Source organism: Cervus elaphus, chromosome 7 (assembly GCF_910594005.1).
Source record: "Cervus elaphus chromosome 7, mCerEla1.1, whole genome shotgun sequence".
NCBI lineage: Eukaryota > Metazoa > Chordata > Mammalia > Artiodactyla > Cervidae > Cervus > Cervus elaphus.
Genome location: NC_057821.1, coordinates 25,130,003 through 25,375,000, shown reverse-complemented (window position 1 = coordinate 25,375,000; position 244,998 = coordinate 25,130,003). Strand labels below are relative to the sequence as shown.

The 244,998-nt window shown below is 46.0% G+C and overlaps 3 protein-coding genes and 1 long non-coding RNA gene across 5 annotated transcripts; 1 reads left to right on the top strand and 3 right to left on the bottom strand.

The window, feature by feature from the left end:
- The first annotated feature begins 23,708 nt into the window (after positions 1 to 23,708).
- TRAM2 (translocation associated membrane protein 2) lies at positions 23,709 to 92,415 on the top strand. Its single transcript, XM_043907719.1, has 11 exons — positions 23,709 to 23,973; positions 59,112 to 59,175; positions 75,350 to 75,459; positions 75,905 to 76,021; positions 81,428 to 81,486; positions 82,634 to 82,718; positions 83,256 to 83,326; positions 84,886 to 84,990; positions 85,182 to 85,325; positions 86,066 to 86,229; positions 87,351 to 92,415. The coding sequence occupies exons 1-11, from the start codon at positions 23,854 to 23,856 to the stop codon at positions 87,422 to 87,424; spliced, it is 1,113 nt and encodes a 370-aa protein (XP_043763654.1). The 5' UTR covers positions 23,709 to 23,853; the 3' UTR covers positions 87,425 to 92,415.
- LOC122697188 lies at positions 72,310 to 73,374 on the bottom strand. Its single transcript, XR_006342011.1, has 3 exons — positions 73,245 to 73,374; positions 72,867 to 72,954; positions 72,310 to 72,424 (listed from the first exon to the last, which is right to left on the bottom strand). It is a non-coding gene; the product is annotated as an uncharacterized LOC122697188 (long non-coding RNA).
- Positions 92,416 to 95,572: 3,157 nt separating the features above from the next.
- On the bottom strand, positions 95,573 to 141,164 carry EFHC1 (EF-hand domain containing 1). The gene is made up of 11 exons (XM_043907718.1): positions 140,973 to 141,164; positions 138,420 to 138,641; positions 128,139 to 128,426; positions 123,219 to 123,368; positions 121,889 to 122,081; positions 117,811 to 118,031; positions 110,626 to 110,766; positions 108,062 to 108,275; positions 107,583 to 107,730; positions 97,118 to 97,328; positions 95,573 to 95,804 (listed from the first exon to the last, which is right to left on the bottom strand). Exons 1-11 carry the CDS (start codon positions 141,033 to 141,035, stop codon positions 95,733 to 95,735), a joined length of 1,923 nt encoding a protein of 640 aa, XP_043763653.1. The 5' UTR covers positions 141,036 to 141,164; the 3' UTR covers positions 95,573 to 95,732.
- Positions 141,165 to 153,029: 11,865 nt separating this feature from the next.
- On the bottom strand, positions 153,030 to 192,217 carry PAQR8 (progestin and adipoQ receptor family member 8). 2 transcript variants are annotated; one of them, XM_043907717.1, is made up of 2 exons: positions 192,125 to 192,217; positions 153,030 to 157,746 (listed from the first exon to the last, which is right to left on the bottom strand). In XM_043907717.1, the coding sequence occupies exon 2, from the start codon at positions 157,725 to 157,727 to the stop codon at positions 156,663 to 156,665; it is 1,065 nt and encodes a 354-aa protein (XP_043763652.1). In that variant the 5' UTR covers positions 157,728 to 157,746; positions 192,125 to 192,217; the 3' UTR covers positions 153,030 to 156,662. The 2 variants fall into 2 exon arrangements, with proteins under 2 accessions (XP_043763652.1, XP_043763651.1); XM_043907716.1 differs by lacking the exon at positions 192,125 to 192,217 and adding an exon at positions 191,884 to 192,090.
- Between the last annotated feature and the right edge of the window lie 52,781 nt (positions 192,218 to 244,998).

The following is a 244,998-nucleotide window of genomic DNA, read 5'->3' as shown; positions in this document are numbered from 1 at the left end:
GAGCCTTAGGAGACAAATTGGTCTGCAGTTTGGCCTGGAATACCACATCGCGACTACTCTAAACTGTCATCATTATCAGTTGTTCAGACCCGTATATAGTTTTTCCTCTTTTTTCTAGAGGAAGCCATGAAAATACAGGACACCTGATGGGAAGGATCATGGGTGTAGGTCAACAAAGGACCCAGAGGAGTGAAGACTGGAGACAAAAGAGCAAATGTCGCTTATATTTACCTTTGCAACCTAGGCATGAAGGATGAAGATTATTCAAATTCGAGAGGGCCTAGCAAATAAGCAGTACAGAGATCAGTCAAGGTAGTAACCAGTCTTCTTTGCCGCACAGAGGGTGGAGGGACCTGAGAAGGCAGCCCTCCTCTAATTTTATTTTCTCAAGCATTAGAAATCATGTGTGTGAAACCTAGAAAGCCATCTTATATGTGTAAACATAAAAGAATATTGCTACATTTAGAGCCATCTCTTTTTCTGTCTCTTAGCAACCTGTTTTGTTTTTTCAATCCTCCTAAATCTTATTGTTTTGATATTCTTTTGTTTAACAAATAGGTATTGGTGATGGAATATGCAAACCTCTTTCAAAGCTTGTTGCTACCAGTGGGGAAAGATAGCAATTTCCTAAAACTGCTCAGGGCTCTATACTCAGATTGTGAAAGAAACATCAGGGTATTTTTAAAAATGAGCACCTACTGTATACAAAGCATGCTGCTAATAATCCAGAGTCACGCTGCTCTAACACTTCCGAAGATGGGGAATCCCTGATGGAGAGGAAATGTCCTGGGAGGGAAACTGAGTTATGAAGTTTCCATTTCCATGATTAATTCCACTCTTTCTAACCTCCCTCCCCCAACCCGCCTTTTCTCATCTATAAAATGCACTCAATCACAGTTTATTGATTTCAGTAGTCTGCTCATTGATTTGTAAACACGGATCAAGATGCCAGACCAACATTTATGCAAACTGGCCTTGCTCGCAAACGTAGAAACTGAAATAAATCAGACCTTGGGCTACAAGCGGTCAGCATGACCTCAGGAGGCAGAGGCAGGGTGCTCCCCAGGGGCTGTCTCCCTCCCTCCTTCAACGCTAAGTGGTGATTCAATGCTGACCCGCATGCTGGCTTGGTCTCATCAACTCCAGAAGATCTTTGCCCTCCCTCCATCTCCCAGGGTTCAGTTCTCTGCAGACTGCACCTATCTATACAGTATTAGCTCTTAGAGGTTAAAGATTCTGTTCTGGTTCCCAGCACCATAGGCAAGACCAATGCACTTCCAAAGTCCAGAATGTTTCAAGGTTAGACTTTTTTTAAAAAGTGGAAGCAGGAGCTTCCCTAGTGGTCCCATGGTTAAGACTACTCCTCAATTCCGCTGCAGGGGGCGCAGGTTCCATCCCTGGTGTGGGAACTAAGATCCTGCGTACCTCAAGGTGCAACCAAAAAAAAAGTGAAAGTGACATAGGTTCATTTGTGGAAAATTTGGGGAATACAGAAAAGCACAAAGAACAGATAGAATTATGTCTTTAACCATGTTTTCTAGTATTGTTATGCATACATATCCAAATCACCTTTAAGACTATTTTAGAGCAAAATCTGGTCATTTTCATGGTTGATTCTGCTCTTTCTTTAAGATTGCCCAAGACTCCCATGAAATCCTCTTCATCCTTTGCTCTACCCTCTGACCTGATCATTAAGACCATTCTTGGCAGGGAAACAGGAGGGGACAGATAAAAATTCTACATACAAGATGGCAGTCCTTTCCCAATGATTTGGATTGTGTAAGACACTTTCAGAAAATGCAATTACCCTGTTTTATTTTAGGTTTTTGGCAGCGGTGGTATGTGTGGAAGGGAATGCCAGGGCAGAACAGGAGTATCTCTTAGTTCAGAAGACAAACCTCAGGGGCAAGTAAGTCAGAAACACAAGTCCCTTGAGTCCCCCCAGACCTACTGGTTGAGAATCTGCATTTTCATGAGATTCCCAGCTGCTTCCACACTGTGCATCTGAAGTCTGAGAAGCCCCGGCCTGTGGAGACCCTTTCCGGCCTTCCTCAGGTGGTATTGATTGACAGGATTTGTACCTAACCTTCACACCTCCTTGATGTTGAAACTAACAATAAAAATCCCACCTCCACAGGAGTAAACACCTTTGGCTGAGGCCACAGCCCTCATTCTTCTGGGAGAACTCTATAAGTCATTCTCAGTGCCCCTGGAGAGCTGGTCTAAATGGAAGTCAAAGGAGGAGGCCAACTTTTTATTCTGCCCCCCCATCCCCCAAAGTCCACTCCAGGGTCAGAGCTGTCACCGTAAATCTTGTTCGCCAGGGGAACAAGAGAGATTCAGACCACGTTCTTTATTAATTTTTTTAAGTTTATTTACTTATTTTACTTGGCTGTGGTGGGTCTTTGTTGCTGCATGTGGGCTCTCTCTAGATGGAGCAAGCTGGGGCTCCTCTTGATTGCGGTGTGCAGGCTTCTCCTTGTGGTGGCTTCTCTTGTTGAGAAGCACAGACTCTAGGCACTCAGGCTTCAGTAGTTGTGGCACACCGGCTTAGGTGCTCCTCGGCATGTGGGATCTTCCCAGACCAGGGATTGAACCCATGTCCCATGCATTGGCAGGCAGTACCAGGGAAGCCTCAGACAGCACTCTTTAAATTTTGTTGGGAAAATATCCACCAAACCCTCCCTCCCCGTCTGCACCACCCCACTGGCCTTATTCCCAGCCTCCACTGATGCCTTTAACCTTGGTGGATCCACCAGGGGGCCCCAACGGGGGCACAGGCGGGGACCCACAGATTGCGGCGACCCTAATCAGGAGAGCTGGGATCAAGGACTCTGAGTGTGGTACTGCTGATAGAGGGAGAAGAATCAGAGGGAGAAGAGTCAGAGAAGCCAAAACAGTCGTGTCTGCCTGGGCTGTCAGCCACAACCATGTGTGAACATTGGGACGTGTGTCAGCCCAGCCTGGGTGAAGCCTCCAGAGGGCTGCTGCCATTAGGGCTTTGCTTGATGTCTCCAACCAGGCAGGCGGTGTCTGAAGCCCATCTGAGGAGGAGCATCCCCCTCCAGGACTAGCTGCACCCAGCGGGGCGGGGCGGGGGGTGTCATTCCTCTGTCTCCGCACAGACTTGAAAGGTGTCCCCGAGCCTTTGTGCCCGGGCACTGCAGCTCCCTCTGGGTGCTGGCACCACATCCTCTATCTGCTCGGCAGCATCAGAGGATCCCGCTGGCGCCCAGCCCCAGCTTTGGCTATCAAGCTCTCATCTGGCACCTCTTCCCTCCCAGGGTTGGCACCCTAAGCTCTGGTGTCTGATCTGCAAATCCTTCCGTGGGCGCAGATGGGACGCTTATGTATGGGGCCCCAATGCCTGTAGCAGTAAGAAGGATGGTTAGGAGTGGCTGCTTCCTAACCCTGGGGGAACTTACAAATGTCACCCAATTCATCCTGGCAACACCATGTTTATAAAGCAAGCAACTACAATGGTCATCTTTCCAGAGGTTATAGTGATAGTGAAAGTCGCTCAGTCGTGTCTGACTCTTTACGACCCTGGCCAGAATTCTCCAGGCCAGAATACTGGAGTGGGTAGCCTTTCCCTTCTCCAGGGCATCTTCCCAACCCAAGGATCAAACCCAGGTCTCCCACATTGCAGGCAGATTCTTCACCTGCTGAGCCACAAAGAAAGCCCAAGAATACTGGAGTGAGTAGCCTATCCCTTCTCCAGCCAATCTTCCCGACCTAGGAATTGAACCGGGGTGTCCTGCATTGCAGGAGGTTTTCTTTACCAACTGAGCTATTACGGAAGAAGATGGTGCATAAGGGATTGAAAACTCAGACCCTGAGGTTGCAGAGGCCTGTAGTCAAAACCTGGCTTCTCATCACTAGCTGGGTGCTTCAGCTCTAAAGTGGGGATCACAAGCCTAGCTTCACAGGGTCCTGTGAAAATTAAAATGAGATGCTGTATATAAAGCACAGTGCCTGGCAGTGAGTGTGTGCTCAGTGAGAGGTAACTGTCATTGTTGTTATTATTACCTAAAGAGGACAGCAAGTCAGGCCAGAAAGCCCATGAATCAGTGCTGAGTTTTGGATCCATTCTGGATCTGCCTTGAATCACCCCGTTCGTCTGTTTCCTCATCTGTAAGATGTGGATGACGCTGTCTGGTGTCCTGACTTTGCTGTAGCTAACGTTTATCCATTCGTACCAGGCACTGTTGTAAGTGCTTCTTCTATTAATTCATTTCATCCTCAGGACATCCCTGTTCGACAAGTGAGGAAACCAAGGTACAGAGATAACCTTCCCAAGGTCAAGCAGTTGGTAGCAGATGGAGCTGAGATTCCAACCCAGGCGGTCTGGCCCCAGAGCTTGCATTTCTACCTTTCTTACCGCATCTCCATTTTTCTCCACCAGCAAGTGTACGTGTGTGTGAATGCTTAGTCGCTTCAGTAGTGTCTGACTCTGACTCCATGAAGTGTAGCCTGCTAGGCTCCTCTGTCCATGGGATTATTCCAGCAAGAATACTGGAGTGGGTTGCCATTTCCTCCTCCAGGGGACCCTCCCAACCCAGGGATTGAACTCTTGTTTCTTGCATTGGCAGACGGATTCTTTACCACTGAGCCATCTGGGAAATTCACTTTGCTCACTGTGGGGAACCAAATGGTATTTTGATTATGAATGTGCTTTGGGTATGGGAAGTATGAGAAAAACATGAGAGATTATTACTACTTATTCAAGTCTCTTGGTGCTCCATCTTATTTTTTAAATTTCTTTCTTTTTTTTTTTGGTCATTCCTCTTGGCTTGTGGGATCTTATTCCTTGACCCAGGTCCCCTTCAGTGAAAGCTCAAAGTCTCAACCACTGGACTGCGGGAAGTCCCTCTTGATGTTTGATCTTGACCTGGAATCCTTACTCTTTCCTGGCAGGGTATAGAGCTGGGACTTTAGTTTTTCCTGAAGTCTTTTAATCACTGGATGTTGAGCTGAATTGTGTTCTCCAAAAAAAATACATGTTGAAAGTCTAGCCCCTCATACCTCAGAGTATGACTGTTTTTGGAAATAGAATCTTTTTAAAAATAATTTTATTTATTGATTTTTTTTTCTGGTTGTTTTGGGTCTTCCTTGCTAGGAGGGTTTTCCTCTAGTTTCTGGTAGCAGTAGCTCCTCTCTAGCTACAGTGCTTGGGGTTTTCATTGTGGCAGAGCTCGGGTTCCAGAGCACAGGCTTGATAGTTGTGTTGCACAGGCTTAGTTGCCCTGTGGCATGTGGGATCTTCCCAGACTAGGGATTGAACTCATGTCTCCTGCATTGGCAAGTGGATTCTTTACCACTGGCCCACCAGAGAAGCCCAGAAATAGGGTCTTGACAGAGGTCATCAAGTTTAGGTGAGGGAATTAGGGGGAGCCCTAACCAATATGCCTGGTGTCCCTAACAAGAAGGGAAAATTTGCGCATGGATGTACACAGAGGGACAGAGGTCATGAGAGAATGCCAAATGGAGGCGAAGTATTGGAGCCATCATCCCCCAGCCAAGGATCACTGAGGCCACCCGAAGCTAGGAGAGAGGCACAGAAAAGATCCTGTCGTGGTTGCCAGCACCTTGATCTTGAACTTCTAGCCTCCAGAATTGTGAGATGAAAATTTTCTGTTGTCTTAAGCCATGTAGTCTGTGGTACTTTGTATGGCAACCCCAGGAGACAAATACACTTACTAAGATCAAGGAGGTGGAGATGAGATGAGGACAGAGATGAATGGGAAAGTCAAGGCTGACGATGGGTAATGAGAGAATGCTGAGAGGAGCTCAACACTCCCCCGTGTGCACACGTGTATGCCCATGTGTATGTGCGCTTTGACTGTGAAATCTGAGCTGTAGGCTCACCAAGCCTGCAGAACTTTCCTCTACAAGATCACAGGAGAGGTCAAGCAAACATTCAATCTGTTCCATCTCCACCTAAACAGGTAGGAAGAGGTGTCTTCTCTGGGAGAACATTTAATTAAACCACACCCCCTTTTTTCTGCACCAGAGGATGTGAGAAGTGGGGAGCTGGGCTCCCAAGACCCCCACATCAGTGAACAGCGGCAGTGGGGTCGACATCAGCCATGCTGACACTAGGGGTTTATTTCTGGTTGGCATGGAGGAATTCACTCTTATGCTCTTACAACTTACTTTACAAAATTACATTCTGGTTTGTTTACTTTTTTGTGGAAACTTTGAATGCAATATAACAGACATACATGTCACAGATCCTAAGTGAACAGACATCGAAGTGTGTCTACATCTGTGTAAGCAGCATCTGGACAAAGACTGAGCCCATCACGGCACCCGAGGCCCTCCTGCCCCTCCCAGCCACTCACACCAACAAAGGAACCACCATACCGACTTCTAACATCACAGATGGATTTGCCTGTTTCCGAGCTGATATGAATGGGATTCACAGTCCTCCTTTGTGTCTGCCTTCTTTCTCTGCACCTTATGTTTGTGAGATTTCTCTTCATTTTGCCTATGGAGCAGTTCATTCTCACTGAGAGAGAATAATCTGTGTTTCTGGTCTTTTGAATCAAATCAAGAGGTGCACAGAGACAGAAGTGTCCTTACATAATTCAAGCTAGTCCTTAAAAAAAAAAAAAACAAAAACAGTTAAAGCCACTCAATTGCTGAGACAACAGCAAAACAAGTTAATTAATCTTTGTAAATTGGATCCAATTTATTGGCCCTCTTTTAAAAACCACTTTGCCAGATCACTTTCAACCCACCCTTTCCTTTCCTGTTCCCCTGGATTCCCAAGCCCCAGTTAGGTCACCCTGGGCTGACCTAGTCTGGACTTAGGGGGAGGGAGAGGGGGTTCACTTGCTCGGATTTCCCCGGGGTGGACCCATCTCGACCCCGGAGTAACTGGGAGCCTGGACTATCCCTCACTTGGCTAGTCGGGTTTCTGTGCCTTGGGCAGTGTCAGAGCCGCCTTCACCCAGAGTCGAGGAGGCTGCCCCCCATATCTGAGATTTTGGAGTTCTTCGCCGCATCTGAATCAGAGATAAAGTCTTTAGAGCCCCAGTCCCTCCGAGGCAGCAGGGAGTCTGAGGAAGGGGGCGGGTCCCCTGCCGAGTCCCTCCCCTGGTGCTGTGGCTGAGAGTCACTCCCACAGCTCACTCGCGGCCTCCGGCCTTCCTTCCTAAGAGCTGCTGGGCTGGAAAGGGGCTGCACCCCCGCCCCCATCTCACCCCCGCCCCGTCCCTCATCGCTCCACGCCAGACCACAATTGGCCAGATTCCTTTATGCTGACCAGCCTTTCTGGGGGCTTCCCTTTTGCTGGTAGCAATGACTTAATCCCAAAATGCAATTTTCTGGGAGCCCCGATGCCGGCCTGAGCCCGAGTCCATATATGGTCTTAATCCAACCCCTGGGCCGGGGCAGGGGTAGCGCTGAGAGGCCCTCTCCCTCCCCACGCCGCGCCTGCCCACTCCAGTTTCCAGCGACGTCAGCCCTGCACCCAGAACAAAAGGTTAAGGCGGCCCCCCTCGCAGCACTTCTTTGTGCCTTTGGAAGGAGCAATCTAGTTGCTTCTTTTCAGGCTCCCCAGTTCCTGGGGGCGCTTTCCCTTCTGGAATGTGAGAAAACCGCGACCCGACTGGTACTTTTTCTTCAGTTACTGCTCTGGCCGTGGGTGTGGGCAGGGAACATGAAGAGAGGACAGTTACTTGCTCAAGCCCAGTTGCCCTGGACTGTTTTGAATTGGAAGCAGTCCCAGGGCCCCACCCTGGCATGGGGCAGAGTTCAGTTTTCGCAGACCTTAGTTGGAGCCTTGGCTGTGCCTTGGTCTCCACCCTCAGCTAGTTTTTATTTGTTTGGCCTTCTGTCTGAGTGAGGGAACTAAGACATTGTCAGACAGGGGAAAGAATATTGAAGTCTAGTTACCAGCTCTATTCAAAGCTCATTAGTAGATGAGCATGTTCTTTTTATTAGCATTCTCACCACCGTTCTAGAACCAACTAAAAGCAAAGCCTGGGACTAGACTCCAGCAATGGCGTGCTGGAGCTAGCTCAAACCAGGTGTGAACCTAATCGTTAAGTTCTCAGGAACTTTGCAGCCTATGGTTAAACACAACAATTACTAAAGATTAATTTATATCTGGAGAAGGCAATGGCACCCCACTCCAGTACTCTTGCCTGGAAAATCCCATGGATGGAGGAGCCTGGTGGGCTGCAGTCCATGGGGTCCCTAAGAGTCGGACACGGCTGAGCGACTTCACTTTCACTTTTCACTTTCATGCATTGGAGAAGGAAATGGCAACCCACTCCAGTGTTCTTGCCTGGAGAATCCCAGGGATGGGGGAGCCTGGTGGGCTGCCGTCTATGGGGTCGCACAGAGTCAGACACGACTGAAGTGACTTAGCAGCAGCAGCAGCAGCAATTTATATACAATTAAAATAGAAGCAACTGGATTTAAAACAAATTTTAAGAAATGATCAAAACTCATTCACTGCCTAAGGATTTTACTGCATTTGCTGTTATCTGTGTTCTTGAGGTTGAAAAAAAAGTGAAACTGTCAGTTGCTCAGTCATGTCTGACTCTTTGTGACCCCATGGACTATAGAGCCCACCAGGCTCCTCCTCTGTCCATGGAATTCTCCAGGGAAGAATATTGGAGTGGGTATCTGTGTTTTTGAGATTATTCACATCTATTTATCTGTGGGCTTCTCTGGTGGTTCAGATAGTCAAGAATCTGCCTGCAATGCAGGGGACCTGGGTTGGATCCCTGAGTCAAGAAGATCCCCTGGAGAAGGGAGTGTTGGTGGAAACCTATAGTGCAAACCTATGTGCAACCTATGATGCTGTGCACCGTTCAGTCTTCCCAGTTCCTGGTTCAGTAAGGTCACACTGGGATGTTGAAATCAGTCATGATGGGGGTATTTACCCACTAGAAAACATTACAAATCAGAGCTCCAAGCCCCAACCCCCAAGGCAGTTGTTGACCTTGACTGTAACTCTGAGAGGCAATAAGAAATGACTCACTCCCTGCCCTCAGGGTGCTTATAAGATGTGTAAGGGGACAAGTCCCTCATGACTTGGGCTGTTCATAACTTGTCTTCTCTAAAATGCCAAATGAAGAGTGTCAGAGGACACAGGCATTGAAGTCAGAGAGACCTGCATCCGCATCCCAGTTCTGCCACATGCTGGCCACGTCCCCTTAAATAAGTTACCTGATGTTTCTGAATCATTTGCCAGGGAATAATAGCATCACAATATGGTTGCAGGGATTTAATGGTGAAGATATGTGAGTGTAGAAAGATTATTTCCAATTGAGGGAACAGCCTGAAGGGATGGCGTAGAAGCATGTGAAAGTGGAAGGACTGTTCAGGGAATGGCCAGCAGTCTGGGATGTCTGGATATTATGATACACCAGAAGTATCAAGCTGGGCAGAGTGCAGGTAAGACGTGAATCTGAAAATACAGGATTAACAGGGAGGGAAAAGTTGAGACTTCCTGAAGCAGCTCTGGGGAGACTGAGCTGTCGTGAGGGCAACCGGCAGTCCAAGTCACCAGGTTTGAAGGATACAGCAAGTTCAGGTGCAATTCAGACAATCCTTTCAACCAGGATGTACCGTATTTGTTGTTACTGTTCAGTTGCCAAGTCATGTCTGACTCTTCGAGACCCCCAAGGACTACAGCACACCACGCTTCCCTGTCCTTCACTATCTAGAAATTGCTGCTCAAATTCATGTCCACTGAGTCAGGGATGTTATCTAACCATCTCATCCTCTGCCTCCCACTTCTCCTCCTGCCCTCCATCTTTCCCAGCATCAGGGTCTTTCCAGTGAGTCAGCTCTTTACATCAGATAGTCAAAGTATTGGAGCTTCAGCTTCAGCAACAGTCCTTCCAATGAATATTCAGGGTTGATTTCCTTTAGGATTGACTAGTTTGATCTCCTTGCAGTCCAAGGGACTCTCAAGTCTTCTCCAGCTCCACAGTTCAAAGGCATCAATGCTTCGGCACTCAGCCTTCTTTATGGTCAAACTCTCACATCTGTACAGTCTGGCACATGGCATTGTGGACCATGGGCGATCTGTTCCTCTAAGACTAATCCCCAGCCATAAGCAGAAATAAAGGGTCCTCCTCCAGCCCTAAACAGAGGGCCAGCAGGAGTAGGTTAATAGGCTGTGTTGATTCAGTGGCTCAACATTGTCATCAAAAGGCCAAGCACTCTTTTCATTTTGATATTTCCACTTCTGTTCTCATTGTGTTAGCTTTCGTTCTTGGCATTGATGCCAAGCATGGTATGATGGTTGCCACAGCTCACATCTCCTCAATTAAAGTAGGTAAGAGTGGGGCAAACCTCAAAATCATTATGCTGTGCTGTGCTTAATCGCTCAGTCGTGTCCAACTCTTTTCGACCCCATGGACTGTAGCCTGCCAGGCTCCTCTGTCCATGAGATTCTCCAGGCAAGAATACTGGAGTGAGTTACCATTTTCTTCTCCAGGGAATCTTCCTGACCTAGGGATCGAAGCCAGGTCTCCCGCATTGCAGGCAGATTCTTTACTGTCAGCCACCAGGGAAGCTCAAGAATATTGGAGTGGGTAATCTATCCCTTCTCCAGGGGATCTTCCCGACCCAGGAATCAAACCTGGGTCTCCTGCATTGCAGGCAGATTCTTTACCAGCTGAGATACCAGGGAAGCCCCAAAATCATTGTAGCAGGGAGCAAAATCTTTCTCCAAGCCCCAGCAGATTTCCTCTGTATCTCATCAGCCACAGTGGGTCACAAGCTATAGCAGGCAGACAATGGCCTCCAAAGACGATTGTACTCTTATTCCCTGGAGCCTGTGAATTTGTTACTTTAAATGACAACAGGGACTTTGTAGGTTAAAGGTAGATTCTTGAGATGGAGAGGCTATCCTGGATTTCTAGGATGTTCAGCATAATCACATATGGGAATTCCCTGGTGGTCCAGTGGTTGGGACTTCGAACTTCCACTGCAGGGGGCATGGGTTCAGTCTCTTGCGAGGAAATAAGATCCCGAAAGCCATCTTGTGTGGCCAACACCCCCATCAAAAAAAAAACAACAACAAAAAACGGCATAATCACATAAACCCAGTTGGGTGATAGAGATGGTAGTGTGGGGCAGGGGTTATATGTAAGAAAGAGGCCACTAGATACTAATAATATAATAATATATTATATATATTATATAATAATAGCTAGTGACCTCAGTCTTTCAGCTGCAAGAAACTCAATTCTACCTATACCTAAAAGAGCAAGGAAATCAGTTCTTGCCCAGAGGCTACAGAAAAGAACTCAGACCTGCAGCCTTGATTTTAGCCCAGTGAGATCTATACCCGACTTCTGAATTATACAGCTATAAGAAAATAAGTTTGTGTTGTTTTATGCTCATTTGTTATGGCAGCAATAGTAAACTAACACCCCTGCTCATCTCGTAAGCCAGTAAGGGCAAAAGAGACTGAGATAACTATCCCTGGCTTAGGGATAACTAGGGAAAACTAGGGATTTTCCCCTGGGACTGGGTGAAAAGCCAAGTTCCCTGTGGGTGCTGGCAACAGTCCGTAAAATCAGGAAGAAGTACCACAGTGAGGGCAGGGATCGAGTAAGCTCCAGGACAGACATGCCAATGGTTTTCGGCTGTCTTCTTCTTTTTTAAAATATTTATTTATTTATTTAGCTGCATCGAGTCTTATTTGCAGCATGTGGGATCTAGTTCCCAGGGCTGGAACCCAGGCCACTTGTATTGGAAACACAGAGTCTTAGCCACTGGACCACTCCAGAGGCCTGGTTTGGACAGAGGGAAATATGGTAGATGGAACCCTGAGGGGTCACCGACAATCACTTTTGCCACCCACTCCATCCCTTTGCCTGTGGTTGACCCCAGGTCCAGAAAGTTTGGAGATGTTTCTGACTGCCTTTATAATTGAGGGGGGAAAGTAACAGCATCACCACGTGGAAGGGCCCCAAGAAATCACCTCTTCCTCTTAATGTTTCCGATTAGAAAAGAGTGTAGCTGGCCTAAGGTCACCCACCTGGGGAGTGGCAGAACCAGTTTGGAATCTAAGTCTCCTCCTGCCCCCAGGGCACGTCTGGAGAGGCGAGGGTGGGGACGGGGGGCCATCCCCAGGCGTACCCTGCTCTGCCTCCTACTGTCCTGGGGCCGTGGGCCAGTTACTTAGTATCTCTGGGCGTCTACTTCCTGTAAGTCGGGGCTACCAGCAGTACCTGCTGCTGAGGTTGCCGTGAGGATTACGTTAGAAGTTCGCGAGAGGGCAGAGACCGTTGGGTGCCAGCTGGTAATTGCTCCATCAAGAGCAATGGCTGTCGTTGTTATTCTTTCATGTGATCTCAGGCCACCTCCATCACCATGCTCCTGCTATCAAACAGGAGGTCTGAACTTTGAGACTCTGGGACTGTGGCATCCATGGAATTTGCTCCCCTTGCTAATCTGGCAAAGTCAACAAACCCTTTCTGTTTAACCTGACAGGAGCTCCCTCCAGGAGATGCTGGGTCGCCAATTGGAAGAGTGGGCTGGGAGGTCCCAGGATGCTGGCTGGAGGGAGAGCTGGTGGCCCCAGTGGCGGGGAGGAGGCGGCCTTCCAGGGGCTGGGGGAGCCCGGCCGAGGGTGCTGGGGAAGGGGTGCAGGAGCCAGCAGGCGCCGGGCGGGGCACTTGGCATGTGAGTGGAGTGTGGAAGGCCAGGAAGGGGGGCGTGATTGGGCCTTCACGCTAGAAAGGAAGGGGACTGGAGTCGATGAAAAGAAGCATTTTCTGTGGCGCTCAGGAAGGGCCTCTCATTGGGGATTTCCTACCCGGGGCCGCAGGCCTTGGCCGCCTTCCCAGGAAAAGGTGGTGCTGGCCGTGGGGAGCCCGCACACTGCGAGGCCTCAGTCTGTGGACTGAGGTGCCCGCTCCCGCCTCTGGCCCTGCCGGGCTCCCTGAGCCTGCTTCAGCCTGGAACAAAACGCTCTTTGCTTGAACCATCCATTTCAGACGTCTCCGTGCAGGACAGGGACACCAAGGTCTGGGCGGAAGTGGAAGAGGGGACTGGAAACTACGAAGAGTGGGGGGTAGGGGAGGTCAGGGCCTCGTGGGGTGGGCCTTGGAGACTGAGCAGAAAGGCTATTTCAAAGGAACAGGCCCTGGCACAGGGGCTGGCGTGGGCCTAAGACCGCAGGTCAGCCCCAGACCACTGGTCATGCTGACGTGGCTGTTTCAAGGAGTTCGATGTGGGCTAGGGCAAAACCTCCTTGGGGAAAAGAATTTCAGGATTAAAAAAAGAAAGAAAAAACAGAGATCAACTCCCTTTTTCTCTTTTTCCCAGCCCCAATCAAAAAGTACGCTATCTACTACTGAAAAATCACATCTCAGAAGCGGTACCACTTTCTGACAGTATCTGCCAAGATTTCTGATGAGGCTGATGGGAACGCGTTCCATTTTCATGTTGTATAGTGAGTAGACAGAGTCCTCGCACATTGTTCAGGCAAGATAATGATGATATTATTACTAGAAGCACTGTGTTGCAAAGAGAATCTATTTTTTTTTTTTCTCTTTCCTACCCACTGCCTATATCCAGCCTCGCTTTCTTTCTTTCTTCTCTTCTCTCTTTACTGTCTTGTGCCTCCCATCTTCTGGTGTTTACTTTCTTGCTCTCACTCTTACTCTTCTCTTTCTTTCTTTCCTCACCTCAGCTTGTGGAAACCCAGGGGACAAGCAAGGAATTCTTCTCTTATCAGGAGGAGGGGCTGCTGAGAAGGGGCAGCGGCCAGGGGCTGGCTGCCAAGATCACGAGAGAGGGGTCTTGTCTCTCTCTGCAGAACCCTGGTGCTGCCTGGTGAAGGGCCCTCTCCCACTCATCAACGAGTCCTTCAGCCCAGAGAAACCTCTGGGCTTGCCCAGCAAAGAATCAAGTGAAGCAGCAATGTGACCCACTCATTCCTGCCAAAGAGAAAACAGATGGAAAGGGTTTAATGTATTTAGCATCCAGGAATATTTTGCATCATAACTGGACACTTTCTGGACATATACTTGATTTACAAAGGAATGAACTTTTCATGTTGGAATATAATCACAGAGAATCAGAATGTGAGGATGAATATCAGAATCAGGGGGAGCTTTCATTGTGTTTCCCAAATCATTCATTCATTCATTTTTGTCAACAAACATCCACTTAGCACCTATTCTGTAGCAGAGAATGAGGTGGTTATTAATACTAAGTCACTCATGAAAAGCTATGATTCCGATCTCTCAGGATATTAAAATCAACCCCAAGGTTCTATCCAACCTAAATATAGCTTTGTTCTTGAACATATCCCCTGTGTGGAAGCAGACTCTCCGTGGGGTCCCTTCACTATGGAATTACCTTGGGCACCAATATAAAGATGGGATGGTATGGATTCCTTCATGATGATGGTGGTTTAGTTGCTAAGTTGTGTCCAACTCTTGCAACCCCATGGACTGTAGCCCACCGTGGGATTTCCCAGACAAGAATACTCGGTGGGTTGCCATTTCCTTCTCCAAGGGATCTTCCCAACCCAGGGATCCAACCCACATTTTCTGCTTGGCAGCTGGATTTTTTATGTCTGCGCCACCAGGGAAGTCCAGATTCCTTTATATTGATCCATTAATCCATCTACTCTTCCACACATCCAATCATCCACCTTTCCAACCTTTCATTCACCTATCCACCTACCTTCAACCTACGCATCCATTCATTCATCTACCTACCCATTCAACCATCCAACCATCCACCAGTCTATCCATCCACCCACCCTTTAACTCACCCATCATCTTTTCAAGCACACAGCAGGAGGTCAATTATCTGCTCAGTGGGGAGCGAGGCACCCGTAAACAGTTATTGTGGTTGGGAACTGTACAAAGAGACCCAGGAGTTGTATGTAGTGTTCCTGATCGACAGCTGACAAGTGAGTGGTTCCTGAAGCCTGGGCTGTGATGTGAGAATCAAGATGAGATGAATTTCATGGACTGGTATCAAAGGTCCACAGGGAGGTGCTTAAATGTAATCAAAACAATGTCTCCCTTTCTCCCCAGTCTGGGCGAAAGCTGCTTGGGGAAGGCAGTGGCTCCTATGAACCATCTTTCCGTTGAGCTTTTCCTCACTGTGACGCCCACTGCATAACAAAGCTGCTGCTCTGATAGTTACTGCTTTCTTTTTAAACACACTAAGGATAAGTTTCCCAGATAGTTTCCATCTAAAGATTCCCCTCACATTGGAGAACTCAGTGGAAGTCAGGATCTGAAATTGTTCCTTTGCTCCCCAAATGTTGTATTCCAGTTATTTTTCTGGTTGCAGGAATTCTGACTGCAACGTATTCATTTCTTGTGTTAACTTGAGTTGCGTCTCTTCTTAAAAATGCCCCCCACTTCCCTTCTGAATGGTGGCACATTCATTAGTCGTCTGGAATAAATCTGTCTCCAGCTGAATGAGAGCTGGAAAGAGGAAATAGAGGGCAGTGGTTAGAGCCCTGAGTGGTCAGGAGTCCTGGTTCTCATGTGTTACTCTGCCACTGAGTCACTAGCTGCCACTGGATGAGCTACTTGTTTTTTCTGAGTTATTGCCTGTCTGCCAGAGACTAGTGAGCATGGGATACTGAGACTGGGCTGGGAGCTCCAGGCCAGGAAGGGAGGCCTTGTCCTCGCCCCAGCTTACCAGTCTTATGGGCTTTCCTTTCATTGTCTCTGAAAGGAGGGGATTTGGCTATATAATCTTTAAGGTAGTTTTTAATATCTGGACTCTTAACTCTACATTCTCTTGTACTTACCATATTTAATAGTGAGCTGGCTTTTTTTTTTTTTTAAGACTCTGCTCCTTTAAAAAAAAAAAAACCCAGAAATAATCATGACACATGACATGAAACTAATAATAATAATAAATATTAATGGCATTTTGTACTCTGTCTCACTGTTCTAAATTTTAAAACACAAATAAGAGCTGCAAGTGGTCACACAGAATGATGGAACTAAAGTGACAATTTGTCTCTTCATCTGTAAGATCATTGTTTATTTCCAATATGTGGTTCAAATGCAAGCTTCTGTTACCCCAGAGGGTGGAGATCTGGCTGTGCCGGAATTGAGCTCCACTGATTCCAATTCCATATGAACTTACTTGAAACAAATGTGAGCATCTGAGAACCCATAAATTAGGGGCCAGCGGTATATATGAGAAGTGAATTAACTTCACATAGGATGCAATGCTTATTAAAAGATAAGTAATAAAAATGGGCTAAGTGACATATTTATTATTAAAACTCAATAGCAACAACAACTGTTTAGAACTTAGAGCAAAAGTTTTGGGCAAGGGGGAGGTAGTTTACATATTTATTATTACACCTTAACAGCAATATCAACAATTGTTTAGAATTTATAGCAAAATTTTGGGCAAGTGGGAGGTATTTTTACTTCTAACATTGCTTAGAATTGCCGTGGTGATATTTTAAAAAAAGGAAACACCAATTTTTAGTCACGTTTGTCATTTAAATTCTTTTAACTTTGAAATAATTTTAGATTTACAGGAGAGTTGCAAAAATATTATGGATCGTCCTCATAAAACTTTTCACTCAGCTTATATAACTGTGGTCCATTTTTTTAAACAGAAATTAACGTTGGTACAATACTATTAACAAAACTACTCTCTGTGTTTGGATTTGAGCGATGTTTTCACTAGTGTCCTTTTTCTGTTCCAGAGTTCAAGCCAGGATACCACAGTGCCTTTAAAGGTTTATCATTGTTTTAAAATTCTTTATGGATCATGCAACCCCTTTGTCCCTGCCCCCAGGGCTAACTGCTCCCACTGCCCTGACCTTGGTACACCGCTGATTCCGCTACACTGCTGTGGGATAGGAGGCAAGAAGATCAGATGGTTCATCATTCGGCAAAAGGTGGTTTTAATATGCTAGACTTCCAGAGCAACAATACTTCACTTTGTCAAGCTGGAGTTCAGTCAGCCAGACACTTCAACAGTGACTGTTAGCTGTTTGATGTTTGCAAAATTCATGTGTCTACTGTACAGAAACTAGAAAGCCCGACTCATTTTGGGCAAGAGTGCCACGAGTCCCATAAGGCAAAGAAGTGAAAATACAGAGAGTAAAAAACCCTGACAGGGGCTTCCCTGCTGGCTCAGTGGTAAAGAATCCGCCTGCCAATACAGGAGACATGAATTTGATCCCTGATCCAGGAAGACTCCCCCATGCTGTGGAGCAACCAAGACTGTGAGCCACAACTATTGAACCCGTGCTCTAGAGCCCAGGAGCCACAACTAGAGAAAAGCCTGTGCAGCAACAACGTCAAAGATAAGTAAATAATAATAAAAAGCCCTGACAAAAATTACCATGCAGACATTTCCAGATGCCTGCTCCATACCAGTCCCCCAGCCCTTTTTTCTTGCCATCAATAGTCAGGATCTTCACAGGAGGCTGAAAGTCTCAGCTCCTTTGAGGATGGCTTCCTGGTGAGGTTACTCTAATCATGTCCCACGGACAGAGAATCCCATGGACAGAGGAACCTGACAGGCTACAGTCCATGGGGTCACAAGAGTCAGACACGATTTAGCATCTAAACCAAAAACCCAATCATGTCAGTTCCACTCACCTCACCAATGATTGGATTAAGAATGGACATGTGGTACAATCTGGTCAATGAGGCATGAGGGGAAAGTCTGGGGTTTCTGGGGAAGTTTTTTCACTCTTCAAAATGCCCCTCTCCATCTTGTCTAAATTTTGGGTCTCATTGTATGAAGGACAGAATACCTGGAGCTGTTGCAGCCCCTTTGTAACCATGAGGAACAAGTCTGCGACAAAAGCAAAGTGGGAGGACAGTGAGATTCCAGGGTTGGATGAATCACATACACACCTGGGAATGAACTAATTCAGGACTTCTTGTTATGAGGGAAAAGATTTTCAATTTGCTGGGGATAGTTGTCAGACTTGTACTGGCCATGACAACAGCATTTCTCTTGCAGCCATTTATTCGATTAACTAACACTTGATGAGAACACACCATGATATGAGAGTAAATGGCTAGATTCCTGCCTTGAAAGGTGACATCATCCAAAGGGGTGTAAAATTCATGGACAAACCCACTGGTTGCAGGAGAACTTGCTGCTTCCTGAGAGGAGTACACAGGTGCCATGTGATGTGTCCAGCCAGAATGCCCTGAAGACAGTTCTGTGAAGGAAGAGGTGATGCCCTTTATCTTGAGGGTTGGCTACTTTTAGCAAAGGGACACAGCATGAGGGTCTTATGAGGGGAACAAAGACACGGAAAGGAGAAACCGCAGGGTATGGTCTAGAAAGAGGGGCTACTCCAGTTTAGTTAAGAATTGGTATTTCAGAATTATCAGTCCCCATGTTTGGACTTCCCTGGTGACTCAGATGGTAAAGAATCTTCCTGCAATGAAGGAGATCTGGGTTCAATCCCTGGCTCAGGAAGAACCCCTGGAGAAGGGAATGGCAACCCACTCCAGTATTCTTGCCTGGAAAATCCCATGGACAAAGGAACCTGTGGGCTACCATCCATGGGGTCGCAAAGAGTTGGACACGACTGAGCGACTAATGCTTCATGATGGGACAGGTGGAGAGAGAGAGATGGCACCTGCCTGCTCAGGGCCATGCTCCAGGAAGCCTGAAAGGCTCCAGTCCAGGCAGGCAGAGGGGACCCAGTGCTGACCTCTGGTCTGAGTCCTGTTTCAGCAACCTGCTAATTATGTGGCCCTTGGTCATTCATGTGTCTCAGAACAGCTATAAGAAGGGGCTGGTAATCACTGTCTTGCTCCCTTATGGGGCAACTGTCAGCACAACATAAATGTGAGAGGCTATTATCTCCTCCACCTCCAGGCCTAACTATATATTCACCCATCTTAGATCGTTGTCCCAGGCTTAGAGGAGTTTCCCTTCTTCCTTTTGTTGTTGGAGCGGCCCTCATGCCTCCTCCTTGGTTTCATCCACGATCTCCCATATTTCTAGTATTTTATATTTCCCTCTCTCTCTCCTGAGTGTTTCTTCTCTGTCTCCAAACAATCTCAGATCTTAAAAATAAAGATCCTTCCTTGGATCCTCCATATCTCCCAAGAACACCATCCATTTTCCTTTTATTCACCAAACTTCTTAAAAAAAATAGACTACTTTCTCATCTCCTACCCAATGTTAACTAAGTCCACTCCAATACCCATTTAAGAGTGGGCCTCAAAACCCTCCTACACTGTTGGTGTAGCCAAGATATGGAAGCAACCTAAATATCCATCAACAGATGAATGGATAAAGAAGATGTGATATAGACACACAATGGAATATTGTTGTTCAGTTGTTGTGTCCAACTCTTTGTGACCCCATGGACTGCAGCACACCAGGCTTCCTTATTCTTCACTATCTCCTGGAGTTTGCTCAAATTCATGTCCATTGAGTTGGGAAAGCTATCTAACCATCTCATCCTCTGCTCTTCTCTTCTCCTTTTGCAGACTTCCATCTTTCCCAGCATCAGGGTCTTTTCCAATGAGTCAACTCTTCACAGCATGTGGTCAAAGTATTCAGCTTCAGCATCAGTCCTTCCAAAGAGTATTTAGGGTTGATTTCCTTTAGGATTGACTAGTTTTATCTCCTTGCAGTCCAAGGGACATATACACAATGGAATATTAAACAGCCATTAAAAAAGAATGGAAGGACTTCCCTGGTGGTCCAGTGGCTAAGAAGACTGCAGTTCCACTGCAGGGGAATGCATAAGAATCTGAAATACGTACATAACTGAATCACTTTGTTGTATGCTTGAAACATTGTAAATCAGCTCTACTTCAATTAAATTTTTTTTTTTAAAGTAGGCTCTGAAAGACTGCAATGCCTACATTTAGGGGCTTCATTCTCTTCTCATCTTGCCTGGTTTAACCTGTCCTGGTGAAATGTTTATGTTCCAGCTTCCTCCACCCCACCCTTTCCTTTTCCTTCTCCTCCCTTCTTAGGGTTGGGGGGTCCCTCAGATTCTGCTGAGTTTGGGCTTTTTTCTCACTCAGCATACTCTCCTGGAACACTTGGTTAACCTCATGGATTCAACAGTCCCCTTGCAGATAAGCACAAATACCTTTAATTCTGGCTTTCCCTCCCTTCATCCAATCCGATGGTTTCCAGTTGACCTGTCAAAGCATCACAGACTCCTCAGGCTCAGCTTGTGTAAAGCGGAGGCCCACTTTTCCTCTCTTATAACTGTTCTTTCTCTGTTGTTCCATATACATTTTTTTTAATGGTCCCACGATCATTTAGGTCATTGCCTGGAAAATTCCATGGACAGAGGAGGCTGGTGGGCTACAGTCCATGGGGTCACAAAGAGTCTGACTCAACTGAGTGACTGAGCATGAACACCAGAGCCTAATGTTTTGACTCCTCCAACTTCTATGCATCATATTTTAAAGCAAACACCAAATCCAATGAATTAACCCTTGCAATGTCCCTGAAATCATCCACTGCCCTTTCACTCTTATCACCACTATTGAAAAGGGTTCCTTTTTTTTTTCTTGACTAGGCTGTTATAATAGTTTTTCAATTGGTCTTTCAGATACCACTCTTTATAAATCAAAATGATCTTTATATTCCTGATGGTTCTCTCGCTAAAGACAGATTCAGTCATGCTAAAAAACAATTCCCACTGTTTGCAGAGTGAAGTCACAATTCTTTCTCTCTCTTTTTAAATTTGCAGTTTTACTAAGGTATAATTGACAAATAAAATTGTAAGATATTCATGGTGTTTTGATATATGTATACCTTGAAAGGTACAATTCTTTATCATGGCATTTGAAATGCATTACAATCCAGCTCCATATTGTCTCCAAAATTAATCTCACACTGCTCTTCTGCATTCTCTATTAGTAAAATAGAGAATGGACCTACTAAAGGTCCAGCCTGAACGTTCTCTTCCCAATACCCCAACCAGAATTAAGCTGCCTTTTCTTTGTCCTCAGAGGGTACATATTTCAAACTGTTCTTAGAGTCACCATTATCACACTGAATTGTAATGATGCCTCTGTCTCTTCTAATAGATTGTAAGCTCCAGCGTACCTCTTGCTGTATAATAAATGACAACCAGATTCAATGACTTAAAACAGCAGATGTTTCTTATTTCACAGTTGCTGTGTGTCAGGAATTTGGGTGTGGCTACCTTGCTGGTTTTGGCTAGGGGTATCTCATGAAGTTGCAGTCAAGAGGTCAGCCAGGGCTGCAGTCATCTGAAGGCTTGATCAGAGCTGGACAATTTGCTTCCAAGAGGGCTCATGCAGAAGCTTGGCAAGTTAGCACTGGTTGTTGGCTGGAGTCCATTGAGACTTCTCCAAAAACTGCTTGAGTATCCACACAACATGGCCGCCCTCTCCCCCCCACCCCACCCCGCACCGCCAGAGCAAGTGATCCAGGACAAGAATGAAAGAAGAAAACCAAAATGCCTTTATGACCATCACTTATTCTGTTTGTTAAAAGCGAGCCACCAAATCCAGCCTGCACTCAAGGGGGAGAGGGGAATTAATCACTATCTCTTGTCGGGAGAAATACCAAAGAACTTGAGGACATATTTTAAAATCACAAATAAGCATTGTCCTATCTCTCTGTCTTCAGTAACTAGCACAGTTTCTGGCACTTGGTAGGTGCTCAGTAGATGTTTCTAGTGGAATAATGCGTGAAGGGGGGAGATATTGGAGTCATTGTATCATGAGTGATTAGTGTGGCCCAGGTGAAGAATGGTGGAGGTGACAGTTGGTGGGAGAGATTCTGAGGTAAGAATTCATGGAATTCCATGACTGGTTGCATGAAAAAGGTTGGGAAGAGATCCATTTGGGGTTGAAGGTGGTCTTGAAACTAGGACTTAGAGATGGTTGTGACAGTTGAAGTAGGCATCTAGGACTTCCTTCTTGGGGTTTCAAAGGTAATGACATATAAATCATACAGCTAAACTTAAGCCCCAAGTCTAGTTGTTCAATTATATTTGGAAAAGTCTGGAGTTGGCAGTCATCAATTTGAGCCGGAAGTCATCCCCTATATATCATGTTTCTCATTTATAAATGTGGAGGTTATAGTACCTAACTGCGTACCAGAACTTTCCAACTAAACTCTTGGGAATATTAAAAGGTTGGCAACATCTCATCTTTTGCAAGAAATTCCTATACCACAGCATCCTCTAGAAATGGTCATGTTTAAACACAAGGGAACTATCAGATTGAACCATATGAAATGTTGGCATTCCAGTTTTGACTTATAAAGAAATCAGTCCCATAGGGTTCAACCTAATAGATATATGTGTGCAGTTTGAAGATTTGAAAACCTCTTCACAGATGGAAATGGCAACCCACTCCAGTATTCTTGCCTGGAGAAGTCCATGGACAGAGGAGCCTGGTAGGCTGTAGTCCATAGGATCGCAAAGAGTCAGACATGACTGAGTGACTTCACTTCACTTCACTTCAGTTCACAGATGGAAAATTGAGATGTTCCAGAGTTCTGGATCTTTCTATTCCTGAGACTGAGGGCCAACTACAAGAAAGGTCAGTCTTGAAGTTAAATTAGGTTTAGCCCAATACAGGCATTACTTTCTCATTTCCTTAAGTCAGATAAAGGAATTAAAGAACAAAGACTAACTACTGGATTCAAGAAACTTAAGATGGAAAACTTATCTTGGAACTCCAGCTAAGTCCAGATTCAACCCCATTTCCTACACTGTGCCGTTTCTAAGTAATTGTATTTACTTAGAAGTGAAATAGCTGAGGACCTAATAAAAAAGGAACTAGGAATTAAATAGTTCTTTGTTAATTTTTGTATTTTTGTACATCTGGAAAGTGATTAGTTGACTCCTTCATTACTGGTAGGAATAAATCCAATATTTACCGATATAAATTAATTTATGAAAAATACCTTTTGTCCTTTTCAGGAGTACTTCTAAACCTTAATACTGAATAGAAACTTTCAATGTGAAAGTTCTTTCTTTTCTTCTTCAGTGTTTATTCTTCCACTTTTTCAGATTAGTACCGAAGATATTTGGGTAAAAGGTGTGATCTCAAATGTCAATGGAGCAAAACTGCACGAATCCATCCATTCCCCTCTTTGGAAAGCAAACTCCCCGAGGGCAAGGTCTTTGCCGCATATTCCGAGCATTCTGAACCGTGTCTAACGCTCTCTAGCTCTCAACAAACACTTGGTTATCCGTCCATTCATAATCATCGGTGCAGGGCGCGGGCCATCAAGGAAACCGGCCTGCAGCTTTTCCTTCCTGCGCCCAACCTGCGCAGCTCGCAGCCCCCCAGGGTCAGAGCTCGCACCCCCGGAAGAACCCTGGAGGCGCGGCCCACCTCTCGGCGGCCCTGCGGCCCTTCCCTTCCCGTGGAGGAAGGAGCGGTAGCCGAGGAGAAAGGGAAACCCGGGCCCACTTCCTGTCCGGGACAGGGCCGGGCGTCCGCGAGCCCCTCGGCTGGAAACTGCCGATTCGCAGCACAGGAGAAGGGAGTGGGGTGCGGGAGCCGGGCAAGAAGGACCTGGCCGCGGGAACCGCCCCCACCGGCCCCGGCCCCGCCCCCGGCCCCGCCCCCCGCGCGCGTCCCCGGCGGCGGCGCGAGGGTTAAGCGCGCTGGGGGCGGGGCCCAAGCGAGCCGGGCGCGCGGATTGAGGGCCGCGGGCGGCGAGGGGGCTGCGCCGGGGGCGGTTCCGGGCGGCGGGGGCGGGGGCTGGCGGAGGAAGGGGGCGGGCCCCAGAAGTTGTTGGGCGCTGGGCCGGCGGCGGGAGGGCGAGCGGGCGGGCGGCGGGCCGGCGGGTGGAGTGGGGCCGGGGCTCGAGAAGTTTGCACGGCGGCTTCAGAGCGCCGGGTGCGGGCCCCGCCGGCCGTGCGCGCCCGCTGCCATGGCTTTCCGCCGGAGGACGAAAAGTTACCCGCTCTTCAGCCAGGAGTTCGTCATCCACAACCATGCGGACATCGGCTTCTGCCTGGTGCTCTGCGTCCTCATCGGGCTTATGTTCGAGGTGAGCGACATCGGGGCGGGGAGCGTCCCTCTCGCGCGCCGCTCGGCGTCCCCCTACGGGTCCCCCGGGGTCTGCGTCTGCGCCCGGGCGCCGGGCCGCCGTGTCGGTCCCCCGCATTCCCCCGGCTTTGTGCACCGTGCGCCCCTCGGCCTCCTAGTCAGCCCAGACACCGCCGCCAGCTCCGCGTTGTGCCCGCCAGCCCTGCCGCCCCCTTGGGTACCCACTGGACCCTTGCAGCTCTCTCTGCAGCCCCGACTCCTAACCCTGGCCTCGAACCGACGCGGCGCTGCCACCCTGGCCCGCCCAGCGGAGGTTCCTTTCTGGTGTCCAGGAGCCAAGCCCGGAGACTCCCAGACCCGCAGGCGTTGCACAACTCCCCCTTCCTAGCCCTAGCTGCCAGCTCCTCTGGGCTTTTCCAGTGGGAGGAACCCCGGCCCATTTCCACTTCCCACCTGATTTTCGGGGTCTTTTGCATCCTCAACTCTGGGCCACAGTGGGGGTGTTCGGGGTTCGGCCCTAGCTCCATCCCAGCAGTGCCTTTTGCGGTCCTCCTGACACCACACTTTTTTTTTTTTGCTCTTGCCCCAAAGGCCAGTTTTCATATACCCTGTGAACATAACGTTCTGTGAACCGTTCCTTGACTCCATCTGTGGTGGATCTAGAGCTTCTCCCTGTGACAGGAGCAAGGTGAAGGCGGGGCATACCCTCTGCTTTTAGGAGAAAGGTGATTCTGCCATAACTGTGGGGGTAGGGGACAGCTGGGGCAGGCCTCATAGAGAACCGACTTAACTCCAATGGGGTCGGAAGCCAAGGGGGCTGATGGGAAGACTCCCTGCTCGGGACAGCCAGGAAAATGTGATAGTCACAAGCAGGGAAAACTGGCAAACAGCGGAGGACTCGCCCTGGTCTGCCTTGTCTCAAGGTGAGTGCCGCTTCGCCGGCAGCTTATCTGCATCTCAGGAATGGGCTGGGAAGCTGTAGCCATCTATCAGTTGCCTTGGATATGGAGGACTCCTGGTGTGGCTAATTTCCTCTTCCATGTCCCTCTGTATCTGGGTTCCCTATCTCCTCTCTCAGGATCACGAGGGCCCTGCTAGGCAGGGAAGCTGCCCTCAATGTGGGGACGTTCTTGTGGTGGCTGAGCCAGGGTTGGATGGGTGCACGTGTCCTTGGCTGGGCTTCAGGGTCCGTGGGAAGTAACTGGAGACGACTATTGGGGTCTGCAGGCTGAGTACTTCCCTCAACCCCCACAACTCTCATGGTATGTCCGCGGCTAGGGCTTTGTCAGGCCAGGGTCATCTCCTGTGCTGCCATCTCTGCTTGGTCACTAATCTGATGAAACTAAAAAAAAAAACAACAAAAACAGCTGCAGCCTCAGTTTCCCCATCAGCACAGATTAGTAAAAACCTGTCTTTCTCACGGGGCTTATTGTGAGGTTTAATTGAGATCGTGTGAGCAGCAAACGCAGTAACAGCTTCTACCAATATAAAAGCAAGTCGTTTGCGCCCGAACCTTTATTGTTGGCCATAAAAATAGCCTATGGGGTAGGGAATTTGTTTGCTCCAGCAGATGCCCTCAGTATCTCCTGGCTGTCCTTCATTCTGAGAGGCCTCCCAATGCCTTGTCACCAGTCTTGGAGGGTGTGGTCGGAGAGAAGCACGTGACAACTGTAGCACTCAGCCACATGCTCGCTCTGCAGCCTGGGGGGCCTCTGCTGTGTCTCTGGCGTTCATTAAGGGTGGTGACTCTACCTGCTTTGTCTTTGCTCCAAAAGAGCTTCCGAGCATTTGAGCTCCGGATACCTCCTTCCTTCGCCGCCTGTGGTCTTGGTGGAAAGTCCTGTTGGTTAAACCTGGCCGCCTATGGGAGGGAGAAAGCGCCGGGAGTCCTTAATCCCCTACGTGAAGAGGAGGAAGGAAGGCCCAGGGTGGGAAAAAAACAGCGAAAAGACTGCCCTGCTCGCCTCCCCATCTTGGGATCGGACTGGGAAGTGTGGAAAGGGTCATGGCATGAAATGCCATCCCACCACCCCCTTCCAGTAGAGCTTTAGTCCCCACGGCATCCATGCCTTCAGGCAGGTTGTCTCCTGGGAAAGATGCACTGAGGTGTAATGTGGGTCAGTGTGGGCTGGCCTGGGAGGAGGAGGGCCGTGCCCCAACCTCCCGTATGAAGCATGTGTGTTCTGCTGTGCTAGGCACACAGAAGGTCCTCATCATATTTACCAGCTGACGCTCCACAGAGATAGGTATATGGGGAGACTCAGGTTTCTAGAACTACCAAATGAGAGCGGAAACAACTCACTGTGTTCTGGGGACCTCCGAGAAACACATGTGGGCGTCCTCATAGCTAGGGGAGACCATCAGGGGACTTACTGCTGTCACTTGGGGCCATTTGGGCCCTCCCTTGGAGGGGTGCTCTGCCTGTGTGTATAGGTAGGGATGTGGGTCTGGGTGTGGGGGCGGGCCAGCACTTAACCACATTTTTCTTAAGAGTGAAGACGGGAGGAGATGGAAAGGGGAGGGGGAGGCAGGGCGAAGGGACTGCCGGCTTTTGGGTTTCTAACTTGGGGCAGGGCTAGGATGCCTTCATTCAGAAGCTGATTCAGGAAAACTCAATTATAATTCTTCCCACAAAGAGCGAGTATCCTGGCCACTCCCTCCTCTGGGGTCCCCTGCCCAGCTTCGGCCAATGAGTTGAGGCCCTCTCCCCCCACCCTAGCAGCCACGGTCCTTGCATCCTAACTGGTCTCCACCTCTTCTTGTGCCTCGCCCCTTCCCCAACTCACTGGTCAGCTCACCAGCATTCAGAAGGGCTTTCGTTCCCCAGCAGGGACCTCAGGACCTTAGTTCTGTCCCCTGGGAGATGCTGACTCCAAGTTCCTTCCCTTGGGATCGCTTCCTTTGGGAACATGTGTGAAAGGGTTCCCCTCCCACCCCCATCTGGCTCAGTTTTGAACCTTCCTGAGATTCCTTCTCCCATTTTTGAGGCTGGGGTGGGGGGGACAGGCTCTTCCCCCTCGAGCCCAGGTTTTCTTTCCATCCTGCGGGCTGTTTGGAATAGAGCTGTTCTGTGCAGTCTCGGCACTCGGCTAAAAAATGTCAGGAATGTGGAGCTTTATTCCCCCCCCCCTCCTTCCCTTCCAGCTCTCTCTTTCTTGACTCTGCTGGGGAGAGATGGTGCAAGGGGGGGTTTCTGCTCCACACTCTGGGTCCTTCAGGACTGTCTTAGGTGGAGTCCGGCCCCAGCGGCCTTCAGGGTGTGGGCAGCCAGTGGGGTGTGTGTCCGATTTGAAAGCCGCATTCCCTCCCCTTTCCCTTCCCTTTCCAGTGTCCTGTTCTTTCGGTGCCACGTTTCAGACCAAATTGGGCTGGGGAAGAGGGAGGAAAAGGCGCTCATTAGCAATCGGAGTATGAGAACAAGGGGGTGCACATCCAGCGGAGACGAAGCCACTTGTATATTACCTCTGAAGTCATTTCGAGACAGAAACTTTTGTTTGTTGCCCAAGCTGATTTGCAAGCGCTGCTGGTCTGCAGCATGGAAATGGTTCTGAAATTCTGGGCCCATCATTTGGAGGTTGGGTTTCTGTTTTGGTCCATGATGACTTTAAGAAATTCTGACTCAGAACTTCGAGGGCAGTGGCTGGCTTTTGCTTTCTAATTGTTTTGGAGACAGATGTAGTAGGGCCACCTTTCCCCCAGGAACCACCTTCTTCCTGGTTGCTGACTGGTTGCCACGGTCAGCTTGTCAGGATGATGTGTTTGCAGCGTATACAGTGGGAGCCGGTTGTGTTACAACCTAGCAGGACACAGGTCCCGTGGCACCGGTCCACATCCTGCCAGGCGTCCCTGTAGGCACCGCAGCCCGAAGTGAGGCTGCCGGTCCTGCCCCTTGGCATTCATGAGTCCCCTAAGACAGTTCTGCCTCCATTCTGTTAAGACGAAGAGCTGTGTATACGGCACAGATGTTCATCCATGGGCATATGTCGCCTCTCTTTGACTAACTCCTAATGTGCTTTTGAAGACGTTCCTCTGCCAGCTTGTATAGTTCCTGACTTACGCGTCTTCCTCTCCTGCCTCTGACGTGGCCCATCAGTGGTGTTCTAAAGAAATGAGTCAGGGGAAGCCGAGAAGGGCTGTCCCTGGGGTGCCCTTGTTCTGTGATTGGATTTCTATCCACATTTCAGTGATCTGAATAATAGAACAGAGATTTGGAGCTGCTGTTCCTACTGGCCCACCTAAAGTGTCAAACCCTCTCCTGTGGGATGTAAGGGTACCTCAGTGATCCCTACTTATTCCCTTGGCAAAAATGTGACGGCCAGAAAGGCTGTGTTGATCAGTGAGTGAGTTTTTAACTCTCACCACAGGATAATGTATAAATGTCTCGCACTGGGCCTGGCATGCAGGCACTCAATTGATGGTCTCAGCAACCACGCTGGTGGCTTCTGTTACTGGTGTCCCAGTTGGGCATGTGAGCACACGTTCCGCCATCACGCTGGTCCCGATTTCCGTTTAGATATGACCTGTTTTTCCGTGAGACCTTTCCCCCGAGTTCTCCAGTGCCAGCGGTCTGCCCCAAAGGGGACAATCATAATACCCTAGGTGCCTCTTTCCCTGGAGAACATCAGTTCTGTCTCTCCCATCCATCTTATTGAAAGGTGGGCCAGGGGGTGCTAGAGGGTCTCAGATGTGTGGCTGTCAGCTGCCCTGCCAGCCCTGTCCTTGCCACTTCCCTCTCGCCTGCTCTGTGTCTGCACCCTCAGCTGCTGCTTCTTGGGAGCACTGTCCAGTCTGGTCACAACAGAGCGCCTTAGTCCTGCCTGTTTGCAGAGCCCCACGTGTTGCTATGGAGAAAACTTCAGTCTGGCAGGCATGAGCTCCTTTTTTGATCCGCTTCATCGTGGGCAGGGGCCCCAGAAATCACTCTATGGCAGATGTATCCCCCGTTCCCACCCTGATAAATGCCTAAGCTGAAGGGTTGATAAGAGGGGATTAGAGTTCCCAAACTACAGAAGTGCTTTCTAATCAACCAGAGTGCTTTTAGCAGGCCGTGGTGGGAAACTTCACTGATAGGATCTCATAACCTTTTTATCCGGCTCTGTGTATCTGGTGTCCATTGGTACCTAATGGTTAAAGAAAAGAGAGTTAAAAAAAAGGGTGGGGGGGTAGAGAAAACAGTAAAGCTACCACCATGGCTCCTGACAAAGCCCTTCTCAGCCTTTATCTCACATACAGCCTTGACTTGCTCTCTCTCGTCTCAGGTGTCCCGGGTGGAAAGAAACCCAGCCTAGCTTACTCACAGCTGGTTAATGTTGGGGGTTGACTGTGAGGTTTAAAGAGCTTCACAAGCGGGTCTCCTGGACCGTGCAGGTTCGTGTAGCTTTCCTGCACGAAGGAACGGAGCCCGATCATCATGAGTGGGGGCCTGGGAGGCCCCTGGAGGGAATTTGGGGACATGCAGGGTTAGGTGAGGTGCCGCTCTGTGGCTCTCCGCCCGAGCCACGTTGCCTCTCGACGGCTTCCCTCATCTGTCTCGAGGGGTTGGCAGCAGTCTCCATCTGTGAAATGCTTTACTGGCCTCACCCTGTAATCTGGATGGTTTATGGGGGTTGTCATACCATCCAGAGCCTGGCTTCTAGAGCAGAGACTTGGCCAAGGACCATCCTCTCTGAGTCGGAGCCAAGACAAGAAGTCAGCCCCGTCTGGCTCACACTTAGAGATCAGCCCTGATGCTTCCACAAATGGGGCGTCTACGGAATGTGGCCAAGGGCTGCTTTATTTTTCTTTGTCTGAGTGGAATCCGTTTATTACCTGGAAGTAATGTCTGGGGGTCATTGTTCCACTTGGAGACTTTTCTTCCTGGAACAGTCATTGCAATTTGTGTATCCCTGATAGAGACTCCAGAGAGTGACCCGAAAATGGGTGTCACATGTGACCAAGGGTGAGTGTGCAGAAGCTTTACCTCCTATTAAAGTCACTGCCTGCTCTTGGCCCACATCTGTGTGAGAATCGGTGCCTCTGGCGGTGACATCTTCATTGCCCTTTTCATCAAGTTAATATCATGGTCATTGCTCAAGGGCACAGCTTCGCTTCATGTTTTACAAGCCCAGGGGCTAAAGGAAAACCTAGATATCATCTACTACGTTCATAGAAGAAGAAAACAAGACCCCAGTGGTTGAGTGATTGGCCCAGGACGATTGAGTGAATTTCTGGCAAACTCGGGGCTTGAACCCACATCATCTGACTCGGGTCCAGTGCGTTTTTACACATGTGCTCACTGGCTTTCCAGACACTGCATTTGAATGCAACTGTGTGTGCAGAAGCCTTGAGGCTGATAGATCCTTTCTGAGTGTGCTCTGTGCATTTATATGGCGGCTCTTTGCTGAGTGAGTGCCTGCTGTGAGCCTGTGTGGAGTTCTGGGGACGCATGTGAACACGGTGAGGTCCCTCTCTCCAAGAAGGTCATGATGTGGTAGCTTGAAGCTGATAGACTGTTTTGCAAATAGAAGTAAGGTCTTGAATTTGATGAAAGCAGCAACTGCAACTTAGAGTTACAGATGGCTGGACCTCACCCTCAAGCCATTGCCACTGGTGGAAGAGGGGATTTATTGAATAGCGCCCCAACACCCTGAGCAGAGGACAAGTGTGGCGGTGACTCCTGGGCATCGTGTATGACGCAGCCTCGTGGGTGAGTGAACTGACCGAAGGCGGGCCGTGTGTTTGTCTGACTGCATGCCTCTGCAGAGGCCTTCATTGGTTGGAACTTTGATTGAGGTTTGAAGAACTCCTCCATATGGTTTCTTAATATTTTCAACATCAAACCCCAACATGATTTGAGTTGGTAGGGGTGAGAAGGACGTCATCCCCGGAGCCTCAGTTGTCCTGCCTCTGAAGAGGGTTTCTTTTCCTTTTTTGGCTGCACTGGGTTTTTGTCACTGCCCTCAGACTTTGTCTGGTGGCGAGCAGGGGCTACTCTCTCGTCGTGATGCGCAGGCTTCTTCTTGCAGTGGGTTCTATTATTGCAGAGCACGGGCTCTAGAGTGAGTGGAGTTTTAGTAGTTGCGACTCTTGGGCTCTAGGGCATGGGCTCAGTAATTGTGCTGCTTGATGGGCAAGGAGTAACTGTTGATATGGATTTTGTGACTGCTGTTTGGAAGAGGCTGACGGGGGACCTGGGAAGAGCAAGAAGAGGCCTTTGTCCTGGGCAGAATGGCCAGCGTCTGCCCTGCCCGCCCAGGTTTATCACACGGGTGCTCAGGGTGGTCCTGGGCCCTGGGCCGGAGCATGAGCGCATATTCAGTGATATGCCACATACACACACGCGCGCGCACACACACACACACACACACACACACACACACCTGTGGCCTCTTTATTTCAGATCAGTGGGGTGAACCTAGGGTCTGAAGCCACCCCTAACCCCTAACCACACCCACAGCAGCATTCTTAAGGCGTTGCCGGCCAGCTGGTAGGGTCCCACTCCATCTGCAAGGCCTCTTCAGCTCCTCTGACCACGGGCATGCTTTCTGCCTCAAGATTATGAAAGCGAGTTAATTAAAGGGATGGAGAGATGTTATAAAGGAGAGGCATCAGCACTTGGTGACATCCTTCTGAAGCCTAGTTTCGAGGAGGGGTTATCCGTTACGGTTAGCATTTGAGCGGTCATAGCTGTGGACTCAGCCAGCACAGGCCTCACATGTGCCATCCAGTAGGCAGCCACACACCCGGCTATTTCAGTGTAAACTCATCAAGATGACATGAAAGGTTCAGTTGCCCAGCCACACTGGCCACATTTCGAGAAAGTTCTGTTGGACATGCTGGTCTCCGTGTAGCTTTCTGAGTATTTTGTTTTTGTGGTTTTCGTTTGTGTAGTAATGTGAAATGGGGGGTGGGAGTCTTTAAGGTGTGGTTCTGTTAGGGACTGTCGGAGGCATGAATTACGGGGTTGAGGTCATGGGCCTGGAGCCACATGACCTGAGTCTGAATTCTGGTTTTCCCTGTCCTGGCAGTGTCATCCCTGGAGATTATGTCATTGCTCCATGCCTCAGTTTCCTCACTCGTAAAATGGGGGTAACACCACGTCTGAGAGTTGTTGGGAGGATTGGAAACATCAACACAAATGAAATGTTGATACAGCCACAGCGCTTAGAAGACAGCCTGGTGCAGGGCGCGAGCTGAGCACACGTGCTCTCTTGTTCGTGTCGCGCTCGGGAGGTGTTGCAGAGATGTCTTGACTCGTGGGGCTCCCCTTGGCGGCTCCCTCGGCAGTTGGAACGCAGCTGGGAACAGGGTGTGCGGGGAGGTCAGCCCTGTGCCCTGTCCTGTGACCTCCACACCAAGTAGTCACTCAGGTCCCTGCCCAGCCGCCTGTAATCACTTCACGTACAGCTACAAGAAGCATAGGTATGTGATCCAAGGTTACAGAAGAAAGAACGAGTTCAGATGGAGCAGTGGCTGGGCCCATAGATGCCGTGGGCAGGTAGGTGGTGGCCGACAGCCTGAGACTTTCTCCTGGAGGTAATGGGGGCCTTTGAAGAGCTTTGGGAGGGCAGTGACCGAGACTCCGTCCTCTGCTCTGCTGATTCCTGGTGGGTGGGGTTGGAGGCGAGGAGTCTGATCAAAAGGCTGTGGCAGGGACCCCCAGGAGAACTCCCCTTACCTGCTAATACAATTTCAGTCTCCACCCCAACTGGGAAGCACGCCCTGGGCCCCCGCTTTCCCTGGGACCCCCACATCTGAACTTTCTGGTGTCCACTCAGAGACTCTCCCCGTCCACGCGGTGTGGCAGACACTCTCTGCGCCCAGGCAGTTGTGTGGGGCAGACAAGGACAGGTGGGGCTGGGACCCGCTGGGACCTGGCTGCCCCGGTGCAGACTTGCCCTTGAACGTGAGTGTTGCTCTGAGCCACTGTCTGCTGTCTTTGTGTGACCTTATCACTAAAGTGTCCTTCAGACTTACTCAGACAGTATGTTTTGCGTCTAACGTGATTTCTAATTTTTTAAGAAGTCGGGCCTCAGCCAGATGGAACATCGTCACCCTTTTATTTCCCGCTACATAAGCCATGAAGGGGCTTATTTCAAGTACAGCGGCCTGACCCAGGGAAGCAGGGTTTGTTCCAGTGTCAGAGGAGGGGGAGGGTGGGGGAGCCCTGTGGGGAGGTTTCCTGGGGTTGGGAGACGGGGGTTGACTGGGGAGGGAGGAGGGAACGGTCCTGTGCACAGATTCCTTTCGTTCACAAAGTTGCTTCGCTCGCTGTACATGAGGGGCTGTCTGCGCTCCGTCCATCAGGCGGCGCTGCTGGGTGTCAGTCATCATCTTTGACACGTGTCTTCCATCTCTGTGCTGGTGCCAGGCCCCTGGAGACAAAACGAGGGGATAGGCCCCTTGTCCGACTTCTCGCACCCCGGGGGAACCCTGGGGGTCTTCTTCCCGAGGCCGTCATCATGATGATGACGATCGTGACAATGGTGATCACCCGTCATCCTAACTGAACACCCCTGCCCCCCAGTGCCTGGGGTTTACGTGGTCTGCAGCGGAGGGGAGTAACGCAAGTGCGTCTGTCAGAACAGACCCCTGTGGTCACTGCCCCACGTCTGGTCTTAGTCCCACCGGCTTGACCTTCTGAGCTGCCCCGCATCCCTGCTCACCCTTACTGCTCTTCGACCTTCGCTCACACCCTGGGCATCTCTCACCCGAACGGCGACAGTGAGTCCCAGCGTGGTCCTCGGCCTCGTGTCTGGCCTCCTCTGTGGTCCCTCCTCTGAGGATGTCCTCTGACTCAGAGCTGGGTCTGGGTCTCCCTCCCTCACAGGCCTCCGGGGGTGCCCACCTGAGGCCTGGGGAGCCCAGCGTGGTGTTCCAGGTCCCCCTGGAGTCTGACCAGCCTTTGTCCTCCAAGCTCAGCCTCTCCTGCCCTGACCCCTCATCATGCTTCTTGAACATTCCTCTTTGCGGCCTCCGGCTTTGTGTCTGCACCCCTCCCCCACCCCCTCTCTCCCCATTTTGTTGACTGACTCTAGCTTCTCCCCAGACGTCACCTCCCGGGTCACCTCCCGGGTCGCACCGGCACCGCCTGCTCTGAACACTCTCCCAGCCTCTCACGGTTCACGCCTCCTCACTGCCCGCCGCGGCCTGTCTCATCTGTTCATTCAGCCCGACTCAGGTCGGGCGTGTGCTCTCTGCCAAGTGGGTCACGGATGGAAAGGTGAAGGTCCTGCGGTCACAAGGCCCGGAGTCCTCTGGGACGGGAGACGGTGTTCCAGGCAGAGAGAGGACGTGTGGGAAGGACAGAGAGGTTAGGGAGTGGGGAGTGGCTCCGTGTTGCCAAAGTCGGGGAGGTGGCTCGGGAAGGAACTTGTGGAAGATGAGTCTGCTCTGGTCTCAGGGCTGTGGACGCCCCGCGTTTGGATTTGCTCCTCGGCTTAGGGAACAGGGAGCCGTTGCTTGAGTCCATTTTAATAACACTAAAAAACATTTGTATATGCAAAGGCAAAATCTGGAAAGATCACAGCAGACTGTCAACATCGATTATGTCTCTCCCGCGTAGCTCATGGAAGACTTTACTTTTCAGTGTTATATCTTTCCCTTAATTTTTTTTTTTTCCTAACAGTAGGTGTATGTAGCTTTTAAATTCATCTATTTCCTCCCAGTTCTGTTTTGGAAAAAATGAAGCTTGAGATAAGAATTCAATCTGAATCACTAGATATCAGTGTAGGAAATAGTGCTAGATATCAGCTTATAACTAAATGCTGAATACGCTTGTGGTTTTACCCACTGTGTAAGCCTGGAGTTGAGAAAGGTTTTCGATTCCAGCAAGGGAAGCTTCGTCAGAGAAGAGTGGGACTTGGCTGGAGCCTCAGAGGATGTGGACGTTCATGTAGCACTTTACAGTTTGTGGGGTCAAAGGACAGAGTGTGCCGAGTGCTGACCTTGTGCCAAGCACTGCAGTGAGCGCCTTCCTTGGGTCCCGTTATCCCGCCCTCCCAGCCACCCTTAGGGTGGGTACTGGGGTTGCTCTCATAATACAGACGAGAGAACTGATGTCTGCAAAGACCAGGCAGCCTAACCAGTCTTCCGTTGGCCAAGAGGCCAGAGCCAGGATCGACAGCCCACAGGTCTGACTTCAGAGCCTGAGTCCTGACTCCGTTTTAAAGAGAAGAAAACCGAGGTCAAGAGAATTCACATAACTTGCCTGAGGTCACACAGCTAGTAAATTGGGGAGCCAGGGATGCATTCAGGATATTTCAAATAATCCATCTACTCACACGGATATTTCCTGATTCGGGTTCCAGGCTGTTGGAATCCCTGGTGTGGTGACAGGAGGCTGGAAGTCTCTGGGTCAGAGGGGTACATGAACCCCTTCCTACCACGCCCCCTTCCTTGGAGATTCAGGCACCACATAAACTTATCCCAGTAGAGGAGCATCTCAGACCTACTGGCCCTCCCTTGCCAATAGGATTTAGTAACATCCACAGGTTTACCCGGGCTTCCCTGGTGCCTCAGTGGTCAGGAATCTGTCTACCAAGACACAGGAGATGAGGGTCCGATCCCTGAGTCGGGGAAGGTCCCCTGGAGGAGGGAGTGGCAGCCCACTCCAGTATTCTTGCCTGGGAAATCCCATGGACAGAGGGAGCCTGGCGGGCTACAGTCCATGGGCTCGCGTAGTTGGACACAACAGAGCAACTGAGCACACGCACACAGGTCTACTCTCTGGACTGCCGCCCTCCCATCCTGTTACGAGGAGCTGGGAGTGAAGGTGTGTGGACAGCTCTGTCTCCTGTGACCGGTGGAGTGCCAGCTCTCAGGTCTGGGGTCGGAAGGGTGTGGGGAAGAGTCTGATTTCTTGGATGGATGTGGGGCTTTGTCTCTGACCCCTTACACATTCATTGACTCTTCCTGCTTTAGGATACCTGGAAGGACCTACTGAGTGTCCTGCTTGCCACCTCTGTGACATTTTGTTTCAGTAAATCAGGGTTCACTGTTAATTGTTACCTTATTAAACCCACCCCATACTTGTTAAACTCAAATTATTCAATGCACACAGTGCCACATTTCATACAATGAGTATTAGAAGTATCTGAGTATCACCACCTGTTATTTTTCTGTGATATGTGTTTTTTTTTAAATTGTGGTAAAATATACATAACATACTAGTTAGTATCTTACAATTTACAATTTTTAATTTTTTTAATTGAATGAAAGGTTCTTTAAATTCCATAGTCTTTTACAATTTTCAGAAGTTTCACACACATGACTTCATATAATCCCATAGCCCTTTTACCCCCCTACCCTGATATTACCATTTAAGTGTACAGTTCGGTAGCATTAAGGACATTCCCATTGTTGTACAACCATCACCATCTTTTAAATTTGTCATTGTTGTTTGTTTGTTGTTTAGTTGCTAAGTTGTGTCCGACTCTTGAGACCCCATGGACCGTAGCCTGCCACGCTCCTCTGTCCATGGGATCTCCCAGGCCAAGATACTGGAGTGGATTGCCATTTTCTCCTCCAGGGGATCTTCCCAATCTGGGGTCTCCCCGACCTGGGTCAAACCCCAGACAGATTCTTTACTGCTGAGTCACCTGGGAAGCTCAAATATTTATTGAGCCCCTGCTGATTGAAGGTCCCTGGGACCTGGAGATGGTTGAGACTCATGTGGAGGAGGGATAGGGAAACCAGTGGTTACAGTTCACTGTGGCCGCGGTCGTGAGGGGCTCTGTCTGAGCCCGATCGTTGGGGGGCTTCTGCGCCTGCGGAGGGCGCCGGTGACCACATCGTGCTGCAGGGCTCCCTCTGGCTTCCTGTTGGCTCCGTGCTGGATTTCTCACCCCATCACTTCCTGGAATGGTGGTGCCAACTCTGCTCCTCGGAGCCCCAGGGAGGATTCGGGGATGTGCCTGTGTCAGAGCCAAGTGTTCGAGCCACGTGGCTTGGGTGGGGGCCGGCGCGGGTGGGAGAAGGGCGCTACCACCCAAGCCAGCGCTCCACCGAACCCCCCATCAACAGTTTGACCAAATATAGTCTCCTTGCCCTTCCACCCAGCATGCCAAAGCTAAATAGACGGTCTTTCAGCTGTGATTAGTCCCGAGTGCCTTCGCTCCACTTTACTGCTTAAAAAAAAAAAAAGACCATGGTGACGTGGCCAAAGTCCCAGACGAGGGGCATGTGTAAAACCAAACAGATCGGAGAGGCCTGGCTCCAGGGCGCAATTGGTTCTGTACATTTCCATGGAGACCTCCGGGAAGTGAAAGGCAGCCGTGGTGTTCTTGTGTGGGTTGATTAGGACGGTTCACTCCCAGGCTCTCCTCCTCCTGGAAAACAGACTGCCGGTGTGAGGCTCGGCTGCCCTTGCCATCCGGGTGGGCACCCTGTTTCCCCACGTCATGTTGCCAGGTCGTGCCAGGCTTGTAAATACCCCAGAGCATGTACAGCTTGGGAGTGCAGGCGTTGCTTTCACACTGCCTGGTTCTTTACCAGTTCCCCCACTTCACTAATTTAAGATCCTCAACTGTGCCCCACATAAGCTCAGTAAAATGGGAATGAAAATAATTTCGCTTATCTCATTGAGCTTTTTCGTGAGCTAATAATGCATGTACATAGAGCATTTTCGCAGAGCTTGATATCAAGGACTCCATCGATGTTCATTATTCATGAATACTAATTAATTCTGTGACCATCACAAGCTATCACTAGGCAGCTGCTTTTCTGTGTCTCTCATTTTCATATACATTTATATATAGTCCTGATGTATCCATGCCGCACCCGACACACCATTTGCTGCCTGGGCCACCAAGACTGCCAAGAAATGTGGAAGTGGGGTACATTTGCTGAGGTTTTCTCCATGGTGGGCTCTGAGCCCCCAGCCCATGGTTCACTGGACTCCCTCAAGTGATCAAGCCTCAGAATTACCTCTCACCTCTTCGCCTTCTCAAAGATCATATGACTTCAGACCATTGTCTCTTTCTCCCCCTAGGAAAAAAACTGTGGTCCAATGAAGTGGAGATCTGCTGCTTGAACTATGTTATACTATGGTGTGGCCTGTCATGAGCTTCTCAGGTGATAATCTGCCTGCTAGTGCAGGAGACCTGAGTTTCATCCCTGGGGCGGGAAGATGCCCTGGAGGAGGATATAGCAACCCACTCCAGTATTCTTGCCTAGAGAACCCCATTGACAGCTGTCCGTAGGGTCCCAAAGAGTCAGACACAACTTAGTGACTGAGCACACAGACGCAGCCCATCATAGCATTTTTAAAGATAATATGGTATTTGCATTTTACAAATTGTTTTTATTGAATGACTTTCTTTGCTGTTTGAATGCCACTCTTATAAACAGATTTCTTCGAGCCCTCCCACTTAGCACAGTTGATTTAATTTTTACTCTCTTTGCCCAGTGTACGTGCGAGCTTAGTCATGTCCGACTCTTTGTGACCCCATGGACTGTAACCTGCCAGGCTCCCCTGTCCATGAATAACAGAGTGGGTTGCCATTTCTTACTCCAGGGTATCTTCCTGACCCGGGGATCGAACTCATGTCTCCTGTGTCTCCTGCATTGGCAGGCAGATTCTTTACCACTGAGATACCTGGATACTGTGGTTTTTCATGATTGTAATAGAAATGCACAGACCAAATTCTGACCTTTCCCCCCAGGCAATGGTATATCCAAATATTTTGAGATGTTAGCATTTTTTAAAGTTGAGGTTGTTTCTAAATGCCTGCTAGTAAGGGATTGGTTAGATCAGTTGAAAATGGTGACATAAATCTATATGCAGGTCACAGAAGGCTGTCCATAGCATATGGGTGTGTTTCTTTTTAAATCAGGTTATAGAATGTAATGTCGGGAGGGGGGATCGGGATGGGGAATACGTGTAAAACCATGGCTGATTCATGTCAATGTATGACAAAACCCACTACAATATTGTAAAGTAATTAGCCTCCAACTAATAAAAATAAATGGAAAAAAAAAAAGAATGTAATGTCAATGTGGGCCTCTAAAAGCTTGGATTTGTGTTATTTTTATAAAACGACAGCGGTACGGGTAATTATCAAAATATAGTCAATGGTTTTGTTTTCTATGTGTGGCACAACTATAATTTAATTTTTTTCCATGCTTCTATCTATCATACATATATTTTTTCAATGAAATATAGTTTTGCTAAGCAGAAAAGGCACATTAAGGCTGTTATTTTGGAGATGGAAAGATGGAAAGTTTGGATTGGTGCAGAGCCTGTTGCTTGGAGAGCAGGAAAGATGAATGGAGAGGGGAGAATGGGGAAAGCAGCTGCAGGTGGAGTGGGAATTCGGGTGTGTTGGGTGGGGGAGCTGGAGGTGGGGGGTCCACAGAACTGCCAGGGGATGCTGTAGAGATAAGCTCAAGCCCTGGATCTTAGAGACGTCATTCCCACCTGCTGTAAATTAGAGTTTTCTTTTCTGAAGCCTTTTCTATTTTAAAGAAAATATTTATTTATTTGGCTACTCCAGATCTTTAGTTGAAGCAAGTGGGATCTAGTGCCCCTATCAGGGATTGAACCTGAGTCCCCAGCATTGGGAGTGTAGGGTCTTAGCCACTGGACCACCAGGGAAATCTCTCTGAAGCCTTTTGAAGAGAGGTTCAGAGGGTGAAATGGGGGTGTTTCAAGCCATTCAGGGAAGCGACTACAGGCACATCAGGAAAAACGAAAGTCAGGGTGGACCAGAAGTGGAAATGGAACTTCTCAGTTTCAGTTATTAACCGAGCAAGTCACATGAATGAAAGGGCCTGTGGTGAAAATTTAAGCTTTTAAAAACAGCAATTGAAAATTTCAAGTTAAATCCTAACACCGCAGGTCATCGTGGCCCAGTGTGGGGCTGTAGAAACCGGCCACCGGCCACCGTGGGGTGAGACCCACCTGCCTTGGTTTCCCAAGCACCTCCCCACCCTTCCAGGGCTGTAGTGGGTGAACAGGTGGTGGGGGCAGGGCTGGCTGGTACTGTCTGGGGGAGGGGTTCTTTGAAGGTATGGGTCTTGACTGCTTGAAGAATCTTTGGATCCACAGCATCTTGCTCAATGCTAATAGCCTGGGGCTGCTGACTCCACTTCCCTGCCCAGGTGTGTATCCACCTGCTGTTTGTGATGGTGGCTTTTGTGCATGCTCCGTCGCTTAATTGTGTCCAACTCTTTGTGACCCGATGGACTGTAGCCCACCAAGCTCCTCTGTCCATGGGATTTCCAGGCAAATATACTATGGCCCTTTCCTCCTCCAGGGGATTTTCCCAACCCAGGTCTCGAACCTGAGTCTCCCGCGTCTCCTGCATTGGCAGGCGGTTTCTTTACCACTGAGCCACTGCATCAACACATTATTTGTTAAACCTGATTGTGCAAAGGGAAGGGTGGGAGAAGGGACAGCCTTGGGGCTTTCTGTGGTTTCCCGTCGAAAAGATACACAGGAAATGATAAATGGCAAAGCAGCGGTAACAGATTGGAAGAAAAATGGCTGATGATGACTTACTGAGTGTGTGATGTGCCCAGCTGTGTGCTGGATCGGCCCTTCTGATTGCGCTGACCCTTTCAGGAGCTCTCTTCAGTACGTCCTGTTGTCTATCCATACACAGAGCACTCTAGCAGCTCCATCAGAGTTGCTGAAGGCAGGACTGGGATTTCACACCATCCTTCTGAATTCAGAATCCAGACTCTTCACCGTCATGCTCCCCTGCATCTCAGGAAGGCCCGTAGGCAGCATGGGCTTTGGGGTAAGGGAAGGAAGCAGTGTGGGCATGGACGGCAGGAGGGGGAGTCCGGGGAAGGGGAGGCCAGAGCTGGCCCTCAAAGGGAAATTGAGGCAGAGACACAAATGGAAGGTAGAACGGAGGGCTGATCTTCCAGGCAAGAGAAGTCATGCAGAGAACTGAAGAAAGCAGTTAATAGATGAAATGCTGTGGAAGTTTCTAGGCTGAGTAGGCTGGGGAAATGATAGGCTAAACAGGTTTCTTTGCTGCAGGACTTATCAGAGCCTTTAATGGAGCATAATGAGTCTTGTATACCTGCACCCCAAACATATTTGTTGGCCTTGGAGAGTATTTCATGGAGTGATATTCTAGAATATTCTTTAGGGCATCCAGGGCTGTTGTACTGAGTTTAGGGAATTGTGGGAATCAAGGGTGGAGACGGAAGGAAGTTCAGGAAGGTCAGATGGAAGGGTTAGACGTTATTCTATAAGCAGTGGGGAGCTTGGAAGAGCGTGGCTGTTCTATCTAGGATGGCCAGAGGAGAGGAAGACAGTCCTGAGGCAGAGACTCCAGTTAGAACCCTCTTCTGTAGGCTGGTGAGAGATGAGGTTGTGAGTGGAAATAATGGATTTAATTACATAATAAAGCCAACAGGTGACTGTAAGGGCCAGTGGGAGTCCTTGACTGCAGCCTGGGACATGGGCAGATATGAGCATGTCTCTTGGGTACCAGCTTTTGAAATAAAGATGCGTAGTGTGAGTTTTGGCATGCCAAATGGGGTCAGTGGCATGCTGTTTAGGTAAAGATGCAGGAACGTCCCCCAGGAGAAAGACCTGGGTAGGAAAAGCAGATTTGAGTGTCACTGGCTTCAAGGCGGCCCCTGGAGCAGGATTTCTAAAGGACCAACAAGGGCCGAGCCTTGAACCCTGAACCTGGGGGTGAGTCTCTGTCCTGGAAGCATCTGTGTGTGGAGGAATCCGAGGGAGCAAAGGGACTGCAGGGAAAAACCCTTTGGAAGAGGCGACTCCCCAGGCCTTGCGAGCAGTGGCTTGTAGCCCGACTCCACAGCTGCTTTGAGGCTGAGTGCCTAAGAACAGTCCTCTGCCTCCTCCCGGTGCTGTTTCCCTTGTGTTCTGCAGGGCTGCCTGCTTCCTCTGCTTAGCGATAAACATCACGTCAGGGTTAGATATTTACAGGTGCTTCATGGAGGGCTGCTTCCCTGGGTCGGGAAGATCCCCTGGGTCGGGAAGATCCCCTGGGTCGGGAAGATCCCCTGGGTCGGGAAGATCCCCTGGAGGAGGGCACTACAACCTACTCCAGTGTTCTTGCCTGGAGAATCCCATGGCCAGAGGAGCCTGGTGGTCTAGAGTCTGTGGGTTCGCAAAGAATCGGGCACGACTGAGCACGTGTGCACACAGGAGGGCTGCAGGTGGATTCCTATCAGCTGTGTCCCCCCAGTGCCCACCGGAACTTTGGACTTGGGTCACTGTTTGTCCCCTGCACCCTCTGCCAGGCAGCGGAAGGACGTGAGGGTCTTGTGGTCCCGCCCAGCGGTCCATGTCCTTTGAATCCTTGCCTTCTTCCGGACTTCACCTGGGGGAGCCTGAAGTCTCCGTATTTGAGCCTGGGGCCCGGTGTGGCCCAGGGCCTGCTTGTCAGCACGTGGCTTGGGTTTCCGTGTTAACGTTCCCAAGTCGGGATCGCAGAGGATCGAGTGTTGTGCTGGCTGGTCGTGCAGAGCCTCCTGGAGCAGCCAGCTGCAGAACTTTCAAAGGGCTGCGTGTAACTTGCGCAGGAGATGTGGCAGCGGGTGGGGGGGACCGAGATGGGGACAAAGAAGCCAGTTTGTGAAAGGGAAAAAATAAATGAGCATAACAGCTCTGGGCCATTGGGTGGGGCGCGGCAGGACACTTGGGCACCGTGCAGCCCCTTTCCTCTTCCCTTCGGATTTTCCCCCTTCCAGAGCCGCCTTTAGTCAGCGCCTTAGTGACCCCTGCAGACCCCCTCTGGGTAAATACAGCCCCTGCCTCCCACCCCCCTACTCATTATGCATTCCTTTAATCCGGCCCATCTCCAGGTTGCCAGCTGGCAGAGACTCAGCGGATTCCAAACCCCAGCTGGTGCCGGAGTGTTTACACGGGGAAGCTTGGCAGACAGCTTGCCCCCAGGCTGCTCAGCTGGAGGAAAAGGTGGAAGGACGTCCCAGAGCTGAGGCCCAGTTTGTCTGCAGGCTCTCCCCCCACCCCTCACCTCCCAGGCCTGCTCTGTCCCTGAAAAGGAAAAGGGGAAAAAATCCCCCCATGTCTGAGGAGGTGCTGGGCTGGGGTCTCCCTGGCTCACCCTTTACACCCACTTGGAGCCTAAACAGGCCGAGAGCCTTTCACTTGCCCGCTGGAGCAGATGAGATTATTATTTCAAAGCTGTTATTTGTCAGTATAAAGTCAGTCTCCAGAGTGGATGTGACTTTCCAAAATCAGGGCTGGAAGCTCTGTGATCAAATATTCCTGAAGCCAAGCCTGGGTTCCCTCCTGCAGCCTGAGGGCAGTTTTGTCCTCGGAAAAGGCCCATGAACACGCAGGCAGGTGGTTGCTGGTCCGAATCGGGGGCTTGTGTTGATGAGAGTGTGTGAAAAGCCAGTCCTAAGGCATCTTGCACAAGGGAAGTGGTTTCTGCTGGTTGTCAGCACCACTGGTCATCGGGAACTTGGAGTGGCCGTCTGTCCGCCTCCCGATAGTTTCCTGGTTAATGCTCCCAGCACACACGGGTGGGAGAGTATTCGGCTGATGTGATGTGCCCTGTTGCCAGCAGTTGTTTTGATGAGGTTAATTATTGTCACGTGGTTTAGTATTAAGCCTTTTATTTGAAGAGCATAAGCGTTTCAATCAGGGTCCCGGTGGAAACAGATGAGGTAATTGAAGGTGCTGTTAACCCGGGTGGGGACAGACAGGATGAGGGGAAATGGACAAGAGATGGTAAATTCCCCCAGGGCTTTCGATCTTGGAAGGTGGCCCCAAATCTGAAGAGATGGAGGATGGATGGGTGCAGAATGTGTGCTGCGAGGGAGAGAGGGAGGAAGAGGGGGAGGTGGTGGCTGAAGGAGGGGGCTGGACCTCTGGGATGTGATCCAGTCACTGCCACGTCACCCGGGGGGAGGGCGCCAGGCAGTGGTACCTCCTGAGTCCTCTTAGCTCCTGTGGGTTCAGATAAAGCCAGGGCTCCAAGAAGCCCATTGATGCACTCGGTAAAGGTCATCATGCCCTCTGTTCTGGGCCTCAGGGCAGGATGGAGTCTCAGCCAGCCCAGTAGCACTTGCACATTCTCTTCTATCTCTTGTTTGAATCCTGCCTCCTTTATGCCCACGGGCAGTCGGAAAGGCGGGCAAAGGTATACCGGTACTCCTGAAATACTGCAAACTCTGACGACAACCTTTTGGGGCAGATTTTTCCTGATTGCAATAATTCAAATCCTGGAACACATTTACTGTAAGCTACTGACTACCCTGATTGATCGCTGGGGAGACCAGGATCACCCTGGCTCCTGAACCAGTTCAGGCAATGCTCAGGTACCACTTCAACCCATTTCCTTCTCTGCCAATGCTCTGCACCCTCGGCCTTCTGGGGCCAAGAAGAGGTTCCAGTGGAAGGTACATAGGATTCTTATCACGTGTCCAGTTACCACTGGTCTTGGAATATCGGTATCCAACAGGAAATTACTTCCCTGATGGTTTCAAGTGGAGAAGCTCAGACTCACTAGACCGTTAAGTAACTGATACAATTTAATTGGCAAGCTGAAATGTGGGATGGTCTGTCAAATTTTGTGTCTGGAAGTTAGAGTTTGGATTTTTATGTGACAGCGTTGCCTCCCGAATTGAGGGAGGCAATTATTTTTTCATTTGTGCTTAGCTCTTTGGGGAAGCAAGATGTTGAAATGCCCATGATGCGGTAATGGACAGCATCCCATGGATGACTTCAGTAGGCAAAAAGTCAACTTTGGAGCCAGGTTGCTTTTAGAATGAATGAATGAATGCCAGAATGAATGAATGAATGCCAGAGTGAATGAATGCAAACTTTAAGGGGTCTGAGGGCCAGATTTCCCTTCCTTTTCCTGTTTTAGACTAGCTTGTTTGAAACACATGGGATTCAGTTGATCTGAATTGACCCACACAGTAGATGCCCCCAAAGTTGCCCCACACAGTAGATGCCCCCCAAAGCTGCCCCACACACAGTAGATCCCCCCAAGGCCAGCCCACACGGTAGATCCACCCCCCCGCCCCCCGCCACAACCAAAGCCTCCCTGATGCGCTAAGCTGGCTGGTTCCATCTGGGTCCTCCCGCACTGTCTCAGCACAGTTGTGTCTCTTCTCACCCTCGCCCCTCCCCTCTACTTATCCACAATCTGTACATCTTTCTGGCTGAGCTCACCCCCTCCCAGGAGTCTTCCCCAAGGAGATCCATGGGCTCCAAGCCCAGAGCACTTGCTGATATTTACAGAGTCGCTCCTTTGTCCCAAGGACCCTCAGGGTGCAAAGATGAATAAAGCCACAGTCTCTGCCCCAGATAGTAGAAGGGTCCCCACTTGTCCTTTGTCTTGTCATGGCCTGATTCACGGCATCTTTTCTTGTTGTCTCACAAATAACTCTTCGTGCGACGGAGTCTCCATCGTTGGTTCTCGGGCTGATTTTTCAGGGGTGCATGTGGCTAAGAGTCCACATGTCACAGTCTGATGGATCTGGGGTTCCATTCCCACTTCTGGGGCTTATTAGTCATGTGCCTCTGGGCAAGCTTTGTAAACTTTTTGAGCCTCACTTGTTCTGTATAATAGGGCTTGTGGGCGGATTAAATGAGATAATTTCTGGTAAGTGTTTACAGCGATTCCTGGCACATGGTAGGAGCATATAAGGAGTAGTAGAGGCAGTGGTAGAAGCAGCAGTAGTTTCTGCAACAGAAGGTTAAATGGGGTGATCCTGTTTGCTGTTTACCACAGGGCCCGGCACTTACTGAGATCTCACACATCCTTTGTTGTGCCTTACAGGCTTGTTGAGGGTTAGTGAGATAATCACATAAAACGCCTCAACCTGGCCCAGCCGGCAGTAAATGTTCAGTAAAGGGCGGTCAGTTTTACCACTTCTGAAATTAAGGAGTTGCACTGGATTGACAGCCTGTAGCTTCTGGTTTTGGTCTCTGAGCCTTTGAGGGAAGGAAGTGGATCTTAGACATTTTTGTGTCTCCAGTAGCATCGTGCCTTGCACAGAGCATGCACTCAGCAAATATTTTGTGATTGACAGGTTGATTTTATATTTTAAGTTTTACACGTTCTTTAACTTCTCAGATTTTTCAGTTCTAAGCAGAGGTATGTTTCTGGGGAGTGAAAGTGTCTTTCTTACCAGCCTGTTTTATATGCATGCGCACACACACACACACTTCTCTTGCTTTCCTTGACCCAGCTGTTAGAAAACCCGGCATGGCCACTATAAGATCCGGGAGAAGGCCCCAGAATCCTGCCTGTGGCTGTGATGGAGAACAGGGACCCCGGCCGCAGCTAGACCTTATCTGCATGTCTGAGGGTTTTGATTCCGAGCCCCATCACTCCAACCAGAGACAGTGAAGGCTGATGGAATGGTGGGACGTCGGAGGCCTCGTGGTGGTCCTCTGGCCAGCACCCTAACAATTCCCCCGGAACTGGCAGAACAGCTGTCCTCCTGTGAGTCCATCCAGGCGTCCCTGCCTCTCCCTCTCGGGCCACGACTGAAGGTGGACTGATGGCCTTGGCGCGGCAGTGCAGTGCTGGGCCGGAGGAAGCGACTGGCAGGCTGAAACGTTTTCCAGCCCTGTTGAGCGTGATGGTGTGGAGGTGGTGTTACAATTTTGATTTTGCTCCCCCACCACATCCTCCCCAGTCCTCTTGACTTCCCCCTTGAATTACATCAGTTCAAGGCATACTGAATGCGCATCTTCTTGGATCTGAACAAGTGTCAGAACTTCAGAGGCAGCAGCAATCTTGTGGAGCCGCCCAGGGTCGGTGCTCCCTCAGCCATCCCTCTTCTGTGGTCCTGGATCTCATTTCCTCAAGAGATCTCCCTTGAGTAGATGTATTCCTTCCAGCTCCCCCCTTTTCTGTGTATCCTGTCACTTCTCCTCACCACACGGAGGTTTGAGAAGTCTTCCATCCCTCCCTGACCTCCTGGCCACCAGAACAAGTGGTCCAGACCCGTCTCCCCTTCTTCCCTTCTATGTTTCACGCTCATCCCACGTGCCAGCCTCTGCCACCTCCTTTTCTGCAACATTTTACTCAGCAAATAATGACTTTATGACCTTCCTGTCCCCAAACGGATAGACTCTTCATGCACTCGTTCATTCAGCAAATATTTATTGGGGTCCCAGAGTGAACTGAGCACTGTTCCAGCTGCTGTGGATCCATCAGAAGGAAGAAAGTTAAGACCACGTCCCCGTGCAGCAAGAATCTCCATCCCAGGCTGGCTGGTCCTCCCTGGAGCCCAGACTCCTCCTGATGCCCTCCCCCCTGGCTGCTGTTCCTTCTGCCCCTCTTGTGGGTCCTTCTCAGCCCCCCCTTCCCCTCCCCCTCCCCGCCCTGGACCACAGCTGTCTTCTCTCTCAGTTGATGATCCCACCACCCGCGCAGCATTCCGCATTACCATTCTAACACCAAGCACATCTTACTGAAGTTAATATGTTTCACTGTCCATTTCCTGAACCAGATGGGAACATCGCTCTTGGATACTCCATCTGAATTCACTGTGCTACCGAGTCTTCTGAAAACGACCCACGCTCCCTGTGTCTGTGGCCATTACCTTCATCCAAGTCTGCATTATCCTTCCTTCCAAACTGGCTTCCTGCCTCCCAGGCCCTTCTCTGCCCCCTGAGCAGGTACGCTTTCTGCAGTGGAGACCTCATTGTGTTCTCCCCTGCTTAAAGCCTCCCACAGGGAGCATAAAGTCCAGTTTTTATATCCACCATAGAGGGTCCTTCATGGGACCTGGTTCTTGCCAGCCTTCCAGCTTCATCACTTTCCACACGCAGACCATTCATTTCCCTGGAGTCATATTTCTCTGGTGTCTCTGAGTGTGTGCAACCCGCTTCCTGACTGCCTTTGGCCTGTCCATCCCTTTAGTTCTTCACGGCAGGCAGAGCCCCCTCTCTGGTCTCCTGAACTGCTGTGTGTACCCTCTGATAATGACAAGGTTGTGTTGTGAGCTTTTCCACGCTGGTTTATCTGGGTGGGCTCCAGCTTTGGGCAGTGCCTCTCCCAGCCTGGGATGGTGTTTGGGGTGGGGGTGTGGGGTGGAGGTATTCTTGTGTTTGGGAGTTGAGGGGGCAAAGCTTAGAGAGGTCAGGTGGAGCACCTGGGGTGTCCTGGGATCCAGGAGGGGGCCTGATTCCTTGTAGGCACTAAGGAGTCACAGAGGACTGTGCAGTGGGCCTGTGGTATTTTCAGGAAGGCCGATCCTAGTCTTTCCCGGTGCAATCCGGGAAGAGGGTGAGACCACACTCAGGTTAGCTCTTTGACCTGCCCTCTGCCGGCCATGGCCTGGGCTCCTGCCTTAGAGGGGGCAGAGCAGTGGCTGAAGCACTGTCCCCCCTCGAGGCCTTGGCAGGGAGGTGACCTCCGCCCCCCCAACGTTTGTGTGTGCCTGTGTGTTTGCATCCTCCCCTCTTCCACCTTTGTTGTGTGGTTGATTGCTCTATGTGGAGATCATCAAAACTTAAGGTCACTGGTGTCCCCAGCGGTTCCTGTTCCTTCTTGTGTCCCTCTGAAATAGAGTTGCGCGGTTCCACCCCTGGCCCTTGCTCCAAGGCCTGGATTCACCAGCAGGTGGTTGGGGGTTTGCACACTGGATGTTGGATGAGGGCCTGTCTGCCTCTTGAGGACCCGCCGTGAGTTCAGCCTCCGTCCAACCTCTCCCTCTGAGGTGTGGTTTTCTTACCGGGCTGCCTTCACCTGTGTGAGGTCACAAGCAGCCTCCTGGGGGTGCTGAGAGGCCGTGATGGAAGCTGGCCTCCCTGGAAGAGAAAAAGCACCACACATTTTTAGATCTCATTTAAAATACCGCTTTGAATTACTAAAGTGAGATTTTGCACTAAATCTGGGTGTGTGTGTATGTGTGAGAGAGAGAGTATCTTGGAATATAGCACGTAACCTAGATGTTAGTGTTTGCCTGGGCTCTGTTTATTTGGTTTAGGGGTACGGAGGGACTCTTGTGGCAGAGTGTGGGTAGTGTCTACCTCAAGTGGTGCCTTGGGGGTTAGACTTGTGTATTCTGTCTGTCTGTAGCACATTTTTCTGGGAACTCTTGCCTTTCATGTTATTTTCTTCTCCACTTTGAAGACGATTTGGAACATCCTCCTGTGAATATTATTTGCAAATACACTAGGGATGTTTGAATGCCTGGTGTTTTTCATTCACCTCGATGGCCTTGATTTAATTCACCTGAACCAAGTCATCATCCATGAAGTCCTCTCAGGTGCCCTCCTGCGGGTGGTCTTCGGCAGGTCTTCGTGTAGACACGTGCTGGGTAGTCTGGGGGCCGCCCAGAGCGGGGTATAACGGATGCGCAGTGAGCGTGGCACGGAGCAGCAGTTCAGAGGTGCGATGCGCAGAGCGGAGCTCTGGGCCGGCCTCAGCTTCCTCTGAGTGTGCAAGGTAAGGCTCTGCCTGCAATTAGGTGGCACCACAGGGGACCCGCCGGGACCAGCCCTTCACCCCTCAGTAGGTAGGAGAGGGGTGTGCTGAGACCAGGACGACAGACAACGCACACCCTCAATTGCAGAGGAACAGCTGATTTGTAAGAGCTCACTTATTTGCCTTTTTGCCCTGGTTCGCTCAGTTCGCGTGTGGGCGGAGGTGGACAGCCTGAGTCAGGGCCTCTCTTCATGGGCCCTACTGGAGCCCGAGAGGAATCCGAGGGTTCCCACGGGAATCAGGCGTGGTCTACGGCCCCGAGACGCTTCATTGCTCTCCCCAGTTCCCTTCTCTAGCAAGCTCTGCTCCCCACGCCTGGCTCTCCCCACGCCTGGCTGATGTTTTAAGTAGGAAACTTTCCAGACGGTGGAAAATCATTTAAAAGGGTGGCCGTGGACCATAGTCTACCCTGCTCTTTCCTTCCTTCATTGTAAACAAGCTAAATGAAGGCAAATCCACCTGGGCCCCGCCTGGTCGGTCGTCCCACCCCCCGAATAATCCTTCCACTTCCTCCAAACGGGAGGAAATGCCACGAGCTCCTTGGGGCTGATTCTCCCTGGCAGCCACTGGTGATGATGGCCAGTGAGTAGGGACTGGCTTCTGCAGACACGTGTGCCTTCAGAATTGCCCCCTCCCTGTCTGTCTCGCCTGATGCAGCTAAAGCTTCTCTAGAAACTGCAGCTCGGTGGACGCAGTGATATGTTGGTGCCACAGTTCCTTTTCTGCAGCCAAGTCTAAGATGTTACTTAATCTGAACCCTCCCCCCCAAATCACTTGGAGCCTAAAATTCTACACTCCACAACCCTTTCTTTTTTCTGTGTTGATTTTTATTTTAAAGATGATACTGCATCTGAACAGGTAGCTTTTGCTCATAAAAACAGTTCTCACCCATGTATGTGCTCTGGGAATATCCACAGAGAATCTGAACTCTGCCATGTCCTGCAAGAGAAGCACATTTTAAGAACATTGACATGCTAGAAAGGTATTCTGTGTACACACTTCCTTATTTTGTTATTTTTAAATTTTGAATGACTACGTTTTCTTTGAGCATCCTGGGTGGCTCAGAGGGAAAGAATCCTCCTGCCCGTGCAGGAGACTCAGGGTCAGACCCTTGGTTGGAAAGATCCCCTGGAGAAGGAAATGGCAAACCACTCCTGTATTCTTGCCTGGAGAATCCCATGGACAGAGGAACCTGGCGGGCCACAGTCTGCTGGGTCCCAAAAGTGTTGGACACAACTGAGTGACTCAACAACAAGGTTCTTTATTTTTATATAGTTTTTAGCTTCTATGAGGAATGGTTTCTGAGTATGCTGACCCACCCAAATAAGGGGAGAGCTGCTGGGGATGAAGGGGAGGTGAAGTATGTAATCAACTAGGAATATTTAAAATAGTGGCTCAGGGCTCTTTTTGGGAGGGAGCAGATGAGAGTGTGTATATATTAAGGCCTCCAGAGAAGAAATATAATTACACGGGATGTAGGTATTCTATCTAAGGCTGTCTGTAAGGCACATAGCGGGTCAAGTTCCTTCTGTACAAGCGTGGGTTACATCAACATGCAGTCTTAAGGTTATCAGTCAGTTGTGGCTGTAAAGAAAGTGGAAAGAGCTGACCTTAGACCACCTTCTGTGTTTTAGTACTGGGTTAACTTCAAATTCAGTTTTCATATGTATCTTTTTTTCTTTCTTTTTTTTTGAATAGCTCATCTTGGGAATTCCCTTGCTGTCCTGTGGTTAGAACTCAGTTCTTTCACTGCCAAGGGCTGGGGTTCAATCACTGGTCAGAGAAGTAAGATCCTGCAAGCTGCTCAGCGTGGCCAAAAAAAAAATTAAAAGCTCAACTTCAAAATTTTAGAAACAGTTTAAGTGGCCCTTTCTAAATTCCTCTTGATCCCAATATAAAGTTTAGACCTTGGAATCAATGAATGTCGTAAAGCCCCTGCTATAATTGTATCATGGCTGTTCTGATGATGGGTTTTTCTCATAAATAAACAGTGTCATTTTTTTTTCATTTGATATAGGACTATGATCATGACTGTTAACAGAGAGTCTTTTCAGCACAATGAACACAGGCTTGTAGAGAATCTGTTGTGTGTGTTTGAGTAGCTTTGCCTTGTTCTTACATCAAGGCAGTTTTTCAGGTGAGAAAACTGAATCTCCAGGTGTTGCTAAAAGCCACATTGACGGTACCATTAGCAACCTGCCCCTGACTGCAGGCACTTGGCCCTCCCTGCTAGCCCCTGTTCATCCAGATGGAAACTTTCAGAAAGCAAGTGTGAAAAGCATCTTTGTCTCAGCTGTATCTGCCTTTTATTGAGTGGCAGAGGGGCTTCGAACCTCCTTCACTGAGTCCCAGCCATATTAAGGTACATGCAGGTGACCAGCTGGACTCAGTGAAGCCAACACTCCAGGAGAGAAAGGCTTAAAGACTCTTATTAAAAACACTCACCAGTTGAGCATGACTTAATTTACTTTTTCTTGCAGTTTTTAAAAACTGAAGTATAGTTGATGTACAAATATCATAACTTACAGATGTACAATATACTGATTCACAATTTTAAAGGTTATAGTTATAAAATATTGGCTATATCCCCCATGTTGTACACTATATACCTGTAGCTTATTTTATACATAACTGTATCTCTTAATCCCCTACTCCTATATTGCCCCTCCCCCCACCTTCTGGTAACTACTAGTTTGTATCTGTGAGGGGTGTGAGTTTTAAATGTTTTTTCTGTCTGACTGAATTTTTTCTGTGCACCACCTGGGCACGAAGATGCAAGAGCAATTTTGGGAAATTCTGAGTGGAGATCATGTGGCTTCGGAGAGCAGGCTGGGGCACAAGATGGGAATAGGTCACTTGGCTCACTTGTGCTCCTGAGGAGCAGGGCGTGAGCATCCCTCCCCAGAGGTTCCAGGTCGGCTGCCTGGACTGCGGTTCAGCCCCTGGACAGGTGACCTTCATTTGGAGCAGGGCCGCCTGTGAACATGGGGGCCCGGCCCCCTCCCATCTCCTGTCCTTGGTGGCGAGTCCTGCAGTGCAGCCCCGTTCAAGGACCAGTGCGTGGATATGGCCAAGAAATAAACAATAAACCAAACCTAAGGTCAAATACTGCTTACCCGGAAAGCCGCAAGACTGCCTTCATCACGTCTCTCCTCTCTTATCTCTGCTGCCCAGACATCAGCTTGCAGTGAAAGAGAGCAGATCGGGGCATTGGGAAGCCCAGGTGAACCTGGTACATAGGGCTGGCAGGTTGACCCGAGAGGCCTTGTTTTCTTGCTGTTGGTTACAGGTGACCCCTGGGCCTCGTCTTCTCACGATGCAGATGCAGTAGTAGATTTTACACACTCAGCAAGCTGTCAGCATGAAGCTGTTTTTTAAATTTGTGTGTGTCTGTGTGCGTTTGGCTTGCTCGTTGTTTCTTGGTGTGCAGGATTTTCTCTAGTTGCGGTCCTCTGGCTTCTCATTGCAGTGGCTTCTCCTGCTGTGGAGTGCGGGCTCTCGAGTTCAGTAGTGGCGGCTCCCAGGCTCTAGAGCACAGGATCAGTAGTTGTGATGTACGGGGTTAGTTGCTCGGAAGCATGTGGGATCTTCCCGGACCAGGGATCAAACCTGTGTCTTCTGCATTGGCAGGCGGATTCTTTATCACTGAGCCACCAAGGTAGGCCAAGGCTATGTTTTTAGCATGGATGGTAAGTGGAACCAGGAAATAACTTTTGGAGCTGAAGGTGGAGAGAGGACCTTTCAGGACATGCATTCTGATACCTAATCCTTTCTGTACTTATCTGTAAAACGGGAATATTTTCTGCCTCACAAGGTGGTTGTGAGAAATATGGGAAATAATTTCTGTGAAGCCCTTAGAACTGTGCATCGCTTTGAGTAAGCCCTAACATTCGCCACCATTGTTGTTCATGGATGAAAAGACTGGGGTCCAGAGAGCTGAAATGCCTTGCCTGAGGTCACGCACACCCACAGCAGGACTGGGACTGGAGTCCAAGTCCATTATGCTTTGCTGGAGGCAGCTGTTTTACTGGCATCCTTGGTCTCATTGCAACTGAGAGCTCAGATTCATGTGCCCCTAATAGAACACGGCATGTGCAACAGTTTTGGTTCTGTTATGGCTACACAAGCCCGCTCAATGTCACAGCCTTTGTGCTTGATGCCCTGTTTGAGTTAAAAGTTCAGTGAAGCTGTGTGTGTGTGTATGTGGTGGCCCCTCCTACATAGTTTAGTATTCTTCTTTATATTAGCATGTTTTCACTTTCACCCACTGAGCCTGGCATTGAAAATGCTATTAAGCTCAATAATGTTTCCTATAAACAACCTTAGAAGGATGGGAAATAATTGGAATGACATTTTTAGTAAGTTCCTATTTCTTAGCCCTCTGTGTTACATGAACCCAGCCAGTGCTGGCAGAGGGGCTTGTTCGCCGTTTCGTCCTTGGTCTGAAGTTGGGAGAAGTTGGGAGTGAAGCTTTGGGGTGCCAGAAGACCTCAGAATTTTCTTGTGCTGGAAAAGTAGAGCTACCTTTTTTGTGCGCTGGAGAAGTAGAGTTGCTTTTGGGGGGCTGTCTTTTTTCCTTTCTTAATTAATGGATGTGATCAATCTAGGAGCTGATGATCCTTCTTCCTTCCGACGATGACGTTGAGAAAGCTTAGGGCCAGATTTCTGGGGGCCTTAAGCCAATGAGACTTTCTGAAGTGAGTTTTTATGGATCAGCCTCATCACTGCTCCTTCTCTTTGCCTTCAATATATATTTTTTGGTCCTCCACTCCTCATATTTTATGTCATCATTCTATTTTATGTGCCATGTTGTATGTCTCCTAAATTTGTTTTTGAAATGCATTTAAAAAAAATCAAATTGTTGCCTTTTCTGCTTGTAAACTTGTGAGGTCTTGGTGGACAGGGGACCTCTCTGTGGTTCAGGTGTAGTCTCTGTAGTCAAAGCAGAGAAAACACGTTATCTTGCTGAGGCATGTCATGTGGAAGCAAGCTTGGCTGCTGCAGACAAGGGTGCATGGCTTGAAATGGTTTCTGCTGTTATGACCAGGGGCGTAGGGATGGAAAAATACAGGAATCTCGATTTTTTTTTGCCTTAAGCAGAGTCCCAGATCCTTTCCTCTTAGAATCATGTTTAGAGAGCATCTGTTAAGCTTTTGTCTGTGGTTACTAAATACTATAGCTTCTTGCAGTATTCGCTCATCAAATAGGCATTTATGAGAGATCTATTCCGTGCCCAGCACTGGGAAGGACCCCAGGGAGAGAGAGGGGACACGCACAGGGCAATGAGGGCAGAGGACAAGCTGAGGGTCAAGTGGCAAAACAGCAACGCCTCCCCTGCTTAGTCAGGTCTGCATTGGACAAGCGCTTGCCCAGGGCAGGCTGTTTTTAGGCACTGTTGCAACAGTAGATTGAAGATAATCAAAGTAAGACCCCTCCTTTAATAGAATTTACATCCCAGTGAAGAGACAGTTTAAAAACAAGGAAAGATAAGCCCTATAAAGCTGGCTGCTTATCAAGGATGAAGTTTATGGTGTATAAATTACACCCCAATAAAAGTTAAAAAACTTTCGGGTTCACCCCAGATCACCCTCACTCTTTGCGCCTCATGTGTGCGCTGCTGCTGCGTGCTGACGTGTGCCTGTGACCCCAGCGCCCTGTCTCCAGGCGCCTTTGCGGTGTCTGTGGGCGGGCACAGGATGGTGGGATGTGGGGCTCACTCGACGAGCACGTCCCGGATGGAGGGGAACCGGGTGACGCTCTGCCCTCCCGATCCAGCTCCTGCCGTGAGCAAGTGGCCTTCCTGCCATCTGTTTGCTGCCACAGTCTTGCATCTCTGTGCCTTTCGCTGGTGATGTAGCTGCTTACAGTGGCCCTCACATGGGGTGCCAGGGTGCTGTCTGAGGGTCTTGAGCCTGGAGAGGCCGGGATGGGCCTGGCGGAGAACGTACGTGTGTTAGAGAAGCTTCTTCAGGCTCAAGCCACAAGCTCAGGGTTCATGTTTCAACAGTGTGTGTTCCATGCAGCGTCTCTCAAAGGGAACACGTGTAAACCAAGGTTACATATTGATCAGTTGGTGGAAATGTGCTCAGAGGCCTGTAGGAGTCTAATCCCGTGTTCCCGTAGGAGCAGTGAGTGGTCCAGTGTTGCTGGGATCACAGTGATGTCGCAGAAAAACAGCAGTAACAAGAATTAACTGGCTATGGAGGGCCAGGCCAAGGGTGTTGGTACAGCCCATATACCAGATGGCTGTTGTCCCTAAAGCAAAGTGGGATTATCCTTCCACCAGTTAGAGGCTAATGCTCTGGGTGTTAACGCCTGTGTCAATAGCTGTTTCCCTTAATTCAGGGTACAGCTTCTTGTGTAGGATAGCATTCCTTCACATACCATTTTTGTGGATGTGTGTATTGGGGCTAATTGAGACAGAAACATAGCTTTTTCTTTAAAGTATAGTTGATTTACAATGTGGCATTTCAGGTGTCCAGCCAAGTGATTCAGTTATATATATATATATTTTTTTTTTTCAGATTTTCTATTATAGGTTATTATATTTTTCATATTTTTTCCATCATGGTTTATCACAGGATATTGAATATAGTTTCCTGTGCTATGCAGTAGGTCCTTGTTGTTTATCTGTCTTATATTCTGCCGTTTGTAAGTGCTAACACCATACTCCTAATTTATCCCCCACCCCCAGCTTTCCCCTTTGGTGACCATACGTTTGTTTTCTATGTCTAAAAGCACAGCTTTTTTGTGCTTTTAGCCAATTAAAGAAGCCAGTGGCATTCTTAGTTCTGTCTTGTCTGTGTTTTCTACTTGTATATCCCTGTTGGTTTGTGCCCTTTATTGTCATTTTCTAAAATTATTTTCAATGAAAAGAAAAAAATGGCCGTCTGTCTACACTTCCACAGAGAGGCCATTTTATTTGGCCAAACTTTTCAGCATCAAACTTTAGGGGTGACCCCATGGGAAATAGTAATGAAAAGGCCTAGTATTTATAGGAAGTTTTTATTATATAGCCTCTATTCTCTCTGTTGCCATCAGTAAAGAAAATGTCAAGCTACACATTCTGTGTCACCATACTTTGAATATTTTCATGTTTGCCGAATGTTTTTATGCCTTAGTCTGTACATTCCTGCGACATCCATTTGATTAACCGAGCTAAGAAAGTGATTTAAACAGTACTCAATAAGTTCTTTTACTAAGTGAAGTAAGTCAAGGAGATAGACAAATACCATATAATATTGGTATATGTGAATATATTGCCTATGTGTGAAATCTAAAATATACAAGCAAATTTGTTTACAAACCATACAGACCTGGAAAACAAATTTATGGTTACCAAAGGGAAAAGCTAGGGGGGCAGGGAGGGATAAATTAAGAGTTTGGGATTAGCAGATGCAAACTACTATATACAAAATAAATAGTAAGGTCCTACTGTATAGCACAGGGAACTATATTCAATATCCTGTAATAAACATAGTGGAAGATATGAAAAATATATGTGTGTATAACTGAATCTGATGTACTAGTGCTGTACATGAGAAACTAACCCTACATTGTAAATCAACTATACTTCAATTAAAAAAAAATTGGGGGAAAAAAAAGTTGTAGCTCTTTTAAAATGTCTTCACTCTTTAATCCCTTGTGTCAAGTGGTATAAACACAGCCTAAGTTATGATGTCAGAGTAAAATGAAATTAATTCCAAGAGGATAGATGCGTAGGAAAGCTCTCAGAAAACTGATCCCACACAAGCGGGGAGAGAGGAAAACCAAGAATGTAGAGTGAATATTCAGCTCTTAGTTTACATATTTCTGAATTGTTTCAGTTTTTAAAGTATGTCTGTTTCTCTTGAAGTTAAAAATTGCCCTAAAACATAAGTTGATTACGTGAAATGAATTCTATGGAGGACACAGACAGAAACTGGCCAGAGAGATGTGCTTTGCGAGGCTGGTGAGGGTGGGTCTCCCATGAGGTGCTCCCAGGCCAGGCCGCACCTGGCCTGCTTTGGGGAGCCTGGTAGGTTGCTGACACCCCCGAGGGATAGGCTTAATTGGGGGTGGTCCAGGAATCGAGATTCTAGAAGCTCCCCCAGATATTCGAACATGCAGCCTGGGTTGGACCCCAACGCTGTACTCGTGAGACTCTGATACATCTTAGGATGGACTCTGACCAACTTCAAGGGACCGCCTGGGGGTTCCTACAGTTGATGTGAGTCTCTGCTTCAGGGCAGAGCTTCAGGAACCCCAGCAGGAGATTCTGGCAGGCACATGGCACTGACCAGGTTTTCCTCCATCCCCACCCAAGATTCAGACCCCGGGAGAGGATGTCCAATGGGCTGGGGGGAGTGTCTGCCCCCTCCATCCTTCCAGGAGGACGGGGGTCACCAGACCACCATCACCACAATTCAGAACTGGGTAGAGGTGTCTCCCCAGGAAATACTGGTGCCATTGGGCAGGGGCCAGGGGGTCCTGGTCAGCCAGAACCACACAGAGGTCCACTTTAGCCCGCCAGCTTAAAAGGCGAGTGTGTTTCTTGGGTAACACTGGAGGAGACTGTGCCCTAAGAAGTACACAGCGTTTGGTTGAGGGGCCGTAGGGCATCCTTCAGCCACCTCCCTGCTGTTTCTGCCACAGAAACCCGTGTTCCCCCACACCCACGGGGCACCCTTCACATCTTTCTGTTTAGAGGAAAACCAGTAACTCTGCTGATGAAGTGTGCCCAGGGGCCTACTGGAAAAGGCCTGGGGTCTGGCTACTCCGCACCTGCTCCAGAAGCATCAGCACACGAGAAACATCTGGGGAGCTTTAAATGACGCCGACAGCTGGGCCATCGCCGCCTCCACCCCCTCCCCAGACCAGCTGGGGCACCGCAAATACCCTGCCTTGCACAGACACGGGAAGTGAGATCCAGGTGTAAGATCATGGCTCCTGGTTGCAAGGTGGGCAGATGCAGAGGCAGCGTCTGAGCCCAGGCAGTCAGTTCTAGAGTCCAAGCGTCGAATCCCCTCATCTTACAGTCTCTCCTCTGCAGGCTGAACCGCAGGAGGACTGCGTTGGTTGTTAATAACCCAGGTGACAGCCACAGTTTTATCACTGCACCACCGAGATTCACAAGGCAGCTTTCGAAATAAACAGACCAACAGTATGGGGTGTTGTGTCCTACCACCCCCCCGAGTAGAGAAGATGTGAAATTAGCAGCTGGAGTTCTCTGTTTCTGAGGCTCAGGTTTAGATTTGGGGGGCTGCCGCCCACTGTGCAGTTAGCGTGCTGGGGAGCCTCAGCTAGGTCCTGAGTTCTGGAAAACTCTGGAAGGCTGTGACCTTCTATTAGTTCCTGTCTTCACTGGTGCTGGGTACTTAGAACTAACTTGATAAACACTTGAGTGAATGAATGAGTGACGCACAGACAAATGTGTGTCCTTTGCTTTTGAGCTCCCTGCCAGTGGGTGGAGCACACCTTGTCGCATTCTGTCCTCAGCGAGCACAAGTCTAGCTACCATCCAGGACTTGGGGTGATTTTGTTTCTTTTCAGTGCAGTTATTGGGAGGGATGTCATTAAAGCAAATGGGGAGAAAAACAAACGTGGCTCATTCAGCTCCAGGTGAAACCCTTCATCGGAGAGGCCTGTGGGTCTGAGAATGTGAAAGGCTTGGACTCCAGGACTGGTCGCAGGCTTTGCTGGTTGTTTTTTGTTTTTTTTGATGTGGCCAAGAAGCTAACTTGGAACTTTTCCCTCTGTTTCACAGGTCACCGCCAAGACTGCCTTCCTATTTATCTTACCTCAGTACAATGTTAGCATGCCTACGGCAGGTAAGGAAAGCTCTGGTCTCTATCTTTCTGGGCCCTGTTAACCCCGAAGTTCTTGGAAAACTTTCTTTTCCTGTGCCATGTATGATCATTTTGGATATCTAGATTCAGCATCCGACTTCCTGTTGCTGAAAAGGTGTGGGCCACATGCAGCCTTCAGCCAGGGGCTCTGCCAACTTGGGGTTCCGAGGTCCACCTCCAGGAACTGGGTGGGCATCGCTGGGGCCCTCCTGGTGAATAAAGGGGGAAACTTTCTTCCATGAATCCAGTCCTCCTTCCTCATCCTGCAGTGAGGAGGTGAGTTGTCTGGACATGGAGGTAAGATTCCTTTCTTGGCCTGGCTCCACCAGAGGCTACCTGATGGCTACTGGGGGCAAACCTCTTAACCCGTGGCCTCTGCAGGATGTGACTGGCGTCTCTCCCAGACTCGCCTGCCCCTGTGTTCTCTGTAGCTAGGCTCTAGGGGAAGTCACACCCTGGGGACGGCTTACTCAGCCCTTCATCTAGAATCAGAGCTGGTTGGAGAGGGAGAAAACACCATACTCATGACGGAAGAGACAGGAAATGGCACGGCCAGCTCATCCAAGGCACATGCCAGCCTGGTGGGCACGCACACAGACCATCTTGCTCCTTGCTATGTGGTCCAGGATCAAATTCGGCCTTCTGTACCCATGTCTCTTGAAAATCGTAAAAACTGGGACAACTCTGGACCCAGCTATACTTATGATTTATGCATTTAACATTTTTTAAAGTATTTTGGTTTTTTAAAAAATTGGGGTAAAATACACATATCGTTCAGCATCTTAGTTATTTTAAAGTGTACCAGTTCAGTGATATGAAGTTCCTTCACCACTATCCATCCATCTCTACGACTGTTTCATCTTGCAGAACTGAACTCTGTAGCTCTTAAATGACTCACCATTCTCCCCTGCCCCACCCCTGCCCACGACCCCTCTACTTTCTGTTGTTATAAATTTGACTCTTCTAGGGCCTCCTGTAAGTAGAGTCATATATAGTATTTTTGTGTCTGTGATTGGTTACAATTTAGTTTTAAATGTTTTCCAAAGTACATTTATGGCTCTCACAGGAAACTTATAAAATACAGGTAAGCATAAGATAAAAATCATACATGACTCTACCACCCAAAGACTACAGTTAGCATTTTGTAATCTTGATTCATATAACCCACTTTTCTGGTGTTAGCATATGATGAACCTTTTCCCTGTGTCATTCATTATTCTTCCATTCAATTAGGCATTTGCAAAAACTACAGAAAACTTATTAATAAGGATTACCACAGTTATGTATTCAGTCACACATTGTTGGATATTTAAGTTTCCAGTTTTTATAGTGCTATGGTAAACATTCTTGTGACTTCATGCATTCATGATTTTGGTTTTTTTTTTTTTGGTTAAATTCCTATTACTGGAATTTCTGAGCCAAGTAATATGTACATTATAAAGGTTTTATATATGTATTGCCCAAATACCATCAGGCATCTAATTCTTATGACCCATAAATCATGTTTTTTATAGGTAGGTAGCATCAAATGCATTTTTTTTTTTTTCTGAAAGTCACTCAGCTGTGTCCGACTCTTTGCGACCCCATGGATTGTATAGTCCCTGGAATTCTCCAGGCACCAATCCTGGAGTGGGTAGCCTTTCCCTTCTCCAGGGGATCTTCCCAACCCAGGGATCAAACCCAGGTCTCCCACATTGCAGGCGGATTCTTCACCAGCTGAGCCACAAGGGAAGCCTGAGAATACTGGAGTGGGTAACCTGTTCCTTCTCCAGGGAATCTTCCTGACTCAGGAATTGAACCAGGGTCTCCTGCATTGCAGGCGGATTCTTTACCAACTGAGCTATGAGGGAAGCCTAAATGCATAGGCTTTTTAAAAAGTCAGAATGCCAGTTTATTAATTCATAAAGGGATCCCTAGGGGCTTCCCTGCTAGTGCAGTGGTAGAGAATCCGTCTGTAATGCAGGAGACACAGGTTCGATCCTTGGTTCGAGAAGATCCCCTGGGGAGGGAAATGGCAACCCACTCCAGTATTCTTGCCTGGAAAATTCCATGGACAGAGGAGCTTGGTGGGTTACAGTCCATGGGGTTGCAGAGAGTCCAACACGACTTAGCAACTAAACAACAGCAGTTGGACGTGACTTAGCAACTAAGTCAAAGAGATGCAACAAAGACACATGCACCTATCAGAGGTGGTGCCTGTACTTGCATTGCATTTCTGCCCAAGTCAACTTAGAGGGGCTGCCAGATCCTAGCCCAGCCTTGCTTTGTTAATTACTGGGAGAACGTACAGTCCTGGGGACCACCGAGATTGAAGCATGTGTGAGCGGGATGTGGCTTTATTGTAGGAAAGGCCTGTTTGTAAAGCCAGATCCTGACCAGGGGATTGATTGATTCAGTTTGAAACTTTCCAGGAAGAAATTAGGCCACAAGTGGTATCCTAAAAGCATCCCATCTTCACAGCCAGGGTAACAAGCGAGGCTTCCTGCTCCAGGGCAGAACCCGGAGCTCCTGAGCAGGAGGTACTTCCTCTCCTGCCCTCATTGGTTTAACTAATTAGTTAATTGATTAACCCAGACAAATATTTGTGTGCCTGCTGTGTGCCACACCTGGACTGTAAAGTAATTCATAAAACACATCTGATCTCTGACTCATGGAACTTACTGTTTATGAGGGAGGGAATAGATACTACACAGCAAACAATAAATAATTACAGTTGTGATATGGGTGGCGAGAGGAGCATACAGGTTGTGCAATAAGGAAACATCAAAGGGTGATTACCAGCTGTTTCTGGGAACCTGCTGTTTGAACTGTGTGTGTGTGCAGCTGGTGTGAAGGGGGTTGGGGAGGGGGATATGGACAGAAGAAGGAACATTCCAGACACAGGGATTGGCATGCGCAAAGCCCCCAGGTGAGGCACAGGCACCTCAGGATGTTCTAGTAACTGGACCAAGGCCAGTGTGTCTGGAGCCAGTGAGGTTTGGCATTTTTCTCAGGTGGGGCTATTGAATTGTGTCCTGGAATCCCCATCCAGGCCAGAATAAGGCCTGGGTAGAGGTGGAGGGATGTACTGAAAGAGGAGATAAAGTATTGCTAAAGAGCCTGGCTTTTGTTTAAATCTTGCCACTGGGGCTGTTCAAAATAAGACTGGCACGTCACCCAGAGAGACAGTGCAGTTAGAGCAGCCTGCTTAATTTTGCTTTGAGCTCCTTGATCACCAGGACCAGTGTGGTGGTGGTTGGTTTGTAAGTTGCGGAGGAGGGCCAACTTCTCACCGGAAAGAAGCAGTTCACAACCCAGGGCAGAGGGCCTTTGAAGCTGTGTATTTAAACCCCGCACCAATGGCAACCCACTCCAGTATTCTTGCCTGGAGAATCCCATGGACAGAGGAGTCTGACGGACTATAGTCCATGGGGTCGCAAGAGTCGGACAATACTTAGTGACTAAACCACCACCACCCTCCCCTCTTTGGGACTTCCCTGGTGGTCAGCTCGTTAAGAGTCCACCTTCCAACGCAAGGATTCGGGCTTGATCCCTGATCGGGGAACTAAGGTTCCACATGCTGAGGGGTCAACTAAACCCATGGGCCACCAAAATAAAAATTTAAAAAAAAAAACAACTTAAAAACCCTCCCGCTCACATCTCTTCCAGCCTGCAGCTTCTTGAGGATGGGTCCCATTTGTAGAACCAGGGTCAGTTCTGATTTCTAAGGTTTCTTCTTTCAGTGGCTTGCAACTTGTTCAAATCAATATTTAACATGTGTATTTTAGGAGAGCAGCGATGGTTTTCATATAACTGGCCTGCTGTTTCTAAATCCCTAACCTCCCTCGGCAGAGGTGTTCAGGTTCTACAGGAAACAGCCAATGGGAACACTGAGGAGTTTCTCCCCAGTTTCCTTTCCTCCTTTTCCTCTTTTCTTTCCAGCTCCCAGCATGTGTTTATAGGCCAGCGGTGACAACAACATACCACAAGCTGAGTGGCTTAAGCAACAGAAATGTAAAAAGTGTAAAAGTGTAAGATCAAGGTGTCAGCAGGGCTGTGCTCCCTGGCTTGGACCAGTAGGACACCAGTCTTTGTGTTTGCAGCCATCTCTGCATCCAGTTTCTCCTTCTGTAAGGACGTCAGTTATATCAGATTAGAACACATCCTACTCCATTATGATCCCATCTCAACTATTCACATCTGCAATAACTCTGATTCCAAATGAGCTCACGTTCTGAGGTGCTGGCAATTTGGACTTCACAGGAGTTTTCTTCGATTCAACTCATAATGCTGGCTAATAAATGCATAACTCTGTCACATTATATTAAGCTAGCTAAGAAGATTAAGCTCTGTTTAGAGAAATGAACTAAAAGAGAAGATGGCACAGTCCTTGCAGTCAGAAGTTGTGCATCCTGGGGCAATGTCAGTGTCCCTGGGGTTTTCTTTAAGGTCAACAGTGATGAGGCAGGAAGTGTTCTTGTCACATCATTTCCACCTGTTAGGGTTGCCAGACTTTGCAAGTAAAAATCCAGGACTATCTGTTAAATTGGCATTTCAGAGAAACCATACTTTTTTTTTTTTTTTCCTCAGTGTAAGTATATCTCAAAGTATATATGGGGCATAATTATACTAGAAAAGTATTCTTTGTTTATCTGGAATTCAAGTTTAACTAACCATCATGTACTTTATCTGCAACCATATACCCAGCCCTGGCAAGGAATAAAATGTCATGTTTCTGGTCTTAACCATCAGACACTGGAGTCTTTCTGATTCAAATACCCCAGAGTATCTGGTATTACAGCCAGAAGTATATAGACTATAAAAGGTCAGCAAAGAACTTGAGTCCCCCCACAAACAGACTCATGGCTTCCTGACTCCCCCTTCTGAGGTAGAACAGGGGACGCCACACAGGCTGAAATGTACCAGCTTCTTTTGAGTTGTTCCAAGAGTTTGCTGAGCTGTCTTGGGCAAACCAGGCAGTGTCAGGGTCTCCATCCTCATCTGTCAAGTTGAGGGTGATGGTCACTGTCTCCACCCAGTGCCTCCTGAAGACAGGGATCCAGGAGGCACTCACTCCCCAGATTGTCACAGACCTGCACCATCTGGGAACTGGTTAGAAACACAGACTCCAGGCCCCGCCGCAGACTTCTGCCCTGGATCCCTTGTGGTAACAAAACCCCCAGGTGCCTGAAGTGCTGCTCCCCATGCCCTGGGTGGAACCCGCTAAGTAGGCTTTCAGAGGACCCTGTGCTCCCAGCCCCCAAGTTCAGGGAGGGAAATCCCCTAAATCCAGGAACTCGTTTGCATCTTTCTGTTCTCATCCAATTTTGGCTTTTCTAGAACTGTTTTTAGCCTGAGGAGTGGAGGCGGGGGGTTACTATTGTTGGGTGGATTTGGTTTTGAGCTGGGGCTACTACTTTACAGGAGTCGAGGGCACCTAGGTGTTCCTGGCACCTGGAGAGAGAAGGCTGGGTGTGCAGGGCCTGTTCTGGAGAAGGGCTGGTTTCACAGTGAGGAAGGAGGACAAAGACCATTCCCTGTTGGTCCCGGTGGTTTTATCACCACCAGCTGCCACGTAGCATTTAACAGCTGGAGATGAAAAGCCCAGGGACCCTCTGGGGTCCCTCCCCCACCCCATAGTGTGGCCCTTGTTCTCACAGCCCTCCCAGGGCGAGACACACGGCCCCATCAAAACAACCTCAAGACAGATGGTTTTAAAGCCTCATTCAGCCGAAAGCCTTTGTCCAGGGCTCAGAGTGTTTTTTGTTCCCTTGCTAGCTGGTAGGAGTTAGCCTTGTGCATGTATCATGTACTTAGGAGATTGGCGTCACATACTAAACTGAGCCCCTGTTTGTAAGATGAGCTTGTGGGAGACAAAGAGGGAAGAGACAGGTGGGCGACAGCGACTCTGGAAGTGGAAACCTGACTTGATTACAGGCGGATGCTGCCCAACCAGGACCTGTGGTCTGTCCAGCTGCAGGAGAATTGAGACTCACAGAGTCTGGCCTTGTCCTTTTACAACAAGGAAGAGAGATGATGGAAGTTCCTAAGGATACACCAGTAAGGACAGAGGGGGTGCTGGGCTGTCACACCCCTGAATGCGAGTGGGGTGGTGGGCGTGGCTCCAGGGGGCCCAACGAAGCTGGCAGAGAGCTGGCTCCATCGTAGTCCCTCCGGCCAAACAGGTGCCAAGATCCCCTTTTGCCCTGAGGTCCTGTCTGTATGAATCAGAGAAAATGAAAATAAATCCAAGTCTTCACTGCCCTCATCGTGTTGGTTGGCATCTGAAGAAGCGTGGGAGTTTATAGCCAGCCCTGGGTATAATCTTTTTTTGTTAACTTATTAAACTTTCTTAGTCTGTTCAGGCTGCTGTAACAAAATACAGACCAGGTGGCTTATAAACAACAGAAATTTACTTCTCCCAGTCCTGGAGGCTGGAGTCCCAGATCCGGGTGCAGTCTGGTCGGGTGAGGCCCCTCTCCCAGGTCACAGCTTCCTGCTGTGTCCTCACGTGGTGGGAGGGGCAGGGGAGCAGTCTGGAGCCTCCTTCATTAGGGCACTAATTCCATTCATGAGGGCTGCACCCTCATGGTTTAAACACCTCCCAAAGGCCCCACCCACTAATACCGTCATCTTTGGGAGTCCAACGTGAACTCTGGGCGGGGGGGGGGGCACCAACCTTCAGATCTTAGCACTTATTATTTGTGTAACAGTTGTGCAGAAAAGTGTACGCACAGTCATTGGTCAGCCCTAGGTAACAGCCCCTCAGAAGTGTGTCCCTTTCCTGCCTAGACTTGATTTTTATCCAGTCCCCCTGTTACAGCCCAGAGAATTTATGCCACGTGGAGCTCCTGAGGTTTAAGCAGGAGCCGCTGAGTTGCTGTGGCTAATTGTTAACCAGCCTGAAGCCTCCAAGCCGGCAGCATCTTTGAATAGCTGCCTCCCCTCCCCCACATGGCTATTTCTCCTGAGCAAATCTTTTCTTCTCCTATCTAGCCAGGATCGTTTTTTTTTTTTTTTTTTCTTTTTTGCTTAGTTCTTACTGAAGTAATTTTTGTCCTTAATTAAACAGTGAGCCTGATATTTTTATCCAAGTTAAAAACAAGGCTGAGATTCTAGACATTTTTTTGGGATATGATCTTGAGTTGTTTTTTCTTTATGGCTCGTAAGTTCGCATTGTCCCCTTGGTAGGCGCTCTTCAGGGACCGCACAATTTCTGCCCAGGCCTCAGACTTGTGAACCGCAGTGAGGCTGAGTGTGTGCCTGTGGTATTTCTTTCTTGAAGGCCTCAGGCAGAGCTATACAGCCTTATAGAAAGAAATGGTTCACCAGGAAAACTGCACAGAGGCTGGACACTTTTATTTGCAGGTTTTCTTTAATGCCTCTCTCATTTTTGTTATATCTCTCATTTTTTGCAACATTTTTGTATCATAAAAGTATCCTTGTCTTCCTAAGTCCAATGAGACTGGAGAAAAATACATTGCCACAAATGGTCCAGTCTGCAGTTAAAATGGTAACTTTGAAGATTCTTTCATTCTCTGAACAGCCTGGGAGAGAGAGAGTGTGTGTGTGTGTGTATTAAGTTTGCCAAGGCTGCCATGATAAAGTACCACAGACTCGGTGGTTTGAACAACAGGAAAGCATGCACATACTTAGGGACACTCCGGGAGTTGGTGATGGACAGGGAAGGCCTGGCCTGCTGTGATTTGTGGGGTCGCAGAGGGTCGGACACAACTGAGCAACTGAACTGAACTTAGGGGCACAGTGAGATGAATTTTTACATCCGTGTATGCCATGCACCCATCCCCCAGGTCAGGAAGCAGCCCTCCTAGCTTCCTCAGACCCCTCCGGTGAACACCCCCTCCCAAAGCAGTCACTTGTCTGCTCTCATGTTTTCTGATTAGTTTTTCCTGTTCTCGCCCTTCATTTCTCCCTGATTTTTTTAAACTGGCTCCATTGTCTATATGGACAATGTGTTGGGATCCCCTGGTGACATTAAGCATGGATTCCTGGGCCATGTCCAAGTTTCTGATTCACTGGCCCTGGGGTGGACGTGCAGCAGCGGGCACCCCTGGGCTCCCTGGGCTCCCTGGGGAGGCTGACGCTGTGGTACCTCATTACAACTGTGTGTTATAAGGTGGTGTAATCCCGGCACCCGGAGATGAAAACTACTTGTCTTCGTAAGTTGTCTTCGTAAGGGTACTGTTAAAAACCATGCTGCCATCCACAGCCTTTTGCAGGTGTCATTTTGAACGTGGCAGATATGGCTATAGGACAAATTCCCAGAAGTCGAATTGCCATATCCAGAGGCCGATGGTTTGTAATCTCAGTGGAAATTTTCAAATCGCCTTTCCAAAGAGGTGGTCCATTTCGCATCCCACTGCAGGGTGAGAGCCTGGTTTCCCATAGCTTCAGCAAGAGTGAGCGACCAGCTTTGGATTTATGCCAGTCTGACAGGGGTGGGATGGTATCTCATTATGTGTGTAGTTTGTTTCTCTTCTCAGTGAGGTTGAGCATTCTTTTAAATGTAAAAGGGCCATCTGTGTTTTTTTCCTCTGTGAATTGTCTGTTCAAATCCTTTGCCCATTCTTCTGTTGGGTTTGTTCTCTTTTCATCCTCAAGTTCTAGGAGCTCTTCATACATTAGAAGATCAACCTTTGTTTCTAATCCGAATTATAAATATTTTCCCCTCAGACATCATTTGCATCTTGATTTTGCTTTTGGTGTTTCTTCATGTCAGAGTTCTGGATTTATGTAGAAGATTCAGAATAATGGGGAAACAGTTGGCCACAAGCACAGAGACCAATAGAAAGTGACTCATAAATCCAGGTTTGCCAGGGTGAGGAAGGAAGCTGGGAGCAAAAGAGGCATCCAGGTTGTACAGTGGTGGTCTTTGAAGCACCAGGTTTCGGGACAAAGGCAGACCCCTCGCTGGCAGTGCCCGGACTTTAAGGGGCTGTAAGGAACGGATGGGGCATCAGCCGTAGCTGGCCACTGGCCAGCTCAGGTCCCTGAGGTCAGACACTGCACAGCTGTATCCAGACAAGACAGGACTTGTGGAATCAGGCGGGAGAAGCTGCGTCCAGGTGACACCAGGGAAAACGGGAAAATGTCTGTTAGTACAGGAAGCAAACAAAGCAGGAGGTGCGAGGGTGCTCCCGAAAGGGCCGGCTCCAGCTGAGATTGTCAGGACAGCCAGGCTCTGACCGATCATGTCGATTCTCTTTTTAAACTGTTGTTGTTGTTCAGTCGCTAAGTCATGTCCAGCTCTTTGAGACCCCATGGGCTGCAGCCCGCCAGGCTTCCCTATCCTTCACTTTAAAACTGTGGTCAGAGATAAAGCGAGTGCCACTTTTGACAGGAGACAGGATGAGTCACTCATAGAGGGAGGGTCATTATTGAAGGTGCTTCTTCCCGGGCGAGGTTAACCCTCCAGCGGATATACTGACCTTCTCCATCGTGGCGCGCAGGAAGAGGATTTGGAATATGGGCGTTGGGAGGTGTCAGGAGGCATCTGGGCTGGGGATTGTAAATCAGTGGCCTGTGGTCAGAGCTGGCTTATATGTGTATTTTCTTTGGCCAGTTTGGTAATTGGCCCATAAAGTGCTTTTACAATTTTGGAATTAGTCACCAGCATTTTAAAATCAGATGATTTCACGTAGGGATCTCTCTCTCTGCTTTTGAAATACAGGGCCGCACCCCTCCGTGGCCTTCCCCCTCCTTCCTTCACCCCCTCGGGGCAGACTGCGCTTCACCACAGTCGCCACCCCTCTCTCATGTGTCCCCAGTACCAAGACTGCCTGGCAGCCACTGCGTATCCCAGTCTGAATTGTTGTTTTTCTTCTAGTAAGGTTAAGAGGGAGGTCACTCTTTCCTTGTTTCTCTCTGAAAGTGGAAATGTGAAATACAGACCAGGAGGGCCCTATAGCTAAGGAGAAACGGTGGGGAGCATCTGTGGTACTGAAGACTGTTACTGCAGCAGGCTCTGTTGAAAGGACTTACCTGCAGACGCCTGGACCACTTTGCTCATTGCATTCCCCGCCTGGTCTCTGCGGGCATTTTGCTGTGACTCTGGGTTGGATTCATCTCTCTGGTCCAAGAGCTCAGATGTGCCAAAACATACTCTTCTTAAAACTCACAGCAGCTCAGAAACTCCCCTGGTGATCCAGTGGCTCAGACTCTGCACTTCCAGTGTAAGAAGTGTGGGTCAGATCCCTGGTCAGGGAAGGAAGGCCCCACATGCCGTGCAATAAAGCCAAGAAAGTTGTTTTTTTTTTTTTTTCCTTTTAAAAAGATACTATTGGCTACACCCCAATACAAAATAAAAAGTTTAAAAAAAGGACCTAAACTTAAAAAAAAAATCACAGTAGCTCACTGCCAGACTGTTGCCATTCTTTTTTGAGAGCTCATACAAGGCGGGACTGCTGCTTAAAGGGTCAGAGCTCTAACATGGGGGGAGAGAGGATTTTTTAAGAGTTTGTTAGCAACCAAACATCTAAAAAGAAAAAAAAAAATCCATTTGTTTATAACCTCCTGGAAAAACACAAGTTTCCGACCTCCATATCTCCGTGGTGAGCAGAAGGGGCCAAACCAGTCCCCTTTCTGCTCTGATTGAGGGCAGGAGGGTAGCAGATGAGGGGAGAGCCGTGGAGATGCTGTGCGTGGATCAGGGCACAGCTCGTGAGTGTTCAAGTGTGATGCTCCTTGCTCTCTGGTAGAAGAAAGAAGTCCAAGGATCAGCTTCTCACCAGTCAGGGTGTGGGGCAGGGCGGGGGTCATGAGAGGGGTCCTGTGGACCTGAGGTGGCTTCGGGGGCCGGGCTGGGCCGTAGGCACTGGGAGACCTGAGAAATGGCCCTTCGCCTTAACCCTGTGAGGCCTGCTTCTTCATCCTCTCCGCCGACCCACGGATGGGGACAAGGACCAAACAAGGCAGCATGTTGACGCACTCTAAAACCGTGGGTGCTACCAGAGGACAGATTCCAGAGGGAGCTTGCGAACCGTTCCGCATGGCCAGCCCACCAGCTGGTCCTTGTGAGTCCATAGCCCACATCTCTCCGAGTTTATCTTCTCAGACATCACGCTGCCACCCTCCGCGTGCAGGGCACCCCTGCACCCCACCCTGGACTCCTGTGGGCACCTCCTGACTGCTCTCCCAGCCCTGTTCCAGGCCACTTAACCTGTCCATCTGACAGGAAGAGTGATCTTTACAAAAGGTGTCTGTGACTCTGGTCCAGAACCTTCCCTTGCCTTTGGATGCTTGTCCTGACATGGCCTGTCAGGGGTGGAGGGTGGGGCGTGGGATGACCTGCTCACCTCTGCTCTCCAGGTCACCCAGTCCTCTGGTCGCCTCTACCCAGACCACTCTGCCCTGATCCGCTCTCTGACCGGCACACGTCATTGACCCCTCCTCCCCAGGGCCCTGCCCTCATCATTCCCTGCCCAGGTCACAGCACTCATCACACTGGGCCGCTGTTTTTTTTTTTTTTTTGTAGTGAAATACACCTATCATGAGATGTACGATCTTACCTGTTTCTGAGTGTCCAGTTCGGCAGTATTAAGCACACTCATACTGTTGGCGCAACCTTCAGAACGCTTCATCCTGCAAAACTGAAACCACATCCGTGAAACAGTGGCCCCCCCATCCCTCCCCTGCCCCAGTCCCTGGCAACCACCGTTCTTGTTGTCTCTCTGAATTTTTCTCCTCTGGGACCCTCCGGTAATGAAACCATGCAGTATCTGTCTTCTGGTGACTGACTTATTTCACTTAGCATGATGCCCTCAAGGTTCTGTGTAGCATGTGACAGGTTTTCCTTCCTTTTTAAGGCTGAATAGTGTTGGAGGTCTGTTGTATGTATAGACCATATATTTTGTTCTTCCATTCATCTTTGGATGGACGCTTGGGTGGTTTCTACCTTTGGCTCTTGTGATGTGTGTTGTGAACATGGGGTTTGCAGATATTTCATCAAGATCCTGCTTCCAGTTCTTTTTCTTCTGTATCCAGAAGTGGAATTGCTGGATCATCTGGTAGTTCTATTTTTAATTTTCTAAGGAATCATCATACTGTTTCTGATAGTGACTATGCCATTTTACATTCTCAAAACAATGCACAAATATGGTTCTAATTCATCCACACCCTCACCAACACTTATTCTTTTTTTTCTAAATTGTGGCCATTCTAATGGGTTTGAGGTGGTACCTTATTGTGATTTTGATTTGCATTTCCCTAATGATAGTAATGTTGAGGATCTCTCCATATACCGGTTGACCATTTGTATGTCCTCTTTGGAGGAATGTCTGTTCCTTTGCCCATTAAAAAAAGACAAAAAAAAAAAAAAAAGACAAAAACCAAAAAACTACTTTTCCATTATGATTTATTACAGGATATTAAATATAGTTCCCTGAGCTATACAGTAGGGCCTTGTTTATCTAGTTTATGTATAGTGGTTTGTATCTGCTAATCCAAACTCCTGCTTTATCTGTGCACCCCCTTCCCCCCACCTCTTTCCCCTTTGGTAAGCATAAGTTCTCTATGTCTGTGAGTCTGTCTCTGTTTTATAGATAAGTTCATTTGTGTCATATTTTGGATTCCACATATACGTAATATCATATGATGGTTGTCTTTCTCTGACTTCACTTAGTATGATAATCTCTAGGTCCTTCCATGTTGCTGCAAGTCTTTGCCCATTTTTCACTCTAGTTGTGTTTTTTTGTTTGTTTGTTTTTGTCATTGTTGTCGGCCTCTGGTTTTGGGTGTAGAGAATTTGGTGTGTAGCTGCTAAGCTGCAAGAGGGCAGGGCCGTGCCCCCCTCATTCCCTGCCCTGCCCCAGTGTCCAGCTTGGAGCTCTGCATGTGGTTTATTGGTGGATGAACAAATATGCATGGAGCTCTTATCAGCAAAGGAGTAAAAGAATGTGAGTCCATGCATCCATTTCAAGAAGGATTTAAGGCTCTGGTCACATCTCTTTGGAAGCATAGTGAATGGGGTGATGAATGGAAGTAATTTGAAGAGGCTTTGAGATGGATAATCCAAAGTCTTAACTTTTTTTTTTTAAGATTTATTTATTTTGGCTGCACTGGGTCTTCATTGCTGCATGGGCTTTCTCTAGTTGTGGCAGTTTGTTGCGGTCTGAGGGTTTGGCAGTTGCCACTCGAAGGCTCTAGAGCACTGGCTCAGTGGTTGTGGCTCACGGGCTTAGCTGCTCCGCAACCATGTGGGATCCTCCCCATGCAGTGATCGAACCGGGGTCCCCTGCATTGGAAGGTGGATTCTTAACCACTGGACCACCAGGGAAGCCCTTGACGTGTGTTACTTAACGACTTGGGGCCATGCTTTTTTGGTTGAGTCCCATTTTGCGTAATAAGGCTGGTCTTGATGGTGAAACTTTGCATGTGTTATTTTATAGTTTCAAAATATGCTGCTGTCTAGTTAGTCTCTGTTGATCCTCCATTACGAAGGCTGGGAAAGGGTGATGCCGGCCTTGCAATGGAAGGGCAGAAGCATAGGCTGACCCACACGCCCACCTCTTCCCTTCCTCCTGTGCTTCCTCCGTCCTGGGTCCCGGCTCCCCTCCCAGGTCTCAGCCGCTGGCTGCCCGGGTCAGTCACCTCGTCTGACAGGTCTCGGCCACCGATGGCCTGCCTCCCTCCCTGTTCCCTCTTCCACTTTTCTTCCTGTCCCGCTAGTTCCTTACCTGCCTCACTGGCGTCTGCCTCCAGGCCCAACGCTTATGCAGCACTGCTGCCAGAATAAACCGTCTGAAATCCAATTTCCTCATTTTCCTGTTGAGTTTGAATTCTTCGATGTTTCCACGTTGCCTTCAGGATCATGTCCACACCCTTTTATGTGGTACCCTGGCCGCCCTCAGCAGTGTGCCCTTGTTCCCTGCATCCTTAGCAGATGCTTCTCTGCCCAGGATGTTCCACCGCCCCCTCGCCACCCCCCCACCTGCCTACCCCTGCTAGTTCTCGTTTCTATATCATCCCATTTATCCTGACAGGCTACCCCACCTCCCCCGCCCCAGCTGGAGTCTCCCTCACCTGCCCTGGGCTCCCTGTGTGGCTCTGTTTACCTCTTGGTACCTCGTGGCCGTCTGCCTGTCTGTAGGTCTTTGTACACTTATTGGTCAGTCTCCTGACTGGTCTGTGCTCTCCGAAGCTAAGGCAGTGTCTTTTGTCTCCATGTTTCAGCAATCAGCCCAGTGGCTCTCACAGAGTAGAGTGTTTGTGGAAGCGAGGAGGGGGAGGACAAAGGAAAGCTGGTCTGATCTCAAAGTTCCTGTCTTCCTGCCCCCTCCCCAGCCCCCTCCCCACCCCCTCCACCGCCCACCAGTGCATTCTCCCTGTCCAGGGTGGCGGGGTCATGGGTGGGCTCCCAGAGTGACCCAGTCAGCTCTGCTTGGCTCTGTGGCCACCCTGAAACTCACTCACCCCGGCCTACCTTCTGGTAAACGCATCCCAGCAAAGAGAGATGACTCATGTGTGTGTGACTCAGCGCGAAGGCAGCACAGCTGGAGAGGTGGCCAGTGTGGCCGGGGGGAGGGCGGGCCGCTGAGCACCAGGCATCCAGGCCTGGGACCTGAACTCCCGCAGGCCTGCCAGCTGGACCCGAGGCAGGAGCCTCCTCTGTCCACGGAGGGCGTGGTTGCACTCGCAGAGCAAGACTTAAGATATCTGGAATTGCATGTCATCTATCACCACTAAATACTATTTTTAATAACTTTAGTGTATGCTTATAGGCACTGGTAAGCATCTTGCATGTAACCAAAACAACAACAAAAATTATAGCAGGTACATGTACAATACTTCCTATACACCAGATACTATTCTAAGTAAGCACTTTGCATTTTTGAAGTCACCTAATCCTCACAAAAACCCTATAGTACAAGAATTCCATTGTCCTCATTTTATAGATGAGGAATCTGAGGCCCAGAAAGGTCACACATAGAGGTGCCGCAGAGCTACATGGGGAAGAAATGACATTTTCTTTATCCATTCGTCTGTAGACAGACACTTCGGTTTGCTTCCATGTCTTGGCTTTTGTAAAATAATGCTGCTGTGAACATTGGGGTGCTGTATCTTTTCGAATGATAGTTTTCCTCTTCTTTTTTTTTTCCTGGATAAAGATGTTTTATATGTATACAGTGGAATATTGCTCACCCGTAAAAAGAATGAAATAATGGAGTTTGTAGCAACATGAATGGACCTAGAGATGATCATACTAAGTGAAATAAGTCAGACAATGACCAGTATTATATGATGTCACTCATATGTGGAATATAAAAGAATAATATAAATAAATCTGTTTACAAAACAAACCGACAGACATGGTAAACAAGATTATAGTTACCAAAGGGGAAGGTAGGCAGAGGGATAAGTTAGGATTGACAGATAGGATTAACAGACGCACAATACTATATATAAAATAGACAAGCAACGAGGAATTACGTATAGCACAGGGAACCGCATTCAATTTCTGTGATAACCAATACTGGAACGTTATCAGAAAAAATTACATTTAACTGAATCACTTTGCTGTATACCTAAAACCAAAACAATATTATAAGTCAACTATACTTCAATTTTTTTTTTTTTTTAAGAGGAAGGAGTGGGTTTCCTGGTGCCCTAGAGGTTAGGATTCCGGGCTTTTGCTGCCATCACCTGGGGTCAGGAACTGAGATCCTGCAAGCTGTACAGTATGATCAAAAATAAAAAAAGAGGGAGGAGATAAATGACAGTTTTGATATGAGCTGAGGTTTCTGAGTCCACAATCTTAACCCCACCCCGTGCTTCCTCGATGAAATCTATAATCTGCAGTCCCATTTTTACAGAGGCGGCGATTATGGCTCAGAGAGGTTGGTCACTTTTTTGTAGTCACACAGCCGGGGAGTGATGGAAGCTGGTTGTCTCCAACCCCTAGCTGCAGCCACTGAGCCCTCCTGTCCAAATCAGGGCATGCCATGGGCTGACTTCTCCTTACCCCTCCTCACTGGTGCTCCCGGGGGCCAGGTCCAGAGGTTGGGTGGGTTCTCCAGAATAAACTCTTTCTTCTCATTCTGGGGTCAGAGCCAGAGGGAAGCCCTTGATGGCACAGTCCGCTCCAAATCTCCCTTCAGTTGTGGGTTGCAGAGCACTTCCTCCCCCAGGGATGCTCACGTGGCTCTCCTTGCCTCCGCAGACGGCGAGACGGTGCACTACCACTACGGCCCGAAAGACCTGGTCACTGTCTTGTTCTACATCTTCATTGCCATCATCCTGCACGCCGTGGTGCAGGAGTACATACTAGACGTGAGTGCTGGGTCTGGGCTCGGAGGTGGGAGGCTGGGGGGGCGCACGGATGGAGCGGCCGCAGCTCGGAGGCCTCCATCCCTCTTTCGCAGGCTCCAGCTGGCCCTGGGGGACTGACCTCCCACACCACACTGTGGTCTTCCTCCCCCTTACCGCCTCCTGGAAGTGGCATTTATTCACAGGAGGGAGCTGCCTGAAGTGTGTCGAAACGGCGTCATCGGGGCTCAGACGGCACGGGTTGGGGATGTTGCCTTTACATCTCGGCTAAAGACGTCTACCTCGCCCCTTTCTCAGAGTGCTTGCCTTCAACTAAACACTGTATGCACGTGCAACACTCACATGAAATAGCTTCAGCCCCTTTGTGGGGAGAGCAAAGGCATTTGAAGCTTGCCTGTTACCCATATGCTTACATATTAACACGCAGGTCCCTCTCTCTGTTCTTTAGAAAATCAGCAAACGGCTTCATCTCTCCAAAGTCAAGCACAGCAAATTCAACGAGTCTGGGCAGTTGGTGGTCTTTCATCTCAGCTCGGTGATCTGGTGCTTCTACGTGGTGGTGACGGTGAGTGGTCCTCGTGACTGCTGATGGCTGGGGCCCAGGCAGCCATGGTGTCGCGGTGGAAGAGGGGTCAGTGGTTTAGGGGCTGTATGAAGCCGGGGAGCATCATCTGGTCCCAAAGTAAACACTCCTTTATAGCTCCATAGCTCCGTGTCCCCTCCCAGGGCCCCCTCATGGTGCTGTCCCTTGAGCTGAGGTTTATCTTCATCCGGGCACCTGGGTCATGGATTGAAGAAATCCAAGCTCAGGTTTCGCAGTGGTCCTGGGGTCACATGGTTCCGCAGTGGACAGGACTTGAGTCTCTGCTTCGGTTTCACCACGTTGGCCTCCCAGGGCACGGCCAGCCCCCCCGAGAGTCAGCACCACCCCCAGTGAATGCCTGGAGGACCAGACAGCTGACCTGCCTCCCCTCTTTGCATAATACGACTGTTAAGCAACCTTTGATACAGCAAAATTCCTTTGTACAGCAGAATGTGGACAGTCCTTTGAGGTTCGCTCTAACAAGCCGGTCGTGCTAGGAAGTTTTTAATTCCCCAGCCACAGCCTGGAGCACCTCCTGTCTGTAACCAGGTCTCTTCCTCAGGAGCTAGAATCATCCTGTGAGAAATCCAGGCCAGGGGCTTGGAAAATTCTGCAACCTTGTGATCTTTTAGGAGCTTCTTTGCCTCCCTTGACCCCTCACCCCCCTTCCTCTTCCTTAGCGACAGTGACCCACTCTCCCATCCTCAGGACCTCTCTGTCTCTGGTCTGAACCCTGGACACGTGTTCTCAAAGCAGGACTCAGCATGTCCTTCAGCATGTTGCCTGTATTTCTGTAACCACCGAACACTAGGAATTTGAAACCCAGGGCCCCAGGCCTCTGTGCTGCGGAGCAGGCCCTGGGGCAGACTTTCGGTGGTCTGTGCGGGTAGCGCCCCCTGCTGTTGTGCAGCACAGACAGGGCCCAAGGAGGTGTACACGCCACGCCGCTGGGCTCAGATCTCTCCCTGCTGCTGGGTGTTTGGGTCCTGCGGCCTCTGGAGACCCGGAGCTCCCTTGAGGCAGAGCAACCCTGGGGTCCCTCAGACACCTCACTGCTCTTGCCTCATCTCTGAATCACTGTTGCCCTTTCAGTCTCACCCCACCGTCCACCCGAGCTGTGACCCAGCTGCTCACCCAGGGGATTTCCCACCCCCTCCAGAGTGTGCAAGGCTCCACGCCAAGTCCCTGCTTCTCCCGGGCCCGTCAAGGGCTTGTAAGCGAGGCTCATTAGTCTGGCGCGGTCGTGCTTTCCTAGGTTCACTCCTAACAGGCCTTTACTGTGGTGACAGCCAGGCCTCCACTCAGCGCCTCCAGCTCGAGATAGACCATGGGACCCTGGAAAGTTCCAGTGACCCCGGTCCTTATCCACCATGTGGCTCTTAGCCCTCACGTGCTCCCTCCATGCCGTTCCAAGTGAAAGTGACTGAAGAAGAGAGGGTCATTATGTAAAAGGAGTAAAAAGCAGCTAGGTTTTTAAAATCATGCGTTTCTGTTATGAGGAACTTTTTCTCAATTCTTCTCTTTCACCCTCCAGCCAGTTCATCAGCAGGCCCCCTGCCTCCACCAGAATGTGGAGGGCCTGTCCCCTGCTTTCTGCCTGCATCTCTGCCCCCAGGCCGGTGGGTCTCTCCAGGGGACACTGGACAGTATGCTGCCGGCATCTAGTGGCTGTAGCCAGCGATGAGCTGAGTGTCCTGCAGTGTACAGGAGAGTTTCCACAGCAAAGACCAGTCTGGCCCTGGGCGTCACTAGTGCCCCAGCTAGGCAGCCCTGATCTGAAATCTAGGCCACCATCATCCCTGCTGGACCACTTGTAGAAGGCGGCTGTTTCCACTCCTGTATCCATCCACCCACCCCCATCCATTGTATCTTCATAGAATGTAAACCAAGTCACGCACCCCCTGCTTTCAAAGCCGCTGTCCCACTTGCGGGGAAATTATGCTTTTTAACTAAGCTCTGGGCCAGCCTTTTCCATCTCTTCTCATTTGCCCCAGCCCCCACTGTTCCTCTCACTCTCCTGGCCTTCCTGTCTCCTGGGCTTCGCAGGCAGCGCTCCATCCCCTGACATCCCATGCCTTCCAACTCTCCACCTAAACGTCACCTCCACAGAGAACTCCCCTCCTCTTGTATCGGCTGCACTCTGCCCTCTACTCTGGTGTTTCTTGTTAACGGGTGTTCTCTGCTCCCTGCTTCTGCCTAGCACTGCTCCCAGAATTGTGCTCACAGCTGGCCCCCCAGTTCAGTTCTCGCTGTGTTCCCAGCAGGTACAGCATGTACCGAGTGCGCTCTCAATATTGTTGTGAGAGGGAATAAACTGCAAATGTATCTTCTTGTTCCAGCTTTCAGCAGTTTTTAAAGTAATCAATCATGTGTTTTTATGAATTCACAGATAATCTTTTTTTTTTTAAACATGAGCCATACATAAAAGTTTAAAAAAAGAAAGTAAAAATTGACCCTAAATCCCTCCCCCACAGAATAACTGGTTTTATCTTGGCATTGGATTCAGATTTCTTTCTGCATTGATGTAGGCAGGGTGATGGGGTTGTGGATGGGCCAGGTGATCATTTAATAAGAATGTCAACCTCCTACCTTTAATCTAGCCCAACTCCTGTTCATCGTTCAGGGCAAAGAAACATAACTCTACTGTGGAAATCAGGTTGGGTGGGCGCCTGGTCCCCCTGCCTGGCTTCCCAGGGATGCCTCCCTTCCTGGTGTAGACCTGCAGCTGGGCGCTCAACGAGAGCTTTGCCCAGGAGTACCTTCGGGGCAGATGTGCAGGTCAGGGCCGCCTCCTGACAGACAGAGGTGTTCCCCGCAGTGGTGTTCCTGAAGGACCTGTGAGTCCAGGGAGCAGCTGGCTGTATTAGGACTGGATTCTCCTCTTCCGCTGGTGCTTTCTGGCTCTGGGGGAGGGGAGGGAGTGTGTAGCCTCCTTGCTACCTAGTTGATGTGTAGAACCAGGAAGGAACAGAGGACCCCAAAGGCCCCCAGATGGCATGCCCGGCGGAGGGGTGGATCCGGGGGCGGCGAGCCCACACTCCGTGTGCTGAGCTCCGAGGGTCCCGGCCTGGGCCTCCCTGGGCGGCTGCCTGGCCCGAGGTCTGGAAAAGACTGTTCTCAGAGCCGTGAGTCATCCTTCCTCCGGCTGCCCCGCGCGCCTCCCTCCTGCCCGGCGCAGGCAGGCAGGCAGGCAGCATTGTTCTGGGGCGTTTCTCTGCCGCCCGTTGGCTTCACAGTTCTGACTTCTTTGTCTCCTAAATGAAGGGCCAAGCCGGGAGGGTCCCTGTTTAATAGCCCAGGATTCTCTGGGCTTTAAATTTCTGTCAGTGCTGCTTTTTTTGGCCAGTCTTTTTTTTTTTTTTTGGCAGCAATTCTCCCACCTCAGTCCTCGAAGGACCATTTTCCTCCTTAAATACATTGGTGCTTCTTCCAGGAAGGAACGTCCTGCCTGCTCTGGTTTCCTGGATGGGAGGGTGGAAGGCTGTGAACCTCTATGCCCGGGGTTGGTGTCTGATGCAGGCGGCGTGTGGGTGGCAGAGAGGGGTGACCTCAATGCAGAAAAGCCCTCTCTTCACCCAGCTCGCCCCGGAGCCTCCCACCTCTGCCGGACTGTGAGGAGGAAGATGGGAATGAGGCTGGAAGGTTGGGGGGAGACCATGACTGCCCTGGGCCTGTGCTTGAGGGCACCCAGTCAGTTGGGAAGCTGTGTTAATGAGGCCCTGGTCGTGGGTTTGGGGCCATGGGCCATACCTGAAATGTCCTCAGCTGTTTAGTGATTCAAGTGGGGTAGACTGGCCCTCCCGTGGAAATAAGGCTGAGGCTCTGTAGCCATCTGGAGGTTCCTCTGTGAACCAGCACAGCCTGGTCCTTGGTCCTGGTGGGAACACCTGGAACTCTTGGCCTCCTCATCCAAGCCACTAGCTCGGTTTCTTTCTGGCGGACCGGGCAACCAGGCCTGGGGTGCCAGGACCAGGAGGCTGGGGCTGCAGCTCAGATTTCAGCTGTACTGCGGAGAAGTCACCTCGTTTCCGGGGCTCCTTCCTTTCCCTGTCTCTAAAAGGAGGTCAGGCTGCCGTCACCTCCTCTGTCCTCTTTGAGCGTCCCGTCCGTCTCCTCACTCTTGGTGGGTTGTTTGCTTGTATGTTTTGTGATCGCGTTTATAAAGTCATCTTCAGCAAGGCTTTGCATGTCAGAACACTGTATGGTGTCCTTGGACAAGAGTATGTCCCAGTGGTCTCACTGGCCCATGATATCACCAATGCTGAGTTCTTAGATGGGAACTCCTGGACACACAGGTGATGTCCGTGTGCGCTTCAAACCCATGTGAAAGTGAATCTGAGGTTACAGATGTTCAGGAGGTCGTATTTTTTTGTTTCCATACTGAGCCGAGGGTGAGCAGACACCGACCTCTTCTCCCACTGTTCTTTGTCAGATCCTTTCTAGTCTCCCCTTCCTCTTGGGTGGTAGCCCTTTGAGGGTCTTCCTGTCCCCATGTGGGCACCTGTGCCCTGGTTCCACAGCCTCAGCCCCCTGCTCTGCCCTCCTGGGCCCTAGGGGTTTTGCCTTTCTTATTGTGAGCCCAGCTTTGCATCTGAAAGAACATATGTTAGATTTCATGCAGCATGTCCAGGTGTTTTGTGATTGGAGGATTTTCAGGTTGCCCCACGCCACCCCACCCCCTTAACTCTTGTAAGAGGCCCTGGGCTAGATGCTGGAGATGCAAAGAAGGGCTAGAAAAGAACCAGAAAAAAAAAAAGGCCAAAAAAGAAGGCCGGTGGTGTCCTGGCGCCAGGACAGGGACTGCACTGTACGATGAGTGTCACGCAGGACGCCGTTGGGGAGGCCTGTGGCGTCCTGCTGTTCTTTTTACTCGCGGCATTGTGAAAAACCAGAGGAGGCTTTTCATGTTTCCAGTGGACGGTGATTCTGGAGTTGATCTGCTTATTCACCCTACAAGCATTTCCTGAGTGCCTGCATGCCAGGCATAATACTCCACACTGTCACATAAACATAAACTGTCACATTTATTTCTAACAATAACTCTGGGAGGGTATTTTTATCCTCATTTTACAGACAAGCCAGCTGAAGCTCAGGGAGACAAACTTGCTCGGAGGATGCGGCCAGTCAGGGTCAGACCCACAGTGAGACGCGGGTCTTCAGTCAGTCAGACCCCAGAGCAGGGCTCTTCCTCCTACATCACGACTCTTTTTTATCATAAAGAGACCGGCCAAGTGCCAGAGGGCCTCCATGTTCACGTTTCCCGTTGCCTCCTCGTTCTGGCATCTGGGGACTAGGTGTGGCTCTGACCCCTGACCCCCGGGCCTGCCCTGGGCCCCAGCTGGCCTCGCGGTCACGTCTCTAAACGCGGTCTCTTCCCGCCCATGACAGGAAGGGTACTTAACAAACCCGAGGAGCCTCTGGGAAGACTACCCACACGTGTACCTCCCGTGAGTATTGTCACGTTCTCGCCCCCGGGAGGAGCGGGCTGGGTGCACCAGCTTCTCGCCCCAGACTGGCAGAACATGGGCCAGTGGGCATGAAGACCGGACTCCCCCACGCCTTTTGGGGCCAGTGTCGTGGAGGCCGGTCTGGGAGCCGCTTCCTCCCCCAGCGCTCACGGGTGCTTCCTGCAGGAGCCTGGGTGCAGGGTGTCCGCCCAGCTGCCGTCAGGGAGGGCTGCAGATGGCGGGGGTCCAGAGGGCTTATAAACCCCAGACAGTCCTTCCTCGCAGTTCTGGAGGCTGGCAGACCTAGTGTCTGCTGAGGCTGCTTCCTGCTTCACAGATGGCATCTTCCTCATGTGCAGAAGCAGAGAAGGGTCTCTGTCACCAGGGCCCTAATCCCACTCGGGAGGGTCCACCCCTGTGCCCTCATCACCTTCCAGAGGCCCCATGTCCTGGTACCCTGTCACTGCGGGGTTAGGATTTCAAATGTGAATTTCAAGGGTGGGGGGGCGCAAGTATCGGGTCTGTAGTGGGTTCCTAAACCACCGGGAGGGAGGGGCAAGCAAAGCCACTGCCTGGAGCTCCGTGGGCTGTGCCTCCTGGCACCTGCTCACATCCACACCTGCGTCTCTGAGCTCCGTCGGACGCAGCACCCTCCCGCCTCCAGCTCTGATGGGACCCCAGGAGGGCAAAGCTTGGCCCTCGTGCCGTGCCCCCGAGACGACTCTCAGCCTTTCCTAAGACCCTTAGAACTGCAGCCCCGGAGACTTGGTGGAGTTGGATCCATCCTCTGCGGCTGAGACCCCTGCCTGCCTTGGCATGTACCCACTTGCCCACTGCCTCCTCTCTGACAGGGCTCTGGAATCAGGCCCCTCCTTAGCCTTTCCTCCTCTGGACTGAATTACCCCCGTCCTCTGCTCTTTTCATCCGTCTTGTGTCTTTTCCCGGGCTTCCTGTGGCCCTCCACGTGTGGAGCAGTGTCCCGGCCCAGGGGTCTCATGCGTGCCAGCCACCCGCCCCAGCTCCTTGCACCCAGCCCTCCCCCATCGGCCCCGCCCCTCCCTCAGCCCAGCTCCTCACCCGCCTGCCCCGCCCACCCTGAGAGGGGCCTCTCTCCATCCCTCCGGGTGACTGGCCCCCTCGTCCCCAGCTTCCAGGTGAAGTTCTTCTACCTGTGCCAGCTGGCCTACTGGCTGCACGCACTTCCCGAGCTGTACTTCCAGAAGGTACGGAAGGTGAGTACTCGCCGCTCCTCTCTGACGCCACTTGTCCCCCACCCTCCTGCTGCTCCTCCCTCTGGCCGCCCACACTTGGTGGGGGGGTGGAGATGGGGGTGTGAGTGAGATGCTGAGCCAGCGCCTGTCAGAGTCTCCCTGACGTCCTCCAGGACTGTTGGGGGCTGCTGCCAGGTCAGCCTCTTCCTCTCACAGAGGACATGCGACTTTGGAGGAAACCTGACTCATCTTCAGGGGAGCTGATGGAGAGGTGTTTGCCTTTTCCACAGAGATTTTTTTTTTTTAAACTTCCCTCTGACTTATTTCCAAAAGCCCTGTTCCCCAGTCCCTGTCTCTTCTTTTTCAACCCAGTCCTGCCCTCTGACCACTGAGTTACTTTTGGACCTTGTACAGCTTGGTGCACAGGTCTGTGGGGGGACCCTGGTCTCTGCACCCCTCCTCCCTGCTCTGCAGCTCCCCCTGCACCTTCTTCCCCTGCTCCTGCATCTCAGGCTAAGGGAGTCAGCACATGTACCGTTTGTGTCTCTTTTTTTGCAGGAGGAGATCCCGCGGCAGCTCCAGTACATCTGTCTGTACCTGATCCACATCGCAGGCGCGTACCTCTTAAAGTGAGTGGGACCCGGAGGGGCCAGGTCTCCCTGCCCTTTTATGTTTGCGCTCCTCTCCACACTGTCATTCAATCAGGAGGCATTTATCAGACACGCCCTGTGCGCCACGCACCATGGTGACACCTGGGAACACATAGATGGACAGTGGATGGTTCCTTTACGTTTACCAGATTTTTTCTCCGACGAGTAGGAGAGAAAACTACAAAGATAAGTGGGATGAACATTGTGCCACCACGTGGACCACCAGGAGTGACCGCCTCAACCCGAGACAGAGCTGGGAGGGATCTGAGGCATACAGCTCCCGACCCAGGGTGTTGCAGGTTGACAGCAGCCTGAGCGGGGCTCCCGCCTCACGCGTCCAGGTGGGGGCGCTGCCAGAGCTCGTGGCCCTGGACTTCCCTTTGGTCCGCAGTGAAGTGTAGAGTAGGCACTGCTTGGCTGTCCTGAGGTCAGAAGCGTGGCCGTCACCCCGAGTGTGTCTGTAGTGAAGAGAATCCCCGCTGGGCAGGATGTGTCTTCTAGTTTGGAGTTTTCTCGGGCTGGGTTTTTTTAGCAGGACAGGAAAGCAATGCACTGTGTAACCTTCTTAGGTGACCCGGGGGTCCGGGCCCTGGGGTCTTCTGTGAGAATGACCAAACAGGGCTACCCAGAGCGGGGTCAGCTCTCCTGTCTGGAGGCTGAGAGCAGCATCCATGCCCGGACAGGCCTCTGAGGGGCATGGGCCGTGTGGGGCCCGCTCTGCTTTTGTGCTGCGTGCAGGGCAGGTCTGAGCAAGCCAGCCTGCGGTCACCCAGCAGTGAGGCGAGGCTGGGCCGAGGGGGCACAGGCAGGACCGCTCGAAGGAAGGGAAGGAGCATCAGTCAGGAAAGAGTTTCCCGGGATGGGCAGGGTGAGGAGGTGGCCCCTTTGTGGTGGGAAGAGCTCTCTGAGCAGGGGACTTGGTGGGGATGCGAGTGGCAGAGTCAGGCAGGTGGAGACCTGGGGGGGGATGCTCTGCAGGAGAGGCGACCCCAGGAGCAGGGCCCTGAGGTGGGAGCGGGGCTGGCAAGCGAGGTTGAGGCGGTCAAGGGCACGATCCCGCCGGCCAGCCCCGGCTACGTGGAGACACCGGGCCACCTTCAGTCATTTCTCTCAACCATCTCTGGATCCAGAGAACTCGTGGTTTAAGAGACCGGTTCATGCGCACGTATTCTTACATTGTATTGAGTTTTGCATCTTCACGCGCCTCTTAGCCGTGAGGACCTGGATGACAAATCGCGCAGTGGGACTCCCTCCCACCAGTCCCCCCGTATTTCCACCCGCGCACAGCTCAGCTGCTCGCCGTGAACACCTTTTCTGTGCTTGGCCCCACCCCGGGCCAGAGTGACGGGTGCTGTGAAGTCAGCCAGGTCCACGGTGGGGGGAGCGGGCGGGGGCAGCCGGCCCAGACAGGGCAGGTGAACGGCTGGGCTCGGTGTGGGGAGAGACTGGAAGGCGCAGAGCTGGATCGCGGGGTGAGGCGGGGCCCCCCGGCAATGGGCGTCTCTCCGGGACTGTGAGGCTCGCCGGTGTCTCCGCAGCCTGAGCCGCCTGGGCCTCATCCTGCTCCTGCTGCAGTACTCCACGGAGTTCCTCTTCCACACGGCCCGGCTCTGCCACTTCGCGGACGAGAACAACGAGAAGCTGTGAGTGAGCTGGGCTGAGGTAGGGGGTGGGATGGGAGGGCCCCGCCCTAGCAGTAGCTGGAGCCCTGGGGTTATTTTTTCCTGGAGCATCTGACACCTCAGTCCTCAAGCACCCTCCCCGACCACCCTTGAACCCGCTTTCCATTTGGGCCCCGAAGGCTGACACTCCTTCTGCACCTCCCCGTGGGCAGGTTCAACGCCTGGGCGGCCGTATTTGGAGTCACCCGCCTCTTCATCCTCACCCTGGCTGTGCTGGCCATCGGCTTCGGCCTCGCTCGCATGGAAAACCAGGCCTTTGACCCCGAGAAGGGGAACTTCAACACGTTACTCTGCAGGTGAGCTGGCCAGGAGCCTCGTGCACTCGGCCCAACTTCGGCTGGAGGTCAGGAGGGGGCAGTCCCCCAGGTCTCCCGCACTTTGATGTTTAGAGGGGAATCTCAGACATCCGGCCAGGACGGGAGAAGAGATGCCGGCCCCCTGCTTCCGTCACAGCCGTCTTTCCTGCCTGGCCCTAGTCTGTCAGTCTGCAGGCCAGGTCCCACTGCCAACAAGAGCCCCTGTCGGCCCATGCCTCACGGCGGGTGCTGGGTTCGCAAACAGCCTCTCATTCGTCCGTCACGACCCCTTGTGGGCTCTTCACAGCGGGTTCTCCCAAGCGGCCAGGAGGGCAGCGAGGAGGCCACGGTCCTCATGACCCCCCGGGATCTGGGGTGGAGGCATCAGAGATTTGTCCGCTTTGCTCGCTGGGTGAGAAGTCAGTCTTCTAGAATGATTTCTGCTGTATCGTACCTCGGTTCACTTGAACCGCACCCCACCTCACCAACCCCCACCCCGCCCCCGCCCCCAATGATATGGAGCTTACATGTGCCGCGTTCTGGGCGGCAGGTCCCGGGCAGGCATGTGGAGGTGTGACAGGAGCTGGAGCCACATCTGTCACCTCCTCCCGGCCTCCCCCGCCACGCGCCTGGAGCTGAGCCCGGCACCAGCCACGTTCTTCCCCGAGGGCTGGCGGGCCGGGCGCTGCGGGGTCCTGGCCGTGCCTCCGCCCGAGCCCACCCGGCCCTTCTCCCCGCAGGCTGTGCGTGCTGCTGCTGGTGTGTGCCGCCCAGGCCTGGCTCATGTGGCGCTTCATCCACTCGCAGCTGCGGCACTGGCGCGAGTACTGGAGTGAGCAGAGCGCCAAGCGCAGGGTGCCCGCCGCCCCCAGGCTGGCGGCCAGGCTCATCAAGAGGGAGTCGGGTGAGTGCGGATCTGCGTGGGGCAGGCGGGCTCCCCCAGGACCCTGGACCAGACCCGCCGCTCCTCCCTGGGCCTGGGGCTCTCTGGCTCCTGCCAGGGCCTGACTGGCACGTGGCTGGGCCCAGACGGCTTGTAGCGGGGGAGGCAGGTGAGGCGGGGGCCCTCGTGGCCGCAGAGGGCAGGGCGGCACTGGGGTGGGGAGCTCTGGCAGGAAGCATGCCCTCGGGGTGGCCTTGGGGACCCCATCAAGGGCGGCCGCCTGCCCGCGTGTCCTCACTTGCCCTCTTGCTCTGCGTCTCGGCCTGGCTGTCTCCCAGGATGCTGGCTCTGCCTCTCTCTTCAGGGGTGACCCGAGGTGACAGCGCTAGGGGCTGGCGGACGGGGGGACACCCCCTTCTTCTCTGGCCCCTGCCAGGTCCTGGGGCGCTGCCAGCCCCGAGCTCTCCGTGCAGCCTGGGGGCCTGTCTGCACCAGGCTCTGTCTTCTGAGTCACCGGCCTTTCTCCAGGTGTGGCCTGCTTGGCAGGGCTCGTGTGTGTTTGAACCAGACACGTGTGCGGCTGGGTGTGGCGAGGAGTCAGGCCTGGCCGGGGGCGGGGGTGGGTACGGGGCGAGGCTGCAGCTGATGAGCCTCTGACTCTGAGCAAGGAGACGGGGGTGTTGTTGACAAGAAAAAGCATGGTTTTTTCGGGCAGAGGGAGCATCAGGCAAGGGGGTACCGCCTTGTCCCTGCAGCCTCTCCTCCACCTCCTGTCCTCCCGGTCAGCTTCCCTGACGCTTTGCTGAAGCCGGCCAGTGCCCTTCAGGGGAGCGGAGGACTCCAGAGGCTTTGGAGTGATTTCAGGGAGGGTCTGGGCTGGCCTCGGTCTGCTCCCAGGTGACCATGTGTCACCCCAGCCCCTCCTGCTGAAGTGCAGAGACCAGCCACCTTAGGGGGGATCAGGAGCCCCTGGAAGCAGCCTGCTGGTGTCCTTTGCCACCCAGGGCTGCAGCCCGGGTCCCCTCGGCTTGTCCCATGCAGAGCTGCCAGGCCTCCCCCCCGCCCCTCCGCACCCACCCCCACCCCCTGCCTCCCGCTTCAGACGCAACAGAAACACCATGCCCGTCTCCTTTCATTCCCAGGTTACCACGAAAATGGGGTGGTGAAAGCCGAGAATGGAACCTCCACACGGACTAAGAAACTGAAGTCTCCTTAAGGCCAAAGCGCTGAGAACAGGAATCCTCTCGTGGGGGCCAGCAGGGAGCCCCCCCACCTGCCTTCCTGCTCCAGATGCCCCGCCTCAAAACAGCACAATCCCGTCTTCACACAGGGCCTTTTCCTCTTTCTCACGTCTCGGTTGTCTTTTCTTCCTTCTCCGTGAACTGTTCTCAATAAAACCAAAAATCTCCCTCTCTCCCTTCCTCCGGCCACCTCACCTCCTCCCCTCTGTCCTGGGTGGGTTTTGCTAGAAGCCCAGGCTCTTCTCACGGTTCCTTTCCTGTTGCCCTCTTCTTTCCTTTATGGCTTGTTTCTCTTTTTACTCGTTAGTGTACCTTATTGTACAATTTCTCCGTGTCTGATTTTTTACAACGAGAGGAGGCTAAGCCTGCAGTGCTTGCCATCCAACACCCAGTCCCTGGGACTTGAGTCGGCCACCCCGTGCCATGGAGCCTCCGCCAGGCCGGCAGCAGTGATCTCTGTGTGGATGGGCAGCAGGAGAGACCGGCCCTCTTGGATCATCATCTCCTAGGTGCTGATGAACTGACGAGATGTATGATTCCGGTTCTGCACGTGCCATCTTGAGCCTCCCCCCGGCCCCGGGGGCCCCTTCTAGTCCTAAGTGCCAAGGCGTTTGGCTTTGGGACGTGACTACTCACTCGTTCCAGAAGGATGGTGGTGCATCGGCAGCCACCCCTGCTCTCTGTCGGGGACCTGCTAGAGGACGACGAGTCGTCCCACTCTACAGCAAGATCAACGTCACCTGTGCGGCGGGCGCCTCCAGAGAGAGAACGCGGCAGAAATGATGGCGTCGACCTGGCCTTCTGTGGCACGTCAGCTGCACTGCGCTTCTCATCATTCACCAGCAACCAAACCAAACAGCAGTTAACAAACCAGCCCAGTGGGGGACGCGCCGGTTCTAAACCCAGCAGCCCTGCCTGTTGGGGGCTGGCCTTGCCCCTGACTTCATCTCTCTCGCTGCAGGAACACTAAGCTCCCCGCTGACCCCTGGTGCCCCAGCAAGGGTCACCTAGGCCCCTCAACCTCGAGCCTCACTTGCTGACTGTCCTATGGAGTTGTTGTCATCATCTGCTGCTGTTTGCTGAGCATGCCCACAGCATTTTAGATGGTGTGAACCCAGGCTGACTCAGAATCGCTCTGCTGGTTAGGTGGGCAGACCTAGCCTTGTTGACGGGAGTCTTTTTGCACCTTCCCCCCATGTGTTCTCCCCCAACCCCCCAGAGACAAGGCTTCCAGGCCTCACGGTGCCTTGAGAGGACTCCAGCAGGGAGCAAGGCTCTCAGGAGGAGACCTGAGTGCCAAGTGGAGCTGGTGAGAGCAGGCATGTTAGTGCCATTTGAGAGGCTGGTCTTCTTTCTGACATCAGAGTAGAAAGCAAACTTTGGGTTATTACCCAGCAGGGGAGAAATGGGTCTCTTCATCAAGGCAGCTTCTTTCTCCAGGTCACTTGCCCCAGAGAGAAGTTTTAATCTCCCAGTGCCTGGGATTTGCTTCCTGACAGTCTGGTAGACCCTCGCTTCTCTGTCACCATGAGGCCCTGGAGAGGGGAAGGGGTTCTCTTGATTACCATTAGGAGAGGGACAATGCTTGTGAAAATGCAAATTCCTCCCATCTTTTCCTTCTCCTTCCCTGACACTTACCTGGGCTGCAAGGCAGAATGCTAGTGAAAGGGTGGCTTGTACCAACCCAGCGGACCCAGTCTAGAAAGCCCTCAGCCATTCAAATAGTCCCCCTCCCCGTTCGCAGCTGTAGCCAAGTTTGTGCTCCTACCTTGCCCAGGGATGCTGTGTATGTAGCCCGGGTCAGCCTGCAGCCTCCTCAGCCTGCCCGCCAGCCTTGCACCCGGCCCAGTCCTCTCTAGGCTGTGTCCTTGACAGTGACCCCCGGAGGCCACCCCCCATGCTGGGGAGCCCTGCAGCCTCATGCCTTCTCCCTGGGCCAGGGAGGAGGGAGCCGCAGCTGAGGCACTGCCCAGGGCAGCGTCCCTTCTCGGGTACCAAGGTGATCGCTGACAACACAGGTGTTTGGCGTGCCTGTGGTCTCCTCGGTTCCAAGTGCTTCACGGTGGTACCACCAGCCCGGGGCCGGGCCGACTCTCTCTGCGACCTAAACAATGGGGTCGGTCGGTTCCCCGATGAGAGTTGGGGAAATCTTCCCCGCCACGTGAGGCCCCTGAGAACATTGTGGGAGGCTAGTGTCCTACCCGCCAGCTTCAGGAGTGATTTGAGGGGAGGCTGAGAGGGTAACTGTAGGTGCCTGTCACCCCGGGCGTGCCTGGCACATTTGCTTCAGAGCAGAACCAAGCCTGTGGCAGGTTGGCTCACAGTGTGTGGCCAGGGGCCGACAGATCTCAGTTCCGCTTGGTCCTGAGAACTTGGGCTTCCTCGTCTTGGTTTGGCCATTCTGGCTATGTTCTTCAGTCTCAAATCCTCTGTGATGGCCCGGCCAGACGCCCCCAAGTTTGAGAGGCTGCTTAGCACCATCTGCCAGGAGCCAAGCAGACGCTTATCTACCTCAGCAGCCCCGCCCCACGCCAGCATCGCTGGCTGGCACATGTGGGGGCACCTGGTGGCGTGGGAGAGGAGGCCCTGGGGTGGCGATCCTAACCCTCCCTGGAGGCTCCATGATGCGAAGTTGTTTTCTCGCTCCAGGTTCTGATAACTGCATATTATTCCTAGGTTATAGGTGCCCCTTCTGAAGGCAGGGCAGTTCTTGGGGTCCCAGGAGCAGGCTGAGCTGGGCCTGGTCAGTCCTAGCCCTAGACCTGCATCCTTTCCCAATGAGGACCTCTCCCATTTCTGTCCCAAGTGGAGCTACCACACTTCAGAAACCAGACTAGATCCCTGCCCTGGCTGCCTCTGCAGAGGCTGCCATTGACTGGAAAGCCCTGGAGCTGGGCCGGGTGTTCGGGGATGCGCGTGGCTGGGTTGCTTTGGGGACCTTCTTTCTCGTTGCCTTTGACTATTTCCTTGGTGCTGAGTAGGAGGTACGGGCAGGGTGTGTGCCCCCCTTCCGGGTTCCACCACAGAAAATTCTGTTCCCTGGGTTGCTTTTCAAGTTCGAGGTGGCTGCTCCCCGCAGCCTTTTGGGTTCCATCCTGGGCTTCGGCCTCCCTGTTGGTTTGTCCTAGGCCTGGGGGCCAAGAAGGCTGGGAGGTCTGCACGTGACTCAGGCCCCTGCAGGGGCCTCCGTGTCCCAGTGAACAGACCCCCTTTCCTGAGGGTCAGGGCCTGACTCCCGTGGAGTGTGGGCCGTAGGCTTGTGAGTCAGGACCGCTGAGTGGTCTTTCTCTCCCCACTGCCATCCTAGCTCACAGCCCTCTCCTCAGGAGGGCTTATGCACAACTGGACAACTGAACTATTGACGGATCACTTGGGGCCTAAGTCGCGTCTCTCCCCAGGTATGGCTGGCTCAGCGAGGAGCCTTCACCAGCTTCTCTCTCAGTTCTTGCGTGAGTAGTGATTCCTTTCAGAAGGCTGTGAAAGACCACAGGTCCCCCAGCCGCCTGCCTTTACCAGCTCATTCTTTTATGGAGGTCCCCAGAAAGCATGGGGGCGCTGGCTCTGCGAGGCCTCTTTCTGCCCTGAGCTGATCCTGTATCTTCTTGTCAGAAGTGCCTTACTTGCCGGGGTCTCCTGGCCTCCACCTGCACTGTGTGGCCAGCCCCCAGCCCCAGTACAGCTACGTGGAAAAGGGACGCGGACTGTGACAGCTTCCCCTCATTCATCTTAGCCTCACCCCCGCCTGTTGTCAGGATCTGGTGGTTTCCAGTTCCTCCTTGAGTCCAAGTGGTCGTTAGGATCCCTCTCGGGGCTCCCTGGGCACCAGGCCGCCATGCCTCTGGCCCATGCGCTGAACCCTGCTCATCCAGCTCCCCCATGTAGAAGGAAAGGTACCCTCGCAGTAGCCTCTTCCCATTCCACCCAAAGTTTATGCAGGAAGGTGTTTACTCTTACTTCCGGTCACAAGTGTTACTCACAGATGCCCGTCTGACGTGGGTCCGGCTGGGCTGTGGCAGACGCCCCTCCATGCAGTGTTACCTTGTTGAGCATCAGCTCCCCCTCGCCCGCCCCTTCCCGCCACCTCCTCACTCTTCCGGGTTGTGCAATAACTCTCCCAGCCAGTGGTCTTTCCCACAGGCCGTCTGTCCCCCCCAGTGCCCGGCCACTGGGGCAGGACGGGACCCACGGGAGGGTGGTCGTCATCCCCAGAGAAGAAACAGCAGCCACGCTCCCTCTGTCGTTCTCGTGACCTTGGTGGCACTCTAGTGGAACATGATAGCATCGTCTTAGAAGTCCCTGTATTTTTTAAACTGTTTAAAAAGGAAAAAAAAAAACATCCTCACGATGGGGCATTAATAGGTTAGCATCTGAGAATAAGATCTGTGAGACACCCGAGGCATCACCAGCACTTCGCTGAAAGCGTTCAAGAGTGTGTGTGGAGAGGAGGGAGGTTTTCTTGGGAATCAGCCATGGGTGGACAGCCCTGGTCACCTGATCGCCTCTGACCGGTGGTAAGTACCACCGTCTCCTTGGGTACAGAGTCAAGTGTTTATGTGACGAGACTCTACACCTCATCTTTTTCCGTTTCTCTTGTTTAATAAACATCTGAAGGATGAGCTGAGGCTGTTGGTGCCCTGAGCAACTCATAATGCAGATGTGGACGAAGTATCTCTTCTCTTTTCTGTTTCAGCCTGTTCATGTTATGGACCAAATTTCCAACAAGGAACTCAAGGAAAATTTGTACCTGCCGTATTTATGCTTTCATGTAAAAGGGTTTTTTGTTTGTTTGTTTGTTTTTGAGGGGGCTCATTTTACTTTCAGTGAACTTTTTTCCAAATCCTTTTCCCACTGTTTCTGTCTGGTTTTAAAACAAATTACAGTTTTGTATGAATTTTTTTAAATGTACATTTTGAAACAAATGATCAAATATTTTTGAAATAACTGAATAAAAGGCATAGAATTATTAGTCTAATTGTCTCAGGTATAATTCCTTTTTACCTGGATGCTCACATTTGTTTTTTTTTGTTTGTTTGTTTGTTTTTTTAATAAAGGTGTTTATTTATTTTTGTTTTGTTTTGGCCATGCTCTATGGCATGTGGTACCTTAGTTCCCCGACCAGGGTTTGAACCCGTGTCTCCTGCATTGAGAGCATGGAGTCTTAACCACTGGACCACCAGGGAAGCCCCTCACATTTGTTTTTTAAGTTGCAGTGATTTTATTTCACCTTGAAGTCAGATGGCTATATGGGAATTGATTAGGGTGTTGCTTCAATGCATTTATAGAGTATGTTTCTTACCCTGAAGATTGAAAAGGTTAAAATAAGATTGTTTGAAAATAGTGATATTGCTGGCAAACTTTCTTTTTTGTAAGAACTTGCACCAACTGTAATCTTAAGTTTGTATTCTCAAGTGTGCTTTTATATGAACAATGAGTGCGTCCATTTCAGCCTCACTTGTAATGTTTTTCACTGTTGGTAATTTCTTGCATATCTTTTGAGACAGTTGTTCACTGTGGTCATGTGAGTAAGGGAGTTGGAATTAAGGACAGAGAACAAGTCAGTTATTCTGAGTGGTGGGTAGCAGAACGCCTCTTGTGTCTGTAACGGGAGGTGTAAACGTGGACAGGAGTGTGCCGACGTGGGGTGGGGGTGGTGAGGAAGCTCCAGGAGGAGGCGCACTGTGCCCGATGCCTGCCGTGTGGCTCCCCAGCATCCACAGGGGTGTGTTCTGGGACCCTCAGTGGATCCCTGAAACCCCAGACAGGACCGGGCCCCATAGACACTGTTTTTTCCCATACATACCTACCTACGATGAAGTCTATAAATTAGGCACAGTAAGAGATGAACAATTACAAACATATACCATAATGAAAGGTATGTGAATGTGGTCTCTAAAACTTTTATCTTAACTGTGCTGCACTTACCCTTCTATTTGTGACGTGAGGTGACCGAATGGCTGTGTGGTGAGGTGACTGAATGGTGAGGTGATGTGAGCCGTATGACGCAGACGCCACGATGGAGCCTTGGGCTACTGCTGACCTGACCACACGTCAGGAGGAGGTGCAGCTGCTTGGGGCGGTCCTGGATCTCCACACTGATGGCTGAGGATCCCGGGTGGGACAGAGCGGGATGGTGCAAGAGTCAGCACAGTACTCAGAATGGCACACAATTTAAAACTTACAAAGTATCTCTGGAACTTCCCATCTAATATTTTCAGACCGTGGCTTGCTGTGGTAATTGTGAAGTGAAGGTGCGGATAAGGAGGGATGACGGTGTTACGGCGTCACTTGGCTAAAAGAAGACGGGGCTGAGTCTGTGCAGAAGCCACCAGATGTCCGTGTCGGTGCTGAATAGATGCTGCCCGAGTGCTGGTACCAGCGGTGGGCAAGGGACACGGCTGGCACAGTCAGGGGGCCTGCTGCCCATCTCCAGAGACAGCCTAGGAGATGGGTGCAGTTGGCTGAGGGACACGCACAGGCTGTGAGGACCAAGCAGGGACCGGGCACCTGAGGTGAAGGCGCAGGAGAGCCAGCGCCTCAGCTGGATGAGCTGGGTGACCTTCTGAGCTGGCTTGCTCACCTGTTTTGGGGGAGGCGGTTGGCTGGTTGGTTTGCTTGCTTGCTTGTTTTTTGGAGGGAATGGTGGTGTTGAGATGTAGGGACAGTGAATACTAAGCTTGTGGTTTGAATAGAGCACTCAATGAATTAATTTCTCATAGGAACATGCTTGTGCTCCTACACCAGCAGGATATTCACTCATCCAAGACCCCTGATCTCCTGGAAATCTAGAGACATTTCAGGTACCCCCAAAGCCTACAGGTCACAGGCTTGACTAGATGGTATTTTCAGGGCCCTGGGAATGCAGATGGAGTACTGGTGGGGAGGAATCCAAAACAGTGCTTATAAAGGTGAAGTTGGAGGCTGACTTCAACTGAGGAGCAGCCCTGCTTCTGGACTTCTGAAAGTCCATCAGAGCCTAGTAGACAACCAGGAGCTGCTACTCTAATCTGTTCTGCTTATCTTGAGGCCGGGTTCTCTAAGAGCAGTTTCTCTATAATTTTTTTTTTTTTTTTAAGCTACAGCCAACATCAAGAAATACATTATACCTCGTGACTCATGAAACAAAAATTTCATGAAACAATACGAATTAGTGTACCACCCTGTGATGGCTCCTGTTCCATTAGGTTGGTGCAAAAGTAAGTGTGGTTTTGCACTGTTGAGCTTCATCACTTGGTATCGGAATACATTCTTAAATAAATGTAGTTATGTTATACATCATCTTAATCCACATTTCTTGCTTTGTTGCTTTTTTTGGCTAATGATTTATTACTTGCTGTTTATATTTATTTGATGTCTCTGAGCCTTGTTATAATGATTTAAAATTCATGGTCTGCAACATTTGTAACTGCATTTGGTGCAGTTACATTTGCACCAACCTAATATCTAATTTTTTAAAATGCAGGTCTCCTAAGGGGCCTAGAACTGCAGTTGAAAAATGGTGTCTACTTCTCTACCCATCTGCGGGGAGGGGTGGTCTGGCGGCAGTACCATACCCCACATGGTGTCTCTCTGAGCAAATTCTATATGTCCTGCTCCTGATCATTCTACTCCTGCATTAGTCAGGGTTCTTTCTCCAGAGAAATAGAACCAATAGTCTCTATAGAGAGAGAAAAAGGGACTGATTATAAGGAACTGGTTCTTGTAACTGTGGAGCCTGACAAGCTCCAGTATCTGTAGTGAGAAGTCTGGAGACTTGTTGAGAGCTGATGATGAGATCCTGTGTGAAGGCCAGGAGCCTCAAGACCAAGGAAGAGCCGATGTCTCAGTCTGAGTCCGAAAGCATAGAAAAGCTGATGTCAAGGCAGGCAGGCTGAAGGAATCCTCTCTCATCAGGGACGGGTCAGCCTTTTTGTTCTATTCAAGCCTTTAGTGAGGGGTGACGGGCTCCTATCCTGGAGGGGGCCATGTGCTTTCCTCCATCCACCAATTTGGATGGTAACTTCATCCACAAACAGCCTCACAGACACACCCAGAAATGTCCAGGCACCCATATTTAGTCAAGCTGACACACAGAATTAACCATCACAACACTCCTGTCCCCTTCCCTAAATAAGGCACCAACCTTAGCTCCTACAAGATCCAATTTAATTTAGACTTCAGTGGTAGTGAAGTATAATAACCAAAAAAGAAATGGAATTTCAAGAGCTCTGTAAATGCCTCTATGAGGCGTACAGGTAGATGGAGGCCCAAAGTCAACATACTGTGCTGCGTTCTGTCCTCAGCAGGTCAGTTGGAGAAAGCACGGACGAAGTTATAGTAGTCGATCTTGTCTTCTCCATGAGAGCACATCCTGATGAGCTGCAGGTGAGAGACAGCAGGCTGCTTTCAGCTCCACGGCGGAGCCTCTTTAGTGACTGCCCCCCACGCTGTGTGTAACTGTTCATACCCTCTGCTGATCTGAAATGATCCTGGGAGCCCAGCAGAGGTAGGTCAGATTTCCCGATCTTAACGCTTCATGAAGAGAAAGCTCAGATGGTGTAAATGGCCCGCCCAAGGTTTCAGGTCTAACATTTATAAGAATACTGTCATTTTCAAAGCATTTTTGTTCTTATATTCAGTTATGAGTTATCACAGCCTAAAAGAAAAATCTAGTTATGTCACTGCTAACACCAGGTCTCCTGAAACTCACCTGTGAGTGGCAGTAAGTACACCCATCCACTGTGGTTAAAAGATGTCTGCAGACCCATCCCTGCCCCACCCCTTGATGCAGCTCCCATGTCAGATCACAGGCGATACAAAGGCTTGGGAAGTCAGATGGGCGTTTTGCCCACATGAGACTGCTGAAGGCCAGCAGTCTCAAGACCACGGAAGAGCCAATGTCTCAGTTTGAGTCCAAAAGCAAGGAAAAGCTGATGTTATCCTTCCACCTGCCTCCCTCACTCCTTGCAAAGGTTCCTGTCTGACAAATTCTTGTCCCCAAGCTAGTCATACCAATCCCAAACAAAAGCTTTCCCTAAATGACTCTTAACTTCCCAGCATCCCACTGTGCTAAAGTGTCATTAAGAAGGACTACAGCACCACAGGGCTCTTCATCAGTGAGAATGTCTCATGATATTAGCCATTGTCATTGGCAACTGAGGGAGAAAGTCTGTCCTAACTTCTAGTCCTGACAAGACATCCTGAACCTGGTCAAAGGGATTTATGAAGAGAAAGAGGCATGAAATGCCCTCTCAGGTCGCTCATGGAAACTCTAAGAGGAGAATGTCCAGCTGGCCATGGACCTGGGTCAGTGGTCACGCCCTCTTCCATGCCGGCCCTACCAGCGGACAAGCACAGGTATCACCTGTGAAGGCGTCAGAGGCTTCCACCATCCTGCTCAGTCCAGCTTTTCCATCTGCCCTTGGCGACCACCCTCCTTCAGCACCCACATGGCTCACTGGCCGCTCTGCTGTCTGAGCCCTGCCCACTTAAAGAGATGCCCTACAGCAGCATTAGGAATGACCAACAAATGATAAGAGTCAAGGGCAAATGCCATAATCAGGACTGAACGGGAGATCTGATTCGAGCACCCCAAAGCTTCCCCAGTTAAAATACAAAAACTCGCTGCCTTTGGGAGCGAGTAAGCCATGCCCAGCCTCCACAATTAGCCCAGAAGAGTAACTCCTACTCACCTCCTTAATCAAGGAGTCGTCAACTGGGAGCTGGTAAGAGCCACAGATTTTAAAGAACGTCTCCCTGTCCACGTATCCTGAAGCTTCCTTGTCATAGATCTGAAAGGCCTCACGAATGTTGCCCCTGCATGGGCGATCTTTCAGTTGCTTCTGGATCGTGTCTATCAGGGTCTCCATGTCCCGCACACCTGGGTCCTCTTCTGCTTGCTGGCTGTGGAGAGAGGAAAGAAATGGCTGGACGTGATATTCATTCTCCAACGATCTTATCTTGGCAACCAAAGTTCTCACTTGGTGAAGCTGGGGAAGCCTCTAAGGATACAGTTTTGATGCTGAGCTGATCAATAACTGTTCATGTCTGTGGCTCAGCCTCCCTCGCTACCATCTGTCAAATACTTGCACCACAAAGAGCCAGACACACCACCACTGCAGGCCACCTCCAAGTCAGACATCTGTGGGAGTCACATGATTGTCATCATCTGTGTTACATCACCTAGAAATGCCTAAAAGTAGTGTAACGAAATCAAAGTAAAAGAGAAATAAAATATCTAGAAACAAAAATGGATATACAGTTGACCCTTGAACAAAAGCAGGGTTTAGGGGCATCAGCCCTCCACACAGTTAAAAATCTGGGTATAACTTATAGTCAGCCCTCTGAATGTGTGGTGGTTCTGTATCCAGAGTCAACCCTTTGAGGACTGTGTAGTAATGCAATACATATTCACTGAAAAAAATCTGCATACAAGTACACTCACACAGTGCCAACCTGTGTTGTTCAGCGGTCCCCTGTACCACATACCAAAATTTATGGGATACAACAAAAGCAGTTCTAAGAGGGACGTTTACAGTAAAAAAGAAAAAGGAGGAGTTCCTGGGCAGTCCAGTGGCTAGGACACGGTGCTTTCACTGCTGTGTCCCAGGTTCAATCCCTGATGAAGGAGCTGAGATCCCATGAGCCATGCAGTGCAGCCCAAATGAAGAAGAAAGAAAGATCTCAAATGACCTAAGTTTAGACCTCAAGGAACTAGAAAAATAAAAATATAAGCCCAAGGTTAGCAGAAGAAAGGAAAGATCAGAGCAGAAATAAAGGAAAGAGATCCTGGAAAAATGATAGACAAGATCAATGAAACTAAGAGCTTTTTCTTTTTTTAAGATAAAACTGACAAACTTTTTAACTTGACCAATTTTTTAAAAAAAGACTCAAAATCAGAAATGAGAGAAGACATTACAACTAATACCACAGAAATACAAAGGATCAGAAGAGACGACATGAACAATTACTTATCAACAGGTTGGATAACCTGGAAGAAATGGATACATTCTAAGAAACAAACAACCTACCAAGCCTGAATTACAAAGAAATAGAAAATCTAAACAGACCAATGATATGAAGATTAATCAGGAATCAAAAATCTCCCAACAAATGCCCAGGACTAGATGGTTTCATGGTGAACTGTACCAAATATTTAAGGAAGAATTAATACCGATCCATTTCAAACTCCTCCAAAAAGAAAAAAAAAGAAAGAAAAGGAGGAAACACTCCCAAATTCATACAAGGCCAGCATACTTTGACATCAAATCCAAACAATGACACTACAAGAAAAGAAAATTACAGACCAATAACCCTTGGTGAACACAAATGCAAAAGTCCTCAACAAAACACCAGCAAACTGAATTCAACAGCACATTAAAAGATTGTACATCATGATCAAGTGGGATTTACCCTGACTATGCAAGTATGGTTCAACATATACAAATCAATACACACTGAGAATGAAGGATAAAAATCATATGATCATCTCAATACACACAGAAAAAGCATTTGACGAAACTCAACATCCTTTCATGATGAAAATTCAAATAAATTAGGTAGAGAAGGAATGTACTTCAACACTATAATGGCCACACATGAGAAGCCCGCAGCTAATAACACACCCTGTATTGAACAAGACGATGATGCCCATTCTGTAAGATCAGGAACAAGACAAAGGTGCACACTCTTGCCATTTCTACTCAGCAGAGACCTGTGTGCCCACTCAGTTGTAACCCACCAGGCTCCTCTCTCCATGGGATTTTTTAGGCAAGGATACTGGAGTAGGTTGCCATTTCTTCCTCCAAGGGATCTTCCTGACCCAGGGATTGAATGAGAGTCTTTTCTGTCTCCTGCCTTGCAGGCAAATTCTTTACCGCTGAGCCACTGGGAAAGCTACAGAGACCTAGCCAGAAAAATTAGGCAAGAAAAAGAAATGAAAGGTATCCAAAGAGAAAAGGAAGCAGTACAATTGTTTCAGTCTACAGATGACAGGATCTTACATATTAGTCTTTCAGTTCAGATCAGTCACTCAGTCGTGTCCAACTCTTTGCAACCCCATGAACTGCAGCACACCAGGCCTCCCTGTCCATCGCCAACTCCCGGTCCATCCTAAAGGAGCTCAGTCCTGGGTGTTCATTGGAGGGACTGATGTTGAAGCAGAAACTCCAATACTTTGGCCATCTGATGTGAAGAGCTGACTCATTTGAAAAGACCCTGATGCTGGGAAACATTGAGGGCAGGAGGAGAAGGGGACGGCAGAGGATGAGATGGTTGGATGGCATCACTGACTCAATGGACATGAGTTTGGATGGACTCCGGGAGTTGGTGATGGACAGGGAGGCCTGGCGTGCTGTGGTTCATGAGGTCACAAAGAGTCAGACATGACTGAGCGACTGAACTGAACATGCTTATACCACCCAAAGCCATCTACAGATTCAATGTAGTCCCCACCAAAATTCCAGTGGCATTTTTCACAGAAATAGAAAACAAAATGCTAAAACTTGTATGTAGCTACAAAAAACCCCAAATAGTCAAGACTTAGAACAACAAAGCAGGAGGCATGGCACTTCCTGATTTCCAACTGTATTATAAAGCTACAGTAATCAAATCAGTATGGAACTGGCATTAAAAACAGACACACATACCAATGGAATAGAACAGAGAGCCCAGAAGTAAGCCCACACATATATGGTCAACTAATCTTTAACAAGGGTCCCAAGAATACATAGTGGAGAAAGGACAGTTTTCAATAAATGTTGCTGGGGAAGATGGATATCCACTATTTTATATAATTAGAATGAAGCTGGATCCCTATTTTATACAATTCAAAAAGTACTGGAGACCTAAACATAAGATTTGAAAACTGTAAAGCTCCTACAAGAAAACACAGGAAAAAGGTCCTTGACTTTGTTCTTGGCAATGATTTTTTGGATATGATACCAAAAGCACTGGCAACAAAAACAAGTGGGACTACATAAAAGTCAAAAGGTTCTGCACAGAAAACGAAATCATCAACATACAAAAGAATCAACAGAATGGGAGAAAATATTTGCAAACTATCTATTCAGGCTACTATAACAAAATACTAGAGACTGGATCACTTATAAACAACAGAAATGTATTTATCATATTTCTGGAGGCTAAAAGTCCAAGATCTTGGCGCCACAGATTACATACAGTGGCTAGTGCTGACTCTCTTCTGGGTCACAGCTTTCTCACTGTGTCCTTCCTTCCTTGTGGAAGGGGGCTAGTGAGTTTTTAAGGCCTTTTTTATACAGCCACTAATAACCTCTCAAAGGTCCTACCTCTTAATAGCATCACATCAGGTATCAGCATGAATTCTGGAGGGACACAAACATTCAAACCACAGGACAAACCATGTATCTGATAAGGGGTTAAGATCTAAAATATATAAGGAATTCACATGTGTCAACAGCAAAGAAAAAACTAATTTAAAAATGAGAACTGAATAGCTATTTTTGTAGGACACACAAATGGCAAGAGGTACATGGAAAGATGTTCAACATCACTAATCATCAGGGAAATGGAAATCAAACCACAAGGAGATACCTCACAGCGGTTAGGATAGCTATTATCAAAAAGACAACAGAGAACAAGTTGTTGAGGATGTAAAAGGGAACCCCTTTACACTCCCACCAACTGCGGTGGGAACTGGCACAGCCACTATGGAAAATAAAAGCTGGAAAATATTTTACACTATGGAAAATAGTGTGAAGGTTCCTTAAACAATTAAAAACAGAACTACCATATGATCTAGCAATCTCACTTCTGGGTTTATCTCTATGAAGGATACAAAATTAGCATCTCTACTAAAGAGACACATGTACTCCCCTGCTTTTTGCAGCATTATTCACAACAGCTAAGATACGGAAACAACCAAAGTGTCCCCTGACAGATGAATGGATTTAAAAAAGAAGTCTTGCCATTTGTGACAGTGTAAATGAGTTTAGAAGGACATTATGATTAGTGATTTTAGACATCTAAAAAATGCTGAACTCAGAAACAGAGTAGAAGGGTGGCTGCCAAGGGCTGGAGAGTAGGCAGGAGGGGAGACCCTGGTCAAAGGACACACACTCAGTTACGAGGTGAATAAGTTCTGGGAATTTAAGGCACAGTGTCGTGACCATCGTTAGTAGTACTGTATACTTGAAATTTGCTTTGAGAGTAGATTTTAAGCATTCCCACCAGTCACATGCAAGAATAAATGGTAACTTTGTGAGATGACTGAACTCCCTGGACTGCAAGGAGATGAAACCAGTCAATCTTAAAGGAAATCAATCCTGAATATTCATTGGAAGGACTGATGCTGAAGCTCCAATACTTTGGCCACCTGATGCAACAAACCTAGACAGCATATTAAAAAGGAGAGACATTACTTTTCCAACTAAGGTCCATCTAGTCAAAACTATGCTTTTCCCAGTAGTCATGTATGGATGTGAGAGTTGGACAGTAAAGAAAGCTGAGTGCTGAGGAATTGCTGCTTTTGAACTGTGGTGTTGGAGAAGACTCTCGAGAGTCCCTTGGACTGCAAGGAGATCAAACCAGTCAATTGTAAAGGAAATCAGTCCTGAATATTCATTGGAAGGACTGATGCTAAAGCTGAAACTCCAATACTTTGGCCACTTGATGTGAAAAACTGACTCACTGGAAAAGACCCTGATGCTGGGAAAGACTGAGGGCAAGAGAAGGGGGCAACAGAGGATGAGATGGTAGGATGGCATCACTGACTTGATGGACATGAGTTTGAGCAAACTCAGGGAGATAGTGCAGGACAGGGAAGCCTGGCATGCTGCAGTTCATGGGGTTGCAAAGAGTCGGACACGACTGAGTGACTGAACTGAAGCTCTGGCAGATGGTGAAGGGCAGGGAAGCCTGGCGTGTGCAGTCCATGGGGTCACAAAGAGTCGGACACGCCTGAGTGACTGAACAACAAACAATGTGAGATGATGAATGTGTTAACTAACTAGGTTGTGGTAATCACATCACAGTGGACATGTATATCAAATCATCACATTGTACACTTTCCACAGTTTTGTCAATGATACTTCAATAAAATGGGCAGAGGAAAAGTAGTATGATGAATTTGGAGTCAAGTCCCAGCATGACTGGCATGATAACTTATGGTCTGGTAACTTGTGTGCAATGGGTTAAAGAAGGGAATGGAAGTGGGCAGATGAGTCAGAAGCACTGTGGTAAAAAAACAATTTACATTGTATATAGATCAAAAAGGCTGAACACTAGATCAGGAGGGTTGGCCCAAAGGCCAAAGCCAGTGGGCAGCCTGTTTGTCTAAATAAAGTTTAAGTGAAATACAGTCATACCTATTCATTTACAAACTGGCTATGGCTGCTTTCACCCCATAAAGGCAGAGCTGAGTAGTTTACAACAGAGATGCTGGTATGGCTTACAAACCTAAATTATTTATTACTCTTTCCAAAAGAGTCTGCCAACCTCTGCCCTAGACAACGAGCTCCTATTCTCTCATCTGGCTGCCTTGAGTGTTTATTAAGGTCTGGCATGTGGTGCAGGCTCCAATATCACTGAATTAATGAATAAATGACAAGAGACCATTAGCTCTGAAAACAATCAGTGACCTCAAGAAACAACTCCTGGAGAGTATTTGGATACTAGTGCAGTCAGAAAGGAGGCAGTGACAGACACAAAAGAATTTACTTTGGAGAAATGGGAGCTACTTAGCTGTGACAAGAAGGTAAAGAGCTTAGTAAAGAAACATTTCAAGGCAAAGAGTAGGAAAACGGAAGCCACTCACACTGGCTCTACTTGACACCAACTGCAGAGTGAATATGGACGGCTTCCCTGGTAGCTCAGTGGTAAAGAACCCACCTGCCAGTGGGGGGACCTAAACCTGAACACAACTTCAGATGAAGTCAACACTCCAATCACGTGGGCACTGTTTTAATTTTATGGCTCAGAGAAAGAAGAGGGCTAACTCCAAATTTCATCATCCAATAGCCAACACTGGACATAAAAAGTTCTTGGGCATGACAAGTACTCAGGATCCCTTTTCATTATTCTTAGCAATGATCAGTCAAATACAGGGTTTGCAGTTCCTTAGAGTGGGATTCTTTACAGATGGGTGGAGTCAGGAGCCAAAAGAAGTATGGCTGTAAGACATGAAGGGCGAGACCCCGGGGTTCATAGCACCTTTGAGCATTTTCTCTCATTTACCCCTGACTCATCACAAGAGAAGAGAACCAAAGTGAGGGTCAGAATGAGGATAGCCATGGATCTGTTAACCCAGAACTTGAATTTATTTTTATTCATATCTTACTCTAAGTGCCCTGATACTATCTTTTTCTCATTACTAAATAAAGGGGGAGAAAACAGCCCACCTGAGGTACGCCAAAGCAAGCAGCTTTCCAGTGTTCCTGGTATTTGCAGAGACATGGGGAAATTACAGAAAAAAGCTTTTGAGAAGTACTCGAGTTAAATGTGTGCCATGAATCTCAACCTGGCCCTTCCTGGTGCCCAGCCACCTAACTATGGCTCTTGTGCCATCTGCCTCCCACTCTCCTAGACGGCTGTCATGTTTCACCAGCCGAAGAGACTCGTTTTCCTTCATATTTTTTCACATCTCTAGAATCAGGATGCATTTTTAAATTGACGGTGAGTCTCAATTATAACTGACAGTCTTTCTTTCTTAGTAGCAGGTAAAATGATGGTATGCATTTATTTTCACTTTATTTTTATATTCATTTTATTTATTTGTAGCGTCAATAGAACATTTCCCAACTTCTCCTCCCGGAACCTCTGTCTCCGCATCCGCATTCTTCCTACTGCACTGCTACGGTGAAAACAGTGAAACAATGAGAAGGACGCCTCGACCAACCTGCCAGCACCTGCACCCTCACACCCTGCCTTCCTGCCTGGCACACACATTATGGTTTCAGAGAGTAACCCAGGGACCCTGGGAGCTTCTCGAGACCCTCGTGGAGGTCTGAGGTCAAAGCTGCTCTCATACTACTACTACACTGTTATCTGCTTCTTTACTCCTGATTTCTCACACATCCACAGAGGACTCGTCCAAAGATTACATGACAAATGATATCACAGTAGGCCCAGTACAGAGGCAGATGAAAATCCAGCTGTCTAATAATGAAGTCAGACATTAAAGACACTTGCAAAAATGTGAAACAATGCTGCCACTCTTTTTAGGGGGGAGTTTGCGGGTATAATAGTTATTTTTCACAAAAATTAAGTTATTTGTATTAACACAAAATGGTTTTTTTAAACATTAATAAATATTTTTAAATGCCTCAGCTATCATTTCTAATAAGGCAAACATCAACAGATATAAACCACGTAAACCAAAAGCTTTGAGGTCTTCAATAAGTTTTAGGAATGTGAAGGTGTCCTGAGAACAAAAACATCGGTGAACCACTGCCCGAGATGGATGACAGATGCTTCCGTCTAAAGCCAGTTCCTCCCCCTCATGTCCTAACACCCCACCATCTCTCAGACACCACAAATCTCCCTTCTCTCACAGATTTATCAGTGCTTCCTTCCCTACAGAATTATTCCCATTTACATACAAACTTGCTGCTCTTTATTCTTATAAACAAAACAAAAAGCCCTCTCTCAGCTCCACTTCCTCTGCCAGCTACTCCCCATCTCCCTGTTCCCCTTTGCACCAACGTCCTCAAGTTCCTCTCCTCCCATCTCTTAAGCCCACCCCCTCTATTCCAGTGAAAGTCCTCACTGAGGTCCCCAGTGCCCCCTACTTGTTGCTAAATCCTTACCTGAGACAGTGAATCACTGTCTTCATTGATGTGCAGGCAATTACGACTTCGCACGGCTCAGATATGCGTGAATTTCAGTTACCACAGTTTACTGGTTAAATAACCCAGTCCCTCAACAACATGGTTCGACATTCAGTTACCACAGTTCATTAACTGTGAATTACTGTCTAAAGTGAAAACTCACTGTCAGATTTCTAGCCCACAAGTCACTGTATAAATAGCAGATGTGTCACAATCAATGACAAGCATATCCTCCCTTCAAAATCTGTCAGTAACTAGTAACCAGGCATGTGTCTTTCAAGCCACACACAGACAGCAAAGTGTGTAGCTGTGTTGTCTCCTTTTCTCTAAAGGATAAACTCAAGTGACAGTTTACAAAAATGGACAATGAAAGAGAGAACTCCGGTTAGCAAAGATGAGAGGGCAGCAAAAAAAAAAAACAAAAAAAAACAAAAGTGATAGAGCTAGAAAGGAGAATTCAGGTCAAACACAACGGAGTTAGAGAAGAACTAGCTGACTGTGGGAATGCGGACACTGCCGCCGTTTGAGAGACTCGACGTGCAGCCGGAGGACCCCAGCAAGAGCCGGTGCACTGACGCAAATGAAGAAAATGATCGGGACAAAAAGGATCATGACATCCCAGATGACAGCAAGACGTGAAGCGAAAATCACTCAGTCATGTCCGACTCTCTGTGACCCCATGGACTGTAGCCTGCCAGGCTCCTCTGTCCACGGGATTCTCCAGGGAAGAATACCAGAGTGGGTTGCCATTCCCTTCTCCAGGGGGTCTTCCCAACCTAGGGATCGAACCCAGGTCTCCCGCATTGCAGGCGGGTTCTTTACCATCTGAGCCACCTGGGAAGCTCAAAAACTTCACATTAAAAGGACTCAGAGATAGTTCACTGTCATTAAAGGAACTCTAGGATGTATTCACAACACCAAAAGCAAAAATAAGAAGTTGATTCAAACTTGGAAAGGAATCTGATGATTTGTGGAGGCATACTTACTCTGAATCACAGATTGCATGACAACAAGAAGGCAAGCACTGTTCCAACTACTCTTAATTGTTTTTTACAAAGAAATGAAACATTTTTAATCCTCAGTGTTGGCAATGTCTTAAAATTACAGTGGACTAAATAAAAATCAATTTTACTATTTTTTAATCTCCCTATACATTTGTAACCATCAGAGTTTTCATGTTTTGACAAAAAGCTTTTGAAGCTGCAGAACAAAAGGGAATTTTCCCATTGGCACGAAGATTGTCCACGAGGTCACATTTATAATCCCACTATAAACTTCTGGGCAAAAGGGGATGCTTGGACCCTCCACCTGGATTCCAGCATACCACTCCTGCCTGGCTTTCTTCCTGCCTCACTAGCTGTCCTGACCAGTTTCTGTTCCCAACTCTTACTGCTGGAGGACTCCAGAGTGCAATCCTTGGAGCTATTCTTTCTTCTCTGTCTATAAAGACTACCTTAGCGATTTCACCTTTAAGTCTCGTGGCTTAAAATATCATTTATATGCCCACAACTCCCACAGCCTAGGCCTCTCACCTGAACTCCAGATTTATATGTCCAACAGCCTGTTTATCACTCTACTTGAATATCTAAAGGTATCTTCAACCCTAGTATGTCCAAAACTGAAACACCCCCACCACCCCACCACCTCCAAAACACCCTCCTCTACCTACAATATACTTCTCCATCCCAGTTGGTGGCAACTCCTCCTTTACAACTGCTCAGGTCAGAAACATTAATCATCCTTACCTCCTCCTTCTCTCATCTCCCCTATAGCCACTGTTTTAATCATTGTTGTTCAGTCACTAAGTCATGTCTGACTCTTTGAGACCCAAAATGGATTGCATCCCACCAGGGTCCTCTGTCCATGTGACTTCCCAGGCATTAATACTGGAGTGGGTTGCCTTTTGCTTCTCCAGGGGATCTTCCCGACCCAGGAATTGAACTGGTGTCTCCTACCTTGGCAGGCAGATTCTTTACCACTGAGGCACCAAGGAAACCCAAGTTATTAGATTAGACCCAGGTAACCTGTATAAACCACCTGCCAAACACGAAACACAGGTTCCATACCTGGGTCAGGAAGATCCCCTGGAGAAGGAAATGGCAACCCACTCCAGTATTCTTGCCTGGGAAATCCCCTGGACAGAGGAGCCTGGCGGGCTATAGTTCACGGGGTCACAAAAGAGTAGGACACGACCTGGTGACTAAACAACCACCACCACCTGTGTATAAGAATTTCCACTGGTGAGGGAAATCTGAAGAGCTAAAATGTGAATACCCATTCATTTTGTTAAGAACTGTTTCCTGAATATCTCATTGTGCCAAAGCCAAAATGGATCTCAGAAGGTCAGACATACCCATCCGATTCTGGTGCAGGAGCCTCTTGTTTTCGAATGCGGTTCTGAATTGACAGGAGTGCTTCTGGTGAATACTGGGCAGCATTGCTCTCCATGTATTTCAAAACGTAGTCATCTGTATCAAGGATGACGAACCGGCGGCCAAACACTGGGGAGAAGATAGAGATACATTAGCCTGGTTATGTTTTTATCAGGCAACCAAGAGTAAAAATTCACAGACATGTATTTGTGACCTAGACTAATGAACCTTAAATAGCTCTCCAAACTAATATGCACTAGTTTGCTTAGCATTTAGGGAACTCCAAGTCTCCATCTACAGCCAATAAATGCAACCATTTACAGTTTAATTGATAAAGGAGGACATTAAGACACTGAACCACATGTACTTCTGGACTGCAGACTAATGCCTCCTACAAGGGTTCACTGAGTTAAATCCCCAATAAGGCCAGTAGGAAAGCATGAACTCTGCTGAGACCTACCCTCAATCACAGCACCAATGAAGAAGTCACTGGGGCCATAGTAGACAGGGTTTTCCACCGAGGAACCTGGTTTGACAACTTTAGTTCTGCCGAGATACTTGCCCCCAATGATACCAGAATTGCGAACAGGAGGCTCAAAGATACTGATCATGTCAGTGGCTAGAAAATAAGACAAGACAAACCGGCGGTCTTTGTCTTCTGGGATGGGGGATTCCTGGAAAGGTGAAGAAAAGAGGACATTATGAAGATACACGATTTATGCAGATGCCGCCAACTAAAATACCTACAGGGACTAGGGTATAATATAAACCTAACATATGGAATATAACAGGACTGAACAGTATGGGGGTACTCTGGAGGTCTGGGCAGGGTACACCTCACCTAAGGGAAGCTGCCCCAACTCACACCAGTTGACTGTTGCCTGTGGGAATGAACACAGGCCCAATGTTGCTAGATCTTCCAATTTTTCATGAGAAGACAGAAATATGGATTACTATATTAAATCCCTGACTTTAACATGTTGACTTCCGACTCTTTAAAAGCACCAGGCAGGCCAGAGAGAACATATGGGCTATATTCTATCCAAAGGTGGCTAGTCTGAAACCTCTCAGCTGACATTACGTTCAGCTTCAAGGACACTAAAGTAACTACGCAAAGTCTATGCCTTTACACAAATCCATTTCTATACATTATTTAAAAAGAAAATTTTAAAGGGGAGGAAAATTTATGAAGATCCTTTTTTGTGCGTATCAAGGAGTCCATGATGTCAAAACGTCTTTTTATTGGTGATGCTGACCTTGATCACGTGGTTAAGAAGCTGCCTGGTAGGTTTCTCTCCGAAGAAGTCACCATCTTTCCCTTTCCAGTTAATAGATATCTTGAGGGAGATACTTGCAAACTACGAAAATCGTGTTTCTCCCCAAAGGTTTTCCCACTAATTTTAGCATCTGTTGATGGATCTGGTCCGCAACAAGTTTACTGTGGTGTGTGCATAATGCTAACTTTCTACTTCACTCTTCTCTTCCAGGCTTGTTCATTGAAATTCTACTATATGATAATCTTTAGGTCAATCCATGTTGCTGCAAATTATTTCACAGTTTTCTTATGGCTGAGTAATATTCCATTACAGACACACACACACCCTTCCACACAACTTCTTTATACCCATTCCTCTGTTGATGGATATTTAGGTTGCTTCCATGTCTTGGCTATTTTAAAGTGAAAGTGAAGTCACTCAGTCGTATCCAACTCTGCGACCCCATGGACTATAGCCTATCGCCTATCAGGCTCCTCCATCCATGGGTTTTTCCAGGCAAGAGTACTGGAATGGGTTGCCATTTCCTTGGCTATTTTAAACAGTACTGCTATTAACACTGGGGTGCATGCATCTTTTCAACTTAAGAGTTTTCATTAGGTTGAGTTCCAGTTCTGCCTCTGTCTGAGCATTAAAACCTGGGACACACCAATTAACCTCTCTGATTCTTATATTTCAAAAAACATAAAATGAGTATAACATTATATTGCCTGACTCGTGGACAGTGTACGTGTAAATAAATTCACTTACCAACTCAACCAATAGTTATCAAGTGCCTACAAAATCTAAAGAGACACTACCCCTGCCCTCAAGGAATTCACAATTACTATAATTCAACAAACCTCTTGAACTTTAATAGTAACTCAAAGAACTTAGCAACAATGGTAAAACCTTCATTAATCACAATTCTTATTTTTTAGTCAGAGGAAAATTGCTTTACAATGTTGTGTTGGTTTCTGCCCTACCAGAATTCTTACAGTGTGGAATGTTCTAATTGGCCTAGAATTTGCTAGAACTCTCGTTTCAAAGCTTTGTTCAACATTTCAAGAAATATATCAGTTAACTATGTTCTCATTTTTCAAACACATTTCTATTGCCAGAGTAACATGTCAATTTCTGTTATTTATGTCTACATTTCTAAATAAAACTTATATTTCTATTTTTGCTTTTTCTTTTTCTATTTTTAGAGATATTACCCTTTGAATTCTTATCAGTATTTTGCTTCAGGCAATTCAGCCACTGAGTGGAACATTCAGGATCTAAATTTGTCTCTTTCCAAACCTCTTAGCCACTAAACATATGACCTCCCAAAGTTACCTATTAAATTAGTACGATTCCATTTGTTACATTTAATGACTATAAAAGACATGGTCCCTACTGTCAAGGAAATGAGAGTTCACTGGAAAGGCACACAAAGAGACGAGATACTTTGAATATAAGTCAAGGCTTTCATAACTGCTTAATAAAAAAGGCCAAAAAGTTGGTCAAAATTTGAGGGCTAAGAGAGGAGAGATTAATGATCTCAGAAAAACTCTGAATGCAGACAGGACTTGAGCTAGGTCTTGGTTTGGAGCACCATGCGTAATGCCACCCCCCCCCCCCCCCCCCCCCGTCTGAAGGCTGGAGTTACGTGCTAAGTAAACACAGAACTCCGACAGCTGTTAGTTACTCTCTAGCTTACAGACAAAACGGACAACGGTGCACAGTGCTGAGACACAAGAGAACCTCAGGATACAAAAACTGTCCTCACCAGTGTGGCCAAATAACGAAGCACCTTGTTCTCGTTCATCAGCATTTTAATAACATCTTTTTGGGGAGCTTTTGGAATGAGAGCAAAGCAATTTTGAGCAGAGTCTTCAATTAGGCCAAAGCCATTATAGGGAGGCAACTCCTGAAGGAAAAAAAGGAAGCGAGAAATGAAGCAGATGCTGCTTGTTTTTAAAATTTCATTAAAGGTAACTGTAAGTTTCTTTTTAAAGTCTGGAAAATTTTTAAAAGTAATTTCTACATATTCAAATGCAATCAGAAAAAACAACATTATCACATATTCCATTCCTCTTTATAGATTTTACGCCCTTGATCACTGCTCACACAAGTGACTCATGATGCTACAAAGTAACCCTCCAGACTGGACTGAGACATCGCTGATGTCCACTGACCCCTTACCGCCACAGCAGAGCCTTGCCCTGCTCCCCAGCCCTGGTACTCGTGGACTTGCAGCCTGCTGAGGCCCAGGGGCCTGTGACTTCCTTGTTCTGGGGTGTAGGTCTCAGCCTGGCATATCTGGAAACCATTTTCTCAGTTCACCCACAGCGCGCACATCCGTGTGTTGGAGCTGGGGGTGAGGTGGAGGCATCAGGGTTTGGTTCGTGCTTCTTTTTTTCCTATTTACCTCCATACTTCTGATATTTTTATTTCTTGATTTTTGCCTCATAGAAATGACAGTCATACTTTACTGAGAACTCAGACCCCCCACTGTCCACACAGGACTTCTCTTTCCTGGTTAAGAAGTAAATTCATGGAACTGAATTCCAGATGCAAAGATTAATCGGTGAGTGTGGAAGTAACAGGGTGAACTAATGTTTGTCATGAACTTAGGTTCCATAAAGGGCTGAAGGTACCACTACAGGATGCTGGGATTTGTCAAAAACTTAAGTATTAATAATTCAGGTTTCCTCCCTGTCATCAATGCCAGGCAGACTGCAGTTGAATCTTTTCCTCTGACTCCTTTTTGCGCTGCTTTCTCAGCAAATTTTTCGTACCATGCTTTCACCTGTAGATATCGTCTCCAAATTTTCAAACATATTGTATTCAGCAAGTTTAACAAATTAGTCTGTATGAGCCCTGATCCATCTATAATGGGGACTCCCTCAAAAACCATGGATTCTGTTATGTTCATTCAAGGTGAAGTGCTTAGAACACTGATCCTTCACCCACCTCTGGGTGTATGTGATTAATATGATCTGCGTGGCTGGAATGTGACTAAGTCAAGTGAAGTCGCTCAGTTGTGTCCGACTCTTTGCGACCCCATGGACTGTAGCCTGTCAGGCTCCTCCGTCCATGGGATTTTCCAGGCAAGAATACTGGAGTGGGTTGCCATTTCCTCCTCCAGGGGATCTTCCCAACCCAGGGATCAAACCCAGGTCTCCTGCATTGTAGGCAGATGCTTTTACCATCTGACACACACCAGGGAAGTGTGACTAGTGGATCCAGTAGATGGACAATGACTAATTTGTTCCAAACGCAAAACCAGTAGGCAGTGAATATGTAAGTTGCCATGGACAGAGCAACTTTGGTTCAAAGTCCCTCATGCTAAGCTGCCCATAACACTGCCCACATGCTAAGCTCTAACTTACCTGTAAGTAGCAGAAATTCAGTGGCACAATCTAATATCAATACATGGTGAGAGCAACCTGGTTGGGGGTGCAGGGGAGGTTAAGGGGTTTTGAAATAGGGAGGTAAGCTTCTGAGCACCTTCCTGCCAAATTCCTTTTGTGTTTTAACAGGCTTCCACCTATTTCCCTCAAATCAAATATCATTCCCCCTCTTGGGATGCAGGCCTTCTCTAAATATCAGCCCTTCTGCCTGGGGCCCTGGTACAATGCTTCTCATACTCCATCATATGCCAAGCTGCTGCATGGGTCCTGTTCCAAACTAGAGCTATTCCTCTGTGGACATCACCACTCCTAGATACCCCTGTTCCAATGACCTACCCTCCAGAGTTCCTGCCCAGGGTTTTTTTATTTTTTTTAACATGTACACACACACACACACAAAGTCTGACAGCCCCTCATCCTTTAAACGCTGTGTTCAGAGGCCGGCTCCATGGCAGATGGGCCCTCTTGGCCCTGGCTTCTTCCTCCTCCCTACCAGCATGTCTCCAGATGGACCGAGTCTGAGATCTAGCTCATGTGGTCTCTGGATCCATGTGCACTTACTCCTGATCTGAGGGTCAGGATTCTCAAATCAAATATACGCACTTCATATCCAGCTCTGTCCCTGCCCATTGGCTTGACTCTGGCTTGGTGCCTCTAGAAGCTGCTAGCCTCCCATCCCTGTGTCCCCACTTCATTGTGTAGAGTTTAGACAGCCAAGGGGTAATGACTGAGGAGAGCTTAAAGGTACTTGCTTCTTGGAAGAAAGCAAGCCTACACTAAGTTGTGATAGGTGAGAGAGCCATGTAAAGAAATGATGCGAAAGTGGTTCAAGCAGGAGCAGGAGCATTAGCAGAAGTCCAGGGGATAAAACAGGACCCAGAACCCTTGTAACTCAGCAGATATGCAAGCGGCTCGGGCCAAGAGATGTGGGTAAAGCAGGGGGCCAGGCTGGAGGAACTCAATCATTCCATCCTACCAATCACTGTCTTTTGAAAAGAAGCCGCTGACATAATTTTACACACATGCTGGCAAAATAAAGATGGGCCATGGATGCTCACACACTATTTTACACACGAACAACACACAAAGAGGCTGTGTCAATTGTTCTTCCCCCAGACAGGTGTAACAGCACCAGTGCCTTTGGTCTATGACACTGTGGGCCTTGACATGTGAGATGCTTCTGGAATTGGCTGTGTAATTCTAAAAACATGCAGTTGTCGCTTCAAACTCTAAAATACATGGCTGAGCCATTCTGAAGGCTCAAGTTTACTAGATTACTATTTTGGTGCATTAAAGACACCATGAACTTACTCTCAGATCACAGTGGACTTTGAGATGCACAGAACTGAATTCTGGAGTTCTGCCTGATTTTTATGGACAGCAATACTGCAATTAAAGAACACCATCTTCTAACATCTTCAATTAATCAGGTTTTTTTTGCTCCCAATCACTTTTTAAGTGAAAGGGTTTGATAAATAGGCAAATTAAAAAAAAAACAAGAAAAAAATGTCTTAGGGGTCTGGAATTTTATTAAAGTAATACACAGCTTGGAATAGAAAGTGAAATTAAAACCACACAATATAAAAAGCAGGTCCCTGGTCATCTCCCACTTCCCTCTTTCCCTCCCCTCTGCCCACTGGAGAACTAACAACTGTAGATCATCTGGGGAAACATTCCTCCAGATCTTCTCCTCAGTGACGTAAGCAGATGTTGTAGACAGTAATCTACAGAAATTAGTGCCACATCATGTATTCACACTCCCTTAAAAATGTTATGGACATTTTTTTCATGCTAACATGCATAGATTTCCTCTTTTTTTTTTTTAATTTTTTTATTAGTTGGAGGCTAATTACTTCACAACATTTCAGTGGCTTTTGTCATACATTGATATGAATCAGCCATAGATTTACACTTATTCCCCATCCCGATCCCCCCTCCCATCTCCCTCTCCACCCGATTCCTCTGGGTCTTCCCAGTGCACCAGGCCGGAGAACTTGTCTCATGCATCCCACCTGGGCTGGTGATCTGTTTCACCATAGATAGTATACATGCTGTTCTTTTGAAACATCCCACCCTCACCTTCTCCCACAGAGTTCAAAAGTCTGTTCTGTATTTCTGTGTCTCTTTTTCTGTTTTGCATATAGGGTTATCGTTACCATCTTTCTAAATTCCATATATATGTGTTAGTATGCTGTAATGTTCTTTATCTTTCTGGCTTACTTCACTCTGTATAAGGGGCTCCAGTTTCATCCATCTCATTAGGACTAGTTCAAATGAATTCTTTTTGACGGCTGAGTAAAATTCCATGGTGTATATGTACCACAGCTTCCTTATCCATTCATCTGCTGATGGGCATCTAGGTTGCTTCCATGTCCTGGCTATAATAAACAGTGCTGCGATGAACATTGGGGTGCATGTGTCTCTTTCAGATCTGGTTTCCTCAGTGTGTATGCCCAGAAGTGGGATTGCTGGGTCATATGGCAGTTCTATTTCCAGTTTTTTAAGGAATCTCCACACTGTTTTCCATAGTGGCTGTACTAGTTTGCGTTCCCACCAACAGTGTAAGAGGGTTCCCTTTTCTCCACAGCCTCTCCAGCATTTATTGCTTGTAGACTTTTGGATAGCAGCCATCCTGACTGGTGTGTAATGGTACCTCATTGTGGTTTTGATTTGCATTTCTCTAATAATGAGTGATGTTGAGCACCTTTTCATGTGTTTGTTAGCCATCTGTATGTCTTCTTTGGAGAAATGTCTGTTTAGTTCTCTGGCCCATTTTTTGATTGGGTCATTTATTTTTCTGGAATTGAGCTGCAGGAGTTGCTTGTATATTTTTGAGATTAATCCTTTGTCTGTTGCTTCATTTGCTATTATTTTCTCCCAATCTGACGGCTGTCTTTTCACCTTACTTATAGTTTCCTTTGTAGTGCAAAAGCTTTTAAGTTTCATTAGATCCCATTTGTTTAGTTTTGCTTTTATTTCCAATATTCTGGGAGGTGGGTCATAGAGGATCTTGCTGTGATTTATGTCGGAGAGTGTTTTGCCTATGTTCTCCTCTAGGAGTTTTATAGTTTCTGGTCTTACATTTAGATCTTTAATCCATTTTGAGTTTATTTTTGTGTATGGTGTTAGAAAGTGTTCTAGTTTCATTCTTTTGCAAGTGGTTGACCAGTTTTCCCAGCACCACTTGTTAAAGAGATTGTCTTTTTTCCATTGTATATCCTTGCCTCCTTTGTCAAAGATAAGGTGTCCATAGGTTCGTGGATTTATCTCTGGGCTTTCTATTCTGTTCCATTGGTCTATATTTCTGTCTTTGTGCCAGTACCACACTGTCTTGATGACTGTGGCTTTGTAGTAGAGTCTGAAGTCAGGCAGGTTGATTCCTCCAGTTCCATTCTTCTTTCTCAAGATTACTTTGGCTATTCGAGGTTTTTTGTATTTCCATACAAATTGTGAAATTCTTTGGTCTAGTTCTGTGAAAAATACCGTTGGTAGCTTGATAGGGATTGCATTGAATCTATAGATTGCTTTGGGTAGAATAGCCATTTTGACAATATTGATTCTTCCAATCCATGAACACGGTATGTTTCTCCATCTGTTTGTGTCCTCTTTGATTTCTTTCATCAGTGTTTTATAGTTTTCTATGTATAGGTCTTTTGTTTCTTTAGGTAGATATACTCCTAAGTATTTTATTCTTTTTGTTGCAATGGTGAATGGTATTGTTTCCTTAATTTCTCTTTCTGTTTTTTCATTGTTAGTATATAGGAATGCAAGGGATTTCTGTGTGTTAATTTTATATCCTGCAACTTTACTATATTCATTGATTAGTTCTAGTAATTTTCTGGTAGAGTCTTTAGGGTTTTCTATGTAGAGGATCATGTCATCTGCAAACAGTGAGAGTTTCACTTCTTCTTTTCCTATCTGGATTCCTTTTACTTCTTTTTCTGCTCTGATTGCTGTGGCCAAAACTTCCAACACTATGTTGAACAGTAGTGGTGAGAGTGGGCACCCTTGTCTTGTTCCTGATTTCAGGGGAAATGCTTTCAATTTTTCACCATTGAGGGTGATGCTTGCTGTGGGTTTGTCATATATAGCTTTTATTATGTTGAGGTATGTTCCTTCTATTCCTGCTTTTTGGAGAGTTTTAATCATAAATGAGTGTTGAATTTTGTCAAAGGCTTTCTCTGCATCTATTGAGATAATCATATGGTTTTTATCTTTCAATTTGTTAATGTGGTGTATTACACTGATTGATTTGCGGATATTGAAGAATCCTTGCATTCCTGGGATAAAGCCCACTTGGTCGTGGTGTATGATTTTTTTAATATGTTGTTGGATTCTGTTTGCTAGAATTTTGTTAAGGATTTTTGCATCTATGTTCATCAGTGATATTGGCCTGTAGTTTTCTTTTTTTGTGGCATCTTTGTCTGATTTTGGAATTAGGGTGATGGTGGCCTCATAGAATGAGTTTGGAAGTTTACCTTCTTCTGCAATTTTCTGGAAGAGTTTGAGTAAGGTAGGTGTTAGCTCTTCTCTAAATTTTTGGTAGAATTCAGATGTGAAGCCATCTGGTCCTGGGCTTTTGTTTGCTGGAAGATTTTTGATTACAGTTTCGATTTCCTTGCCTGTGATGGGTCTGTTAAGATCTTCTATTTCTTCCTGGTTCAGTTTTGGAAAGTTATACTTTTCTAAGAATTTGTCCATTTCATCCAAGTTGTCCATTTTATTGGCATAGAGCTGCTGGTAGTAGTCTCTTATGATCCTTTGTATTTCAGTGTTGTCTGTTGTGATCTCTCCATTTTCATTTCTAATTTTGTTAATTTGGTTCTTCTCTCTTTGTTTCTTAATGAGTCTTGCTAATGGTTTGTCAATTTTGTTTATTTTTTCAAAAAACCAGCTTTTAGCTTTGTTGATTTTTGCTATGGTCTCTTTAGTTTCTATTGCATTTATTTCTGCCTTAATTTTTAAGATTTCTTTCCTTCTGCTAACCCTGGGGTTCTTCATTTCTTCCTTCTCTAATTGCTTTAAGGATTTCCTCTTTTTTTTTAACGAGACTTAGTCTTCTAATTATATGGATGGATATACTATAATTTATTTGGCCAACATTCTAACACCTTATTATAAATAATGCTACAATACAGGTCCTTACACCTACCTTTTTATAATCCCCTAACCAGATTCTCTGGGTCAAGAGATAGGTAATATTTTATTTTGGAAAAGTTAAAATGGCAACAAGCAGCCTTTCGGAGTTTTCCTCACTGGGTCACCTATTAGCAGTCCAGGAAAATGCTTATTTCATCACATCAGGGCAAATGCTGGATGCTGTCTTTTTAAATCAAAAATCCTAAACCTCAGTATTTTAATTTCTATTTTCTGATGATGAGTTGAGGGTCATTCCATGTGTTCATTAGCTATTTGTAGTTCTTCTTTTATGAACTCCTCTATTTCATATGTTTTGCCCATTTTTAAATTGGGTATTCATATAAGAGCCCTTTTTTCCCTTAAACTCCTCTATCAGAAGATGAACTCTCTTACTACCTTCGGAGCCAGTGTCCTATTACCTGTTTCATAGGAGGTGGTTCCTTCTTGCTCATATCAATGCGTGGTAAATCAGATATTCCAAATTTTTCTTGGTAATACTGCCGAGTAAACAGATCACAATCATAAATGAAGAAAGTTCTCCCGAGTATAGTGAGCGGCTTCCCGACGATGAAGTCTTTGGCCGTGTACCATTCCAACACCTCCTTATCGGAGATCTCCAGCACGCACTGAGGGAAGTTCTCTAACAAAAGACAGCAGGAAGAGGAGAGAAAAAGGAATGAGGATGGGAAGAAAGACGGACACACAACAGCCAGGCATTCCTGAGAACAGAGTGGGTGTGGGCTTCAGCTCTGACCGAGGGTCAGTGACTCCTCTACGCTCCCAGCAGAACACAGGGCTGTGTATTTCTATCTGTGAACAGGACCCATAAATAACAGCCCAGATGGTTTCTGTAAAGTCTCTCTCCCATATTAAGCTTCAGATATCCTTGTTGGGTGTGTGTTAGTCGCTTAGTTGTGTCCGACTCTTTGCAACCCCATGGACTGCCAGGCTCTCCTGTCCACGGGTCACTAATCTCAGTAGAATTAAGGCTTAGAACGAATCATCACAAGAGAAAAGAATAAACATCCTTCTATAAAGACAGAGTACTGGATCTATGGTGGGAGGATCCAAGTCATTTAGTTCAACTCAACCGCCCACCCATTTGGGGGCTTCCCTGATAGCTCAGTTGGTAAAGAGTCCGCCTGCAATAAAGAAGAACCCAGTTTGATTCCTGGGTAGGGAAGATCTGCTAGAGAAGGGATAGGCTACTCACTCCAGTATTCTTGTGCTCCCCTTGTGGCTCAGCTGGTAAAGAATCCACGTGCAAAGCAGGAGACCTGGGTTTGACCCCTGGGTTGGGAAGATCCCCTGGAGAAGGGAATGGCTACCGCGCTCCAGTATTCTGGCCTGGAGAATTCCATGGACTGTATAATCCATGGGGTCCCAAAGAATTGGACACGACTGAGCAATTTTCACTTTCACCCACTCATTTATCCACTCATCTAACAAATTATTAGTGACCACAATTAATAATATGGATAAAATTCCTGCCTTGATGGAGGCAATATTCTGTTTGGGGTGGCAGACTCTAAACACACAAAAAATGGTTTCATTACAATTGTGATAGCTGCTATGAGGGCAGTGTGATCTAGTCCTGTGGCAGAAGGCAGGGACAGTCAGTGTGGATGGTTCCAGTAATCTGTTCATCCATGGAAATCAACAGATTTCCAAACACAGAATCAACCTTCACTATGTCTGTGAGTCTGTTTCTATTATGTAAATAGGTTCACTTATGTCATGTTTTAGATTCCACATATAAGTGACATCATATGGTATTTGTCTTTCTCTTTCATTATCCATTCATACACATACAATGAATATACTCAGCCATAAAAAAGAACGAAATCTTGCCATTTTCCACAACATGGCTAGACCAACACTGTATGATTTCACTTACATGTGGGATCTAAAATATAGACATGGACATGGACAAACCGGCTGGTTCAAAACTGGGGAAAGAATACATCAAGGTTGTACAGTGTCACCCTGCTTATTTAACTTATATGTAGAGTACATCATGTGGAATGCCGGACCGGATGAATCACAAGCTGGAATCAAGGCTGCCAGAAGAAATAGCAACCACCTCAGATATGCAGATACTATCACTCTAATGGTCAAAAGTGAAGAGGAACTAAAGAACCTCCCTCTTGAGGAGGGTTAAAGAGGTGAAGGAAAAAGCTGGCTTAAAATTCTACACTCAAAAAACTAAATTCAACATTATTCCTTCAGCTTGTATAGTCAATGTTTATTTAGATTCACCTACATTTTACCATTTTCTTTCTTTACTGCTTCTTACATCTCAGATTTTTTTACTTCTAGAATCATTTTCTTTCTGTATATAAGATTTTTTCCAAGTAAGGGTTAGGTCTTACTAACCTAACCCTGTAAAGGCTCTCCTGTAAAGGCTTCTTCCATCTTTCTAGCTCACACCGGTTGTTCTGAGCTCTGTCTACACGATACACGCATCAGGAATCAGATCACCTGGGGCTCCTGTGTTACTGTTTAAGCACTCTGAGTGTGTATATGACTTGTCTCCCCAGCCCCTGAAGGTGACTGAAGGACAGGCATTCTAGGTCTGGCAGCATTTTTATCTTATCCTCCACAGCACTTAGCACATGACATGGTTCTCAGAGCAGATATTTAACTCTTGTTAAACTGAATTCAGTAAGAACTACCCACTGGATAAAGGCCTCTGGAAGTCGATCAGATGCTTTAATACCACTTCTTTTTCCAGTTAAAGAAATTATTTAGCTGATGGTAGCTTAGCTTTTTCTGTCCTGCTACCACAAGACTAACTGCAACTTTCATAAAAAGATATGTCTCCTATCTTTTCAAAGGACCATACATAGGTCACCTGGCTACCTCTCCATCTACCTCTGATGGAAATTTTGTTAAAATTTGGGAAGTTATGGGAGTGGATGATTACATGTTGAAAAGTTTAAACACAGGTCATATTGATAAGGCAGACAAACAAGGAACCTAAGAGTGAGCTCAAGAGAGTTAGTGAGCCTTCTTCATGCCACCCTGAATACATTCCCATTCTTCCTCTCAATCATAACTCTAACACTTGTCAGCTCCAGATGGCGGGCATTTCAGCTCATTTAAGCACCTGGAAGGCCAAAATTAGTACACAGTCCAATGTCATGGAACTCTAGGAGGGTTCTATGGGAGCTAAGTAGAACAGAGCAGGCAGCAGCTGGACTAAGCTGAACAAGGGCACCAATCCAGTTATTGCTATTTGAGAATGGAAGCTCTTAAAGCCATTATTCTCACTTCTCAAAATAAGACGGTTTTAAAGTTAACTCTTAATTTAAAAAATGATGACAATTTTTATCCCCCTTCCCCCAATCTCATTCTCCTCTGCCTCACACGCAACCATTCTAATGTGCTACTTTTTGGTTTTGTGTGTACTATTTACACTATTGTGTGTGTATTTTACTTTATGTAAATGGTATTGCATCATGCATCTCCTTTTTTCTACACAGCAGTATGCATTTAAGATGCACCTATTCGCTTTCTTGTACATTTTGTTTATTGTTTCTAACAACTACATACTTATCAAGGTGTACCTTCACCACATTTTGACTACTCACTCTCCAAGTGATGGAAATCTCTACCTCCTTGCCCCTAAGCAACTCTGCATTTTTAAAACACACTCTGCAGACCCAGCAACACACGTGGGTAGGCTGAATTTAGCCTTCAGACTGCCGATTTGTTTATAACCTCTGAGACAAACCTCTTGCTCAAGACCTGGAATTTCTTATCTCTGAGTTCCAAAAAACACAGAGTTAAAAAAAGAAAAAAACAATGAAAGTATTTATAGAGTTCTGTCAGCCATCCAAACATTGGTCAGTACATGTGACCAAGATGATACTCTTGTAAGAGAAAATTCTTAAACTCTTAAGTCAATAACTAAAGCAAGTCCACTTATTCCAGAGAAGTAGTGACAGACAGCATGTCTCAGCTGCATTCTGTTTGCATTCTTACTCCAATTCACAAGGTTATTTTATACCAGCAAAGAAAGACCAGGGGCTGATAAAATGGGGATCCACCTTTACGAATCACAGACGTGTCTTTACCACCTGAAGTTATTCCACACAGAAACTTCCTGATTGATTAGGAAGTGGTTGAGGTGAGAAGCAAAGTCCAAAGTGCACATAAGGAAATGGTAAGTTGTACCTCTGAATGAAAACAAGACTGTTTCAGGAAATCACTAAAAACCTGACATGAAATGGCTCAGAAGCCTTGCCCTTCCACACTTAAATAAATCTCCCACTGCTATTTTGGTTCTGGTCCCTTGATCTGGGTATCAATCATCTCTGCCAGACCATTTCAGAGACAAGCTTGGACTGAGGGGCCAGTAACGGAGGCCTCTACGGGAAATCCTACAGAACACAGCAGGCACCTCCTGAGTGTAAAGGGGATGATCACATGACTATCTCCTCTGAGATCCAGGAAAGGTCCCAATGAATAGAGGATAAATTGAATCCCACATACTTGCATTCTCCACCAAAACCTTGGGCATGCGCTGGCGGTTCATCAGGAGGGGGAAGGGATCTCGCCCATCATTTCGTTCGTGGACCTCTCGAATTTCCACCGTGTCATCCATAAGATAGTAGTGAATGATGTAGGTCCGACACTCCCCGAACATGCTGTCTGTGTCATCCCAGATGGCATAGAATCGAAGAACCTTTGAAGAACCCAAAGCAGTGAGTTAAAGAAAAAAATTCCACAAGGGGAGAGTTTAACTTAGCTACTTTGGCATTTATGTATCAATGATGGAAAGATTAGCTAGAAAGACTATGAAGTAATCTCAGATGGTTATTAAAAAAAAAGTATTCACCAAAGATACAAAAACATCTGAAATTATAAACCAGATGTCAACAGCTGGAAAGTATTAAGTAATAGGCTTTTAAGCTTGTGCTGAGAAAGGATTCATTTTGATCCAAAATATTAGTCAGTGAAAGAGAAGCTGAATTAAAAGAGCAGTGGGCCCTTCATTCAGTGGTTTATATGTATTAATAAAGATACACGTGAATGGTTTGTATATAATTAGTATGGAAAGAATTTTCAATTATTAATCAGTATTTTAGTTCTTTCAACCTCAAAAACAGAACCTTTACAAAATAGTAACAGTCATATGACTGATTTAAAGAATGTTCTTAAAAGAACTTGGTAGTGCTAGGTAGAATTTTCTGTACTAAATGGAATTACATTTCTGAGAGAAACAGCAGCAGAGAAGCACTGAGGGTGATCTCGCTGTTTTCTCTTTCCCTTTAGTACAGAGAAGGGAAGACTCAAATCTGCTCTATACACCAGCTCACAACGGGGAAGACAGGCTGGAACAGAGTTGGAAAATACCCAGAACATTCTGTACTCAAACATCAATGTATTATAACATTTAACAAGGAAGCATCTGCAATGGGAATGCTTTGAAATTATTATTTTAACATTAGAAACCTACACATATGCAAACAGCTTTGAAACATTCCAATAATTCACTCAAGGTTTCCCAAAGGATTCTTGGAGATTAATCCATATTTGGGAAAAGAAGTGGGCGGCGGGAAACGTAAAGTTAGGGAGCAGATGGTGCTCAGGAATTACTTTAAGAGAGAAGTTTGGTGGAACTCACAAGACTCAACTCACAATCTTCTCTGAATCTCTGATATGAAATTTAGGGATTCCTGTACCTGTAACCCCAGAAAGATAGCACTGTACCTGACCAGTTAAAATACAGATGTACTGTTTCAAAATATACACCTACCAAGACAGCTTGCTAATAAGCAGTGCCATTTTTGGGAACAAACCTACTGGGTCACTCACCTACCTGTTTGTCAAAGGTGAGAAACTGCTTGAGTTGATCAAAGTCCGTTGGGGTCACATATTTACGGAGAGGCTGTTTCCGGAGTTCAGTGTAAGGATCGAGCGCCATCTTCTCTGGGGGATTTAGCTCAATTCCTTGACTTTCCAAAAATACCTATGTAATTCAAAATCAATAATGATTATCCTTCTTAAAGCTTCTCAAAGTAAGTGCTAAGTGATGCTGTAAAAATAAACACTAATATAACAAGAATTTCTAAGCCACTGCCCACATTAACCATTAGTTTAAAGCTTGAGCATGTCTTAGCAGTAACAAGCCTCCGAATGACGCATTTTTGTAATGTAGACAATAACTGATAATTACCTTAAGTAAAAATGGAAGATGTGGTGGCAAGGTAACTGGCTCCAAATATGAATTCAGATCAATTAGATTTAGGTGCCCAGGAACAGAGGGAAAACTAGGATTGCTTATATACACTTAATATAATGCGTATACATTGGGAACCTAATCATAGTATGAACCGTATGTAATTCATGTCAGGTATAGGGGCAAGTGGGGTTCCCAGGTGGCACAGTGGTAAAGAATCTGCCTGCCAATAAAGAAGACCCAAGAAACACAGGTTCCATTCCTCCATCAGGAAGACCCCCTGGAGTAAGAAATGCAACCCACTCCAGTATTCTTGCATGGAAAGTTACACAGAAAGAGAAGCCTGGTAGGCTACAGTCCACGGGTCCCAAAGAGTCAGACGGGATTGAGCGCATCATAGCCCATGGCGGCAAGCTGCACAAGGGAAAAGTTAAGCTGAAATCACATTCCCAGCTTGCCATCTCAATTAAAACAAGTGTATGATCAAATACTCCCCACCGGAAAAAAGGTAAAGAAAGCAAACCCACTGGTTATTTAAGAACAAAAAATATTTCAGTCCAACAAGAAAGATGAATCAAGGGCTCAAATCTCACTAGAAAAAGTTAAAGAAAGCCATCTGAACTTGATGTGATCTTGAATTTTATTTTGCTGATTATGAGCAAATATGTATTATTTTAAGTCACTATATATTTAAAACAACTCAATTCTTCTTAAAAGCACAACAAACTAACTTTTTTGTTGAGCACAAAACAAACAATTTCCTGGGATCTGTTTACATTCTGGAACTGGAAATTAATGTGGGTTTCTTTGGGGGATTGTGTGGTTTGCTTTTGGACAATTCCATACAAAATGTACAGAATTCAGGGACAGAATATATGGGCTCTATTATCAGTTCTGCAAACTAGCTTGTAATCTTAGTATGTAAAGTTTTGGCAGGAATGTAGAAGCTTCCTGAAGTTGACTATTCTTCCTGTCTCTTAGAAAAAAGCCTAAGCTCTTTGAAGTGGTTATTCTAAAGTGTCCCTGGGGTAGCAGAGAGAAGGGAGTGTCTGAGAGCAGGAGAGAGAAGTGGGGGAGGGAATTCCCCCAGACAGGAAACTAAGACACAGACTGGTGGGCCTGAGAAGAGCAAGACTCCCCACTTCTCTGCACAGATGCTCGAAGTCCAGGTGCAGCCCACCGACACAGGTGTTCAGACTCTAGTCTCTTACTCGGCACCACGCTCTTGGAAGGTGCTCTTGGTCACCAGAGCACCTGTGGACCCTGGGTGACCCCGTTAGGTCTGGGAACACTGCTGCTTCCTTGCTATTCCTAGGGCCCGGAATCTCACGTTCAGCTCACTCTGTCTATGGGACCATTTATGCAGAGCCCTGAGGGAGTGAGAATGGATGGTGATGATATGTGTAAACAGAGATGGTGCCTTGTCCAAATCACACTGTAAAGACAGCTTCCTTTCTTATTCACTCATAGGTCCAGCCACGGCGAAAACCATCAAATTAGGTAAGATGTGGACAAACTTTAAACTATTATAGGAGCCAACTTCTAACAGATCGGTTATTGAAAACATAATCTAATCATCAGCGCCTGAAACACTCAGCTTTTGTCTATCAGTCATTAGATCTTCATCATCCACAAATTTCTGTATTTGCAAATTTGTCTACCTGCTAAACCTTATCAACTTAATCAACCCCTGTGGAACTTCTGTGGTCCTTTCTAGCCGAGCATGGAGCAGTGGAAATTCTGAGTCGGCTAGTGCACACTCTCAGCTGAGGTTGAACACTGGGAAGTTCTGCCTTGCTTCAGGTTTCACAGTGAACGGACGTCCTTTTCCGTCTGTTTGAAGCCAGCCACTTTTTCTCACTTATTTGCTTTCTGTAGGCGATTCTGCAGTTTGAAGTGGCCCCCAACCTTAGTGCTACGGTGCTGTCTCATGTTCTCAGAACAAGAGGATTACTAAGTAGTCAGTACATCTAGAAATGGTTAAAGTGCTGAATTTCATGTTACCTACATTTTACCGCAAAAAATAAAAGGCAGCTGTGATGTACCTTAAGGAAAAATTACAAGTGTCAGTTAAGCTTCATTCAGGCATGACTTACACTGCTGTTGGCCAGGACCTCAAAGTTAATGAATCAATAATATGTAAACAGAAACAACACACAGAACAAGACCGTGTATTGACCACAGGCTTGGAGGAACCCAGCTCAGCATTTCTCTTAGGCAATGGCTCAGTATTTGTTAATTCAGTGTCTGTGAAGACTGTACTGCACATAACTACCATTAATAAAGAGAAGTGACTATAACTGGCTTAGATCAACAGCTCAGGGATCAACTTGCAAATGTTCAAACTGTAAAGATGTGACTGTAAAAGCAACTGTGATGCCTCAGATTCACATAACACTTCATAATTTTTAACCGGTGGCACAACCCTGGAATTGCTTATGATAAAAAGGACTTCAAAAACCTAAAAAGAGATATCAAGGCCCATTTGAGGGGGACAGTCTCTCAAAGATGGTCTGGTACCTCCACCTTCTCTACGGTTTTCTTGGTTGCTCTGGGGGCAGCACGGATGCCATGGCTCTCCCCCTCACTGCCCTGAGATCCTGCCCCTGAGACATCTCATCAGTGAGGCCTTCCCTGGCCAGACTTCACATACCGCACCCCCTCCAACTCCAACCCCTTCCCCCTCTTTAGTTTCTTCCACAGCTCCTTGCAGCATCTGACATACATTTGTTTGCTTATTATTTGTCTCCTCCAACCAGAATGTAGTAACTTCCATAAGGGCAAATCTTTATACCTGGCACCTAGAACAGTGCCTGGCATTCAACAGGTACTAAGTATTTGCTAAATAAATTACTAATTAAAAAAATAATAAATGAGTGAACTCATAGGGGCTTGGTGCATGGTAAAAGCAAATTTGCAATTATTTACTAATATCTACATTTTGTGCTAAAGAAAGTGCTCTCTTTCGCTCTTTTTTTCCTCTCTCTACAAATAAAGCAAAAATCCATTACATATGAAATAGAGAAATGAGGATTTTCCTCAATATGTGTTTTTCTTTAAAAATTGTTTTATTCCAGGAATTTTTTAGATAGCAAGTTTCCCTAGTGTACAGCAAGTATGAGTTCCAGAAAAAATACAAATTGCACAAAAATCTTTTAGCTCATATCTGCTAGTAGAGATAGTGCTATTTTTGTAAATCCAGACTTAAGCTAAATTGCCCACTGTCTCTTTCATATTTCTATCCCTTCAAGGGTCCCAGCTCTACTACTCTCTATCTGAACTGGCATGTGAGCTGATTTCTAACCAAATGATTCAGCCACAATCAGAGTTTAACTTTATTGCTCAAATATCCATTTAGGATATGTACCAATGTCGTCATGAAAAAAATGATGTCAGCATGCAGTGATGGTATATATGTGCATGTGTACTAAGTCGCTTCAGTCATGTCTGACTCTGTGCGACTCTATAGACTGTAGCCCTCCAGGTTCCTCTATCCATGGGATTCTCCAAGCAAGAACTCTGGAGTAGGTTGTCATGCCCTCCTCCAGGGCATCTTTCCAACCCAGGGATCGAACCTGCATCTCTTCAGTGCAGTTCAGTCCAGTCACTCAGTCGTGTCTGACTCTTTGCAACCCATGAACTACAGCACGCCAGGTCATCACCAACTCCCAGAGTCCACCCAAACCCATGTCCATTGAGTCGGTGATGCCATCCAACCATCTCATCCTCTATCATCCCCTTCTCCTCCTGCCCTCAATCTTTCCCAACATCAGGGTCTTTTCAAACGAGTCAGCTCTTCGCATCAGGTGGCCAAAGTAGTGGAGTTTCAGCTTCAACATCAGTCCTTCCAATGAACACCCAGGACTGATCTCCTTTAGGATGGACTGGTTGGATCTCCTTGCAGTCCAAGGGACTCTCAAGAGTCTTCTCCAACACCACAGTTTAAAAGCATCAATTCTTCAGCTCTCAGCTTTCTTTATAGTCCAACTCTCTCATCCATACATGGCTACTGGAAAAACCATAGCCTTGACTAGACGGACCTTTGTTGACAAAGTAATGTCTCTGCTTTTTAATATGCTGTCTAGGTTGGTCATAACTTTCCTTCCAAGGAGTAAGCGTCTTTTAATTTCATGGCTGCAATCACCATCTGCAGTGATTCTGGAGCCAGAAAAATAAAGTCAGCCACTGTTTCCCCATCTATTTGCCATGAAGTGATAGGTCCAGATGCCATGATCTTAGTTTTCTCAATGTTGAGCTTTAAACCAACTTTTTCACTCTCCTCTTTCACTTTCATCAAGAGGCTCTTTAGTTCTTCACTTTCTACCATAAGGGTGGTGTCATCTGCATATCTGAACTGGCAGGCAGGCTCTTTACCACTAGCACCACCTGGGAAGTCCATGATGCCACATATGACATACACAAATGCCAAGTTAACCTACATATTAACCCACTCAGGACAGAGGATCAATGCCCTCCTCTTATCCTAACAAGTGACATGTATTCTCTCATAGATTAGAACAATGCCTCAGACACCAAAACTTCCAAAAACACATACTATACCTGTGTGAACTTGTCACAGTCAACAATGCGGAAAGTTTTGCCATAAATTGTGATGTTTATTCCTCTGTTTAGGTCTTTCCAATGGTAATGGTCTCCCCGGTCATTCTTGGCAAGGCGCTGGCGTTTGATTAACTTTCCTTGAGGGATCCCAGAGTTTTCCACAATAGGCTCTACGACAGACATGCTGTCATCTTCCAGATAGTAGTAAATGTGCACTTGGCGGACCCTGTAATGTTCCTCAGTTGACATAGGAACATCTTCTTGGAAATAGGCATCAAATTTAAGCACCTGTAATACAGAAGGGTGGAAGAAATGGTGTGTTAGTGTCTCATCAAAAAATACCAAGTCCCTTCTCATGCCAAGAACCACTCAGAGAGGTTCAAATACTCATCATTCCCACCTTGTAATTCAAAGGCTGCCAAGCTATGATCACGGGACAAATCTACCCCTGCTGTCTGTTTCTATAGAACCTGCAACTAAGAACAGTTTTTAATACATTTAAATGGTCAAAAAATCAAAAGGAGAACAAAATTTCAAAACACATGGGAGCCATACAATATAACATATAATTGCTAATGGCTGCCTTCCCATGGTAAGGGCAGAGTTGAGTAGTTGGACTGCTGCTGTGAACTGAATTATGTCCTCACCTTCACAATAAGTAGTGTTGGAAACTTAACCTTCAACATGACTATATTTGGAGATAAGGTGTTAAAGAGCTAAGTAAGATTACGTGAGTCCTGAGGGTGGAGCCCCAATCTAACAGAACTGGTGGCCTTCTAAGAGGAGGAAGAGGGCTCCCTCCCTCCCTCCCAGCACACGTGCACTGAGGAAAGGCCATATGAGGACACAGCAAGAAGGCAGCTGTCTGAAAGGCAGGAAGAAAGCCTTCACCAGAAACCAAATCAACAGCAATCTTGGACGTGAAGCCTCCAGAACTGTGGGAAAATCAATTTCTATTGTTTAAGCCACCTGTCTGTCTGTATTTTATTATGGCAGCTCAAGTAGACTAAGTCAGTTGCAAAGCCCCAAATATTATTTGGCCCTTTACAGAAAAAGCTTGCTGACCTCTGAACTAAATACTCAAAATAGGGTTAGACGGTTTACTAATGTGTTCCTTAAAGACTTAACTCTACTAGCCTTATTTCAACGTCAAATATTCCATTTCGAATTTGTGAAAAGGATTAGAAATCTGGACAAGACGATGACTTTTGGCTTCAAAATGAAAACGAAATCTCAAGTCCATTTCTTCAGAAGTGGGGTGCCTTATAAACATATATTAATGACATATTCATTCTTAGAGACTTTATATGAATGAATCTCAAATCAACCCTCCACCACCACATCTTCGGGTGGCTTGTAAATACCCATTTTGTGCTCAGAAACAACCATTCCAGATGGAGCAAATCCCAGGTCTTCTGGAAGCAGCAGCATCAGTGCAAAGTTAAAATGGCACAAACTGGGATTTTTAAGGTTCTATTATTCTATTTTTAACATTTCTTTTCAAGGTAAGAACATATTAGAATGATGTTTCAGGGAAGCAAGTGTGTTAACCCAAACCCATTTCTATTAAAACAAGGGGAACAAACCAAGGAGACTCTTTAGTGAAGACACAATTATGGCTCAATGGAGAAGATGAAATAATGTATAACATCTACTGTGGAAGAATAAGATAAAAACCAAAAACGAATGGGCAACTGCATAGCAGAAATATGAATGTAATGGAGTCAGGGCCTTAAAACTCATCATCAAAATATGAAATGGATGAATGCAGCAGAATGTTTAAAGCAGAAAAACCATACAGTAAAAGCCAAATAAGAAGATCCTTTTAAAGTAACATTTTACAGCAACTGCAAAGAATGAAATGAAGACATGATCAGTTATTCATGTACATAATAGTATTTGAACCACAGACTTACACAGATTTATCTGAGAAGATAACTTTGGTAGTGCAGATGGGGGGCTCGAATTTAGGCTTACTGAATTTAAGTGACAGCACAGTTAATACTGAAGGAGGCAACTTGAGATGTAGAGCTGGGTTTGGGGAAAGAAGTCAGCATTAGAAAAAAATCAAAATGACTCAAATATTTTGACCCGAGCAACTGAAAAAAATGGAACTACAATCACATTGATATGGGGAAGACTGTAGTGGAGCATATTTGGGGGATGAGGAAACAAAATTAGGGGTTTGTTTTGAACATGTTTACTTTTGAGATATCCATTAAACATTCAAGAGGAGATGTCAAATGGGTAATTCATCTAGAATTCAGGACACAGTTCATCATGTAAAGGACACTTCAAGACAAGAGTCTGGAGTCAAGGAGTGAGCAAAGACAAAGGAGAAGAACAAACATTGAACCCTGGAGCATACCCAGCTTCCTAAGCCATCTGTTTTCTAAGGTGGAGGGGATGCAGATACCTTTGGCAACAGAAAGTTGGCCTCAGAATGGGAAGCAGGAAAAAGATACATACACACACACCACATTTTAAAGGCTCAAATAATCAGGATTTTGTGTATTCTGTTTTCAAAATGTTAATGAGTTATTTAAATCAAATTTTATAGAATTATGTCATTGATCAGTACAAATGAATCCTAATCTATCTTTGTGCATTTACAGTTGCGGATTGGGACCACTGTAGGCTAGAGTAGCTGGGCAGTGGTTACATTTTCCTAGAGAAGTGATGTACTCAGAGCTGTGCTTTGAGGAATAAACCAAGCAGAAAGAAGGTAGTTTTTTTTTTTTTTTTTTTTTAGGTAGAGAAGCAGTCCCCTGAGTGTTCGAAGTGGCAGTAGGATGAAGGATGAAAAAGAAAGAACACCACAGAGTGGGAAGTCAGCCTGGGGAATGATGAGAACGGTACAGGAGCAAAGGGGGAAGACACAGGCACTCCCTGGAGATGTCCTGGTCTTTATCATCTACGTAAGAGATTGTTATATCCAGTTATATTCTAATCATGTGGAACGGCATGAAGAATGTCCAACACATGGACACATATCTTGGCTATGAAGTGGATTTCTGAGTAGTCTCAAAAAATTTAAACTCTGATTTAATTCACAGAACCCATAATTTCCTTACTACAAAAAAAAAAAAAATCTTAGGTTCAAAACCATGCATTTAACTACTCTACTTCATAATCTACGGTAAGAATTATTTCTCAAGAAATCATGATGATTCCAGTAAAATGAGTAGAAAAAATGTAAATATTCTTTTCACAACAATTATCTTTAAAGAAATGAATTGTAGTATTTAAAAAGTATAAGTAATGACAACTAGCATAAAATTACATAGAAAAACAAAAAATAAGAAGCTTATTTCCTATTAGGCACAATTTTCTCTCTTTGAATTTCATTAATACTTTTTCACTTTCTAGTTTACAATAGTTATTTGCTATTGTTTTCAGTAAAAATTGAACATAACCTCTTATATCTTGATAAACTGTTAAAACCTGCCTGCAAATGCCAGAGACATAAGAGATGCGGGTTTGATCCCTAGGTCAGGAAGATGCCCTGGAGGAGGGCATGGCAGGCTACTCCAGTAGTGTTGCCTGGAGAATCCCATGGACAGAGGAGCCTGGTGGGCCCCAGTCCCTAGGGTCACAGAGTCGGACACAGCTGAAGTGACTTAACACAGCACAAACTGTTAAAAATGCCTGTCTCACTCCTCTCTTGTATTTTCAGCCCTCTCCCTTTTCTATTGGCTTTGCAGTGCCTATCACAGCTGTAAATAAACAGGAGACACAAGAACATAGTTAAGACATACAAAATCATATCATTGATAATGGATGTTTAGGTTCAGCCTATGAAAGGAAAGCCTCTGAATTTGATACTCACTGTATCAAATGAGTTAGCTGAGATGGGGAAGGGGAGAGGATATAGATTATGGCTGATATAGTTTAAAAAAAAAAACAACTTTCTTCTAACTAAGTGATTACCAGTGCAAATGGCAAATTTCCACAAGATTATTTTGTACCTTTCTGCCTCTAGCTTCAGTAAGTACTCTGTAAGACCAAGAAAGCAGACAAGTAACACAGGCCAGGAGTAAATGAAGACAGCTAACTACTGATTAATAGTTGTCACATCCAGTTATATACAGACATCACTGGGAAATTAGAATCAATGAAGGGTTGGGGTGACACCCAAGTTTATTTTTTTTTTTTTAATTTTTTTATTAGTTGGAGGCTAATTACTTCACAACATTTCAGTGGGTTTTGTCATACATTGATATGAATCAGCCATAGATTTACACTTATTCCCCATCCCGATCCCCCCTCCCACCTCCCTCTCCACCCGATTCCTCTGGGTCTTCCCAGTGTACCAGGCCCGAGCACTTGTCTCATGCATCCCACCTGGGCTGGTGATCTGTTTCACCATAGATAGTATACATGCTGTTCTTTTGAAACATCCCACCCTCACCTTCTCCCACAGAGTTCAAAAGTCTGTTCTGTATTTCTGTGTCTCTTTTTCTGTTTTGCATATAGGGTTATCGTTACCATCTTTCTAAATTCCATATATATGTGTTAGTATGCTGTAATGTTCTTTATCTTTCTGGCTTACTTCACTCTGTATAAGGGGCTCCAGTTTCATCCATCTCATTAGGACTGGTTCAAATGAATTCTTTTTGATGGCTGAGTAATATTCCATGGTGTATATGTACCACAGCTTCCTTATCCATTCATCTGCTGATGGGCATCTAGGTTGCTTCCATGTCCTGGCTATTATAAACAGTGCTGCGATGAACATTGGGGTGCACGTGTCTTTTTCAGATCTGGTTTCCTCAGTGTGTATGCCCAGAAGTGGTATTGTTGGGTCATATGGCAGTTCTATTTCCAGTTTTTTAAGGAATCTCCACACTGTTTTCCATAGTGGCTGTACTAGTTTGCATTCCCACCAACAGTGTAAGAGGGTTCCCTTTTCTCCACACCCTCTCCAGCATTTATTGCTTGTAGACTTTTGGATAGCAGCCATCCTGACTGGTGTGTAATGGTACCTCATTGTGGTTTTGATTTGCATTTCTCTAATTATGAGTGATGTTGAGCACCTTTTCATGTGTTTGTTAGCCATCTGTATGTCTTCTTTGGAGAAATGTCTGTTTAGTTCTCTGGCCCATTTTTTGATTGGGTCATTTATTTTTCTGGAATTGAGCTGCAGGAGTTGCTTGTATATTTTTGAGATTAATCCTTTGTCTGTTGCTTCATTTGCTATTATTTTCTCCCAATCTGACGGCTGTCTTTTCACCTTACTTATAGTTTCCTTTGTAGTGCAAAAGCTTTTAAGTTTCATTAGGTCCCATTTGTTTAGTTTTGCTTTTATTTCCAATATTCTGGGAGGTGGGTCATAGAGGATCCTGCTGTGATTCATGTCGGAGAGTGTTTTGCCTATGTTCTCCTCTAGGAGTTTTATAGTTTCTGGTCTGACATTTAGATCTTTAATCCATTTTGAGTTTATTTTTGTGTATGGTGTTAGAAAGTGTTCTAGTTTCATTCTTTTACAAGTGGTTGACCAGTTTTCCCAGCACCACTTGTTAAAGAGGTTGTCTTTTTTCCATTGTATATCCTTGCCTCCTTTGTCAAAGATAAGGTGTCCATAGGTTCGTGGATTTATCTCTGGGCTTTCTATTCTGTTCCATTGGTCTATATTTCTGTCTTTGTGCCAGTACCACACTGTCTTGATGACTGTGGCTTTGTAGTAGAGTCTGAAGTCAGGCAGGTTGATTCCTCCAGTTCCATTCTTCTTTCTCAAGATTACTTTGGCTATTCGAGGTTTTTTGTATTTCCATACAAATTGTGAAATTCTTTGGTCTAGTTCTGTGAAAAATACCGTTGGTAGCTTGATAGGGATTGCATTGAATCTATAGACTGCTTTGGGTAGAATAGCCATTTTGACAATATTGATTCTTCCAATCCATGAACACGGTATGTTTCTCCATCTGTTTGTGTCCTCTTTGATTTCTTTCATCAGTGTTTTATAGTTTTCTATGTATAGGTCTTTTGTTTCTTTAGGTAGATATACTCCTAAGTATTTTATTCTTTTTGTTGCAATGGTGAATGGTATTGTTTCCTTAATTTCTCTTTCTGTTTTTTCATTGTTAGTATATAGGAATGCAAGGGATTTCTGTGTGTTAATTTTATATCCTGCAACTTTACTATATTCATTGATTAGTTCTAGTAATTTTCTGGTAGAGTCTTTAGGGTTTTCTATGTAGAGGATCATGTCATCTGCAAACAGTGAGAGTTTCACTTCTTCTTTTCCTATCTGGATTCCTTTTACTTCTTTTTCTGCTCTGATTGCTGTGGCCAAAACTTCCAACACTATGTTGAACAGTAGTGGTGAGAGTGGGCACCCTTGTCTTGTTCCTGATTTCAGGGGAAATGCTTTCAATTTTTCACCATTGAGGGTGATGCTTGCTGTGGGTTTGTCATATATAGCTTTTATTATGTTGAGGTATCTTCCTTCTATTCCTGCTTTCTGGAGAGTTTTAATCATAAATGAGTGTTGAATTTTGTCAAAGGCTTTCTCTGCATCTATTGAGATAATCATATGGTTTTTATCTTTCAATTTGTTAATGTGGTGTATTACATTGATTGATTTGCGGATATTGAAGAATCCTTGCATTCCTGGGATAAAGCCCACTTGGTCGTGGTGTATGATTTTTTTAATATGTTGTTGGATTCTGTTTGCTAGAATTTTGTTAAGGATTTTTGCATCTATGTTCATCAGTGATATTGGCCTGTAGTTTTCTTTTTTTGTGGCATCTTTGTCTGATTTTGGAATTAGGGTGATGGTGGCCTCATAGAATGAGTTTGGAAGTTTACCTTCTTCTGCAATTTTCTGGAAGAGTTTGAGTAAGGTAGGTGTTAGCTCTTCTCTAAATTTTTGGTAGAATTCAGCTGTGAAGCCATCTGGTCCTGGGCTTTTGTTTGCTGGAAGATTTTTGATTACAGTTTTGATTTCCTTGCCTGTGATGGGTCTGTTAAGATCTTCTATTTCTTCCTGGTTCAGTTTTGGAAAGTTATACTTTTCTAAGAATTTGTCCATTTCATCCAAGTTGTCCATTTTATTGGCATAGAGCTGCTGGTAGTAGTCTCTTATGATCCTTTGTATTTCAGTGTTGTCTGTTGTGATCTCTCCATTTTCATTTCTAATTTTGTTAATTTGGTTCTTCTCTGTTTCTTAATGAGTCTTGCTAATGGTTTGTCAATTTTGTTTATTTTTTCAAAAAACCAGCTTTTAGCTTTGTTGATTTTTGCTATGGTCTCTTTAGTTTCTTTTGCATTTATTTCTGCCTTAATTTTTAAGATTTCTTTCCTTCTGCTAACCCTGGGGTTCTTCATTTCTTCCTTCTCTAATTGCTTTAGGTGTAGAGTTAGGTTATTTATTTGGCTTTTTTCTTGTTTCTTGATGTAAGCCTGTAATGCTATGAACCTTCCCCTTAGCACTGCTTTTACAGTGTCCCATAGGTTTTGGGTTGTTGTGTTTTCATTTTCATTCATTTCTATACATATTTTGATTTCTTTTTTGATTTCTTCTATGATTTGTTGGTTATTCAGAAGCGTGTTATTTAGCCTCCATATGTTTGAATTTTTAACAATTTTTTTCCTGTAATTGAGATCTAATCTTACTGCACTGTGGTCAGAAAAGATGACTGGAATGATTTCAATTTTTTTGAATTTTCCAAGACTAGATTTATGGCCCAGGATGTGATCTATTCTGGAGAAGGTTCCGTGTGCACTTGAGAAAAAGGTGAAGTTGATTGTTTTGGGGTGAAATGTCCTATAGATATCAATTAGGTCTAGCTGGTCCATTGTGTCATTTAAAGTTTGTGTTTCCTTGTTAATTTTCTGTTTAGTTGATCTATCCATAGTTGTGAGTGGGGTATTAAAGTCTCCCACTATTATTGTGTTACTATTAATTTCCTCTTTCATACTCGTTAGTGTTTGCCGTACATATTGTGGTGCTCCTATGTTGGGTGCATATATATTTATAATTGTTATATCTTCTTCTTGGATTGATCCTTTGATCATTATGTAGTGTCCTTCTTTGTCTCTTTTCACAGCTTTTATTTGAAAGTCTATTTTATCTGATATGAGTATTGAGACTCCTGCTTTCTTTTGGTCTCCATTTGCATGAAATATTTTTTTCCAGCCCTTCACTTTTAGTCTGTATGTGTCTCTTGTTTTGAGGTGGGTCTCTTGTAGACAGCATATATGGGGGTCTTGTTTTTGTATCCATTCAGCCAATCTTTGTCTTTTGGTTGGGGCATTCAACCCATTTACATTTAAGGTAATTATTGATAGGTGTGGTCCCGTTGCCATTTACTTTGTTGTTTTGGGTTCACGTTTATACAACCTTTCTGCATTTCCTGTCTAGAGAAGATCCTTTAGCATTTGTTGAAGAGCTGGTTTGGTGGTGCTGAATTCTCTCAGCTTTTGCTTATCTGTAAAGCTTTTGAGTTCTCCTTCATATCTGAATGAGATCCTTGCTGGATACAGTAATCTAGGTTGTAGGTTATTCTCTTTCATTACTTTCAGGACGTCCTGCCATTCCCTTCTGGCTTGGAGGGTTTCTATTGATAGATCAGCTGTTATCCTTATGGGAATCCCTTTGTGTGTTATTTGTTGTTTTTCCCTTGCTGCTTTTAATATTTGTTCTTTGTGTTTGATCTTTGTTAGTTTGATTAATATGTGTCTTGGGGTGTTTCGCCTTGGGTTTATCCTGTTTGGGACTCTCTGGGTTTCTTGGACTTGGGTGGCTATTTCCTTCCCCATTTTAGGGAAGTTTTCAGCTATTATCTCCTCGAGTATTTTCTCATGGCCTTTCTTTTTGTCTTCTTCTTCTGGGACTCCTATGATTCGAATGTTGGGGCGTTTCACATTGTCCCAGAGGTCCCTGAGGTTGTCCTCATTTCTTTTGATCCTTTTTTCTTTTTTCCTCTCTGCTTCATTTATTTCCACCATTTTATCTTCTACCTCACTTATCCTATCTTCTGCCTCCGTTATTCTACTCTTGGTTCCCTCCAAAGTGTTTTTGATCTCATTCATTGCATTGTTCATTTTTAATTGACTCTTTTTTATTTCTTCTAGGTCTTTATTAAACAATTCTTGTATCTTTTCAATCTTTGTCTCCAGGCTATTTATCTGTAACTCCATTTTGTTTTCAAGATTTTGGATCATTTTTATTATCATTATTCTAAATTCTTTTTCAGGTAGATTCCCTATCTCCTCCTCTTTTGTTTGACTTGGTGGGCATTTTTCATGTTCCTTTACCTGTTGGGTATTTCTTTGCCTTTTCATCTTGTTTAGATTGCTGTGTCTGGCGTGGACTTTCTGTATTCTGGAGGTCTGTGGTTCCTTTTTATTGTGGAGGATTTACCCAGTGGGTGGGGTTAGACGATTGGCTTGTCAAGGTTTCCTGGTTAGGGAAGCTTGCGTCAGTGTACTGGTGCGTGGAACTTGATTTCTTCTCTTTGGAGAGCAATGGAGTGCCCAGTAATGAGTTTTGAGATGGGTCTATGTGTTAGGTGTGACCTTGGGCAGCCTGTATGTTGACATTCGGGGCTATGTTCCTGTGTTGCTGGAGAATTTGCGTGGTATGTCTTGCTCTAAAACTTATTGGCTCTTGACACCCAAGTTTCTTAAAAGTCCCGTCAGTAATTCTGCTGCATGGCCAGGGTTAGGACAACCTCACCTTAGTGAAAAGAGAAAGCTCACTGACAAAGGAAAATCAAGAATGATGTGGAAATGTTAACAGATGGAAATAAAACTCACATTACAAAAGCATAGGAATAAATAAAACAAAAATGTTATACTACCCTTTGGTTAAGTTATGACAAATCTGAAATGCTCCCTGAAAAACAAAAACTTACGGAAACAGCCTAGACAAAAACTGATGATAGATGAAGTCACTTTCATGATATTTTTGCATTTCACAGAGATTAAGCATGTGTCATTACTACAGAATACAGGACTTTTAAAATGTGGAAAACACATCAAACAGGTAAATACAGCAATATGAACTCAAGAATTCAGAACTCATCCAACTTTAAAACAGTATTTAGAAAATATTTCAGTGACATCTACAGGGAATTATTTTCTGTAATCAGCTTCCTGAGTAAAGAAAGAGTCTTTCAATCCTGAGTCCAGCTGTCTGTGACTAAGGGTTGAGGCATTTGAACAATTTTTTCCTCAGAGAATCTGGAAAGCCTGTGGTTTACTACTGACTTTTCTGCAAACAGCTGGCTCTCAGAAATCTGAATTTGAGGGGTACCCTTTGATCCCAGATGATACCTTTTTGTCGAAAGCCACATGAGCAGGAACAAACTGTGCGGGTGGGGCCTGCCTGGGCTGGCCATACGTGAGGATTGGGACCTTGCTGGCCAGCTCGTCCAGATCAGCCTGGGACAGCTGGTTGACCTGGAGCCTGTCCCCGCCAATCCCAACTGTTGGACGACGAACAACTGCATAGCCATTCCTGTAGCCCAGCGTCTGGCTTCTATGAAATGCTGTTTTCTGAAGGAAAAAAGAAGTGTGTTGTGATAAAACAAATATTTGTTAGGTAGAAGAGCTAACTTCCAAAGGTATCAGATTCAACCTTTACTTATAAACATCCACAAACCCTGTATCAAAAATTTTACCTACATGGGAAGGTTCTTGTATTTTAAGCTAAAACCCGTGGCCAGGAACAAGGAGGGAGGCAGCAGCCTGAGCTTAAAATGAAACTTAAAGCCCTGTTACTGAACATCCAATTTTAATTATCAGCTCACCTACCACAAAAAACTAAAATATCTTTATGTAGACTCCTAATTTTGTACTATCTTATCTGGTGGTCATAACTCATGGAACCAAAACAATCCAAATCTGTGAAATGAATTCTTACCCGAAATGAAAGGCCCTCTTGCTACAGTGACACTAATATATTCATGTAACTCTTTGGAAAGCAAATGGATTATTATGGATTTAAAGTCAAACTCAATAATTCCACCCTGCATCCTTTAAGGATATAATCCAAAATCATGGGAAAGAATAATATGCCTAAGGCTGACAATTACAATGTTAATTACAATATAGCAAAACATGAGAAGCAATCTAAAAGACAAACAGGAGCAAATGATAGAAAGCTCGCTTAATGGGCTATTATGCGGCTATTAAAATACTGGTTTTGAAGATCATGTAGCAATCTGGGGGAAATGTTTATGATCTAATAAGCCCAGAAAAGCAGTTTATAAAATTATACATGTACTACAATTACAAGCATGCAAACACGTGCACAAAAAGACTGCTTTGGAGAATGTTCTCTGTTCTATACATTTCTGAATTATGTTGTTCTTTTTTACAATCAACACATTCTTTTTGATAACTGGAAAAAAACAAAAGATTATATAAAAAAGAAAAAAGTGAAAAGGAAATATTTTTGAAGGAAGGAGATCAAAACAGTAGCACGGAGAGCCAGCCTCCCCACCACTCCACAAAGATCAGTGGTTGGACAGCTATCCACAAACAAGAGCTCTGGAAGAGGTCCATGTAGGAGGTTTCAGCAACACAGTGGGATTAAAAAAACCAAGTATTATATTCATACAGGAAGAGAAGGAAGACTACCTCATTTTGTCTGTATCATCCCATTCTCCAAACCAGCACTGTTCAGTGCCAGGAGACAACTTCCCCTCAACAGGAAAGGAAGAGCCAAGTGAGCAGTCAGTCTCCAGTCTTTTTTACCTTACCTTTATGACCAAGGAGAGGCACTTATAGTTTAAATTGTTAAACTACATAAATAGAAATGATTATTGTTTCATCTTTGAAAATCAGTCTATTGAATCTTAATGCTGACCTTCCAACACATATTTCAGCACCCTGAAATTTCAGTATTAAAATCATAATTTTGTCAAGGGCTAAACTGTGTCAGAGGGAAAAAAAACAAACACGAGTCTTTTTTTTTTTTTTTTCTCTTCAGTTTTGTCTAGAGGATACAACTAAAAACGCTTAAGGTAGGGGAGGAGTGACACAAAGTCCAAACAGCAATTTTTTATAAAAATGTTAAAAGCGAAAAGGGCTAGAGGAAGAAAAAACAAGAACACACAATTGTGGCAGAGGGAACTAAAGTGCAATTATCTCCCACAAATCACCTGAGGATGGTTTGGGAGGAAGATGGCCAAGTGTTGAAAATTTAACTTTACGAGCAAGAGCATTTGGGGGAAAACAGATTAAACAAGACTGCAGAAAAAGTCGAAGTGCTGGACAGAAAAGGAGATAGGGCTTCGTAGAAGCATAAATGAGACCGCGGGAAAGGACTTGGCAGAAAGAAGCCAACAGGTGGAAATGGAGTTGGGAGTGGGAGCGATTACTGGGTCTAGGATTCAGAAGAGGAAAAATGCGGGCGGCAATGATGGGCTTGGGGAGAGTGGGTGGGATCGGGCTGTGGAAATAAGGACGAAGGCGTGTAGAGGTTGAGTCGGGGAAGAGGCCCAGGTTGAGGGAAGAAGAGTTTAAGGATGGAACTGGGCAGGAGAGGTATGCAGAAGGGAGAATGAGCTAGGGAGAAGGCCGAGGGAGCTCGGGAACTAGGTGGGGAAAACCAGCAAGAGCAGCGCAGCAAGGAAGAACGCTGGGAGGCCAACAGACTGCCAGGATAGAGTGGAAAAACCAGAGAGGGATGGGCTGGGAGCAAACTGGAGAAAGAGGGTGAGGTCGGGTGGGGTGGTGGGCGGGAGAACAGAGTTGGGGGCAGAGAGAGGGTTTGAAGGGGAAAAGGACAAACTCGCGTGGACGAGAAGAGACGCAACCTGCTGCGAGCCCTCCGAGGCTGCCAGGAGGTGGGGTCAGGGGGTTGGCCGGAGAAGTCCTCACCGTTAAGTCCTTAAAGGACGTGCCTGGGAGAAAAGGCAGGCCATGCACTGGGTTAGACACCATTGCGGCCGCTCTCGCCGCCGCCACCCGGGTCGGGTTTGGTCCTCCCGCGTTGCCAGGGGGACCAGCGGCGTTCCGGGCGGCCCGGCAGCTCCATGGTAACGCCAAACACACCGAGCGCTCGCGGAAGAGGGGCGGGGCCTGAGACGCGGGCTTGCCCGGCCCGCGCGTGCGCAGCCCGTGGACTAGACGTTCTCGCGGGAGTGTGGGCGAGGGGAGCTAGCCCCGCCCCGCGCAGTCACGTGAGAACGCGAGGCGGGAGGAGGTGGTTGTAGGATGACGTGACGGTTCTCCCCTTGAGGGCCTGGGTTCCGGGCGGGGCCTTAGATCAGTTACAGGGGAAGGGGCGGTCCTTCCTTCGCTCCACCCCAGTCCTCACCTCGCCCCGCCCGCTAGCTCTTCTCCCACCTGTGGGAAAAAGGCTCTTGTCCCAGTTCACACGGAAGTGTCACTGGTTGGTTCCGGTTGAAAGTGTTACTTCTCCCGAACCCGTGCTTCTCTGGGCCCAGGGACTGAGAATTATTCATGATTGTATTTCTGTTGTTCAAGGATGTTCAATAAACAAAAGCAACTGACTGGTGCCTAATCCTCCAACTACCGCATTCAAGTTTTTTCCTACTTTACCTTTCTGAAGGAAATGGCAATCCACTCCAGTATTCTTGCCTGGAGAATCCCACGGACAGAGGGGCCTGGTGGGCTACATACAGTCCCTGGGGTCGCCAAGAGTCGGACACGACTGAGCGACTAAGCGCAGCACATGTACTTCTACATCCTCCTTCACTGGCCTTGGTGGATGGACCACACCCCCCCCCCCACCCCCCCCACCCCCGCCCCATCCATCTCACACATTCAGCGCAGGACACTCAATATTTGTTGACTGGAGAGCTACAAGGCGCTCCTGTCGATTCTCCGAGTCTCTAGTATCCACTACCTACAGTTGCAATAAAAAGTTAAGACCCACGAGGGAAAATACATATTCCAAGAAAAATTTGTCATAGGAGAAAAGCAAATAAGGGCGGTGATAAATTGTCAAAACCGTCGGTACTCTTTTTACAAAACTTGTTCACATTATTATCCCTTAAAAAATGTAATACTGTTCTTGAAACATCTTCAAGAAAGAAAAAACAAGCTATCAGCAGCGCTAAGGAGCTTAAAAAGAAAAACAAAACCCAGATGCCTGGACATTGGATTCACTGGGTTTGAAATGGGGCCCAGGCATCGGATTTTTATAACAGCTGTTTCTGAGAATGAGCCAGTTTAACGGAGTGCGATAGAGTAGGAAGCTTCACGCCAAAGGCATCCATGTCATGGGTGGTTTACTGCCAGTACAGACAAAGGCTTTAGTTTTACTGCTGCTTGTCAGAGCAAATCCCTCTGATGGGTTTCACTAACAGGCATAAACCTCAGGGGGCCCAGGACATCAATCCACTAATGGCACACGAAGTAGTTATTGGTGGCTGTCTCCACACCTTGCCCAAAGAGTTTCTTTTCTGATAACACTTGCTCTCCCCTAACTACTTCTATTTCCCATTTTTGTCCCCCACTCCTTTTTTCACCTTTCCAGATTTTTTATTTTTTATTGGTGTAGTGCCCTAATGTAGGTGTTTAATACATTTTTTGAATCAATGCATTGTAATGATACTAAAGACTTTAAAAGTATCTGTCCATTACATTTTACCTTAGCCACTGACCTAGAAGGGCAGTGTGGACAAAGGATGTCACCATATCAGTAAATAAAAAGATGTTGCAGCCATTAAGCCATCAGTCACAGAACTGTGCATGCTGAGGGGATTTAGGATGGAGAAAAGCAGAATACTAGTCTTGGATGGTAACGTGCCTATCAAAGGAATGAGTTCAGTGAGCCCAGACTCTTGCATCTTCTCATACAAAGAAAATCACTCATTCATTAACTTGAGATGTCTGGTTTTCTTTAATTAACAGTGATTTTTTTTGTGTTCTGACTACCTGTTTTTTGTTGCAAAAGCTCCTGGCTCCTCCCTTACCTCTTTATGGTAGTTGCTTGGAGCTGAGAGACTGTCTTCCTGGTTTGAGTCCTCATAAAGCCCACTGAATAAAACATAATTCTCAATTTTAGGTTTTGCTTTTTTTTTCATTTGACAGAAGTCAGCCACTGGGAGAATATTTCAAGATGGCAAGTTCAGCCTCAGAGTCACTGGACACTATGATCCTTGCTGACTCTTCATGATAAACTTACACTGTTCCTAGTTATACGATCCATCCCCACCACCCGCCCCCACCCTTTCTCTTAATTAAAGTAAATCCATGGCATTAGGATACACTTGCAAGAGCCCCTCTGGACTCAGTGTAGAGTTGCCCCTGGGTCTGTATTCCCTGGGCTGATAGGAAAAGAGCCCGCAGACTTGGAAACGGTGAGTCCTTCCTAAGTTTCTTGTCCTTTATGGCATCTATTGGGGCAGTGTCTTCTGGTCAAATGCCTTTCTTTCCCAGAAGGGCACACTATGATACCCTTAATAGAGTGTTTTAACTACTTTCAGACCTAGACATGCATGGTGAAGGAAACTTCTCTTGGTCTGTGGCCTCATAAAAATGACTTCACCTCTGAGGAGGTGAAGCCAGGCAGTATTGCAGCTGCGTTAAGCACAGGTCCATGTCTGTGAAGAAGGTTGGGGGGAGTAGGTAACACAGGGCTTCAGAAAACTGCATGAAACCTGAGAAGGGGGGGGGTGTGATTAAGAGTTTACATCCCGTTTCTCCTAAACATGATGAATCAGCATGGATTGCATTCACCATTTCTCACCTTGTGGAATATACAGGAGAGGGCCGGAGCCTGACCATCCCAGGCAGCTAAAGTGGAAAGTGCCGTGTTAGGAAGGCTGAACATAAAGCCTGGACTCAGAAGGCCATAGGGACGTTGCATGACCTTAGAGGGTGCTATGAAACTTGGGGGATGGAAAAATTAGGGAATATCAGACTTCCAGGAGGCCGAAGCTGATAGAGGGCCTCTTGGGCAGGATGACATCTCTCAGGGACTCTTGATGGGAGAGGTCGGACAGCAGAGCCTGAAAGCAGTTGCCTAAATAAATCTCCTTTTCCAGCATTTTGGCCAGAGTTGGCTTTTACCCAGAGTTTGTTTACAATTCTGGGACATCGTTTTTTTTTAGTACCTTAACATGACAGAATTAATATCCAGCCGGCTTTCTGCAATAACTGTGATGCACTACAGCCCTCTGCTGGATAAAAGTGGTACAGCATGGTTTGTGTAAAGCAAACTCAAAGAGGTTTGGAAGTACTGGTGGTGTTGCTAGTGAGTGGCCATGGAGGTGACTTGGGCTCCAAAATCACTTCAGATGGTGACTGCAGGCATGAAATTAAAAGACGCTTGCTCCTTGGAAGAAAAGCTATGACCAACCTAGACAGCATATTAAAAAGCAGAGACGCTACTTTGCCAACAAGTTTCCGTCTAGTCAAAGCTATGGTTTTTCCAATAGTCATGTATGGACGTGAGAGTTGGACTATAAAGAAGGCTGAGCGCCAAAGAATTGATGCTTTTGAACTGTGGTGTTGGAGAAGACTCTTGAGAGTCCCTTGGACTGCAAGGAGATCAAACCAATCAATTCTAAGGAAATCAGTCCTGAATATTCATTGGAAGGACTGATGCTGAAGCTGAAGCTCCAATACCTTGGCCACCTGATGCTTAGAACTGTTTGGAAAAAACCCTGATGCTAGGAAAGTTTGAAGGCAGGAGGAGAAGGGGATGACAGAGGATGAGATGGTTGGATGGCATCACCGATGCAATGGACATGAGTTTGAGCAAGCTCCGGGAATTGGTGATGGACAGGGAGGCCTGGCATGCTGCAGTCCATGGGGTCACAAAGAGTCGGACATGACTGAGTGACTGCACTGAACTAAACTGATGGAGGTGACACCTTGATAGGGCATGTACCTTGGTCAGATGCTCTCTATCCTTCATTTCTATTACTCCATGGTCTCTGGAATCTATCAAAACATGCTGATCAGCCACTCTGATCTTTGCTAAGAATGAAAAAAGAAGAGTGAAGCACCCACAGTGATTTCCAAGCAGATTCTGAAGGTTTAGGACACACAGGAAATCTTCATTTGACACAAAAATCACACAACTTTAGACTATTTTAGTCTTGCAGTGGGTTCCTTCTAGAGGGTTGAAAAAAATGGTGTTTCTGATGCTTTTTCCTCTAAGTCAAACCCATTCTATTATCTTAACTGACTCACTTGGAATTCCCTTCCCTCTGAAAAATTCTATCAAACACGACCTCACAGAATTAGAGATTCCACAGTATGTAAGTTTCCCAAAGATAAGCCCTTTCAGTGCCATTTTCTCAGCTTCCATCACAGTGTCCGGCACCTCATAAATACTCAGTAAACAGTTATAAAATGATTGACCAAGTAAATGAATAAATGATAACTTGAAAATCACCCAGTACTTTTCAAACTGCCAGTGTATCACCTTTACTAGGTCTTTAAATCATCTTAATGATCATGACAAACAGAATTTATTTAAAAAAATAGAATATTGATTATCAGGATGCATCAAATGTTGAATGGGTGAAATTCAGTGAAAGAACATTTTAAGATGTATTCAAATACACCCATTGGTTTGTGGGTATTACTGCGGTCAGAGTCAAAAAACTTGGAAAGTGATTAACACAACCCAGCCCCTCATTTTACTGATGCAAAATCCCCAGGTCAAAAGAGATTAAGGAAACATGGGTGAACGACTGGTTACTAATTGGGTATTTCTTACACTTAATCCCAATCCTCGCACAGCTGGGAAAGATATTCCTCCTTCAGCACGTGAGGGATCATTGATTCTAGCACTGTGTTTTTGAGATCTCTCTGCCTTGTTATTTCACAGGATGGAGAAAGAGATGTGTTAGAGTGATGTGACAGTAATGTTGATTACAGGTTTAAATTCCAAATGCAGACAGGACGTGAATCTGCTGATTCAGGTAAATGGCGACCTTGAACATGGGGAGATGTCTTTGGTTCCTCTTCTCCTGCTCAACATCTTGATCCATTCTTCATCCTTCTCTCTTCTCGTATGTGTGGCATGGAACAGAATGTACACAGCGTGGAACAGAACATAAGCAGAATGAGACAGAAAGTAACAAGCCATGTTGAGAGTCCTGAGGGCCGTGCTCATGTCCTCCCTGAGTCATGAATATTTCTATGAACTTGGACAACTTACATGAGTTTTTTTTCCTTACATATGTTATGTGTTTTTGGTTTTTTCATCTCTACATTGAGAAGTCTGGGCCAGAATTAGTGATCATTAATTGCTTTGAAAACCTAGTGAAAGCTGTCCTGCCTTCCCCCAAAGCACATACTCACAGGTATAGATTTCAGCTATGACTTTATGGAGTTAGGGACCCCAAGTGGGTGTCAGGTCTAGAGCTGTCCCCTCTCTGAAATCTTACTTAAGGAGGAGTCCGTATCATAGCTCCCCAGAAGCAGAATGACGTGTTGGTTGAAAGTATTGACTGTAGAAAGCTCTTCAGGACAGACAACACTTTTTTGTCAACAAATGAATTGCAGGGAAGGGGACAAAGAGTGAAGTGGAAGGGAAACCAATAGATTAAAAATCTTCAGTAACAAATCAACCAGCTGCAATGTGTGGGCCCTGTTGAGATTCTGATTTAAACAAATACACTTTAAAAATAACGATGCCATTAATGAGACTGCTGGGAATTTGAACATGAGAATGTTAAGGAATTGTTCTTCAATATTTTAGAAATGATCGGTATGGTGGTTTTGCAAGAATGTCTTCATCTTCTCTAAAAACTTTTAGAGATACATACCCAAGTGTGTATGATGGAGAAAATAATAACATGTCTGGTATTTGCTTTAAAATAATATTAGAAGTGAGTCAGGGTAGATGAAGCCAGATTACCCATTAGTTGCCCCTTGTTGACATGATTAAACACTTCACTAAATACTTCTACTTTTGAATATACTGAAATTTTCTATAATGAAAAGTTAAAATCTAAAAAAAAAGTATGGACTTCAGAGCCAGATGGCCTGGGGCTGGGCCCTGATTCTACCACCTACCAGCTCTGTGACCTGTGGGAAGCACCCAGCAACTGCCTTTGGTGTGGTCTGGGGGACTCTTCTGTAATGGTTGGTTTAGAGAGAGACAGGGAACTGGAAAAATGATGGATGATCAACTGAAGTCAGGGAAAGGGGCAAGTGGGTTAGGCAATTTAAAGCATATGTAACATTTAGGAAGCTTGGCGCCTATCACTTAAGTCTTTCTGTCTGCTTTCCTCTTGGACTCTCCAAACTCTCAAAAAACATCTCACAGATAAGACACACAGACACACACATAGACGCACACAGAACAGACACAAAGACACACACAGAGACACAGACATACACACAAACACACACGCCCCCCTCCCACATCCCTTTAGAGGGTGGGAGGGGCTCCAAACTCTGAGTCTGGGTCACGGAAAGGAACCCCGTTTCCCCTGTGTGCTGTGGAGGAGGCTGGGGATCAGGGTTTCCCTCATCGCCCTGGACCCGGTTCCCAGGGTCACCATCTCCTTTCGTCACCATGGGGACAGACAGCAGACTGTGACTTTGCAGCTGCGGCAGGTGGATGCGTTGCTGTGGAGATGAGGAGAGGCCAGGACCCCAGAGGGAACTTGCTAAGGTGGCCCAGGCGCCCCGGCTTCACCGGGGAGGGGTCGGATGTGTGGGAACACCTTTAGCGACCCTGAGACCAGCTGTTCGAAATGTCTTCTCTGTATTTAACCTCCCACCACACGTGTGATAAGCTTCCGGGAGTATTTCCACTGAGTTTACACATGAGACCACAGATCCACGCCTCCCTTTAGTGGGTGTGGGTGGCAAGGGTGGGGTCTCCGAGTTCTCGTCTCCCCCAGCCCCTCCCGAGCCTGCTGAGCTGAGAGATCCACGCCAACGGGCAGCCAGACTGTGTCAGCTGATGGAGGTAAAAGCTGAGATCGCCTGGAACAGGTGTTACCATCCTAAGGCAGCCATCACGCAGCAGCAGAACCGAGGGGCTTAGACCTCACACATTAGGCTCCAACCTTTCTGGAGGCCGGAAATCAGACATCAAGGTCCCGGCAGGGTCACCGCTCCCCTCCTGGCCTCCGGCTGTTCCCGCCACCCCTCCAGCCTCGGCCTCCATCATCACAGAGGTTCTTCCCGCGTATCTCTGTGCGCCATCCCGGGGCCCTGCATCCTCACCTTCTCTCCGTCTCTCTCTCCTCTTATAAGCACATCGGTCACACTGGGCTAAGGGGTCACCCTACTTCAGTATCACCTCCTAATCACTCCCATCTGCAGCTGCCGTTTCCAAAGAAGGTCGCTTTCTGAGATCCTGGGTATTAGGACATCAATGTATCTTTGGGGGAGACATAATTCCAGCTGTAATAGATGTGAATCAAGAAGTAAAAACGAAGAGGGGGATAAACTGGGGGATTGGGGTTGACATATACACACTGCTATATATAAAATAGATAACTAATAAGGACCAGGGCTTCCCTGGTTGTTCAGATGGTAAAGAATCCGCCTGCAGTGTGGGAGACCTGGATTCAATCCCTGGGTTGGGCAGATCCCCTGGAGAAAGGAAAGGCTACCTACTCCAGTATTCTGGCCTGGAGAATTCCACAGACTGTATAGTCCATGGGGTCACAAAGAGTAGGACACGACTGAGTGACTTCCACTAAGGACCTCTTATATAGCACAGGGAGCTGTACTCATACTCTGTAAGGGCCTAGATGGGAAAAGAACCTGAAAAAGAGTGGATTATGTCTAACTGATTCACTTTGCTGTACTCCTGAAACTAACAGAACATTATAAATCAATGATATGCCAATAAAAAAGAAGCAATAAACGAGTGGGTGGAGCAGTGGGGTTTCCCCCACAGGCTGAGAACCTGGGGACCACATACATGAAAGGATCAGGCTTCCAGCCTATCGGGGTGGGTCTGAGCACTGCAGGACGTTTCTCCATCAACGCCGGTGATGGTCTATGATGTGCAGAGGGTGGAAGGAGGAACTCTCACCAAAACACCCACAGAACCATGGGGGTAATTACATACATCTTAGTCTGTGATGGGTGGAGAACGACTGCTCTCCAAGGCAGTGAGCTTCCACTCTGGTGAGAAATTTCAGGAACCCATGGGGAGGGTGGGCAAGTTTAGATAGAATCCACAGCCCCCTGTTTGGGGGGGAGTGATAGAAATCATAATGGTTATGACAACAATCGCCACTTGCACTGATTAAGCACAACGTTTATGCTGTTTGCTCCCTCCTACAGCAAAATTAGTCAAATTTTGGGCTCATTTGTTCTTGATTGAAGAAAAACGCTGAATGTAGATGTTTGCTGTTAAGTTGCCTTTAAGAAACTGTTTTAGCCAGAATAGTGATCTGAGTGACTCTGAGGACTAGGGTAATTTTAATAGGTCCTGAAGTCGAGGATGATCCAGCAGATGTTGACAATTTGATCTCTGGTTCCTCTAGTCCCAGTAGTCATGTATGGATGTGAGAGTTGGACTATAAAGAAAGCTGAGCACCGAAAAGTTGATGCTTTTGAACTGTGGTGTTGGAGAAGACTCTTGAGAGTCCCTTGGACTGCAAGGAGATCAAACCAGTCAATCCGAAAGGAAATCAGTCCTGAATATTCATTGGAAGGACTGATGCTGAAGCTGAAACTCCAATACTTTGGCCACCTGATGCAAAGAGAACTGACTCCTTGGAAAAGACCCTGATGCTGGGAAAGATTGAAGGCGGGAGGAGAAGGGGACGACAGAGGATGAGATGGTTGGATGGCATCACCAACTGGATGGACATGAGTTTGAGTAAGCTCCGGGAGGTGGTGATGGACAGGGAAGCCTGGCGTACTGCAGTCCATGGGGTCACAAAGAGTCAGACACAACTGAGCGACTGAACTGAAGTTGAGGAAAGCTTCACAGAAGCATAGGGAATTGACACGAGCAGGCCCAGTTGTTCTTTGAGCTGCCTGCAGTCCTTGGAGGTTACCCAGTGGTTACAGCCTCTGAGACTCATGTGACCAGGTATGCAGGGGATTCTAGCACAAAGAATATTTAAGAATCTCACCATGGTGGCAGCCTGGATGGGAAGGGAGTTCAGGGGAGAAGGGATACATGTATATGTATGACTGAGTCCCTTCACTATTCACCTGAAACTATCACAATATTGTTAATTGGCTATAACCGAATATAAAATAAAAAGTTTAAATTAAAAAAAAAATTTTTTTAAAGAATCTCACCATTGGTATTACACCAACAATCACAGCCTAGGGACTTTTCTTGACCAAAGTGTCCAGAAATGAAATAAGAACTGCCTTTATTTCATTTATCATGGAAAAAAAAAAAAAAAAAAGATCCTCATGATATTTCCCTTTCAGTTCTATACTCTTTCCAGTTCATCCAATTGGCAACAAGAAAGTTAGACCAAAGGGCCTTCTACATTTACTTTATTGTTGTGCCTAAGAATATGGACTCTTGATCAAAGGCTTGAGTTTCTGTGAGATGCTATTACTTAACAGCCTGGGGAAACAGCCTGGGGAAATTTTTACTTAATCTGCCAGTTTTCTCATTTATAAAGTAGGGACCATAACAGTACCTACCTCCCAGAGATTGTATGAGGGTTAAAGGCAAGAATTTAAGCAAACAGCTGAGTGAAGGACTTGGCTCAGGGTGAGCACTAAATAATGTAAACTGTTCAAGTTATTATTATTCCTTATTTGCAGACTCTGCCCTGGACATTTCATTGCCCCTCTACCTGGAGGATTACCCAGAGCAGGGGAGACATGGGTACAAACCAGGGTCAGTAGAACTTAAGGAAATGTCAAAGCCTGTCTGGGAATGGACCTCAGCATTCTAGGCGCTAAAAATTGGCAGGGAATTTGGGAAGAATCCTGTGAGCATGGGAGTGCGTCCACAGGAAAGCAATCTTTTGAGCCAGGCCCACAAGTGGGATAACTTAATGATAACCTGGTTTTGTGTTATCATTGGCAAGCCACAGAATCTGTTCTGTGTTCATCCCACAAAGCTCATGTGCAATTAGCAATGAATCCACATAGGTAAATGGCTCCTCTATAATTGTGTCAGATAGGATTCTCCCCTGGTATTCTCCAACCTGAAGTCACAGTAGAAGACCGAGTCCTAACACGGCTTTCACAGTCTGTCCTCGCCCGATGACTCCTCCAACCTCTCCATTCATACAGGTTCTCAGGATCTTTGAAATTCTTCCCTCTGCCCGAGAATAAAACACAGCTATCTCGCCACCTCCTTCTGCAGTATTCCCAGATCCCAGTTAAAGCTGCACACTCACCCTATCCCCTTGCCTCCTCCTGCCTTGCTTTCTCCTTGGCACCATCACCTTCTAACACATTAGCTAATTTTTTTTAATGGCCACACAGCTTGCGGGATCTTAGTTCCCTGACCAGCAATTGAACCTGCGCCCTTGGCACTATAAGCGCGGAGTCCTAACCACTAGGCCACCAGGGAATTCATGACAGAATACTGTCTGGTGGCTCAGACAGTAAAGAACCTGCCTGCAATGCAGGAGACCGGGGTTCCACCCCTGGGTGGGGAAGATTCCCTGGAGAAGGGAATGGCTACCCATTCCAGTATTCTTGCAGGCAGAATTCCATGAACAGAGGAGCCTGGCGGGTTACAGTCCACAGGGTTACAAAGAGTCGGACATGACTGAGTGACTAACACTCCCTTTCGCTGAGTGTAAGTCTCCATCAGGGCTGGGATTTGTTTTGCCCATGGCTGCATCCTGGTGCCTAGAACAGGGCCTGGCATCTGCGGGCTCAGTGTTTGTGGAGTGACTGCCACTGAATCCAGGACGTTCCATCGGCTGGCTCTGCTCCTGCCAAAGCCTTTCTAGCAAAGGACTCTCTGAGGGCTTGATTCACATTTCAGAGTTCTTTCAATGAGAGATAATATACCCTTGGCTTTGTGTCATAAGCCAGTATCCCAGCCACAGTGCCATCACAAATGTCAGAAGGGAGTGTCATATGACTGAGAACTGAGCCAGGCTGTTGATTTTTTTGTACTCTACAGAATCAAAGTATTAGGTTGCCCAGGAGTTCCTAATTTCCGGTTTTTAGGAAGCTCTATATTACACTGCTCATTAACTTATTGGCAACATTTTGACAAGACTTATCCTTATTCTGAAAGGGTTCATTTTAATGATGGGTCAATGAAGTATCTTTTTTCTCTATTTTCTGGCATTTTCATTAAAAAAAGATTTTTTTTTTAATTATCTGCTTGCTTTTTTTTTTTTTGGCTGTGCTGGGTCTTCCTTGTGGTGCAAAGGATTAGTTGCTCCGCTGCTTGTGGGATCCTAGTTCCCTAACCAGGGATCAAACCTGCGTCCCCTGCATTGGAAGGCAGATTCTTAACTACTGGACCACCAGGGAAATCCCTGGCATTTTCTTTAAAAAGCATGTATTACTTTAAAATGAGAAATAACCAATGACTTTGGGAGGGGCTGGGGATTCCTACTGAGTGTGCATACCTCTTTTATGAGGCAAAGACTTGCCTGAATTTCTTATCTGGCCTCTGATCAATTTCTATTGATTAAGGAGGCAAAGAACTCTGGTTGGTAACAGAGCCTCTAGTCAGAGAATGCTATTTTCTTCCTGTTATTGTAATAACAGAATCACCTTTTCCACAGCTATTTAAATCTAATAGTTAGGCCACAGAATCCTTTGACTGTTGGGTGACACATTTCAAACCACAGTTACCTATTATGATATAATGCTCCCCAGGTGGTACTAGTGGTAAACAATCTGCCTGCCAATGTAGGAGACATAAGGGATGTGGGTTTTATCCCTGGGTTGGGAAGATCCTTTGGAGTAGGAAATGGCCCACTCCAGTATTCTTGCCTGGAAAATGCTATGGGCAGAGGAGCCTGGTGGGCTACAGTCCAAGGGGCCACAAAGGATCTGACACAACTGAGTGACTCAAGCACATACAGTATACAATAGTATAATTCATAATTTTTAGGTTTCAAGAAATGTAATCCATCAATTCAAAAGTTTGGAATATTTAACACCATTGTCCATGAGATCAGAAATATTTATTCAATTAGATTGAAATCCTCAGAAAAATCAACTCCATAGCTTTTGAGGGGAGGGAGGTGTAATTTGATCTACTACCAAGTGGGGATTTGGGGAGGGGCAGGTATTTTGGGAGTTTGGGTAGGGAGGTTTCTTTTTTTAAGCTTTTATATTTTCCTACTTCTAGGTGGCTATGAAGTGTCCTGGTCTCCTTCTGACAGTTTGTCTAGATAAAACTTTTCTTTAAGACGGGCCTTGTCAAAGACACAAGGTAGCTGTTGAGAGTACAATAACCCATTTACAAAATGTTTAATGGTCATTTGTGTAAGTCGATTTATATAAACAGAAAATAGTTCTATATTTTCTTTGCCAAGTCAACAAGCGAAACTCTAGGACCAACACAATTAGGCCAAGGCTTTGGGGACAATGGCCGTACCTCCTTTGAGTAAGACTTGAGCGCCATCTGGAGGACCCACTTGAAACTACAGCATGGCAACGGAAGAATCTAATGCTTCCAAGCAACCCGGTATAACTGGGGAACTGATGGACAATAGAGGCAGGAAAGAACTGCCTCCATTCAATGGTTTCAGCTCCTACTATTTCAAGCTTCCATCGGAGGATTGAGAGTAGTGTTACTGAGTGAGGTACTTTCAGCCGAGGTGGGAGATGAAACCATAACATTTGAAGAGCAGTACCATTAGCTTCTTAGTAAATACAGGTCAGGAAGTGTTTGCAAGAGGCAATCAGGCAACTAGTTCCCCAGTTTGTTGCATCTTGCTGTCCCCTCTCCTTACCTTGAGTAGAGGGATACACACAATATCCACTTTATTCCCAAGATATAACTGACTGATAGTTAAGTTTTTTTTTAGAGGCATTAACATTTTAATAGATTGAAAGTCTTAATAAAAAAAAAAAAAGAAAAAAAAGAGACAGAGAGAAATAATAGCAGAATTTCCAGTAGATGTCAATTGTTGGCTTTGGTAGAGTAAGAAGAACCATCTCCTTTATCAAATACTTAATTATTCCTTTTAAACAAACAAGGTTGCTTCCTTACTGATTCAGTCATTTTAATGAAATTGTTTTAAAAGGAGTGTGTAACCCTTAAGAGTCTGAATGGTGAAAAATGCTTGCATTTCCCGTTTCTGTATTTCTCCTTAGATACTGGAATTTCTAATGAGATAGTAGTCTCCTACCTCAATGCTTTTCAAATATCTCTGGTGAAAAAAAATTTTTTTCTTTTTAAATTTCCAATCACTTGGTGGACCAATACTTGGGTAAATTAAAATCAAAATGTTATGAATTTTATGTTCATATCTAAAAATTTAGTGTCCCTCTGTACTTGTCACAGACTGTTTTGTGTGCAGACTGGCATTGGTCTGTGGATGGCATAGAGAATCACCCTCTAGTCTCTCTAAAAATACTTGCATATGGCCTAAAGATCTCTGCCCACCATGGCCACCATGGTTACATTCAAGAGCTTGACTTACACTTTTCTTTCAACTTTTACAAGAAGAGAGTCTCCAAATCCATAATTATGAACATTTCAGATGCTTTCTTTTCTCCATTTTAAACTGACCCTCTACCTGCACTATGTTGATGCAACTTTCTATTCCTTTGTTTATCAGTTCAATCCCGTTCAGGGTCACTAACTTTATTGGCGGTGAATTTGGCCTGGATGCCAGAAGCTCGTGTAAGACATGTGGGTAGCACAGAAGTTCAGATATTTGAGGATTCCCAGGAGGAATCCACCAGGAGGAAACAACATAGCTGACAAGACATATGCTTTCTTTTTTTTTTTTTTTGGCCGCCCACAGCATGTGGGATTTTAGTTCCCCAGCCAGGAATTGAACCCACACCCTCTGCAGTGGAAGTGTAGAGTCCTAATCACTGGACCACCATGGGAGTCCTGCTATGCTTTCTTGATATAAAGATTACAGGAAAACTTCAGTTGAACTTTTTTCCCCCAAAAAACACAGGTTGAAAGAGTCTTTTGATGGACAAGCGATTCCAGTATTCTGAATTTCTTTCATCTACCGGTTGAAAGGCAATGAATTCTCTTTTCTTATCCCAATAACTTCAAGCTGAAAATTCCACATGTCCGTGTATTAAGTGAAGTGTTTGTAAATTTTCATTTATAAGGCACAAACCCTATACATCTCTCAAGAGAAAGGAGAAAAAAAAAGATGTGAAGACAGTAACCTAGGAAGAGAGGAGGTTCATCAAACTGGAGTGAAAAGCCACCTCCCTTTTTAGTAAACAGAGACCTTATACTGATAGGAAATACAGTCTTTGGGGAGGGTTTCAGTGCAGCCCCCTTCACTGGATCACTGCAGAAGGCAGTCCTCAGGGGGCTGTGAAGCCAGGACACATCAACTGTAAGTACCCACCCCCACCCCCCATCCCACAGAAGCTGCTGGGCAGTGATGTCCCAGCAGAACATTCTGTCTACAGGGTGCCCAGTTCACCAGCCTCACCCAAAGAGGCCTTTGGGGACCAACCTTGCATGAGTATACACACGTGCCTGTCCTGGGGCTTGATTTAAGCTGCTCTAAGCTGAGGTACAATGCTTTCCCGAGGACCGTGAACTAGGAGAGTTACAAGGGTCCTTCATGGGGCAGCATCTATTTAAGAGGCTGGACCTTGAGTTCCGCTTCAAACAATCAGATCCCTAGAACCAATTCACTCTACCAGGGGCTTTTTGAACATGCTGGTCAAAATCTGGAGAAGATTCTCTGAAGAAAGCTCCAGATCTTCTGGCATGTAAAGCAGCCCTAGTAGATGTCAAGTAATCCTGCAGTGCACGGGGGTAAAACAGAAGGGTCCCATGACACCAAACAGTAGCCATGCTTGCTGGCTGGGCCTCCTGATGGCTCTTGGCATTGTATTTTCTAGTACCGTTTCCATTAGTATTGTATGAGAGTAAATATCCTGAATGCCTGCCTGGATCCAAGCATTTCCGGGAAGCATGGCTGCTTCATCATCCTCACTATGCCCATCCAAGGTACAGCTGGGAATGAACAGCACTCTGGAGAAAACAGCCAGGCAGACGTCATCCTGAGAAAAGCGGCTAGAGAAGGGACCAGAAGTCAGACGAATCCAGTATCCAATCACCAAAGACCAGCATCGCAAAAGAATGCCCATTTCAATACAGTGTGGTCCAGCCACCTTGTAATTTTTTCAGTCCCATTAGATTTTCCCTTTAGTCCAGGGCTGGCCCCCGGGGGCCACAGTCAGAACGCGACTCAATGTTCAGGTATGAAGATGATTCTTAATTCAGTGTCCGATGAACCTTAGCCAAGGTCCCTTCCCTTCCTGTATCTCTTAAGGCTAGAGCCCAGAGGATGAAAGATAAACCTTTCATTCACGACAGTGATAACAAAACTCTTGGAACCTTTGGCTTCCCAACGCCATAGCCATAGCCACCCTTGGAAATATAGGACTCATTTAAAAGCCCACTCTTAAAAACACAAAGTCACCTCCTACTGTAGGCTCAAGTTCTCCCTAAATCACGACAGGCCGCCTCCACACCGCACCCCCCAGGCAGTCTCAGGAATCTTTCTTGGTCAGTCTGGCCTTGATTTTTTGTCTCAAGAAGGCTGCAGTGCCCGCACTGCAGGCCACCACGAAGAAGAAGGAGAGGCAGGCCAGGTAGATGGACAGGGGGCTGTGGCGTGGCAGGTAGATGTCCTGTCGCCCCTTGTAGTCCAGGAGGATGGCCTCCAGCTGGGAGAGCGTGCAGACAGACAGAAAGGTGTGGAAGATCTGGTGCCCGTGGCCCACGATGTCACAGGAACCAGGGAAGTACTTCTCCGGGACCGGGCAGGAGAAGAAGTAGGCACTGACCAGGAAAAAGATGATCTGGAGGGTATGGTACCAGGCCGCTGGGTCCTGGCAGCCAGACAGGTGGCAGAGAACCACGCGATGGACCACGGGGCTGATGTCCAGGATGTAGGCCAGCCCGGAGGGCACCACCTGGCAGATCTTCCTCATGACCGGGTAGGGCCTGCGGTACCGGTACTTAGCGTAGCAGCAGCCGGCGCACGATAACCAGCCACAGAAGGCGGCGGCCGGCAGGAAGAGGAGCCAGAAGTGCTCGTACCAGGCCTGGTCGGAGGTGTAGAAGAAGTGGACCAGGGCGCTGCCGTACTGATAAACGCTCACGCCCACGTAGTCCACGAAGTAGAAGGTGTAGTGCGAGAGCTCCGACTTGGACTGCAGCAGGTGGGCCAGGAGGCTGAAGGTGAGGTATGTGATGGAGGACAGGACGTAGACGAGCAGGGGCAGCGCGTAGGCAGAGGTCCATGGCAGGCCCTCGGCCTCCACGAAGGCCCAGAACCGCAGGAGGACGGCCAGCGCCGCCAGCAGGTGGGTCCAGACGTTGACCACCTCGTTGTGTTTCTGAAAGAGGCTGAAGAAGTAGTAGCGCCACTCGTGGCCGGTGGGGCGGTACCCGGCGCGGATGTAGGGCTCCCGGAAGAGCTGGGGCACGTCAGTCTCGGGGACCGTGCCGGGCATCTTGGGCAGCCCATCCTCCAGGATCTTGGGCAGGCGTCGCAGATGCTGCCCGCTCACGGACAGGGTGCTCAGACGCTCCAGGATGGCGGTCGTCATGGCTGCCCCGGGATGCTACCTACAAGAAACAGTGAAGATGGGCAAAGATACCGTGAGAGAGGGGCAGGTTTTCTCGTGTAGCTGGGCAGGCGGGGACTGTAGGCAGCTTCTTTGAGCCTCATTCTTTTTTCATATGTAGAATAATAGAGTTGGACCAAGGTCCCTTACTGTCCTGACATTCTGACTTTGACATCTCTTCTACCCTCTACAGTGTGAGGCCAAGTCGCATCCTGTAAAAGGGAATGTTAGCAACCTTATTTTTATGACATCTACCAAGTAACTAAGGGTACCTTTAAAGCTTTGCTAGATGATATTTGCTAGATGGCTCAGTGGTAAAGAATCTGCCTGCCAATGCAGGAGACTCAAGATATGCAGGTTCGATCCCTGGGCTGGAAAGATCCCCTGGAGAAGGAAATAGCAACCCACTCGTGTTCTTGCCTGGAAAATCCCATGGACAGAGGAGCCTGGTGGGCTACAGTCTCTGGGGTCACAAAGAGTTGAACACAACTGAGCACATACCCTTAAACAAGACAATATTAAAATGTAATCAGACAGGCTCTAAAAGTACAAAGTATTTTTATTGAAATACAAAAATGATCAATGTTGATACGATGAATGAGTGTCTACATTTCTTGAGCACTAATCTTAAATCATCCACTAATTTCACTGAGAACCTGAAAATCTGAGATAAGCAATAGTAACTTGAAACTCAAGGTCATCCATAGGGTGGTAAAGACCAAGGAATATTCTGGGAAATTTTAACAGTTGAACAAAATTAACATGTGGCCTAAATTTAACATGAAATCTAATTGCAAAGATTGTGTGTGTGTGTTTAAATTATGCTCTGGAAAGCAAGTAGTTTTGGACTCACCTTTCCTGAGTACCCAAATCTGTATGTGATAAGTTTGAGCCTTCAAAAATATTTAACTTGCACTTGGAATTTTTAGGTGATACAAGAACCAGATGAGCATGGTGATTATTTCATAAAAGAGCTGCAAAATTTCAGATGAAGTTACTGAATAAAGCAATGGATTTTCAATCTATCTATAGATACCTTCATATTCCTCAAACTCTTTTCTTCATAAAAGTTCAAAACCTGATTGATTCAAATGGCCTGTGTTTCTTCAGAGTCCTTTAGCAAAGGATACAGCCCGTGTTTCTCAGGGCACTGCAGATTTTAGCCAAGCAAATGTAATTTTCCCATACACACTTCTTAATCAATATTAAAAGGGCAAAAAATACCTCACTGGGTCAAAAATGTAGGGCATGAAAATTAATAAAATGTAAAAAAACAAAGTCTAGGGAGACCTGGAGTCAAGCGTTTGGGTGGCTGCTCCCTGGGTGACCTTGGGCCAGTCACAGACCTCGCTAAGCTTCAGTCTCTTCATCTGTAAAATGGGATGATCATTGTCCATATTGGGTGGGATGTTTTGATGGTTAAATGAGAGACTCTAGATAAAGTGAGGAGCACTCTTCCTGGCCCAGTTGGGTGCTCGAGTGTCAAATCCTGCTGCTATGCTATGACTGGGAGCTGGGCTCTGTGCTGGAGACTGATTAGATCTGCTCCCTGCCTTGGAGGAGGTCAGATTTACAGGACAGACAGACACACAGGTAAATCATGACAGAAACCTGGGATGAGTGCCCCATGAGAGGCGAGGGCGGTTCACTGTTTCTTGTGTTTTAACAATTGATAATATATATTTATTTAAGGACAGTACAGGGGCCACCTATAAATGATACCTGAATAGAACAGAGAACACACATCCAAACAATTTGAATAAGAGAGAGATATTTGTTGCCCACAGGCCACAAGGTCTCTGTAAACAACAAAAACAGAAGGTGGAAGGGGGTGGGTAAGCGGGCTTTTCCAAGCGACCCCTGAAGTAACTTTTAAGGAAAAGTCAGAATTTCCAAGAGACAATAGGGAAGTGGGTTTGGGTTGGGGTGTGGGGTAGAAGATGTCCAGGCAGAGAGCAAGGTCGAACCCAGGCTCCCAAAGAGGTGGCACTTGTGTGGCTGGAAGGACGACGCTGGCTCCAGAGATCTGAGCTCCAACCTGCAGTCCCGTCAACATGCCTGCAGCGCCAGCCTGGGCGTTGTCATCTGGGAAGCAGAGCTGACGACACAGGACTTTATGATGTATTTATTGCCTGTAAAGCATTCGACACCGGGCTTGGTCCCAAATCCTCAACTGGCAAAATGTTGCCATTATTATGACAAGGTTGGTGGTTGGTGCGAGAGGCAGGGGGCATTGATGAGCAGAGGGCCCAATGCCCGCTCTGTACCGGGTCCTGAGACATCTGTTCAGCCAGCACCCACCATGGATCCCCCGGCAGGATCCGGCTGTGAACTGTGCCCATAGAGGAATTAAAGACACCAAGAGAAACTAACTAAGCATTACAGAGTCAGTCAGAAAGACAGAAGGAGGGGAAGCAGGAAAAAACAAAAAGGTATCATTTGAATACCTTAATTCATTTAAAAACAAGAAAATAGAGAGAGGAAAAGCTAAGCAGTGCTTCCGCTATCAGCCAGCAGAGGGATCCAAGAGCCGGGAGGTTTAAGTTCGGCACAGCCTCGCCTCCAACTGACCTCCGCGGCGGTTGGTGACAGAGCCCAGCAGGGGAGGTGCGGGATGGGTGGGGTGCCCTGGCCCTGGGGTCGGTGGATCCACTGCAGGGCTCGGCCTGGGACAGGGGACGGCACTGAAGCTAGGATCTGCGTTGGCTGAGAAGCTCTGATGGGGAAGCAGGGCTCGCGGGGGCCCTGGGGCGCTAAAGGGCTCTATTCTTTACACACAGGTTTCTACCATGTCTGGTGAAGCACGGAGGGAGATCAGATGAAAGTTATCAGTCTGGTTTTACTGTTGAAAAAAAAAAGAGATGAGTCACGGGGGGTATGAGCTGTGGGAGAAGGAATCCCGGAAGAAGCTCCTTGCTACGCCCCGCCCGCATTGCCCACTGAGTGCTGTGTGCTGAGTCGCTCAGTCGTGTCTGACTCTGCAACCCCATGGGCTGTAGCCCGCCAGGCTCCTCTGTCCATGGGCATTCTCTGGGCAAGAATACTGGAGTGGGTTGCCATTTCCTCCTCCGGGGTATCTTCCCGACCCAGGAATCGAACCCACATCTGCTGCATCTCCTGTATTGCAGGTAGATTCTTCACCTGCTGAGCCATCAGGAAAACACCCTACTACCCCCTTAGACAGGCTTAACTTCACCAAGACAGAGTGGCCACCGCTTCCAGAAACAGGCATCAAAGGGCCAGCTGTAGGGACTTCCCTGGTGGCCCAGTGGTCTCCACTCCCAGGGCCTGGATTCAATCCCTGGTTGGGGAACAAGATCTCACATGCCACAACTAAGACCCAGTGCAGCCAAATAAACAAAAATCTTGTAAAAGGGGGGCCAGCTGTAAAGTCTGAGAGCACGCTTTGGAGGAAACCACATCTTGCCATCATGATGTTGGTGCAGACACACACACCCCCAGCTTTCCCTGAGGCCCCTCCTGACTCCCCACCTCCACCCCCAAGGTGCCCTGGCTCCCACCCACCCTGGTCTCACCTCCCCATCACACTTCTCTCCCAGGCCCTGACCCCTGGTGATGTACTCACTTCCCCACCAACAGCCAGCCCCTTTAAGGGCAGGGACATGGTGGTGTGCAAGTTCCCAGGCTAAAACGGTTTGCAGCGTATAAAATAATCATACACTTAATCATGATTTACTGAAGAAACAGTTCTTTAGGCCCAGACATACAGCACCAATTTCATTCTGTTCTGCCAGGTTGAAGAAAAAAAAAAAAATCATGGTTTGTAAGTTGGGAAGTCTGGCTGTTAATATTTGCTCTACACAATGAGCTATGTGGCCATGCCCAAGATGTTTAACTACTCAAGGTCAATCTCCTCATAAATAAGAGTGGGTGGGAGATGTTTTCCCTGTCTCTCTACATCTTAGAAAAAAGAGTCAATAAGGAAAAATGAGCAGTAGCTGAACAGTATTTTGAAAAGTCAAACTATGCACACTGAAGTATCAGCAAGATCTGAGCTAAAGAACACATAGACAGGTTACAATTAGTAACATACATATTTTGTACTTTATGATTGATTTTAATGCAATCTTTGAAAACAGAATTGGAATTTAATAATTTTGGATACATTTCTGGATTCTTCATAATACTTTCCCCAACTGCTTTATATAGAGTTTAATAAGATTTAGATTGTAATGGGATTGGAATCAAAAGTTCTGTTTCTTGAGTACAATATCCGCACCATGAATTCAGTTCAAATTTATAAGAAAGTACTGTAAAATATTACATCATACTTTGGACTATTTAGGAGTCCAATCTTAAAGTTTATCTCAGGTACTCCTTTAAAACTATTAATAAAGCTAATGGTTTTACAGCTAGAGTATGCCATCTAAAAAAAATTAAAAGCTGCACATTTGGGAAATGGACATAGTTTGGCATTGATGATATTTTATCTAGAGGCCAAAGAGAGGACTCTAAGGCAATGATGTTCCCTGACTAATTACAAGGGCCCTAGGGGAACTGACTACAGACTTGGAATAGCCAATTCCCTGGAGAAGTCTGGATGAGGAATTAGCAATTCCAGCCCTACCATTCATATAGGATTTTAGGCACATCATTCAAATTCTCTATACATGTGTCTTTGTCCATAAAAATGAAGGTACAGTCTCTACATGTTCTAATGCTATGAAAGTCTATCATTCATCTGGGCTATGTTTTGAATGTGCTGAAGGTCCAGCAGTGAGCTGAAGTCACCAACCAACAGACCCAGTGACATCACCTCGTGTCACTGTCGGGGGGAGGCTCACACAGATGGCAGGAAGGTGGCCTGCTGGTTGTTGGACAGAGAACAAAAGAGCAGCGATTTCCATCAAAGAGGGAAGAAGAAATGCTCCCAGAATCCATAGATACCTAGCCTCACACAATGCTACAAAACCATAAATGACCGAGGAAGAACAGTGGCCAAAATGCCAGCTTGATGTCCATTTATAAGGCAGGGAACCCTGCTGTGAGCAGGCTTTGGTCTGACCAGAGACTGAAGTGGACTTGCAACAGCCTCAGAAAACCCCAGGACCTCCACAGCCATCCATCAAGTAAGGGGCCGCTGGGCGCACACTGAACTTGGCAACCGCATCTGCCAAGGATCAGACCACTGTTTATAAAGTCATATTTTAAAAGGCGGCAGTACCAGCAGAATTCTATTATTAGCAGAAACAATTTTAACATGGGTTCAGATTTACCAGCTGTTAATGCATATCCACTCCATATTTAAGAAAACCTGAAAAAACAAATAGGGGCTTCCCTGGCAGCTCCTTGGTAAAGAATCTGCCTGCCAAGCAGGACATGCGGGTTTGATCCCTGGGTTAGGAAGATCCCCTGGAGGAGGGAATGGCAACCCACTCCAGTATTCTTGCCTGGGAAATCCCATGAACTGAGGAGCCTGGTGGGCCACAGTCCATGGGGTCGCAGAGTCAGACACGACTTAATAACCAAACCACCACCACCACCAGCAGCAAACAAATAGCATTTCAGCATCCAAAACTGGGAGCTCTGATTTAATGACGATGAATCTATACAATGGAATACTAGACACCCATTAAGATAATTAGGTAGATATATTGCACTTATTGCTATAGAGAGATGCATGTGACATAAATGTGTGCTCCATTGTTTCTCACTGTTCTGGCACTTAGAACAGCACCTAGTAGATGCTCAACAAAGACTTGAATAAATACATGAATGAAAGACATTATTACAAAAGAAGCAAATTAGAAGTATGCATCCCATTTTTGTAAAGATATACCTATGGCACAGAGAAAGAATGATATATAATCAGAACACCAATACAGATATTGCAAAGTAATGGATGAGTCAATACTATTATATTTTTGACAGTGAGTATTTACTACTTTTATAACTGGGAAAATGGAGTTATTGTTATTTTACAAATAGGAATATTTGACACAAATCTACAAAAACTGGTAAAACGATTAATCAGTATATTTAATTAGTACATCCTTCTCCCCACCTGCCAAAACAGTCCAGCAATATAAAGGAATATATACTTACTTGTATTATCCTGTGGATTTCAAGCTCAGCTAGTTAGTATATCATGATAATGACCTTCTTGTCAGAAGTGTCGACTGGAGAAAAAATATACAACCTAAAAGTTGTGAATTATGTTTTATTAGCAGAACTTACTGAGGAGTCAGTCTCTCAGACACTCTGAGCATCTGCTCCAAAGATAAAAGGAAGGGGCCTGGATATATTAGGAGATTTCCTTGGGGAGAAAAATGTAGTGGAACATCAAAAGATCAACTGCTTATTTAAAAAACAAAAATAAATAAAAATAAAAACCAGTCATCTCAAGTTAATGATGTTAATGCTTTGCGTATTAGCTCCTTGGTAAAGGAGCTTGGGAAATTGGAAGAGTCTGAGTTTATTGAAATTATTCCTTAGATATATATCTTAAACTATCTAGGATCAGTATTCAGTTTTTCTCCACCCTGAATTCACCCCCAGGACTCACCTTAGGGGTAGCTGCAGTGGATGAGGGTTTGATGGTGGAAAACATTCTCTGTTTGTGGAATGACAGGCAACATTTTTGCTGCAGGAGTAAGCAGGAGTAGCTATACTTGCCACAATGTAAGCTAAGGGTCATGCGGGTGGGGGAGTAAAGGGGTTAAAGGAGAAAAATTGTGTAACATCTGCTGGTAAGGCTGCAAGCATGTTCTCTGAGCTTAGGAAAGCCAGTACAGTATAGATAATATTGTATATATAATATTGTCAAAAGACTTTTCTTGCAGCACATAAATCCAAAGCGCCTTGATAATCGAGTCCATCTCTGACCTTGTAGGCCCTGGCACGGCTGAATCCTGCCTATAAAAAAGGTGAGGTACACCTGTTTGCCAGGAACACATGTCACTTGGGCTCAATGATCCCCACGTCTGAATCTCTCCCTCTGTGGCTCTCCTTAATATGGATAGGAGAAAGAAAGTGTCAGTCGCTCAGTTGTGTCTGACTCTCTGCAACCCCATGAACTGGAGTCTGCCAGGCTCTTCTGTCCATGGGATTTCCCAGGCAGCATCACTGGAGTGGGTTGCCATTCCCTTCTCCAGGGGATCTTCCCGACCCAGGGATCAAACCTGCGTCTCCTGCATTGGCATGTGGATTCTTTACAGCTGAGCCACCAAGAGAGCCCTCTTCTCTCTTGAGCAGGTACTGTTTTCAAAACGCCTCATTACAGACCCAGAATGCACCTTCCACATGCAATAAGTAGCATCTGTGTTTCATTCTAGTGGTAGAATGTGGAGGAGCTGGGAACAGTTTAGAATGCATTGGGCCGTCTAAGGTAAATAGCCAGCTTGGCTGGGTGTGACGATCCTTTTCCTTCAGAGACTGCTTATTTGGGTAAAGGTGAGCTCTACTGTCTGAACCACCTGTTAATTAAAGCCTAGGGACAGGGAGCCTCTTAGGACTTTCCACAAGAGTGGAATCACTGGCTTCATTCGGCACGGTCTGGCTTCAGCTATGCAATCTCTCGCCTGCAGGAAGCTTCATTACCCAGGTTCCGCAAACCTGCTGGGACCTGGGCCAGCCCAGGTGAACCCCAAAGAGAGCCACAGATTGTCACTGGCAGGAAATCAATCCTGGAAATGTACTTTCCACAGCAGAAGAATCTGATAACAAAGGAAGGCTGGGTTGGCGCAATGAGTTAGGTGTTTCCTAGCAATTCAGAGTTAACCCTTTTGCAACTAATGCCATACACTCTACCGGTGGTTCCAAGATGGGTTTTTCAATTTTCTAGCACATCATTTCATTCACAGTTTTCTCTATAGACATCCTCAAGCGTGCCTTCCTGATCAGTTGCTCAGTCATGTCCAACTCTTTGTGACCCCATGGACTGTGGCCTGCCAGGCTCCATTGTCCATGGGATTAACGCAGCAAGAATACTGGAGTGGGTTGTCATTTCCTCCTCCAGGGGATCTTCCCAACCCAGGGATCAAACCCCCGTCTCTTGTATCACCTACATTGGCAGGTGGATTCTTTACCACTGAGCCACCTGGGAAGCCCAGACATCCTCAAGAGCTTAGTAAAATTCTACACTGGCCATGGAGTTTTCTCCAGGCTATCTTGATTTCTTTCCTCCCAGAACCCTTGCCTACCCACCTATCTTACATGTTTTGGTTAGCAGGACGTCTGGATTTACATGCTACTTGCCTGCTCTGTGTGCAGACGGTCAGTTACTGGGTTGCAAGTTCTTTGAGACAGAAACACGGGCTTACCCATCCTTTATTCCTCTTCTTAGCAATTATCAGAGGAAAGGAGGCCCAGAATGCGTCAATGGATGTTTGTTCAAAACCAAAGTGAAAGAAGACTCTCCTTTGGCCCTCTTTGCTTCTAAAGGTAAAACCAGTGAGATTTTGGATAAGGAACACATAAGGGATTTTTTTCAGCAGGAAACATTTGACGTAGATGTTGTTTATCTGGGTGTAGTTCATCCACTTGGGAGGTGTCCATAACAATATTTAAATTGTTCACGGGGTTTCCAATCACCAGATGACTTTTGGTCCATTTCCTCCTATCATTGGTACTTTTGTGCCCAAGAATGCCTAAGCAAAGATGCAGGGGAGAGAGGCCAGGTAGAAGAAAAATAAAGTCAAAGAACACTGGAGCAGGAGTTAGGAGACCTAGTTTTTTATTCTTATTGCATAGAAAAGCAGAACAGACTGTCCCGGTTCCCTGAACAAGCCACACACTTAGATTGCCAAGCCTCCATCTATGCCTGGCAAACCCTGCTTCTCTCTCGAGTCCAGGCTCAGATAGAATGTTCTCTGGGAAGTTCAGCAACAGCCTCAAGCAGAATTAATTGCACCCTGTTATATCCCCTTAGTCTTATGTTGTAACTGGTTGTACTTGCGTCTTCTTTACATTAAACTGTGAAATTCAATGAGTTGCACAAGGAAGTCATTTAAAACATTTTTTTAGTTTGTGTTACTTCATCACGAGAATAACTGAGGTATACAGAATTTATGCCTCAGCCCTTCCCTGCTGAGACATAGAGAATTGAAGTGACTTAATCGAACCTCTGAACTGAATCTGCCCTGAGGTATGGGCACTGCTTTCTGTGTTCCACCCATCAAACACGAGTGGAATAGGAAGAGCTGGATAAGTCATGGGAGCCTGTCTGCCTGTGAGCTGATGGCAACCTAGGAAAAAATCTGGATTCTGGCCAGGACATCTGCCCGTGCGGTCCAGAGTCCCTTCCCAGGCATCCCAGGAGGCTCTCCTAAGGGAACCCCTTTCCTCTATGGGCTTTTCCACAGTTGAAGTAGAAACTCACAATCAGTAGCTGATCTGGTTAAAAACTCTTAGTCATTCCGCAGATGAGTTTCATTGGAAAAGGTGATCGGTTCAGATCAACAGCTGTGAACAGGGCCACACCCTGGTCTTCATCGCCATCATTTTACAACCACTTGCCCGCCTTGTCGGCAGTTTCTACAAGGTGGCGGAGGTTTCTCACTCAGGGTTACTTGAACTCCAGGGTCTCTGATGTGACGTGCCTTCCTCCTGATCACAACCTTCCTTACTTCCGGCTAGACTATTTCCTCCCACCAGCTCACGGGCTCTGGGCTCCTCGGAACCTCCGACCCATCTTCTTTTTTTTTTTCCATCTTCTCTTAGTTTGTCCACCTCACTTGGCCCCACTGCCATCCCAACATCCCATTTTTAACTGAAAAACTCTCAGTAAAAGGAAGACTATTCTATCCTTTTAGTGAGATTCTCAAGTTGAGCATAGTATCGGTCTTCTTCCTTTTCTTCTTTGTCAAGGTCAGCAGGAAGCCATCTCTCTTTTTCAAGTTCTTCTAATTAACCAGGACTTTCTCTGCTTCCATTTACAAACCCTCTTCTTGGAAGTGTACTCGTAGGCACAGGACTGCACTCTCCTGAACAACTAGACAAAAACAGTTCTTGGCTCCCGTAAGACAAGAGCGACATTTTTGATCTTAGTTTCACTCCAGGGAAGTTAACAGCTAATCTAAGTTAAGTTCTTTGAGACACTCTAATCAATCAGTCTGTCCAGAAGATGCCATAGCTTCATCTTCAGTACTTCCTTGTAGTTGTTTAAATGCTTTCTTCGTATTAGCCACTTGGCTTCTCCTCTGGAGCATTCCATGCCCTCCATCCAGCCGCACCCTGGTGACTTCTAGTTTCTCTTTTTCCCTCAGCAGGTTCTGGGTAGTACTAGAGAAGGTCATCGAACATTACAAGACCATGTTGAATTCATGCCTTTTCACTCCACGAGACATCACTGTCTCTTGAGGTCCCATCAGCACTTTAAAATTTGTGTGTTTAAAACCAGACCTCTGCTGTGTCTAGTTCTGTGACTGGTGTGACCAATCTCCTGGTCACCAAGCCTTGAAATCAAAGAGAAATTTCTTCTTTTCCTCCTCCGCTCACATTCCAGTCATCAAATCCTCTTTTTTTTTTAACCGCAGTCTATTCCTTCTCTCACTCCCCTGCAGGCTGGTACACTGTCCCAGTTAGATTCCTGTGATAACCTCCTAACTGATCTTCTTATGTCCTCCAACCTCCGGCCACAGTTTCATCTTATTTAATTTGGCTAAACTTCTATGCCCACAAAGCCACCAGCTTTATTCTCTGCCAAATAAAGCTCACATCCATAAGGCAGTCAGTCAAAATCTTCCCTGCCTTGATCTGCACCCTCAACACTATCCACTGCTGATTTCACGCAGAATGAAACAGAGTGAAGAGAACAGAACCTGTCAGAGTGCACCCCACACATTAAGGATAAATACTGCCATGAAGCTCCTGGTTCCTAATATAATCTCTCATGAAGGGTCAGGCTAATGTTTGAAAACCACTGATATCTGTACCATTAGCCATTCCCAAACATGCCCTGTGATTTCCTCTTTCATTTTGAAATTACAAAATGCTTTGCGTACAAGAGAAAAGTATAAAGGGTGATACGACAAACAATTGCTTGTCAAATCTTGTGTCATATTAAGATTCAAAAATATATACGCATGATCCAGAGAAAACTCTACTTTGAAAGAATACTTTCACCCCAATGTTCATAGCAGCAAAAACTATTTACAATAGCTGGAAGCAACCTAAGTGTCCATCAACAGACAAATGGATAAAGAAGATGTGGTACACATATATAATGGAATACTACTCAGCCATAAAAAAAAGAAATAATGCCATTTGCATCAACAGAGGTAGACCTAGAGATATACTAAGTAAGTCAGGAGAAAGACAAATACCCTACAATATTACTTATAGGTGGAATCTAAAATGAGCTTATTTATGACACAGACACCCAGACATAGAAACAAATTTATGGTCACCAAAGGGGAAAAGGGGTAGGTGAAGGATAAATTAGAGTTTGGGATTAGCAGATACAAACTACTACATATGAAATAAAGGCAAAGTCTTAATGTATAGCATGGGGAACTACATTCAATATCCTGTAATAAACCATAATGGAAAAGAATATAAAAAGGAATATGTGTGTGTGTGTATGTGTGTGTATATATATATATATATATATAAATTACTTTGCTATACAGCAGAAACTAACACAACATTGTAAATCAATTATACTTAAATTAAATATATATTTGTATGTATATAAATATGTCACTATGTACATGTGTTTTGTGTGTGTGTGCATATATACATATATACAGATGACTGTGTATACACATCTGACAGGGAAGCCTGGTGTGCTGCAGTCCATGGGGTCGCGAAGAGTTGGATACAACTGAGTGACTGAACAACAACAAATGTATCATCTATGTCTATAAAACAGGTAACTGAGATCTAGCCTCCTGTAATCACTCATTCCTTTCCTCCTTTCCTCCCTCCCCAGCAGCAGCCACTATACACTAAATGTGGTGTTTTTCATTCCCACTAATGTTTTCATATGAAAATATTATGAGATTATAAAAGTACATAACTACCTGTAGTGATTAATTTTAAAAACATGAAATTAAAAGTCCATAAATTATATATATATATATAGGGATGTTTTAAATCTTTATATAAACTTTGCGCCTAATATTCTGCAGCCTTCTTTCTTAATTTAATGTTTTGTGTTTTTCCCACATTAATTGCTATGTGATTCTCCGATTCATTTTCTCTGCTGAGTATTTTCCAATGTATTTGTCCCTCCTCCTATGGACAGACATACAGGTTATTTATTTGCTGTGACAAATAAGGCTGCAGTGTGGTCTTCTAGGCTGCGTGCCTAGAAGGGGATTTCTCTTCAGTCCATCCGAAAGGAGATCAACCCTGAATATTCACTGGAAGGACTGATGCTGAAGCTCCAATACTTTGGTCACCTGATGCAAGGAACTGACTCATTGGAAAAGACCCTGATGCTGGGAAAGATTGAAGGCAGGAGGAGAAGGGGTTGACAGAGGATGAGATGGTTGGATGGCATCACTGACTCGACGGACATGAGTTTGAACAAATTGCAGGAGATAGTGAAGGACAGGGAAGCCTGGCATGCTGCAGTCCATGGGGTTGCAAAGATTGGACACGACTGAGCGACCGAACAACAACTTCAGGTCTTGGGCCAGACTGTTCCCTTTGCCTGGAAGGGCCTCCTCCCTATCTCTACCTCTGAAAACCTCACTCATCCCTGAAGTCACTTCTCAGAGGCTGATTCCTCCCACGCCCTTCCGATCCACCGAGTCAAAGCAAAACCCCTTCTCCTGCCACCCGCAGTTTGTGTCACAAAATGATGCCATCACATACTTGTCCTGGGGTGGTTTGGGTACTTCTCCTATATCCCCAGCAGGCCTTATGAACAAGCACTGTCTCACGTGACCTTAAATCCATTTCCCTCACTTAGAGCCTGGCACATAGATCTGCCTGGAGTGAACCCTCCGTGAATGAACACGGAGTCCACCGAGCTTGTTTTCCTTCTTTTCGTACTAAGTACTGCTCTCAGCACTTCCCAGGTGGCTAAATGGTAAAGAATCCGCGTGCCGATGCAGGATATGCAGGTTTGATCTGGGTCGGGAGGATCCCCTAGAGAAGGAAATGGCAACTCACTCCAGTATTCTTGCCCGGGAAATCCCAGGGACAGAGGAGCCTGGCGGGCCACAGTCCATGGGGTAGCAAGAGTTGGACATGACTTAGTGGCTAAACAACAACTGCTCTCAGCGTGGGATGACATATATCTAATGACAACAGGATACAATAAAGTCTGCTGTGTTCCCGTGCCTTTCCCCACAAGGGCAAAGAGAAGCCTGTCTCTTTCTACATGCTGCGTTGGGAGAAGCTGGGCACTCTCAGCTTGGTAACCACCTGGGGGCAGATGCCTGTAGGCAGCTCTGCATGCATGCTCGAGTGCACTCAGTCACTCAGTCGTGTCTGACTCTTTATGACCCCATGGAATGCAGCCCACCAGGCTCCTCTGTCTGTGGAATTCTCCAGGCAAGAATACTGGAGTGGGTTACCATTCCTTCTCCGGGGGATCTTCTTGACCCAAGGATCGAACCTGCACTGCAGGCAGATCCTTTACCACTGAACCATCAGGGAAGCCCTCTGTAGACAGCTGCTTCTGCAGAAAGATCAAGGGGAGAAATCTTCCTGCTCTCCAAAGTACCCAAGATATTACATTTATGCCAAAAATTTTTGTAAGAATTTTGTTCAGGGAGTTCCCTGGTGGCAGTAGTTAGGATTCCAGGCTTTCATTGCCATGACCCGAGTTCAATACCTGGTTGGAGAACTGAGATCCTGTAAGCCACACAGTGTGGCCAAAAAAAAAAAATTATTTTGTTCAGAACTCAAAGCGAACTGAGGGCAGATAAGATTGTTACCAAAACACAGGGTGGGGCTTAGCAGGGGTCAGTTTCTGAGCTTGGTGCTGCGCCTTTTTAGTCAACCGATGCTCACTGCCATTAGTGGAGGCAGCAGTTAATACAGGATGTCTGCTCCTCTTTCCTTCACCTGGCCCCTGTGACCTTAGCAACGGTCCTGCAACGTTAGGCTGGGGAGAGGGTCACAAACAGCAGGTGTGTTTTCAGTGGCCACTGGCGTGGCTTCAGAATCCTCGGCCAGGGCCAGGATTGTGGGGGCAAAGGTGCCAGTCCCCCTGCAAGACGTTCATCAGCCCCTCATCCCTCCAAGTTCAGTGCGGTGGAGGGGAGGGTGTAGTAACAGACTTCTTCCTGATTCCAAAATAGAGACTCATGCTCATGATACTTCTCCTCGATCAGGCATGGAAAAGGTTAAAACAGGAGATGTGAAAAAATCAGTTCAAGAATCCAATGCTGCAAGCCTCTTTCCATTTTTTTCAGAAGTTCAAAGTAGTGGCTTACGTGATGGCAAGTTGATACCTGTGTATACCAGCCTCATAAATTAGTAATATAACATGTCCAGCTCACCAGGATTTTTATAAACAGCTCGCTATTCCATGCCATATGACCTACCAAACAGAGAAAAACAGAACAAGTACTCTCAAGCCGACCTGCTTCTATTTGGATTGACAGAAATGTCAGCTGAAGCTCTGAAAATCCGAGTCTTACGGAGTTAAAGCTCAGAAACGGGCTAAGCAACAACATGCAAACTTAGGTGTAACTATAAAAAATCAAACTCCTGACTGTTGTTTGTAGGTTATGGAGTTTGTAGAAAGGCCCAAGAACAACCATTTCTCTTTACTGTAATATAACCTCAAGTCTCAGATGACATCTGATTATAATCTGTGCAAACTGCTACCTGAGTGCCTGTTTTTCCAACTGAGTTGAAATGCGCATGTCCACAGTTTCTGCATCAGCTGCCCACCCCTCGTGAATTTTACAGACACACAGCAGGTGATCATTGCCTGGGTCTTGCCACACACCACCTGTGGGCCTTGGATGATTTAAACATCCATTGTATCACAGCTGAGAGACAGACAACTCCTTCCAGGCCTCGCTCAAATCTCATCTTCTTAGGGAGGTGCAAATAAAAAAATATTGCCTGCCATTCCAGTAAACAATGAATGCTGCCACCATCAAGCCAACAGCCACTGCAGCTGCCCACAACGGTGCATCCCGAGGGGAACTCAGGGTGGAGAGAACAGGTTACTGGCCCTGAAGAGTTTAAGATGCACATCTAAGGAATAGTTCCAGTGAGAGCAAAGGGTCTTGTCTCTTCCCATAGATAGAAAAGCACTAAAATCATTAACTCTAGATGTCTGTTTTCTGTGACTAACAGTAACCTTTGATGTTCAATCACATGTTATGTTTTCAGCAAGAACTATATAGCCTGGCTCCAGGGAATTCCCCCTTAGGACCTTTTGAAAGCATTTGCTGAATGCTGTGCTTTTTAAGATTTTTTTTTTTTAATTTAAAAATTTTAATGTGCTGTTATTTTTTAAAATTTATTTTTAATTAGAGGATAATTGCTCTACAGTGTTGTTGGTTTTTGCCGAACAACAGTGTGAATGAGCCATCAGTATACATAGGTCCCCTCCCTCTTGAACCTCCCTCCTACCCACCGCCATTCCATCCCTCTAGGTTGTCACAGAACACGAGGTCGAGCTTCCTGTGTTACAGAGCAGCTTCCCACTCACTAGCTATCTATTTTATACATGGTAATGTATGTTTCCGGAGAAGGCAATGGCACCCACTCCAGTACTCTTGCCCGGAAAATCCCATGGACGGAGGAGCCTGGTGGGCTGCAGTCCATGGGGTCGCGAAGAGTTGGACACGACTGAGCGACTTCACTTTCAGGCATTAGAGAAGGAAATGGCAACCCCCTCCAGTGTTCTTGCGCTGGAGAATCCCAGGGACGGGGGAGCCTGGTGGGCTGCCGTCTATGGGGTCGCACAGAGTCGGACACGGCTGAAGTGACTTAGCAGCAGCAGCAGCAATTTATGTTTCAATGCTACTCTCTCAATTCATCCCGCCATCTCCTTCTTTCCCTGCTATGCCCACAAGTCTGTTGTTCGTGTCTGCTATTTTCCGAAGCACCTAGAATTTGTTTTGTTTTTGACAAATCACAAGAAATCCGTAAGAAAATCAAGGAGGGAACCCTAGTACACAGAAAACTTAGTCATTAACTATTCAATGTCCATATGATATCTCTGCTCAGTTATAACAAATATACCTCAAAATGAACACAACCAACAAAATGAACACAACCAACAATAGGTTTAGTTTCTTCACGAAACCTATTTCTGTCCCATGTTCCTTGTTCCTGTTCAGTAAATAGCTTCACCAGGTGCTCAAGCCAGAAACCAGAGATATATATTTTTCCTCATCTCACTCCTCTTTATCTAGTTGCCAATAATTATTATTGAGGGTAGGAGGAGAATGGGGTGACAGAGGTTGAAATGGTGGGATAGCATCACTGATTCAGTGGACATAAGTTTGAACAAACTCTGGGAGATAGTGAAGGACAGGGAAGCCCGGTGTGCTGCAGTCCATAAAGTCTCAAAGAGTTGGACATGACTCAGTGACTGAACAACAATAATATGACTCACATATATGGAGCATCTATTCTATGCTGGGCACCATTCTAAGTTCTTTGCATATTATTAGCTCACAATCCCTCCTTACCCCTCTGTGAAATGGGATCTGTTCTTTCTACCTATTGTACAGATGACAAAAGAGGTTGAGAGTCTTGCCCAAGATCACCCAGGCAGGAAGTGGCAGAGCCAGAACCCAGAACCAGGCAGGCTCACTCAAGAGGTCATGTCCTGAATGTCTGCACTCTTCAGGAAATGATTTCTGTCTCAACTTCATTTATTGAAATTGAAAGTGAAAGTGAAGTCGCTCAGCCGTGTCCGACTCTTTGCAACCCCATGGACCATAGCCTACCAGGATCCTCCATCCATGGGATTTTCCAGGCAAGAGTACTGGAGTAGGTTGCCATTTCCTTCTCCAGGGGATCTTCCTGACCCAGGGATCGAACCCAGGCCTCCCGCATTGTAGGCAGACGCTTTACCGTCTGAGCCTTCTAAAATGCATTAGTTCCTAAATGTGGAAGCAATAATTTTGATCATCAGAACTGTCCAGATTCTTCATCTTCTGGATGCCAGTGGTCACAGTGCAGCTTGGGTAACGGAAGTACCGATGGTCAAGAAGATTGGACCATGTCTGCAGTGAACCTAGGGCTTTACTGGGAGGTTGTTCTTAAATAAAAGTTCTAACAGGACTTAATTTACCTGTGTTTTGATGTTTTTCCCTTCAAAGAGGAATATGTCAGTAAATATTAGTTTAATATTTGAAGACTTGATTAATCAAAGCTACATGGAAGTAGATACACTGTCATTAATACCAACAAGGCACTTCCACTATAAACACCAATAAGAAACAGACAACTCTTCCCCCTTGGAGGCTGTATTGATCTTGGAGGCAAAGTAAGCTGGAAGGCAGAAGGCCCAAATCCTCCTCTCCTCAAATTAAATGAATCACATACTTAAAAATAAACCACGATCCTTCTGGCACTAGTAGCGCCATCTGTAAACTGAGAATGCTAAAGGCCAATGACTTGATATTTCTGAATTAAAGTTGAAAAGAAAAAAAAAATGAATGTCATTATAAGCCTAAGACAAGATAAATACAGTTCTAGAAAGTGTCACTTTCAAGTTTTAAGTTTCTCCAGTATCTAATAACCAATTATATACGCCCACCATCCGGTCAGCATTCAAATAAGATGATTTTAAACTCCAAGGAGTGCGTTCTCAAGTCCCAGGGTGCCAGTAGAAAACAAAAGCCACAGTACCAGCCAGAAGCTATTCGAGCAAGTTCCACAGATCATATGGTCTTGGCAAGAGACAAGCACTTATTGTTGTGAGAAAACTCAAGGTCAGTACAGTACTTGCAGTTCCACTGCCCCAGTGCTCCCTTCCACAAAAGATCCTAGTATCTACTGAAAAGTTGCAATTATTCCCCAGCTCGCTGTTTCAGCCTTCCAGGCCACTTCTCCCACTCCAGAGAATTCGGCTAGTTTGGACATTCCTGAATAACAACCCCAAATAATGTTTTCTGGCTTACTTTCATATGACATCCTAAAAGATGGAAAAGGCTTCCCTGGTGGCTAGTAAAGAATCCACTTGTAATGCAGGAGAACACCTGCAATGCAGAAGACACATGGGTTCGATTCTTGGGTTGGGAAGATCTTCTGGAGAAGGAACTGGCAACCCACTCCAGTATTCTTCCCTGGGAAATCCCAAGGACAGAGGAGACTGGTGGGCTACAGTTCATGGGATCTCAAAGAGTCGGACGCGACTTAGTGACTAAACCACCAACCAACAAAAGATGGAGAAAGTAAAAAATAATTGTGTGTGCTCACTTGTGTCTGATTCTTTTGTGACCCCATGGGCTATAGCATGCCAGGCTCCTCTGTTTACAGAATTTTCCAGGCAAGAATACTGTAGTGGGTTGCCATTTCCTTCTACAGGGGATCTTCCTAACCCAGAGATTGAACCTGTGTCTCTTGCGCCTCCTGCATTGGCAGGCAGGCTCTTTACCATTGTGCCACCTGGGAAGCCCAAAATAGTAAGCTAGGAGAGATTTCAGCTTAAGTATGATTTTTAGATAAGCATTGCCAGATAAAAGTACACACTTGAGAGGATTCTAAATCTAACCTGATTTTTTGAGAAATACTTAGCCAGTGTAATGCTTTCTTTGATCTATAAGGTTTCCCCCCTTTCCCTTCCTTTGCTCTCAGTAGCCAGCTGAGACTTCTGAAATGGAGAAGTACCTCTGCTGGTCCTTGCTGGTAGATCAGAACATGCCAGAATGAGCTCTTTCTTGCAAAAAAGACTTTCTTGACTTTTTCTTGTAAAAGAATGTGTTGTGGATTAAAACAAGAGAAAACCACACTTGTGCACACCAGCCTGATCCTAACCACCCAGAGAGCAGCTTGGCCTCCTCTGTTAATCTTCCTGGAGATAGCCAGGTCTGCAGCGGTAGGCCAGTCCATTATCTATAATGTGATCATAAATACTTATCACATCTTCTGTCAAAGAAGTCCCGTTGCTTCATAGGCATTATCTTAACACCCTCCAAATGTCTTCAAAAGGATGTTAGTCAGCTGAGAGTGAGTTAATTATAAATAGGCACGAAGTTTCTCCTTCTTGCATCTCATTAAACTACACGAAATCTCAATTCAGCTTAATATTAATACAACTGCTCTATTGGATTAGGAACTCCTAAATGACAGGCTGTGGGCTCCCATTTCCTTTATATTCCCTGGTGGGCATTAAACATTCTGGTTCTCCATAAAAAGGATGACTTTAGTTAGTCTCACTGACTCACCAACCAAACTACAAACCCAATGCACAAGCCCACCACGGGTTGGAAAGGGAGAGTCACCACCTCCAATTCCTCAGTGAACCATCAGGGTTAAAACGTTTCCCCGTCATCTGCTTTCCAGAAAGGGTTTAGTGTTCTTGAGTGGTAACACATTCCCTCCCTTTGATCTGATTCCTGGGAAAAGAGAAGAGCTGGTCCCTAGCCGTTAAGGACCTAATGTGACCCATTTTAGTCTGGGAAGGGCTTTATTTATTTATTTATTTATTTCATTTATTTTTATTAGTTGGAGGCTAATTACTTTACAATATTGTAGTGGTATTTGTCATACATTGACATGAATCAGCCATGGATTTACATGTATTCCCCATCCCGATCCCCCCTCCCACCTCCCTCTCTACCCTATTCCTCTGGGTCTTCCCAGCACACCAGGCCCGAGCACTTGTCTCATGCATCCAGCCTGGGCTGGTGATCTGTTTCACCCTAGATAATCTACATGTTTCAATGCTGTTCTCTCAAAACATCCCACCCTCGCCTTCTCCCACAGAGTCCAAAATTCTGTTCTGTACATCTGGGAAGGGCTTTAAAGATCACTTACTTAGGAAAGGGCAAATAGGTGTCAACCCTCGGTAACTGGCTTCCTGGGGTCCTGCGCTGAGAGGCACCCCTCCCCCCCACCTCACCAGTGAGCTCCAGGGAAGCTGCTGTGATCCATGCACAAGTCTGCCACCAACCCTGGGCTGAGGAGGGGGCCAGGGCACAAAGCCATGTATTTGCCCTCCCTGAGCTGACTGTATGATGAAGAGCTAGCAATTCCCAGTCTACTGTTTTCCTTAATTTAGTTTTTCAAAAAGTAGAAGCCACAGCAGTCATAAAAAAAGAAAAAAAAAAAAAACGAATTTTGATGTTTTTGCAATAACAGTTTTAAGGAAAATAGATGTTCCCTGAAAAAGACACTGGCAGAGGTCCTCACTGGTGTTCCCAGAGACAGTCAAAGGCAGAATTTCTAGGCACATCTTCACTACACCCTGACAAGCACCACCATTTAGAGCTTCATAGGTGAGAGGACTGAGGAGGACTGGGTGGTTTTGCTATGGTTATATGGCTTCTGCGATTAGACTTCACAGGGAACCGGGAAAGAAAAGGAACAGGTTTGAGAATCACTTAAAAGGGAGCGATTCCTGGACCTCCCTGGGGGTACAGTGGATAAGAATCCGCCTGTCAGTGTAGGGACATGGGTTCGATCCCTGGTCTGGGAAGATTCCACATGTCATGGAGCAACTAAGGCCTGCTCACATCACAGTTACTGAGGCTGAGTGCTGCAACTACTGAAGCCAGCGCGCCTAGAGCCTGTGCTCTGCAACAAGAGAGGCCACCACAATGAGACGCCCGTGCACCGCAATGAAGAGTAGTCCCCGCTCGCCGCAACTAGAGAGAAGCCCACACAGCAATGAAAACCCAGTGCAACCAAAAATAAATAAAAAATTTTTTAAAAGGTGTCAAAAAACAAGTCAGTGATTCCCAAAGCCAAAGAAAAATATTAAACAGAAAAATCAATGTGATGTTCATTTTGATGGGGAAAAAAATGGAAAATCAATTTCTTGAACTTGAGCTAGCAAAGCTCTTAGATCAGTCAGTCAGTAGTATTCACATGTTTTCTGCTCTGTTCCTAACAGTGATGGACCAAATGGGCACACACAAGGCAAATGACATGGTTCCTTCCCCGCAAGCTTATATAATCTCCCTGCCTCTCCCCTGAGGTGGGTTTGGATGCCAGAGGCCAGGTCAGGCCTCTGGAGAGACAGCTGGCCTCCCAACCGCCCAACATCTACTCAGCCAACTGCTCCCAGGTGAGAGGAACGTTTTTGGCAGCAACCGTAGTACACAGCAGGCAAGAGACCTTAAGAAAAGGCAAGGGAGGAGAGGCAGGCATGTGATTCTGGAGACAAATAAACACAATTAGCTATGCTAGAAACAAACTGAAAAGACTCAGTGGGAAGACTATGATTCCTTCTGCCAAGAGAGAAAACCAAAGGAAAATTCATTTTAAAAGAAACCTTTTTCTTCCCCTTGGCAGCCAGAGCACCATGACAATCATATTTTCTGTGAAGTCTTTTTCATTATGGGCTTTTCCACCCTTTCAAACACTAGCACAATCAAGGTTTTTGACTGCTTTATCAATTTTGCTGCCTAAAGAGAATCCACGAATATTTCAGGTCGATCCTTTCATACCTGGAAATGACAACTGTAAGACTTTCACAATCTTCTGTCCCAGTGTACCTAAATAGACCCTACCTGTAACAATGACTGGGTGATTGAATTCATTTAGAAATCAATAGTGTTGTCCCTGGGGGTCTATTTTTCTGCTTCCAAAATCCAATTCTATAGTGGAGGATTAGCTACAGCAGAGGGGTCTAATTGCTACCCTAACAGGATATGGTGTTTAATAGGACAGGCTCTGGAGTTAGGCGACTTGGATTTGAATCCTGACTCTGCCTTGGATGATCTTGGGCATATAATTTAACCTCCTTGTGCCTCACTGTCTTCACCTATAAAATAAGGATAAGGAGGTGCCTGACAAACAGGGTTGTTGACATTTAAAGAATTACAATAGAAGAGCCCTCTTCTTTCAGAAATTCATTCTGAAATGCTCACAGATCATGATATGAGGGTTGGGGTTTGCCTCAAAATCGTCTGAAGGTAAGGTGTATGCAGAGAAGTTGGTCATGAGTTGGTAACTGTTGAAGTTGCAGGCTGGTTGCACATGGAGGTATATTCTACCATTCTATCCGCCTCTGTCTGAAATGTTCTATAATAGTAAGTTTAAGAGACAGAGATGATAGTACAGGTAAAACTGCTAGCATACAACATGTGCTCAATTAATGCGATCTGTCCTAGATCAGAGAAAGCCTTGAGGCTGTCGTTTCCAGGTCCAAAAGACAGGGATGCCTGCCTTTCTACAGACATGGGTGGGCTTGGGGCAAGCACGGTGGCGGGTCAGGGGGTTGCAGCTGAGATCTTCACTGTCACTCTAGGCTATCCATTATTGCCCAGCATTTTCATCATCAAACCTGGTTTTTTTTGGCTGCACTGTGAAGCGTGTGGGATCTTAGTTCCCTACCGCCTGCCGTGGAAGCGCAGAGTCTTAACCATCGAGGATGTGTTGTATGTGTCTTAGTTGTTAAGCCGTGTCCGACTTTTGCGATCCCATGGACTGTGCCTGCCAGGCTCCTCTATCCATGGGATTCTCCAGGCAAGAATACTGGAGTGGGTTGCCATTTCCTTCTCCCGGGGACCTTCCCAACCCAGGAATTGAACCCAGGTCTCCTGCATTGCAGGCAGATGATTTACCAACTGAGCTATGAGGGAAGCCCAACCACCAGGGAAGTCCCATCAAACCTGTTTTAAAGTGATCATTATTAGTCTTCCATGCTTTGAAAGTTTTCTAAGTGAACCACATCCATTCAATGACTCATGACCCTGGATCATTTAGTCAGTTACACCTAATCTCAGGTTAGAGTTTAGAAGAGCTGGCAGGTGGCTCGAAATGAAGCTACTATCACCTGAGCTAAAAGCAAAGGATTGCCAAGTTTTGATGGTCTGTGCAGCTATTTGACACACACATATGTGGTTTTGTAGGCAAAGGAAATCATGAAAAAAAGCTCGATGCACCACCTCAAGACCCTGCCCCCTGCCCCCAGAGCCAATGCTTCCCGTAGGTTCAGGAACCACATATATAAATTTAGCAACTCCCACCTTCTAGAATCCCTTATATAGGGTGATGAGCTGAGCAGACAGGAAATCCCACCCTGGACCCATTCCAGGCTATAGACGCTTTGTAGAGGAGCCCTGAATTAAACACAAACTCATCTGCCACAGGCCCTTTCACAAATAAAAAATCTATAACCAGCTCTGACACTTCCTAACTATAGTGACCTTCGGTGAGCCACTTTATTTCTTGTTCTCACTGGTAAACTGGGATCTCTCTCTCCTAAATTTGTTTCAAGGAGTAGAGACAATGTAAAGAAACACCGCACTGCACAATGCCTGGCACATAGGAGTCTTCTATATAGTACGTATTCTTCAAAACAGTAGGTATTTTGTGTTTCAGTATGCCTTCACGCACAAATGGGTGTATTATTATTATTACGTCCTTTGGATTAGGTTAATGTATCTAGACACAATGGTCCTCCAGGCCATGAGACATATCACAGCCACATAATTACAAACAGTCTAATATTTTCTTTTTCTTTCATGGGACAAAATTGTGCATGCACTTCCTGAATTAATCTGAACCTCTTCACCACAATGAGATCTGATGAATCAGTTTCTACCTGCCTGAAATGCTGCCCAGTTTCAATGAAATTCTTGGCACTTTATACCTGAACCTGTTTGTCTGGGTGACATTCTACAACTGCAGCCAATTCCAATCCCAGCATGAGTCCATGCATGTAACTAATTAATGCCACTTTATAAAGTTCTTAGGGTTCCTGGCAACTCAAGAGAACAATATTGATGCCCTCATCTTGCTTAAGTGCAGGGATCGCAAAGCTAAGATTGAACTCCTGGAATGAATCCTTTGGACAGGGTGAAATACACCATGGAGAATTTAAATTTTCTAATTCAAGAGCCATTACACTCAACATTGATTTTTACATCCTCCTCTTTTTTTTCTTCCATATTTTATACAAGCAATTTAAGTCTAAAAGGAAAATGAGATTTCACCAATAAAGTTTTATTTCTCACAAAAAGTATGACCTACAGGCAACATTTAGCAGAGTATTTCTATCCCATCTTCAAGTGGTTTGGGGAACAGTAGCCCTCTCCCAGTTTCTGTACTATGGATTGATCTTGAACCTCTTGGGAAATTCTCTTAGCCTCCAGAGAGCAGGTACTAAGAATAGGGCAAATACATAGCTTCCAGTTACTGGTGAAAAGCAACAAATTACCTGTTCCTTAAAAATTAGGATGGGGGGTGGGGAAGGAAGCTTCCTTGGTGGTCCAGTGGCTAAGACTCTGCGCTTCTGATACAGGGGGCCTGGGTTGAATCCCTGGACAGGGAAGTAGATCCCACATGCTGATTAAAGATCCTGCATGCCGAAACTAGGACCCATAAATGCCAAATAAATAAATAAAAATACTTTTAAAAAAGAATTGAGTTTTTTCTTGCTTGCTTTTCTTAATCCTGGACTACATCATCATAAGCAGAAATAAATGTCACTGCCCTTAATGCTAATATCTCAAGACCAACCAAAAACTCTTAAATCAATAATCCTAGCTCTGATTGCCTTTAGGTTCTTACAGTGCCAGGAACCAGCTCATCCTGGAAAGTGGGGAGAACTTGACTCTTCTCTGGGTGTGCTTGTCTTGAAATCTTGACATCTTCCATTACCTTTATAATAGATGAACATTCTTTATAATCATTATTAATTCACGCATTCAACAAACACTGGTCTGTTGAGGTACAGAGTCCTTCTCACATAAGAGAATAGGGACAGTTTATTAGTTATCTAGATGGCTTGGAGCTTGCACCCTCCCAGACACTCCGAGGATACACCCTAAGCCCCAGGCTTAACTCAACCTGATCATCCAACCCAGGTGACTTCCAGCAGAATGTGGTTCCCCACCTTTGGGGAAGTGGGGTTCTGAATGTCACGTGGGCTAACGTGAGGTCTTGTTCTTCCATGCTAAGCTCCTGAGTACAACCAACTGTTTGTACTTTTGTTTACACATGGCCTGAGCTTTGCTTCAGCTCTGTGCACAGGTATGAGAAAGCCTTGAGGAATCCTTTCCCCACCTGCTTCTGAAGCAGAGCATCCTCCCTTATGTACTCACCTCCAAACTGTAACCTTCGCAAGGGCGGGAACTGCATTTGAGTTCAACACTCCATCTTTACCCATGTTCAGCATAGACCCCAGCCCTGGCAAGGCATTAATACTGATAAATGAGTGAGTGGATAAATGAACAGATGAACAAAATAGCCTTTGCTTCCCAGACTACTGCGAAGTCTCTCCAATCTCACTCCACAGGGTCAGTGTTCAGGTCCCTTCTCAGCCAGGACTACCAGGCCAGACCCAAGGATGGCCTAACCCACAGGTTGCTCAAGGGTCAACTCTATGTTTCCTGATATCAGTAGGTGTTCAGTCAATATTATTTCGATGCATTATTTGAAGTTACATCAAGGCCATGCTCCAACTACATCAGAAGAGACAGAAAGATGTGATGGACAGAGCCCTGTAGCAGTAATCAGAAGCCCTGGGTTTGAGTCCATTTTGCCCCTTTTCTCACTGTGACTTTGACAAATTTCTCTTATCTCCAGCCCCAGGTTTCCTTCATCTGTATGAAAGAAATCAATATAATGATATCTGCTTTCCATGGCTCACAGAAGTTGTATTGACAGAATTGCAGAATTGACAGAATCACTGTATTGACAGTGAAAGTTGTATTTGACAAGCTATATAAAAGCACTTAGAAAACTGTCTAGCAGAAATACATACAGAAATATTTCAAGAGACAATTTGCCAACATTAATTAAATACTTCTAAGGCTTTAAAATAAAGTTTTTCAAACTTTTTCGATTACAGCCCTTCGGAAAGAACATATTTTACATCACAAGCAGGTGATACATTCATCATAAGACAAACATTTAACAAAACAGTACTTATGTTACTCTCATATTTAGTTTGGCTCTCTTTTCTTTCGTTTTCTTCTTTCTTCCTTTCTCTTAAATGCAGGTTATTAATTTCACAAGGCATGGTTCGGAATCTCAGGAGCATCTTAAAAAATCTGATGCCCAGGCCCTGCCCACTGAGATTCTGAATCAACTGTCTTAGGTGGGGCCTGGGCATCTGCACTCTTAGAAAGCCCCAGGTGCTTCTAAATTGTACAGCCAGGACTGAGAACCACAGAACTGATGGTTTCCAGCTCACAGCTGAAAAACCACTCCATTGTTTACATCTGGGTCTGCTAAACTCTCTCGGAATGTCATCCCACCCCCATCCCGCTGAGGCGCCTCTGGTTGCTTGAACGGACCACTCACTGCTCTGGCTCAAAGTGCACCAGCAAAAACATAGCAAAGCAGGAAGGTCCAAGCGGGGCCTGAGCTTCATGGGCGGCCTCCTTTGTCCTCCCCAGATGGCCAAGAAGGCCCACAAAGAGCAAAACCTGCAGCGGACTTGGAGTGTTTCATTAAAAAGTGAAGGGACTCTCCAAGAACGTTTGCTTGAGTAGAAGAGGCTAAGAGAAAGTAAAGAGAAACTGCCAGACACCAGGCCTGCTTGCTCACACAGTAGAGGAAGTTGTGCCCATGCAGAGATAGGGGTCCCAGTAGAGCCCAGAAGACATGTTGGGGGGTGTAGGGTTGGGGGAGGACTTTGCCACCTAGCCTTCTCCTCCTTCCAAGTGTGGAGGAGGTAACAGAGAGCTCCTCCAGCCTCAGCTGGTCTCTGCCCTCTAGAAAACGGGTCTGCAGCACTGCCCTGCTCATCTGGTTAGAAGCAACTGCAGCCCACGGCCAGCAGAACCAGAATGCAGAAGGAACCACAGACATGGTGGTTCTGTGTCCCTGCCCTACCTACTCTTGGACACATGGATGGGATCAGGAAACCTGACCTGGCTCTGTGCACCATGGGTTCAAAAGCCAAAGCTGTGTCTTAGATGCATAGTCCCAGGACTGACTAACCAGACATTCTACTACTAGTTACCATTTACTGGGCAACTCTGTGAGCTAAGTATTTTATATACACTATCCCATCTAATTGCACAACAGCACTTCAGACCTGCACTTTTAAGGAGCTCATCCAGGGTCATTCTAGAATGCTAACATGGGTTGGTCCCCACCCCAGATCCCTTAATCCAGTTCAGGATCTCTCAGCACTCCTGCCATTTGAAATGAAAATGAAAGTCGCTCAGTCATGTCCAAATATTTGTGACCCCAAGAACTATATAGTCCATGGAACTGTCCACACCAGAATACTGGAGTGGGTTCCCTCCTCCAGGGGATCTTCCCAACCCAGGGATCAAACCCAGGTCTCCCACATTGCAGGCGGATTCTTTACCAGTTAAGCCACCAGGGAAGCCCAAGAATACTGGAGTCGGTAGCCTATCCCTTCTCCAGTGGATCTTCCCAACCCAGGAATTGAACTGGGGTCTCCTGCACTGCAGGGGGCTTCTTTACCAGCTAAGCTACCTGGGAAATTCTTTGCTGTGAAGGGCTATCCCATGCATTATACAACATCTAGCAGCATTTCTGGCCTCTTCCCATTAGATGCCAGTAACATCTCTCTCCTTTCCAGCTTTGAAAATCAAAAATATCTCCAGACATTGCCAAATATCCTGGTGGCCTGGGGGTGAAAGGGATGTAAAATCATTGCCCCTGCTCCTTATTAAGAACACCTGCTCTAGTCTCAAGCACCCTGCTGTACTGTTTCCTGGGTGTAAACTACCATTCAGAACAGAGGCGGAGCAAAGGCCAAATGCCACTATAGAAGGGTAAACAACAAAAATAGCCCCATCCTACACTGATACAGTGGCCCCTCAGTGTCTACGGGGATTGCTTCCAGGATCCTCCTGGCATACCAAAATCTGTGGATGCTCAAGTCCTTTATATACAGTGGCATAGTATTTGCATATAACCTACCCACATCCATCCACATACTTTAAAACATCTCTAGATTACTTATATTACCTAATACAATGTAAATGTTATGTGAATAGCTGTAAATACAATGTAACTGTTTTGTGTAAAATAAATGCTGTGTAAGTAGTTGCCTGGGCATGACAAGTTCAAGCTTTGTTTTCTGGAATTTTCTGGGATTTTTTAACTTTTTGTTTTATATTGGGATATAGACTATTATAGTCTATATATGATAGATATATGTGATAGTTTCAGGTGAACTGAGAAGGGATTTAGCCATACATTACATGTATTCATGCTCCCCCAAAATTCCCCTGGGATATTTTTTTCCCTATTTTCTGACATTTATTTCAACTGACATTTTAAGGCTAGACAAGAAAAATTTAAACATAAAATTTTTCTCTGCCCTTTGGCCTCCTCCCTCCCATCCACTTGTCATTGTACATCTGCATTATGCATTAACCAGATTCTCCAATGGCAGAAATACCTGCTCAATCAGAAAGATCACTTGTGCTTCTTCTGGCAATCACATAACTCTTTAGAGGATAAAATTCCTTTGTCAATCCTTAAGAAGTCATGATAACTCATCTTCATCTTCTACCTGTAGACATCTTTGGTGAGCTTTATGTACAATACCAATATATCATTTCCCTTAAATATAGCAACTGCTATAGAATAGACTGGTCAGAGAACCTGGGGAGATACTGGGTCACACCTAATGGAAGCTCGTCACTTAAATACTTACTTATGACCTTATTAATGCCACTAGCTGCATTACTTGTATTCCTCCTATTGAAGAAGATGATTGTTTCTTGCATGACCAAATGTGTGGCCAAGGCTCTGGTAAAATTAATGATGATTAGGTGACTTGAAATGATTGATGAAATATATGATTCTATAAGATTAATGACTATAATAGTGTAACTCTAGATGTGGGAAGAAGCAACAAGAGGGAACCATTTCCCAGACCATATTACAGGCTGGCCAGAGGATCTGGCTACTTAACAGAGTCTTGTCCACTAAGAGCACATTGAGAAGCCTATTAAAGAAATCCTTGCCCAACCTGGGAAGGAGCCTTCCTAGCATCACGAGACAAAGCGGTCACAAAATGCCTCCCAAATCCTGGTCAAAATTAAGACTGAAAAGGAGGGGATTGTAAAAATAAAGAAGGTTGCCTACCATCAATTCTACAAGGATTAAGTCATCAGCCACTGTGGTCACTGACCTATGCAGTACACCTTGAAAGGAATTCAGGGCAAAGATCAAGATGAGGCATTTTGTGCTACAGGAAAACAGAAATTGGCCCTCAAATGGTTAAGATATTTTCAGGAGAAAATTTTATGAATCCAGTTTCTAGAATCTTCCCATATTTACAGAGGCACTAAAACCATCAACTAAGACACCTGTTCCTTGCAGATAGCAATAACTCTACCAATATGTGTGCTTGATTACATGTACCCCCTTGTCCAAAGTCACATCTAGACTGGCCACAACCTTTACCTCTTCGGAATAATTCTCAGACCTCTCTGAGAGACTGTCTCCCAGGTTATAATCCTCAGGTTGATTGAATAAAATGTTCCATTTCTTTCTTAGATTGACTATGGATTAATTTTTTCATTGAAATTTCCATCCTTGATTGGTTGAACCTGAGGATGTAGACTCCATCTCCCCATGCCAGCCCCCGTAGAGAAGGCAGACTATCACTTTACAATTCACTAAGTAATTTTAGGGCCCTTACTTCCCTTTATGGCATCTGAGTACATAGCAGGATCTAATCCTGAAAGAATTAATCCACATCAAAAAATATAAACACTATTGAGAGATCCATATATTTAGCCTTCTCCAAGAAATTGAGGAAAAGGAACATATAGTGAAATTCATATTAATCCTTAGCCCTGTAAGCCATCAGGAGAAAAAAAAACAAAAAACAACTCTTGCTAATGCATTGTCCTAAGCAAAAGGGCACATTATGTGAACTTCTGGAGGAAAAAATCTGTTCCTTATACCTCGTCTCCTGCACATACTTCACTGAAACACAGAGAATTCTCACTAAATGTTGAACATTTTATGAAACAGCTATTGCATAGTAACCATAAATTATTTCATTAAAATTAAGCTAAAATTAACTGTATATAATAAAATTCATAAATTTGCAAAAACTGACTGTTGGTATTTACGAAAGGGCTGAGAATGCAGTGCCAGGTTCTTCCTCTCAATCACTTAAAAAAAAAAAAAAAAACTCCAATTTAATTGAAACAAACGTTCCCCAGAATCATCCCTTTCAATATATGAGAACTAGAGCTATGTTGTTAGAAAAATGTTTCATTGGATCAGGGAGAAAATTATAGGAGAAGCTTTTAAACAATTTTCCTTCAGCTTTTTACCAAACTGTACACCTAACACACAATCAAAACTGGACTTTTTGTATTTTAAAATACATGCATGCTCAGTTGCTAAGTCGTGTCAGACTCTTTGCAACCCCATGGACTATAGCCTGCCAGGTTCCTCTGTCCAAGGGATTTTCTAGGCAAGAATACTGGAGTGGGTTGCCATTTCCTTCTCCAGGGGATCTTTCTGACCCAGGGATTGAACTGGAGTCTCCTGCTTGGCAGGTGGATCCTTTACCTCTGGGAAGCCCAATAGGAACTCAAAATAAAGTAGCTAGCTATGGTTGCTGTTAAGGTCGCTCCTAAAAATCTCCTGAGAGGACAGGTTCATTTGCAAAGCCCAGCCAAAGGGACTATCATTACATGGAAATTATAAATTTTTACATGGTTTAAAATGAATTTTAATACAATACGATCAATAAGCACCCTTAATAACACAAAGAGCTAGACTCTATGGAGCACTGATTATGTAAGGGACACTGACCTCAGGGATCAGTGAAGGGACACACACAAATCTTACTTCATCTTCATCACAGCCCCATGAGATACCTGCTCATCATATCTTCATGTTAGGGTAAGAAAATGGAGGCCAAAAGAGATGAATAATTTGTCCAAGATCATAGTTAAATCAAGATTCAAGCTATGGCTGTACTGAAAGTTTAGGTTATACAACCTGAGGGGGAAAAATGGAATTTAGGGAAACAAAGGTAGAAAAGGGATATGTTAATTTTTCATGCAATGTGCTATGGAATCCCAAAACTAAAATGGATTTTCAGAAATCATTCTCTTCCCCTTGACTCTATATAGATCTTTTCACATAAAAACTTAGGTATCAGGCATTTAATGACCAACAGGGTAAGTGACTTTCTGACTACCTTTTTTGCTGGAAGAAACAAGTCTTTTGCTCATTTTGCTTTCGGTAAGAAATGCAAGGGGATGGAAACTGCCTGGTACAGAGGGCATGGAAGGGGAAAAGAAAGGCTTATTTTCTCCAGCCCCATAAGCTAGAAGGTGTTGGTGCATGTTAAGTCACCTCAGTTGTGTCTGACTCTGCAACCCTATGGACTTTAGCCCGCCACGCTCCTCTGTTCATGGGATTCTCCAAGCAAGAATAATGGAGTGGGTTGCCATTTCCTCCTCTAGGACCAGTTTTTTTTTTTTTTTTTAACACATGCACCAGAGCACAAACAACCAAATGAAGGCTGCATTTCAAAGCAACTACTTTACAATCCTAAACACATACTCTTTACTGGATGACCCCTGTAGAACTGCCAGTCCTTCAAGAGGACTTTCATTACTTTAATGGACATACTTCCTATAACAACCCCAATTCTCCACCAAAGTTGGCTCCACACAAGCGTTTGGCTGTTTCCCAACTGCGGAAGGTTTGCCATCACAGAGGCAATTCAGTCAACGTGTTGCCAACTCTGAAGGCAACTCCAAAGCAGGGCTCCAAAATTATTCTCGGCAATGACAGCATCACTAGAATTAGTACACAGCTTGCCATGATGAGGGGTGAGGAAGAAAGGGTGAAACACGAATTTATTTGAATGTATAAATACTTAGGTACTTATTCTAACATTTGGATAAAGAATTGGAAGAATCAGCTAGCTCTATGTCCAAGTGAATAAATATGCTACCGCAATAATGATAATGCAGATTTTGGTGCAAGGTTCTGACCACTCCCTAATGGAAAAAAAAACTTGTCCTGAAATGATACCTGTGAAATTGAATAGATCACTTTACCGTTAACTTGCATACTTATTGATGAGCTTTCCTCTTGATGAAGGAAAAAAAAAAATAGGCCCAACATATTAAAAAGTGAAAAGTGTTATTCACTAAGTTGTGTACTGTGTACAACTCTTTGTGAACTCATGGACTGTAGCGTCAGGCTCCTCTGTCGATGGGATTTCCCAGGCAAGAATAATGGAGTGGGTAGCTATCCTTTTCTCTAGGGAATCTTCCTCACCCAGGGATCAAACCCAGATCTCCTGCATTGCAGGCAGATTCTTTACCATCTGAGCCAAATACTAGATGCCAAAAGTCGTTGGTCCTCCCAGGAAGCTCAAATCTCAGCGTATATTAGAAAATGGACCTATATCTACAGCAGAAAAGAAAAGGAGTAGAGTGCATTCTCTCCCCCTTCCACTGCCCCTTAAAGCCCAGGAACCTCAGCAGGGAGAAATCTACTTAACAGGATTCCCAAGGCCCTAGGTCTTCCTGATTTAGTTGTTATATCAAATAATTAAGCTAATTACCACACATAATTAACCATATAGAATACATTAATATAAGATGTCAATATTATTTAACTAGTAAAAGAGAGCCAGACACCTACATCAAACGGGAAAAAAAAAAGAAAAGATAAACCAGACAGTGCTTTGGTCATTTGTTTATATTCACCAGACTCTAGAATGCCCATTCCCTGAGGTCCTGAGCAGGCTAGCGCCCCACCAGGTGACCTGGTCAAGGGTGCAGCAACTCAGGGGTGGGTCCAGGCTGTGGATATCCTAAGAGGGTAGTCAAGGGCAGTCCACCTTCCATGCAGGTTAACTCCTATTCACTCCACTAAAGGGAGCCCTGCCAACAGAAGCAATCCAAAAGTATAATACTCGTGTTTACTAGACTGTGGAATGCAATGCATTTGTGGGCGGTTCGTGTGTATGTGTGTACGCGGGAACCTTCCTGATTTTCCTCCAGTTTTTACTCAGAAACAACCTCTCACAAAGTACAGAAGAGGAGGAAGCAAGCAGCACATGTGGATCTAAAAATTACACACACTTTTATTATGAGTTGCACACACACACACAGAGGTAGAGCTTACCCATACAATTTGAAAACTCACTCCAGAGCTATTCTGAGCTATAAGCCCAGACTCTTCTCATTGGATCCCTGGGCAAAATCACTTCCAACCCAGCTCAGACATATGAGATGCAACCCTAAGCCTGTCCAGTCCAGGGGTCTCCCTTTTGTGAGTCTGTGCCTGAGGGCCCACAGATACTTAGGGCACTGCGGTGCCCACGCAGGTCTGCCAGGTGCGCCCCTCTCTGGTCTCCCTGCCGAAGTTGCCAACACTGCCCGAGCTCGCTAGGTGGAGGGTCCCAACCCAGCCCCGTCCAGGGTGGCCTTTCTTGCTCCCTCGAGTGGGTGTCCTCTTGAGATGGCCATGACCCCACCGAGTGGGCTGCGTCCCCTAGGCCGAGATGTTCCCTGAGTGCCCGCCCTACAGCTCCTCCGGCCACCTCGGACCCCCGCCGCGGCATTCTAGCTCTCCAGTCCCCCATCCTCCAGAACAGAACCCCGGTTCTCCGCACAGCTCCGCTCCCCGCGCCCGCCCTTTCGGCGAAACCCCCTCCATCCTTCCCGGGAGAAGTCACTCGCGTCGCCCCACCCTCCCCTGTCCGGGGCTCCCCTCCCTGGGGCTTCTCTCCAGCCCCGCCCGCCTCGGGCTTCCTCTCTCCGCACTCCCTTCCCGGGTTCTGCTCCCCTCCGCCCTGCGGAGGGCGCCCCGAGAAGGCCGACTGGGCAGCCTTCATTCCGCACCCCTGGGGACCTCTCCAACCTCAGGATCCTAACCCTGTAGTCCTCCAGGATCGGGTTTCGGGACGCCCAACTTCGAGTTCCTGACCCTCTGCCTCGCCTGCAGGGCTCCTGGGCTCCCCAGCACCGGGGGCATGTTGACTCCCGGCCCCCGGGCTCCTCCCCTACCTCGCGATGCTCCTCCGGGGGCCCCCACGGTCGCGATCTTGACATCCCGGCGCTTGCGCCCGGGGGCTCCCCAACAGCCGGGTCCTGACCCGCCTCCCTCCGCGCACCGCGCCGCCAGCCCAGGGACTCACCGGCAGCGGCGGCCGAGCCCGTGCACGCAGCCCAGCCCGCACTCCCGGCCCAAGATCCCGCTCCCAGCTTCCTGCAGGCGGCGGTGACTGCGGCCAGCGCGGGTCGGAGGAGCGGCGGGGAAGAGGGGCCAGCCGGGGGCGGGCTCCGCCCGGCTCCGCCCCTTCCCGGCCCGGGGGCGGGATGCGCAGACCCGCGCACCCACCGCCGCCGCGGGTGCCGCGGGCGAGGAAGTTGACTTACGCCTCTTCCTTCCAGCCGGGGGTCAGGCCCGCAAGGCCCCCTTTCGGCGGCTGAAGGCCCGAGGGGACAGGAGAAAAAGACACTAGTCAGCCGCTGTCCTGTTCTTTCCGGGGGTGGGGTGGGGCGGGGGGGGGGGGGGGGGCACTGCAGAAGTCTTTCCGGAGAGGGAAAAGCAACAAACTTCATCTTTTAAGACAGAATCCAGTCTACTTTTAACCACCCAGATCTGCACATTCAGGGTCATTCTGCCCATGAAATCATGTTATGACTTGCCAAGGAGGGCGACTGTCGACACACACTTTCACACCCCTGAGATCCATCCTCTAAGGACTCCCCTGTGACTTACGCAACATACAAACACACCTCTTACCCTGACAGGACGTCACCCACTTCTATACCCCCATCTCCTCTAGCAGGTTGCGATAATCATGACCTACGTACACAAGGGATGGAGTGGAGGTGGTCAGGAAAGGAATTTCCACATTTGGTCCTCCTCGGACTTGTCCCGTCCCCGCATTGCTGTCCACATTTTACCATAAGGAAAATGCACTTGAGATATTGGAGCACTGGGGAGCTTGGTGGTCCGGTGGTTAAGACCCCTTGCTCCCAATGCAGGGGAGCGGGATACATCCCTGGTCAGGAAACTAGATCCCACATGCCACAGCTAAGACCTGGTGCAGCCAAAAAAAGAAGAAAGAAAGAAAAGATATAGGAACATCAATTAACAAATCATATTGGCTTTGCTGTTAAAAAATCAGCCTTCATTATCATTATCTGGACAAAAGAAATAGAGACTCTTCAGATCCTGGGAAGATGACCTGCATTAGTGTTACTCTAAGAGATTCCTTTAATTCACTTCATTACTCTTTTGAGACAGGCAGGCCCAACTCCTGTTTGTTGAAACCTGGCACTTTTCCATTGTATACCCTATGAAACGACCTATATGTGGAATCTAAAAAAAAAAAATACAAAGTATTTGCAAAACAGAAACAGACTCACAGGCATAGAGAACAGACTTGTTCTGGATAGGCTATGGGATTAAGGGAGTCAAACTACTGTGTGTAAAAACAGATAAGCAATAAAGATATGCTGTATAGCACAGGAAATTATAGCCATTATCTTATAATAACTTACAACGGAATAAATTCTGCAAAGATACTTAATCACTATGCTGTACCCCTGAAACAAATGTAATATTGTAAATCAACTGTACTTCAGTTTAAAAAATTGAGGTCAATCTAAAAAGAAATAATAAAACTTGCTTTCCTAAATACACATAACATTAAATTTAAAACATTTTAACTGTGGTAAAATATGCATAATATCCCTGGAGGAGGGACTGGCAACCCACTCCAGTATTCTCACCTGGAGAATTCCAGAGGCAGAGGAACCTGGAGGGCTCCAGTCCATAGGGTTGCAGAGTCAGACAGGACTGAATCGACTTAACACCTCATGCATGATATAAAATTAACCACCTTAATCATTTTTTAAATGTACAGTTCATTACTGTTAAGTACTTTCAGGACTTCCCTGGTGGTCCAGTGGCTAAGAATCCACGTTGCAACGCAGGGGCCATGGCTTCCACACTTGGTTGGGGAACTAAGAGCCCGTATGCCATGGAGCGAGTAAGCCCGCCAGCCACAGCTACTGAAGCCCCTGTACTCTGGAGTCTACGTACTCTGGAGGCCGAGCACCGCAACTAGAGTCCCTGCACTACAAGCGAAGATCCCACCCAGCCAGATAAATAAAACACATAAATACTAAAAAACTACTTGCATCTCATACTGGCTCCTTTCATTTCCTACTCTGAGATGATGACTCACTTCGATTTGGGCAGTACAAGTGACACTTTTGTAACTCTGGAAAAAAGAATGACCTTATTATTTTTGAATCATTATAAGAGGCTCTTGGATCTTTCATAAAAGGGATGACATAAAATTCATGTGTTAAGCCAAGAAAACTTTAAACATAAAACTTTTTCTCTGCCCTTTGGCCTCCTCCCTCCCCTCTACCATTCATTGGGCTATGGCATTCTGCATTAGCCAGACTGTCCAATGGCAGAAATACCTGCTCAAACATAAACATCAATTGTTCTTCTTTGGATGCCAACCACATAAGTCCTCAGAAGATAACATTCCTTTGTCAGTCCTTCAGGGGTCATCATAATCTACCACTCACCTCGTACCTGCAGACATCGTTGGTGAACTTTGAGTATGATAACAACATATAATTTCCCTTAAAGGTAGTGATGGATGCAAAACAGACTGGTCAGCGATCTGGGGGGATACTGGGCCACACCTACTGGAAGCTCTTCACTTAAATACTTATTTATGACCTTATCAATACTACTAACTATATTACTTTTATTCTGCTTATTGAGGAGCCTGGTGGGCTACAGTCCATGCGGTCACAAAGAGTTGGACACGACTGAGTGACTTAGCACAGCACACTGTACAAGATGATTGTTTCTTGCATTACTAGGTGTGTAATGATGATTAGCTGACTTCAAATGACTGATCAAAGATACAGTTTTATACTCTAGATGTAGGGAGGGGCTTCCCATGGGGCGCTTGTTGTACAGAATAGAAGACATAAGAGATGTGTGTTCCATCCCTGGGTTGGGAGGATCCCCTGAAGAAGGACATGGCAACCCACTCCAGTATTCCTGCTTGGAGAATCCCATGGAGAGAGAAGCCTGGTGGGTTATAGTCCATAGGGTCACACAGAGTTGGACACGAGTGAAGTGACTTCACTCTTTGTGACCCCATAGACTCTGTAGCCCACCAGGCTCCTCTGTCCATGAGATTCTCCAGGCAAGAATACTGGAGTGGGTTGCCATTCCCTTCTCCAGGGGATCTTTTCGACCTAAGGATTGAACTCGTGTTTCTTATGTCTATTGCATTGGTAGATGGGTTCTTTACCACTAGTGCCACCCAGAAAGGCCCAATCTCTCTTCTAGGTAAATATTAATAGTTCCTGATTGAAGAGTTACCAATGGCAAACTTAAAAAAATGATAAAGTGACCAAGCAGGAAAAGTTCATATTATTAATAACAGGATATGAATTGCTAAACCCCAGCAATATTGGATGTGTACACATGTTGATTTTAACATTTGTTCTGAAATGAGACTTGAATGTATGTAATTGGATTGTATATAGTTGAATCATGGTAATTAAATGGCAAATTAACCTGTGGGTATTAAAATACGAAGCCTTCTCTCACTCTTCAGCAGAAATTTGTAACTAAAGGGACTTCCCTGGTAGTCCCGTCGCTAAGACTCTGTACTTCCAATGCATGGGAACTGGTTCGATCCCTGGTCAGGGAACTAGATCCCACATGCCTCAGCCAAAAATTCCTTCATGCCACAACTAAGACCCAGAGCAGCTAAATAAATAAATATTTAAAAAAGAAAGAAAGAAAGTTGCATCTAAGAAGGCTTAAAGTAAATGGCCCAGCTGGTTCCCCTCTTCAAAGGTCCTGAAAATTGTGTTTCTTCCATTCACTTTGCTCCTAATTCTTAATCATTTTATCCTGGGAAGGGAGGTAGGGGAGGGGGGATGGGAAAGTCAGAACAATTGAACTTCAAAGACTGATGTCAAAAATTTTGAGAAGTAAATGTTTTCCAGTCTATCCAACTCTGATTCAATCCAGACTGGGTTCTGAAGGAAGATTTTGGAGGGAAATTTCTCAGAATTTATGGCTAGAAAAGGAAAGCCATGTGAACTTACCCAGGATGGAAAACTGATGTTGAACCTTTGGACTTTGCCACTCCCTCATTGGTGTGTTGCTAGGGAAGGTATTAATACACACCCTCTCATAGCTCATTTCGGTCAATCATCTATCATCTAAATTAGGCTGATGAGCAAAGCCATGCAGCATCCTCTGTTGAACAGCTGAGACTCAGAGTCCCGTGCTGTGGCAGTGTGTTCAGTCCATAACATTTTAGCTGATTTCTGTCTGGAGGACTTATCCTGGCTCTCAGTTCCTTCAAATAGGATGAAAGATGAAAAGGGCAATCTTGGACAAGCATGGTAACAATTGCATTATTCATACTTGATTCTGGCTTGGTTTCAGAGTTTTAATGATTTAATAAAGAAAAACAAAGTCAATACATCAATTGACCAGTTTAATTCAGCTGGTGTTTACTGAATCTCTTTTTACATCTTATCGGGAAGCTAGAGGGAAGAACTGACCTGTCCAGATGAGACTGGTATGGGGCAGATAATTTGGAATCTTCTCCATATTTATGCCTCTCTGAAAGAGCTCAGGGACCTGGGTGTTGGGCCAGGTTTAAAGCTTTCAGTTTGGTTGAGGGTGACCTTTGGTCTAATGAGACATAGCATCTTTTTCTTTTTTTGAGACATAGCATCTTGAGCTGACTTCTTACTTTGCTACCTCATTTTTTAATTCCCTATCTACTTCTTTAGCTCCTCCACTGGAATGTAAGTTTCTAGAGAACAAGGTTTATGGACATGCTATTAATTTCCAAACTCATGTTACCTAACACATAGTACAGGCTTGAAAAATATTGCTGAATAAATGAACTAACATATGTGCTATGTCACTTCAGTCGTGTCCGACTCTGTGGACTCCATGGACTGTAACCCGCCAGACTTCTCTGTCCATGGGATTCTCTAGGCAAGAATACTGGAATGGGTTGCAATTCCCAACTCAGGAATGGAACCCATGTCTCTTATGTCTCCTGCATTGGCAGGTGGGTTCTTTACCACTAGAACCACCTGGGAAGCCATATAACGTGAATACTTAGCATATCTGGAATTCAGTCCATGATCATTTACTCCAGAACTCTTAGAGGATGCTAAAACAATCTAGGAATGAACTAGAAGAGCAAGTGCCCCAGGCATGAAAAAAACAATTGAGGAGAAACACGTTCCTATCTAGGAGAGAGGGAGAAAGAAGGACAAAGGATTAACAGAGTTAATTCTGAATACTTAGTAGGATGTGCTACAGAAAAGACAGCTCTTTTTTTTTTTTTTCAAGTGTCGAATGGAACTGAAGTAAAGTGACATGTAGGCATGTAGCCTTTGGAAGGAACATCCAGAAGAATTCCAACTAAAACAAAAATCTCCTCCTTCGTGCCCTCCCAACTAAGTTGAATTTCTCTCATTTCTCTTCCTACCAGCCTGGAATCCTTCAGCTCTGAGGACAACAGGGAGGAACCTGAAAGCCACTCAGGTGCGGGACCCAACTTCATCAGGCCTGTCTCTCTAAACACTCTTGAGAGACTACAAGAATGATGGAGTCTTGGTAATGCCAACCAAAATTTCTAGCAGGAAGTTTACAAGGTAAGTAGTCCGTGGGTAAGATATAATGGCTGAGGGAGGCCTGACCAAATTAACAAGGGTCCGTGCATGAGACAGAATACTGCACAGTCTTCAAAAATTGCAGGGACATCAGAGAAACACGTGCCTGCAGTTCTGTGGCTTAGTAAAACAGAAATATGCACTACAAAAGGGGAAAAGAAAAGAAAATGAAAGGTGTATCCTCCTAATGGGGCTTCTGCAGTGGCTAGGACAGTAAAGAATCTGCCTCCAATGTGGGAGACCCAGGTTCCACCCCTGGGTCTGGAAGATCCCCTGGAGAAGGAACTGGTAACCCACTCCAGTATTCTCGCCTGGAAAATCCCCTGGACAGAGGAGCCTGGCTGGCTATACACCATGGGGTCACAGAGAGTTGGACACAACTGAGCGACTTTACAGCAACAAAAACCCTCATAATGATTTTTCTGAATGGTGGTTTTGCCAGAAAACTTAATTTTCCTTTTCACAGTTCTCAATATTTTTCGAAAATAGCCTTAATAAAATAAATACACAAATGAATGGCTGTTGCTCATTATTCTGGACCTGAGTATAATTCTCATGGGCTATAATTTATAGTAGATTATTACAGGATGGAAATATAATAAAGTTAATTATAGCAATTGTAGGGTGCTGTGTGGGCATTGTGCTTCTGAGCTTATAACAACAACAAACAAGAATCTTTATTCTCTTTTTAAAATAGATGTTAAAAGAGGTAACTTGCTCAAGGCAGTCATAAACCTTATCAGAATCACTCCCTCATCAGTGGTATCATAGGAACAGGCGGCAGGGAGGTCAGTCTCTTCAATCTCAGATTCCAGGAACCCGAGGTTCTTGCGGGGAACACGAGTGCAATGGACAACGTGTCCCTTCTCTTCACAGCCACTAACGGGCAGGACTGTTTCTTCTGACCAGCTCCTTTGGATCCCTTCCTCCTGCATTTCCTTTTAATAGTGCATTCAACAGCTCTCGTCCCACCATTAAATCAGGGCTGGAGGACAATGGTGCCAACTGATTCAATTTTACCGAGATTGAGTCCAGTGAACTTTGCAGCGAGATGAGCCTTGGCTGTTTTAAGTCTTTCTCTCCCATCATTCTCCTTCTCTTCTCTTTAAACAAAACCAATTAGCCCAACCCTTCTACATTTCCAAGAAGGGGGCCAGCAAATTGTTCAGGTGAGAAGGGAAGCACCTTATTAGGATGCCCTGAGGATACTGAATAAGATTTAGTCTGGGTCAAAGGGATGTGTGGCAATTTTTCAATATGCAGCATTCTGTTCTTCATTCCTTCAACTATTCAGAAGTGATTTATTGAAAACGACCTAGGCGCTAAGCACTTTGGTAAGACCTAAAGATAAAGAGATGAGCATGATATAGCCGTCACCCTCCATCTAGCGGTGAGGACACACTTAAGCCAATAATTGCCCTCCAGCATCACAAAGGCTGTAGGAGAGGTGCCCCGAATGTGATGGAAAAAGCAGCAGACAGACACCTAGCCCCCAGTCAGTAACTTTTTGTGTTAAGAGGATCAGTAAAAGCTCCAAGGTGAGCCATGAAGTATGAGGTTGAACGAACTGATAAGACGGGACAGAAGCATTCTAGCCTGAGGGTACAGCAGGAAAGAGAGCAGAGGCTCAGCAGCTCGACTGTTGAGGGAATGGCAATGGCTAGTGTGTGGGCACACATGGGTGCAACCCCTGCTCACACTCCTCAGTGGAAGGATGCCACGGTCACGCTCCTCCATGGAAGGATGGCATGGTCACACTCCTCAGTGGAAGGATGCCATGGTCACACTCCTCAATGGAAGGATGCCATGGTCGCGCTCCTCAGTGGAAGGATGCCATGGTCACGCTCCTCAGTGGAAGGATGCCATGGTCACGCTCCTCAGTGGAAGGATGCCATGGTCGCACTCCTCAATGGAAGGATGCCATGGTACCTGATCGTTCATGTGATGGTACCAAACCAACCAAGTAGTTTTTTATTGTTTGTAGCTATCAGCACGGGCTCCCCAGGTGATGCTAGTGGTAAATAACCCACTTGCCAATAAGAGACATGGCTTCTATCCTGGGTTGGGAAGACCTCCTGGAGGAGAACATGGCGACCCACTCCAGTATTCTTGCCTGGAGGATCCCATGGACAGAGAAGCCTGGTGGGTTATCGTCCGTAGGGTCGCAAAGAGTCGAACATGACTGAACCGACTCAGCATGCATGCACAGCTGTCAGCACTTATGGGATATAAAAGAAAGTAAAAGCGGCTCTTGGTTTTGGGCATGTTCCAACTTGTATAAAACCCTCACAGGAAGAGACACTGGGGGGCGGCTCTTCTTACCCAACCAGTTCCTCTAACTCACATCACAAGACTCAGTGTCAGCACGCCCAGTGGCAACATGGTCCACACCCAGAGGAAGCAGGGGCGGGGAGCCATCTCTCCTCTCTGGTACTCTGTCTCTTCTCTTCTGTCTCATTTCTTTGGTCCATTTAAACTCTTTTTTTCCCTCCTCTCTCTGCATTGCCTAGGGTCCCTCTTCGTCTTGCACAGAGGCTTAGGGAGGTTGTCAATCACTCAGTTCCATCCATTTCTGTTGCTGGACTGAATGAGGGCTTCAGTCAAGTGGGTGGCTGACAGGGGCTATGAATGGGCTTCAGGGTCAAATACCTGAAAGGTCTTCAGAACTTTAATGTGCCTTAGTTCAGCTACCTGGCAACAGAGCACTGGTGAATTTTAAAATGAAGTCTGTCAATGCATCTGCCTTGGGAAGCATGTTCAACTTGGTGTTGAGTAGACTATGGGGATTGGGAGAAACTGGAGAAAGAAAATCCATCCTCTGACCACATGGGAGGAGCCATGGTGGTGAGATTGAAGAGGTAAGCAGGGGTCATTTTATGAAGGATATGGTATGTCCGGAAGGAATTTGAACTACACAGTGATTCTCCATCCAAGTTAGGAAGAGGGCCAACCCCCATCATCAGTCACCGCAGCCCCTCTTCTGGTGGGAGCATATTATAGCCTTCAGGTGTGTTAGAACACTGTAGGAGACAAAATACTATAAACAAGAAAATTGCATGAGGAGGTGTTTTGTTTTTGAATGTTCTTTCTAGCAACAGGGTGGGAGAGGGATTTGAGACTAGCAAGGCTGGTTGGCATGATAAATTGGGACAAGGAGACCAGTTAGTAAGCAACTGAGGTCATGTAGATGGGCTTGAAGGAAGACAGGAGTATTTTGAATGAGGAGCAAACACCGGATTCGAGAGGTATTTAGGAGGCAAAATCAATAGCATTTGGTGAATAATCACAGGTAGGAGTTGGCTCCCTGTATCCCCCAGGCCACTGTTCTCATCTCACTGTGTCTGAATGATTGATCTATCTTCCACGGTCCTCCACAAGGGCTGGAACCATATGTGTCTCGTTCCCAGCTACATGTCTAGCACAAGCCTGTGCCCGATATGTGACAGGTCTTTAAAGAAGATTTGCTGAATGGATGAACAAATGATCGAATGACATAAAGAATGACTCACACATGGATGCTTTACATGACTGAATGGTCAGCAAACCCATCAACTGAAGGAGGAAATACAGGAAGAAGAGAAAGTTAGGGTCCAACATTGCAATTTTATTTTCATTATGTTGGGTTTGAGGTACCTATGGGGAACCTCCGGGAAGGTTTCAGCTGCAGGGGAGTCCTAGGCTGGTGTAACAGATTAGGGAACTGTCAGTGAATAAAAGAAACATTCACACCCAAGTGTAGAAGCAAAGAAGAGAAAGAAACTTTTTCTAACCAGAAGGCTGATTTTTTTTTTTAATGTGTCTTTGCTATTGTTTTTGTTTTGTTGAGATAAAATTCACATACCATAAAATCCACCCATTTGAAGTATAGTTATACTTTATTGTATACTTGCAAGGTTGTGCAATAGTCACAACTAACTCCAGAACATTTTCCTCATCCTCAAAAGAAATCCTGTACGTGTTAGGAGTTACTCCCCATTCCCTGTTCCCTCCAGCCCTCGGCAACCACCAAATCTCTTTCGATTTCCATGGGTTTTCCTACTGTGGTTATTTCATATAAGTGAAATCATACAATATGTGACTTTGTGTCTGGCTTCTTTCACTCAGCATGTTTTCGAGGCTCATGCATATTGTGGCATGTGTCAGTACCTCATTCTGGAGGCTGGTGTTTAAGCTTGAGCAAAGTTTCTTGCAGTCCCATCCTTGACTTCAAAAAAGCCCTTGGACCTTTTGAATACATCCTTCAAAGTCCAGGTGATGGGTCCCTTCATTAATCCACAGAATTTAGAAAATCTTTATGTTGAGAGGAGACGCAGAAAGCATTCTCAGCCACCCTCTGTCAGTGTCCCTGACTCTCCAGTCCGCAGGAAGCTCTTCTCCCCCTGTCTCACAGGGCACTCACTGGGTGCCCTCTATAATCAGTGCCTGGTTCTGTAAGTTCTTCCTGCCTCACTTCTCAAATCAGTGTGAAAGCTCCTGGAGGCAGAGGGCAGGGAGTGTTCTGTGCTGTATCTTCCTTTTATTGTTTGCAGCATTTAGCACATAGTTGTACTGATAGAAACCAAAATGGCACTTAAATAATCCCTCTAATTGCTAAAAAAAAAAAAAAAAAGTTTCCAAGAACACTCTGCTTTTAACATGGGCTTTGACTGTTTTTTCATGGACTTTGGACAGATCACTCTTAGATTAAAAGCCCAATTCATGATTATGTTCCATCTGCTGGGAACTGGCCCTCTTCTTTCCCCATTCCAGACTAGACTGGTCCAGGTGCTGGTTGTTTAGGGCTGGTGTCCATTCTCAGTGATTGAAGCCCATCTCACACCAGTTAAGTATTTTCAACATTGTTCCTGCACTACCACCCACATTGACAGTAATAGGCTCCCAGCAGCTACTTTTTTTCCCCCAGTATGACAAAATCATCCCGGTCATGGGTAGGTCAGGAAAAGGAACTTGACCCAAGCTTTGCCAATTAGACCCCTTTCAAGAGGAATTTGGATCTGGTTCATCTTGAGTCTGTGTGATATTTAGAAGGACCACAAAAGGTAAATATAGGAGCATATAGACTGGAAAACCAGACAAAGACACTCTGAACAGATGAAAGAGAAAACAAACCAGTGAGGGAGTCCTACAGAGAAGAGCCCACAAGAGAAGGATCTAGAGTCTTGCTGCCCAACAAGCCCCTGGTTCTAATTCATTCTTGCAGGCTGGTTGCATCTTTTCCCTTGGGTTCCCTTAAATGTCTGTGTATCTTTATGTGTTGAGTTAATTTATTGAGGTACTATTATTCTTGTTTGGGGGTGGGGAAAGGAAAAGAGATTGTGTTTTATTCTTTTATTTATTCTCTCTCCCCCACCCCCTCCATCCCACCAACTCCCACCCTTTCAGGCAGGCCTGTGATCAGCTGGCATGTACCTTTGTGGCTCTAGCAGCTGTTAGATATTTTTAATATCATCTTTGCTTTTCAAACCCACATTCCTGCACCTACACACACCCTATCCTTCAGTTCCTGCAAGCACAATGGAATGGAGGATCCGAACCAGGTTTCTGTTTGAATCAAAGAAAATTTACCAAGGTTCCATCTGTTACACACTGGTGTTTTGATAAATATCTCTTTTTAGCTTTCGCTAGCTCATGCGAATTTCTGTTCAGTTCAGTTCAGTTGCTCAGTCATGTACGACTCTTTGCAACTCCATGGACAGCAGCACACCAGGCTTCCCTCTCCATCACCACCTCCCAGAGCTTACTCAAACTCATGTCCATCGAGCTGCTGATGCCATCCAACCATCTCATCCTCTCATGTCCCCTTCTCTTGTCTTCACTTTTGTAAGACCTCCAAGAAATAAAAGTTATGAATTTCCGTTATTGGTCACAAAAAGACTTCTAAATCGAGAATGATTTTAATAGAGACATTAGGAATAGAATTGGAAGAGACTTTAGGAATCACTCCATGATTTGATGGATGAGAATACTCAGGTCCAGAAAGCTAAAGATACGTGAGTGATATCACACAGGTATGTCTGAGTGGAGGCTGTGGCCTCAGTTTCCCTTCAGTTGTCTTTGCTTTAGCATTCTCTCGCCTTCTCAATCTCACACCTGTGGTTTCAGGCAAATATGAAAGACACATTATTTAATGATGAGAGAAATATTAATTAATGCTTATACTACTTACCCTAATAAATATCACTCATAGGGAGATATGACTGCATTTTAGGGGGTGCACAGCCACTTTGAACCTATCTGTCGAATTGCTAGGAAATTTGAGTCTTGCAGGCAAGCAAGAATTGATGCACACTGTGGAAAGGTGGTTTAATACTTGATCAAATCAAGGCAACACTGAACTGGTTTTAAGAGGTTTTCCTGCCTCACTTTGCCAACTGCCAAGCCATCTGAGCCTCCCCACCTGATAACTCCATGCCCAGCAACTGTCTTCTCATTATGATTTCCACTTCCACTTTCTGCAGCCTCTGTCTTAGTCTAAGCTCATCAGAGGAAAGTGAGGAAACCTAGAATATCTCGCATCATCTATCACTGGCTGTGACACAGTTCTTTGATTGGTTGAGTCCCAGCCAGGCTGCAGGCAGCATATGGAATACCAGACACAGTATAATGTCTGAGGTCTAGCCAGGTGCTCTGAGCATGCCAAGGTGAAACACAATTACAGGCTGTAGACACTCCCCATGTCTGCCAGGTTGGAGTACCTCTCACCTAAGGGCATATCTAAAATAGCAAGCCGGATAGACTCAAGAGGTTTAGTTGACCCCCTCAAGGTAAATATCCTGTATTTTGACCCCACTTGGGTTACAACGTTCAGTGCAACTGTAAGTACATCATTTAAATCTTTGGTTTCAATTTGTTTATGCAAATGACACCATTAACTTACTTCTGAGTCCCTGTTCTTCAGAATCTCATTTCTTTGTCTACACTATGTATTTCATTAAATACTTTTTTATTTGTCACCAAAAGAATTCTATTTAGCCTAGGCTATAAATTGTCCACCCTGCTATAAATTGTCCACCCTAGGCTATAAATTTCTTAAAAGCAAATACTATCAAATTTTTGTACCCTGTCAAAAAATAAAAGCATTTAAAAATCAAGCAAAATCTTGAGTAGACTATTTCCTACTATTTTTTTTTTTTTTTTGCCACATGGCATAGCTTATAGAATCTTAGTTCCCCAACCAGGGATCAAACCCTGGCCCTCGGCAATGAAAACGCCGAGTCCCAATTACTGAACCACCAGGGAATTCCCAGGCACTACTTCTTAATGATACCTCAATTCAATTTAGCAATAATATATCAACTCCCTTCTGTATTGGTGATGGTTTCTACTGGCATCTTTTCCTTCAGAAGCTCAGCCTCCCTCAAATGGCAGTGCTGACAGTCACATTCCTTCCCTTTTCCTGGCCTGTGGGTCAGGAATGGATCCAGACTGGCCAATCAGAGTTTCCTAACCCCTTGGCAGCAGGGATGAATATATAACCCAAAATGGACCATTGGGTGTTGTCTCTGGTACTAGCAAGAATCACTAATAAAGAGACACACTTTTTTTCTGCATCATCTGCTTATTGAGAACCATGTAAACCGAATGCTGCCATTGGGATAATCACCACCATTTTGAAAGACTTTGCCTGAGAGTGATGCAACTTAAAGAAAATCTGCTGGACTTGGCTCTGGAAAAACTTCTATTAGTACAGGACAAAGTCAGGATCCCTTTTATTTTCCTCTCTTCTGACCTGAATACATGGGCTATGGCTGGAGCTGACTCAGTCACCTTGAGACCGTAAGGGAAAGACAAAGAGCATCATAGCAACATCAGTCTTCTCATCTTCAAGCCACCCAAACAGTATATAGCAACTACCTTACTGTAATAAGGAGTTGGAAAACTACAGCCCTCATGCCAACTTCGCGTTCCTATGCCTCTGAGGCACCATGAACTGTGTGGAGACCAAGCCAGGGCATCCTTCTCTGTTCTTGGTCCCTCATCTGCCCTCCTCATGGCATGGAACATCTCAAATCCCCTATACCTACAAAGACTGTAGCTCAAGGCAGTGAAGCAATCTCATTTCTCACTCTTGTGATAAAGGAACATTTTTACTACAACCAGCATTTTTAAAAAGAATGAATGGAATATAAAAGAAAAGGTAATGTATTATACATAGTAATGGTAAGCATTATTTTGTAAAACTTATCTTTAGTTATATGTGTGTATATACATATATTATAGGGTTATAATGTAATAAATACACATATATATTCACTTAGATTATATATACTATATAATTATAAATTATATTATATTATACATATAATGCATATTTTATAATATATAATGTATAATGAATACACTATATATTAGTGTATATATACAAGCATAATTAGTATATATAAGATATAATACATGGTTATACATTATATGGTATATAAAGATATGTATAATATGTGCATTTTAAACATTTTGAGTATATATATATATATAAACATACATATAACAAAAACAAATGTTTTACAAAACAGTATTTACCCTTACTATGTGTAATATACTACATTCTCTTCTTTTTATATATTCTATATTTTATATATAGTTGGTAGTATTATATATTATAATCTTTCTTACTATGGGTGATGATAAAAAGTGAAGAGTTTAAGAAACTGTAATGGTGAAAAAGTTGGCTGGGGCTAGACTGTGCATGTCAGCCTGAGGAATTCTGGCTTACAGCTGCCTTCTATGTGGCACCCTGGGGACTTTTCAGGAAGGAGATGGTGTAACCAGATACATGGAAACAAGAGTTTGAGGGGGCGAGAGACCCCTTGGTGGGCAGTGAATTCCGAAAGGATACGGCAGGTACCAGAAGGCAGAAAAGAGAGTGTAGAAGTTGTTCTTTCTGTGAAGGTGACAGAAATTCAACTCAGAGAAGCTGAGTCTATTTATTGCTGGCACAGCTGAGAAGAACACGAGGGGTTTCAGAGAGTTAAACGTTATAAGCTGCAGGAAAGCGGAGCTTTGGTGACTCCTGGTGTGGGGACTCCTTGCTGGTAAGCCTCTCCTCTCTCTCTGAGCTTGACCTCGTTCTCCCGTGCACAGAGGCCCTCGCAATGTGGTGGTGAAGACAGCTCCCAAGCAGGCTGGATTCATTTCCCTCTCCAGCTTAGCAAGCCTACAGGACTTTGTCCAGAATCAGGTCATCAATCCCAGTAAATGACTCCGAGAGGCTCTGCTTTGGTCGCCTGCCCATTCCTTGTTCTGAACCTATTACGAGATTTCAGTTAGAGGGCTTTGGGCTGGGAGCTGTAGAATATCCATTTTTAGGTGGCTTAACTGTTGAGGATAATATAACATTTTACTCACATGAACTTCTGAGGTTGGTTACCTTTGATTAAGTGACCATGATCAGTGATTCTATGATGACAGGGTCCCAGATGGGCTTCTCTGCTGTCCTTTGACTTTCTAAGAATCATCTCCTCGTATAACAAGCTCCCGGGCAAGAAGAAGCAAGTCCTTGACTTGAATCTATATTTAGGATGAAGAAAGCTTCCAGAAGTGCCATCTTCAGTCTCATTGGTTAAGATTGTGTCATAGATGCACGTTCAGTCAATCTTTGCTGAGGCAAATGGAATAAAAAAGACCGGCTTAGACCAAACGACCTATACCTCAAAGGGTTGGAGAGGGACCCATAAAGCACATGGGTGCTCAAAACCTAAAACACAGTCAGTGTTCTGACAGAAGGAATATAGGGGGGAAATGGCTGATAAGCAACCAACGTATCTGCCATGCTACAGAGAATGGGATACTGTATTAGTTTTCAAGGGCTGCACAAAAATTTACCTCCAGGACTTTCGTGGTGGTCCAGTGGTTAAGACTCCAGCTGCCAGGGCAGGGGATATGTGTTCGATCTCTGGTCTGGGAGGATTCCACATGCCTGGGGGCAACTAAGCCCATGCACTGCAACGACTGAAGCCTGCGTACCTAGAGCCTGTGCTCTGCAACTAGAGAAACCTCCTCAATGAAAAGCCTGCGCACCACAACTAAAGAGCAGCCCCTGCTTGCTGCAACTAGAGAAAGCCCACATACAGCAAAGAAGACTCACTGCTGCCCTAAATAAATAAAATAAAAAATTTACCACCAACGTAGTGGCTTAAAATAAGACACATGTCTTATCTCGCAGTTTCTATAGGTCAAGAGTTTGGGCAAAACATCATCACTGGGTTCTTTGGAAATGTTCGGTCGAGGAGTCAGACAGCACTAGGTTCTCATCTAGAGGTTAAACTTGTGCAAGGTCCGCTTTTAAGCTCACTCAGGGTGAATGAGTGGCTAAATTTACATCTTGCTATTGTGGGACTGAGGTCCCTGCTTGCTAGCTGGCTACTGGCTGGAGGCTGCCCTCAGCTCCTAAAGGCCACCCACAGTTCCCTGTGAAGTGGGCTTTCCCCAACACGGCCACTTAGTCATCAAGCCAGCCAGAAGAATCTCTAGAGCAAGTCTTATAGCAAGACAAGTCTTATATAACATAATGAATACACAGCCCATAAACTTTGTCATAGTCTACTGGCTAGAAGCAAGTCACAGGTCCCACCCACACTCAAAGAGAGGGGGCCACCCAGGGGCATGAGCACAAGGAAGGGGGGACTATGAGAGGTTACCTTGGCATCTGTTTGCCATAGGAATCATGAGTAGCCAGGCCTGGGTCATATACCCACTCAGTCACCAGAAGAAGGGGGATGGGAAAGCTTGCTGGGCTCTTTCAGTTCACATGAATATGAAAGAGATTCTGAAAATGGAATTGCTGAGATTTGGCAACCACCGAGTATGGCACAATGCTGCAGGAAATGGAAGAGAGACAAGTGACTCAGGACTTGAGAGCCAGTGACTGGAAAGAGGATGGTGCTATGACTGAATCTGGGGACTCAGAACAAGACAGAAGGAAGATGAAGATATTCATCTGGAGTTCCCATAGGATATCCACATGGAACTGTGTATCTGGAGCTCAGGACAGATGTCTGAGACTTAGATTTCAATATCATCAACCCAGAAGAAGAGGACATGTACATATATGGGAATGGATGGGTCACAAACCAGGTTGGTGACAAGGTTCACACACTTCTGTGCTAAAAGCCTTTCATATTTCCACTCACACTCCTTACACTTGCAAAGTCTTTTGTGGTTTAGCTTGTCTATCTCTCTACACTTTTGATAGCCCCTCTCCCTAGAACTCTAATGTACTCTCTACAAGTCTCCGAAATACTCTGTGCTATTTTCTTTGAGCCTTTGCTTACTATTTTCCATTACAAGAAACATTCTTTATCCTTCCCCACCATCACTGCCTGGTTATGTATCCTTTGAGTCTCCATGTAGATTATACCCCCCTGAAAAGCCTTCCACAATTCCCTGAGACAATTTATGTGTTCCCTCTTTGTGCTTCCATAGCATGCTACACAACTCTGTTGTGAAATACTAATGGCCTATTCTGTCATTATCTACTTACTTGTCTCTTTACTAGCTTACAGGCTTCTGGAAGGTAGAGATAGATAGAGAGAGGTAGACAAGCTCACAATTGTCTCCAGTAATTAGCACGATCCTTAGCACAAAGAAAATGCTTGATAAGTATTTGTGGAATGAATGGGGATTCAATGTTAACAGATTTCTTTCTCAGTTAAAATCCCTTTGCTTATAAGCATCAGAAAACTCAGTACAAAAAGGGATTAATGTATAAGCAGAAAGGGGACTTGATGACTCATGTAAGTGAGAAAGTCCAGAAGTTATGTTGCGTTAGGTGTGATTTGATACAGAGGCCCAAATGATGCCACCAGGATGCAGGTTTTCTTTCCCCATCCTTTGGCTCTGCTTTCTCTGGCTATAGAGCTTCCCAGGTGGCACTAGTGGTAAAGAGGATCAGCCTACCAGTGCAGGAGATACAAGAGATGTGGGTTTGATCCCTGGGTCGGGAGGATCCCCTGGAGGAGGAAATGGCAACCCACTCCAATATTCTTGCCTGGAGAATCCCTTGGACTGAGGAGCCAGGTGGGCTACAGTCCACAGGGTCGCAAAGAGTTGGACAAGACTGAAGTGACTTTGCACTCAAGCAGCTTGCTTCTCTAACTCTGCTCAAGGTACTTTAAGGCAGCCCTAATATGTTAATTCATGTCTCACCCCCACAGTGCCAGGCACAGAACAGATGCTAAAACAAATGTATCAAGACCTTGAGACTTCCCTGGTGGTCCAGTGGTTAAGAATTCATCTTGTAATCCAGGTGACACAGGTTGGATCCCTGGTCGGGGAACTCAGATCCCACATTCTGTGGAGTAACTAAACCCTCATGCCACAGCTAGAGAGTCTGTGCGCCACAACAAAAAGATTCCGCATGACGTGGTGGAGATCCTGAGTGCTGCAACTAAGACCTGCGTGTGTGAGTGTATGTGTATATGTGTGTGAGCGTGCATGCATGTCCTTAGCTGTGTCCGACTCTTTGCAGCCCCATGGACTGTAGCTCACCAGGCTCCTCTGTTCATGGAATTCTCCAGGCAAGAATACTGGAGTGGGTGGCCATTTCCTTGGATCCTTGGATCCATTTCCAAGATCCCACTCAAGGGGCTCTTCCTGACTCAGGGATCGAACCCTCATCTGCTGCATCTCTGCCTGCATTGGCAGGCAGACTCTTTTACCATGACTGCCACCTGAGAAGCCCCAACTAAGATCTCATGCAGTCAAATAAATAAATAAAATTATTTTTAAAACAATAAAACAAATGTATCAACTTAGTGAGTTGAGTAGAATAAAATCAAATTTTCTTTTATAACAATTTGAGCAGAGCCTGCAGAAAGAACAGCCACAATATAACACTGATTTGGTAGCTTGTAGGGACTTTGTAGATGGAAAAGAGGGAGGCAGGCAGTACAATGTGTACATGTTATCTGCTTTCCAGAAAGTCTTTGCTGGGCAAATAACTCCTTATCGTTTTGTTTTGTTTTTTTTTTTAATACAAGTTTACACCCCGTTTCTTCAGAACACCTGGGCTTTGGACATGATTATGAGGTTTAGCATTTGTAATCACAGGTCTGTTTTGGGAAATTATAGGATGTGAGGTCTCAGAGGTTAGCACTCAGGAGGGATTTACTAAGCCTCTCCTGGAACAATGCTAGGACGGTCCCGCTTAACAGACCAACTCAGCCATCATTGTCACCTATTCAGCAGGTGGCAGAACTGGTCACATTGCCTCTGCTCACACGCCCGTCCCCTAAAGACCCCCAACACCAGCCTAGTGAGTAAAGCCTAGGGCTGTCAGGAGCCTCCAGCTGCAGAGGGGCAGCTTCACCTTGAACTTTAAATGTTTAACACAGCTTTAAATGTTTCACTCCATAGAATGAGGTGACTGGGAAGATGGATGACTGCCGATTAGAGGAATGATGAATTGAAAAAATAAAATAATCCACAGTGAAAAACTCATTCCTCCAGCTGTGGCTAGTCTCTAATAGGTACAAAGATAATGTAAATGGATGGAGTCAGGGTGGGATATGGGGTGGGGTGGTGACATCAGGAGGCCCCTTTGGCCATGTGTGGGCACATTTGTGGATGTGTTCGCGGGAGGAGGAACAAGGAAAGGAGACTGGAGAGAGTGAAGTTTACCCTTTGTGGTTGTGGATGGTCAAGAGCAGGCTGGGCTGGGCAGGGAAGCAGGAAGGCTCTTGCCCATCTCCAGGGATTTCTGCTATCCCTGTTTGTACAAGCAGGTGCTTTATTTCCACGTAAGCTATTTTGGGTTCTTACTTTGCAGAGTTGGTATGTCCTTTCTGCAGAGGCCAGAAAACGGCAGGGAGGGGAGGGAAGTCTGGCACTGAAACCAGTCAGAATGAAGTTCTTGATGAATGAATCTTTTACCTGCTGCTGCTACTGCTGCTGCTAAGTTGCTTCAGTCATGTCTGACTCTCTGCGACCCCATAGACGGCAGCCCAAGAGGCTCCCCTGTCCCTGGGATTCTCCAGGCAAGAACACTGGAGTGGGTTGTCACTTCCTTCTCCAATGCATTAAAGTGAAAAGGGAAAGTGAAGTCGCTCAGTTGTGTCCGACTCTTAGCGACCCCATGGACCGCAGCCTACCAGGCTCCTCCATCCGTGGGATTTCCCAGGCAAGAGTACTGGAGTGGGGTGCCATTGCCTTCTTTGGAATCTTTTACCTAATTTCAAGCAAATATATCTGCTCCCTTTACCTTTTCACTTACCCAGCTTTACCAGGCAGGGTTCCTATCTGTACCAACAGATATATGTTCATCAACTGCCCCATTGTGGTGGAAGGTCTATTATCACAACAGGGGCCATTCCTTGGAAAAACTGTACAGTGATTGAAGTTCATCTCAGCTCCTCCTTCTCCCAGCGCTCCCCTCCCCACCGACTCCATAGCACAGTCTGTAATAGTTGTCAAGGACCTCGTCAATTTCTGTTTGAAGAGGTGACCTTTCTCATGGTCTTGGTTCATTCTAATAATAGAACTTATACTTCACTTTCCTGTACATTATCTCATTTGGCAGCAGCCCTGTGAGGAAGGCAGTCATAGTCATTATTTCCCAAAAGGTATTTCTGACAACTTATGAAATGAACTCTCATTTACTCTCTACTTCTTGCTTGCATGACCCTGTGCCAAATGCCTTACATACCTTGATTAATCATCATGTCCACTCTCAGAGGTTGACAATATTACCCCTGTTTTACAGAGGAGAAAGACAGGTGTAAGCAACTTGCCAAAGGCCATGGAGCCAACTACTGGCAAAACCAGGATTAGGGCCTGGGTCTGGCCAAGTCTGAGTTCTGTATTTTTATCTTCTATGCCTTTCTGCCTATGCAGCAGGCAAGCTAGATATTAGTACAGGGGCTTCCCTGGTAGCTCAGCTGGTAAAGAATCCACCTGCAATGTGGGAGACCTGGGTTCGATCCTTGGATTGGGAAGATTCCCTGAAGAAGGGAACAGCTACCCACTCCAGTATTCTGGCCTGGAGAATTCCATGGACTGTATAGTCCATGGGGTCACAAAGAGTCAGACACAACTGAACGACTTTCACTTGCACCTTTAAGGGATATTTTCCTCTTTCAAAAATGGAAGTTCTGAGACCTGTTCTCTAGAACCCAGTAGAGCTGGAGCTAGAACCCTTTCAAATAAGTGACACCGGAAGACAAGTTCCTCCATCAACAGGGACTGCATGGCCACGGTGGATTTCCACAGTAATAAGCATAGAATAATCTCCCTCTACCTATCAGATCGTGCACAGGGAAGAGTCCCACCTATGGACAAGTTCCCTTCCAAGAGTGCTTTCCTAAGTCCAATTCGTTCACAAGTCCACTAGTTAGTCTAGGTAACCAGCTAACACAATCAGCCACAGTACTGTACTGTAATAGGTTTAAATATTTTTCACATAATACATAAAAAATAACAAAAAAATAAATAAAACATTTTAAATCTTACAGTACCTTGAAAAGTACAGTAGTCCAGTACAACAGCGGGCACACACGGGCTGGCATCGAGTGAGCCGGAAAGAAGGGTTACTGATCGGAGGAGGGAGAGGCAGTGGGAGATGGTAGAGCTGAAGGATCGTCAGCGATAGGAGGTAGAGGGCAAGCAGCAATTTCACTCACACGTGACCTTGATGGAAAGCACCTTCGCATCTTTGAAAGTTCATATGTAGGGGACTCGTTGTAGTGATACTTGACGATAACACCTCCCTCTTACTTCATAAGTTGAGTCCAAATAAAATGGAGGAATTTCCAAAACCTCTGCAGCTGGCTGCCTCCCCTGCTATGTTCCACTGAAATTGCTCCTGTCAAGACCACCTGTGACCACCTGCTCTGTTATTTCTACTTTACATTTGTAGCTGTCTTGACCTCTCTGCAGCATCTAACTGCTGACCACTTATCAAAACTCTCCCTTCCCTTGATTCGGGGGCAGCAGTCTATCCTGGTTTTAGTGCTCTATCTCTGGACTTTTGTTCTAAGTCTCTTTCAAAGGCTCAGGTTTCTGTGACCATCTCTGTGATGGTTTGTTAATAGTTGCAAAGGGCAGAACCCACCCTCGCTAGGTTAAGCAGAAAGGGATCATTACAAAGTATTCATCAGCTTATAGAATCTGTGGGTGACTAGAGTCCTAAGCTGAATTACCTGGAATGTAGATATCCTTAGGGCCGAGTTGCCACGGGAACTGCTGCTCCCACCACCATAAGGAAGTGCCTGCTGAACCAGGAGACTGCTGGGACGGCCGCCCACCTGAGACCTAGGGCCGCACCCTCAGCACCAGCCAAAGGGATGCCTCCACCCTGCCTGCGCCCCACTCATTCTGCTCGGAAGCTGGTGTCTTATGTGAGGGTGTCTGATTGGCAGAAACCTAAATCACATCCTTGGAAACCCTAGCTGCCAGGAGTCTGGGGAATGACGTCTTTATCTTTCCAACTTTTCTGTACAGGAAGGCACGCTCAAAGGAGATCCAAATAGACATTGAGTCACATAGTCCCTTACATTTCGGGGTTCTTCAGACTTCTGTTCTTGTCCTTTTCTTTTCTGGTGCTTAGACTTGTCAGCTCATGGCGTCAGCCACCATCTGGGTTATCTTTAACCCTGAGCTCCAGGCCTGAATGTCTAGCTGGCTACGAGACAGCTCCGCTTCCTCTGAAGTCAGCAGACTCCTTCTGAGTTTTTCACGTCAAGTGGCACCACCACCTATCCAGTAATCCAAGCCAGAAACTGGGGACTTTCCGCTGTCTCTCATCTGCCTCGAGCAATTTTGGGGGGGCGACTGGTCTGTGAAATGGTTCTGGGGGTAAAGAGTTGGTCTGTTTTCTAGTCTTCCTTCAGTTAGGTAGGGCCACGTGACTGCATCCGGGTCAATGTGGTCTGAACATAGGTGGTGTGAACAAAGTCCAGGTGAAACTCATGGAAACCTCTCACACGATATCTGCCAACTGAATGGAGAGACCTTTAGAAACCTGGAGGAGGGCAGAGCCATACATGTAAGAAGACTGGGCCCCTGAATGACTTGGTGGAACTCTGCAACTCCCAGAATTGATCTGTGCAGGGGGATCAATTGAACTGATGAGGGGGACATGGAGTCATGAAAGCATGCTGTTCAGATCTCTTGCTGTGGGGAACAAGATGTACTACGGCCCCAGCTCTGCCCCACTGGATCTAGCACACTGTACTCTTGCCTGGAAAATCCCATGGACAGAGGAGCCTGGTAGGCTGCAGTCCATGGGGTCAGGAAGAGTCGGACACGACTGAGCGACTTCACTTTCACTTCTCACTTTCATGCATTAGAGAAGGAAATGGCAACCCACTCGTGTTCTTGCCTGGAGAATCCCTGGGACGGCGGAGCCTGGTGGGCTGCTGTCTATGGGGTCACACAGAGTCGGACACGACTGAAGCGACTTAGCAGCAGCAGCAACAGCATGTCCACTGAGTTGGTGAGGCCATCCAACCATCTCATCCTCTGTCATCCCCTTCTCTTCCTGCTCTCCATCTTTCCCAGCATCAGGGTCTTTTCCAATGAACTGACTCTTTGCAACAGGTGGCCAAAGGACTGGAGCTTCAGCTTCATCATCAGTCTTTCCAATGAATATTCAGGGTTGATTTCCCTTGGGATTGACTAGTTTGATCATTTATCCTTCACAGGAATTCTCCCCAACAAATCTCCTGTGTGTCTAATTTTATCCTGGCATCTGTTCTCAGAAGATCCAAACTAACACAGGTGAGAAATAAAAACTTCATTATATGATAGAGATTGGGGGGGCAGGTTATATGACAATAAGTTAACTTACTCTAACGTAATCATCGAGGTTTGAATATTTCTAAAAGGTATTTGCAACTGCCTCAGTTTAGGCCTCCTGAGCCATATGTTCCTATTACTGAGGAAGTGTTCTATACCTAGTCTTGGTAAGCAACCCAGAATCCACATTCAAATCACCTTCACAGTGATCTTTCTACTATTAACTGCCACTTTTTTGTTTGTTCACTTATTTGTTTTGTCTTTTTTGCTCTGCTTTGTTTGTTGTTTTATAATTATTAATTTTCTGTTTACCTTATAGTTTTACTTACATCTTTTTAGTTTTTTGTTTGTGTTTTTGTTTGTTTAACCACTGCTTTTAAAACACCTATACAATGCTCTGATACATGTTCTTCCAATTATCACAACAATCTTGCAAGGAAATTATTATTAGTTCTAATTTATATACAGGGAACAAAGATTTAGAGAGGTTAAGTATCTTGCCTGATATTATATCTCTGGTAACTAACAGAACTGGGACTTGAACTGAAATCTATCTGTTACCAAAATTTGTCGTTTTCTTACCACCCAAGCAGGGCTTGGATTAAAAATTTTTTTTTCCTTGCAATATACAAGGAAATTTTTTTTTCCTTGTTGCAATATACATTCACAGTCATTATCTATTTCCTTGAGTTAACCTCAATTCTGATGCAGATTTGCTGGAAAGTAAAAGCAAACAGACCACAGGCTAATCTGGGAAGGGGCATTATATTCATAAAAGCATATTATAAATTATGTGAGTAAATAAAATATCCATTTAAGGATACTGACGCTATAGGCATGTTTTCTTCATTAACATTTTCTCTCCATTTTAAACTAAACATATAATCACTGCAAAAACTAAAAAGAAAGTGGGAAAACTATAAAATGATAAACAATCACAATTTTGAATCTTCATTGGTATTAGAGGTTACATCAGGTGCTAAACTGAAACTCTGATAAGCAGGGGTATGAGGAGTGCATGCTATGCCCAAGGCTCTGGTGATAACTCCATTCAAAAGAACATTTAAAAGCAAGCCGCTCAGAATGCTATGTGTAAAGGTACAATTAAGTATCTATTTTAGTGTACTAAAAGCAAGACATTTATGATTTCAACTCATGATCACTATTTTCAGGGTTTAAAAGCATTTGATAGAGAAGTATTCTCCACGCATGGGCATGAGGACCGCAAGACTCCGCCAAGCCATAAGCAAAGCTGATGACATCATGCCCTGGTAAATAGCTTTCAGAGGCTCCACATCTCACTGGGCTTAAGGAGTAAATTCCTGAGACCAACACTGCAGGCCCTCTGTGAACCTTGCTTCACTTCTTGTGACAGTCTCCACAGCCATGCTCCACTCCAACTCAAACAAGCTCTCCGGAGCACTGTGCTTCCTCCTGCCTCTGGGTCTTTGCAAATGCTGTCCCTCCTGGAAGAAATGTCTTAACTCTAAGAAATCCCCAAGATACAGCTCATGTGCCTCCTTGTCTAAAAAGCTCTTCCAGAAACCACTCTCGGCCATATCCAATTCCCAGACTGTATTTGGTGCCCTCCCCACTGACATCTCCCCTCACCCCTACCTCTCCTGCTCCTCCACGACCCTTGTCACAGCACACAATTGTAATCGTCTCTTTTAAATATTGATTCTACCCGTTAACTGCTTTGATTCTTGAAACTGGACATTGATTTTACATAAAGGTATTACTCCAAAATAGAAAGTGCTTAGGAAACAAATGTTTGTTAAATGAATGACTAACAGAGGAAGGAAGGAATTAAAAAGTTGATTTCTCTGGTGCACAATTCATATAAGCTTTAGGTAACTTGTAAGGACAATTCATTTGAAATATCCAAAAACAACAGATCTTGTATCTTGTGGTAGGCATCTAAAGTGTTTTAGTTATAATTTTCGGGCTTCAGAATTTTAGGAACTGAGAGTTCGGCTAAGAAAGTAATCAAGAGGTTATTAACTGGGTTTATTCGGCAGTCCTGAACTCACCGAAATGTGAAAAACTGTGTTTGTGTGTGTATGCATGATGAAATAATTCACATTTTCAGGCAAGACAAGAAAACTTTAAACATAAAATTTTCTCTGCTCTTTAATCACTTCCCTCCCCTCTCCTATACATCGTGCATCTACATTCTGCGTTAACCAGAGTTCCCAATGACAGAAATAACCTCTTCAGACATAAACATTAATTGCTCTTCTTTGAACACCAGCCCACATAACTCCTCAGAAGATAACATTCCTTTGTTCATTCTTAAGGGGTCACCATGATCCATCACTCACCGTGTATCTGCTCTGACATCTTTAGTAAAGTTTACTTATGACAACAACGGATCGTTTCCGTTAAAGATAACGACAGATATAAAACAGACTGGTCAGCAACCTGGGGAGAAACTGGCCCACAGCTAATGGAAGCTTTTCGCTTTAAATACTTTGTTAAATACTTGTTTATAACCTTGTTAATGCCACCAGCTATCTTACTTGTATTCTGCCTATTGTATAAGATTATTGTTTCTTGCATGACCAAATGTGTGACTGAGCCCCCAGTAAAATGAATGATGATTAGGTGACTTGACATGATTGGCCAAATATACAGTTCTATAAGATCAATGACTATAATAGTGTAACTAACTCTAGATTTGGGAAGAAACAAGAGGGAACTATTTCCTGGACCATAAAAGAATGTAAGGCAGGGGATCTAGAGACTTCTGGCTACTGTTCACAGGTCCCAGTAAATAGCACATTAAGTGGCCTATCAAAGAAGTCCTTGCCTGACCTGGCAGTGAGCACCCCTAGTGCCATGGGACAAAATGGTCACAAAATGCCTCCCAAATATTGGTTGAAATTAAGGCCAAAAGGGAAGGGACTATAAAAACAAAGAATATTGCCCACTATCATTTCTACAAGGATCAAGTCATTAGCCACTGCAGTCACTGACCTATATAGTACACCCCAAAAGGAATTCATTCAAAGGGTGAAGATCAAGAAGAGGCATTTTGTGCTGCAAGAAAAGAGACAGAAACAACCCTCAGGTTGTTAGATATTTTCACGAAAAAATTTTATGAATTCAGTTTCTTGAATCTTCCAAGACTTAGAGGAGCACTAAAACCATTAAGATACTTATTCCTCAAAAATAGCAGTAAAGCTACCAAGGTGTGTGCCTGATTGCACGTACTCTCTTCTCCAAAATTATATAACTGGCCTCCGCCTTTACCTCTTTGGATCCATTTTCAGAGCTCTCTAAGAGACTTGTCTCCTGGTTATAATCCTCAAATTGGCTCTAATAAAAATTTTCATTTCTTTTTTAGGTTGACTATTGATGAGTGTTTTCATCAACATTGTCTGTTTATATATCACTTCTTCCCATTTTCTGCTTTGATTCTTGAAGTTGGAGATTAATTTTATATAAATGTTTTACTTCAAAATAGTAAGTACTCAGCAAACAAATGTTTGTTAAATGAATGAATAAGAAACAGAGGAAGGAAGGAATGAATTAAAATGTTGGCTTCTCTGGTACATAATTTATATATACTTTATGAAATTTATAAGGATGTTTCATTTGCCAATCCACAAAAGAAAAGAGAGTTTGTACCTTGTCGAGGGCATCTAGGTGTATTTAGCTAAAATTTGGCAGTTGCAATTTTATGAATTGAGAGCTTGACAAATAAAGTAATTAAGTGGTTATTAATTGGGACTTAGGCTTCCCTGGTAGCTCAGTTGGTGAAGAATCCACCTGTAATGCAGGAGACCCAGGTCCGATCCCTGGGTTGGGAAGATCCCTTTGAGAGGGGAATGGCTCTCCATTGGCACTCCAGTATTCTTGCTTGGGAAATCCCATGGATAGAGGAACCTGGCGGGCTACAGTCTATGGGATCGCAAGAGCGGGACACCACTGAAGTGACTGAGCACCAGCACAACTGGGACCTAATCAGGTGTCCATGAACTCACTGAAATTATATGAAAAATTGTGTTTGTGTGTATATGCACAGTATGCACCTCATATCCGTGTGTTCTAATCAGGCAGGTTGACAAGCATTCTTTGAAAGGATGAGTGGAACAGCCAAGTCTATACCAGACAAAACATGGTGGAAACACTTTGATGGACAGTGGAACTAAGGAAGGGATAGGAAGTCCTAAGAATAATGAAATGACAGCTCCAAAGAAGTTGTCGATTCATATATTTTAATTATTATTGGGTTCTTCTTTTATGGTGAAGTGTGTCATGTCAAATGCAGAGTTAAAAAACACAACATATTTGCTGAATCAAGGGTTACAGGGTCTAAATTTACAGTTCCCCTCCCCGGTTAATGAGTCTGCTTGCCTTTTGCATGCTGTTGAGAGTAATGAGGACGGGAGAAGGAAGAAGTGCAGAGAAAGGCTGAATTGATTTGCATACATAGAACTGATTTGCATATATACTTGTGAAAGAAAGCACTATAAGTCCACAGGTAGAGGAAAGGGTCTCTGGAGCTTGCCCGCAGCAAAGAGATCTGTTAACAATGCCTTGGATGAATGATGCCTAGGATGAGCTGATGAAATAAAATTCACATTTTAAGGCAGGACAAGAAAATTTTGAACACACACTTTTTCCCTGCCCTTTGGCCTCCTCCCTCCTGTCTACTGTCCATTGTGCATCTGCGTTAGCCAGACTAGCCAGTGGCAGAAATACCTGCTCAAACATAAATATCAATTGTTCTTCTAACACCAGCCATAACTCCTCACAAGATAACATTCTTTTGTCTATCCTTAAGGGATCACCATGATTCACCACTCACCTCGTACCTGCAGAGATCTTTCCTGAACTTATAACAACATACCATTTTCCTTAAAGATGGTGATGGATGCAAAACAGACTAGTTAGACAACCCTGAGAGACATTGGGCCACACCTACTGGAAACTCTTCACTTAAATATTTACTTATGACCTTATTAATAATATAACTACTAGTTATATTACTATTATTCTGCCTATTGTACAAGATTATTGTTTCCTGCATTACCAGATGTGTGACTGAGCCTCCAATAAAATTAATGATTGGTGTGGTGTTAGTCACTCAGTCATGTCCAACTCTTTGCAATCCCATGGACTGTAGCCTGCCAGGCTCCTCTGTCCACGGGATTCTCCAGGCAAGAATACTGGAATGGACTGGCATTCCCTTCTCCAGAGGATCTTTCTGACACAGGAATCAAACCCGGGTCTCTTGTGTTGCAGGCAGATTCTTTACCGTTTGAGCTACAGGGAAGACCTGACAATTGGGCTACTGGAAAAGACTGACCAAATATATTGTTCTTGAGATCAATGATTGTCATAGTGTAACTCTAGGAATGGGAAGAGATGACATGAGGGAACCACTTCCTAGAACCATAATGGAATGTAAGGCAGGTGATCCAGAGGCTTTGGCTACTGTTAGCAGGGCCTAGTCCAGTAATAGTACATTGAGTGGTCCATCAACCAAATCCTCACCTGACCACCTGGAAGTGAGCATCTCTAATGCCGTGGACAAAATGGTCATGAAATGCCTCCCAAACACTAAAATTAAGAGGTACACCCCAAAAGGAATTCAGGATGAGGTATTTTGTGCTGCAGGAAAACTGAGAACTGGCCCTCAGGTTGTTAGATATTTTCAGGGAAAAATTTTTATGAATCCAGTTTCTTGCCTCTTCCCTGACTTAGAGGAGCAGTAAAACCATTAACTAAGATACCTATTCCTCAAACGGGCTTCCCTGTTGGCTCAGACAGAAAAGAATATGCCTGCAATACAGGAGACCCAGGTTTGATCCCTGAGTGGGGAAGATCCCCTGGAGAAGGGAATGGCAACCCACACCAGTTGCCTGGGAAATTCCACGGACGGAGGATCCTGTCAGGCTACAGTCCATGGGGTCGCAAAAAGTCAGACATGACTGAGCGACTGTCACTTTCATTCCTTGAAAATGGCAGTAACTCTACCAAGGTATTCGCTTGATTGCACACACCCCTTTCTCCAAAATCACATCTAGACTGGCCTCCCCTTTACCTCTTTGAAACAGTTCTCAGAATTCTCTGAGAGACTGTCTTCTAGTTGTAATCCTCAAATTGGCTCAAATAAATGTTTCCCTTTCTTAGGTTGATTATGAATTAATTTTTTTGTGGACAGAGCTGTTGAAATAGGACTTTTAGGAACTATAACTTTTTAAGGAAGTGTGGTAAAACGTCCTTGCATATTTTCACCAGACTTCAGGAAAGACATAAATCAGTTTTCAAGGTCTAGGGCATCAGATTTATGTTTCTTTTTTAGTGTGGGTGCCACTTCTGCCTCTGCAAGCAGAACTTCTCAGGCCGCCATGTTTTTGTTTAGGTCACACAGGTTTGCCTGCTTGTATGGCTATGGAGTAGCCTGGCATCCACACCCAACACACCCGTTTTGGGTCTGGGTTGGGTAGGCTGGGGACAGGTGAGTCATGTCAGGCTAATTGACCCCCTATCGCAGTTTCACTGACCAAGCCACTCCTGAGTTTCTATTTGTTTTGTGGGAGGTCTGGACCATTCTTCAGGTGGGGGAAACTTCCCCAGGACAAACCATGGAGTCTCTGGACAAAAGGATGTCATCATTTTTCTCCTGAGCATTTTTTTTTAATGACTTGATTTTTTTTAACAACTAAAAGACAATTATAACAACTTCAAAAACATGGCAGTGGACACTGTGGTGTGCTGCCCAGACGGAGCTCATCGTTTATGCCTCCTCCTCCAGCTGCTTGGAGAGGGAGGGTGGGTGACTGGCAGATCCCACTGAAGTCTCCCCTCCCTCCGATCACCCTCTGCTGAAGTGAGCAGCTTCATCCAAATTGATGTCGTCTTCCAAGAGACAGCCCATATCCAAAGCCTGGCCAGTGTCTTGGATTTGAGGACAGCTCTGTCAGGACCCTCACGGAATCTGCAGAGGCCTCTACAGTGACAGCCTCACAGTCAAGACTTCCTTCTCTGTTCAATCCCGCCTCTTCACACCCCTACAGATGTTGCTCCAAGGGCATCCTCCAATAAGCCTCCTGCATGCTGATCTCCACTGCAGAGTCTGCCTTCCAGGGAAACCTGGCTTGTGGTGGTAAGAGTGGGTGCAAGAAAGCAGATGCTAAAGCTGGGTCACCCACCAGCTGGCTAGAAATAAGGAGCCCATGGTGGGTGGCTGGCGGAGCACGGATAAAGCCAGGCATGCAGCAGTAGTAGGAGTGGTGATGTTTTCTGGGAGGGCATGCCTTTGGAAGGGCATGCTTTGGCTGAGGTGATGGAACCAGTAATTTGAGAAGCAGGAGCAAGTTAATAATTATAAGGGTAATGGTATCAAACGGCTGTTCCTGGGGGCAAAGGAAGTTCTGGAGAAAGACAAGGAAAGGCTGAGGGTAATGAATGAGCAATTAAAGGCTAAGCAGAAAAGTCAGAGGGCCTCCTTGGCAGAGTACAGTGGCATGGGTGCATATCCCATAGCTGGAGGGTCGATGATGCCGAAACTCAGGTTCAAGATTTAAGCATAAAAGTAATAGGCTCCAGAAAAAATTGGAATTCCCCTTGGCAAGTCTGCTACACCTAAATTCAAGCTACAATTGGGAAAGCCTGAGGCCTTGCAGGACAACATGTGTCCCCAAAAGGTTCTGCCACTTTTGCCTTACTGACACTAGACCCATCATAACCCATTATAGCCAATAACATAACCCATTAAGTCAAAACAAGTACCATCAGGGATACACTTAGATCTGCTAAGGAGAAAAGAGACTGTTCCTTGAAGGAGCTGCAGATCCTGGCTGATCGGTACCAGCAGATCAATGGGAGGTCAACGGGAAGCAGAATATAAAGTTGACTAAGAGAGTATTAATTAATATGGGAGCATTCTTTCTTTTTTTCCCTTGGCTACCCTGCACAGTCTGTGGGATCTTAGTTCCCCAACCAGGGATTGAACCTGAGCCCTTGGTAGTGAAAGTGCAGAATCCTAACCACTGGGCCATCAGGGAACTCCCCAGCCGATGGGACTGTTAGAACCCCCCAGAACATGCCGCTCAGATGTCTCCTTGGCACTTGGAAAAGTGATGCCCACACTCAATGAGCAATAAATGCTGGAACTTCTTTTTTAGGCAGTGAAAAAAAGGAACCAAATGTCTTATAGAAGGGGGTATACTTGAGCGGATTTATTAGACGAGGCGGGAAATTGAATCTGGTTTACCATGTGCAGGCCAAGAGGACATTTACCAAAGTAGCAAGGCAGGATATGGTAAGAGGGATATAAGATTCACTGAGAAATGCACTGGGGGCTCTCCTTTATGGTCCAGAGCTCATGGTGAGAGGTATCATTATAGAACTGAGCTCCTTGATGGGAATGATAACAGCCTGAAATATAAGAGGTCATGGGAGTGCCTTAACCATTAGAAACAAGGTACTTTCAGCTGTTGCAGTGACAGGCAACGCTGGAGAGGCAGCAAGAAAGGCCTGACCTACAGAAAGCTGTTGTTGTTGTCACTCAGTCATGTCTGACTCTTGGCTACCTCCATGGATTGCAGCACACCAGGCTTCCTGGTCTTTCACCTTCTCCCGGAGCTTGCCCAAACTCATGTCCACTGAGTCAGTGATGTTATCCAACCATCTCATCCTCTGTCGTCCCCTTCTCCTCCTGGCTTCAGTCTTTTCCAGCATCAGGGTCTTTTCCAATGAGGCCATCAGGTGGCCAAAGTATGGAGCTTCAGCTTCAGCAGCAGTCCTTCCAATGGATACTCAGAATTGATTTCCTTTAGGATTGACTTGTTTGATCTCCTTGCTGTCCAAGGAACTCTCAAGAGTCTTCTCAACTGCCATATGACCCAGCAATCCCACTTCTGGGCATACACACTGAGGAAACCAGATCTGAAAGAGACACGTGCACCCCAATGTTCATCGCAGCACTGTTTATAATAGCCAGGACATGGAAGCAACCTAGATGCCCATCAGCAGATGAATGGATAAGGAAGCTGTGGTACATATACACCATGGAATATTACTCAGCCGTTAAAAAGAATTCATTTGAATCAGTCCTAATGAGATGGATGAAACTGGAGCCCCTTATACAGAGTGAAGTAAGCCAGAAAGATAAAGAACATTACCGCATACTAACACATATATATGGAATTTAGAAAGATGGTAACGATAACCCTATATGCAAAACAGAAAAAGAGACACAGAAATACAGAACAGACTTTTGAACTCTGTGGGAGAAGGTGAGGGTGGGATGTTTTGAAAGAACAGCATGTATACTCTCTATGGTGAAACAGATCACCAGCCCAGGTGGGATGCATGAAACAAGTGCTCCGGCCTGGTGCACTGGGAAGACCCAGAGGAATCGGGTGGAGAGGGAGGTGGGAGGGGGGATCGGGATGGGGAATACGTGTAAATCTATGGCTGATTCATATCAATGTATGACAAAACCCACTGAAATGTTGTGAAGTAATTAGCCTCCAACTAATAAAAAAAAAAAAAATTAAAAAAAAAAAAAAGAGTCTTCTCCAACACCACAGTTCAGAAGCATCAATTCTTTGGCACTTGGCCTTCTTTATGGTCCAACTCTCATGTCCATACATGGCTACTGGAAAAACCATAGCTTTGACTAGATGGACCTTTGCCCACACAGAAAGCTGTGGAGATGGTTAATAGAACAGATCATCCTTATGGGCAAGGTAAATGGCTAACAACAAAAGTACTGTTCAATCTATCCAATCAAAATAATCAAGGATGAATGACCAAGAGGCTAAGGGCAGCTTCCTCAGTACAAACTCATGATCCCTCCCTCATGCAGTTTCTATATCTGAGTCAGTTTTCACTCCCAGAACTCTAGACTAAATCACAGAAGATATCTCACATTAAGAAGACAGAATGACTCCGTCAGTTGACATCAGCTAGCCTCTTTGTTGTGCCTCAACTGTTGGCACAACAAAGTAGCCGCAATTGGAGGGATGGAAGGCAGGTATGGGCCCAACAGCCCCAGCTCCCACTCAGCAAGTCTGCTCTAGCTGCAGCTGCTTCCAAAGACCAGCACTATGTCCCTGGTACAGCACCACTTCTTGAAGAAGACCCAAATTAACTTCACTGAACTCCTACTCCAGAAGGGGCAACAATTCATCTTGATTGGAATCAAATAGTCCATGGGATGGATTTGGCAGTTGGGGTTAGCAGTATAAGCTAGTATATATAGAATGGATAAACAACAACATCCTACTGGGTAGCACAGGGAACTATTTTTAATATCCTGTGATAAACCATAATGGAAAAGAATATAAAAAAGAATGTGTATACATATATAACTGAATCATTTTGCTGTAGAGCAGAAATTAACACAACATTATAAGTCAACTATACTTCAATTTAAAAAGAAAAATTTTTTTAAATCCATACATTCCAGCTCTTGAGTTTGACTTTCCTATTTATAGGACCTGTTGCCCTGAAACAAATAGACTGCTAGATATTTCTCCAGCAAAGATGTGTTGATTCAGATCAGCAGAGAATTGAAGTTTGGGGTCTGCATGGCAAGCCACATGCAAGTCCCAAAACAGCAAGGGAAGGAGACCCCTTTTATAGAGGAGGAAAGGAAGTCGGGAGGACTGTAGTTTTGTTTTGTTTTTTTTTAAAGAAGAGTCTGAGGCTTTTCATTGACTGAGCCCTTGCTGGGAAAAAGGCCTGTCTTCTTCCTGTTGGGCTCTGCTATTGTAGCAGGGCATGAGAGCTCCCCCTTCTGGTCTCCCAACTCTACTTCATTGAGGTTCTTTAATAATTTGGGGGGCTTCCCTGGTGGCTCAGTTGGTAAAGAATCTGCCTGCAACACAGGAGATCTGGGTTCGATCCCTGGGTTGGGAAGATCCTCTGGAGAAGTCATGGCAACCCACTCCAGTATTCTTGCTTGGAGAATCCCCATGGACAGAGGAGCCATCGGATGCTGCGGTCCATCGGATCGTAAAGAGTCGGATACGACTGAGCGACTCAGCATATACACAATAATTTTTTACAGGCCTCAGCACCATTTTTCAAGGGCTTACAAAGTGTTTAATCTACTAAAAGGAGATCCTGCCAAAGATCACATTTGAGTAAGGGACGTACTTGGTAGGAAATAAAGTGTCGTCGTGGGTACCTGCCCATGGGGACGCGGCCCTCTTCTGAACTGTACCACACAGAAGAGAGTAATAGTTGTGGCAGAACTGAGAGACTGGCTGGGAGGCTGTACCTTAGAGTATATTCCCTAAATCCACCGCCATTCTATGGTGTGGGGTCCCTGAAGGATAGAATACATGCGTCTGAGAACCAAGGCCCTGTCTCCCCACACACCCAGAGACCTACTGGGAGAATCCTTTTCTCCTGTTCCTGAAACTCTGGGCTCTGAGGGCTTACAGATCTTGGCTCCTAGGAAGAGGCTGTTCCACCAGGGTGCACAGCAGGAATCCCATTCAAGTTTTGTCTACTGCCCAGTCACTTCAGCTTCCTCATACCAAGAAATGAGCAAACTAGGAAAGAAGTCACCTGCTCAAACAGGGAAAGAATCATCCTGAGGTAGGCCTGTTTTCTGTAACTGCAGAAAAACCCGAGTGAATTTTTTGGCCAACCCAATACAGTGGGGGCATGGGAGACTGTATTTGACCCCAGATGATCTACCTGGTACTTCCTTGCAGCAGCCTTAGCCTGAGAGGGGCAAAGTGACCAGGAGCTCAGACTCCTAAGGCCTAAGAGTCCTGGTCATCCTGCCTAGGAAAGCCACCTACACCAGCAAACGTGCTTGCTCAGGGGGCGGGGACTTCAACGTGGACAGTATTGATAGAAGATGGAGATAACTGACTACTGAGTGGGTCTCAAAACCAGCTGCAGCGGTGGAGACTCGTTTTTCCCATTAACCTTTCTCTTAGAAGTTTCCCTTGAGGAAGGAGGTCCACCAGGCTGCAAAGAGCTGCCTCACCCAAAGCCACTGCAACTTCCCAGGAATGTTCCTCCTGGAATTCCACTCCGCCTCAGTCCAACTTTCCCTCAGGTGCTGATCCCAAGAAATCAAGAGGTAAAAAACCTCTTACATTCAAATTTCTATCTCTCTCTCTTTCATATATATATTTGTTATTGTTTGTTATCTTTCGGTATATGTACTTTGGTGTTCCTTATTTTTTAACTAAACATTATAAACTCTTTCACATATTATTTCACATATTACAGATTATTCCTAATTACAATTTTAATGTCAGTATAACATTCCCTTCATTTGCTGTGGCATAATTTTTGGTTTGTTTTTTTTTGGCCACATCACATAGCATGTGGGATCTTAGTGCCCTGTCCAGGGATCAAACTTGTGCCCTCTGCAAGGGAAAGTGCAGCATCTTTTTTTTGCTACTAAAAGCTTTATTGTTTCCATTTGGTCCAAGGCTTGGGAGAGGGCTCCAGGGTGTTAAAAAGTTGCCCAGTGGCTGCAGAGAGGGGCTTCAGGCAGAAGCCCTGATGTTAGCCGGGCTCCTCAACAACCACTGGGCTCCAGAGGCTCCCAGCTGTGCTTGAAGGTGAGCCTTTGGAAGAGACACTCGCCCAGCCCAGCCTGGGGACTAGCCAGCCTTCAAGGTTGATCAGGTGGTCACTCAGCTTCTTGATGAATTTCACCTCCTCATCTAGGAAGTGGTTCTCCAGGAAGTCATGGAAGTGGGGGGTCTGCTCGGGCAGAACCCAGGCCATGCAGATCCAAAAGGCCTAGTACAGGTTTCTCTCCAGCAGAAGGGTGGCTTCCATAGCACCCGGGGTTTTACCCCACTCATCTTGAGCTTCTGCACGTTCGGGAAGAAGGTCCTGGCGCCGCGCTGGTTTTGCATTTTCAAGAGGTCTTCATGCTTCCCCTTGGCCAATTCGAGGAAAAAGTGGCCCCTACCCTCCAGAGCCACATCGTTAAGGTTGAAAAAAGAATCCCAGAGATGGGTAGGTGTAGGAGGCCAGCAGGTGCATAGAGATGGTGGCCTGTATCTCAGTGAAATAATTCTGACAAATCTGGGAGCCCATGGTTGATTGGTAATAAGCAGTTTAGCTAAAAAAAAATTTTTTTAATGGTGTTGGCTGGACCTGGTGATCACAGACAGCTGAGTGGCTGATTCTGAAGGTTGCTACCGGGATAAACGTTGGAGGGTGGTCGGAAGCTGGAGCAAGGGGCGACCCTGTATCTGTTTGATGGGACCTTGGAGTGAGTGCACTGCTGAAAGTGTGGAGTCTTAACCACTGGACTTCCAGGGAAGTCTCTGTAACATAATTTTTTAAAATCATCTTGTATTGTTGGGCACTTAGATTTATTTATATTATAGAATATATCTTCCATAAAATCAGTATCTTCCTTCAGATGGTTATCTTCTTCAATTGATTTAAATCCTGTGTACTCAAGTGATCCAGTGGGAGGGTGTGAACCATCTATCTTGGGGGCCTGTGGTATTTGTTAACAAACTGCTTTCTCCAAAATGATAGCAATCTATCTTGTTGCATCAAGGAGGATTTCAGCATAATCCTCCCATCATTCAAAATGACCACAATAGACTTTGTTGGTAGAATCATAAATGTAAAACAGTATCTCATTATCATATTAGTTTGTTCTTGGTATCTTTTTGGAAAATCATAACTGAGGTTAAATTTATTGTTATTTGAATTTCCTCTTGTGTATTAATGTTCCTGGGATTATTGACATTTTTATAAATTGGAAGGCACACTCTCACCTCTGTCACCAAATTAGTGAATGGGTTTCTGATGAGTAAAATTCAAGTAGAAGCAAAGTCCTAATCTATTGCAAAGTGCACTGGACTTGGAGTCAGTGGATGCTGCTTTGAGTTCTGAGTCAGTTATGACTTGTGTTATGTTGAGAATGTTTTAGACCACCAATAAAATGGAGAGATCCCAAAGTAGGCCAGGCCTTATTTTGATTCCCCTCCCCCCTTTTTTGCAAAAAAGTTGGAAATGACAGAAAACAAAAATAGGAACTATTTAGAAGTATTTCAGTCCCTTGTTCTGCTCCACAAAATGCTGTATCCAGCAATATTCAGGGGACTTGCCTGGTGGTCCAGTGGTTAAGATTCCATGCTTCCAGTGCAGGGGGTGTGGGTTCAGTCCTTGGTCAGGGAACTGAGATCCTACATGCCCCACAGCACAGGCAAAAAAAAAAAAAAAAAAAAAGTAACACCCAGAAGTATCCACCTTATTCTGCCCTCCACCTGAAGGTGGAATCTTCAATTGTCTACATTGTTCAGGCCACTGGGCTGTCCAGCATAGTAATATCAGTTTAAGCAGATGCTGTTTGGTGATAGAGGGGTTGGTGGGCATCTGAAGTGGAAATTTTGTTGGCAAAACAGAGAACCAGGCCAAGATGGGAAGGAGCTGTCACCTAAAAACATTATTTTATGTTTCACGGTCTCAAAAAATTTAAGATAAATAGGGCTGGTTGACATCAATGCCAATTGACATTAACAGACACTTTGCAAATGATAGTTATTTTAGTCTATTTAGGATTAGATTATTAGTTTTTCTTTAATTTTTCAACAAACATTATTGAAGCACTAAGCTAAGTGCTAGAAACATAAAAAGGAATAAAACAGTTCCAGCCCTCAAGGAAGATCATAAGTTATCAATGGAGACCACCATGTAAAAGATTATAACTACAGGTAATTCCCTGGCAGTCCAGTGGTTAGGACTCAGCACTTGCATTGCAGCAGTCCTGGGTTCAATTCCTGATCAGGAAACCAAGATCCCGCAAGCTGAGCAAGGTGGCCAAAAAAAGAGTAACAACTACAATAGGGCTTCCCAGGTGGCACAGTGGTAAAGAATCTACCTGCCAATGCAGGAGACGCAAGAGACACAGGTTTGATTCCTGGGTGGGGAAGATCCCCTGGAGTAGAAAGTGGCAACCCACTCCAGTATTCTTGCTGGAAAATCCCATGGATAGAGGAGCCTGGCAGTCTACAGTCCATGGGGTCGCAAAGAGTTGGACATGACTGAGTGAGCAAACACACACTACAAGACTGTGTAATAACCACAGCCATCAAAATATACTTGATGACTTCTCTTGTTGTGAGTTATATATTTTAAAGTTCTAGTGTTCTAAAGTATCTTGTACTTTTAAATATTAACCAAAGAAGTTTGAGGCTGAAAACTTGGAAAAGAGGCTAAGATATCATGATCTGAAAGGGTGAGAGATAAATAGATGCCCCTAAGATAGTGGTCAGTTTGGTATTAATAACTTCATTCCAGTTGATCCTTGAACAGTATGGGTACCTACCCTCCTGCAGCCAAAAATCTGCATATAATTTATAGCTGACTCTCTACATTCATGGATTCAATCAACGTCAGATTGTGTAGGACTGTAGCATTTACTATTGAAAAAAAAAATCCATGTATACATGGATGCACAAAGGGGTTCAAACTCATGTTGTTCAAGGGTCAACTGTATTCTGTGATGTTCCAGTAAGAACACAGAGACTGGCCAGCAAGCCATGCTAATAGTTACACAAGGCATTGGTGTGGGACTAACAGATAAGAGAGAGAGGTGTGAAAAGAACTGGAGGGCATTGAGAGACTGCAGTCCTTGTTAGTAAAAATGCCAAGAAGGAAAGAAAAGCCAGGGTCCCACAGGAAAGGAGCAAAGCAAGGCATGGTGGCTCCATCACGGACTGGATTCTAATTCCAGGCTCTCTCTTTCTCTATTTATGTGTTTGTCCTTGCAGAAGTTGTACAACCTTTCAGATCTTCAGTTTCCTCATTTGTAAAACAGAGATGTAGCAGTGTCCTCTGCACAGAATTCTCATGAGGATAAAAGGATAGAAAGCATCTAAGTGCTTGGCCCGATCCCAGGCACACAGCGTCTGCTCAATAAGAGCTGGGATTTTGTGTTACCATTATTTTTCTCTCTTATCTTACAAGTAGCAAGATGGTGCAACAGGGAACATTGGAGGGGCACTTCCTCTTTCACAGCAGCAAATAACAGCGAAACCACACTTGCAGGTCGTGTCAATAGTCCTTGAAGATGTCCTGAGCTATTACTATTTCTCACCCTATCTCTCTAACCTGCAGCCAGCAGAAGTGAAGGCATCTTGGTGACTTACAGCAACCATCTGCAGAGGGGACAAAGGTGCTTTCTGTTCTGGTGGGAGGAAGAAATAATGAGCTGTTTTGTATTGCAAGCCTCACAGTCAGAATGTCAGGGCTGGCTGCTTGCCCTGACCTGAATGGCCGCCAATAACCCATTTTAATGGATTTAATCCATTAAATTTAATCCCTCTCAAATTCTTAAAAGTGGCTTCAAAATGATTGTGAGAGTTTGGGGGGCAACTTTTGAGCCTTAAATATGCACAAATAAATTAGGTGTCTATTTAATATGGGGCTTGTTCGTCTGTATTTGCAATACAACTGATAGGATATATGCATTATTTACAGTGCCCTGTGTATTCAATTTTGTAAGATTTATGAGATGGTGGATGTGTTTGTACTTGAGTTAAATTAGAAATAGTGGTTGTCATCTATCATGTAAATACAATTTAAACCTCAAGGCCACACTTTCCCATTTTTATAGCGAAGGGTGCCTTTATCCTTCAAGATCATGCTTGGGTCACTAAATTGCATCCTGGCTTAACCAGTACATTTTCACTAGGTGTCCACATGAATCTAAACATCATCATGGATGTCTGTTCTGCAATATGGCTTTTATACTCTGGAAAATTCTATGACCTTCCCAATATTAAAAAGAAAAAAAAAAATCCTGTTTGTGCTTAAATTAGCCAGAATTGACTTCTGTTGCTTACTGCAGAGAATCCTGACTGATACATACTTTTCATTTATCATTTTTCATGTAAAATGTGAGGAGTGTTAATTAAACATTACTAGCCCTAAATTGAGCATTAAAATGTTAAGTAGTGAAAGTGTTAGTCGCTTAGTCATGTGTGACTTTTTGGGATTCCATGGACTGTAGCCCACCAGGCTCCTCTGTCCATGAAATTCTCCAGGCAAGAATACTAGAGTGGGTTGCCATTTCCTTCTCCAGGGGGTCTTCCCAACCCATAGATCGAACCTGGGTCTCCCGCATTGCAGGCAGATTCTTTACCATCTGAGCCACGAGGGAGGCCCCAAAATGTTAAGTAGGTAGTCCAATTATCTTTCTTGCAAATAATTACCACAAAAATTACCGCACATTTAAAAATGAAATTAGGCCACTTTTCATCATTCTTCTCCTATTTTCTTTCAAAGAAATCTATTGTCACAACCCAACTTCAGTTGACAATCTGAAGGGCAGGAGGCCAGGAGCTGAGAGACAGACAGGCTGAAATGCAAGACCTTGAGTGAGGTCAGGTTTGGAAAAGGAAGGTAAGAATGCAGCAAGTGTCTGAGTCTGTTTGAACTGTTCGGACTGTGTCAGAACAAAATACACAGACTGAGACTTAATCAACAGACATTTATTTCTAACATTCTAAAGACTGGGAAGTGCAAGATCAAGGTGTTAGCAAAGGTAGGCTTCATTCTGAGGGAGGCCTCCTTTCTTGACTTTTGACTTGTAGGTGACCACCATCTCGCTGAGTGCTCACAGAACCTTTTCTTTGCATGCATGGGATGGGGGCAAGGATGAGGGAGGTGGGGAGGGCTCTTTTGTGCCTTTCCTTCTTTTTTCTTATAATGATTTTTTAAAATATTTATTTATTTGGCTGAATTGAGTCTTGGTTGTGGCACTTCTGATCTTTGTTGTGGCATCCAGAATCTTTAGTTGTAGTATGTGGGATCTAATTCCCTGACCCAGGCTCCCTGCATTGGGAATTTGGAGTCTTAGCTGCTGGACCACCAGGGAAGTCCTCTTATAAGGGCACTAATCCTACTGTGAGGGCCCCACTCTCATGACTTCAACTAATCCTAAATACCTCCTGAAGGCCCATCCTCAAATACTATCATATGGGAGGTTAAAGCTTCAACATACACATTTTGGGATGGCATCATTCAGTCCACAGCAAAAGTTATACAGAAAAGCGGGACAAGACTTGAAGAAAATAAACACTTTTTTTCAAAAGTAGTGAAATCGTGCAGAAAAGAGCAAGGACTTCAGATTCAGACAGAATTGGGCTGAATCCCATTTACTAACTGTGTGACCTTGGACAAGTTACTTAACATCTCTAAGCCTCAGTTTTCACAGCTGTAAAATGAAGATAAATGGGCATTCATTACAGGATTGTAGTAAGAATTAATGAGATAGAGGTTTAAAGTACCTGGACCAAAGAAAAGGGCTTTTCCAAGTTCTGACAGAGCACAGCCGGTACAGGTATGTTGCTCACGTGCAGAAGTTGTGATGGTAATGGGTGATGGAGTTTAACGCTGAAATCTGCTGTTTCATGAACACTGGTCTCAGTAAGTGGGAGGGAGGACTGGACAACTTCTCCAGGACCTTGCAGTTCTGAAGTCCCGTGAATTCACATATACCCACACACTGATGAGGAAGCAGATATACTCATCTCATCTGCTCTGTTGTTACTATCAACTTGTGCTCAGCACTCTTACAAATGCCATCTCATTTATTTTTCACTATTATCTTACCACCTAAGAATAATGGTAGCTACTACTAGTCCTATTGGTTCTATTTGGCAGATGGGCAAACTGAAGCTCAGAGAACTGGATCAATGATCCCAAGATCATATTTCTAGAAAATCATGGGATGTGGATTTGCATTCAGGACCTCCTGGCTCCCACCTCAGAACACCTTACCTGGTCTGACTTTCATGATGTTGGATACACATCATACAAATATCAGTAGTAAGATACCAAAGCACAAAATGTGTGGGATACTGTAAGGGAAGGCATGCTTGCCTTTAAATGAGCTATGTCTCCAAGCCTGGACCAATTCCAGCTGGGATACCAATACAATTTATATATGAGAAGGTCATTGGCAGGTTTCCAGGGACTATGGAGCCAGGGAGGGATGCCAGAGGACTGTCAATGGGCACACACTGTTCCAATTTGGGAGAGGGGGAAGAAAGTTGATTCTTCCAATGGTAGGAGCCAGTCCTGGGCAAGTTCTTGAAGGGCATTTCATGAACATCAAAAAGGGGAAGGAAATCATTAGTAGGTGCCAGCATGTTCTCCCTGAGAAGACATTATTCCAGATGAATCTCAGTGGGATTTTTTTACAGGGTAAAAGAATTGTATTTTTTTATTTAGACAATGTCTTATGCTTATTAGAATGAGCATTTATGGACTCAAAGCAAGTTGGAATTTTTTTCAAATTAATAAAGAATTTAAATTTTCCTTGTTTTCAGGAAAAAATGTAATTTTTTGGCTGTTTACTTAAAATAATTGAGATAATTGTAGATTTACATGCTGTTGTAAGAAATAAAACAGAGAGCTCTTCTGTACACTATCCAGTTTGTCCCAGTGGTTATAGTTTGCAAAACTACAGTACTATTTTACAATCAAGTTAATGATATAACCTGCTGATCTTATTCTGACTTCTCCAGTTTTACTTGTACTCATCTGTATGTGTGTATTAAATTCTATACAATTTCATCACCTATGCAGTATTGCTCATCTACCATTGCAGTCTACCAGACCACCTTATCTGCCTCCTGAGAAATCTGTATGCAGGTCAAGAAGCAACAGTTAGAACTGGACGTGGAACAACAGACTGGTTCCAAATCAGGAAAGGAGTATGTCAAGGCTGTATATTGTCACCCTGCTGATTTAACTTATATGCAGAGTACATCACGCGAAATGCCGGGCTAGATGAAGCACAAGCTAGAATCAAGATTTCTGGGAGAAGTATCAATTATACACAGATGACACCATGCTTATGGCAGAAAGTGAAGAGAAACTAAAGAGCCTCTTGATGAAAATGAAAGAGGAGAGTCAAAGAGTTGGCTTAAAACTCAACATTAAGAAAACTAAGATCATGGCATCCGGTCCCATCACTTCATGGCAAATAGATGGGGAAACAATGGAAACAGTGAGAGACTTTATTTTGGGGGGCTCCAAAATTACCACAGATGGTGACTGCAGCCATGAAATTAGAAGACGCTTGCTCCTTGGAAGAAAAGCTATGCCCAACCTAGAAAGCATATTAAAAAGCAGAGACATTACTTTGCCAACAAAGGTCTGTCTAGTCAAAGCTATGGTTTTTCCAGTAGTCATGTATGGATGTGATAGTTGGACCATAAAGAAAGCTGAGCGCTGAATAACTGATGCTTTTGAACTGTGGTGTTGGAGAAGACTCTTGAGAGACCCCTGGAGTGCAAGGAGATCCAACCAGCCAATCTTAAAAGAAATTAGCTCTGAATAGTCATTGGAAGGACTGATGCTGAAGTTGAAGCTCCAATACTTTGGCCACCTGATGCAAAGAACTGACTTACTGGAAAAGACCCTGATCCTGGGAAAGGTTGAAGGCAGTAGGAAAAGGGGACAACAGAAGATGAGATGGCTTGATGGCATCACCGACTGGATGGACATGAGTTTTAGCAAGTTCCGGGAGGTGGTGATGGATAGGGAAGTCTGGTGTGCTGCAGTCCATGGGGTCACATAGAGTTGGACACAACTGAGCGACTGAACTGAACTGACCATTGCAGTCAAGGCAGTGAATAGCTCCACATCAAAAATAATTTTAATGGAGGAGATGGAATTTTAAGTAAGCTTTGAAGGACAAAGGAAAGAAGAGAGTATTTCAGAGTAAAGAAGAGAAAGAAATCAGAGACATGGATGAATTTAGGAGGGAGGGCACCAGCTCTCTTAAAGGGAGGGATGGCTAATGAGAGGAGAGTGGTAATCACATTAGTTAAATAAGATGCATGCCCACATTATAAATGGCCTGAACATCAGGCACCATATCACTTGTATTTAAAAATAGGGACCTCTCTGACAGTCCAGTGGTTAGGATTTGGTGCTTTCACTGCTAGGTCACGCCTCAATCCCTGGCTGGCAAACCAAGATCTCACAAGCTGCATGGCACAGCCCCCCAAAATAAAAATAGTACACCAGCTAATTCTCAGATGGCATTCAGATATTCATTCCTGTGGCCAATGGCACAAAGAGGCATCAGTGTTTTTGCACCTGCTATTCTCTTTACACAAAACACTTTTCTCCAGGGACTTCCCTGGTAGTCCAGTGGCTAAGACTCTGTGACTCTGTGCTACCAATACAGAGGGCCCAGTTTGATCCCTGGTCAGGGAACTAGATCCCACACACAGCAACTAAAAGAGCTTGTGTGCTGCAACAAAGACCAGGCATAGCCAAGTAAATAAATAAATATTAAAAAAAAAAAACCCAACCAAACAATCCACTCTTTTCCAGATACTTAGATCTCACTGCATTTCATTATTCAGGTCTCAGATTAAAGGTCAACTCTGCAAGGGAGCCTTCCCTGATCACCCACCCTATGGTGCCCAGCCTGCTCACTCTGCTTTACCTTCCCTCTTTCTTTCATTTCTTTTCATTTATTATTTAAAAAAATATTATGTATGTGTTCAATTACTTGTTTATTATTTCTTCCCCGCCACTAGCATATATATGCACTATGCAAAAATAAATCTTGACTGTTTTGCTTACAGCTGTATGCAACTGCCAACCACAGCTCCAGCACACAGCAGGTGCTTAATAATTGTGAAATGAATAAACAGGCTGCCTGTAGAAGTTGTGGCATATACAGCTTTGAAGCCTCCTTGGTCTTGCATCCCTCTTCCTATTTTTCCTTCCTATTCTCTCTGTCTTTGTGGCTGAATAGCAAGAGGATAGAAGGGTATTATTTGTCAATCTGTGATCAGACCCCATAATAGGCCATTCAATGATTTATAGACTTTGCGCCCATCCTAAGCACTAGATGGCACCCAGAGAGCTCCTACCTTCAAAGAGCTCAGAGCATAGTGTGGAAGACATGTGTGGAAAAGGAATGCTGTCAGCCATCCCACCATCAACCAATACAGCTGACCCTGATGGTATATCCTTTGGGAGATTTAGGATGGAGAAAAAACAGGACAGTGGCCCTACATAGTTAAGATGCGTATCAAAGGGTTCATTTCAATGAGCCCAGACTCTTGCATCGTCCAATATATAGAAAAGCACTACAATTATTTACTTGAGATATCTGGGTTTTTTGTGTGTGTGTGTGATTAGCAGCGATCTATTGATGTTCAGCTGTGGGGTTTTTTTCTCCCAACAAAATCAATCTATCCTGGCTCTTCCATTATCTCTTTGAAGCAGATCCTCAGAGTATCTGAGAGGCTATCTCCCAGGCTATAGTCTTCAGTAAGGTTTCTGAATAAAACTTTTGTTGTTGTTTTGGTTTTGTTCCCCAAATAAAACAACTTGAAACTCAAGTTGTGTTTTTCTGTAATCAACACAGGCATATAAAGTTACAGTAATCAAGAAAAGTGCAACAATGAAGGCATGAACTAGGTGCAGTGCTGCATCACTTAGCATCTAAGTCAGAAAAGGATTCACAGAGGAGGAACCACTGAGATTAGGACTGGAAACAAGAGTAGGTATTTACCAGGTAAATCAGTCAGAATGAGGGCAGCTTTACATATTCTGAAAGATAATTTTATCCCTCTCACCACCATTTTTCTTTTCTTTCTTTTCTCTCCACCCTTCTTTCTCCTTTCCTTACTTACTATTATTTAATAATTTCTGAGCATCTATATCTCTCTGGAGAGATGCAAAAAGGCAGACTTAATACCCGGACTTCAAGGCATTCCAAGGCACAGACACCAGAGTTCTCACTCTGGAATTACACCCTGAGTCCAAATCCCAGCTCCACGAGCTCACTAGCTTTGTGACCTGTGAAAGAACGTGACCTCTCTGGGCATCAGCTTCTTCACCCATAAAATGGAGATAATAACAGTACTAACCTCACTGTTCCTTGTGTATGGTTCAGTTCAGTTCAGTTCAGTCGCTCAGTCAAGTCCAACTCTTTGTGACCCTATGGACTGCAGCACACCAGGCTTCCCTGTCCATCACCAACTCCCGGAGCTTGCTCAAGCTCATGTCCCTCAAGTCAGTGATGCCATCCAACCACCTCATCCTCTGTCATCCCCTCTCCATCCGCCTTCAACCTTTCCTCACATCAGAGTCTTTTCCAAAGAGTCAGTTCTTCACATCAGGTGGCCAAGGTATTAGAGCTTCAACTTCAGCATCAATCCTTCCAATGACCATTCAGGACTGATTTCCTTTAGGATTGACTGGTTAGATCTCCTTGTGGCCCAAGGGCCTCTCAAGAGTCTTCTTCAACACCACAGTTCAAAAGCATCAACTTTTTGGTGCTCGGCTTTCTTTATGGTCCAACTCTCACATCCATACATGACTGCTGGAAAAACTATAGCTTTAACTAGACAGACCTTTGTTGATAAAGTAATCTGTCTGCTTTTTACTGTGCTGTCTAGGTTGGTCATAGCTTTTCTTCCAAGGAGCAAGCATCTTTTAATTTCATGGCTGCAGTCACCATCTGCAGTGATTTTGGAGCCCAAGAAAATAAAGTCTATCAATGTTTCCATTGTTTCCCTATCTATTTGCCATGGATGCCATGATCTTAGTTTTTTGAATATTGCGTTTTAAGCCAGCTTTTTCACTCTCCTCTTTCATTTTCATCAAGAGGCTCTTTAGTTTCTCTTCACTTTCTGCCATAGGGTGGTATCATTTGCATATCTGAGGTTATCGATATTTCTCCCAGCGATCTTGATTCCAGCTTGTGCTTCATCCAGCCTGGCATTTTGCATGATATACTCTGCATAAAAGTTAAATAATCAAGGTGACAATATACAGCCTTGACGTACTCCTTTCCTGATTTGGAACCAGTCTGTTGTTCCATGTCCAGTTCTAACTGCTTCTTGACCTGCATACAGATTTCTCAGGAGGCAGGTAAGGTGGTCTGGTATTCCCATCTCTTGAAGAATTTTCCACAGTTTGTTGTGAAACAGACAGTCAAAGGCTTTAGCATAGTCAATGAAGCAGAAATAGATGTTTTTTCTGGAATTCTCTTGCTTTTTCTATGATCCAGTGGATGTTGGCAATTTGATTTCTGGTTCTCTGCCTTTTATAAATCTAGCTTGAACATCTGGAAGTTCTCAGTTCACATACTGTTGAAGCCTAGCTTGGACAATTTTGAGAATTACTTTGCTAGCGTGTGAGATGAGTACAACTGTGCAGGAGTTTGAACATTCTTTGGCATTGCCTTTCTTTGGGATTGGAATAAAAACTGACCTTTTCCCGTCCTGTGGCCTCTGCAAAGTTTTCCAAATTTGCTGGCATCTTGAGTGCAGCACTTTCACAGCATTGTCTTTTAGGATTTGAAATAGCTTAGCTGAAATTCCATCACTTCCACTAGCTTGGCTTGTAGTGATGCTTCCTAAAGCCCACTTGACTTCATCTGGCTTTAGGTGAGTGATCACACCATCGTGGTTATCTGGGTCATGAACATCTTTTTTGTATAGTTCTTCTGTATATTCTTGCCACCCCTTCTTAGTCTCTTCTGCTTCTGTTAGGTCCATATCTTCCCTGTCTGTTGTTGTGCCCATCTTCGCAAGAAATGTTCCCTTGGCAGCTCTAATTTTCTTGAAGAAATCTCCAGTCTTTTCCATTCTACTCTCTTCCACTATTTCTTTGCATTGATCACTTAGGAATACTTTCTTATCTCTCCTTGCTATTCCTTGGAACTCTGCATTCAAACGGGTATATCTCTCCTTTTCTCCTTTGCTTTTCTCTTCTTTTCATAGCTATTTGTAAGGCCTCCTCAGACAACCATTTTGCCTTTTTGCATTTCTTTTTCTTAGGGATGGTTTTGATCATGGCCATCTGTACAATGTTACAGACCCTGTCCACAGTTCTTCAGGCACTCTATCAGATCTAATCCCTTAAATCTATTTGTCACTTCCACTGTATAATCATAAGGGATTTGATTTAGGTCATACCTGAATGGTCTAGTGGTTTTTCCCACTTTCTTCAATTTAAGTCTGAATTTTGCAATCAAGAGATCATGCTCTGAGCCACAGTCAGCTCCCAGTCTAGTTTTTGCTGACTGTATAGAGCTTCTCCATCTTTGGCTATAAGGAATATAATCAGTCTGATTTTGTTGTTGACCATCTATGATGCCCGTGTGTGAGCAGTCATCTCTCCTGTTGCTGGAAGAGGGTGTCTGCTATCATCAGTGCGTTCTCTTGGCAAAACTCTGTTACCCTTTGCCCTGCTTCATTTTGTACTCCAAGGCCAAACTTTTCTGTTACTCCAGGTATCTCTTGACTTCCTACTTTTGCTTCCAGTTCCCTATAATGAAAAGGACATGTTTTTTGGGTGTTAGTTCTAGAAAGTCTTGTAGGTCTTCATAGAACTGTTCAACTTCAACTTCTTTGGAATTAGTGGTTGGGGCATAGACTTGGATTACTGTCATAGTGAATGATTTGCCTTGGAAACGAACAGAGATCATTCTTTCATTTTTGAGATTGCCCCCAACTACTGCATTTCAACTCTTTCGTTGACTATGAGGGCTACTCCATTTCTTTTAGGGATTCTTGCCCACAGTAGTAGATATAATGGTCATCTAAATTAAATTTACCCATTCCCATCCATTTTAGTTCACTGATTCCTAAAATGTCAATGTTCACTCTTGCCAACTCCTGTTTGACCACTTCCAATTTACCTTGATTCATGGACCTAACATTCCAGGTTGCTATGCAACATTGTTCTTTACAGCATTGGATTTTATTTCCATCACCAGTCACATTCACAACTGGACACTGTTTTTGCTTTGGCTCAGCCTCTTCATTCTTTCTGGAGGTATTTCTCCACTCTTCTCCAGTAGCATATTGGGCACCTACCGACCTGGGCAGTTCATCTTTTGTGTATGGTAAATATTCAATAGAGAGAACTGTTATTATTTTCAACAAACTATTAAGTCATGGGACTAGAAGAGGGCACAGGATAGAATGAAGCACAGGGTACCAATGTTAATAATAACCATATCCTTTCACAGGTCTTCTAATAGTCTTTTATCAACTTTTTATTTATTTTGATGAAGTAGTTAAATTTCTTTAACTGTCATCTATGACCATATTCATTTCCTTTTCTCTTCAGTTTCCTTTGGTTTTATATCAATTGATGGCTTCAACTTGACTTCCTAAAATATTTTCTCAAGACTTGGGAGAGGCAGGGCAAGGCTCCAAAGAGTCCCTGGGAGGTATGAGAGTAGGCTAAGTGCCTTCTGGGAAGGAGTGCTCCCAGGGGGCAGAGAGTTAGGGCAGAGGCCCACACTCAAATTCCCGCAGGGACTGGACAGGAAGCAACATGTGCATCTGGTGTGGTAAGGACAGCATCTAATGTATCTAATAACTGTCTTCTGCTAAAATGTGATGAAATAAAGGTCCAGGGTTGATGAATGAATCTTTTTTTCCCCAAAGCTGGAAATCCAGATTTTATAACAAATCTCCTAATATTTTAGTATTAGCAATTAACTTTTAAAAATTAAAAGAACATAAGACCACAGACAGATCTGACACAGGGGGTAAGGGGACAGGGCACAACCTTTAAAGGGCACAACACAGCCATTGAGGATACAACATAAACTGGTTAGAACCAAACAGACTGATTAGGCCCAAGATGGCAGCAAGATTTGACTTTTAGTAGACTTTGAGCCTCAGTATACACTCATTGTAATTCATCAGCATATGCTAACTGACACACCCACAGGTGCCATGACAGTTCTGAGGCTGACCATAAAAGGTCTCAAGTGGGTGGTGGCCCAATTTCTAGAAATCTCCACTTCTTTACCCCAAGATAGTTGCAATAATCCTCCCCCTCATTAGCCTGTGAAATTATCCAGCTCATAAAAACTAACTATCTCATATTTTTGGGACCATTCTCACTTTCTGAGACAGACCTCATTCTGCCTACGGACTGTGTATCTCTGCTTTCACTTTTCTATGGCTCCGCTCTTGAATTCTTTCCTGCTGCTGCTGCCATGTCGCTTCGGTCGTGTCCACTCTGTGCGACCCTATAGACAGCATCCCACCAGATTCTGCCGTCCCAGGGATTCTCCAGGCAAGAATACTAGAGTGGGTTGCCATTTCCTTCTCCAATGCATTAAAGTGAAAAGGGAAAGTGAAGTTGCTCAGTTGTGTCCGACTCCTAGACCCCATGGACTACAGCCTACGAGGCTCCTCTGTCCATGGGATTTTCCAGGCAAGAGTACTGGAGTGGGTTGCCATTGCCTTCTCCAGAATTCTTTCCTACCCAAAGCTAAAGACCCTCTCATGCCAGCCTATTTCATAACTCTCCTGAGACCTGGGACATGACCATCCTCTAGAGCCCCATTTTCCTGCAACCTCTTTACAAAGGCTATTAATAAATCTACTTCTTACCTATCACTTTGCTGAATTCCTTCTGGCCCAGACAAAAAGAACCTGGGCTTCACAAAGTCCTAAGACAGGCTGTGTGGTTTCAGTTAGAAGACTGTGGGTTTGAGTTCCGTCTGAAGTGTGAAGTTTCAGGTTGAGCGCACTGGACCAAGAGCCTGGCCTCAGAGTGTTCAATGTTTCAGGTGCAAACAGCCCCCCAGTCGTTTACACTGGACTCTGGAAGCTACACAGCTGGTTGTAGATGCAACAGAACTAGAAGCACGCTGACAAAGCCTGAGCAATTTCACTGTCACAGGTGGAATTTAAGTGTAAATTTCTCTAACAGTTTAGGTTCCCTAGTGGCCAACATCTTGCACCAGTGAGTACTACTGAATTTTGTTTTGTAGTTGCTCAGGAAAACCTTGACTGCAAACAGAGGAAGTGGGAAGCCAGAACGTGTAAGTTTTGTTTTGTTTGGGGTTCTGTTTGTTTGTTCTTTCACTGGAGTACTTTCTTCTTCCCCTTTTCTCTCTCTTTTTCATTCTAGCTTTCCCTTGGTGAGCGCCAAGTTCACAAACTGCAGAATCCAAGTCAGACGGTCCTGGACGGGGACACCCTCGCCCTGGACCTGTCTCTGAGGACCTACTTTCCTTTGCTTTCAGCTAAGAATCTGACTGGAATAAAGCCAATTCACTCCCTCACTTCAAGAATGAATAGCAGCCAGGTCAGCGGCCCAGGGATTCTTTCTCCCCGCCCCAACCCCCCAGGCCCGAGGTTTGAGAAGGTACTCGAGGTCACCTCTTCCCTCCTGAGGAAGGTTTTGCAGTTCTTTAACCTCTTTAACGTCACAGTCGGCTTCCCACCCCTGGAATTGCAGGCCCTCAGTGGGTGGCAGCGAGACCCCCGGCTGGCCTGGGGAGGGAGAGAGGACCCCTCCTACTTAACGGAAGGTAAATGGGGCAAAAGAAGACGACTGGCGACTTTAGGTAAATGGCGGAAGGGGATTCCTCCGACCCTTTTTGAAACTTTCCCATAAACTGGAAAAAAAAAAGGTACTTTAAAAAAAGTGACTAAGTTCTGTCTGGAGGAAGCTAGAAGGAGGAAAAGAAGAACGTAAAGAGGGAGAGCAGAGAGTCTGAGAGGGGGTCGGCGACAGTGTCAGGGCGCAGGAGGAGGAGCGAGGGGCCAGAGGGGGCGGGGCGGGGCGAGAGAGGGGGCGGGGCGGGGCGGGGCGGGAGAGGGGGCGGGGCGGTGGGCGGTCAGGACTGCAAGGTGGGTGCGGACTGCAAGGTGGGTGCGGGCTGCGAGTGCACAGCTTGTGGACCACCGGCTTCCAATGCTCTGGGGAAGAGGGGGCTATTGGTGGGGCGGGGACGGCGTTTCTCACCTGCCTCTGCTTGAAGCCTGAAGCTCAAGTTCGGTGAACAGAAGCCCCTCTCGAAGTGAACCAGGAAGGCGGGAAAGCGAGGCTTTCGGTCTTCGTTCATTGGTGGCTTCTGCACTGCAACGACCTAGTGCAGGTTTTCATGTTTAACAGAACACCTTTTCCTTTAAAAACTGCGGATGGCGCGGGTTGGGGGGTGGCTTGGGGGAGAGACACTTTTGGGAGAACGGAGCGATTTGAGCAATTAGTAAAGGGGATCTGGGGACTAGCTTCTGTGAGAGAAGTTTTGAACCTGAATGGGAACATAAAGTTCTTAAACCTTCCTCATGCATTTCTTTCTTTCCCGAGCTGTGGGGCGGGGCCAGGTAGGAACCTTAATTTTCCTATCTTTTCACCAACTAATTAATAGAGAGTGGCTTATTAGCAGCAGCAGTTGTTTCTTATGTAGCGATGGGATGGGAGAAAATCAGCAGGTGACTCCCCTTCACCTCCATCTCTCTGCATACAGCCCAGTGAGATCAGTTTAGGACTGCTTGGAGGAACTTTAAATGATTTGTGAGAATTCCTAAGATGGTAATGAGTTAGTAGTAACTAAGGAGGAAGCCCAGAGTTGTGAAGATCTTAGAAGTTATTGCTGAAGACGGGTCATGAAGAGGTCTTACCTTACATCAAAGGAAATCATAAAGCCAAGAAAGCAGAAGAGAAACCTACATTTCCTCTAGATCAGTGGGGGTTGGCTACATTGTCATTTCCAAGTGAAAAATGATAAAAGTTTAGTGAGATAATTTCCCAGACAGGTGGGCAGGGAATATGCTATTACAATGAAACTGCAGTCAGCCCCAAGATTGTGACAGTGACTAATAAACTCTACCTCAGATAGGGTTTTAGGAAATATGTTTAATTACTTCATAAAAGGAATAATCGTAATCATTAAAGGCTTAAGTGTCAGAATATTCAGTCCTGTCCAAGTAAAAAAATCAGCCATCAATAACAAGCAGACTTTTCAGTTATAAACAACTACCTGGAAGGGGATGACCACTGTACATTCCTTCTCCAAGATGCTGGTCCAATAACCAATATGAAATTTG

Bases quoted from the DNA above. Each gene is read 5' to 3' on its own strand.
- TRAM2 (XM_043907719.1), top strand. From the start codon at position 23,854: ATGGCTTTCCGCCGGAGGACGAAAAGTTACCCGCTCTTCAGCCAGGAG. The intron at 75,460-75,904 runs GTGAGTGCTGGG...TCTGTTCTTTAG, and splicing joins TGCAGGAGTACATACTAGAC to AAAATCAGCAAACGGCTTCA. The intron at 81,487-82,633 runs GTGAGTATTGTC...CCTCGTCCCCAG, and splicing joins TACCCACACGTGTACCTCCC to CTTCCAGGTGAAGTTCTTCT.
- EFHC1 (XM_043907718.1), bottom strand. From the start codon at position 141,035: ATGGTGTCTAACCCAGTGCATGGCCTGCCTTTTCTCCCAGGCACGTCC. The intron at 123,369-128,138 runs GTATAGTATGTG...TGAATTACATAG, and splicing joins ACTGTGACAAGTTCACACAG to GTATTTTTGGAAAGTCAAGG. The intron at 110,767-117,810 runs GTAATAGGACAC...TTTTTCCTTCAG, and splicing joins AACCACCTCCTATGAAACAG to GAGTTGCCTCCCTATAATGG.
- PAQR8 (XM_043907717.1), bottom strand. From the start codon at position 157,727: ATGACGACCGCCATCCTGGAGCGTCTGAGCACCCTGTCCGTGAGCGGG.